This window comes from Anomaloglossus baeobatrachus, chromosome 7 (assembly GCF_048569485.1).
Source record: "Anomaloglossus baeobatrachus isolate aAnoBae1 chromosome 7, aAnoBae1.hap1, whole genome shotgun sequence".
Taxonomy (NCBI): Eukaryota; Metazoa; Chordata; class Amphibia; order Anura; family Aromobatidae; genus Anomaloglossus; species Anomaloglossus baeobatrachus.
In genome coordinates, this window is record NC_134359.1 from 279,937,389 (window position 1) to 280,207,388 (window position 270,000).

A 270,000-nucleotide genomic window follows, 5' to 3' on the forward strand; every position below is an offset into this window, starting at 1 on the left:
ATAGGAACAACAATATATATCTCTATAAAATATACACGCAGACACAGACCATACAACAATAATAAAATCCAATAAATATAAGAGAATACAAAGTAAAATATAACAGTAGCCTGTGCATTATCACTAATAAATATAAATGGAAGGATAAAACCAGAAAGAAACATACCATAAGGAATAATAAATATAGAAACTAATGTAACCCTAATGATGAAACAAATCTGTAATTTCATTAAGGCCGCGTGGTTTGAGGGTGTTAAGCCTATAGATCCAGAACGTCTCTTTTTTATTTAGTGTCCTCACTCTATCAGGGACATGTGAAGGAATTTGTTCTATGGGAATGACTTTAAGTCTTATTTCCTTCCCATGTACTAAGGTAGTATGGCGTGACAGACCGTGGAGCATAAAACCCACCTTAATGTTATGCCTATGGGAGTTTATGCGGTTGTGTAGTGATTGTGTCGTCCTCCCCACATAACGTTTTCCACAGTCACATTCGATCAAATAGATAACAAACTCGGACTGACAGGTGAGAAAACCCTTTATTATACAGTCCTTGTCGTCCGGGGTGGGGCCAAAAAACACTCTCCCATGTTGAATATTGTTGCAACACTTACAATTCTTGGTACCACATCTGAAAGCTCCCATAGCATTATTGTTTATAGCCGGGGAGAACTGGTTTCTAAGTCTACTTGGGGCTAGTTGGTTCCTCAAATTGGAAGCCCTACGGAACGTAATGCCCGGGTATAAGGGTAATACTTCCTTAAGATAGGGATCATTAAGTAATATTGGCCAATGTTTTCTTAGAATACTCCTAACCAATTCACCATCACAACTAAACGTGGTGAGAAAATTAGCATTAAATCTGTCATTGCCTCGATCCACATCCTTCACTGAGCCAATCTTACAAATAAGATCGGTCTGACTGAGAACCTTGTTAGCCCGATAGGCATTCTTGATAGTGGCCAGGGGATATTTCTTTTCTAAAAATCTCTCTCTCAAGACGGACGCTTGGTTAGTAAAATCTTTATCCAAAGTGCAGTTCCTTCTAATCCTTTGGTATTGATTATAGGGTATATTACGTAGCCATTTATCATAATGGTTGCTAGTGAAATTAATATATCCATTGCTATCAACTTTTTTGAAAAACGTCTTAGTATAGATAGCCTCTTTATCATGCATAATAGACAGGTCAAGAAAATCAATACAGGTCCGATTAACCGTGGGTGAGAAAACCAAGCCCCAAGAGTTATTTGCTATTTCTTCCAAGAACATAGAACAATTATTATCCACATCATCCCAAATAATGAATAAATCATCTATATATCTCTTATAGATAATCACATGTTTATAGAATTTAGAAGAGTAAATATAATGTAACTCAAAAAGCCCCATCACTAGATTGGCAAAGGTGGGTGCAGCCTTAGAGCCCATCGCCACTCCGCAACACTGGCGGTATATAAGATCTTGGAAAGAAAAAAAGTTGTTTTTTAAAATAAACGACATACTGTCAAATAAAAAATCTTTCTGCATCGGTGGCAGCCGTTCATCACTCTCTAAAAATTGTTTAAAGCATTCCATTCCTAGACAATGCGAGATGTTAGTATACAATGAAGCGATATCCAAAGTAATGAAAAGAAAAGATTCTTTCCACACAACATCTTTCAGGATCTCTATAAGGTGGGGGGAATCCCTGAGGTAACTCCTTAAGTTGGTGACATGTAACCTCATCGTATAATCAACATATGCCGATAGATTTTCTGTAAGGGAGCCTATCCCCGAAATAATAGGTCTACCAGGGGGGTTGACTAAACATTTGTGTATCTTCGGGAGATGGTAATAAAATGCCATGGTAGGATTATTTCTTTCCAGAAATTTATATTCATTTTTATTCAGAATCCCATTCGCAGATGCCCTTTTAATAAGTGCATGATACTCTGTAATAGACTTGTGGTACTCAGTAATATTAACAATCCTATAATGTTCAGTATTGGAAAGCATTCTCATTGCTTCCTTAATGTAACTATCTCTATCCTGTATAACAATCCCCCCCCCTTTATCGGCATTGCGGATGATGAGGTTACAATTATTCTTTAAGGAAAGGAGTGCCTCTTTCTCTTCTCTAGTCAAATTATTCCTATGAGGATTTGTATTTTTATTGTTCATGAGCCGCTTAAAATCCTCCAGGACTAAGTCACTGAAGGTCCGCACATGATGTCCAGCGCTATGTGTAGGGTAAAATTGGGATTTTACCTTAAAGTCTGTATGAAAAAAATTGTCCGGCATTGTAACCGTATTGGCAGGAGTAAACTTATTAACTTGAAAATGTCTATTAAGAGTTAATTTTCTAATAAATTTCTGGAAATCAAGAAATAGCTCGAAATCATTAGAAGACTTTGCTGGGCAGAAAGAGAGTCCCTTCCTCAATAACTTGATCTCATACTTCGAGAGGGTGTAGCTAGATAGATTAAAAATGCCACTGGTGTCCTCAGTATCTACATGTTTCTTTTCCCTTTTTTGTTTGAGCCGTTGTCCAGCTCTAGTGCCCCTGTAGCGCTTTTTCTTTTCCCTCCCCTGGGTGTGAGGAAATCCGTTATGGGTACCTGAACATTCCTTACCTGGGGCAAAAAAGGAACACAGGAATTATGCTCTCGGGTATTGTCAATGGTAATTGTCTTAAAGTTGGAACCAACTGTAGGAGAGACCACGGAGGGTATGAAAACCTCATGTTCCTCAGATTCTGAGGAACCAGGAAGAGGTATGTATTCCTCATGTATTGATATACCCATGAGATCGATAAAGTCTTCATCAGGAAGATCGCTAGTAGTCGTGGGGGTGTCATGTGTTAACTGGGACTCTCTATTTTTACGTATCCTCTCAATCTGGGATTTCAGAGCATCTAGTTGTCTCCTGGTTTCCTCTAGATCCAGTGAGGGTTTGCTGGAGACCAGGGGTAGAGGGATCTGTTCGAAGGACAAAACTTCCATCAAACTAGTGGTAGAAGGAGCAAGGATTTCACTGAAAACCTCATCCGCAGTGTTACCTGCAGATGGGGGCAGAGGTGAGATAATCACCTGCGGCTGGACAACAGGAGAATCCTTGGGAGGATCCCTCGTCTCATCACCTCTCAACGAGGGGCCAGTGTGTTTTTTGTGAAACTTAGTGTTTACAAAACTCCTGTAGCTACCTCGGGACCTGAGTCGCTGATTGCGAGGATTCTTAGGCGGATCAATCGCAACTGGCTCCATAATTTTATTAGGGATCATATCCGATCTATCCCTTTGAAGTTTCTTAGATTTTCGAAGAATCATATCTTGCTCCAGTTGGATTAATTTGGTATTCACATCGGAGTTAATGATTTTGAATTCAGGGTGTAGGTTGAAACTATCAAGTTCGTTATACAATTCAGTAATTTTATCCGAAGCAATTGTAGCAATAGTATTACGTTTTTTAAATAAGCATTGCAACATCTCCTGCATACATCTAGATAAAATGTTGTTCCATTCAATAGAGAAAATGGGATCTGCAGGGAAGGGAGAATCATGCCTAATCCTAAGTCCTCTGGGACAAAGTTTTTCATCCATATAGATCTGCAGGAACCGGGCGTCAAGCCCAAACCGTAGCTCCTCTTTAAGCAGATCCTCCAATCTCAAAAAAAGTTTCTTCATGGTGCTAGTGTCCTCCTCCGAATAATTGTTCGGTATGTCACAATCAAAATCCTGCACATCAGGAGTACCTACAGTTTGTTGGATGAGTTTCTCCCTCGATGAGAGCCGATTGTTAAAATAGTCCATATCCTGAAGATCAATACCCTCTGCAGCTAAATCCACCAGAAAAAGGAATCAGGTCCAGCCAGATCCAGACGGTAAACTGTGTATAAGCTGTGGACAAAGAAGCGCAATAGGGTATTACCCCAATAAAATGGGGTGAGGGGGGAGAGTATATACTCACCAGATGGAGTTGTGCAAGTCACAACCCCTTAAACAGCATGTAGATTAACGATCCAGGCAGCAGCCACCCGATGGCAGATAACAGAGAATGGTGGATATAGGTGATAATGCCGCGCCACAGATCACTTCAGGAACAGTAAGATTAACGTATCTTTATTGGCATAGGTCTACGCGTTTCAGGAGCTCCGCTCCCTTCCTCAGGACCGTACAGAACCAAGAAACATCAAATCTAAAATGGTGTCTGCTGACATACAATAAATAGCCCCATTGACGTCATGGGGGCCATCCCTCATGAAAAAAATGAGCGGGAAGAGCACGTTGTAGCTAAAAAACATGACATCATCTGAAGCATATGTACATACACATTAAAAACACTGTGCGTATAAAAAATTAGAGGTATGAAACATGACAAATGAATAAAATGTGGACCATAATGTATATGAAAACCTCTACATAAAATCGTAGATACAGAAACTATGTTAAGAAAAATGAGCCCTAAAAACCCAAGAATAAATTAAATAAAAATGGTGTACAAATCAGATAAATATGTGTGAAATATATGTGTGCTAATAATATATCACCATGTAACCCGGGGCAAGAACCCCCTCAGCTGATTAAAAGAAAAAAAAAAAAAAAAAACAGAGACGAGCAAGAGGAGCACCCATCATGAGCCATTGTAGCTAAACGGCAAGAATACAAAGTATATTATTCATCAAGTGATTAGAAACTGTGGATATGGTAGACAAACCCCTTTACTGGGCTGTGAAAAAACTAATAGATGCATGCTGTACACACAAACGAGTGAACTAAAAAAGAAAATACTGCAGGCTATTGCCTCCTGACTACAGTTCACAGGAGTACAACAGCGTGGGAAAAAAATACACAGCGCCTGCGCCTGGCAGCCGGCAGGTCAAAGAAGTTCAACACCGTGGGAAAAAGACAGGAGCGCATGCGTAACTTCCAAATCCAGACCCAAGTGTAAATGCAAATGTAAGGGAGCCTACGGACGGCTAAGAAAGTGATTTACAAGAAGTAAGCAACAAAGGTATAAAGCAATATAAACATATAACTAGATAACCCACATTAAGCCCGTATCGGAGGGCGCGATCCGAACCAGCATAAATATCCATATGTCTGTGTGGTTTCTAAGCAGGACCTGACCATGGACATACCGCTAGTCCAGATGGCCAGATTCACGAACCACACACCCATTATGTACATAGGAACAACAATATATATCTCTATAAAATATACACGCAGACACAGACCATACAACAATAATAAAATCCAATAAATATAAGAGAATACAAAGTAAAATATAACAGTAGCCTGTGCATTATCACTAATAATTGTACGAATTGTAAGTGTTGCAACAATATTCAACATGGGAGAGTGTTTTTTGGCCCCACCCCGGACGACAAGGACTGTATAATAAAGGGTTTTCTCACCTGTCAGTCCGAGTTTGTTATCTATTTGATCGAATGTGACTGTGGAAAACGTTATGTGGGGAGGACGACACAATCACTACACAACCGCATAAACTCCCATAGGCATAACATTAAGGTGGGTTTTATGCTCCACGGTCTGTCACGCCATACTACCTTAGTACATGGGAAGGAAATAAGACTTAAAGTCATTCCCATAGAACAAATTCCTTCACATGTCCCTGATAGAGTGAGGACACTAAATAAAAAAGAGACGTTCTGGATCTATAGGCTTAACACCCTCAAACCACGCGGCCTTAATGAAATTACAGATTTGTTTCATCATTAGGGTTACATTAGTTTCTATATTTATTATTCCTTATGGTATGTTTCTTTCTGGTTTTATCCTTCCATTTATATTTATTAGTGATAATGCACAGGCTACTGTTATATTTTACTTTGTATTCTCTTATATTTATTGGATTTTATTATTGTTGTATGGTCTGTGTCTGCGTGTATATTTTATAGAGATATATATTGTTGTTCCTATGTACATAATGGGTGTGTGGTTCGTGAATCTGGCCATCTGGACTAGCGGTATGTCCATGGTCAGGTCCTGCTTAGAAACCACACAGACATATGGATATTTATGCTGGTTCGGATCGCGCCCTCCGATACGGGCTTAATGTGGGTTATCTAGTTATATGTTTATATTGCTTTATACCTTTGTTGCTTACTTCTTGTAAATCACTTTCTTAGCCGTCCGTAGGCTCCCTTACATTTGCATTTACACTTGGGTCTGGATTTGGAAGTTACGCATGCGCTCCTGTCTTTTTCCCACGGTGTTGAACTTCTTTGACCTGCCGGCTGCCAGGCGCAGGCGCTGTGTATTTTTTTCCCACGCTGTTGTACTCCTGTGAACTGTAGTCAGGAGGCAATAGCCTGCAGTATTTTCTTTTTTAGTTCACTCGTTTGTGTGTACAGCATGCATCTATTAGTTTTTTCACAGCCCAGTAAAGGGGTTTGTCTACCATATCCACAGTTTCTAATCACTTGATGAATAATATACTTTGTATTCTTGCCGTTTAGCTACAATGGCTCATGATGGGTGCTCCTCTTGCTCGTCTCTGTTTTTTTTTTTTTTTTTTTTTTTTTTCTTTTAATCAGCTGAGGGGGTTCTTGCCCCGGGTTACATGGTGATATATTATTAGCACACATATATTTCACACATATTTATCTGATTTGTACACCATTTTTATTTAATTTATTCTTGGGTTTTTAGGGCTCATTTTTCTTAACATAGTTTCTGTATCTACGATTTTATGTAGAGGTTTTCATATACATTATGGTCCACATTTTATTCATTTGTCATGTTTCATACCTCTAATTTTTTATACGCACAGTGTTTTTAATGTGTATGTACATATGCTTCAGATGATGTCATGTTTTTTAGCTACAACGTGCTCTTCCCGCTCATTTTTTTCATGAGGGATGGCCCCCATGACGTCAATGGGGCTATTTATTGTATGTCAGCAGACACCATTTTAGATTTGATGTTTCTTGGTTCTGTACGGTCCTGAGGAAGGGAGCGGAGCTCCTGAAACGCGTAGACCTATGCCAATAAAGATACGTTAATCTTACTGTTCCTGAAGTGATCTGTGGCGCGGCATTATCACCTATATCCACCATTCTCTGTTATCTGCCATCGGGTGGCTGCTGCCTGGATCGTTAATCTACATGCTGTTTAAGGGGTTGTGACTTGCACAACTCCATCTGGTGAGTATATACTCTCCCCCCTCACCCCATTTTATTGGGGTAATACCCTATTGCGCTTCTTTGTCCACAGCTTATACACAGTTTACCGTCTGGATCTGGCTGGACCTGATTCCTTTTTCTGGTGGATTTAGCTGCAGAGGGTATTGATCTTCAGGATATGGACTATTTTAACAATCGGCTCTCATCGAGGGAGAAACTCATCCAACAAACTGTAGGTACTCCTGATGTGCAGGATTTTGATTGTGACATACCGAACAATTATTCGGAGGAGGACACTAGCACCATGAAGAAACTTTTTTTGAGATTGGAGGATCTGCTTAAAGAGGAGCTACGGTTTGGGCTTGACGCCCGGTTCCTGCAGATCTATATGGATGAAAAACTTTGTCCCAGAGGACTTAGGATTAGGCATGATTCTCCCTTCCCTGCAGATCCCATTTTCTCTATTGAATGGAACAACATTTTATCTAGATGTATGCAGGAGATGTTGCAATGCTTATTTAAAAAACGTAATACTATTGCTACAATTGCTTCGGATAAAATTACTGAATTGTATAACGAACTTGATAGTTTCAACCTACACCCTGAATTCAAAATCATTAACTCCGATGTGAATACCAAATTAATCCAACTGGAGCAAGATATGATTCTTCGAAAATCTAAGAAACTTCAAAGGGATAGATCGGATATGATCCCTAATAAAATTATGGAGCCAGTTGCGATTGATCCGCCTAAGAATCCTCGCAATCAGCGACTCAGGTCCCGAGGTAGCTACAGGAGTTTTGTAAACACTAAGTTTCACAAAAAACACACTGGCCCCTCGTTGAGAGGTGATGAGACGAGGGATCCTCCCAAGGATTCTCCTGTTGTCCAGCCGCAGGTGATTATCTCACCTCTGCCCCCATCTGCAGGTAACACTGCGGATGAGGTTTTCAGTGAAATCCTTGCTCCTTCTACCACTAGTTTGATGGAAGTTTTGTCCATCGAACAGATCCCTCTACCCCTGGTCTCCAGCAAACCCTCACTGGATCTAGAGGAAACCAGGAGACAACTAGATGCTCTGAAATCCCAGATTGAGAGGATACGTAAAAATAGAGAGTCCCAGTTAACACATGACACCCCCACGACTACTAGCGATCTTCCTGATGAAGACTTTATCGATCTCATGGGTATATCAATACATGAGGAATACATACCTCTTCCTGGTTCCTCAGAATCTGAGGAACATGAGGTTTTCATACCCTCCGTGGTCTCTCCTACAGTTGGTTCCAACTTTAAGACAATTACCATTGACAATACCCGAGAGCATAATTCCTGTGTTCCTTTTTTGCCCCAGGTAAGGAATGTTCAGGTACCCATAACGGATTTCCTCACACCCAGGGGAGGGAAAAGAAAAAGCGCTACAGGGGCACTAGAGCTGGACAACGGCTCAAACAAAAAAGGGAAAAGAAACATGTAGATACTGAGGACACCAGTGGCATTTTTAATCTATCTAGCTACACCCTCTCGAAGTATGAGATCAAGTTATTGAGGAAGGGACCCTCTTTCTGCCCAGCAAAGTCTTCTAATGATTTCGAGCTATTTCTTGATTTCCAGAAATTTATTAGAAAATTAACTCTTAATAGACATTTTCAAGTTAATAAGTTTACTCCTGCCAATACGGTTACAATGCCGGACAATTTTTTTCATACAGACTTTAAGGTAAAATCCCAATTTTACCCTACACATAGCGCTGGACATCATGTGCGGACCTTCAGTGACTTAGTCCTGGAGGATTTTAAGCGGCTCATGAACAATAAAAATACAAATCCTCATAGGAATAATTTGACTAGAGAAGAGAAAGAGGCACTCCTTTCCTTAAAGAATAATTGTAACCTCATCATCCGCAATGCCGATAAAGGGGGGGGGATTGTTATACAGGATAGAGATAGTTACATTAAGGAAGCAATGAGAATGCTTTCCAATACTGAACATTATAGGATTGTTAATATTACTGAGTACCACAAGTCTATTACAGAGTATCATGCACTTATTAAAAGGGCATCTGCGAATGGGATTCTGAATAAAAATGAATATAAATTTCTGGAAAGAAATAATCCTACCATGGCATTTTATTACCATCTCCCGAAGATACACAAATGTTTAGTCAACCCCCCTGGTAGACCTATTATTTCGGGGATAGGCTCCCTTACAGAAAATCTATCGGCATATGTTGATTATACGATGAGGTTACATGTCACCAACTTAAGGAGTTACCTCAGGGATTCCCCCCACCTTATAGAGATCCTGAAAGATGTTGTGTGGAAAGAATCTTTTCTTTTCATTACTTTGGATATCGCTTCATTGTATACTAACATCTCGCATTGTCTAGGAATGGAATGCTTTAAACAATTTTTAGAGAGTGATGAACGGCTGCCACCGATGCAGAAAGATTTTTTATTTGACAGTATGTCGTTTATTTTAAAAAACAACTTTTTTTCTTTCCAAGATCTTATATACCGCCAGTGTTGCGGAGTGGCGATGGGCTCTAAGGCTGCACCCACCTTTGCCAATCTAGTGATGGGGCTTTTTGAGTTACATTATATTTACTCTTCTAAATTCTATAAACATGTGATTATCTATAAGAGATATATAGATGATTTATTCATTATTTGGGATGATGTGGATAATAATTGTTCTATGTTCTTGGAAGAAATAGCAAATAACTCTTGGGGCTTGGTTTTCTCACCCACGGTTAATCGGACCTGTATTGATTTTCTTGACCTGTCTATTATGCATGATAAAGAGGCTATCTATACTAAGACGTTTTTCAAAAAAGTTGATAGCAATGGATATATTAATTTCACTAGCAACCATTATGATAAATGGCTACGTAATATACCCTATAATCAATACCAAAGGATTAGAAGGAACTGCACTTTGGATAAAGATTTTACTAACCAAGCGTCCGTCTTGAGAGAGAGATTTTTAGAAAAGAAATATCCCCTGGCCACTATCAAGAATGCCTATCGGGCTAACAAGGTTCTCAGTCAGACCGATCTTATTTGTAAGATTGGCTCAGTGAAGGATGTGGATCGAGGCAATGACAGATTTAATGCTAATTTTCTCACCACGTTTAGTTGTGATGGTGAATTGGTTAGGAGTATTCTAAGAAAACATTGGCCAATATTACTTAATGATCCCTATCTTAAGGAAGTATTACCCTTATACCCGGGCATTACGTTCCGTAGGGCTTCCAATTTGAGGAACCAACTAGCCCCAAGTAGACTTAGAAACCAGTTCTCCCCGGCTATAAACAATAATGCTATGGGAGCTTTCAGATGTGGTACCAAGAATTGTAAGTGTTGCAACAATATTCAACATGGGAGAGTGTTTTTTGGCCCCACCCCGGACGACAAGGACTGTATAATAAAGGGTTTTCTCACCTGTCAGTCCGAGTTTGTTATCTATTTGATCGAATGTGACTGTGGAAAACGTTATGTGGGGAGGACGACACAATCACTACACAACCGCATAAACTCCCATAGGCATAACATTAAGGTGGGTTTTATGCTCCACGGTCTGTCACGCCATACTACCTTAGTACATGGGAAGGAAATAAGACTTAAAGTCATTCCCATAGAACAAATTCCTTCACATGTCCCTGATAGAGTGAGGACACTAAATAAAAAAGAGACGTTCTGGATCTATAGGCTTAACACCCTCAAACCACGCGGCCTTAATGAAATTACAGATTTGTTTCATCATTAGGGTTACATTAGTTTCTATATTTATTATTCCTTATGGTATGTTTCTTTCTGGTTTTATCCTTCCATTTATATTTATTAGTGATAATGCACAGGCTACTGTTATATTTTACTTTGTATTCTCTTATATTTATTGGATTTTATTATTGTTGTATGGTCTGTGTCTGCGTGTATATTTTATAGAGATATATATTGTTGTTCCTATGTACATAATGGGTGTGTGGTTCGTGAATCTGGCCATCTGGACTAGCGGTATGTCCATGGTCAGGTCCTGCTTAGAAACCACACAGACATATGGATATTTATGCTGGTTCGGATCGCGCCCTCCGATACGGGCTTAATGTGGGTTATCTAGTTATATGTTTATATTGCTTTATACCTTTGTTGCTTACTTCTTGTAAATCACTTTCTTAGCCGTCCGTAGGCTCCCTTACATTTGCATTTACACTTGGGTCTGGATTTGGAAGTTACGCATGCGCTCCTGTCTTTTTCCCACGGTGTTGAACTTCTTTGACCTGCCGGCTGCCAGGCGCAGGCGCTGTGTATTTTTTTCCCACGCTGTTGTACTCCTGTGAACTGTAGTCAGGAGGCAATAGCCTGCAGTATTTTCTTTTTTAGTTCACTCGTTTGTGTGTACAGCATGCATCTATTAGTTTTTTCACAGCCCAGTAAAGGGGTTTGTCTACCATATCCACAGTTTCTAATCACTTGATGAATAATATACTTTGTATTCTTGCCGTTTAGCTACAATGGCTCATGATGGGTGCTCCTCTTGCTCGTCTCTGTTTTTTTTTTTTTTTCTTTTAATCAGCTGAGGGGGTTCTTGCCCCGGGTTACATGGTGATATATTATTAGCACACATATATTTCACACATATTTATCTGATTTGTACACCATTTTTATTTAATTTATTCTTGGGTTTTTAGGGCTCATTTTTCTTAACATAGTTTCTGTATCTACGATTTTATGTAGAGGTTTTCATATACATTATGGTCCACATTTTATTCATTTGTCATGTTTCATACCTCTAATTTTTTATACGCACAGTGTTTTTAATGTGTATGTACATATGCTTCAGATGATGTCATGTTTTTTAGCTACAACGTGCTCTTCCCGCTCATTTTTTTCATGAGGGATGGCCCCCATGACGTCAATGGGGCTATTTATTGTATGTCAGCAGACACCATTTTAGATTTGATGTTTCTTGGTTCTGTACGGTCCTGAGGAAGGGAGCGGAGCTCCTGAAACGCGTAGACCTATGCCAATAAAGATACGTTAATCTTACTGTTCCTGAAGTGATCTGTGGCGCGGCATTATCACCTATATCCACCATTCTCTGTTAGCTACCAACAGGAGGAATACATTGCAAACCAAGATCAGGCGTGCATGGTATGGTCATGGTCATTCACCAGAAATTGTAGCATAACTACAGTCATAACAGAGAAAAAGGAGCCAGCACGATCTGAAATTGGCATGCATCATATAAAAAGTGAAAATTCACAGATTTATTCCAACTGTACTATAATAAAAAAAAAAAAAAAGAGACTTTTATATGATGCATGCCATTTTCAGATCGTGCTGGCTCCCCTCTCTCTCTGTTTGGTTGTAGTTATGCTACAAATGTCTGGTGGCTGGTCACCACCATGCTATGCACGCCTGATCTTGGTTTGCAATATATTCCTCCTGTTGGTAGCTGTTCAGATTCAGTTGCCTCACCCTTTCCACAGGCATTGCTAAGCACCATACTTGGATCTGGTCCGCCTTTATCAATGGTTGCTGTCTGGCACTGGGAGGGTCAGTTCTGATATAGTCCTGGTATGTGTAGAGCTTGCTCCACATGCTGGGACCTGGGCTGGTCTCTATCCACAATTGCCTTTTTTGCAACATGGAAGCGGCTATATACAGGTTACAGGTATGTGTGCTCCATTGTGGTTCTGCTTTTAACTTTATCTAGGAGGCCGCATGGCACATGAAATACATAATATAGTGTAGGACCCCCCTATTGAGATTTGCCGTGACGTTGGCAGGGGTGGCTCAAAGAATTGATCAATTATTTGCTAAAAATCTCACTTATATTACAGTACAGTTGGAATAAATCTGTGAATTTGCACTTTTATATGATGCATGCCATTTTCAGATCGTGCTGGCTCCCCTCTCTCTCGACATATGGGGGTGTAGTGTGTGTGTGTGTGTGTGTGTGTGTGATCTGGGGGGAGCAGGGTGTGTGAGATATGGGGGTGTAGTGTGTGTGATCTGGGGGAGCAGGGTGTGTGAGATATGGGGGTGTAGTGTGTGTGATATGGGGGTGCAGGCTGTATGGGGAGCAGGGTGTGTGACATATGGGGGTGTAGTGTGTGTGTGTGTGATATGGGGGGTGCAGGCTGTATGGGGAGCAGGGTGTGTGACATATGGGGGTGTAGTGTGTGTGTGTGATATGGGGGGTGCAGGCTGTATGGGGAGCAGGGTGTGTGAGATATGGGGGTGTGGTGTGTGTGATATGGGGGGTGCAGGGTGTGTGAGATATGGGGGGGTGTAGTGTGTGTGTGATATGGGGGTGCAGGCTGTATGGGGAGAAGGGTGTGTGACATATGGGGGTGTAGTGTGTGTGTGTGTGTGTGATATGGGGGGTGCAGGCTGTATGGGGAGAAGGGTGTGTGACATATGGGGGTGTAGTGTGTGTGTGATATGGGGGTGCAGGCTATATGGGGAGCAGGGTGTGTGAGATGTGGGGGTGTAGTGTGTGTGATATGGGGGTGCAGGCTGTATGGGGAGCAGGGTGTGTGACATATGGGGGTGTAGTGTGTGTGATATGGGGTGTGCAGGCTGTATGGGGAGCAGGGTGTGTGAGATATGGGGGTGTAGTGTGTGTGATATGGGGGTGCAGGCTGTATGGGGAGCAGGATGTGTGACATATGGGGGTGTAGTGTGTGTGTGTGATATGGGGGGTGCAGGCTGTATGGGGAGCAGGGTGTGTGACATATGGGGGTGTAGTGTGTGTGTGTGATATGGGGGGTGCAGGCTGTATGGGGAGCAGGGTGTGTGAGATATGGGGGTGTGGTGTGTGTGATATGGGGGGTGCAGGGTGTGTGAGATATGGGGGGGTGTAGTGTGTGTGATATGGGGGTGCAGGCTGTATGGGGAGAAGGGTGTGTGACATATGGGGGTGTAGTGTGTGTGTGTGTGTGTGTGTGTGTGATATGGGGGGTGCAGGCTGTATGGGGAGAAGGGTGTGTGACATATGGGGGTGTAGTGTGTGTGTGATATGGGGGTGCAGGCTATATGGGGAGCAGGGTGTGTGAGATGTGGGGGTGTAGTGTGTGTGATATGGGGGTGCAGGCTGTATGGGGAGCAGGGTGTGTGACATATGGGGGTGTAGTGTGTGTGATATGGGGTGTGCAGGCTGTATGGGGAGCAGGGTGTGTGAGATATGGGGGTGTAGTGTGTGTGATATGGAGGTGCAGGCTGTATGGGGAGCAGGGTGTGTGAGATATGGGGGTGTAGTGTGTAGGATATGGGGGTGCAGGCTGTATGGGGAGCAGGGTGTGTAAAATATGGGGGCAGGGGCGTAACTACCATGGTCGCAGGGGTCGGAAGGAGAAGAGAGGTACTTGTTTTTTTATTTTGCTGCCTGCATGACACATGGAGGCCTGGAGGGGCCTGGCTGCATGATACATGGAGGTCTATGGGACTGCATAATAAACATGAAGGACACCTTATACATGGACTAGGGGTGCATTATACCTGGAGGAGTATGGGGCTGCATAATACAATATGAAGGACACCTTTTACATGAAATATAGGGGTGCATTATTAATGGAGGAGTATGGGGCTGCATAATACAATATGATTCATGGGGCTGCATTATAATACATATAGGACAATGGGGAGCTACATTATAATATATGGAGGAATATGGAGGCTACCTTATACATGGACTATGTGGTGCAGTATAATACATGGAGGACTATGTGGTGCAGTATAATATATTGAGTACTATGGGGTGAATTATAATACATGGAGAACTATGGGAAATGCATTGTAATACATGGAGGACTATGGAGCTGCATTCTAATATATGAAGGGTTATGTGGGACCCTTTATATTATACGGAAGGCTATGTGGGGGCCATTATTGTATTTGGAGATCTATATACGAGGGGGGACAAAGATACAAGTATGGGATGGGAATGTTTTGTGCTGAGGGAAAAAGGCTCTTTCCCTCAGCACCCAGCTTTCCCATGCTCTGCTGTACATCTCTCAGCACCCAGCTTTCCCATGCTCTGCTATACATCTCTCAGCACCCAGCTTTCCTATGCTCTGCTGTACATCTCTCAGCATCCAGCTTTCCCATGCTCTGCTATATATCTTCTCTTAGCACCCAGCTTTCCCATGCTCTGCTGTACATCTCTCAGCACCCAGCTTTCCCATGCTCTGCTGTACATCTCTCAGCACCCAGCTTTCCCATGCTCTGCTGTACATCTCTCAGCATCCAGCTTTCCCATGCTCTGCTATATATCTTCTCTTAGCACCCAGCTTTCCCATGCTCTGTTATGGGAAAGCTGGGTGCTGAGGGAAAGATGGATATCAGATCATGGGAAACCTGGGTGCTGAGGGTAAGATCCAAGTGTCAGTGTCATTATTCCGTACCCTAAGTGTCGGTGTACGTGGAGGGGGGCCCCGGTCCAAATTTTGCACCAGGGCCCATCAAACTCTAGTTACGCCACTGAATGCTGTATATAAGAGCGCACTGGTGGTGGCCACAGCTTATAAGGGAAAAACCTGGTGACCAGTTCCCTTTAAGTTACAGAATATTATTGAGTTGTATTTTTGTGCCTCCTGGGTTGTTTTTTAACCATCGGACCTTACAGGGCATGTGGAGACACGCTGCTCGCCGCCCTCTGACTTCAACAAACAATTTATATCTGACGTTTCAGTCATGTACCATTAACCTTGATGGATTCAACCATTAAAAAAGCAAGCATACCAGTATTATTATTGGCAGTGAACCCCTTTTTAATGGCATAAACCAAACCGGTATATACTTGCCTGGGGGAAGTATATACCACTAGCGTTAATGACAACCACAGGGAACGCTAAGCTCTCTCAGTGGTGGAATATATATACAACTCGCAAAATTCCGGCGGCTTCGCTCACAGTTAATATGTTAAACTGTTGGTTACAGTCACTAAGGTTAAATTCTCAGTTTCCCCATAAAGTTGACATCTTCAGCGTTTAAAAAAAAAATTAAATTAAATTAAAAAAAAAATAAAATTTAAACTCATTCTTTTTGTTAATTTGGTCTTTTACGGTTGTTTATTTTTACAAGTTTCTTGTAACACTGAGGCGAACAAAAAAAACCAGTCCTTGGTATTATATCCTCACCCAGATCAAATATCTAATAGGTGAATATATATATATATATATATATATATATATATATGGACTAGCCAGGTAGTCACAGGTAGACCCCCTGCACAAACACCAGCCCCAAAAAAGGTGTAACCAGCCAACCTAAAAACCCTGAGTCACCCCTCTCAGGTCTTGACGTTCACACCCAGGGGCGGAGCCAGGCGGTTGGCCACGCCCTCCAAGGAGTTCGGAGAGCCTGAGGCGGGAAAAAACACAAAAAGCAGATGAGTTAGGGAGTAGAGGAAAGTAGAAGGACTTTGTCAACGTCTGTCAGGGGTCTGGGTAGGAGCCCAGATTCCCTGTGACCAGGAGGCAGACGGTGGTTGCCGCCTGCAGGAGCCGGGAAGACGGCTGGTGGAACCGTAAGGGACCGGGACAGGGTAGTGGCTCGCCGGTACCGAACCGGGGAGCCAACCGGAAACCGGAGCACCAGGAGGGATACTCAGACCCAGAACAAGGTCCAGAAGCCACTGGAGCACGTCGAATTCACTGATTGAGGTCTGGACCTTAGGTCCTTTTCCGTCCCAAGACCCGAAAGACGGCAACAGCCCACCGAGGGGGATAGAAAGCCACCGCATAGGCAGAGAGATCCCACTGGCCAGCGCCTGCGGGTAAACGGGTTCCCCGACACACATCAAGCCAGGGAGCAGACTACCGTTGCTGAAGCATAGGCAGTCAAGTTCTACCACAGAGGTGCAGGAGAAAGGCGGGAACCACCAACCTGAGAAAGGGGCAAAGCGCAGCCGGCTGCGGGCACCGACCACCATCCTTTTTGGTTTACCAGAGACTCCGGTGTATCTGTCATAGTGAGTACAACAGTACCCTCGGGCCGCGCACCGCACAACACCATCTTGCCCGCACCTCACAACCACCGGGCCCCGGGACCATTACCCCCTGCCCACAGAGGGGTCAACACCAGGCTGCATAACACCGTCCCCGGGAGCCTAGTTAACGGCAGCAGTGGTGTCCACATTCACCACAACCCGTGGATGGCGTCACGAACTTACATCACTAAACGCCACGGCCTCGGCCGTGAATCTTCCCCACCGAAATCCCTACACGTAGCGCCAGCTTCCCTTCAGAGTGAAGTGACCCCCAGGTCCGGGAGGAGCTCGAGCCACCCACCGACGAGCACGGATCCGAGCGGCTCAGCAGCCGGCCGAGCCCCGGGGCGGTACATACAGTATATACAACAGTTCAAAAATTTAGGGTCACCCAGACAATTTTGTCTGTTCCATGAAAAATCACACTTTTATTTATCAAATGAGTTGCATAATGAATAGAGAATATCGTCCAGACATTGACGAGGTTAGAAATAATAATTTTCTCCTTCACACTTTGCTTTCGGCACAGAATCTTCCTTTGCAGCAATTCCAGCTTTGCAGACCTCTGGCATTCTAGCTCTTAATTTGCGGAGGTAATTGGAGATATTTCCCCCCATTCCCCTCCCCCCCCCCACAAGTTGGATTGACTTGATGGCACTTTTCACTTTTTGCACCATACGGTCAAGCTGCTCCCACAACAGCTCAATAGGGTTGAGATCTGGTGATTGGGCTGGCCCCTCCATAACAGATAATACCAGCTGCTGCTTCTTCCCTAAATAGTTCATGCATAATTTGGAGGTGTGCTTTTGGTCATTGTCCTGTTGTAAGTAAAATTGGCACCAATCAAGCGCTGTCCACAGGGTATGGCATGGCGTTGCAAAGTGGAGTGATAGCCTTCCTTATTCAAAATCCCTTTTACCTTGTATAAATCTACCACTTTACCAGAACCAAAGCAACCCCAGACCATCACATTACCTCCACCATGCTTGACAGATGGCGTCAGGCACTCTTCCAGCATTTTTTCTGCGTCTCACCTCAAACTTCGATTCATCTGTCCATAACACTTTTTTCCAATCTTCCAATGTCTGTGTTTTTTTGCCCATATTAATCTTTTCGTTTTATTAGGCAGTTTCAGATATGACTTTTTCTTTGCCACTCTGCCCTGAAGGCCAGTATCCCAGAGTCACTTCTTCACTGTAGACATTGACACTGGTGTTTTGCAGGTACTATTTAATGAAGCTGCCTGTAATACTATTGTATGTTCTGAGGATTTCGATAGCGTAGGGCAATGACAGCCAGAGACGAGTTTGTGGTACAAGATGTTTATGATATGTAACCACGGTAGATACACAACGGAAATACACAGTATAACAAACACATGAAAATACCTTTCCGAAACGGAGCGAAGGGGATTCCCGGGGCCACGCACCGGACTCCCCCAGGGAGACCACCAGAGCGAACCCCTATACAGGGACTGTCCGGCAATCAACCCCGGAAGGCCTAAATGCGCCGCAGCCGGGACACAAGGGGCAAGCGGTAAAGTCCAGAAGTGTCCGTACGGGATGAAAGTCCAGAATGGTTATGAACCGGAAGAAACCGGGCAGACGTGCTGACCAAAGACGGCAGACGGAGTCCGGGCACAGTTTGAAGAAACCGGGCGTGGTCCAGAGTCAGTCGGTAGATTTTCAGGAGGATCCAAAGGTAATCAAGTAGCAGCAGCAGCAAAGCAGGAGCACACAGCAAGCAGTATACTCAGGCACTGGACTAGGCTTAGAGGCGGCCTTTTAAGCAGCTGGACAGGAAGTAGGGCAACAGAACATAAAACTCCATGTTAACCGAGGGCAAGCTCTTTCAAAAGAGGACTGGAAAACCCGGAAACCTGACACTGCCAGTTGAGGACCTGTGAGGCGTCGATTTCTCAAACTAGAGCCTCTAATGTACTTGTCTTGTTGCTCAGTTGTGCAGCGCGGCCTCCCACTTCTCTCTCTACTCTGGTTAGAGCCTGTTTGTGCTCTCCTCTGAAGGGACTAGTACACACCGTTTTTGGAAATCTTCAGTTTCTTGGAAATTTCTCACATGGAAAATCCTTAATTTCTAAGAACAAGAACAGACTGTCGTGTCAAGTGTAATGGAACCAACAAATGTAATGCTCCAGATTCTCAACTAGCTCAAAGGAAGGTCAGTTTTATCGCTTTTCTAATCAGCAAAACTGTTTTCAGCTGTGCTAACATACTTGCACACAGTTAGCAAACACAATGTAGCATTTTAGAACACTGAAGTGGTGGTTGTTGCAAATGGGCCTCTATATACCTATGTAGATATTGCATTAAAAAAGAGTCGTTTGAATCTAGAGTAGTCATTTACCACATTAACAATGTATAGAGTATTTCTGTTTAATTTAATGTAAGCTTCATTGAAAAAAAATTTGCTTTTTTTTAAAAAATAAGGAAATGTCTAAAGGCCACTTTACACGCAACGACATCGCTAACGAGATGTCGTTGGGGGTCACGGAATTCGTGACGCACATCCGGCCTCGTTAGCGATGTCGTTGCGTGTGAAACGCACGAACGACTGTTATCGATCAAAATGACTAACCTAATCGTTGATCGTTGACACGTCGTTCCTTTCCCGATTATCGCTGCTGTTGCAGAACGCAGGTTGTTCGTCGTTCCTGCGGCAGCACACATCGCTACATGTGACACCGCAGGAACGAGGAACCTCACCTTACCTGCGGCCGCCGGCAATGAGGAAGGAAGGAGGTGGGCGGGATGTTCGTCCCGCTCATCTCCACCCCTCCGCTTCTATTGGGCGGCCGCTTAATGATGTCGCTGTGATGCCGAACAAACCGCCCCCCTTAGAAAGGAGGCGGTTCACCGGCAACAGCAACGTCGCTAGGCAGGTAAATATGTGTGACAAGTCCTAGTGATGTTGTGCGCCATGGGCAGCGATTTGCCCGTGACACACAAACAACGGGGACGGGTGCGATCGGCAGCGACATCGCTAGCGATGTCACTGTGTGTAAAGTAAAAAAAAACTGACTGCACTCATCAAACTGACGTGTGAACACATGCATAACTGAACATGACATAAAATACAAAAAAGACAGTTTGCAGATATCAGAATCAGAGTGAAAACTGTCTTTTTTTGTATTTTATGCTGTGTGTAAAGTGGCCTTAGGCGACCCTAAACTTTTGAACTGTAGTGTGTGTGTGTGTGTGTGTGTGTGTATATATATATAATATATATTTATTTAAAGCAGAAGATAGATCTCAAATCTCAGTTATGAAAGCTGCCTCACAGTCAGACTGTTCTAGTTGTCCGTAGCAACCAATCAGAGCTCACCTTTTATCCTAGCAGCTTCAATGCTGAAAGCTGCACTCTGGTTCTTATAGGCAACCAGAACGATCTTACTGTGAGGCAATTTTCATAAATGAGGCCTTTAGTTACTTCTGCAGTGGCTATGGGCAACGAGAACGATCTTATTGTGAGGCAATTTTCATAAATGAGACCCCAGTTACTTGAGCAGTGGTTTAGGGAAACCAGAACAATCTACTGTGAGGAAGTCTTCATAAATGAGGTCCCAGTTACTTCTGTAGTTGCTATAGGCTACCAGAACGATCTTACTGTGAGGCAATTTTTATAAATGAGGTCCCAGTTACTTCTGTAGTTGCTATAGGCAACCAGAACGATCTTACTGTGAGGCAATTTTTATAAATGAGGCCCCAGTTACTTCTGTAGTTGCTATAGACAACCAGAACGATCTTAGTGTGAGGCAATTCTCATACATGAAACCCCAGTTACTTCTGCAGTAGCAGGAAACCAGAATGATCTTACTGTGAGGCAATTCTCATAAAATACTCCCCAGTTATTCTGCATTAGCTATAAGTAACCAGAAAAATCTTATTGTGAGGCAATTCTCATAAATGAGACCCCAGTTACTTCTTCAGTGGCTATATGCAACCAGAATGATCTTACTGTGAGGCAGTCTTCATAAATGAGGCCCCAGTCACTTCCACAGTTGCTATAGGTAACCAAAACAATCTTACTGTGAGGCAATTCACAGGAGGCCCCAGTTTCTTCTGCACTGGCTGTCGAGCCCAAATTTGGGGACCCAAATTTTGTGAAAGGGGGTTGGGGAAGATTTCAAGTTTTAATATTCACAGTAGTTTAGTCTGGTGTTAAGGATTTATCTGCAACTTATAGCCGATCCCTTCGGTTCACAGATGTAGGGCAGAGTGAAATCAATAAAAAAGGATCAATAAAAAAAAGTAGAATAAAAGGGAATTGTCAAAAGCAGCTCCAATGTGAATTGTCACTTTAAGAGAACATGCTGCTAAATATGTCATCTCTAAAAGTTAATCTCCTAAGCGCTCCCTACCTGGAGTTTCACAATGGCGCTGAGGATGTTTTCCCTCAATTTTATTTTTCAGAAATGTAAAGCTTTGTGTAGACTGCAGGACGCCATATAAATAAATGTATATACACATGTATACGTGCATGAGTCATCCGCTCCGTTCCAGGCGAGCAATGCTACTATTGCTGCACTGCAGAGCCACCGACTTGGAAGAATTTAACACTATGAATGAAAAATGACTACATGGTTGATTAGGAGTGAAAGTGATATTTGTATCCTATGCTCAGCTAGCTGCGTAAAAGTTATAAATTAACATACAGTGGAAATTCACTGGAAAATCGTCCTATAGTGGTGAGTACAGACTATATTTACAAAGGGTTAAATTACCTGCTTAAATGCATTATTCTCTATGTACTGCTAAGTTTAGCCCCAAAAAAAATTAGACACCCCCTAAAAGAATTGCACTTGCCAGACCCCAAACAATTAGAGTTGTAAAGCAAATGGGCTCTCACATACAGATCTGCATCGCTGTCAGATCCCCCTGTGTTCTACAGCAGTCTTGGCTCCCCCTGGTGACTGGAAGCAGTATCACTCATGTGGATTAATACCAGTACCTGATCTGTTCGTGAGAGCTGGCAGTTAAATGCATCTGGATGGCGAGAGACCTGACAGCGACGCAGATCTTTGTGTGAGAGCCCATCCACCATCGGCACCTGCCAACTATAATTGGGGTCTGGTGAGTGCAATTTCTTTTTTTGGGGGGTTGGGAATGTGTTTTCTTTTTGCTGTGTCTATTTTCTTTTGGCGATGTTCTTTTACTTTTTTTAGCCGCTTGGTCACTTCCCTATCGAACTGCAATTAGGGCTTAATTTTGTAGTAGGGCTTATACTTTACGCATACTCAAAAAAGCCCCCACAATACTAGACACCGACTTACCACCCCGACTAGGTCACGTCCTCCCCTGTCCATTAGTGATGTGTCGGTCGCGAACGATCCGACACACAGATCCGGCTTCCTGCTGTGAACGACAGGAGCCGGATCACTGGTGTGAGCCACTAAAATATTTAAACGTTTCTTTTTGCCGCCAAAGCCCCACCCACCCGCAGCTAAACTCCGCCTACTCAGCAATCTAATTGGCCCCGTGTAAGTGGGCGGAGTTTAGCCACGGGTGGGCGGGGCTTTGCTGGTGTTACTATAATCTTAAATATGTGTTCACCTGGGGTGAACACATTTAATAAGGTCGCCGACAACGAGCTGAAAGAGTCGGTTCTTTTGGGTGAGCGGAGCCATAGGAACCGGATCACCAAAAAGAGTCGGACTGCCCATCACTACTGTCCATCCACGTGTGCTGCTGCCGCCTTCCCCTCCCAGGCTCTGTAAACACCACACAGGGTTCCCAGGAGTGCACCAAAGAAACGCACGTACACTGGCCCTCCTCTTAAAGGGCTGGCACACCATTTCCTGGAAATACCTTTCAGCCTATGGCTGAGAGGCACTGTGTATTTAATGCACCCTCCCATTAGAGGAGGTGCCTGTGCAATACATTTAGTTAGTTAGTATACCAGTCTGCTTAGCTAGTTGTCAGGTCCCATTAACCCTGTGTCTGTCTCTTGTACCTGCCTTCCCTGCCGTGACCACTATTCCTGCTCTTACCCGTCTGTCCAGCCTGCCTCAGTCACCTTCTCGGTACCCATCTATACCTGAGTATGTCACCTGTCCTCGGGGGTCAGCTGCCACAGTCCCGGTCACTGCCCTGGGACAGGGTACCTGGCATCCGCCTCGCGGTGGCGCTTAGTTAAGCCCCTTCCACTAAAGGGTTAGTCAGACCCCCTGTGTCTGTGACTGGTGCCTAAAGAAATTTGGTGTGCCCATCTTCCACCACCCTGTCTTCTCTTCTTCCCTCCATCCATCTTATCTCCCCATCACACATTAGATTGTGTTGACTCCATAGCACAAAGTAGATCATTTTTCACCCATGCATTCACCATCGTCTCCGGGAAGATAGCACCTGCAGCTGGTGTGAAGCAAGGTGACAACACGTAATGGGATTTTTTTATTACCCCGGAATGTGATGTTCATCACCGAGAAAGAAAATGGAGAACAAAACGCTCTTTACTGACAGAGACGGCTCCATTTGTGTTAATGGCTCAGAACAGAGGTTGCATTCTGGGTAATTTCCAAAAGTCTATTTCTAAATAGGTGATGATGACCCTTGGCCGGGCCGGATTATAAAACAGATGTAGCTCATGGACATGATTCGATTTCTGCTACCGTCATCTGTATTCTGCAGAAATCACATCATTCTCGTGTAGTATAACTGTCTGAGAGCAAGATGCTGAGGCCGAGATGGTATATTACATGGATCAGCGGGCAGAGCCGGGGTCAGAGGGGGAAAATTCAGGATTTTCAAAATGGGAATAAAGTGTCTTGGGTGGTTATATGCTTTGGAGGACGGCTTACAAGCTTCACCTATAATGTTGAGTCAGAGCTACCAGTGCTCCTCATGTTGGTGTCTCCCCGATAATAACATTGAAGGGGGCTTTACACGGTAGCGATATCGCTAGCAATTTGTAGCGATAGCGAGCATGTAAGTACCCACCCCCGTCGCGCATGCGATTGTTTGTGATCGCTGCCGTAGCGAACATTATCGCTACGGCAGCATCACACATACTTACCTGGTCGGCGTTGTCGCTGTGACTGCCGAACAATCCCTCCTTCAAGGGGGAGGTGCGTTCGGCATCACAGCGACGTCACCGCAACGTCACTAAGCGGCCGGCCAATCAAAGCGGAGGGGCGGAGATGAGTGGGACGTAATATCCCGCCCACCTCCTTCCTTCTGCATTGTGGCCGGCGGCAGGTAAGGAGACGTTCCTCGCTCCTGCGGTGTCACACATAGCGATGTGTCCTGCCGCATGAGCGATGAACCACCTGGATAAACAACCCTTACCGATTTTTGAGTTTGGGACGACCTCTCCATGGTGAACGCTTTTCACCATTTTTGACATCGCTTAAGGTCGCTGGTCAGTGTCACACGCTGCGATATCATTAATGACGCTGGATGTGCGTCACTAACAACGTGACCCCGTCGACAAAACATTAACGATATCGTAGCGTGTAAAGCCCCCTTGACATTACATGTCCTATTTAAAAAATTCTAGTCTTCCATTTTGGCTTTTCTCTCTGTCTGTCTCTCTATATCTGTCTCTCTCTGTCTGTCTCTGTCTCTCTCTATCCGTGTCTCTGTCCCTCTGTCTGTCTCTCTCCCTCTGTCTGTCTCTCTCTGTCGGTCTCCACCGATATCATATTACCTCACACATAAGCTTCTTATACTAAGAATGTCCTTCATTGCCTTTAGCAACTAAACACAGCTCCTATTAATGACCTGTAGCTCCCAGCTCCATTGACTTTAATGTAAGCAGCATTTTTAGTGAATAACTGTAAAGCGCGGGGTTAAATTTTCCCTTCAAAACATAGTTTATGACGTTCCCTGAGTCAAACGGGGTGGCTATGCAAAATTTCGTGATTGTAAATACGACGGTGCAGATTCCTTTACCGGACACACACACACACACACACACACACACACACATTCACTCACACACACACACACACACACACACACCTTTACATATTAAATGTGCTACTACCAAGCATTAGCTATGTAGGAAATTGTCCTGAAACAACCCATTGATGACTCACGACGCTTAGTTATCATTTGCATTTTTTTTCTATATTGTTTGATTCCTCGTTTTTTTTATTCCGAACCTTATGGATTTGGCTTGAAATTCAGCACAAATTTAAATAAGATTTTTTTTTTTGGGGGGGGGGTCTGTTCTTTTTCTCATTTTCACCTTTTTAAGAGTTAAAAGTCGCACAATACTCTAAAATGTTATGTTAGTTTTCCACTATTTAAAAAAAAAAAAAAAAAAAAAAAAAAAACATACGCCAAGAAATTTGAAGAAAAAAAAATTGCAATTTTTAAAGTTAAAAAATGATGAATTAGGCAACAACATTTGGAACTGTCTAATTGATGAACAATAAAGAAAAGTGGAAGTGTCACAGTTATCTCCCTGCTTTTTAGAGACTAGTGACAGGGTTAGGATTGGAGCCTCTAATTTCCATCTAGGATTCTATATTTAAAGAAAGTTTCCTTTCTTTTGGTGCTTTATGAGTTAATGTCAGTTTTGTTACCAGCAGCTCATTGCAGTGCATGTCGGCTGCAGCTGCTTTGTAACCACGCCCCTTTGGGTTTAAGTAGTTCAGTTTCCCAGCAGTCCTTGCTGATGATACAAATCCTTTGAATTCTGGTCGCCCTGGTGGAAGGTCCTGTCTAGGAGTGTTCCTGAAGTCGGACTTTATCCTTTTTCACTGCTGTTTTCCCGTTTGTCTTACCTTCCTTGTGTCGTATTAGTGTACCGGTGGGTCTAGTGAACCTCACCTGCCAGTTCTCTAGCTAGAGTATCTACAGGGTTTCTCAGGGTCACAGGTTCCTGCTCGGTGACAGTTGAGGAGACTGTATAGGGACTGACTAGAAGAGTAGGGACAGCTGCAGGTGAGATCAGGAGGTGTCTCATCTACCCTTCTTACTAGTGCCATGGCCCACTGTTGTTAAAGTATCACCTGTGTTCCCCTTTAGTTGTGGTATTCTTTGTTGTATTTTTGTTGTGCGTCAGGCTCCCTGTTGGTATGAACACACATGCCACGCTTGTTATACCTGGCAAGCATGACAGGAACATAGCGATAATTAGAAAAAAAATGTGCACATACCAAAGTATGGGTCAAAAGGTATACCGAAGTCACAGAGTGTGACAAGGTGGAACAGGGGCACATTACACCGGCCCTAGGGCTAGAGTAGCCCTAGCTGTCCCTGTTCCCAAAAATACGCCTAATGGTGACAATGTTTGGGCCGCCTTCCTACCCATAGCACCTGAATATCCCTGGTTTATACCCCTTCTCCCTCCCCCCGAGGAGGGCTGGGACTGGAGTGGTTTATTCCACATAAATAGACAGACAGGGAAAAAACAAAACTCAAAGTCACTGCACACACAAACAGAGGTAAGACAATACGTGCTCAGGAGGAAATAAAAAACATGGAGTAAATAGACAACGAGAATATCTCCACAGCACGCCAAGTAATGCAGAGGAGATCATCAGAACAAGATCACCGCAGTACCTGGACCGGTATAGCAAATGAAGCTATAATCGGCGTAGGGGAACAGACTCCACCATCCTTTAAAGGGTGGAAGCGGCTGTGATAGGTCTCCTGTAACCTTTAACCCTAGCAGCAATCCACACAACAAGTTCACCAAAGCACCTGGATCGCTGAACCTATAATCGGCGTGGGGGAACAGGCTCCTCCATCTTTTAAAGGGCGGAAGTTGTAATAAAAGGTCTTCTGTAACCTGTGACCCTAGCAGCAATCCACAGAACAAGTTCACCAAAGCATCTGGATCGGTGAAGCTATAATTGGCGTGGGGGAACAGGCGCCACTATCTTCTAAAGGGCAGAGGCGCAATGGTAGGTCTCCTGTAACCTGTGACCCTAGCAGGAATCCACAGGCTAGCCGAAATTAACTCCTGCTAGACTGATAACCAATAAGCACACAACTGGTCGACGCCCGAGTCTGACTGTGCAACTCAAAAGCATCAGGGAAACCATAGTGTGATGTGTCAGACTCTGCAATGTGAACAGGATCAGAAATTGCCATGATACCCGGTGAGTTTAGAGCTGAACACCGTATGACAACTGCTGGCCCGTATACTGCCTCCTCTCACCATATTACCGGCTATGAACGCCCGGTATCTATTATCAGCCCCTCAAATGTAAAATTAATGAAGATCTGCCATTTCGAAGCCCTGTAAGAATTGGTTTATTAACCCTTCAGCCTTCACGTATTTACTCTGCTGTAAGGAAGTAATGTTCTGTGCGGAAAGACACAGCAACAATACAAATTCCTCTTAATCAGCCGCTGGTGAAGCAGCCAGACTACAGAATACAATTACGCCTGACCTAGCGAAGAGGTAAATTGTAAAATGAGGCTTTTACAAAAATGCCGCCACTCAGATTAGACCGACCATGGAGAACATTGCGTCTGAAAAGAACCTATAAATGACTTGACCCTCGTCTGGGCATCTACGTGTTCTCTTATCATGGTGCCACCAATTTTCATCATTGATCTTAATTTTATTTCTTGGTGACATAGATGTCTGTGAACATCGACTCAAGATGGAGGTCCAACGGTAACACTCACATCCGGACAGGCCTAGGATTCCTGGGGGAAGGGAGTCAATACAAGATGGTAGGGAGTGTCAGCTAAGGCAGAATATAGACTAAAGGCCACTTTACATGCAGCGACATCACTAGCGATGTCGCTGCCGATCGCATCCGTCCCCGTCGGTTGTGCGTCATGGACGAATCGCTGCCCGTTGCGCACAATATCGCTAGGCCCCGTCACACGGACTTACCTTCCCTGCGACGTCCCTGTGGCCGGCGAACTGCCTCTTTTCTAAGGGGGCGGTTCATGCGGCGTCACAGCGGCGTCACGTGGCAGCCGTCCAATTGAAGCGGAGGGGCGGAGACCAGCCGCAGAAAAGTGACGCCCACCTCGTTGCTGGAGGACGCAGGTACGTTGCTGTTCGTCGTTCCTGGGGTGTCACACGTAGTGATGTGTGCTGCCTCAGGAACGACAAACAACCTGAGTCCTGAAACAGCAACGATATTTGAGATTAGAACAACGTGTCAACGATCAACGATAAGGTGAGTATTTTTGATTGTTAGCGGTCGTTCGCACGTTTCACACACAACTACGTCGCTAACGAGGCCGGACGCGCGTCACGAATTCCGTGACCCCAACGACATATCGTTAGCGATGTCATTACGTGTAAAGTGGCCTTTAAGGGGGCTTTACACAAAACGACATCACTAAGGAGACTTCGTTGGGGTCACGGAATTCGTGACGCACATCCAGCCTCGTTAGCAACGTCGTTGCGTGTGAAACGCACGAATGACCGCTAATGATCAAAATTACTCACCATGTCGTTAATCGTTGACACGTCGTTCTAATCTCAAATATCGTTGCTGTTGCAGGACGCAGGTTGTTCGTCGTTCCTGTGGCTGCACACATCGCTATGTGTGACACCGCAGGAACGAGGAATAACATCGTACCTGCGGCCGCCGGCAATGAGGAAGGAAGGAGGTGGAAGAGATGTTCCGGCCGCTCATCTCCGCCTCTCCGCTTCTATTGGGCGGCCGCTTAGTGACGCCAAACAAACCTCCCCCTTAGAAAGGAGGCGGTTCGCCGGCCACAGCGACGTCACTAGGCAGGTAAGTACGTGTGACGGGGACTAACGATGTTGTGCGCCACGGGCAGCGATTGGCCGTGATGCACAACCGACGGGGGCGGATGCTTTTGTCGCGGGCGGAGGAGGGGACGCTGCGCTCTCCCACTGCTCGGGTCCGGCTGCCGCTGCGGCCTGCTGCTGCTCGGTGGCTCGAGCGATGGGCCGGATCCCGGGAACTCGAGCGGCGCTCCTCGCCCGTGAGTGAAAAGGGATTGGTTTTTGGGATTGTTTATTGTCCGTGACGCCACCCACGGTTGTGGTGATTATGTGGACACCACCGCTGCTCTGTATGGGGATCCCGGGAGCGATGACAGGGAGCAGCAAAGTTGTTGGTTCTCCCCTCCGTGGGTAGGGGGTAGTTGTCCCGGGGCCCAGTGATGAGGTGGGTGATGAGGGATGGCGGGGCAGGTGGGGGTGCAGGGACGCGGGGGCAGCGCTGTGCCTCGCGGCACTGTGGTACTCACTCAGCCTGAGACAGGGACACAGTTCTCGGTAAAACACACGGCTGGAAAGACGGTTCCCACGGACAGCTGCAGTTGCTTTTCCCCAGTAGTTAACGGTGACGGTCCCTTTTCCTGCACCTAAGATGATGATGGTAGCGATGGGTTCCCACCGGTAACCCGCTCCCCGACTTGGATATGGGCCGGAGGAGCCCTACTTGGCCCGCAGGCGCTGGCCCTGAGAAACTGGTGCCCTGGCGGTGGCGGTGTCTCTCTCTAACGGTTGGACTGTTGCCTTCAATCGGGACTTGGTTGTTGGGAGACCCAGAGGTCCCCTTCACTGACCGATTTGGTAAATTCACGGCGACTCCTAGCCTTGCCGGGATCCGAAAGGCCCCTGCCAATGGTGCTGGCTTCTCTTTGTATACCGCTCCGGTACCGCCGGGCCACCACACGTCCACGGTCCTTTCGGCAACCTCCAAGCAGCCTCTCCTGCAGACAGTCACCGCCGTCTGCTGACCTTGCTGTTCTCAGTCCGGGGCACACACCCGGACCAACTTCAGGCTTTCTCAACTGTCACTTTTTGCTGTCACTACTCTCACTGTCCTCCTTTTCCACTTCACTTCAACTTCACTAACTGTTCTGTCTACACTCCTTCACTTCCCTAGCTTAACTGCCTGGTTTTCCCGCCTCCAGGGCTGTGAACTCCTCGGTGGGCGGAGCCAACCGCCTGGCCCACCCCCTTGTGTGGACATCAGCCCCTGGAGGAAGGCAACAAGGATTTTTGGTTAGCTTTGGTGTACCTATCTGGGGTGTAGGGTGTGGTGGTGTTATGACCTGTGACCCCTGGCTTGCCCAGGGCATCACATTCCCCCTTAGCAAAATGCAGACCGTCCGCGGGCTGCCCGTCCAACACCGGTTTTATTTTCTGAAAAGATATAAAAACATGACATACAAATAAAATAACTTCATCCCACATCGGGAGGTTAATTTCTTAAACGTTACTAACATTTTAAACGGTTGCGGCTGCCGCTCTCTCCCACCCAAGTAACCTGGCCCTGATGCTGCCCCTACAACCCAGGCAGCACCGCTTGACCCCAGTCCTGAACCAGTTACCCGAGCGGGATCTGTCCTTCCCCTCCAGAGGGTAGCCACCGGTTCCGGTGGTGGCTGGGCCCCAGCCTGCTCCACTGCGGGCCCTCCCTCCAACCTGCCTCTCCGGAGGCGGTAACGGTTAGCTGCAACAACAGATTTTATTTACAAGCCACTAATGTTTGTGGTTGCCCTGCAAGTTCTCGGGCCTGTTCATAGAAGTTTCTATGCAGCTAGATGGTCCCCACGGGGATAACGGTGCTGGCAATGACCGGTTTCAATCACATGGCTAATCAGGTCAATCTTCGGTTATTATTCTCATTTTCACAACTTTTCAAACTCCAAACACACATACTTTCTTCGGTCCCAACGGGGACGGTGCAACGGTGCTCCGCTGCCCTAATCAGATTCTTCTGCATAGGCGGACCCATCCTCCGCCACCAGCATATCAAACATGCACTGACATGCCTGCTGTGACAGGGGTGCCCGGTATCCATTGCCACCGGTGCGCGGAGTGTAGAAAACCACTGGATCTCCTTCATAGCGGGCACGCCCACTTGCCCCCTCAAACTCAGCAATGAACTCGGTGCCGGGGCCGGAGCCATCATCAATTATTCCTGCGTCAGGCGGGTTGCCGCCAGCTTCCGCAGCTTCCTGGCCTCCAGCATCCAGCACATCAGATTCTTCTGCCATAGCACGGGGCAGCAGGTCAGGCGAGTCTACACTGAGGCGCCCCATAAGTAACGGCAAGGATGATGCACAGGTCGAGACTAGGCCGGGCCGCTCAGCCGCAGCGGCCGGTCCTGGTAGGACATAGGGACGTGGGTCACCAGTTGACTCTGTTACATCCGCTCCCCTCCCGTACATCGGGGCAGTTGCAATCAGCATCTCCACCTCGCTGGTCCACTGTTCCATCATCCGGAAGATCTGATCCTGTTGGCGTTGGTGGAATTGAGTCACCCGAGCTTTCATCCATGCCACGGTCCCGGGCTCGGGGTCTGGCACAATCACTGCCGGGGCTTCTGGCACTTTTTCATTAAGGGGCCGCGGTCCTAGCAGTCCCCCCAAGAGTGATTCAGGGACGTCCTGGGTGTCTGCAGCCGGTGGGTCCGCCGGGGCGGATTGGCAGGGTACCGCTACCGGTTGGGCAGGTAGCGGGCCTAGTGGCGGGGCGGCAGCGACTAACGCGGGCATCAGGGGAGGCAGCAGGGTGAACGGGTGTAGGCCGGGCCCCTCAGCCGCGATGGCCGACCCCTCGGGGATACAGGGACGTGGGTCTCTTACCCGTTCCTCCAAATCTTCCTCCACCTCGCATCTCCGCATAGCAGCCACCACGTCCGCCATGTCGGCCTCCCACTCCTCCAGGAGGAGCTGCATCCGGACCTGCAGACGATGACTCAGCGGGGCAGTCCGGTTCTCTATCCACGCCGCTGTGCCGGGCGCGGGGGTCTCGCTGCTGTTAGTTGGAGCGGACATCTTAGCAGTCGGTCGTGCTCTCCAGGAACCAACAACAAGATCGCCGCAGAGTCCCGGCGTCCCTGCTTCTATAGCTGCGGCTACATGCGGCCAGTCGCCATTTCGTCCCCCTTAGCCTCTTTCCGGCCCCTCCTTTATCGGGGCGGGGTTTCGGCCTTCGCGCCTCCACTACTCGAGAAGACGCTCGAGCGGGAACTTTTCGCGCCAAAGATGGCGACTTCCGAAATTTTCCGGCCGGACACCTCCGGCGGTCACAAGGCGCACCTCTACCCAACGGCAGAGCAGTAAGATCCTGTTCGTGACGCCAAGTTGTCGCGGGCGGAGGAGGGGACGCTGCGCTCTCCCACTGCTCGGGTCTGGCTGCCGCTGCGGCTGCGGCCTGCTGCTGCTCGGTGGCTCGAGCGATGGGCCGGATCCCGGGGACTCGAGCGGCGCTCCTCGCCCGTGAGTGAAAAGGGATTGGTTTTTGGGATTGTTTATTGTCCGTGACGCCACCCACGGTTGTGGTGATTATGTGGACACCACCGCTGCTCTGTATGGGGATCCCAGGAGCGATGACAGGGAGCAGCAAAGTTGTCGGTTCTCCCCTCCTTGGGTAGGGGGTAGTTGTCCCGGGGCCCAGTGATGAGGTGGGTGATGAGGGATGGCGGGGCAGGTGCAGGGCTTGGTGGGGGTGCAGGGACGCGGAGGCAGCACTGTGCCTCGTGGCACTGTGGTACTCACTCAGCCTGAGACAGGGACACAGTTCTCGGTAAAACACACGGCTGGAAAGACGGTTCCCACGGACAGCTGCATTTGCTTTTCCCCAGCAGTTGACGGTGACGGTCCCTTTTCCTGCACCTAAGATGATGATGGTAGCGATGGGTTCCCACCGGTAACCCGCTCCCCGACTTGGATATGGGCCGGAGGAGCCCTACTTGGCCTGCAGGCGCTGGCCCTGAGAAACTGGTGCCCTGGCGGTGGCGGTGTCTCTCTCTAACGGTTGGACTGTTGCCTTCAATCGGGACTTGGTTGTTGGGAGACCCAGAGGTCCCCTTCACTGACAGATTTGTCAAATTCACGGCGACTCCTAGCCTTGCCGGGATCCGAAAGGCCCCTGCCAATGGTGCTGGCTTCTCTTTGTATACCGCTCCGGTACCGCTGGGCCACCACCCGTCCACGGTCCTTTCGGCAACCTCCAAGCAGCCTCTCCTGCAGACAGTCACCGCCGTCTGGTGACCTTGCTGGTCTCAGTCCGGGGCACACACCCGGACCAACTTCAGGCTTTCTCAACTGTCACTTTTTCTGTCACTACTCTCACTGTCCTCCTTTACCACTTCACTTCAACTTCACTAACTGTTCTGTCTACACTCCTTCACTTCCCTAGCTTAACTGCCTGGTTTTCCCGCCTCCAGGGCTGTGAACTCCTCGGTGGGCGGAGCCAACCGCCTGGCCCACCCCCTGGTGTGGACATCAGCCCCTGGAGGAAGGCAACAAGGATTTTTGGTTAGCTTTGGTGTACCTATCTGGGGTGTAGGGTGTGGTGGTGTTATGACCTGTGACCCCTGGCTTGCCCAGGGCGTCACACTTTCACCAGCGACTTTGCTAGCGATGTCGCTGTGTGTAAAGTGGCCTTTAGTCCTATAACAAGGTCCTATCGTCTCTGCATTCGGAGCTGGTAAGATTTCCCTGGTTCTTGAAATTTCAGGGTCCTTGGTTAAAAATAGCTGATATGACTTACATCAAGGACAAACATAATCACAGGAATCGAGGCCGCATGGGCAATTATTCTTTGAATTAGTCAATGTCGGAGACACATACATGGACATCAGCCACTCACAGAGCCGAATCTGACTCTATCTAGGTTAAAGGTTTTCACATCCAAGAAGCGATGTCTTATATTTCCAGAATTCGATGCTGCAAATCCCCCCGGGATAGCATCTGGTCACAGACTCATTAAGCCGTGACCCTGTAACAGAAAACAGAAAAGCTGCTACTAAAGTCTGGAAATATGCATTAATAAAATGTTATATAATCAAAGATATAATGTTATATCACAAGTCATCATTAAAGGGATTGTCCACTACTTTTACATTGATGCCCTATCCTTAGAATATGTCATCAATGTCTGATTGGCTGAGGTGTGACAACCTGCACCCCTACCAATCAGCTACTGTTGGTGACCGCGATGGCAGCGGGAAATGCTCAGTTCTGGATTTGCCCTGTCTTCTGATAGGCCGGGCAGGGGTGGAACAATCGGAGTTGCAGGAATTGCATCCGCGAGCAGGCCTGGGGGTGCAGGGGGGCCGCCAGCCCCAGCCCCTGCTTCAGCTGGATGTGCATCCGAGGCTGCACATCCAGCTGAAATGCACGCTGCAGGCCAAGCAGAAGCCGGCAGCTTTCATCTGTGTCCTTGTGACTCAGGGTGGCGCATGACAATGACGTTATGCGTTGCAATAGCACTGACACTGATGAAAGCTGTTGGCCACTGTGCACTGGCTGGGAGCCAGAGATGGTGAGTACAATGTTGTTGTTTTTTGCATTTGTGACGCCCTGGACTAGCCAGGTAGTCACAGACATAACAACATACACCCCCCCCCCCACCCTGGGCAGTTACAACAGTCAGACAAAAACCCTTGTTGCCTCCCTCCAGAGTCTGATGTCCACACCAGGTGGGGCGGAGCCAGGCGGTTGGCCCCAGCCACCGAGGAGTTCACAGGCCTGGAGGCGAAAAAACAGATGAGATCAGTTTAGGAGTTTAAAGTGAGAGGAGTGAAACGTCTGCGTGTGCCTGGGTAGGAGCCCAGGTATTAACAGCAAAGTTGGCAGACGGTGGTGGCCGTCTGCAGGAGTTAGTGGACCTCTGCAAAACCGTAGGACCGGGGTCGGGCGGTGGCCCGCCGGTACCGAACCGGGGAGCGGAGTGAAGCTAAGGCAACAGTCCACACCGAGAGGATATACAGCCACCGCCATAGGCTAGAGATCCAAGGGCCAGCGCCTGCGAGCAAAGCGGGCTCCTACGGCACCTATACGCCGGGGAGTGGACTACCGGTGAGCAACCACAGGAGTCAGAACATTCTAACAGGTGCAGGGAAAGACAGCCACCATCAGCCATCCGGGGAGAGCACAACACTGCATCCGGCTGCGGGACCCGTCCATCCGGCCGTTTGGTTTACCAGAGACTCTGTCATTGATTGTCTGAGTGAGTACACCAGTGCCATCCGGCACCGCACCGCGCTGCCCCTGCAACCCTGCACTCCAGCTATCCAGCCTCCCCGTTACACCACCGGGCCCCGGGATCACCAAGTCCTACCCACGGAGGGGACAACATCCTAGCTGCTCCCTACCATCTCTCCCGGGATCCCCGTCACCAGCAGCGGTGGTGCCATCATCACCACGTCCCGTTGGTGGCGTCACGAACTCTCTCCCTAAACAAACCATCCCTTTTCACTCACGGGTGAGGAGCGCTGCTCGAGTCCCCGGGTCCGGCCCACCACTCGAGCCACCAAGCAGCAGCAGAAGCCCCGGACTCGAGTGTGGCGAGCGTGTCCCCTCTGCCCGCGACACATTACACAGAACGGAGAAATTTACCAGAATGGGGACATATATACCTGGAGGGGGACAGTATATACCAGAAAGGGGACAGTATATACCAGGAGGGGCCCAGCAGGGGGCCAGTATACACCAGGAGAACCCCAGGAGGGGGACATTATATGCCAGGAGGGGCCCAGGATGGTGACATATATACCAGGATGGTGAGATATATACCACGAAGGGGACATTTTTACCAGGCTGTGGGCTAGAAAGGGGAACATATATACTAGAGTGGGGGACATACGGTACTTTTTAGAATGGGGGGCATATATGCCAGGATGGGGGACATATTTACGAGGAAGAAGCCCATGTGGGGAACATTAGAACAGAGTGGGAGACATTACAACATAATGGGGGGGGGAGCACAACTTGTATGTCTTTATAGGATTTAGAATGTTAAATGTATACATACAGCTGACCAACATAAGGGGAGGAGGGGACATCCAAATTTTTCACCACGGCCCATCAAACTCTAGTTACGCCACTGCGGCCGGGTACTGCATATCCGCCTCCTATGTATTTGAATGGGAGGTGGATGTGCAGTACTTTTCCGCCACTGGCATCAGTTGAGGGGCAGCTCCAGAACTGATTATTTTCGGCTACCTGCTGCCTTCGGCGGCACTGAGAACAGCTGGTAGGCAAGGGTGCGGGATGTCGGACCCCGGACAGTCTGACAATGATGAGCTTTCCTAAGGATAGGCCATTAATGTAAAAGTAGCGGACAACTTCTTTAACATACATTCTTGGGATCATATATTAGAAATAGACCTAGATATTTCCAGCCACAGACCATTTTTGTTTTTTCCTCCCTTTCTTCCAAGACTCATATTTTTTAATCTTTCCGTCTATGTAGCTGGAATGTAGGAGGGCTTGTTTTTGTCTGTTAGCTTTTTTTTAAGCAGAATGAGTTGTCATTTTGAGTGACACCATTTTATTTTTACTTTTTTCATATAATGTACTGGAAAGGCTTCAGAAGAAGGAGGACAAAGATGGCCGAAAGAGGAGGCGCCGGTACAGGAGAGCGGAGGCGCCCATGTGACCAGTCTGCACCGCCCCGCCCCGTAGGTGAGTATCATGAAGTGAATTTTAGATTCTACACAGCGGCCTGGGCTCTTATATACAGCATGTTAGAATGCTGTATATAAGAGCACAGTGGTGGTGGCCGCAGCTTATAGGCCCCAAATCTGGTGACAGGTTCCCTCTAAAGGGGGTGATATAAATGTTGCGGGCGGAGGAGGGGACGCTGCGCTCACCACGCTCGGGTCCGGCGCTGCTGCTCGGTGGCTCGAGCGGTGGGTCGGATCCGGGGACTCGAGCGGCGCTCCTCGCCCGTGAGTGAAAAGGGTGGTTTGTTGGGATTTGGGATATCGGTTCGTAACGCCACCCACAGTGTGTGGTGAGGTTGGGGCACCACCGCTGCTCTGTACGGGGATCCCGGGAGCGATGACAGGGAGCAGCTGGAATGTTTCTCTCCCCTCCGTGGGTAGGGGGATTTTGGTAGTCCCGGGGCCCGGAGTTATTGTCTGTTGGTGGATTGCGGGGCCTGGCCAGGTGCAGGGTCGCGGGGCAGCGCAGTGCCAGACGGCACGGTGGTACTTACTCAGCCAGTAACGCACACGGAGTCTCTTGTAAAACAAACGGCTGGATGGACGAGTCCCACAGACGGCTGCGGCGGTCACTCCTGGTCGGTTGGCGGTAACAGTCTCTCCCTGCACCGGTGTTATGTTATTGGCCCTGATGGCTTCCCACCGGTAGCCCGCTCCCCAGCGGTGTGTTGGCTAAGGGAGCCCCTTTTGTTGCCCGCAGGCTCTGGCCCTGGGAGCTCTAGCTCTGGCGGTAGCTTTATCTCCCTCACGGTTTGGACGGTTGCCTTCAGTCGGGTCTTTATTGCTGGGAAACCCCGGAGGTTCCCGTCGCTGACGGATTTGACCGGTTTAACGGCGACTCCTAGCCTGGTCGGGGTCCGTAGGCCCTGCCGGATGGTGCTGGCTTCTCTTCGCTCCCCGGTCCGGTACCGGCGGGCCACCGCCTGTCCCCGGTCCTTACGGTTGTGCGTCAATCGGCCTCGCCTGCAGACGGTCACCACCGTCTGCCAACCTTGCTGTATGTGCCCGGGCCACGTACCCGGACACGGTCAGTCTGCTCCTCCACTACTACTTCCCCTGACTCTCTCTCTCCTTGTCACTATCTGTCTGACTTCTTTCCCGCCTCCAGGACTGTGAACTCCTTGGTGGGAGGAGCCAACGGCCTGGCTCCGCCCCACCTGGTGTGGACATCAGCCCCTGGAGGGAGGCAACAAGGATTTGTGTGTGTGTGGCTGGTGTTCCTAATCGGGGTGTGGTGTGTGTTGTTGCAGTACCCATGACGTCCTGGCTTGTCCAGGGCGCCACATAAACTTTTTGTTCCTCTTTCTTTTAGTCTCCATAGGAAACTTGAGCTTTCGATTGATCCCTTGTTCAATTTAGTGAGAAAAACGTGGCAAAATCATGGATACCAAGCTTCCTTGGCCATATGGTATGTGTGGAAGACTGGAGTCATTAGATTGGTCGCTATGGTGACCCTGCATCCATACTTACCAACATCTGACAAGAAAATATGACTGGACAATCGAGTCTCAACATTTTCACAGTATAATGTCCCTTCTTGAAGGAAATGAGCAGACACCTAGCCATTTTGAGGCCTAGTTTGCGTGACGCTCACATGACATCACTAGAAAGAGTTTGGTTGCTAGGGAGTTTATCCTTAGCAACTGGACTGTCAGTCACCATTTTGCTGTTTAGATCAATACTGTGCTTCCTACAGAGATTATGTGACGTCAGCATTTATTAGGTGATTAGGTTTATTAGATTAGAGGGGATGTCTTGTGAAGACGACTCCCGTCCTTACATTCAATGCTTTGAGATCCCCTTCTAATACCCAAATCTTCCTTTTAGGATATCGATGTTCATTCAGCCAAATGGCTGCCATGTAATATTCCATTTCTACGATGCCTGGTTGTTTGTGGCCTCCACTGGCAGAATCAGTAATTTATTCAATTCAGTATTACACGTGAAAAGTAAGAAGCTTTGTAAGACCTCTTATTAGACAAATCCACTTCTTTCTCCTCCTGGACTGAGCCTTCATTGTCAAAATTCTCAATTCATGGCTAAAATGTTTGATTTTACCATTACTGAGATAGGAGATGACAGTTGGTACTCATAAAGTTCTATGGAGAACCGTAACTGACATTTCAGGAGACCTTTCAGTGGATTGTCTGTATCTGCCTCTAGGTTCTCTGTCCTCCATAGAATCTTAAAAGCACCAACTGTCACCTCTTATCTCAGTAAGGCTATGTGCACATGCTGCAGATTTGGTACAGAAATTTTGTGCATCAAATCTGCACCTTTTGGCAGAAAAATGCACCAACCAATGCATGCAGTTTCCATGCGTTTTTTTTTTTAGTGAAGTGAAGGGCTGGAAGGGCTAAAAAATGCCTCAAAACAACACCCCAACATTTGACCTGCTGCATATTTTTTTTCTGCACTAAATCTGTAAGGAAAAAAAAGCAACGTGTACACTACACTTCAAAAGCTTTGCTGGTTTCTGGATGGGCATTCAGATTTTGGTGCAGATTTCTAAAAAAAAAAAGAAAAAAACCCCCAAAACACGCAACGTGTGCACAGGCTCTAATGGAGAACACAGGCTCTTCACGGAAAACAGATTTTACCCATGAATTGAGAGTAAAAGATCAATCCAGAAAGAGAAAGATATATTACAAAGTTGGTTGGGTACTATTAATTTCTGAAATAGACATTAAAATGGTGGTCACTGTTTAAAGGGAGCCTGTCAGGTGTAATATGCACCCAGAAACACGAGCAGTTCTGGGTGCATATTGCTAATCCCTGCCTAAGAGTACCAGCCTATAGTAGCATAGTTAGAGAGATCTTTAGAAAAAGTATCTCTAATGATCCTTTATGATATGCTAATGAGCGCAGGGACTAGTCGCAAGGGCGTTCGTTCCTGCGCTCATTACGCCCTCTTAGGCCGGTTTCACATTTGCGTCTTTTTGACGGAAACGGAATCCAGCACAGATGCAGTACAGTTCATTTATTTACACTGGAAGCGCAACACCATGTGGTTATATGCTTCATACACAACCACATGGTGTCGCGCTTCCACTGTAAATAAATGAACTGTACTGCATCTGTGCTGGATTCCGTTTCCGTCAAAACGACGCAAATGTCAAACCGGCCTTAGCATGTTAGCATGCCCACAGGGGCGTGCTAACATGCTATTCAATGCCCATTGCCCAGCGTCATCAGCGGTGACGCACGTACCTGTGTCCATTGCACTGCCTCAGATCGCCGGGCATAGGGTTAGTGCGCATGATCAGAAGTCCCCGGTCTTCCGGTCATGCGCACTACACCAGTTTGAAGCCGGGACGCATGCACCTAACTTCATAGTGCGTTGACTGTAAGGGGTACTTTGCACGCTGCAACATCGCTAGCCGATTGTAGCGATGCCGAGCGCGATAGTCCCCACTCCCGTCGCAGATGCGATATCTTGTGATAGCTGCCGTAGCGAACATTATCGCTACGGCAGCTTCACACGCACTTACCTGCCCTGCGACGTCGCTCTGGCCGGCGACCCACCTCCTTCCTAAGGGGGCGGGTCATGCGGCATCACACGGCAGGTGGCCAATAGAAGCGGAGATGAGCGGGACGTAAACATCCCGCCCACCTCCTTCCTTCCTCATTGCAGGCGGGACGCAGGTAAGGAGATGTTCCTCGCTCCTGCGGCTTCATACACAGCGATGTGTGCTGCAGCAGGAGTAAGGAACAACATCGTACCTGTCGCTGCAGCGAAATTATGGAAATGACCGACACTACACAGATCACTGATTTACGACGCTTTTGTGATTATTTATCGGTGCATCTAGGCTTTACACGTTGCAACGTCGTTACTGGTGCCGGATGTGCGTCACTTTCGATTTGACCCCGACGACATCGCAGTAGCGATGTCGCAACGTGCAAAGTACCCCTTAGTCCGGGGATCATGCACACTGAGCAGAAATACAAGGTCGGGCAGCGATAGCGGCAGAGAGGCGAGTGAGATCATCCTCTGCTGCTGCGCATTCATCAGCATGTTAGCATGCCCACAGGCACATGCTTACATGCTAAGGGTGCCGACTAACCAAGGGAGCTAACACCCTTGCGACTAGTCCCTGCGCTCATTAGCATATCATAAATGATCTTTACAAAGACTTTTTCTAAAGATCTCTTGATCTATGCTACTAGATACAGGGACGGTTAGGCAGGGATTAGCAATATGCACCCAGAATTGCTTGTGGTTCTGGGTACATATTGGACCTGACAGATTCCCTTTAAGCCATGTCCCCCAAGAAGTCCATTCTCCCAAAATAACCACTGCTGGACACAGTTTTGATATACTATGCCCCTTACTGAGGTTTCCTTTTTTTAGGAACTTACCAACAAAAAATGGACTAATGGCAAATATGATGTATTGGGGCAGAATAATGTCACCATGGTGCGTTCTTATTTATCAGTCTGGCAGCCAGAATAACATAGTTTCCTATATCATTCTATTTGTTGTGAAAAATAAAATGGAACCTTCTATTCGGTTATTTTTCCCACTGAAGTGAATGGATTAATGGACCTTAATGGAAAGCTTTTTGCTAATGCACGTCAAATATGGAAGTGACATATGAGATATTTACCCTATGTTCTGCATCCGTGTTTTTCTGAAGATAGGGCTGATAACGTCTTTCCTATAGGCCCAGTATCAGGCTCCGGCGGCATCTGCTCCCGATCATCCGAGCACAGTCTGTCTTTATTTTACCATTTCACTTCAGCTGATTCATTCATTTATTTGATATATTCCCATCAAGAACCTATTTGTCTGCGCGTCTGACTCATCTACTTGGGAGGATGGCTATAAGACTCCGACTATTATAAAAGATTAACTGGATGTTAACCGGGGGGAGAGGGGGTATAAGATTAGACAAAGTCTGGTATTTCCAGAATTAGTGTCACTTGTGTCCATAAGCATTGCACTGGCCTTATAAAGCTGAACTGCAATACCCGGCAAAGCCTATAGCCAAGAGTGGCGCTGTTTCTAGAAACGTCAGACCTTTTTTTTATCTAATTCAAGCTGCCAAACATATGGGCCTCAATGTATGTATTAGACTGAACCGTAAAATAACTCAGAATGCAATAACTAAAGCTAAGAATATGTTAAATATTCTTACCTCTACATACAGCAAAGGCTATGCTTGCCTCTTAATTTTAGCTTATGTCTAGATGTATTCAAGATGAAAAATGATGCAACTTTGTAACTTGTGTTAATTAAAAATCCATCATTTTATGTCCACAGCTCCTTTGCACATCTATATGTTTCCATGGTAACAGACTACAAACAAACTTTGTGTGGTTTGATCCGGTAGCCATGCTTTCTTCTATCTGTCCTTTGCTTCTCGCTAAGTGACTGAATATATGTTAGAAAGGATATAATCACACATGATTTTTTTTTCTTGGACATTACACGGATCCATAGAATTTTAGGGTGTATACACATATCCGTGAAACATGGTGATCTGTGAAACATGGATGCAAATAGGAATGATTCCATTTGCTTAGTGATCAATTTGAATTAGAAATGTATAGGACAGATAGAACAAAGTGTGACTTCCTTGGATCAGACTACAAAGTGTTTGTTTGTAGTCTGTTACCATGGAGACAAGGAAGTCTGAATAGAATTTATACTTCAAGTCCTCTTCCTTACTGAAGAAGCTGTTTGTATATCAAGTTTTTAGTATAAGATATTGCAGGGGTGGACATCTCCCTGGAATAAAAAAAATATTTGTATGAAAATTTGGTAACATCTTTCCCTACACTCTTATTCTGTGCTGTTCCTCTGTTACTCCTCCTAGAAATTAATTAAATCAATTAAAGGGGTTGTCCACTACTTGGACAACCCCTTCTCATTCTCCTTGCTCACCTCTGCAAAAATAAATAAGCCTATACTCACCTCCGGTGCAGGCATGGTTGCAGCCATGTCTAATGATGTGTTCTTAGGGGCCCATGTGAAATTGTTATGACACGTGGGCCCAACGACCAATCAGCACTCGGCGTCTGTCACCACGCTTTCGGACATTTGAGTAGGAAGTCAGCGGGGAAACTCATGCCAAACGCTCATTGGTCGCGTGTCATAATAATGTCATGTGGACGCCAGGAAAACGGCTTTAGACATGGCTGCAACCATGGCCGCACCGGAAGTGAGTATAGGCTTATTTATTTTATGGGGGCGAACGAGAGGAAAATAGTGGACAACCCCTTTAACAACTAGATGTTACAAGTTTGGGGTGTGTCCCTGCACACTCTGACATTGTCCAATCAGTGCAGCAATACAGGAACATACCTCAAAGATGAGGGGAATGGTAACCCCTATATTGCACCTTTTTCATGCATTTCCAGAAGAAATAGTACAAAACAGAATTCTAAGAAATTGTACTCCGGAATTGCCATTTCATGAAGAATATAGTTATGTAGTAAAAAGCAGATGGGACTGATCCTTCTTATATATATATATATATACACATATTGATACACGTATTTGGATATATGCATATATTTATATATGTATATATATATATATACACTTTATATATATATATATATATATATATATATACACACACACATGTACATACTCCATATGTGTATATATATATATATATATATATATATATATATACAAAATAATGTGTTGTAGAAGTTCTCGTGTCTTTTGTATTTAATGTAGTCATCAGAGAGTTAATTGTCAGAGAACAGATAATGAGATAAATAAAAAAAAATCAATTGATGGATAAAAAATGCAGTAAGATTAACAATGGATGGGGGAGGGGTGTCCAAACAATATTCTGCCCTGTCTATGATATGTAGCGTCAAAGGAAGTGGAAGAAATAAGGAAAATGCTTTAGGCTGGACCTGCACGTGCAGTTTTCGTGCAGTTTTCGTGCAGTTTTTGAGCCAAAGCCAAAAGTGGATTACAAAGAAACTGGGAATAAAGAGGAAGTCTCCAAAGACATACAGATAGGGACTCTAGATTGTGAGCCCCAATGGGGACAGTGTTGCCAATGTATGTAAAGCACTGTGGAATTAATAGCGCTATATGAATGAAGAAAATTATTATTAATTATTATTAAGGACGTATACATGTCCTCCCTGCTGGATCAACTTCCGGCTATATATATATATATATACTGCATATACAGTATATATATAAAACAAACAAATAAAAGCCCAGAATAAATACTATAATACAAAAACGTTACTAAAATCCCTACTTGTCACCTTCTTACAGGTATATGCTGCGTTCAGATTCTGCAGACCCGTTGCGATCTTTTAACTGCTTCCCTAAATAATAAGTTGATTTTGCAAGAAACAGGTCGGGAGGGATAGCTTTCGGCTGACAGCTGTCTCTACTGACCTCCTATAGACATGCACACTTGGCTGAACGTAAGTAAGGGTAGTAAGCCTCTGGCAGGCGATTCTGGCAGTGGCTAATCTTCCCTGAAAACTAACAGACTGGGCATGATAAAATCCAACATGTCCAATCCTTCCTTCAACATTTACCATCGAAGGAAAGTCTGGACACCCACATTAGATAGCTGGGTGGCAGGAAGTCTAGAATATCTACCTTGATTATCACTACTTGACCCCACTCATCTCCAGCTCTGACAACCTCCAGATTCCTATATGTACATAGGTTACGTGAGACCCTCTGTGCTCCGATAGGCTTCATACTTTATGTTTGGTGCCCCTTTAAGCTTTTGTATAGCTCAGTACACAAGTAGGACATCATAGACCGGCTGCAGCTGATTTACGAACTTTATCGAATAGTCTGGTGAGGTGCCCACCTCACACATATAAACTCTATAACAGGCACACAACAAAAATCAGGCAAGATCAGCTGAAACACAGAACAATTTCAGATCAGGGATCGCAGAAGATAAACCATCCCGGATATTTGTAGTTTACATTCGTAGGACAGAATGGTGACGCCAACCATGATGTCCTCCAGGTAGCCAAAGCCACTGATCTGAGGTCAACGAGAGAATTGTCAACGTTTCCTTCTTAAGTACCACAAGAAGAAACACAGAAACACTCAGTCTAATGCCTCTTGGGTAAGAGATATTAAGGCCACTTCTGAGAAAGCTGGAGATCCCGCAGAGCCAAACATTAGTCCGAGTTCTTGTCCTTTTCAGATGGTGGAGAAAACGGGCAGCGTCCTTTGAAGGGCAATAAGGCACTCACAGTTTGCAGCACAGCCCACGTTCACCCAAAAAGCAGCATATTCACTCTTCTCCAGAAGGTTTGGAAATGTTGGTGGCCCAAGAGCTTTAACCCACCCCCCCAAAAAATGCAATGATATGATGTCAGGAGATAGGTTTGGCCACAAAATGTATATAGTGGACCTCAATGGGTGGACTTGAAATACTAGAAGTGTGGGTGGTGGGAACATTATATATGTTACATGATATTGAGGGGGATTTATATGTTCTATGGGGTGGAGGTTAGGCTTGGTGGTGGGTGATTATGATGTTTTGGGGAAAGCCGGCCAAACATGGCCAAAAAGAACAATAATGAGCAAGTAAATTAATCATGTCGTAGGGTTGGGTAATGTTGACATGTTTCTGACATTATTCCTAACATATCAATGAAAGTCATCATGCCACCCACCTTCTGCAACAGTGAATACACACGCTAATGGGCACTGCGGGTATAATACAAGCATTCCTCTGAAATCATTCAATGCTCTCCTCCCCCAAATTTTTCTGAAGAGTCTTTATCTGGGGGTCTACCATAGGACCGAGAAAAAAAGTAAGACAAAGAAGAAGAAATTCAGTTACAGTCCTCCCTGTTCTTCTGCTTCTGCCTCTGCTCTCCTTCTTCTCTGTCGTTCCCGCCGGGACCTCCAGCACAAAAAGGCTGCCACCAACAATGCTGCCCCAGCAGCCAGCGCCGCCACTGACACTGCCTTGGCTATGTCCATATGGGGTCCCCGAAATTTGAAGGTAATGCACGTGGCAGCAATGCCAATCACCAAAGCCACGGCCCCGAAAGGGAAGACGCAGCGATGCCAGGACTTTTCTGCACCACCTGTGGCCAATGCCAGTTTGTTGAGGGTGGCCGTTGAGTCTGTGGCCACCTCACCTGCCGGTGGAGGCGGCGGGCCTGGCTTGGCAGCCTGTAGGCATGATAAAGAGTTTGACTTACACACAGTCATAGTCTTTTGGGTGGAAAAAAAGAAGGTCCCTTCTCCACTAGTCTCGTTCTCCAAAGGCAGTAGAGTACTGGGTTCTTCTTCAATGGAATTCGGAAGAAGCAGATTCCCCTCTATTGTGAAGACGATCTCTCGGATGCCAGCTCACAATCTTATAGCTCCTCGCTTGCGTTCTCCTGGCGGATCATCACTGGCTTGTCATCTATCGATCTTGATGAGTCTCCCAGGGTCTTTTTTTTGGCCTTTGTGCTTGCTCTGTTCTCCTCGCTTCCTATTCTTCTTAGCTCCTCTCCGCTGTTCTCGTTCCTCTGCTAGTTCCCTGACTCTGTCTCTCTCTGTCTCTTTTGCTCCCTGCTTCTCTCCAGTCTTTCTGCTTATTGGTGGAAGTACAGGATGGTGGGCGAGACTCCCAGACGCTCTGATTAACCCTTTCCTGTCCCCGGCTGGCACATCGCATTTAGTGATGTTTTTGTAACCGGTAACAATTATACAAGGCTGGAAATTTCCACAAATAATAACAAAGGAACATGTAGCCAATGATGAGCGACTGGTGCAGTAATATAACTCCGCTCGTCCGCCTCGTCTCTCTATGTACATGCCATACATGTATCGATTATGCCTGTGTGCCCTGTTTACACCAGTTTGGGAAAATGGACCAAAATGGGTGACATCATGAGCACATTAGTACTGGATGCTGATGTCGCAGCTGCCAACTTGACCAACAGTGAGTCCAATTTTGGCAGCTGCGTATTAGCAATGTGGGGCCCATTATTCTGTATGGAGGGCTATGTGGGGGCCCATTATTCTGTATGGAGGACTATGTGGGGCACATTATTCTGTATGGAGGACTATGTGGGGCACATTATTCTGTATGGAGGGCTATGTGGGGCCCATTATTCTGTATGGAAGACTATGTGGGGCCCATTATTCTGTATAGAGGGCTATGTGGGCCATTATTCTGTATGGAGGGCTATGTGGGGCCCATTATTCTGTATGGAGGACTATGTGGGCCATTATTCTGTATGGAGGGCTATGTGGGGCCCATTATTCTGTATGGAGGGCTATGTGGGGCCCATTATTCTGTATGGAGGGCTAAGTGGGGCCCATTATTCTGTATGGAGGACTATGTGGGGCCCATTATTCTGTATGGAGGGCTATGTGGGGCCCATTATTCTGTATGGTGGGCTATGTGGGGCCCATTATTCTGTATGGAGGGCTATGTGGGGCCCATTATTCTGTATGGAGGGCTATGTGGGGCCCATTATTCTGTATGGAGGGCTATGTGGGGCCCATTATTCTGTATGGTGGGCTATGTGGGGCCCATTATTCTGTATGGAGGGCTATCTGGGGCCCATTATTCTGTATGGTGGGCTATGTGGGGCCCATTATTCTGTATGGAGGGCTATGTGGGGCCCATTATTCTGTATGGTGGGCTATGTGGGGCCCATTATTCTGTATGGAGGGCTATGTGGGGCCCATTATTCTGTATGGAGGGCTATGTGGGGCCCATTATTCTGTATGGAGGGCTATGTGGGGCCCATTATTCTGTATGGTGGGCTATGTGGAGCCCATTATTCTGTATGGAGGGCTATATGGGGCCCATTATTCTGTATGGAGGGCTATGTGGGGTCCATTATTCTGTATGGAGGGCTATGTGGGGCCCATTATTCTGTATGGAGGGCTATGTGGGGCCCATTATTCTGTATGGAGGGCTATGTGGGGCCCATTATTCTGTATGGAGGGCTATGTGAGGCCCATTATTCTGTATGGAGGGCTATGTGAGGCCCATTATTCTGTATGGAGGGCTATGTGGGGCCCATTATTCTGTATGGAGGACTATGTGGGGCCCATTATTCTGTATGGAGGGCTATGTGGGGCCCATTATTCTTTATGAAGGGCTATGTGGGGCCCATTATTCTGTATCGTGGGCTATGTGGGGCCCATTATTCTGTATGAAGGGCTATGTGGGGCCCATTATTCTGTATGGAGGGCTATGTGGGGCCCATTATTCTGTATGGAGGGCTATGTGGGGCCCATTATTCTGTATCGTGGGCTATGTGGGGCCCATTATTCTGTATGAAGGGCTATGTGAGGCCCATTATTCTGTATGGAGGGCTATGTGGGGCCCATTATTCTGTATGGAGGACTATGTGGGGCCCATTATTCTTTATGAAGGGCTATGTGGGGCCCATTATACTGTATGGAGGGCTATGTGGGGCCCATTATTCTGTATGGAGGGCTATGTGGGGCCCATTATTCTGTATGGAGGACTATGTGGGGCCCATTATTCTTTATGAAGGGCTATGTGGGGCCCATTATACTGTATGGAGGGCTATGTGGGGCCCATTATTCTGTATGGAGGGCTATGTGGGGCCCATTATTCTGTATGGAGGGCTATGTGGGGCCCATTATTCTGTATGAAGGGCTATGTGGGGCCCATTATTCTTTATGAAGGGCTATGTGGGGCCCATTATTCTGTATCGTGGGCTATGTGGGGCCCATTATTCTGTATGGAGGGCTATGTGGGGCCCATTATTCTGTATGGAGGACTATGTGGGGCCCATTATTCTGTATGGAGGGCTATGTGGGGCCCATTATTCTGTATGGTGGGCTATGTGGGGCCCATTATTCTGTATGGAGGGCTATGTGGGGCCCATTATTCTTTATGAAGGACTATATGGGGCCCATTAATCTTTATGGATAGCTATGTGGGGCCCATTATACTGTATGGAGGGCTATGTGGGGCCCATTATTCTGTATGGAGGGCTATGTGGGGCCCATTATTCTGTATGGAGGACTATGTGGGGCCCATTATTCTTTATGAAGGGCTATGTGGGGCCCATTATACTGTATGGAGGGCTATGTGGGGCCCATTATTCTGTATGGAGGGCTATGTGGGGCCCATTATTCTGTATGGAGGGCTATGTGGGGCCCATTATTCTGTATGAAGGGCTATGTGGGGCCCATTATTCTTTATGAAGGGCTATGTGGGGCCCATTATTCTGTATCGTGGGCTATGTGGGGCCCATTATTCTGTATGGAGGGCTATGTGGGGCCCATTATTCTGTATGGAGGACTATGTGGGGCCCATTATTCTGTATGGAGGGCTATGTGGGGCCCATTATTCTGTATGGTGGGCTATGTGGGGCCCATTATTCTGTATGGAGGGCTATGTGGGGCCCATTATTCTTTATGAAGGACTATATGGGGCCCATTAATCTTTATGGATAGCTATGTGGGGCCCATTATTCTGTATGGAGGACTATGTGGGGCACATTATTCTGTATGGAGGGCTATGTGGGGCCCATTATTCTGTATGGAGAACTATGTGGGACCCATTATTCCGTATGGAGGACTATGTGGGGCACATTATTCTGTATGGAGGACTATGTGGGGCACATTATTCTGTATAGAGGGCTATATGGGGCACATTATTCTGTATGGTGGACTATGTGGGCCCATTATTCTGTATGGAGGGCTATGTGTGGCCCATTATTCTGTATGGAGCGCTATGTGGGGTTCATTATTCTGTATGGTGGACTATGTGGGGCCCATTATTCTGTATGGAGGGTTATGTGGGGCCCATTATTCTGTATGGAGGACTATATGGGGCCCATTATTCTGTATAGAGGGCTATGTGGGGCACATTATTCTGTATGGTGGACTATGTGGGGCCCGTAACTAGGTTGGTCCTTGCCTTTTTCCAAGTTTTTAACTTTGGCACTCTGGCAAATACACTTTGGACAATGTAATTGAGTTTGACACCCCTGATATAGAGGATATACATGTTTTAGTATTGTGTCAGAGCATTCCTTACTGTGCAAGCACAGGAAACAGGAGAGCAATCAGCTGATGATCATACTCAAGGGTATTACTGCGGGCACAGATGTAGCTATGGGGCCCACCACCTTTTTCAGATAAATCCTATGAACAACAGATGTCAAACATATAGCTATCACAACTGCAAATTCCTTCAAGCATTACAGGCTTCAAATAGACATTTGCAACTAAAGCCGGTCATACACATTACACAGCTGTCAGACCAACGATCCTTGGACTCCTTCATACACAGGATCTCCCGGCTTGGCCGATTGGCATCTTTCCACGTCATTTGGCAGAAACAACAGGATTGGGATGATTGAGAATCCCTTATGTCTCCCGACATAACCTGTCTGGGGACAGTTGGGGGGGTTTTCAACATTGCGTTGGTGCAACGTGAGGCGGTAAGGGGGTCTATGTCCACCTCTAAACGGGTTGAATTGTGCAATTATTGGACTACAAGGGTCTATATATTAGTCTTGCACAAGGGCCAACTTTGGTTGTTGACCACTGCTGTCCTCATAAACATTATGGTCAACCGTTGCAACTGGAATCGGCAGATTTGGATGACTTTTCCCTAATCTGTTTTGGGGCCTTAACAGATAGAGCCAAGTTCATCCGTTGGGTGAACAACAGACAAATAGGGGCTATCATATCCCAAGTCCTTGTGTCCGAGGGGGGCTCAATCACCACATACGAGGACCTCACTCCACAATACACTCCAGTTTCGCCGCCAGTCGCTCACATATTTATTTTTCTTGGTGCACGTTTTGGCTCTTGCTGATGGTATTTGTCCAATCTGCTCAGGCATCAGGATCATTAATCCTATTATTTGCATACCCAATGTTTACAGGGGCGTAAAGTGTCAGATAAAAATGGTAGGATGGAGCAGGGATTACTTAACCCACTGCTTCACGTATTAGTAGACCAGAGTTATTCCTCACTATATCCAGACTCTAAAGAATATGGAAGCAAAGGTTCCAATGGCAAACCAATACTACCCATCTCGATCCGGAGCGTGATTAGTCCATATGATGTCACGTTTGTGCAGTCCCATGACAAGGCCTCATCGTTCAGACTCGAAATTGAATTACATACATATAGAGAGATGCATGTGCATGGGTATGACGCGTTTCGCAGCCTCAGAATTTCTTTATATACATATAGAGAAATACATTCACACAGGAACGACGCGTTTCTCAGCCTAAGAATTGCTTTATATTCAAGTAGAGAGATGCATTTGCACAGGTATGACACATTTGGCAGCCTCAGAATTGCTTTATAAACATATGAAGATGCATGTGCACAGGTATGATGCGCTTCACAGTCTAATAATTGCTTTATATACAAGTAGAGAGATGTATGTGCACAGATATGATGCATTTCGCAGCATAAGAAATGCATTATATACATATAGAGTTGCATTTGCACAGGTACGGCGCGTTTCGCAACCTCAGAATTGCTTTATATACAAAGAGAGATGCATGTGCACAGGTACAACACATTTCACAGATTGTTTTATATACAAATAGAGATGCATGTGCACGGGTACGACGCATTTCGCAGCCTCAGAATTGATTTCTATATAGAGAGCGATGCATGTGCATGGGTACAACGCATTTCGCAGCCTCAGAATTGCTTTATATACAGAGAGATACATGTGCACAGATACGATGCTTTTGCAGCCTCAGAGTTGCTTTATATACAGATAGAGATGCATGTGCATAGGTATGATGCGTTTCGCAGCCTCAGAAATGCTTCATATACATATAGAGAGATGCATGTGCACAGGTACGACGCGTTTCGCAGCCTCAGATCTGCTTCATATACATATAGAGAGATGCATGTGCACAAGTACATCGTGTTTTGCAGCCTCAGAATTGCTTCATATACATATAGTGAGATGCATGTAAATGGGTATGACGCGTTTTGCAGCCACACAAAATTCCTTTATATACATATAGAGAGATGCATGTGCACGGATACGACGCATTTCGCAGCCTCAGAATTGCTTCATATACATATAGAGAGATGCATGTGCACAGGTATGACGCGTTTCGCACCCTCAGAATTGATTTATATACATATAGAGAGATGCATGTGCATGGCTACGACGCCTTTCGTAGCCTCAGAATTACTTTATATACAGAAAGATTCATGTGCACAGTCACGACGCATTTCGCAGCCTCAGAATTGCTTTATATACAGTACAGACCAAAAGTTTGGACACACCTTCTCATTTAAAGAGTTTTCTTTATTTTCACAGCTCTGAAAATTGTAGATTCACATTGAAGGCATCAAAACTATGTATTAACACATGTGGAATGAAATACTTAACAAAAAAGTGTGAAACAACTGAAAATATGTCTTATATTCTAGGTTCTTCAAAGTAGCCACCTTTTGCTTTGATTACTGCTTTGCACACTCTTGGCATTCTCTTGATGAGCTTCAAGAGGTAGTCACCGGAAATGGTTTTCCAACAGTCTTGAAGGAGTTCCCAGAGATGCTTAACACTTGTTGGCTCTTTTGCCTTCATTCTGCGGTCCAGCTCACTCCAAACCATCTCGAATGGGTTCATGTCCGAAAAATTGGGAAAACTTTGAAAGTGTCCCCAAGTGCAGTGGCAAAAACCATCAAACGCTACAAAGAAACTGGCTCACATGAGAACCGCCTGAGGAAAGGAAGACCGAGAGTCACCTCTGCTGCGGAGGATAAGTTTATCCGAGTCACCAGCCTCAGAAATCGCAGGTTAACAGCAGCTCAGATTAGAGACCAGGTCAATGCCATACAGAGTTCTAGCACCAGACATATCTCTAGAACAACTGTTAAGAGGAGACTTTGTGCAGCAGGCCTTCATGGTAAAATAGCTGCTAGGAAACCACTGCTAAGGACAGACAACAAGCAGAAGAGACTTGTTTGGGCTAAAGAACACAAGGAATGGACATTAGACCAGTGGAAATTTGTGCTTTGGTCTGATGAGTCCAAATTTGAGATCTCTGGATCCAACCACCGTGTCTTTGTGCGACGCAGAAAAGGTGAACGGATGGACTCTACATGGCTGGTTCCCACCGTGAAGCATGTAGGAGGAGGTATGATGGTGTGGGGGTGCTTTACTGGTGAAACTAGCGGTGTGCTATTCCATCCGGTTTGCGTTTAGTTGGACCATCATTTATTTTTCAACAGGAGAATGACCCCAAACACACCTCCAGGCTTCGTAAGGGCTATTTGACTAAGAAGGAGCGTGATGGGGTGCTACGCCAGATGACCTGGTCTCCACAGTCACCAGACCTGAACCCAATCGAGATGGTTTGGGGTGAGCTGGACCGCAGAGTGAAGGCAAAAGGGCCAACAAGTGCTAAGAATCTCTGGGAACTCCTTCAAGACTGTTGGAAAACCATTTCCGGTGACTACCTCTTGAAGCTCATCAAGAGAATGCCAAGAGTGTGCAAAGCAGTAATCAAAGCAAAAGGTGGCTACTTTGAAGAACCTAGAATATAAGACATATTTTCAGTTGTTTCACGCTTTTTTGTTAAGTATTTCATTCCACATGTGTTAATTCATAGTTTTGATGCCTTCAATGTGAACCTAGAATTTTCAGAGTCACGAAAATAAAGAAAACTCTTTGAATGAGAAGGTGTGTCTAAACTTTTGGTCTGTACTGTACATATAGAGAGATGCACGTGCACGGGTATGACTCGTTTCGCAGCCTTAGTATTGCTTTATATACATATAGAGAGATGCATGTGCACCAGTACGACGCATTTCGCAGCCTCAGAATTGCTTCATATACAGAGAGATGCATGTGCACAGGTATGACGCATTTTGCAGCCTCAGCATTGCTTTATATACATATAGATCGTTGTATGTGCACAGGTACGACGCGTTTCGCAGCCTCAGAATTGCTTTATATTAGCTCTTTTAGTTGGAGTTTTTCTGTAAATTACATATATTCATACACATAAAGGCACAAAAGAGCAATGAGCCTATATGACTACAGTCTTGAAACTGTCACTAGTTGCCAAGTATATTATTTACTATGAATTATGTCACACTGTGGCATTGTGCTCCGTGAAACAAAACTCACACGTGACAATGGAGAGTTTTATATGCACATTGTAAGGAATTACAATGTAACGAGAATGCTGTGAAAATGTGTAAAATTCTTAGAAAATAGCAAATTGTCTCTTTAGTAACAGAGACGTATGGTGTGCGCAGATTACGGGGCTGCGCTACGGTGAATCATCTCATATAATCATCATTATTCTGCTTCAAAACCTGGGTAATCACATTACAGCCTTATTAAAGGGGTTGCACAGGCGGCTTTTCTTCCTCCTGCCTAGAGGTTGTGTATGGTACTGCAGCTCAGGCACATTCACTTCAATGTACCGCAATACCAGACACAACCACTAGACAGGTGGGGCGCTGTTTCTTGTAATAAAGCATCCATGTTTTTTTTTTAAAGGCATTCTCAACAAGTTCCTTTTAGAAAATACATTTTAACGTCCAGTGCAGTGATGTCAAAACAGTGCCACATGTGTCTGCAGGGTGTGTCTGGTACTGCAGGTCACTATTATTCGCTGCAATGGAGCTGAGCTGCCATATCAGACAAGAAAGTCGTCCTATTTTTGTAATCCTGCGCAATCTAATTAATGTTTCTAAAATATAAACCTCCTAGTGATGAAATTGCAGCCTGTGAGGGTGCACTGACACTGCAAGATTATTGGTAACCAACTTTCAAAGGAACACTTGTTTCACAGCAGTGTAATCAGGATGCCGATCACATGCTGAACGAGCAAAGTGATCTATGGATGAAATGATCGTTTGTGCTGCTCAAAAGATCCTCGCACTCGACAGCGCATTTTCCTGTATAAAGGGAACCAATGGCAACTTAGGTGCACTGTCACCGCTGATTGATCCGTAGTTACACCATGACCGGTGGATTCCAAGTGGCATCACATACGATGGATCCTTACTGACTCCTCCGCAGATCGATTCCTAGAGAGATCATGTCCATTTGATTCCGAGTGACATCACTACCAATCTATTCCTAATGACATCACAGACAATCGATTGCTAGTGACATCCCTGCATTTCTAGTGACATCACAACTGATTGATTCCTAGTGACATCATGGCCAATTGATTCCTAGTGACATCACTACCAATCTATCCCTAACTACATCACAGCCAATCAAATCCTAGTGATATCACTGTTGATGAATTCCTAGTGACATCACTGATATTGGATTTCTAGTAATATCACATCTGATTGATTTCTAGTGACATCACTGCTATTGCATTCTTAGTGACATCATGCCCAAATGTGATTCCTAGTGACTATGCCTCATGACATCACATCCAATTGATTGCTAGTGACATCACTGTCGATCCATTCCTAGTGACATCACTGTCAGTCCATTCCTAGTGACATCATTGTCAGTCCATTCCTAGTGAAATCATTGTCAGTCCATTCCTAGTGACATCACTGTCAGTCCATTCCTAACGACACCACTGTCAGTCCATTCCTAACGACACCACTGTCAGTCCATTCCTAGTGACATCACTGTCAGTCCATTCCTAGTGACATCACTGTCAGTCCATTCCTAGTGACATCACTGTCAGTCCATTCCTAACGACACCACTGTCAATTCATTCCTAGTGACATCACTGTCAATCCATTCCTAGTGACATCACTGTCAGTCCATTCCTAGTGACATCACTGTCAATCCATTCCTAGTGACATCACTGTCAGTCCATTCCTAGTGACATCACTGTCAATTCATTCCTAGTGACATCACTGTCAATTCATTCCTAGTGACATCACTGTCAATCCATTCCTAACGACACCACTGTCAATTCATTCCTAGTGACTTCACTGTTGTTCCCTTCCTACTGATATCACAGCTATTGGATTTCTAGTGACATCGCGGCCAATCCATTCCTAATGACATCACTGTCGATCCATTCATAGTGACATCACCATTCCTAGTGACATCATTGTCTATCCATTTCTAGTGACATCACTGTTGATCCATTCCTAGTGACATCACTGTTGATCCATTCCTAGTGACATCACTGTTGTTCCCTTTCTACTGATATCACAGCTATTGGATTTCTAGTGACATCACGGCCAATCCATTCCTGATGACATCACTGTCTATCCATTCCTGATGACATCACTGTCTATCCATTCCTGATGACATCACTGTCTATCCATTCCTGATGACATCACTGTCTATCCATTCCTGATGACATCACTGTCTATCCATTCCTGATGACATCACTGTCTATCCATTCCTGATGACATCACTGTCTATCCATTCCTGGTGACATCACTGTCTATCCATTCCTGATGACATCACTGTCTATCCATTCCTGATGACATCACTGTCTATCCATTCCTGATGACATCACTGTCTATCCATTCCTGGTGACATCACTGTCTATCCATTCCGTCTATCCATTCCTGATGACATCACTGTCTATCCATTCCTGATGACATCACTGTCTATCCATTCCTGATGACATCACTGTCTATCCATTCCTGATGACATCACTGTCTATCCATTCCTGATGACATCACTGTCTATCCATTCCTGATGACATCACTGTCTATCCATTCCTGGTGACATCACTGTCTATCCATTCCTGATGACATCACTGTCTATCCATTCCTGATGACATCACTGTCTATCCATTCCTGATGACATCACTGTCTATCCATTCCTGATGACATCACTGTCTATCCATTCCTGATGACATCACTGTCTATCCATTCCTGATGACATCACTGTCTATCCATTCCTGATGACATCACTGTCTATCCATTCCTGGTGACATCACTGTCTATCCATTCCTGATGACATCACTGTCTATCCATTCCTGATGACATCACTGTCTATCCATTCCTGATGACATCACTGTCTATCCATTCCTGATGACATCACTGTCGATCCATTCCTGGTGACATCACTGTCTATCCATTCCTGATGACATCACTGTCTGTCCATTCCTGATGACATCACTGTCGATCCATTCCTGGTGACATCACTAACGGTTTTTACACGCTGTCTGGCTTTCCCGACCAGTAAACAATTGGTCCAATTATCTTCCCATAAAAGTGAATTGTAGCAGAACCTGTCGGCAAAGCGGATGGTGAATAATGAAATATCTCCATCATTTATGAAATCAGTACAGATATGAGATGATGGCCTTGACAAAATAAATAAAAAAAAATATTAGAAATTCTCAGCGGAGTTTCTATGAGAGCATTGTGCTGTGAGTGGTTCAGGTGCAGCATATTCTCCAGGAGTTAAGTCATGTATTTATTCATCCCCCGCTGCGGTGTACAGTAGACATGTGGCATTGGTTCAGTACATATGCTGTCAGGGTTTTTTGTTCTGCAGCCAGGCAAATAAGAAAGAAAGACCTTGGGATCCAGGAGAAGATTCTTTCTTCTCAGCTGTTAGATGCAGCATATTCAACATCACATTTCATAGAATCTGTAGAACTGTGGCTCCAATGAGGGAGCAGCAGTCCAAGGGTTAAATATCTACCCATAGTTTTACAGCGGTACACAAACAGCAGTCTGCTATAGCCTTATGACCACATTGTGGGCGTACGTAGGGGGGCTGTGTGCGGGATAATGCACGCTGCACGATTCACTTATGACAAGGTGCAGTGTATAGGTGCTGAGGCATCCCGGATTTAATACATATGCTGCATAACCCGATAAAGACCACACCACCTATAATGAACAGGATAAAAGCAGATACTGAGAATTATCCACAGCATACACAGCTCCATACTATAGATACAGATCTACACTATATACACTATATACAGAGCACTATACTATAGATACAGATCTACATTATATACACAGCTCTATACTATAGATAGAGATCTACACAATATACAGAGCCCCATACTATAGATACAGATCTACATTACATACACAGCTCCATACTATAGATACAGATCTACACTATATACAGAGCTCCATACTATAGACACAGATCTACATTATATACACAACTCCATAATATAGATACATATCTACACAATATACAGAGCCCCATACTATAGATACAGATCTACATTATATACACAGCTCCATACTATAGATACAGACCTACACTATATACAGAGCTCCATACTATAGACACAGATCTACATTATATACACAACTCCATAATATAGATACATATCTACACTATATACAGAGCTTCATACTATAGACACAGATTTACATTATATACACAACTCCATAGTATAGATACAGATCTACACAATATACAGAGCTCCATACTATAGACACATATCTACACTATATATACAGCTCCATACTATAGACACAGATCTACACTATATACACAGTTATACACTATATAACATATACACAGCTCTACTCTATATACACAGCTCCATACTGTAGATAGATCTACACAATATACACAGTTATACACTATATAGCATATACACAGATCTACACAGCTCCATACTATTGACACAGATGTACACTATATACAGAGCTCCATACTATAGACACAGATCTACACTATATATACAGCTCCATACTATAGACACAGATCTACACAATATACACAGTTATACACTATATAGCATATACACAGCTCTACACTATATACCCAGCTCTATACTATAGACACAGAACTACACAACATACATAGTTATACACTATATAGCATATACACAGATCTACATTATATACACGGCTCCATACTATAGACACATGTACACTATATACAGAGCTCCATACTATAGACACAGATCTACACTATATACACAGCTCCATACTATAGACACAGATCTACATCATATAATCATATACAGGACTCCATATTATAGATACAGATCTACACTATACACAGTATATACAGAGCTCCATACTATAAACACAGATCTACACTATATACAGAGCTCCATATTATATACACAGACCAACAACATATACACAGCTCAATACAACAGAACAGATCTACACTATATATACAGTTATACAATATATAGCATATACAAAGCTCTACACTATATACACATAGCTCCATACGATAGACACTGTTCTACACTATATACAGTGACAGCTCCATACTATAGACACAGATCTACACTACATACACAGCTCCATACTATTGACACAGATCTACACTACATACACAGCTCTTCATTATATACACAGCTCCATACTATATACACTATATGGCCTATACACAGCTCCACACTATAGACACAGTGCTACACTATATACACACAGCTCCATACTATTGATACAGATCTACAATACATACACAACTCCATACTATAGACACAGATCTATATTGTATATACACAGCTCTACATTATATAGACAGCTCCATACTATAGATACTGATCTACATTATATACTATACACAGTTATACACTACATAGCATATACACAACTCTACATATAAATAGCTCCATACAATAGACACAGCTCTACACTGTATACACAGTGACTGCTCCCTACTATAGACACAGATCTACACTATATCCAGAGCTGCATACTATAGACACAGATCTACACTATATACAGAGCTCCATACTATAGACACAGATCTGCAGTATGTACACTATACACAGAGCTTCATACTATAGACACAAATCTACACTATATACACAGTTATACACTATATACTGTACATGCTATAGACACAGCTACACAATAATATAGATGCAGTGGGGAAAATAAGTATTTGATACAATAGAAAAACAAAAGTTATTATTTGGTACAGAACTATTTGTTTGCTGTTACATAGGTCAGATGTTTCCTGTAGTTCTTGACCAAGTTTGCACACACTGCAGCAGTGATTTTGGCCCACTCACCCATACAGATCTTCTCCAGATCTTTCATCTTTCGATGCAACATTGAGTTTCAGCTCTTTCCAAAGGTTTTCTATTGGGTTCAGGTCTGGAAACTGGCTAGGCCACTTTAGGATATTGAAATGTTTCTTACGGAGCGGCTCCTTAGTTGTCCTGGCCGTGTGTTTCGGGTCAATGTCATGCTGGAAGACGCAACCAATCTTCAATGCTCTTACTGAGGGAAGGAGGTTGTTGGCCAAAATCTGGTGTTACATGACCCCATCCATCCTCCCTTCAATACCGTGCAGTCATCCTGTCCCCTTTGCAGAAATACACCCCCAAAGTATGATGGTTCTTCTTTTGTTCCTGCTCAATTCTGTACGTGAGATATTGCCTCCTCTTCCCTGTCTTTAATTCTAGCCTTTTTAGCCAACTGAGCTTAGTCCCCAAGACAATGCTCAATTGAGAAGAGTTGATGACCACACCCAGTTGGCTAAAAAGACTAGAACTACATAGATGGAAAAGAGGGTTGTAGCTCATGAATGCAGAGGTGCAGGAACAAATGAAAAATAATGCTGGATTCAGGAGAATGACGGCATTTACATCCAAAAAAAACCCAAAACCTATTTATGGCAAGTCATGGTTCCTCTTCAAATCAACACGAGAACATATAACTGTCCTGTATGCATTATAATACTTATACTTTATAGGAAAACAGCTAAAGTACAGTACATTACTACTGAGCTCACATAATGGTTACTAACTACAGGCACATAATAGGGCCCGGTATTCCTGGAATATACTGGCTCGGCCATTCAGGAGGTGAGCAGGTAATGGTAATGATTAAATGGCTCTGCCGTGCACCTATTTGGTACCCCCTTAAACAGACTCGCTATGGGCTTAATTTTGTAATAGCACAGACATTATTTGCAATCTACCATTCATTTCTTGCACGTATGTCAAATGTTACCAACGACACATTACCTTAATGTAGGATGGATAAAAAGACAAGGTCAGCTCCAGCGGAGAAAAGCCGGCAAAAGCAACAAGAAAATAAAAAGAAGCAGCACATCTACAAGCAAAAACAACATTCAGATTATATCCTGCAGATACAGGTGCAATCAAAATGATTCCCTCTAAATTAGGTTTAATAGTAAAAATTTACCAACTTTTTGCAATAAACCAAACACGAACAATATAAATAACGAAGTAACAAAAAGGAGACAGTTGCACTCTGTAGTGCTATGGGAATATAGACTTGCATTACTGCTATGAAAAACATGTAAAAAATGATTTACTTAGCACACAAAAATGGCCTGTTTTATTTGAGCCTGTAGTGCTAAGATGTTAGTGGCCATCAGGAATCCATATTGGTAGTCTGTCTTAAAGAAAACCTTTAAAATATTATACTGTAAGAGTTTAGTTTATATTAGCTTGTTTTTCTGTAATTTTCTCAGACACCTGGAGTCATAATTCTAGTATCAATGTTTAGTGAAAAGTACATGTTTATATTATCACCCAGTACCACATAGTTCTCTTATCAATGTTTAGTGAGAATGTACATGTTTATAGTATGGTAAAATATCTGGCACCAGGAGCCTTTGGCATGTCTCATCCGATGACGTATTTGTCCGGTGTAGATTGACATCTGAAGAGTTGGCCACTCAGAAGAGGGATACTATATTGGACAAATGGAACCTGTTAGAGTTTGTGCAACACTGGGTTAGGTAAGCAATTTGTTTTCAAGTGAGATATAGACTGGTGAAGATTTCAGCAAAATCAGAAGCCTATTTACCTGTGGAGGGGACGGCCATGACACCAAATGTAGATCCCAGGAGTTTCTCTATCTTCACTGTTTTGCTTCTCGCAGCTGATGTTCTAGGACTGATGATGTGTATAACTCCTGGTGAAGTTTCTTCTTATGTAGTGTGCAATGTAAGTACTTTACCTTTGTGATTTATATTATGCAAAAGTGTACAAAATATCACACCATTTCCTATTGTCTGTAATCATTGAATTATTATAATACAATTAATTGCCTTCTTTAAAGCTGTATCAGATCCCTTTAAATACTTGGCAAACTAGAGCCCAACAGCCAACGGCAAGGCAACTTTTTGTTGGGTGCCTTCCTACTGTAATGCCTTTCTTTGGGTTAAAGAACCCCTCCACTTTATGGGCGGACAGGAACCTGCAAATGGAGAATTAACACACAAACGATGCAGATAATCAAGAGATAAAACAATCATAAGAAAACAAAACAAATCAAATACCCAGACTGGCTTAAGGTTTGTTTGATTGCATTCTAGAAATATGGCTAAAGGTGAATTCACATTAACCTATTTTGTGATGTTAAAGGATCACTGATGGATAAACATTTACTCATCGGCTGCTTACACAGATAATCCTTCAGATACGTACCGAAAGATCGGTAGTAGATCGAACAATGCGCATAGGCTGCCATTATTTTCGGCAGCACAGGTCGTGTTTAAATAGGAAAATCATCTTTTGGACAAATTAAAAGTTAATTTTACCCTACGAATGTGCATTCCGGTCATGCGTCAGGTGGTTGCACTGCATGATTAGCAGGAAACAAATTTCTAGGAGCGCTTGTTTATGATTATCGTGGAGTGTAAAATACACCTTTAATCAAGAGTGGTTAAAAAAGTTAAGAGGAAAAGGATACAGAATCGGTAAAAAGGCACTGAATATTGCTAGAAGAATAGCTGAAAATTTGAAGGATAAAAGAATACTGGCTACAATATATGTACAAGGCATAAAAAGAAATCCAGCAATGGCTGCATTGTAATGAGCATATGAATCACTGATGGTCTCCATGCCTACAGTGAAGCATGGTGGTGGCTTGGTGATTTCTACAATGAAGCATGGAGGTGCCTCTGTGATGTCTACAGTGAAGTATGGCGGTGTCTTTGTGATGTCTGTGTGGCGCCCTGGACAAGCCAGGTCGTCACAGGTACTGCAAGAACACACCCCACACTCCAAGATAGGCACACCAGTCACACACAAATCCTTGTTGCCTCCCTCCAGGGGCTGATGTCCACACCAGGTGGGGTGGAGCCAGGCGGTTGGCCCCACCCACTGAGGAGTTCACAGTCCTGGAGGCGGGAAAGGAAGAGAGTTGAGTTAGGGAGAGTGAAGGAGAAGGAGTGAAGTAGTAGTAGAGGAGCAGACTGACCGTGTCCGGATACGTGGCCCGGACACCGAGAGCAAGGTTGGCAGACGGTGGTGGCCGTCTGCAGGAGAGGCCGATTGACGCGGAACCGTAGGACCGGGGACAGGCGGTGGCCTGCCGGTACCGAACCGGGGAGCGAAGAGAAGCCAGCACAAACCGGCAGGGCCTACGGACCCCGACCAGGCTTGGAGTCGCCGTTAAACTGGTCAAATCCGTTAGCGACCGGAACCTCCGGGGTTTCCTAGCAGCAAAGACCCGATTGAAGGCAACAGTCCAAACAGAGAAAGGGAAATACAGCTACCGCCAAGGCTAGAATTCCCAGGGCCAGAGCCTGCGGGCAAAAAGGGGCTCCTCCGGCACATATCCAAGCTGGGGAGCGGGTTACCGGTGGGAAGCCATCGGGACCGAAGATACACAACAGGTGCAGGGAAAGGCAGCCACCACCAACCTACCAGGAGTGACCACAGCAGCCAGCTGCGGGACCCGTCCATCCAGCCATTTGTTTTACCGGAGACTCTGAATCCATTCTTGGCTGAGTGAGTACCACCGTGCCATCTGGCACCGCGCTGCCCCCGCGACCCTGCACCTTGCCAACCCTGCCTCCCCGACACCTCACCGGGCCCCGGGACCACCAAACCCCTTACCCACGGAGGGGAGAGAAACATCTCGGCTGCTCCCTGTCATCGCTCCCGGGATCCCCGTCCAGAGCAACGGTGGTGTCCCAACCTCACCACAAACCGTGGGTGGCGTCACGGACCAACTCCCCAAACCCAACCTAATCACCCCTTTCACTCACGGGCGAGTCCCCGGATCCGGCCCACCGCTCGAGCCACCGAGCAGCAGCCGCAGCAGCGCCGGACCTGAGCGTGGTGAGCGCAGCGCCCTCCCCGCCCGCGACATCTGCAGTGAAGCATGGCGGTGGCTCATTGATTTCTACAGTGAAGCATAGCAGGGACTCTGTGATGTCTGCAGTGAAGCATGGTGGTGACTCTTATAATGAAGCATCTCTGATGGCCCTCAGTAGCCGCCATGCTGTATGATGGCACCCCCCCCACTATATGATGGCCCTGAGTAGCTTTACTTACACTCTATGATGGTCATCAGTTTTCCCCCCACATTAAATGGGTGGCCCCAAGTATTTCTCCCCCACTGTATCATGACTTCCAGTATTTCCCTCACACTGTGACATGGCCCCAAGTATTTCAGGTTCTGGGAAAGGCTTAAATGGATTGGACTTCTTTTTCCAGCACTTCCTACAGTTGATCGAGTTCAGATCTGAAGAATTAGGAAACAAGTCTTCATCTTGAGATCTTTGTCATGTTCCTCCCATCATTCCTGACTGACTACTGTTCTGCTGAAAGGGACACTGCCACCAGGGAATACCTACTTGGCCTGTACCGTGTTTAGGTAGGTGATTAGTTCCTGAATGTGACACATAAGTTTCCACCACAGCATCACACGGCCTCCACCAGCTTCCCATAGAGCATCTTGGTGCCATCTCTACCAGGTAGGAGACAACCACATGCATCAATTCAAACATGATTCATCAGACCAGGCCACTCTCTTCCACTGCGCCATGGTCTAGGTTTTGACGATCCCATACTCGTAGTAGGTATTTTCTCCAGTGGACAGGGATTAGCTTGGTCATCCTGAATGGTCTATAGCTACCCAGCCCCATAATCAGTGAGCTGCGATGGTTTGTGTCATCTGACACCTTTTTATCATGTCCAGAAGTAACGTTTCCAGCAATTTTCTGTGCTTTCCAGATGCTTTTCAGTAGCTTTTCTGCGCAACTGGACCAGAGGGGTTAGCCTTTACTCATCAAAACACATGAATGAGTCTTGTCCCTATAGCCCTTTCACAGGTTGTCCTTCCTAGAAACATTTTTGGTGAGTACTAAACACATTGTGAATATCCAACAAAACCTTAAACATATTGGGAACACCCCAAAGGCAGGACCAGCAGTATATCGGGAACAACTTGCAAGATCTGCCATATATTGGGAACACCCCATAAGAGTTGCTATATACAAGGAACATTCCACAAGACCTGCTATAAACTGGGAAAACCCAACAAGACCTGCCGTATACCAGAAACACCCATAAGGCCTGCTGTATACCGGGACTATCCCACAAGACCTGCCGTATAATGGGAACAGGCAACAAGACCTGCCGTATACCAGAAACACCCATAAGGCCTGCTGTATACCGGAACTATCCCACAAGACCTGCCGTATAATTGGAACAGGCAACAAGACCTGCTGTATACTGGGAACAGCCCACAAGGCTTGCCATATACTGGGAACAGCCCACAAGACCTGCCATATACTGAGAGCTTCCCACATGACTCATCATATACTGGGGACACCCCACAACACCAGTAGTATACCGGGAACACTCCACGAGACCAGCTGTATAATGGGAACATCACACAAGACCTGCTGTATACCGGGAATACGTCACCAGACCTGCTGTATACCGGGAACACGTCACTAGACCTGCTGTATACCGGGAACACGTCACCAGACCTGCTGTATTCCGGGAACACGTCACCAGACCTGCTAAGTACTGGGAACATCCCAAAAGACCTGTCGTATAATGGGAACATCACACAAGACCTGTTGTATACCAGGGACATCCCAAAAGACCTGCTGTACACCAGAAACACCCCACAAGATCTACCGTATACCAGGAACACCCCACAAGATCTGCCATATACTGGGAACACCCCACAAGATCTGCCGTATACTGGGAACACCCCAAAAGACCTACCGGATGCCGGGAACACCCTATAAGACCTGCCATATACCGGGGACACCCCACAAGACCTGCCATATACTAGGGACACCCTTCCACACCTGCCACATACTGGGAACACCTCACAAGACCTGTCATATATCGCGGACACCCTATAAGACCAGCAGTATACCGGGAATCCTCCACAAGACCTGCTGCATGCCAGGAGCTGCTTACAAGACCTGTAATATAACAAGACCACCCCACAAGACCTGTCATATTCCGGAAACACCTCATAAGACCTGCCATTTTGGAAGTTTACTGACCCAGTCATCTAGACATCATAATTGTGCCCTTGTCAAAGTCACTAAGATCTTTCTTGCCCATTTTTCCCGCTTCCAACACATCAACCTCGAGAACTGTCTGCAGTTACTAATAATATATCCTGCCCCTGACAGGCGCTGATATAATCAATGATGGTGACGACACCTGCCTTTGGCTTTAATGTTCTGGTGTATATGTGTGAGCAGTCATGTGTATGTTGTGGAGCGCTCGGTGGATCGAGCCGACACTTACATTTTTATTTTCTGTGGTAAACGAGAATATGAGGATCTATAAATGTGAGTATTCCAGGAACAGATCGGGGGAGGGTTACTACAGCTGAAAATAGCACTTTTCTGCTCTAGGGAACCCTGCCTGTTCAAATGCTGTAAAAAAAAAAAATCTGATTAGCAGTGCTACTGTCAGGTTTCCTTTCTGAGTTGTTTTTATTTCCAGAAATACTGATAAGTGATAGGGAAACCGTCCAGATTATACCGTCACAAGAGGTTCACGCATGAGCTACGAAACACACAAAAATGTACAATAAAGAAAACCAGCAGAATCAGGAGCGGAGCTCAGACCACGGCCGGCATCCTTCTTTCCATTCATTATTCATTGAAGCTTCTCCTACATGGCCAGTGCAGAGTCTGTCAATCCCAAGACTTCTTATACAAATAGCAGTGACATATATTGTTTCTTAGGACATACAGTGCTGGCCAAAAGTATTGGCACCCCTGCAATTCTGTCACATAATACTCAGTTTCTTCCTGAAAATGATTGCAATCACAAATTCTTTGGTATTCTCTTCATTTATTTTGCTTGCAATGAAAAAACACAAAAGAGAATGAAACAAAAATCAAATCATTGATCATTTCACACAAAACTCCAAAAATGGGCCAGACAAAAGTATTGGCACCCTTAGCCTAATACTTGGTTGCACAACCTTTAGCCAAAATAACTGCGAACAACCGCTCCCGGTAACCATCAATGAGTTTCTTACAATGCTCTGCAGGAATTTTAGACCATTCTTCTTTGGCAAACTGCTCCAGGTCCCTGAGATTTGAAGGGTGCCTTCTCCAAACTGCCATTTTGAGATCTCTCCCCAGGTGTTCTATGGGGTTCAGGTCTGGACTCATTGCTGGCCACTTTAGTAGTCTCTCCAGTGCTTTCTCTCAAACCATTTTCTAGTGCTTTTTGAAGTGTGTTTTGGGTCATTGTCCTGCTGGAAGACCCATGACATCTGAGGGAGACCCAGCTTTCTCACACTGGGCCCTACATTATGCTGCAAAATTTGTTGGTAGTCTTCAGACTTCATAATGCCATACACACAGTCAAGCAGTCCAGTGTCAGAGGCAGCAAAGCAACCACAAAACATCAGGGAACCTCCGCCATGTTTGATTGTAAGGACCGTGTTCTTTTCTTTCATTGCCTCTTTTTTTTTCCTGTAAACTCTATGTTGATGGCTTTTCCCAAAAAGCTCTACTTTTGACTCATCTGACCAGAGAACATTCTTCCAAAACGTTTTAGGCTTTCTCAGGTAAGTTTTGGCAAACTCCAGCCTGGCTTTTTTATTTCTCGGGGTAAGAAGTGGGGTCTTCCTGGGTATCCTACCATACAGTCCCTTTTCATTCAGACGCTGACGGGTAGTACGGGTTGACACTGTTGTACCCTTGGACTGCAGGGCAGCTTGAACTTGTTTGGATGTTAGTCGAGGTTCTTTATCCGCCATCCGCACAATCTTGCGTTGAAATCTCTCGTCAATTTTTCTTTTCCTTCCACATCTAGGGAGGTTAGCCACAGTACCATGGACTATAAACTTCTTGATGACACTGCGCACCGTAGACACAGGAACTTTCAGGTCTTTGGCGATGGACTTGTAGCCTTGAGATTGCTCATGCTTCCTCACAATTTGGATTCTCAAGTCCTCAGACAGTTCTTTGGTCTTCTTTCTTTTCTCCATGCTCAATGTGGTACACACAAGGACACAGGACAGAGGTTGAGTCAACTTTAATCCATGTCAACTGGCTGCAAGTGTGATTTAGTTATTGCCAACACCTGTTAGGTGCCACAGGTAAGTTACAGGCGCTGTTAATTACACAAATTAGAGAAGCATCACATGATTTTTCAAACAGTGCCAATACTTTTGTCCACCCCCTTTTTTATGTTTGGTGTGGAATTATATCCAATTTGGCTTTATGACAATTTTTTTTATTTTTTTTCATTGAAGACAAATTAAATGAAGATAATAATACCAAAGAATGTGTGATTGCAATCATTTTCAAGAAGAAACTGGATATTATCTGACAGAATTGCAGGGGTGCCAATATTTTTGGCCAGCACTGTATATTGTTTCTCAATGACCAGGATTTTCCAAGGGGGGGAATTATGCTCTTCTTAATGATATTCTTGATATTTTTTTTTATCTTCTGGATAATTGTCAGCTTATCTAAGAAATTGTGTCTCCTGGAGAGGTGGATTCTCAACCCCTTGGTACAGATGAGCAGTTCTAATGCAGCACGGACTGGTGGCGCTGGTGCAGCAGGGCAATATAGATGGAGCAACTAGATGTGGCAGAGCTGAAACAGCAGCAATTGCAGTGGCTAAACTGGAACATTGGCAGCAGAGCTGGAACAGTGATGTAGCAGAGTAAACTCAGTAATAATGTAATAATAATATTTATTAATTTATATAGCGCTATTAATTCCACAACGCTTTACATACATTGGCAACACTGTCCCCATTGGGGCTCACAATTTAACTGTATGTCTTTGGAGTGTGGGAGGAAACTGGAGTACCCGGAGGAAACCCATGCAAACACGGGGAGAACATACAAACTCCTTGCAGATGTTGTCCTTGGAGTTCTAACCACTGAGCCACAGTGCCACCCAGTAATGAACTTGCAAAAGAGACTAGGGATGAGCGAACCTGAACTGTAAAAATCGGGGTTCATACCCAACACCAGGTCTCGGATCCGAACACGGACTTTTACCTGTATCTACGGTTAATGTTTGGGTTTTGCATCTCAATAAAGCTGGTTGAAAGGCCGCAGAGCAGCCAATCAGCAAGCTTTGTTGCTGTGGACACTTACAAGCCCGATCACAGCCATGTGAAGTATTGGCGTGGCTGTGATTGGCTGGTGCATCACTTAGACAAAAAAACCCACTAGGGCTCCCACACCTATTTGTGATAACCAGCGTGGGTAAAACAGACAACTTTGGGGCTGCAACCCCCAGCTGTTTGCTTTATCTTGGCTGGTTATTAAAAAATAGAGGGGATTCCAAGCAGTTTTTTTTTTTAATTAAATAATTAACAAAAAAAACTTGGTTTGGAGTCCCCTCTCATATTTGCTAACCAGCCAAGGTAAAGTGGACAGTTTGGGGCTGGTATTATCCGGGTGGGAAGGGCCATGGTTATTGGCCCCTCCCAGTCAAAAAATATCAGTCGGCAACCACCCCAGAATTGGTGTATCACATTAGCTGCACCAATTCTGGTGCTTTACCCAGCTCATTGTCCAAGGACAGTCAGCAGACAGGGGCGGGAATAACTAGCAAAACTCGACCCACCTATTAGATATTCTGTAGCTGCTATCAATCAAATAACAGTGCATTTCACAAACTTTACTTGTCTATATCTCAGAAACTATACATCTGATCTCACAACTAAAGGTATGTATAGAATCAGCATGATAGCGCCAGTATAGCACTGGCTTTAGTTTATACATGAAAATCCTGGTGGTTGGTCCTCTTTAAGATCATAAAACAGTAAAATTGGGTATTATATATTAGTGCGAATACACAAAACTAAAACCAGTGACTCATCCTGATTGGAACCGACCATTCCAACACCATTTGCAGTTTCACCATCGCTGGAAGCCGCAACTTGCAGACAAATTCCCAATAATAATTAGAAAACTGCTTTATGAGCCTTTTTCTTTAGGCAAATACAATCCATTGCTATCGTTTATTTAATTTTTTAATGTAATTTTGTGGGCAGTTACTTGTGGTAATTGCCTCATTAATATCCCAAGGCATGCTCTATACCATGTGCATTAAAAACGATCATTCCCGTGGGACTGCGGAGCTTTGTGACAGTAAAGTACAAAGGTTGCCTAGCAACAGCACAGCAATCTGACCTCACCGATACGCCGCCACGAACAAACAAAAAAAACATCTCTTCTTTCATAAAGAAAATGTATTAAAACACACATATTACACCAGCGCATCACAACAGAGCCCCTGACTGGTGCATATGTATATCAGAGGTCCCCAGGCTCCGGTAAATGTCAGATCTATACAGAAGGAAGAGGCATGAAGGCACCGGCGGGTGATTTACCGGCAAATACTGATTTATTGAAGTGTGTGGATATCAGTTATGAAGCACGGGTTTCATCACTTGTGAGATTGCTGGCGATACATCATACGAAACCACAGAGTAAACACAATAAACAATAAAAACAGCATAAAAAACCCCATAATGAATCACACATATGAATGTCACCGTACAGTTTTAAATCCTGAGATGAGAGATACTGTACACCATGACTTTCTCATGCATAGCCATCCCACTTGGTGCCCTCTATTTGCTCCCTGATGCCTCTTCCACCCAGATTGGCCTTGTTTCCCCCCTGCTTTCAAGATGGTGATCAAAGTGGGCGTGCAGTGATTAATCAATACCTTGCCATCACTGCCTTTCTGTCACAGGTGACAGACAGTCATGTGGTTTCTGGCCATAGAAGGTCACAGTGTTTGGCTGCACAAAATGCTCCCTGACTCTCTATTGTTCATGCTGTCAGTATTCATTGGTATAGGTAGCTTTCCTGCTGGGTTTTAATCTCTTTCCCTTTTGTATCCAGCAGGAGCTCACCTCCCACCCAGCTGCTGATCATCAGTATTCTCTTTGTGCTTAAATACTACCATCTTCTCTGGACTGGTGCTGGTGATATTATTCAGTTCATACAAGCTCTGGTTGCAAGCAGGTGGCTTGTACTCATCTGTGGTATTGTTGCTGTAACTTTGCTATACTTCTACCTGGATCATCTGTGGATAAGTAGTTCATGCATTTTCCACTGTGTGTCCTTGTGTCTTCCTTTAGCGTTTAGTGGGGTTGACTAAATGCTCATCCGTTCCTTATTTATGGCTCAGCACTAGGGATAGGTAGGGTCAGGTATCTGGCTCGGTGCATAGGTGCGAAACCTATCTAGGCTGGTGAGGGACCCCAGGGACCAGCACTAGGGATACCTAGGATCAGGTATCTGGCTTGGCACATACAGTACAGACCAAAAGTTTGGACACACCTTCTCATCTCTAGAGCAACTGTTAAGAGGAGACTTTGTGCAGCAGGCCTTCATGGTAAAATAGCTGCTAGGAAACCACTGCTAAGGACAGGCAACAAGCAGAAGAGACTTGTTTGGGCTAAAGAACACAAGGAATGGACATTAGACCAGTGGAAATCTGTGCTTTGGTCTGATGAGTCCAAATTTAAGATCTTTGGATCCAACCACCGTGTCTTTGTAGAAAAGGTGAATGGATGGACTCTACATGGCTGGTTCCCACCGTGAAGCATGGAGGAGGAGGTGTGATGGTGTGGGGGGGGGCTTTGCTGGTGACACTGTTGGGGATTTATTCAAAATTGAAGGCATACTGAACCAGCATGGCTACCACAGCATCTTGCAGCGGCATGCTATTTCATCCGGTTTGCGTTTAGTTGGACCATCATTTATCTTTCAACAGGACAATGACCCCAAACACACCTCCAGGCTGTGTAAGGGCTATTTGACTAAGAAGGAGAGTGATGGGGTGCTACGCCAGATGACCTGGCCTCCACAATCACCAGACCTGAACCCAATCGAGATGGTTTGGGGTGAGCTGGACCACAGAATGAGGGCAAAAGGGCCAACAAGTGCTAAGCAACTCTGGGAACTCCTTCAAGACTGTTGGAAAACCATTTCCGGTGACTACCTCTTGAAGCTCAGAAATAGAATGCCAAGAGTGTGCAAAGCAGTAATCAAAGCAAAAGGTGGCTATTTTGAAGAACCTAGAATATAAGACATATTTTCAGTTGTTTCACACTTTTTTAAGTATTTCATTTCACATGTGTTAATTCATAGTTTTGATGCCTTCAATGTGAATCTACGATTTTCAGAGTCCTGAAAATAAAGAAAACTCTTTGAATGAGAAGGTGTGTCCAAACTTTTGGTCTGTACTGTAGGTGCGGAACCTATCTAGGGTGGTGAGGGATCCCAGGGACCAGCAGTAGGTTTTCGTCAGGAGTCACGATCTTCCTCTTCCCTAGACACAGGTTTTCCCTTTCGCCATTCGCTTAGTACTTCCCCGTCCCTAGAGGGACACTTTCCAGGGGAGATGTGGTTTAGACTTATCACTGCACTTCCAAATTCACCGCAGCAGCCATCATGGAATTTGAGGGAACATAAGAGAAGGCATTGGGGGGGGAGGCAAACAGAGCGCACCCGGTAGAATGCTAATACAGGCAGGCAAGCAGGAGCGTAGTCAAGAAATCAGGCAGATGTCAAAACCAGAGATGGCAGCGAAGTACGGAAATGGCAGGCAGGAGGGTAGTCAGGGAGCAGGCAGAGGTCAAAACACAGGGATCAATATTCAGAAGAGAACAGGAACCAGACACTAGCAGGAATACAAAACCATCTCTGGCAGTGACCAGCAGACAAGAGGGGGAATTAGAAGGGTGTTGTGTCTTCCCATTGTCTGTAGCTGAATGGTGGTAACTTCAGCTGGAAGACACACGCCACCAACAGTCAGCCAGTGGTACTGCAGGTCCCAAGGAAACCAAGCTTAGTGGATGAGTGGAGCATGCGCCCACCAGAGCCACTGGCACTGACTCCTCTCCTGTCACCAGCACAGTCCATGGTGGGAATATGGCGGCGCCTGGTGACAGAAGCAGAAGTCGTAGAAGCGGATTCCAGTGAGGATGTGACACATCAGAGGAGTTATCAGGCGGAGTGTCAGAATCTATAGTCTGAACACATCCTGATGCCACCATGACAGTCAGCGATGTTTGTATAAACCTCAATCAGTCAGTGGACAGTGTTGCTAATTTGGGGATACACATGCAATAAGAAGATAAGCCGCCACCAGAGGTGTCTCCATTGTTGACACATGCAACAAGAAGATAAGCCGCCACCAGAGGTGTCTCCATTGTTGACACATGCAACAAGAAGATAAGCCGCCACCAGAGGTGTCTCCATTGTTGGCACATGCAACAAGAAGATAAGCCGCCACCAGAGGTGTCTCTATTGTTGACACATGCAACAAGAAGATAAGCCGCCACCAGAGGTGTCTCCATTGTTGGCACATGCAACAAGAAGATAAGCCGCCACCAAAGGTGTCTCCATTGTTGATACATGCAACAAGAAGATAAGCCGCCACCAAAGGTGTCTCCATTGTTGACACATGCAACAAGAAGATAAGCCGCCACCAAAGGTGTCTCCATTGTTGACACATGCAACAAGAAGATAAGCCGCCACCAGAGGTGTCTCCGTTGTTGGCACATGCAACAAGAAGATAAGCCGCCACCAGAGGTGTCTCCGTTGTTGGCACATGCAACAAGAAGATAAGCCGCCACCAGAGGTGTCTCCGTTGTTGGCACATGCAACAAGAAGATAAGCCGCCACCAGAGGTGTCTCCGTTGTTGGCACATGCAACAAGAAGATAAGCCGCCACCAGAGGTGTCTCCATTGTTGGCACATGCAGGCTGGACACTGGAAGAGATCGCATTTATGGGGTACTTTGCACGTTGCGACATCGCTAGTGAGATATCGTCGGGGTCAAATCGAAAGTGACGTACATCCAGCGCTGGTAACGACGTCGCAACGTGTAAATCCTAGGAGAGAAGATGAACGAGCGTGAAACAATCAAAAATCGGTGATCTGTGTCACGTCGTTCATTTTCATAATGTCGGTGTGTCTGCAGGTACGATGTTGTTTGTCGTTCCTGCAGCTCCACACATCGCTGTGTGTGAAGCCGCAGGAGCGACAAACATCTCCTTACCTGCACCCGCCGTCCACCGGCAATGCGGAAGGGAGAAGGTGGGCGGGATGAACATCCCGCTCATCTCCGCCCCTCCGCTTCTATTGGTCGGCCGTTTAGTGACGTCGCTGTGACGCCGAACGCACCTCCCCCTTGAAGGAGGGATTCTTCGGCAGTCACAGCGACGTCGCCGAGCAGGTATGTGCGTGTGAAGCTGCCGTAGCGATAATGTTTGCTACGGCAGCTATCACAAGATATCGCATGTGCGACGGGGGCGGGTACTATCGCGCTCGGCATCGCTATCATCGGTTAGCGATGTCGCAGCGTGCAAAGTACCCCTTAGGGTGACACCTTAATGGTCAATACTAATCTCATCTCTATGATCATCCATCGCATAGCTGAATTACGACCCCGCTGGTGGGAGGTGCAAACTCTACAAAAAAAATTCTAAACTGCATCTAATAACCAAAGCTTAGAAGCTTTTCGACCCATGGTGAAAAATTAATGGTTACCCCTAAAAATGGATTCTTTATTTAAAACACACCAGTCACCAGGATTTTCTTATATAATCTAAAGCCAGTGCTATACTGGCACTATCAGGCTGATTCTCTACATACCTTTATTTGTCAGCTCGGATGTTTAGGTATTGAAACACAAGCAAGTAAAGTTTGTAAAATGAGCAGCTTTTTGATTGGCAGCAGCTGATAGCTGGGGTGGGTTTTTATACTGATTCCCACCCCCCTAGCTGTTGTTCCTCCCCCTATCTGTTATTTATGCTAATTCTATTATAGAATCGTTTTACTAACTGACTAGAAGGACCTTTGCTGATGTCATACCCATATGACCAGAAGGGGCGGGGCCTCAGCCAACAGAAACATAATGTTGCTTCCTGGTATCAGCTATGTTGGCTGAGGCCCTGCTCCTTCTGGTCACATGGGTATGACATCAGCACAGGTCCTTCTAGTTAGTTAGTAAAACGATTCTATAATAGAATTAGCATAAATAACAGGGAGGACGGACAGGCAGGGGGCAGGAATCACTGTCAACACCCCCCACCAGCTATCAACTGATCGGCAGCTGCTGTCAATCAAAAAGCTGATCATTTTACAAACTTTACTTGCTTTTGTTTCAAAACCTATACATCCTAGCTGACAACTAAAGGTATGTATAGAATCAGCCTGATAGCGCCAGTATAGCACTGGCTTTAGGTTATATAGGAAAATCCTGGTGATTGGTGCGCTTTAATTATTTGGGTGCTGTTGATGTATTCAAGGGGCCTCAATCCGAGCTGGCAAATACAAATGGAAAGCTAATCCCTGCTGTTGCGTTTCGCTTTGGTACGAAGCTCGAGGCAATAGACGGGGGATGCCAGGGACACTGCAGTATTCATCATGAAAAGTTTTCAGCGCATAAACACCCACTTCTCACAGGCAATTCCGTCTGACTCATCTCAGAAATAATGGATCTGTTCAATCTCTTTGAAGTGCCTGAGGCGGAGGGTGAGGAGGGTTACTCTAATGAATGTGAAAGGTGTACGCTATAGAAATAAATGTGATTGCCAACGCTTACCTTCATCAAGCTTGTGGCCAAGTGATCATGGTAATTTGCTTATTAACATAAAATGTTAACTCATGCTTAACAATACAATTGGACTCAGTAGTAATGCCACATGGTTACATACCCATCGTCAGTTATTAGTGGCCAAAATGGGAAAATTAAGCAGTGCCCTATTAAAATTAAAGAAATGTGTCCTGCACACCGGATTCTCCATAGAAGACGGAAACAATCTCCGTAGCAGGTGTTATATTTGGATGATACAGTGGGTACCAAACCCCCCAATTATCTCAGATTGCCTTAATAGGACATTTAAATATGGGTGGTCTACAATAGACCACCTGTTCAAATTAAAGAGATTGTCCACTACTTTTACATTGATGGTCAATGGTTGTCCACTACTTTTACATTGATGGTCAATGGTTGTCCACTACTTTTACACTGAAGGTCAATGGTTGTCCACTACTTTTACATTGATGGTCAATGGTTGTCCACTACTTTTACATTGATGGTCAATGGTTGTCCACTACTTTTACACTGAAGGTCAATGGTTGTCCACTCCTTTTCAATGGATAGTCAATAGTTGTCCACTACTTTTACATTGATGGTCAATGGTTGTCCACTACTTTTACATTGATGGTCAATGGTTGTCCACTACTTTTACATTGATGGTCAATGGTTGTCCACTACTTTTACACTGAAGGTCAATGGTTGTCCACTACTTTTACACTGAAGGTCAATGGTTGTCCACTACTTTTACACTGACGGTCAAAGGTTGTCCACCACTTTTAAATGGATAGTCAATAGTTGTCCACTACTTTTACGTTGATGGCCATTGGTTGCCCACTACTTTTACATTGATGGTCAATGGTTGTCCACTACTTTAACATTGACAGTCAATGGTTGTGCACTACTTTAACATCGACAGTCAATGGTTGTCCACTACTTTTACATTGATGGTCAATGGTTGTCCACTACTTTTACATTGATGGTCAATGGTTGTCCACTACTTTTACACTGATGGTCAATGGTTGTCCACTACTTTTAAATGGATAGTCAATGGTTGTCTACTACTTTTACATTGATGGTCAATGGTTGCCCACTACTTTTACGTTGATGGCCATTGGTTGTCTACTACTTTTACATTGATGGCCTATCCTTATGCGGGCATCACATGGTACGAGCTATCGTGCGATTGCACGAGCGATCGTACCTGCCTCTGTCGTTTGTGCGTCATGGGCAATTAGTTGCCCGTGGCGCACAAAGTCGTTAACCCGTCGTCACACGTACTTACCTCCTGGCAAACATCCACTTCCTGAAGGGGGAGGGACGTTCGGCGTCACAGCGACGTCACATGGCAGCCGGCCAATAGAAGCGCAGGGGCGGAGATGAGCGGGGCGTAAACATCCCGCCCACCTCCTTCCTTCCGCATTGCTGGTGGCCGCAGGTAAGCTGTGTTCATCGTTCCTAAGGTGTCACACGGAGCGACGTGCGCTGCCTCGGGAACGATGAACAACCGACGCACAGAAGGAAGAACGATTTTTTGAAACTGAACGACGTGTCAACGATGAACGAGAAGGTGAGTATTTCTGCTCATTCACCGTCGCACGTAGCTGTCACACGCTACGATATAGCAGACGATGTCGGATGTGCGTCACTATCGACGTGACCCCGACGACATATTGCCCGATACATCGTACCGTGTGACGACCGCATTAGGATAGGTTATTAATATCTGATTTTTTGGGGTCCGTCACCCAGCACCTTCTTCGATCAGCTGGTCTCGATGGCGGCGGCAGCAACAGGCAGCTGGGAATGTTCAGTTCCGGAGCTGCCCCGTAAACTGATAGCGGCCACGGACGGAAATTGCATGTCCGCTTCCTTACAAAGCATTAAGAGGCGGATGGGGAGTACCTGACTGCTATTAGAAGATAGGCCAGCTCCGAAACTGAGCATTTTTTGCTGTCACAATGTCATGCTAGGTATGGTGAAATACTAAGCGAACAGCGAAAGGGAAGGGAAACCCTGTGTCTAGGGAATGGGAAGATGGTGACCCCTGACCAAACCTACTGCTGGTCCCTCACCACCCTAGATGGGTTCCGCAACTATGCGCCGAGCTGGATACCTGACCCTAGGTATCCCTAGTGATGGTCCCTAAATAGGGAATGGATGGGATGAGCTCTTCATCAACCCAACTAACTACTATAGAAGACACAACGAGGACACACAGGGGTAAATTCATTAACTACTTACCTATAGAAGTTCAGCAATTTTTTCAGCAATGATGCAACAGAGGAGTACAAGCCACTGCTTGCAACCAGAGCTTGAATTAACTGAATAATATCACCAGCACCAGTCCAAGGAAGGAAGCACCGAGAGAATGTTGATGATCAACAGCTGGGTGGAAGGGGAGAGATGAATCCAGCAGGAAAGCTACCTATACCAATGAATACTGACAGCAGGAACAATGGAAAGTCAGGGAGCATTTTGCACCCTCTTGGGTCCTGCACTAGACGTACCACTTTGTACACTCTTACCTAGAGAATTTCTTTAATTACACACTGTACAACCTCAAGGCTCTATTCATAGGAACTAATCGATGCCAAAAAAAAACAACCACAACCTGCGTGTAACATAAGAGACACAAAAGTGCCAATTGTGCTTGTTCCTCCTCGGCGCGTGCCTTACTGACGAATTAATCAAACCTGTTTAGAAAAAAAAAACCAAACAAGTTGAATCAGTCCGTACGTTGTGTACAGTACACACATAAAAAAAACGCAGCAGCGAAAACAAGAAAGAGGTAAGAGGTCTGCAAATCTCATAAGTGAAAAAATAAGAAATAAGAATATAAATGTGGAAATGCTTAAAACTATAAAATAAATCTTTCAGTCTAATCGGCACTTTCTAAAATTTTACATCTCTCGAAAATTCTAAATAAAAACATGAATAAGGGGAGAGGAGGGAGATGTAGCTGCAGTTGTTTCTCTCCATTTGGTGAGATGACATGATGTCAGAGGGGGAGGAGCATATATAGGCAGACATCGATTGGTTGGGAGCACAGCACAAGGCAATCCACTGAGGCGGTATGTAAAATATTTGCACTACATCTGATGTACACAGCTAAGGAATGGTTGTGATTGTTTTTCCTCTTATTTTTATATTGCTCTGTGCTGTAGCACTGTTCTGCTGTACGTAACATAAAACTGAGATTAATTTCTATTTTTTATTTTTTTACAATATTTCGTTGCCAAAAGCGACATATTTTTTTCTAGGATCTCATGACCTAATTCACAAGTAGAAATCGCACCTCTGTGGGCGACAGAAACACTAACAAATTGTTTCCTAATACGCTGTTTGGGTGAATTAATAGTCACAGAAACGTGTGCGACAATTCTATCTTTTTTCCTGAATGCTCTTTGCATGAAAGATGTGAAAAGGAGTCTAAGACACTTGAATGTGGTGAAAGCCTTGTAGGTGTAGGGTTTAAAGCTCTATATTAGTAAAGTATAGCATTAATCAAATTGTTATGGCTCAGCTGGTGAGCCGCAGGTCTGGATGTGCAGCACGGACCTGAGACACATGGTCTCTGAGTGCCTTGCATGGGTTAACTTTCTTAACATTCAGCCAGACATGAAGACAGTTTGTTTATAGATGAGGGATAATCCCTCATTGTTTTTACAAGACTTTTGTTGACTCATGTAATTGTTTTGGCCACTGAAGGCCAGACACCCAGATAACTCAATTATGCGAACTTCCCATTGTATTACTAAAGGCCCAGTCACACACAACGACTTACCAGCGATCCCGAAAACGATGCGACCTGATAGGGATCGCTGGTAAGTCGCTGGGAGGTCGCTGGTGAGATGTCACACAGTCAGACCTTACCAACGATGCAGGAATGATTCAGGTCGCATTAGCGACCTGTATAACGATCTCAGCAGTCACTGTGACCCTGTCACACAGTGCCAAACACAGCGATGTGTCCTGCCCAGCAGGACATCGCCTTTGAAGAAAATGGCCTGGACCGTTCTGCAACGACCGGCGACCTCACAGCAGGGGCCTGATCGCTGGTAGGTGTCACATATAACAGAAACCGTGACTCAGCAGCGATCTCGTTATGTGTGACGGTACCCTAAGTGAATTGCTAGATGTGATGTAACTTACCTATCTCACCCTTGTCTCTGGATATTTGAATATAGCTTGAAATTCATCTAATAAGAGAAGCAACCTTGTACAACCAATCCGATAAGGGTACAGGATATCCTAAGGGAAGGTTATGGCTATAAAAGGTGACTTCTTGGAGTCACCAGGTTGTTGATGGATGTTGCATGATCCAGTCTAAGCTCTTAGGAGCTGGCTAGGGGATCAGAACCAGGATGCCTTGTGGACTCGGTTTAGGGACTTTGGCTCCGACTAGAGGATCACTTGGCTACATGGCTTCAATCTAGGGACTCCGATTCCGATTGGAGACCGTACCACAGTCTAGGTATTTCGACTCCAGCTGCCAGGATTATATCATCATACCAGAGACTACTTAAGGAAGAAACCCAGGTTGGGACAATGTGGTCACCTGGCTACAGACTTTGGTAAGCTTCCTACGCTTGCCACTATTCTTTTCTCAGAGTAGCTGGCCCTGGAAAATCTAATCCCTGGTGAACCCGCGGAAGGGTGAGACTCTGTTGCCTGTTATATTTGTGTGTTTTGCTGGTTATGTGTTATGTGCCGTTAATTGTTTAAGGCTCCAATAAAGTCTTAATATTGTGATTCCCTCACCCTGTGTTGTCTGAGTAGTGTTCCGACCACAGTTAAGGAGGTCAGGCGTTCAGTTGGGATGAGCCTTGGGCCATGCTGACTTTCTAAAGGTGGTCGGGCCAGCGGACGAGAGCACCCACTGACCCCCGTGTCTCTACAACTAGAACAGCGAGAAATAGCAGGGCTGGATTTGTTGGACGACACCAGAATGTGGAGAGGTTGAGCTGAGCATGGAGGGGGATGCTTTGGATGCTAGATGACAGAGCTGAGTTTGCAAGATGGCACCATGGTAGTGGAGTGGTAGTAGAACTGAGCAGGGAGGCATTTTGGACTGCAGGGACGAGTATGTAGACAGATACATTGGAACATCAGGGCAGAGTATGTAGACACACAGCTATGCTGTGCCAAGGTAAGTATGTAGATAGGCACCTTGGGATACCAGGGCTGAGTATGTAGATAAGCAACTTGGAACAGCAGAGCCGAAAATGTAGGATATGCACCTTGGAACCTCAAGGGCTAGTATGTAGATAGGCACAGCAGGGCCAAGTATGTAGACAGGCACCTTGGAATTGCAGCGCAGAGTATGGAGACAAACATATTGAAAAAGCATAGTCGAGTATGTAGATAGGCACCTTGGAATAGTAGGGCCAAGTATGTAGATAGGCACCTTGGGATACCAGGGCTGAGTATGTAGATAAGCAACTTGGAACAGCAGAGCCAAAAATGTAGGATATGCACCTTGGAACCTCAAGGGCTAGTATGTAGATAGGCACAGCAGGGCCAAGTATGTAGACAGGCACCTTGGAATAGCAGCGCAGAGTATGGAGACAAACATATTGAAAAAGCATAGTCGAGTATGTAGATAGGCACCTTGGAATAGTAGGGCCAAGTATGTAGTTAGGCACCTTGGAATAGTAGGGCCAAGTATGTAGATAGGCACCTTGGAATAGTAGGACCAGGTATGTAGATAGGCACCTTGGAATAGTAGAGCCAAGTATGTAGATAGGCACCTTGGAATAGTAGGGCCAAGTATGTAGACAGGGACATTGGAACAGCAGGGCCGAGTATGTAGATAGGCACCTTGGAACAGTAGTGCTGAGCATGTGGACAGGCACATTGGAACAGCAGGGTCGAGTATGTAAAAAGGCACCTTGGAACAGTAGTGCTGGGCATGTAGACAGGCACATTGGAACAACAGGGCAGAGAGTGGTATGTAGACAGGCACCTTGGAATAGCAAGAACGAGTACTTAGATAGGCACCTTGGAACAGTAACGACGAGTATGTAGACAGGTACAATGGAACAACAGAGCAGAGAATGTAGAAAGACACATTGGAACAGCAAGGCCAAGTAGGTAGACAAAAATTTTGATACAGTGGAGCAAAGTATGTAGACAGACAGCTATGCTGTACCAAGGTGAGTATGTAGATAAGTACTAGGAATAGCAGGGCCGAGTCTGTAGATAGGCACCTAGGAATAGAAGGGCCGAGTCTGTAGATAGGTGCCTAGGAATTGCAGGGCCGAGTCTGTAGATAGGTACCTAGGAATAGCAGGGCCGAGTCTGTAGATAGGTACCTAGGAATAGCAGGGCCGAGTCTGTAGATAGGTACCTAGGAATTGCAGGGCCGAGTCTGTAGATAGGTACCTAGGAATAGCAGGGCCGAGTGGGCCGAGTCTGTAGATAGGTACCTAGGAATAGCAGGGCCGAGTCTGTAGATAGGTACCTTGGAACAGGAGAGGTGAGTAGGTAGCTGGGCTAAGTTAGTCTGAAGACTTACAGAGGCAAAGTATCTAAGTTGAGAATGGCAGAGGGGTCAACAAAGAAGTCAGCAGCCTAGTAGCGGTGTGTCCCTACTATCTGAATACTCATGCCATATGCTGCTGCCTGAAAAAGCACGTGCTTGGCTGCCATAGTAAACCTACACGCCTGAGAGCCAACAACCGGAGAAATGAGGACTCAGAACCTGAAGCTTGAGCCAGGACAGATCACACAAATCTTTATCTGGTGACAGATATATTGAACAAAATCTGACACCAGAATACAAACTGCATACAACATTAAAGGGATCTTTTGGACCTGAGGAGGCTGGTGTGCTTACTTTGAAAATCCATGCCACAGTGGCTGTATAACCCTGTTTTTAAAGGTTTTCTTGCACTAGTTGCTCTCTACACCTTTTGAAAATCAAGAAATTTATTTTTTTACATGGATTTTTCAAAATAAACACACCAGCCTCATCTGCCGTAAGAGATCTATTTATTAATATGTCTTCTGAAATCCGGGGATAGATCCGCTTGAAGAAATTATTCAGAGCAGAACAATTTGAGACTAAACAGGTGGGGATTGGCTGTACGGTCTGCGTTGTCTCCAAGGCGCTAAGTAGGTTCTATTTACATATAAAAGGTATGGCGATATTAAAGGGTAAGTATATCTTGTCAATGGGATTGTATATTTATGCACTAATGAAATGCCTATTTATGCAGACGTTGGAACAGTTCTCTATGGAAACGTTTGATGCCAAAAAAAGACGTTCTTGGTCATCTCCTGCCACCCGCGTGTATAATAATGCAAAAATATTCCAATTGGGCACAATTTATGTTCTGGATGAGCCTTAATTTGCCATGATTTATGTATGTTGAAGCAGCACTTACTCATAGGATGAATATTTATGCTCCATTAAACATATTATTAGTGTAATGACGTATATGAAATGTCTACATCAAACTCGGACGTAAACAGTCAGGCCCCATTCCTAAGCCCCTCTGCGCGGTGTATCCATGTGCAGCCTCGTCACAAAGATACGGACAGAAGAGGATGAAAGGCTCCAAGGGTGCAGCTGCTAATGGAGCCGTGGTGTCTCCAGGCAGAATAAAGAGGAGCGGAGAGACCAGGCAATTTATACATGTGATACGTCAGCACAATCATTCTCAGGTCCATCCAGTACACGTCTATCTACTTCTTTTTTTTTTTTTTATTATATCCCTGTAAGTGTCTCCATTTCTCATCTCTAGAATACATCTTGCATATAACCCATACGCTATATGGAGAAAAGTATGTGCCCCCTTCACATTACACCTCTGGAGCTTTTCTGACCTCCGATCCTACATCCATAGACATTAATATTTTGGAGGGATTTTTGCTCCTTCATCCAGAAGAGCATTTGTGAGGTGACACTGATGTTGGGGAGAGGCCGGGCTCACAATCTCCGTTATTGGTGTTGGATGGGGTTGAGGTCTGGGCTCTCTGCAGTTGGCCATGTTCTTCCACCAAACTCCCCCAACTTGATGGACCTTGTTCACCAGGCACAGTCATGGGGAAAAGAATAAGAACTTCCCCAAAATGTTCTCACATAGCTGGAGGCTACAAATGTCCATAATGTCTTGTGCTGAAGCATTAAGATTTCACTTCACTGGGATTAAGGAGCCGAGGACGATCCCTGAAAACAAGCCCATAGCATTATCTTCCTCCCCCAAACTGGACAGCAGGCACAATGCAGTTAGGGGGTATTGTTCTCCTGGTATTCACCAAACCCAGACTCGTCCATCAGACACAGGTAGAACAGTGTGATCCGTCACTGCATAGAACACACTTCCTCTAGAGTCCGGTGTTTGTGGCTTTACACCGCTCCAGCTGATGCTCGGCATTGTGCTTGGTGATGTACGGATCACCATTGTGCTTGGTGGTGTACAGCTCGGCATTATGCTTGGTGATGTACAGCTCGGCATTATGCTTGGTGATGTATGGCTCGGCATTGTGCTTGGTGATGTATGGCTCGGCATTGTGCTTGGTGATGTATGGCTCAGCATTGTGCTTGGTGATGTACGGCTCGGCATTGTACTTGGTGATGTACGGCTCGGCATTGTGCTTGGTGATGTATGGCTCGGCATTGTGCTTGGTGATGTGCGGCTCAGCATTGTGCTTGATGATGTGTGACTCAGCATTGTGCTTGGTGATGTACGGCTTGGCATTGTGCTTGGTAGTGTACAGCTCGGCATTATGCTTGGTGATGTACGGCTCAGCATTGGGCTTGGTGATGTACGGTTCGGCATTGTGCTTGGTGATGTACGGCTCGGCATTGTGCTTGGTGATGTACGGTTCGGCATTATGCTTGGTGATGTATGGCTCAGCATTGTGCTTGGTGATGTACGGTTCGGCATTGTGCTTGGTGATGTACGGTTCAACATTGTGTTTGGTGATGTACGGCTCGGCATTGTGCTTGGTGATGTACAGTTCGGCATTGTGCTTGGTGATGTACGGCTCGGCATTGTGCTTGGTGATGTACGGCTCGGCATTGTGCTTGGTGATGTACGGCTCGGCATTGTACTTGGTGATGTACGGCTCGGCATTGTGCTTGGTGATGTACGGCTCACCATTGTGTTCGGTGATGTACGGCTCGGCATTGTGCTTGGTGATGTACGGCTCGGCATTGTGCTTGATGATGTACGGTCTAGCATTGTGCTTGGTGATGTATGGCTCGCCATTGTGTTCGGTGATGTACAGCTCGGCATTGTGCTTGGTGATGTACGGCTCGGCATTGTGCTTGGTGATGTACGGCTCGGCATTGTGCTTGGTGATGTACGGCTCGGCATTGTGCTTGGTGATGTACGGCTCGGCATTGTGCTTGGTAAAGTACGCCTGCTGCAGCTGCTTGGCCATGATGCTCCCGGCAGGCGCAGTTTGTGTTGATGTTACCAGACTAGGTCTGGACTCGGCAGTTATGGGGGGAGCAGAGCAGTAGTAACGTTTCTGCCCTCTGCTCCTCAGCACTCGGCCCCCCACTCTGTAACTTTAAGTGGTCTCCACTTCTTGCAGTTCCTGCCACTTTTCAATAATATCACTCACAGGGGATGGTGTTAGATTTAGGAGGGAAGAAATGTCATGAACGGACCTGTTACATCGGTGACTCCTATTACAGGACGCGCTGGTATCAGTGAGCTCTGCACCACCAGCCATTTAGTCACGTGTTAGTAAAGGCAGACGGGATGGCGGGGGGCCGGTGCCTGTCTCATATCCATCCATCACTTGCGATGGCTGAATAATTGAGTTTACCAATTAAAAATGCAAATAATTTTGTGCATGATTAGTCAGCTATGAAATTGTGCTTATGTGCAAACAGATGTTAATAGAGATTTCCAGGAGACTGAGGACCGCTCCGGTCTGCGGCTCACAGTGGATGAATTCCATGTCATGTATCTTCGTACGGTTATGTGCCAGGTCACCGGCCCTATTGTTGTTCTTGGATACCCTAATAAGAGAAGTTAGCTACTTCCTCCCTCACTGATGTGCCCTACTCTTCTCTGCATTCTCATTTTTACGTAGTTTCAACAGAAGTGAAGCAGCAATTTGTAAAGGATCGTCTGAAGATCTACTAAGATGCTAGGAAAAGGATTACACCAAGGAGAAGATGAATTTCAACATGTTCAATCTTGACAAATGGTAGTGTGGCACCCCTGAGGCTTCAGTTGCCACAGGGTACTGCACCTCACTTAAGGTGCGGTACTCATCCTGGGTCCAGAGGAGGTTGGTACTGGTTCCACAACACACAAACTCATACATACACTCAGGTTGCCCTCCACACTGGGGACCGGGCTAGGGTCGGGTCTTAAGGTAGTCACCAAACAAGGGGCGCCGCCACCCACTAGTTACAGGGAACCAGGTGAGGAGCGGCCACCAGGGGGAGTTAGGAGCTGAAACAGGAAAAGGGAGTTCTCCAGCAGGAGAGGACAGGAATGGACGAGTTTTTTCGGTAGCTCCTGTGGGATGGAGGAGTTAATATGGTGGCTGAGGGGAGAGCTTCATTGCTCCCTTGGACCGGCGCAGTTCAGGGTGTAGAGCCCTAGGGAGGAACAGACTTTACATTCTACCACCAGAATCTGCAGGTCAGGGGGATTGTATGTCCCTCTGGCCCCCACAAGATCACGGAGCACAGTGGCACATAGGGTCTAGAGTCGTGATCAAGGTCAGGCCCCATCGTGGGCCCGTGTCACCTGCACATGGGACTGGAGCTAACACTACAAGAACCGGGGTCCCCAAGCAGCATCAGGCCACGGGGATCCATCTTTAAAGGCGCAAGAAGGAAGGGCCCATAGTCTACCACGCCGGTTCTGACCTCCAAAGGATCCGGGATCGGCTGGGACCCTTAACGGCAGAGACCGGTACTCTGAGGGCAACACTTGAACTGTGAGTAAAGACCTGGAACCGCAACTACTGTGTCCGACCTTCATTCCCGACGCCCCGCGCTTCGGCGCCAATGGCCACTACTACCTACATCATCTTCCCTGGGGCCTAGCTTCAGCTGCAGGAAGCTGAAACATCCTAGCTGCGACATCACCCGCCCCCAGAGGACAGCGGCGGCTAATCCCTGGCTGCATACCGTAGGTGGCATCACAAAACAAATCCCATCCACCAACCCTTTTTATTGTGCACCTTGAGGCCACGAAGCCGGGCAGGGCCACCCGTGACATCCTGGACCCGAGATCACCGGCCCGGCGACGAGTACGTTTAACCCCTGCCCCATGGATGCTACAGTAGCAATGGCACAAGAACTTTCTGTCTAAGAAACGGATGTCAGGAGACCTCTGGAGCAGACTGAGACAAGTCTTATGGTAAATAATAATTGTAACGCCCATACTAGTGTCCCCGCGCTATCCTGTCCTCCTCCGCCAGCACTCTCACCTTCCTGCCACCCACCGGAGGCTACCCGTCCCATGACGCTGATTCCCAGGGCCTGTGCATGACTCCTGAGCATGCCCGTAGGGTGCGCATGTGGACATGCCCCTTTTGTTAAAGGGCCAGTACACCCTGACCCGAAAGTGCCTCTCCGCTTGGCTGACAGGCTTTATGTAGATAAGGCACCTTCCCCTTAAGGGAGGTGCCTGGGCAACGAATTCTATACGTTGCTAGTGCTCAGGTCCACAGAAGTGCTGCTGTGATTCCTATATGTGTTTCAGAGCATTACAAGTCCGATGCTGCAACTATCTACACCTGCCGCTTCCAAAATATCCGCTGCTGCAAGTATCTATGCCAGCCGCCATCTACGATATCCACGTCGGCCACTACTGCATCCATCCCAGCCAAATCCACAACACAGGCGGCTGCTGCTGCTGCTGTTTGTATCCGTGGTGCCAGATGGCGAGGTACTGTTGATCTCCTGGAGTTGCCCTCTGTCTGCCTATAGCCACATCTGGTGGCTTTAGTGAAGACTTGGTGGCCGATCCAGTTTGCTTCTCCAGGCCAGTGATCGGTACCTTCGGTCCAGTGGCTCCACTAACCCTGTGCTCACCCCGCGAGCATAACAATCATGCATACGGTGGGTATATAGATTTGTTACAAAAGTTCCAATATAACCGGAGCATAATCTCTTTGCTCGAAGTCCAGAGGGCGGTCCTATCAGTGATTGGTAGCTATCTCTGTGTGCACACACATATAGAGAAGGCTGTCAATCACTACATAGCCACACCCACTGGACTTTAAAGCACAGAAAGAGCACAGAACAAAAGCACTAGTTATACTGGAACTTTTTAAACAAATCTATATATCAATCTCCTCAGGTGCTTTTGATCTATAACCTGCTGCCTGCAGATGGCACTGTTTTTTGTTTTTTTGACAGGTTCCCTTTATGATGACAGCAGATATAATTGCTGAGTGAAGATTTTATATACATTAGCTAAATCCTTATTGACACACACCTTTGACATCTCAAGGTACCCAAACACATTAAAGCTGTGTACACAATGCTGCGCACATATCCTGCACCAAGCACTGCACTGACCCTCCCGGTTGGCTGTTACCTGAGTATTCAGGTAGTTGGTATTCCTGCTTAGTGCTCCACTACTGCTGCTCAGCTCTGCTACAGCCAAGTCTCCACTATCCCAGTTGTGCTACATCCAGGTCTTCAGTACTTCAGTAGTGCTACTCAGCTCTGCTACAACCAAAACTCCACTACTGCTGAGTAGCTCTGCTATATTCATGTCTACAATACTTCAATATCAATACTCAGCTTAACTGCATCCAAACCTCCTCTACTCAACTCTGCTACATCCAACTCACCACTACGCCAATATCGCTACTCAGCTCTGCTACATCCAAACCTCCTCTACTCAACTCTGCTACATCCAACTCACCACTACGCCAATATCGCTACTCAGCTCTACTACATCCAAACCTCCTCTACTGAACTCTGCTACATCCAACTCACCACTACGCCAATATCGCTACTCAGCTCTGCAAAATCCAAACCTCCTCTACTCAACTCTGCTACATCCAACTCACCACTACGCCAATATCGCTACTCAGCTCTGCTACATCCAAACCTCCACTACATCCAAGTCTGCACTACTGCAGTACAGCTACAACCAAAAATCCATTATCGTTGAGCAGCTCTAGTACATTTGCGTTTCATACTTCAGTATCGTTACTCAGCTCTGTTACATCCAAACCTGCACTACTGCTACTCAACTCTGCTCCAAGTCTCCACTACTCCAAGACTGCTATTCAGCTCTACTACAACCAAAATTCCATTTCCGTTGAGCAGCTCTGCTACATTCACGTCTCATACTTCAACATTGGTACTTAGCTCTACTACATCCAAACCTCCACTATTCAACTCTGCTACATCCAAGTCTCCAATTCTACCGTACTGCAACTCTGCTCTGCTACAACCAAACCTACACTATTCCAGTACTGCTAGTCAACTCTGCTACAACCAAACCACTACCATTGAGCAGCTCTGCTACATTCACATCTCACATTTCAATATCACTACTCAGCTCTGCTACATCCAAACCTGCACTTCCGCTACTCAACTCTGATACATTCAAGTCTCCACTACTTCAATACAGCTACTCAGCTGCGCTACAACCAAACCACTACCATTGAGCAGCTCTGCTACATTCACGTCTCACATTTCAATATCACTACTCAGCTCTGCTACAACCAAACCTCCATTACCGTTGACTGGCTCTGCTACATTCACGTCTCATACTTCAATATCGCTATTCAGCTCTGCTACATCCAAACCTCCACTTCTCAACTCTACTACATCCACGTCTCCACTACTCCAGTACTGCAACTCTGCTCTGCTACAACCAAACCCACACTATTCCAGTACTACTACTAAGCTCTGCTACAACCAACCACTACCATTGAGCAGCTCTGCTACATTCACGTCTCATACTTCAATATCGTACTCAATTCTGCTACATCAAAACCTACACTACCCAACTCTACTACACCCACGTCTCTACTACTCCAGTACTGCTACAACCAAACCTCCACTACTCAACTCTGCACTACTCCAGTACTGCTACTCAGCTCTGCTATAACCAATCCTCCATTACCGTTGAGCAGCTGTTACATTCGCGTCTCATACTTCAATATCGTTACTCAGCTCTGTTACATCTAAACCTTCACTACCTCTTCTCAGCTCTGCTACTTCCAAGTCTCTACTACCCCAATTCTGCTACGCAGCTCCAAGCCTCCTCTCGTCCGGTACCTCGGCTTTTCCAATTCATTTGCTCTGCTGCACTAGCGCCACCTGTCCGTGCTGAATGAGACATGCTCATCCAGATATGAGGCTATGTGAATTCACACGGCCAGGTGAGACATAACATGTACGGTTTAAGCCTGCAATGAAGTGTATTGATCTGTGCTCTGCGGGATTACTTATAATAGCCAAGCTCTGAACCGCATCCTCTGTGTGACATCAACACTGTGTGATCTCGTGCTATTCACAGACCTTGATCCCATTCATTCCTCCACTGAAAGGGTTGCCGCGTCTATTTTAGTCCGTGAATGCACATCCTCCATCCCTGAGGCTTTATCCTTTTGAAGCTTCTGGGCAGGAGGATGCATTTGAGGGATTTGCAAGAGATACTGCTTCCAAAGCAAAGAAAAAAAAACCAAAAAAACAAAAACAATAACAAAAGTTAAAAAGTCTTAAAGGTTTGCAAAGCTAAACAAGTTAGAGAAAGTTTGGGGCGAATGTGAGAAGACATCGAGGGTTAGGAGCAACGGCTTGGAGACTCACGATCTCTATTGTAGGGTATGTGATATAGGCAGAAATGGTATGTCACGTCAATGCACCGCCACAGAGTGCACACACCTACAGATCCGCATCTCAAGAGACTCTTCTATTCTCCCAAGACCATTCATCTGAGACAGACGCAGGCATGTAACAACAATTGACCACATCTTGAAGAAAAGGATCTTTCATCTGAAATAGCATAAAATTAGCCCTAAAGCATCTATGATAGTATATTATATAGTGTGTGTGTGTACATATATATTAAATATACTAGCTGTACTACCCGGCTTCGCCCGGGTTAATAACCGTTGTTAACAAAATAGAATGTATTAACAAAAATGTATTTTGCATACAAAAAACAAATAGGTAGAAATGTAATTATTAAAAGGCAAAAACTAAGCTAATAGAAGCATTTCACAACATATATTTCAACACCACAGATATTCCACACAGATTTAACTAAATTGGCCAAGTAATGTGCTCCGTCTGCCTCTTTCATTTTCCACCTCTTTCTTAGTCTGTCTCCCCGTCTCTTTGTCTGTGTCTTTTCCTGTCTGTCTCTTTCCGTGTCTGCCTGTCTTTGTCTCTATTTCTCTGTCTATTTCCGCGTCTGTCTCTATCAAGGTCTGTGTCTTTCCCCATCTATCTTTGTCTGTCTCTCTCCTCCTTCCCTGTCTGCCTGTCTCTGTCCCTGTCTGCATGTCTGTCTGTCTCTTCTCCCGTCTGTCTCTTTCCAGGTCTGTCTCTGTCTGTCTTTTTTACCGTTTGTCTCTGTCTGTCTCTTTCCCTGTCTGTCTCTCTCTCTCTCCGTCTCCCCACCGCCATCTTATTACCTCACATATAAGCTTCTTATACTATGAATGTCTTTTGTTCCTATAGCAACCAATCACAGCTCCTACTAATAACCTGTAGTTCGAGGCTCCATTTACTTTAATGAAGGCATGTTTTTTGGAGAGTAACTGTAATGCGCGGGGTTAAATTTTCCTGTCTCTTTCCGCGTCTGTCTCTATCAAGGTCTGTGTCTTTCCCCATCTATCTTTGTCTGTCTCTCTGGCTGTCTCCTCCTTCCCTGTCTGCATGTCTGTTTGTCTCTTTCCCCATCTGTCTCTTTCCCGGTCTGTCTCTGTCTCTTTCACCATTTGTCTCTGTCTCTTTCCCTGTCTGTCTCTATCTCTGTCTCTTTCCCTGTCTGTCTCTGTCTCTCCCTCTCTCCGTCTCCCCACCGCCATCTTATTACCTCACATATAAGCTTCTTATACTATGAATGTCTTTTGATCCTATAGCAACCAAATCACAGCTCCTACTAATAACCTGTAGTTCCAGGCTCCATTTACTTTAATGAAGGCATGTTTTTTGGAGAGTAACTGTAAAGCACGGGGTTAAATTTTCCTGTAAAAACATAGTCTACGACGTTCCCTGGGTCACATGGGGCATCTGTGCAAAATTTTGTGATTGTAAATGCGACGGTGCGCATACACTTTTCGTTTCACTTTTTCCCCATTATGTAGATAGGGGCAAAATTGATTGGTAAATTGGAACGCACGGGGTTAAAATTTCGCCTCATAACATAGCCTATGACGCTCCTGGGGTCCAGAAGTGTAAGTGTGCAAAATTTTGTGGCTGTAGCTGCGACGGTCCAGATGCCAATCCCAGACATACATACATACACACACATTCAGCTTTATATATTAGATTATACACATATACAGCAAAAACATACTGTATTAACCATCTGACCATGGTATACATAAAGGGATCTGCCTGGAAAAAGAGATAGACAGTGTAAAAAAGAGAGCGCATGGGTGTTAGAAAAGCAAACATGTTAAGAGTATGGAAGATAGACAGAGGGGGTACGAGATGGATGGACAGAGAACATAATCAAGGAGAGCAATAAGTGCAAGAACAGCGAGCAAGCATGAGGAGAGTGAGGCAAAGAGCTCCTTCAAGAAGCGGAGCGAGAGTGCCTCTGGTAATCTTCAGATTTCATGATGCTTTGCACACAGTCAAGGCACTCAGTGCCAGAGGCAGTAAAGAACCCAAAACATTTCTGACCTCCACCATATCTGACTGTAGGTCCTGTGAGCTTTTCTTTGTAGGCCTTATTTTGTTTTCATTAAACAGTAGAATGATGTGCTTTACCACAAAGCTCTATCTTGGTCTCATATCTCCACAAGATGCTTTCCCAGAAGGATTTATACATTTTTTGCAAACTGAAGTCTAGCGTTTTTCTGTCTCAGTGTCAGAAGTGGGGTCCGCCTGGGTCTCCTCTATAGTGTTTCACTTCATTCAGATGTGGACAGATAGTTCGCGCTGACACTGATGCCCCCTGAGCCTGCAAGACGGCTTGAATTTCTTTGAAACTTGATTGTGGCTGCTTTTCCACCATCCGGACTTTCTTGCGTTGCAACCTTTCATCAATTATTCTCTACTGCCCATGTCCCAGGGAAATTAGCTACAGTGCCATAGGTTGTAAACTTCTTGATTATGTTAAGATTGTCTCTCCAGGAAAGGAGACAAACTCTAGCGCAGCGCCACCTATTGGAAGTAGCGATCCTAAAAGTCAAAAGTGGATTTTTAACAATCCTTTGCATATGACTAAGGCGGGCTTTGCACATTGCGACATCACAAGCCGATGCTGCGATGTCGCACGCGATAGTCCCCGACCCCGTAGCAGCTGCGATATATTGTGATAACTGCCGTAGCGAACATTATCGTTACGGCAGCTTCACATGGACTCACCTGTCCTGCGACCGTCGCTCTGGCCGGCAACCCGCCTCCTTATTAAGGGGGCGGGTCGTATGGCGTCACTGCGACGTCACATGGCAGGCGGCCAATAGGAGCGGAGGGGCGGAGATGAGCGGGATGTAAACATCCCGCCCACCTCCTTCCTTCCACAAATCCTACGGAAGCCGCAGTGATGCCGGTAGGAGATGTTCCTCGCTCCTGCAGCTTCACACACAGCCATGTGTGCTGCCGCAGGAACAACATCGGACCGTCGCGTCAGCGTAATCATGGATTACGCCGTCGCTGCACCGATGATACGATTACGACGCTTTTGCGCTCGTTAATCGTATCATCGAGCCTTTACACACTACGATGTCGCATGCGATGCCGGAAGTACGTCATTTTCAATTTGACCCCACCGACACCGCACCTGCGATGTCGTAGTGTGCAAAGCCCGCTTTAGGATTTATGCCAGATCGGAATCCCAATTTGCAGACACGGTGTTTCGGGGTGCTTGCCCCTCGTGAGTGCAAAGTATGGGGTGTCTGATCTGGCTTGTAAGAAGCTATGTATTGATTATTCATTATGTTAAGCACTGTGGACAAAGGAACATCAAGTTCTCTAGAAATAGATTTGCAACCTTGAGACTGTTGATATTATTCAACAATTCTGGTTCTCAGAAAGCTCTCGCCTCCCTTCTTTGATCTCCATGGTTAGTGTAACCTTGAGCTTGTTGCTATTTTTAAACAATGTTGGTTCTCAAGTCCTCAGACAGTTCTCTTCTTCCCTTTCTGCTCTTCATGCTTCGTGTTGCACACAGAGATACACAATGCAAAGATCGAGTCAACTTCTCCCCTTTTTGATCTAGTTTCAGGTGTGATTTTCATATTGCCCACATCAGAGTTTGAACGAGCATCACATGCATGGAACAAAGTTGTTTATCCACAATTTTGGAAAGGTGGCAATTAATTTTGTGAAATTTTTCCTTTTTTTCTGTGTGTGTTACACCAACAGAAAAAAAAAACCAAAAAACAAAAGGAAATAAACACGTGTATAACAAAACATGTGTAATTGCAATTATTTTCTGGGAGAAATACTTCATTTTCTGTAACAACTTCAAGGGTGCCAACACTTTCGGCCATGACTGTATATACTGATGTGACGAAAGTAAAATGTAAAAAGCGAGAGCAAAGATCATATCACTAAATTAATGTTTATTAAAAATATCATAAATAAAACATATATTACATCAGCTGCAGATAAATAGGAACAAACAGAAGATATTTTACCCTTGACTCCTGGTTTAGAGGGTTAAGAAAAAACGTGGACATGATCACGGGCATTTGAGAGATGCTGGGTTTTTATTTTCGCCAGGCGTTAGCTATAGTCCTGCACCAGTACCGGGAACGTGTCTCCCCCCTCGCACAGCTGGGTGTAGATCGCCCTGAACGGCAGGCAGGAGGTTGGGGCGCTCTGACTCCAGGATTGTGCTACGGCAAGTAGCTCTTCACTGAACACCTGGGAGAGATCACAGCTTTACTCTAATGGCTCATTTATGGGGTGGAGGTAGCGCTGCAGCAATTAGAGGTTATTACTGTAAACAAAGTGGATCCATGGAAGCTGGAGGCTCGAGAGGGAGGTAATCAACAAATGAGAAAAAAAATGAAAGTAATCATAAAGAGGCAGGAAAATCACAAGCAGAAGCAGCAGAGGCAAATAGATGAAGGAGGGAGAAGAAAAACAACAAGAGAGATGAGACGATAAAGAGAGAAATGGAAACTAGGTGGCAGGGATAAAGAGAATTTTGTTACTTACCGTAAATTCTTTTTATTATAGTTCCGTATTGGGAGACCCAGACCATGGGTGTTTAGCTTCTGCCTCCGGAGGACACACAAAGTACTACACTTAAAAGTGTAGCTCCTCCCTCTGAGCTTATACACCCCCTGGTAGCCAGTCCTTGCCAGTTTAGTGCAAAAGCTGAAGGAGAATAGCCACCCACAAGTAGAACCGAGTAAGAACCGGAACAACCGGAGACTCTGTCCACGACAACAGCCGGTGACAACACGCGGAACAAGAAAACTGCCAACAGGCAACAGGGAGGGAGCTGGGTCTCCCAATACGGAACTATAAGAAAAAGAATTTACGGTAAGTAACAAAATTCTCTTTTTCTTTATCGTTCCTTTGGGAGACCCAGACCATGGGTCGTTCCAAAGCTGTCCCTGGGTGGGAATAAACAGAAAAAACTAAGAAGTAGGCGGAGCCTAACTTCACAAGTGGGCGACAGCCGCCTGAAGGATGCGTCTGCCCAAGCTCGCATCTGCCGAAGCATGAGCATGCACTTGGTAGTGCTTCGAAAAGGTATGCAGGCTAGTCCAAGTGGCAGCCTGACAGACTTGTTGAGCCGTAGCCTGGTGCCTAAAAGCCCAAGAGGCACCGACAGCTCTGGTCGAGTGTGCTTTGATCCCCGGCAGGGGAGGCACCTGAGTACTCTGGTAGGCATCAGATATGGCCGACCTAATCCAACGGGCCAAGGTCGGCTTAGAAGCAGAGAGACCCTTGCGCCGCCCTGTGGTTAGCACAAAAAGAGAGGTGCACCGCCTAAGCGCAGCGGTGCGAGACACATAAATCTGGAGAGCACGCACCAGATCTAGAGTATGCAGCGCTTTCTCAAAGCGATGAACAGGGGCCGGACAGAAGGAAGGCAAGGAAATATCCTGGTTAAGGTGGAAGGGAGAGACCACCTTAGGAAGAAAGTCCGGGGTCGGACGGAGAACTACCTTGTCTTGGTGAAAAACCAAAAAAGGTGACTCCGAGGAGAGCGCAGCCAAATCAGAGACTCTCCTGAGAGAAGTTATGGCAACTAGAAAGGCCACCTTTTGAGAAAGACGATACAAAGAAACCTCCCTAAGGGGGTCGAAAGGGGGTTTCTGCAATACCGTGAGGACCAAGTTAAGGTCCCAGGGATCCAAGGGCCGCCGATAAAGCGGAATGATGTGAGACGCACCTTGCATGAAGGTGCGGACCTGAGCCAGCCGGGCGAGACGCCGCTGGAACAGCACTGATAAAGCCGAGACTTGTCCCTTGAGAGAGTTGAGGGACAGTCCTAGCTGCAGACCGGACTGTAAAAAAGACAGAAGGGTCGGCAACGAGAATGGCCAAGGAGAATGGCCGGAAGAGCGACACCAGGACAGGAAAATTTTCCAAGTCCTGTGATAGATCTTGACGGAGGAAGACTTACGGGCCCGAGTCATAGTGGAGATGACTTCAGGAGGAATACCAGAAGCCGTCAAAATCCAGGACTCAAGAGCCACGCCGTCAATTTGAGTGCCGCAGAATTGGGGCGGAAAAACGGACCTTGCGAGAGCAGGTCTGGACGGTCTGGAAGATGCCACGGCATCTCCACGGACAGTTGGAGCAGGTCCGGATACCAAGCTCGCCTGGGCCAGTCCGGTGCAATGAGGATGACTCGACGACCCTCCATTCTGATCTTGCGCAGGGCTCTGGGCAAGAGAGCTAGAGGGGGAAACACGTAGGACAGACGAAACAAGGACCAGTCTTGAACCAGAGCGTCCGCGGCGAAGGCCTGAGGATCGAGGGAGCGAGCCACATAAACCGGAACCTTGTTGTTGTGACGGGATGCCATTAGGTCCACGTCCGGAGTGCCCCACTTGCGGCAGATTGACTGAAACACTGCCGGGTGCAGGGACCACTCGCCACCGTCCACGGATTGACGGCTGAGATAATCTGCCTCCCAGTTTTCTACGCCAGGGATGTGGACTGCGGATATGGTGGACTTGGAGTCCTCCGCCCATTGAAGAATGCGTTGGACCTCCAACATTGCCAGGCGGCTGCGTGTCCCGCCTTGGTGATTGATGTAGGCAACCGCTGTCGCGTTGTCTGACTGGACTCGAATGTGCCTGCCCGCCAACAGGTGTTGAAAGGCTAGGAGAGCTAGAAGCACAGCTGTGGTTTCCAGCACATTGATTGAAAGGGCTGACTCGGACGGAGTCCAAGAGCCCTGTGCTCTGTGGTGGAGATGTACCGCTCCCCAGCCGGATAGGCTGGCATCCGTGGTGAGAATCACCCAGGACGGAGTCAGGAAGGAGCGCCCTTGGGACAGGGAGAGGGGTCGAAGCCACCACTGAAGAGAGCTCCTGGCCCGTGGCGACAGAGCCACTAACCTCTGTAAGGAGGAAGGCCGCTTGTCCCAACAGCGGAGAATGTCCAGCTGCAGAGGACGCAGATGGAACTGGGCAAAGGGAACCGCCTCCATGGAGGCCACCATTTGACCCAGCACCTGCATCAGGCGCCTGAGGGAATAACGGCGGGGCCTCAGGAGAGAGCGCACCGCTAGCCGGAGAGACTGCTGTTTGATTAAGGGCAACTTCACAAGTGCCGGCAAAGTCTCAAACTGCATCCCTAGGTACGTGAGACTCTGGGTCGGAGTCAAAGTGGATGTGGGAAGATTGACAATCCACCCGAATTTGGCTAGGGTGGCGAGAGTGAGCGAAACACTCCGCTTGACACTGTGATTGGCACATGTAGATAGGCATCTCTGATGTCGATGGACGCCAGGAAATCCCCTTGGGTCATAGAGGCTATGACTGATCGCAGAGACTCCATGCGAAAATGCCGCACCCGGACATGCTTGTTGAGAAGCTTGAGATCCAGGATGGGCCGGAAGGTACCGTCCTTTTTTGGAACTAGGAAGAGATTTGAGTAAAAACCTCTGAACCGTTCCTGAGCGGGAACTGGGACAATCACTCCGTTTGCCTGCAAGGACGCCACGGCCTGCGAGAAGGCGGCGGCCTTGGAGCAGGGGGGAGTTGAGAGAAAAAATCTGTTTGGTGGGCTGGAAGAGAATTCCATCCTGTAGCCGTGAGATATGATGTCTCTCACCCACTGATCGGAGACTTGCTTTAACCAAGCGTCGCCAAAGTGGGAGAGCCTGCCACCAACTAAGGACGTGGCTGGAGCGGGCCGAGAGTCATGAGGAAGCTGCCGTAGTGGCAGAACCTACTGAGGTCTTCTGCGGACGCGCTTTTGGGCGCCAGTTGGATTTCTGATCCTTGGCTGAGTTAGCGGACGAGGCGGAAGGCTTAGAGCAGGGGTGGGGAACCTCCGGCCCGCGGGCCGTATACGGCCCAAGACGACTTTTTATGCGGCCCCAGGCACATTCCCGGTGACCGCTGTGCTCTGGCAGCAGCCGCGCTTTTCCCGGCTGCCGGCCCTTTAAATCTCACTGCCTGATGCCTTGAGGGTAGATGCTAGAATGTACGGGCTCTATCCAGATCCTGACTTCCAGGACCTGACTGCAGCCCATACATTCTAGGCTTAACCCCGGCCTGTGCTAGTGTGCTCTGGTGGGCGGGGTAAGCAGCACACTGCGATATGTCACAGAAGAGCTGCAGCAGATTTACCAGCCTCCCGGACCTGCTGTGTGTGTGACTCCTCCTCCCCCCGCTAAGTGCTGTGTACTCCCTCGTGCTGTGTGTACCCCTCATTGCTGTGTACCCCTAATGCTGTGTGTACCCCCCAGTGCTGTGTACCCCATCGTGCTGTGTGTATCCCCTAATGCTGTGTGTACCCCCTAATGCTGTGTGTACCCCCTAATGCTGTGTGTACCCCCTAATGCTGTGTGTACCCTCTAATGCTGTGTACCCCCTAATGCTGTGTACCCCCTAATGCTGTGTGTACCCCCTAATGCAGTGTGTACCCCCTAATGCAGTGTGTACCCCCTAATATTGAGTACACCCCTAGTACAGTGTGTACCCACTAGTACTGTGTGTGCTCCCCTAGTGCTGTCTGTACCCCTTGGGTGATGTCTATGCCCCCCCAGTGCTGTCCGCACCACCTAATGCTGTCCATGCTGCCACCAGTGCTGTCCATGCCACGGTCAGTGCTGTCTGTGCCCCCTTATGCTGTCTGTGCTCCCCAGTGCTGTGTGTCACCCCTCAGTACTATGTACCCCCCAGTGCTCTGAACTTGCTACTGCTGTCTGTACCCTCCCACTGCTTTCTATGCCCCCCAGTCTGTGCCCTCCTGTTGATGTCTATGCTCCCCCAGACTTCTCTGTGTCTCCCTAGTGATGCCACCTAGTGCAGTCCGTGCCGCCACCTAGTGCAGTCCGTGCCGCCACCTAGTGCAGTCCGTGCCGCCACCTAGTGCAGTCCGTGCCGCCACCTAGTGCAGTCCGTGCCGCCACCTAGTGCAGTCCGTGCCGCCACCTAGTGCAGTCCGTGCCGCCACCTAGTGCAGTCCGTGCCGCCTCCTAGTGCAGTCCGTGCCGCCTCCTAGTGCAGTCCGTGCCGCCTCCTAGTGCAGTCCGTGCCGCCTCCTAGTGCAGTCCGTGCCGCCTCCTAGTGCAGTCCGTGCCGCCTCCTAGTGCAGTCCGTGCCGCCTCCTAGTGCAGTCCGTGCCGCCTCCTAGTGCAGTCCGTGCCGCCTCCTAGTGCAGTCCGTGTCACAAACCACCGGGGGGGTCACTCAGAAATCCCCCGCGCTGGCTACCAGTACGTCACAATCGGGGGGTAACAAGTGGGGGTCACCCCTCCTTTATACCTCCCGACCGACAGACAGAGCACATGACGCGCTCTCTAGCGCCCCTCTTATAGTCAGGCCAATTATGGAATTGCCCGACCATAAGCAAGGAGGCCACTATACTACTTATGCCGATTATTGAAGGGTCCCCGGTGAGAGTAAGGTATATATTCCCCCGACCTCCGCGGGCGGAATATATAAAATCTCCCCGAATCTCACTGGCCTCCCCACAATAATCCTTGGCACAATTCGCTGCCACCAACCGATTTACGGTAACTATTAGCCGAACACACAGACGTGGGATTCAAGATCGAGATAACAGAACAGCCCAAGATTAATTATATAATTTAATCAGCCTAAAGCACACTAGAAACTACAATATATACAATAGGGAATCTACAGAATATACATATGTCAGAGTACAGTTACAGATAAAGCATGTTTTACAAACAGGTATGCAATTCAATCAGTTACCTTGTGCGTCTGGCCACAGGGGGGCGCTGTAGACCAGGTTTCTAGGACTCTTCCCACAGATGTTTCCTACACGTGCCCCCAGCGAAAAGAGCACTGGAAAATGGCCGAAGTAGGGTTATCAACCTGGGCAGATCCAGGTCCCCTCCTACCTTAGTGACCTCAGAGGGAGCACTGCTCCACCCCTGGCTGGAGTTATGGACAAAATCCACAACATGGAATATGGCCATAACTTTGCCTGGGAGCGTCGTAGGCGGACGCCAATGCTCTCATTGTGACAGTTATGAATTTAGCTACAGAACGAGGGGACTCATGACCTGTCTGCCAGTTCCCCATTGGCTGATATCACGCCTGGGGCATTTCCCAATGTCCTGCTCCCATAAAAAGGGTGTGCCGGCATCGTCCGCATGCGGAGACACCATTTTTATGGTTGCCATATTTATCGGAAATATGGCTTGCGAGATATGAACCATTTTTTTACTGGAGTCGTTCTGTCTGGCTACTTCCAGAGCCTTGCTAATTAGATAGCAGCTCCTACTACAGGGTGACGGCAGGGAGTCATCCTGTGTCCATTGTTCCTAAGCCACCTAATTTCCATATCACAGGACATGGCCATGGAGGTGTAAGTGGAACACTGAGAACAAGAAGGGAGGGGGCACTGCCAGGGAGTGATGAGGGATTATGACTGGAGTCATAATTCATCTTCATATCCCGGGATTTGCCTCACACCTCCCCCCTTTTGAGGGCGCTAGGGGGCAGCACACTCCGGTGTTCCCCCGTGCGCCCGTCCGCGACCTCTCCTTGTCGGGACAGCCCGTCTGCGTTACCGTGGTCACGGCCCCTTTTGTGGCGAATGGTGAAGTTGTATTGCTGGAGCGCAAGGCTCCATCGCAACAATCGCCCATTCGTCCCAGAGACGGTGTGCAACCAGCTGAGGGGATTGTGGTCCGTCTCCACGATGAAGTGGCGCCCGTATAGATAGGGTTGCAGACGCTGCAGGGCCCACACTATGGCCAGGCACTCCTTCTCCATCGTGGAATAGGCAACTTCCCTTGGTAACAGCTTCCTGCTCAGGTACAAGACTGGGTGCTCTTGGCTCGCAGAGTCCACCTGGCTGAGCACCGCACCGAGGCCGAAGTCACTGGCGTCGGTCTGTACTACAAACGGCCGCGTGAAGTCGGCTGCCTGTAGCACGGGCGGGCTGGACAGGGCGTCCTTTAGGGCCCGGAAGGCTGTCTCGCAGTCCATTGTCCAATCGACTGCAGAGGGCAGCTTCTTCTTGGTGAGGTCCGTCAAGGGCTTTGCCAGGCTACTATAGCATGGAACAAACCTCCTATAGTACCCAGCGGTCCCCAAGAAGGACATCACCTGCTTCTTGGTCCTGGGGGTGGGCCAGGATGCGATGGCCTCCACTTTCTCAGGCTCGGGCTTCAGTGTTCTCCCACCTACCCGGTGACCGAGGTACTGGACCTCGCTCATGGCCAGCTGACACTTTCCCGGCTTGATGGTCAAACCTGCCCGGTGGATCCGCCTGAGCACCTGTGCTAGATGCTCTAGGTGGTCCTCCCAGGTGGGACTGAAGACGGCAATGTCATCCAGGTACGCGGCCGCGTACCCTTCAAGTCCCTTGAGCAGGGTGTTGACCATCCGCTGGAAAGTGGCAGGGGCATTCCTCATCCCGAATGGCATCACCGTGGACTCGTACAGTCCAAATGGGGTAATAAAGGCAGAGCGTTCCCTGGCCTTGCGAGTCAGGGGGATCTGCCAATATCCCCGGCTCAGATCCATGATGGTCAGGTACTGAGCCCCGGCCAACTGATCGAGCAGGTCATCGATGCGTGGCATTGGGTACGCATCGGCGACCGTGACCGCATTGAGCCCCCTGTAGTCCACGCAGAACCGAGTGGTTCGGTCCTTCTTAGGGACGAGGACTACAGGCGAGGCCCAAGCGCTGTTGGATGCCTGGATCACCCCCAGCTTCAGCATCTCGTCAATCTCCTGGCGCATGTGTTGCTGCACCTCCAGGGAGACCCGATATGCTGAACGCCGGATCGGGGGATGATACCCAGTGTCCACGTGATGGACAGCCAAGTCAGTCCTTCCGGGCTGGTTGGTAAACAACCCCCGGAAGGGGTGTAGGGTGGCCCACAGCTGGGACCGTTGGTCCTCCAAGAGCTGGTGGCCAACCTCCACATCCTCAATGGATCCGCCTGCCCTAACCTGGGCTAGCATATCCAAGAGGGTTTCCGCTTCTCCCTCCTCGGGCAGGTTGCACACGGGGAGCGCACATGCCTCCCGCTCATGATGTGCCTTCATCATGTTCACATGGAAGGGCTTCCGCCTTCCACGGGCAGGGTCCAGGGTGACCAGGTACGTTACAGGGTTGAGCTGCTGGTACACGAGGTATGGGCCTTCCCAGGCTGCCTGAAGTTTGTCCTGTGGTACGGGGACCAGTACCCACACCTTTTGACCCACTTGGTAGGTCCTCTCACAAGCGTTCTGGTCGTACCAACGCTTCTGATCGGCCTGGGCTTGAGCCATATTGTCGTGTACCAGTTGCGTCAAGGCCTGCATTTTGTCCCGGAAGCGCATGACATACTCGATAACCGACACTCCAGGGGTGGCCAAATCCCCTTCCCAAGCCTCTTTCACCAGAGCCAGGGGGCCCCGCACACGTCGCCCGTACAGGAGCTCAACCGGTGAGAATCCTGTTGAGGCCTGTGGAACCTCCCGGTAAGCAAATAACAGGTGTGGGAGATACCGCTCCCAGTCACGCCCATGGGAGTCGACCAACATCTTAAGCATCTGCTTTAAGGTGCCCTTGAACCGCTCGCACAGGCCATTAGTCTGTGGATGGTACGGGCTGGCCACCAGATGTCGCACCTGGACTTGCTTACAGAGGGCCTCCATCAGCTGGGACATGAATTGGGTCCCCCGGTCAGTGAGCATTTCCTGGGGAAAACCCACTCGGGAGAAAATCTCCAGCAATGCGGTGGCCACCTTGTCAGCCCGAATGGACGACAAGGCCACTGCTTCTGGGTACCGGGTGGCATAGTCCACTACCGTCAGTATGAAGCGTTTCCCGGAGCTGCTGGGGATGGCCAGCGGGCCGACCAGATCCACAGCCACCCTCCTGAAAGGCTCATCGATGATTGGCAGAGATACTAGTGGGGCTTTGGGGCGTGGCCCCGCCTTCCCCACTCTCTGACAGGTTTCACACGAACGGCAGTAGGCAGCCACATCGGCCCCCATTTTTGGCCAGTAGAAATGCTGGTTTAACCTGGCCTTGGTCTTAGCGATCCCTAGGTGTCCGGCCATCGGAATCTCATGTGCGATCCGCAACAACTCCGTCCGGAACGGATAGGGTACCACCAACTGTCGGTCCCTGGGCCACGCCTCTGGTGAACCCTGCTGGACCGTGGCCCGGTGCAGCCGTCCTTGGTCCCAGACCACTCGCTCCGGGTCCGAGTCCGAGGGAGGCTGTGCCGCCTGCTCCTTAAGAGCTTTCAGGCTGTCGTCAGCTTCTAACGCTGCCTGAAACCCCTGACTAGATGTGGCCAGAATCGACGAGACTGTCACATCTTCAGTCAGTACCCCGGGACCTGTGTCCTGGCCTCCACCTGACTCGGCTGCCACTTGGTCAGAAGGGGAAGAGCTATCGGACCTCCGGGAGGCCCCTTGGCTTCCAGCACTCCCACTGCGGGTGACAGCGGCCACAGCCGCTGCGACCGTGGGTCGTGCCTGCTCCTCCTCCGTTCCTGACCAAGTCGCCGGTTCAGGCAGACCTACCTGGCTTCCTGACACCCCGGTTGTGGGGGAACCATGCACCGAGATCTTACCTGGGAGCACTTCCGCTCCTGGACCGGCCCCAATCTCACCTGCCTGTTCCCCTCCTGCAGCAACAGAACCCCGCTGTGAAATCTCTGGGGACCCCACATTTGCTGTGGTAGCCCCCACCCCACACACTGGTCCTCCCCCTGCAGCACCCTGCTCTCTGCTTATCCCTGCAGAGGGCAACAGATCCAGGCTCACTGGCTGGTTACTTGTAGAGGCATTGTCACACCTTTCTCTGACCCCCTCCCCTGTCACAGCTGCAGCTGAGTGTGTGTCTATGGTGTCTATGCAAGCAGAAATATCAGAGTTCACTCCCTCCTCCCTTACATCATTCATAGATAACACATTAACATGGTCAGGAGTCATGTCAGTACTGGCTGAAGGTTCAGCCCTTGGGGGGGGCCCAAACTGGGAGGTTATCTGCCCCAAATCTGTCCCAAGTAGCACGTTTGCAGGGATCCGATCAGTTACCCCCACCTCCCTCACCCCTCGCCCTGCGCCCCAGTCCACATAAATGTCAGCAACAGGCAGCGCCGGGTCAGTGCCTCCAATCCCGGAGACAGCGAGGGTTTTTCCAGGGATCAAGTCTTGGGGGGACACCATCTCAGGCCGCACCAGAGTCACCTCCGAGGCGCTGTCTCGCAGTCCTATGGTCACAGACCGGCCGACGGTGACAGGTTGGAAGCTGTCCAGGGACCTACCACCACCCCCACCCACACAATACACCTTGGGCGGCCCTTGGGACGGGGACGGAGCCGGGGCCTTGGGACGCTGAGGGCACATGGCCTTGAAGTGTCCAGGTAGGTTGCACTGGTGGCACCGTCTTGGTTCCGCCACGGGCCTGGAGAGGGGAGTTGAGGGGGACACCCCCTGCAGTCTAGGGGCAGGTGGGGCAGTCGCAGAATTCATCTTACCCCCTCTCCAGGTGCTGCTGGTGGCCGCTCTCCTGGCCTCAGGGGCCCGGTTGTTGGTGTAGTCATCGGCAAGGGCAGCTGTAGCCGTGGACCCCTTTGGCTTCTGGTCTCGGATGAACTGGCGGAGATCCTCAGGGCAGTTCCACAAGAGTTGCTCCGTGATGAACAAGTCCAGGATCTCCGGTCCGGTGGAAAGCTGCAGGCCTTGGGTCCAGTGGTCGGCAGCTCGGGCAAGTGCCCGCCGGTGGTCAGCCCAGGAGTCCTTTGGTCCCTTCTGTAGGCTCCGGAACTTCTTGCGGTAGGACTCTGGAGTGAGGTTGTACTGTTGGATCAGGGCCCGCTTGATGGTGTCGTAGCCCTGATCTGCCTCAGCAGGCAAGTCCCCAAGGATATCCAGGGCCTTACCCCTTAAACGGGGGGTCAGGTATTTGGCCCACTGGTCCTTGTCCAGATGGTGCTGCAAGCAAGTCCGTTCAAAAGCAGTCAAGAAAGAGTCCAAGTCTCCATCCTTCTCCAGCACTGGGAAGTCCTCAACACGGACCTTTGGAAGTTTGGTGTCTCGAAGGTCACATGTGGCTGATGAGGGCCGGAGCTGAGCTAGCTGCAGCTGGTAGTCACGGTCTGCCTGTCGCTCTCGCTCTTCACGCGCTGCCTGCCGCTCTCGCTCCGCAGCCTCACGCTCTGCGTGCCGCTCCGCAGCCTCAGCGTCACGCGCTGCCTGCCGCTCTGCCCTGCGCTCTGCCAGGAGTTCCTTGTAGCCCTTCTGGTCTCCAGCCTGGAGAAGGGCCATAGCCATTTGAAGAAGGCTATCCGAGCCTCCCAGGCTCGGTGGAATGGCACGTGGTGATCTGCGGCACGCTGCAGAGCTAGGCGATTCACTGTCCCTTTCAGAGCGGAGGGCTGGCATCTGGCTCGTTGAGGAACCTTGGGTGAGCTCCTCCTCATCTTGTCCAGCAGTGCCAGGTTGCGCAATGTCCTCGGCAGAACGGTTTTCTGGCGTCGAGCTCCTGGAGGACTCGTGGGCAACCTCCTCATTGCTGTCCACAGCACCGTCCTCCCTCTCTTCGGCTCCTGCCTTAGCATTGGCCAGTTGCATAGCTCTGCTCCTGGTGCCATCAGCCATTCTTGCAGACTTTTGGTCACTGACACAGAACTGACACCTGATGCCTCCACACACCTTACAGTATCTGCACTCTGACACTCTAGTGTTGAGCTAGTCTGAAGACCCCAGCAGCCACAGCTGCTGCAGGCAGTCTTTAGTGTCTGGGAGTATGGGTCTCACACTCACACACACTATTATCTCGATCCCACCGCTATGCCACCAATATGTCACAAACCACCGGGGGGGTCACTCAGAAATCCCCCGCGCTGGCTACCAGTACGTCACAATCGGGGGGTAACAAGTGGGGGTCACCCCTCCTTTATACCTCCCGACCGACAGACAGAGCACGTGACGCGCTCTCTAGCGCCCCTCTTATAGTCAGGCCAATTATGGAATTGCCCGACCATAAGCAAGGAGGCCGCTATACTACTTATGCCGATTATTGAAGGGTCCCCGGTGAGAGTAAGGTATATATTCCCCCGACCTCCGCGGGCGGAATATATAAAATCTCCCCGAATCTCACTGGCCTCCCCACAATAATCCTTGGCACAATTCGCTGCCACCAACCGATTTACGGTAACTATTAGCCGAACACACAGACGTGGGATTCAAGATCGAGATAACAGAACAGCCCAAGATTAATTATATAATTTAATCAGCCTAAAGCACACTAGAAACTACAATATATACAATAGGGAATCTACAGAATATACATATGTCAGAGTACAGTTACAGATAAAGCATGTTTTACAAACAGGTATGCAATTCAATCAGTTACCTTGTGCGTCTGGCCACAGGGGGGCGCTGTAGACCAGGTTTCTAGGACTCTTCCCACAGATGTTTCCTACACGTGCCCCCAGCGAAAAGAGCACTGGAAAATGGCCGAAGTAGGGTTATCAACCTGGGCAGATCCAGGTCCCCTCCTACCTTAGTGACCTCAGAGGGAGCACTGCTCCACCCCTGGCTGGAGTTATGGACAAAATCCACAACATGGAATATGGCCATAACTTTGCCTGGGAGCGTCGTAGGCGGACGCCAATGCTCTCATTGTGACAGTTATGAATTTAGCTACAGAACGAGGGGACTCATGACCTGTCTGCCAGTTCCCCATTGGCTGATATCACGCCTGGGGCATTTCCCAATGTCCTGCTCCCATAAAAAGGGTGTGCCGGCATCGTCCGCATGCGGAGACACCATTTTTATGGTTGCCATATTTATCGGAAATATGGCTTGCGAGATATGAACCATTTTTTTACTGGAGTCGTTCTGTCTGGCTACTTCCAGAGCCTTGCTAATTAGATAGCAGCTCCTACTACAGGGTGACGGCAGGGAGTCATCCTGTGTCCATTGTTCCTAAGCCACCTAATTTCCATATCACAGGACATGGCCATGGAGGTGTAAGTGGAACACTGAGAACAAGAAGGGAGGGGGCACTGCCAGGGAGTGATGAGGGATTATGACTGGAGTCATAATTCATCTTCATATCCCGGGATTTGCCTCACAGCTGTCCATGCCCCCCTACTGATGTATATGCCCCAGCCCCCTCCTGTGATGTGTACTCCCAGTGTCTCCTGTAATTTATGCACCCCAGCCCCTCCTGTGATCTATATGCCCCCAGCATCTCCAGACCGAGACAAACCTGGAAAAGCAGCTGTGAGAAACAAGATGATCAATATCACCAAACATCACAGTCACACCAAAGAGAAGCAGCTCCTGCCTCCACAGAACGGGTGAGTTAATTAATCGTTTGACCAAATATAGCTGGGTTATTTTTCAAGTTGATAATGTTGTGCGGCCCCCAAAGGTTAGTAGGAAATTCCAAATGGCCCCCGGCAGTAAAAAGGTTCCCCACCCCTGGCTTAGAGGATGACCAGTTGGAGGAACGAAAGGAACGAAACCTCGATTGATTCCTACCCTGGGCGGGTTTCCTGGTCTTGGTTTGTGGCATGGAAGTACTCTTCCTGCCAGTAGCTTCTTTAATGATTTCATCCAGCTGTTCACCAAACAGCCGTGAACCAGCAAAAGGGAGCCCAGCAAGAAACTTCTTGGAAGAAGAATCTTTCTTCCACTCTCGAAGCCACAAAATCCCGCGGATAACAAGAGAATTAGCTGAAGCCACCGCAGTGCGGTGAGCAGCCTCTAGCATGGCAGACATGGCATAAGATGAAAAAGCTGAAGCCTGAGAAGTTAAGGTAACCATCTCAGGCATAGATTCCTTGGTGAGGGAATGCATCTCCTCTAGAGAAGCAGAGATGGCTTTGAGAGCCCACACTGCTGCAAAAGTCGGGGAAAACGCGGCCCCTGCAGCTTCATACACAGATTTGGCCAGAAGGTCAATCTGACGGTCAGTGGAATCCTTAAGTGAGGTGCCGTCAGCCACCGACACAACGGTCCGGGCTGAGAGCCTAGACACCGGAGGGTCTACCTTTGGGGAGTGAGACCACTCCTTGACCACCTCAGGTGGAAATGAAAACCGGTCATCAGAACCACACTTTGGAAAGCGTTTGTCAGGGCAGGCCCTGGGTTTGGTCACAGCGGTCTGAAAACTGGAGTGGTTAAAGAACACACTCTTCACTCTCTTAGGCGAGGTAAACTGATGTTTTTCTGCCAGAGAGGGTTGCTCCTCCGACACTGGCGGATTGAGATCCAGCACAGAATTAATAGAAGCAATCAAATCACTAAGATCTGAGTCACCCTCAGAGAAATCGAGGGATACATAGCCTCCGAGCCCCCAGTGAGGGCATCCTCCTCATCTTGAGAGTCAGCTCTTGAGACAGAGCCGTGGGATGGGAAGGGGGAGGAAACCCTGCGCCTTCTCTTAGGAGGACGGGGTCTGGGATCAGATGATGAATCCTCCGTGAGCTCCGATGGACGGAGGTCAGAGGATAGGAATCCTCTGTCAAGAGTATTAGAGGCACCCTGTGAGGGGGGCTGATGCATATTCATCAAAGTCCTGGACAAAAGTCCCATGGACTCAGCAAATGACTGGGATATGGACCTAGAAAAAGACTCTACCCAGGCCGGGGGTTCAGTCACAGGTGCAGCAGCAGCCTGAAAGACCACTGGGGGTGAGACTCCAGGCTGTGGCACCTTGTGGTCTGGGTCTCCCAAAGGAACGATAAAGAAAAGAAGATTTTGGGTACTCACCGTAAAATCTCTTGGAGGATACAAGAAGCCATGGGTGTTTGTTACTGCACTACGCAATAAAAATTAACTCCACCTGAGCAGGTTACACCAAACGAGTGCTGTGTCCCCCCCAATGATGGCTCAGAGAAAGATTTTACGGTGAGTACCCAAAATCTTCTTTTCTCTATTGCTTCATTGGGGGACACAGTAAAGCATGGGACGCCCTAAATGAGTCCCGATGGTGGGAGAAAACAGAAGGGACCCAAGCACAGGCCTAAGCCCGAGCAACTGCTACTTGCAGAACCTTCCTGCCTAGGATGGCATCTGAAGAAGCAAAATTGTGCAATCTGTAGAACTTGGAAAAATTATGCACAGAGCACCAAGTAGCAGCTTTGCAGAGCTGTGACACCAAGGCCTGATGTCAGACAGCCCAAGAGGCCCCGACTGCACAGGTAGAATGAGCCGTGACCCAGGAGTGGGGACGGTCTGTCCTTTATTCAATAGGTTTCCAAGATAGAAAATTTGATCCAATAAGCAATGGTGGAATTGGAAATGGGCAGCCCTCTGCGATGGCCATTGGGAATCACAAACAGGGAATCCAAACATCTGAAAGATGCTCTCCTGAAAAGCTAGAGCTCTGACGAGATCCAGATTGTGCAAAGATCACTCCATAGGACAAGAAGGAGATGGGTCGAATGAAGGAAGAACGAGATCACCATAGGAAGAAAGGATGGCACAGGGCGTAAAACAACCCTGTCCTGATGGAGAATAAGGACAAGATAAATCTGTGAGTTCTGAAACTCGCCTGGTGGAGGTGATCGCCACCAAGAAGGCAACCTTCTAACAGAGAAAAAAAAGGGTGAGAAATCTCATGAATGGGTTCAAAAGGGGGACCCTGAAGAAAGTCCAGAACCAAAATTGGGATTCCATTGGTGAATAGGAGATCTAACAGGGGGCACAGAGTGAGCAACGCCTTGTAGAAAGTTAACGATCTGAAAGCGGGAAGCCAGATTCCTTTGGAAAAGAATAGAGCGTGTGGAGACCTGGCCCTTAAGGGGACTAAGGGATGGCCCGGACTCGAGTCCAGACTAAATGCCAGACTGGAAGGGAGCAAGCTGGTTATTTTCACACCAGCGAAAGAAGGCCTTTCCAGTGCAATGGAAGATATCGGAGGAAGAGAGTTTCCTTGCCTTGATCATAGTTTGAGCGACCTAATCGGAAGAACCCCTCTGCCTTTAAAACCTAGCCTTCAACAGCCATGCTGTAAAATTGAGAGACTGAATTCTGTTAGAAGAAGGGACCATGCAAAAGAAGATCTGGATGATCTGAAAGCTTCCAAGAGATATTTACCATAAGATTGATTATCTCTAAGTAGAAAGTTCTTCTGGGGAAGTCTGTAGCTACGAGGAAGACTGGGACTCCTTCCATCTTGACCTTTGAATCAGTCTAGAGATGATGCTATCCTGTCCCATCAAGACTTAAGGTCAGGCTGGAGAGGACAGGTGTGTAATTGAGCAAATGGGAGTGCTTCAATTGCATCTATCATCTTCTCCAAAATGCTCACGCAGAACCGATGTGTCCGTGGTTGAGAGAGAATATACCTGTAACGGGCAAAACCTTTTCCTCTTTAAGGAAGACTTTTGTACGTGCTGTATCAGTCCCGGTAAGCGATGAAGACAATCCGCCTGACTCAGAGAATGGCCATGACCGACGCCAGGACCTTGGTAAAGACCCTGGGAGCCGTGGCTAGGCCAAAGGAAAGAGCTGTGAACTTAAAAGGAGAGTGTCCAATTGCAAAGCAAAGCAATGTCTGGGAATGTGAAGGTGCACATCCTAAATGTCCACAGAACACAAATACTCTGCTGGTTCCATCAAGACTAACATGGAACAAAGAAACTCCATTCTGAAATGCCACATGCTTGTTTAAGCGTTTGTGGTCCCAAAGAAGGAAAGCTCTGTCCAACCCATCCTGGATCTCAAAACAGGTTTTAATAAAAAACTGAAAAGCGAGGGCGAGACAAAAGTGGGATGATGATGACCCCTGATTGGCGGAGAGAAGGGATGGCTCTGAAAAACCCGGGAACCAATGAGGGGGTCCCTTGGTGGGCAAGACTCAAAAAAGCAGACCGAAAGAGAGAGAACTTTGATTTTGTAGCCGGAAGAGACTACCTCCCTGACATAGGTGCCTTCGACTACCGAGAGCCAAGTGTTCCAAAACAAAAAGTAGACGATTACCCGACCAGAGAGGTTCCCCAGGAAGGAAAATATGTGACATCTTTGAAGACTTTGATAGGCCAATAAAGGGTTAGTAGGCCTAAAAAAAGGACGTGAGCACTGCCCACACATGAGTCACCGGACGAGGTTGCCGAGAGGCAGTGCCTAACGGGATGACTAAGCCTCAATAAAGACAGGCCTAAATTTTGGACTGTATCCGCCAGTGGTAGCGGGCTGGCACGGAGAGAATTGGAAAAGTCGGATTGGCCAGAAAATGGAGTGAGCTGGTCTAGAGTGAAAACAGAAGCCCCCACTGCCAGAAGTAGCCAAGCAGAAGAACGAAAGATAAAATCCAGCTCCTTCTTCACAGACATGGAAGACGGTCTTCAGGAACCCCTTGGAGGGGAGTCACTGGCACTGGTCATCTTCCCTCTCCGCGAAGTCTCTCTCTGGTGGGCGAGCGGTGCTGAAAATAGATGGCAAGAACCATCCGCTTGGATGCCTCTAACTACTGAAGTGTGGAGCAGACCACACTGTTCTCTAGGTCTCTTAGGCCTTGCAATCTGGTCACCCAACAAAAAGCTGAGCCTGAAAAACAAAAAAATAAAACGAAAACAATAAACGAAAAAGTTAGAAACGGTTCCAAGAGGAACTGAGTCTGCCTCCTATGGACACTAAGCTAAAACTGATTTGCTTGGTTCCAATTAATTCTTTTGCAAAGTGTCAGCCTCCCAGTGGCAGCAGCATACATCAATGTTTTCCTGTCCCCCCCCCAAAAAAGCGAGAGAAATATAGATAAATGGGAAGATTGCGATAAGGGATAAAGAAAGACAGAAAAGGAAGGGTGCCAGAGAGAGAAAAGTGAGAAGAAAAAATGAAGGTCAGCACACTGTAATAATTGCACCTGGATAGAACAGAATCAATGCCCGGAGCCGCCCTGGTGTGGGTTGAAGTAAAATGCAGAAAATATATACCATATACCAATCATGTTCCATGATTAAGGTTTAACGCCAAAATGTGTAGGATTGCCAGGCTGTCTGTGGTGTACCAGTAATATGCCTTTCAAATTTCAACAATAAATGTGAAGTTTTATATTTATCCTGTTTTTCATCGCTACAGAAAAAAAAAAGGAGGCAGACCCAAAGAGAGGCAGACCCAAGGAGGTGTGGAGCGTACACAAACAAGACAAAAGGAGGTGGTGGGGCGCACACGAACAAGACAAAAGGAGGTGGTGGGGCGCACACGAGCAAGCAATAAGGAGGTGGTGGGGCGCACACGAGCAAGCCAGAAGGAGGTGGTGGGGCGCACACGAGCAAGCCAAAAGGAGGTGGTGGGGCGCACACGAGCAAGCCAAAAGGAGGTGGTGGGGCGCACACGAACAAGACAAAAGGGGGTGGTGGAGCGCACACAAGCAAGCCAGAAGGAGGTGGTGGGACGCACACGAGCAAGCCATAAGGAGGTGCTGGGGCACACACGAACAAGACAAAAGGAGGTGGTGAAGCGCACACAAGCAAGCCAAAAGGAGGTGGTGGGACACACACGAGCAAGCCATAAGGAGGTAGTAGGGCGCACACGAGCAAGCCAAAAGGAGGTGGTGGAGCGTTCAGAAGCAAACCAAAATGAGGTGGTAGTGCGTGCATCAGCAAGCCATAAGGAGGTGGTGGGGTGCACGCGAGCAAGCCATAAGGACGTAGTAGGGCTCACACGAGCAAGCCATAAGGAGGTGATGGGGCGTTCAGAAGCAAACCAAAATGAGGTGGTAGTGCGTGCATCAGCAAGCCTTAAGGAAGTGGTGGGGAACACACAAGCAAGCCAGAAGGAGGTGGTGGGACGCACACGAGCAACCCATAAGGAGGTGATGGGGCGCACACGAGGAAGCCATAAGGAGGTGGTGGGGCGCACACGAGGAAGCCATAAGGAGGTAGTAGGGCGCACACGAGCAAGCCAAAAGGAGGTGGTGGGGCGTTCATAAGCAAACCAAAATGAGGTGGTAGTGCGTGCATCAGCAAGCCATAAGGAGGTGGTGGGGTGCACGCGAGCAAGCCATAAGGAGGTGGTGGGGCTCACACGAGCAAGCCATAAGGAGGTGGTGGGGCGCACATGAGCAAGCCAAAAGGAGGTGGTGGGGTGTTTATAAGCAAACCAAAATGAGGTGGTAGTGCGTGCATCAGCAAGCCATAAGGAGGTGGTAGGGCGCACACGAGCAAACCAAAAGGAGGTGGTGGGGCGTTCATGAGCAAACCAAAATGAGGTGGTAGTGCGTGCAACAGCAAGCCATAAGGAGGTGGTGGGGCACACATGAGCAAGCCATAAGGAGGTGATGGGGTGCACAAGAGCAAGCCATAAGGAAGTAGTGGGGCATACAGGAGCAAGATATAAGGAGATGGTGGGGTGTACACAAGCAAGCCATAAGGTAGTGGTGGAGCGCTCATGAGCAAGCCAAAAGGAAGTGGTGGGGTGCACACAAGAGAACCAACGAGGTGTTCCTCTGCTCGTAAGCTTGTTAGGAACTATATCTATAACTATCTATAGGCCGCTTTTTTTTCTTCTTAAAAAAGGGTGGGGGTTGGGGGTCATTTCAGAACAAGTAGTAGATGCTAGAAATGACCATGTAGGAGAGAATGAGGAAACAAGCCGAATGGAATAGGCTCCGCTAATTACCTTCTGTAGATGAATCTTCTGCTGCAGCTCCAGCACTCTCAGGCGGCTGCGGCTCAGCTCACCTAGCTCGCTGTGATGGTGATATACCAGTACAGGAGGAGACCGGCTGTACATAGGGGGGCAGCCTACTGACGCTAGGCATGTCGTATTGATAGAAAGTTTTTCTGCCCAATTTCTATACTCTTGAGCGGCTATATAGGGAAGCAAAACAGATACATGAATAACTGGGAGAGAAGAGTCATGGCAGAAAGATTGTGATCTATGCATAATATTAAGATCATGAATTCACAAGTATTTTATGATGACGAAGGTCTGTATGTAACACAGAAAGCTGCAATTTTTCCTAGACTATTTTATAAATGCACTCCACAATTTTAATTAAAAATCTCCTACTTTTCGGTATATACAGCAACTATGCAGGTCTATGTGTTTCCATGGTAACAGACTACAAACAAAACTTATATGGTCAGATCCCGCAGACCTTTCAATTACCCCTACTCTTCTGCCTGTGGAATATAGATAAGAGGAGACCGAGATAAGAGTGGCGGGCAGGTCAGGGACAGAGATAAGAGAGTGGCGGGTAGGTCGAGGACAGAGATAAGAGAGTGGCGGGCAGATCGGGGACAGAGATAAGAGAGTGGCGGGCAGGTCGGGGACAGAGATGAGAGTGGCGGGCAGGTCGGGGACAGAGATGAGAGAGTGGCGGGTAGGTCGGGGACAGAGATAAGAAAGCAGCGGGTAGGTCGGGGACAGAGATAAGAGAGTGGCGGGCAGGTCGGGGACAGAGATAAGAAAGCAGCGGGCAGGTCGAGGACGGTGGAGATGAACAGTAACAGATCCGAGCAGCTTTGGCTCATTAAATAAAGTATTAATTTCTGTCTTTGAGTCAGTTTCTGGATTTCCATAGTTCACGACTGTCATTAAAAGGTTAATGGTTTTATTAAAATCCTGGGAAATACAGCAGCCGATGAGAGGCTTCTCTCCTTTTCCCATAAAGATCAGCCAGCGATAAAACAAGGTTATTAAGCGTCAATACCGACTACTGGTACCATCATTTTTTTCGCTCGCTTTCCTGGAATGATATCTGGCCGGTATTGAAGAATAAAGAATATACTTTCTGTTCTGAGCAGCCGTAATTATATCCCACCAGCCGTAGAGCTGTAATAGCATCATTTACTGGAGGAGATAGAGAGTTTGGGAAGGGGGCGAGGAAAAAAAGGTTATTCTCCATTATCAATAAGAATGAATTCTGTAATCTGGATACCAGTAATGTATTCCACATAATATCAGACAGAAACGTTCAGCAATTTTCCCTGCAGTAGATTTTATAGAGTATTTCTCTATGGATCATCCTCAGTAAGGAGGCTCTGCCACCATAGACCTAAGGGAAGGGAGGACCAATTTATTACATTATTTTTATTACCTGCATCAAAAATGTAAAAAATGATGAGAAAAGGAAGCGTGGTTAACCCCTTGATGTAAAGTACGAGAAGTCACTCACCTTAGTCCACTCATAGCCACATTAAAAAAAAAAAAGCAGTCAAGCAAGAAGGGAATTTTGTTTACTTACCGTAAATTCCTTTTCTTCTAGCTCCAATTGGGAGACCCAGACAATTGGGTGTATAGCTACTGCCTCCGGAGGCCGCACAAAGTACTACACTTAAAAGTGTAAGGCCCCTCCCCTTCTGGCTATACACCCCCCCGTGGGAGCACGGGTCCCTCAGTTTTAGTGCAAAAGCAAGAAGGAGGAAAGCCAATAACTGTTTCAAAAACAAATTCAATCCGATAAACAATATCGGAGAACGTAAGTTATCAACATGAACAACATGTGCACCCGAAAAACAAATACCCTAAGAAAAAACAGGGCGGGTGCTGGGTCTCCCAATTGGAGCTAGAAGAAAAGGAATTTACGGTAAGTAAACAAAATTCCCTTCTTCTTTTTCGCTCCTAATTGGGAGACCCAGACAATTGGGACGTCCAAAAGCAGTCCCTGGGTGGGTAAAAGAATACCTCGTGATCGGGCTGTCAGGCAGCCCTTTCTTACAGGTGGGCCACCGCCGCCTGCAGGACTTGTCTACCTAGGCTGGCATCCGCCGAAGCGTAGGTATGCACCTGATAATGCTTGGTAAAAGTGTGCAGACTCGACCAGGTAGCCGCCTGGCACACCTGCTGAGCCGTAGCCTGATGCCGTAATGCCCAGGACGCACCCACGGCTCTGGTAGAATGGGCCTTCAGTCCAGAAGGAGTTGGAAGCCCAGCAGAACGGTAGGTGTGAAGAATTGGTTCCTTGATCCACCGCGCAAGGGTGGATTTGGAAGCTTGCGACCCTTTATGCTGACCAGCGACCAGGATAAAGAGTGCATCCGAACGGCGCAGAGGCGCCGTGCGGGAAATGTAGATCCTGAGTGCTCTCACCAGGTCCAACAGATGCAAACCCTTTTCAAATTGGTGAACTGGATGCGGACACAAAAATGGTAAAGTGATATCCTGATTGAGATGAAAGGAAGATACCACCTTGGGAAGAAACTCTGGAATTGGACGCAGTACTACCTTGTCTTGGTGAAACACCAGGAAGGGAGATTTGCAAGATAACGCCGCCAGCTCTGACACTCTCCGAAGAGACGTGACCGCCACCAGAAAAGCCACTTTCTGTGAAAGCCGAGAAAAGGAAATCTCCTTCATAGGCTCGAAAGGTGGCTTCTGGAGAGCAATTAGAACCTTGTTCAGATCCCAGGGTTCCAATGGCCGCTTGTAAGGGGGAACGATATGACAAATCCCTTGCAGGAACGTGCGTACCTTAGGAAGTCGCGCCAGGCGCTTCTGAAAGAATACGGATAGCGCAGAGACTTGTCCTTTAAGGGAGCTAAGCGACAAACCTTTTTCCAACCCAGACTGCAGGAAGGAAAGAAAAATAGGCAATGCAAATGGCCAGGGAGAAACTCCCTGAGCAGAGCACCAAGATAAGAATATCTTCCACGTTCTGTGGTAGATCTTGGCGGAGGATGGTTTCCTAGCCTGTCTCATGGTGGCAACAACATCATGAGATAAACCTGAGGTCCCTAGGATCCAGGACTCAATGGCCACACAGTCAGGTTCAGGGCCGCAGAATTCAGATGGAAAAACGGCCCTTGAGACAGCAAGTCTGGACGGCCTGGTAGCGCCCACGGTTGTCCTACCGTGAGATGCCACAGATCCGGGTACCACGACCTCCTTGGCCAGTCTGGAGCGACGAGAATGGCGCAACGGCAGTCGGACCTGATTTTGCGGAGCACTCTGGGCAACAATGCCAGAGGTGGGAACACATAAGGTAGTCGGAACTGCGACCAATCCTGAACTAAGGCGTCTGACGCCAGAGCTCGGTGATCGTGAGACCGTGCCATGAAAACCGGGACCTTGTTGTTGTGCCGTGACGCCATCAGGTCGACGTCCGGCATCCCCCAGCGGCGACAGATCTCCTGAAACACGTCCGGGTGAAGGGACCATTCCCCTGCGTCCATGCCCTGGCGACTGAGAAAGTCTGCTTCCCAGTTTTCCACGCCTGGGCTGTGAACTGCGGATATGGTGGATGCTGTGTTTTCCACCCACGTCAGAATCCGCCGGACTTCTTGAAAGGCTTGCCGACTGCGTGTTCCCCCTTGGTGGTTGATGTACGCCACCGCTGTGGAATTGTCCGACTGAATCCGGATCTGCTTGCCCTCCAGCCACTGTTGGAAGGCTCGCAGAGCAAGATAGACTGCTCTGATTTCCAGAACATTGATCTGAAGGGTGGACTCTCTCTGAGTCCACGTACCCTGAGCCCTGTGGTGAAGAAACACTGCTCCCCACCCTGATAGGCTCGCATCTGTCGTGACCACCGCCCAGGATGGGGGTAGGAACGACTTTCCTTTTGACAATGAGGTGGGAAGAAGCCACCATCGGAGAGAGTCCTTGGCTGCCTGAGAGAGGGAGACATCCCTGTCGAGGGACGTCGACTTCCCGTCCCATTGGCGGAGAATGTCCCATTGTAGAGGGCGCAGATGAAACTGCGCGAAAGGGACTGCTTCCATTGCTGCCACCATCTTCCCTAGGAAATGCATGAGGCGCCTCAAGGAGTGGGACTGGTTCTGCAGGAGAGATTGCACCCCTGTCTGCAGAGAGCACTGCTTGTCCAGTGGAAGCTTCACTATCGCTGAGAGAGTATGAAACTCCATGCCAAGATATGTTAGTGATTGGGTCGGGGTTAGATTTGACTATGAAAAGTTGATAATCCACCCGAAACTCTGGAGAGTCTTCAGTGCCACGTCCAGACTGTGTTGGCATGCCTCGTGAGAGGGTGCCTTTATAAGTAGATCGTCCAAATACGGGATCACGGAGTGACCCTGCGAGTGCAGGACAGCTACTACTGCTGCCATGACCTTGGTGAAAACCCGAGGGGCTGTTGCCAGCCCGAAAGGTAACGCTACGAACTGCAGGTGTTCGCTTTCTATAACGAAGCGTAGAAAACGCTGATGCTCTGGCGCAATCGGCACGTGAAGATAAGCATCTTTGATGTCTATTGATGCTAAGAAATCTCCTTGAGACATTGAGGTTATGACGGAGCGTAGAGATTCCATCCGGAACCTCCTGGTTTTTACGTGTTTGTTGAGCAACTTTAGATCCAGGACGGGCCGAAAGGACCCGTCCTTCTTTGGCACCACAAACAGATTGGAGTAAAAACCGTGACCTTGTTCCTGAAGAGGAACGGAAGTCACCACTCCTTCCGCCTTTAGAGCGGCCACCGCCTGCAGCAGAGCATCGGCTCGGTCGGGCGGTGGGGAAGTTCTGAAGAAACGAGTTGGAGGACGAGAGCTGAACTCTATCCTGTACCCGTGAGACAGAATGTCCCTCACCCAACGGTCTTTGACCTGTGACAGCCAAATGTCGCCAAAGCGGGAGAGCCTGCCACCGACCGAGGATGCGGAGAGAGGAGGCTGAAAGTCATGAGGAAGCCGTCTTGGTAACGGTTCTTCCTGCTGTCTTTTTTTTGGGCGTGACTGAGTCCGCCAAGAATCTGAGCCTCTCTGATCCTTTTGGACGAGGAGAATTGGGACCTGCCTGAGCCTCGAAAGGACCGAAAACCAGACTGACCCCTCCTTTGTTGGGGCTTGTTTTGTCTGTGTTGAGGTAAGGATGAGTCCTTACCCTTGGAGTGTTTAATGATTTCATCCAAACGCTCCCCAAACAATCGGTCACGAGAAAAAGGCAAACTGGTTAAGCACTTCTTGGAAGCAGAATCTGCCTTCCATTCTCTCAACCACAGGGCTCTGCGCAAAACCACGGAGTTGGCTGACGCCACCGCCGTACGGCTCGTAGAGTCCAGGACAGCATTAATCGCGTAAGACGCGAATGCAGACATTTGAGAGGTCAATGGTGCCACCTGCGGGGCAGATGTACGTGTGACCGAGTCGACTTGTATAAGCCCAGCTGAAATGGCTTGGAGTGCCCATACGGCTGCAAAAGCTGGCGCCAACGACGCTCCAATAGCTTCATAGATGGATTTCAGCCAGAGCTCCATCTGCCTGTCAGTGGCATCTTTAAGTGCCGCTCCATCTGCTACTGCAACTAAAGATCTAGCTGCAAGCCTGGAGATTGGAGGGTCCACCTTGGGACACTGGGTCCAACCCTTGACCACGTCAGGGGGAAAAGGATAGCGTGTATCTTTAAGCCGTTTAGAAAACCGCTTCTCAGGATAAGCGTGGTGTTTCTGGATTGCATCTCTAAAGTCAGAGTGGTCCAGAAAAGTGCTTAATTTACGCTTGGGATATCTGAAATGGAATTTCTCCTGCTGTGAAGCTGCCTCCTCCGCAGGAGGAGCTGGCGGGGAAATATCTAACATCCTATTGATGGACGCTATAAGATCATTCACTATGGCGTCACCATCCGGTGTATCCAGAGAGAGAGCGGTCCCAGGATCAGAATCTTGATCAGTTACATCCGCCTCATCACCAATAGATTCGTCCCGCTGGGATCCTGACCAGTGAGACGAAGTTGAGGGCCCCTCATAACGAGCCCGCTTAGGTTGTCTGGGACTGTTGTCTGAGTCAGAATCGTCACCCTGGGGTGCATGTGACACCCCCGGAGCTTGGAAGTGTTCCAGCTGAGGGGGACCAGGGAGCAATGATGCCACAGTGTCCATGGTCTGAGTTACTGGTCTAGACTGCAATGTTTCAAGAATCTTTGACATGGTCATAGACAATCTGTCAGCAAAAGCTGCAAACTCCGTTCCTGTCACCTGGACAGCATTCACAGGTGGTACACCCTGGGTCACGTCCAGCAGAGGCCCCGGCTGTGCAAGTTGTACAGGGGCCGAGCACTGCACACAATGGGGGTCAGTGGAACCTGCCGGTAGAGCAGCCCCACATGCGGTACAGGCAGCATATAATGTATGTGCCTTGGCACCCTTGCGTTTTGCGGACGACATGCTGTTGCCTCCTTGTAATCTAGGAGGGTATATAGCCGAGAATCACCAGCGACCGTACAGTGAAAAGTATTTGCAAACACAAAATACTCAGTATACAAACGGCACAAGTGGGGGTGAGCCCTTGAGGGCTGCTTACCGCCCGCTGAACAGCGGGTATGAGGCCGTAGAATCCCGTGTCTGGGTCTCCCCGTCTCCCCTCTGCAGCTCAGCGTGCAGGCAGGAATGGCTGCCGGCGTTCTGTGAAGAGGGGCGGACCGTGGGCGTGCCACAAACAAAGTGCGGGAAACTGCGTCCTACTGTGCCTGGTGTGAGGGCTGGAGTATGTAAAAAAAGACTCCAGCCCTCAGCGCTGATGCTCTGTACAGCGTCCCGCCCTCCTCCTGACTGGCAGGTGCGGAGGCGGGAACGAACGAACTAGGCCGCAAAAGCCGGGGACTGTAGTAATAAGCGCGGCCGTGATATATGCACGGTCAGCGCGGAAGTCCCCGGCGCACCACAAGTCCCAGCTGCGTCGCAGTCCCAGCGGCCGGCGCGACCGTTCTCCCTGAGTCTACCCACTCAGCTAAGCTGAAGTGAGGAAATGGCACAAGCGCAGCAGCGCTGTTGTCCCCGGCGCACTAACACACCCAGCAATGCTGCGGTGTGCGCGCGTATGCACGGGGACACAGAGTACCTTGACGGAGCAGGGCCATGTCCCTGACGATACTCAGCTCCATATCCAGCGGCTTCTCCAGGGGCTGCGGATGGAGCACGGTCTCAGTGCCTGGAGACCGGTAAAATCCCACTTCGCCCAGAGCCCTAATGGGGATGGGGAAGGAATCAGCATGTGGGCTCCAGCCTCCGTACCCGCAATGGGTACCTCAACCTTAACAAGCACCACCGACAGAAAGTGGGGTGAGAAGGGAGCATGCTGGGGGCCCTGTATGGGCCCTCTTTTCTTCCATCCGACATAGTCAGCAGCTGCTGCTGACTAAATAGTGGAGCTATGCGTGCGTGTCTGACCTCCTTCGCACAAAGCAAAAACTGAGGGACCCGTGCTCCCACGGGGGGGTGTATAGCCAGAAGGGGAGGGGCCTTACACTTTTAAGTGTAGTACTTTGTGCGGCCTCCGGAGGCAGTAGCTATACACCCAATTGTCTGGGTCTCCCAATTAGGAGCGAAAAAGAAATACCTGGTTTCCCCGAAAATAAGCCCTAGCATGATTTTACAGGATTTTTGGAGCATGCTTGAAATATACACCTTACTAAAAAAAAAACAAAAAAAAAAACAACAAAAAAAACAAAACAAGTTACAATCAGGGCCAGCATATGGAGCGTCAAACTACACCATTTCTCAGGGCCCCCACGCTCTTAGGGACCCCAACATTTGTATTCTGAGGTTCAAGTTGTTTAAGGACCTTTGATGACTTCAATCATGTCACCAAAGGTCTCTTAATTGCAGGAGTCGAGAAGAACTGAACAGGAGACAGGCTGGTGTACAGGACTGGCATTAGGGGAAAGGGAGAGCAAACTGAGCAATTTCACACGGCCCCCATTCTCCTAGGGCCCCCAGAGTTGCTATCCTGATCTGGTAAGACTGCTTAAGGACCTTTGTGACATCATGTCATATTACCAAAGGTCTCTTAAAGGGAACTTGTCACCACTTTTTTAGCCTATAATATGCGGCCACCACCACCGGGCTCTTATATACAGCATACTTACCTAACGGTCGCACGGTGGGCCTAATAGGCGTATCCGTTGTCCAGTGTCGGCGCCACCTCTTTTGGTCATCTTTGGTCTCCTTCTTCTCTAGCCACGGTGCATGATGGGTCTGATGTGATACACACTCGCCGGCATTCAGGTCCTGAGCAGGGCAGATCAAAGTATTGCAGTGCGCCTGCGCAGGACCGGCGTGTGTGTGTGAAGTAGATGCGTCATGCACCGCGGCTTCAGAAAGAGGACAAAGATAGCTGAAAGAGGAGACGCCGGCACCGGACAACGGAGACGCCCATTAGGCCCACCGCGCGACCGTTAGGTAAGTATTATAAAGTGTTTTTTAGGTTAGACCCCCGGCATGGCTCTTATATACAGCGTGTTAGAATGCTGTATATAAGAGCCCGGTGGTGGCCGCAGCTTATAGGCCAAAAAAGTGGTGACCGGTTCCCTTTAATTGCAGGAGTCTAGAAGAATTGGACATGCTGGTATGCAGGACTGGCATTAGGGAAAAGGGAGCGCAAACTGAGCAATTTCACACGACTCCCATTCTCCTAGGACCCTCAGCATTTCTATCCTGATCTGGTAAGACTGCTTAACCCCTTCAGCCCCCAGCCTGTTTTCACCTTAAAGACCCGGCCATTTTTTGCAATTTTGACCAGTGTCACTTTGACAGGTTATAACTCTGGAACACTTAAACGGATCCTGGCGATTCTGAGATTGTTTTTTCGTGACATATTGTACTTCATGTCAGTGGTAAATTTAGGCCGATATGTTTTGCGTTTATTTGTGAAAATTTCGGAAATTTGGCGAAAATTTTGAAAATTTTGTAATTTTCAAAATTTGAAATGTTATGCCCATAAATCTGAGAGATATGTCACACAAAAAAGTTACTAAATAACATTTCCCACATGTCTACTTTACACCAGCGCAATTTTTGAAAAAAAAATAAAAATTCCGTTAGGAAGTTAGAAGGGTTCAAAGTTCATCACCAATTTCTCATTTTTCCAACAAAATTTACAAAAAAAAATTTTTTAGGTACCACATCACATTTGGAGTGATTTGAGAAACCTAGGCGACAGAAAATACCCAAAAGTGACCCAATTCTAAAATCTGCACCCCTCACTCTGCTCAAAACCACATCAAAGAAGTTTATTAACCCTTTAGGAGCTTCACAGCAACCAAAGCAATGTAGACGAAAAAATGAAAATTTTACTTTAACACAAAAATGTTACTTTAGCCATAAAAATTAGTATTTTCACAAGGGTATCAGGAAAAATGCATCATAAAATGTATCGTGCATTTTCTCCTGAGTACGCAGATACCCCATATGTGGTGGAAATCAAATGTTTGGGCACACGGCAGGACTCGGAAGGCAAGGAGCGCCATTTGAATTTTTGAGTGCAAAATTAGCTGCACTCATTAGCGGACGCCATGTCGGGTTTGAAGACTCCCCGAGGTGCCTAAACAATGGAGCTCCCCCATAAGTGACCCCATTTTGGAAACTAGAGCCCTCAAATATTTTTTCTAGATGTTTGATGTGCACTTTGAACCCCTGGGGGCTTCACAGAAGTTTATAACGTTGAGCCGTGAAAAGAAAAAAAATTTTTTTTACCACAAAACTGGTGCTTCAACCAGGAAGCTTTTTTTATCACAAGGGTATCAGGAAAAAATGCACCATAAAATGTATTGTGCATTTTCTCCTGAGTACGCAGATACCCCATATGTGGTGGAAATCAAATGTTTGGGCGCACGGCAGGACTCGGAAGGCAAGGAGCGCCATTTCACAGCAAAATTGGTTGGAATTATTAGCGGACGCTATGTTGCGTTTGGAGACCCCCCTGAAGTGCCTAAACAATGGAGCTCCCCCACAATTGACCCCATTTTGGAAACTAGACCCCTCATGGAATTTATCTAGCTGTTTAGGGAGCACTTTGAACCCCTGGAGGCTTCACAAACGTTTGTAATGTTGAGCCGTGAAAATATTTTATTTTTTTTTACCACAAAATTGTTTTTTCAAACAGGTAGCTTTTTTTCCCACAAGGGTATCAGGAAAAAATGCACCATAAAATGTATTGTGCAATTTCTCCTGAGTACGACGATACCTCATATGTGGTGGAAATCAATTGTTTGGGCGTACGGCGGGGCTCAGAAGAGAAGGAGCGCCATTTCACAGTAAAATTGATTGGAATTATTAGCAGACGCCATGTTTCATTTGGAGACCCCCTGAGGTGCCTAAACAATGGAGCTCCCCCACATGTGATCCCATTTTGGAAACTAGACCCGCCCACATATAAAAAAAAATTAGTTTGGCGAAATAAAAAATACAGACATCAGTAGAAAAAAAAAATAAAAAATGAGCGCCTGCCAAGACCAGTGCCAAACGTGAGAGCAATGCACGAGTCTCGCATCGCATCATCCACTGCAGTCTGGAAGCGAGCAACTGCGCTGGATAATACGATGCGAGAGGGCGGGGCGGCAGATGAGAAAGGGCGCAGCGGATGGAAGATAGGAAAGGGCGCAGCGGGTGGAGGAGCGGCAGAGGATGGGAAAGGGCGCAGCGGATGGATGATGGGAAATGGCGCAGCGGATGGATGGGAAATGGCGCAGCGGATGGAGGAGCGGCAGAGGATGGGGGGGGAGGTGAGATGGGGATACCTACCTTACAGGATGGATCTAGGCAGCAGGATCACAGCAGACAGAAGAGGCAGCAGATGAAGGAGGCAACAGATCGAGGAGGGTGAGAGGGGGCAGTAGATGGAAAATGGGAGAGAGCAGGCAGCAGATCGGGGAGGGGGGCAGAGTCTGATGGGAGAGAGAGATGGCACATGGAGGAGGGGGGGCCCTGGGGGGAGGGTGGTTTGCAGCACATGTAGGGGGAGGGTGGCTTGCAGCACATGTGGGGGGAGGGTGGCTGGCTTGCAGCACATGTGGGGGGAGGGTGGCTGGCTTGCAGCACATGTGGGGGAAGGGTGGCTGGCTTGCAGCACATGTGGGGGGAGGGTGGCTGGCTTGCAGCACATGTGGGGGGAGGGTGGCTTGCAGCACATGTGCTGCAAGCCACCCACCCTCCCCCCACATGTGCTGCAAGCCACCCTCCCCCCACATGTGCTGCAAGCCACCCTCCCCCTACATGTGCTGCAAACCACCCTCCCCCCGGGGCATTTTCAATGGCTGGAACATTACAGTGGCTGTAATTGGCTGAGCGGCGTTCGTCAGCCAATCACAGCCTCTGTAGGTTCGGGGAGGAGGTACCACCCCTCCTGAGGTCAGGCAGAGGTCCCCTCCTTCCCGAATCTACCGTTTAAGTAAACAAATTTCACTTCCCGGGGCTCCGGGACCGCGATTTCGCCAGGACGTACCGCCGATCGGGAACAGTGGGGGCCGATTCGGGGGCAGCAGCGGCTGAAAAAGGTGGGTGCGACGGCGGCGGGGACAGTGGCGAGCATGGCGGCGGGGACAGCGGTGGAGCGGGAGCAGCGGCGGGGCGATCGGAGACAGCGGCGGGGACAGCGGTGGAGCGGGAGCATGGCGGGGCGATCGGAGACAGCGGAGGGGACAGCGGTGGAGCGGGAGCATGGCGCCGGGGCGATCGGAGACAGCGGCGGAGACAGCGGCGGAGCGGGAGCATGGCGGGGCGATCGGAGACAGTGGCGGAGACAGCGGCGGAGCGGGAGCATGGCGGGGCGATCGGAGACAGCGGCGGAGCGGGAGCATGGCGGGGCGATCGGAGACAGCGGCGGGGACAGCGGTGGAGCGGGAGCATGGCGCCGGGGCGATCGGAGACAGCGGCGGGGACAGCAGTGGAGCGGGAGCATGGCGGGGCGATCGGAGACAGCGGCGGGGACAGCGGTGGAGCGGGAGCATGGCGCCGGGGCGATCGGAGACAGCGGCGGAGCGGGAGCATGGCGGGGCGATCGGAGACAGCGGCGGGGACAGCGGTAGAGCGGGAGCATGGCGCCGGGGCGATCGGAGACAGCGGCGGGGACAGCGGTGGAGCGGGAGCATGGCGCCGGGGCGATCGGAGACAGCGGCGGGGACAGCGGTGGATCGGGAGCAGTGGCGGGGTGATCGGAGACAGCGGCGGGGACAGCGGTGGATCGGGAGCAGCGGCGGGGCGATCGGGAGCAGCGGCGGGGCGATCGGGGACAGGGGCGGGCGGGCGGCGGGGACAGCAACTTACCGCTCTCCTCGGCTTCCAGGGACGGTCACAGGCCGCAGATCCACATTGATTGGAGAGAGCGGTCACAAGACCGGTCTCTCCAATCAGAGCTGGGGGCGGGTGAAGCATCGATCACCCAGCTCCAGCCAATGGCCAGTGCTACAGCAGCACTGATCAGGGCTGGATTTCAATGTTCCAGCCATTTTCAATGGCTGGAACATTACAGTGGCTGTAATTGGCTGAGCGGCGTTCGTCAGCCAATCACAGCCTCTGTAGGTTCGGGGAGGAGGCACCACCCCTCCTGAGGTCAGGCAGAGGTCCCCTCCTTCCCGAATCTACCATTTAAGTAAACAAATTTCACTCCCCGGGGCTCCGGGACCGCGATTTCGCCAGGACGTACTGAGTACGTCATGGGTCGTTTAGCACCATGTCACCATGACGTACTCAGTACGTCCAAGGTCGTTAAGGGGTTAAGGACCTTTGTGACATCACATCATGTGACCAAAGGTCTATTAATTGCAGAAGTCTAAAGCTGAAGAGGAGACAGGCTGGTGTGTATATGCATGTGTGTAGATAGATAGATAGATAGAGGGATAGATAGATAGAGGGATAGATAGAGGGATAGATAGAGGGATAGATAGATAGAGGGATAGATAGATAGATAGATAGATAGATAGAGGGATAGATAGAGGGATAGATAGAGGGATAGATAGAGGGATAGATAGAGGGATAGATAGATAGATAGAGGGATAGATAGAGGGATAGATAGATAGAGAGATAGATAGAGGGATAGATAGATAGATAGAGGGATGGATAGATAGATAGATAGAGGGATATATAGATAGATAGAGGGATAGATAGATAGAGGGGATAGATAGAGGGGATAGATAGAGGGGATAGATAGAGGGATAGATAGATAGAGGGATAGATAGATAGAGGGATAGATAGATAGAGGGATAGATAGATAGAGGGATAGATAGATAGAGGGATAGTTAGAGGGATAGATAGAGGGGATAGATGGATGGATGGATGGATAGGAGGAATTCTGCATTAATGTACGACATTTGTGTCCCAGGATTTTATAGAATTATATTGGGAAATTATTAAAATGTTGCACTGGCCTCAACTGCTCAAAATCCATCATTAAGGGGCAACACTTAATTAATATGGAGTGGCAGAGACAAAGTGAATCCAGTAAAGATTCCTGGTGCAAATGACGTTATTGTTGATTAATGTGGGGCCCGGTGTCTGGCCTTGGTGCCGGCCTCCTCATTTTAACACTAAGATCGGGCATGGACAGACGCATTGTACCAGTTTTAATTAACGATCGTCAGTGATTGTGTTTAATGAATCTTCCAGGAGTAACATGTTGGTTGTGATGATTATTACAGTAGTCACATTGCATGGAAGATGTTGTACAGAATATTCTGTTGTAATTCCGCGCTCAGTTTCCTGGGCACGATGGGATTAATGAAGCAGATGGTCGACCTCCCGCAATTCAAATGATGGATGGTGACTTCAAAAGCCTCCGGACGAGGACACGGCGCACTACAATGCCTGGTGCGATAATTCTGCCGTCACTTACCCAGCTGGAGGTTCTGCAGCTCTGATTGGTATTTGGCCACTTCTTCTTGTAGAGCTTCCAAAAGCAGCAGAGAGCGGCGATTCTGGCAGCGCGATGGACCTTCAGAGAGAGGAGAAATGTCAGTCATCCACATATGATCCATTACAAATGTCAGTACAATTAGAAGACGGCTTCCTGATCTGGAGAGAGACACCTCGATTTCTTCATCTGGAATGCCATCACTCTTGATAGCAAGCCAAATGGAAGCATGTCGTTTGTGTGTGTCATACTGCAGTCTGTGCAGAAAAGTATTTACATTTATTTATAGAGGCCAGAATCTTATTTTCCAGGTACAGAGCTCCAAATTCCCTGAAAAGCCCAAGTAAAACAATAAATGTTGCGCTACCTCCCGTCGCCTCTAGGGGGAGATCAGGAGTTTACTTTATACACAATGAATATCAGTATGCAGTGAGTGACTGAGCTCCCTCTAGTGGTGGCTACTGTAAGAAATTACTGTATTACACCACTTTGGACCATAGTAGCAAGTTGCTAATTGCCGAGTTCTGATTGGTGGGACTCCCAGTTAAAGAGATAGGGGCTCAGGAACTGGGATCTGCACAGCCCCATTCTAACTGGAGCCGAAATATGCATCCTCCGCTCCTTTCATGGTCTATGGGACTGTGGGAAGAAACCGAGCACTGTATGGGCTACCTCCTTCAGTCAATAGTCCATGAACGGAAGGGAGGTATAGCATGATCATCTCTGCTACAATCAACATGGTGCGACAGAGCTCGTTCACGGGGTTCCAGAGTCCTGATCTCAAGATCACGATGGGGTCACAGTGGTCGGACCTCAAGTGATCAAGCAAGATATTTCCAGTCCTACGGAAAAGGGATAACTTTATTTTGGGAGTAACAAAAAAAGGGAATTTTGTTTACTTACCGTAAATTCCTTTTCTTCTAGCTCCTATTGGGAGACCCAGACAATTGGGTGTATAGCTTCTGCCTCTGGAGGCCACACAAAGTATTACACTTTTAAAAAAGTGTAACCCCTCCCCTCTGCCTATACACCCTCCCGTGGATCACGGGCTACTCAGTTTTGGTGCAAAAGCAGGAAGGAGAAAACTTATAAATTGGTCTAGGGTAAATTCAATCCGAAGGATGTTCGGAGAACTGAAGACCATGAACCAAAAGAACAAATCAACATCAACAACATGTGTACACAAAAGAACAACCAGCCCGAAGGGCACAGGGGCGGGTGCTGGGTCTCCCAATAGGAGCTAGAAGAAAAGGAATTTACGGTAAGTAAACAAAATTCCCTTTTTCTTTGTCGCTCCATTGGGAGACCCAGACAATTGGGACGTCCAAGAGCAGTCCCTGGGTGGGTAAAAACAATACCTCAATAGAAAGAGCTGAAAACGTCCCCCTCTTACAGGTGGGCAACTGCCGCCTGGAGGACTCGCCTACCTAGACTGGCGTCTGCCGAAGCATAGGTATGCACTTGATAGTGCTTCGTGAAAGTGTGCAGACTAGACCACGTAGCTGCCTGACACACCTGCTGAGCCGTCGCCCGGTGCCGCAATGCCCAGGACGCACCTACGGCTCTGGTAGAATGGGCTTTCAACCCTGAAGGGAGCGGAAGCCCAGAAGAACGGTAGGCCTCGAGAATCGGTTGCTTGATCCACCGAGCAAAGGTTGACTTGGAGGCCTGAGAGCCCTTGCGCTGGCCAGTGACAAGGACAAAGAGCGCGTCTGAACGGCGCAGGGGCGCCGTGCGAGACACGTAGAGCCGGAGTGCTCTCACTAGATCCAAAGAGTGCAAATCCTTTTCACACTGGTGAATTGGATTAGGGCAAAAGGAAGGCAAGGAGATATCCTGATTTAGATGAAAAGGGGATACCACCTTAGGGAGAAATTCCGGGACAGGACGCAGAACCACCTTATCCTGGTGAAAAACCAGGAAGGGAGCTTTGCATGACAGCGCTGCAAGCTCAGACACTCTCCGAAGTGATGTGACTGCCACCAGGAAGGCCACCTTCTGAGAAAGACGGGAGAGAGAGACATCCCGCAGCGGCTCAAAAGGCGGCTTTTGAAGAGCCGTCAGGACCCTGTTAAGATCCCAAGGTTCCAACGGACGTTTGTAAGGTGGAACCATGTGGCAAACCCCCTGCAGGAACGTGCGGACCTGCGGAAGCCTGGCTAGACGCTTTTGAAAAAACACGGAGAGCGCCGAAACTTGGCCCTTGAGAGAGCCGAGGGACAAACCCTTGTCCATTCCAGATTGTAGGAATGAAAGGAATGTGGGTAAGGCAAACGGCCATGGAGGAAAACCGTTATCAGAGCACCAGGATAGGAAGATTTGCCAAGACCTGTAATAGATCTTGGCGGACGTAGGCTTCCTGGCTTGTCTCATGGTGGCAATGACATCCTGAGATAACCCTGAAGACGCTAGGAGCCAGGACTCAATGGCCACACAGTCAGGTTGAGGGCCACAGAATTCAGATGGAAAAACGGGCCTTGTGACAGCAAGTCTGGGCGGTCTGGAAGTGCCCACGGTTGACCCACCGCGAGATGCCACAGATCCGGATACCACGACCGCCTCGACCAGTCTGGAGCGACGAGAATGGCGCGACGGCATTCGGACCGGATCTTGCGTAGTACCCTGGGCAGCATCGCCAGAGGTGGAAACACGTATGGCAGTCGAAACTGCGACCAATCCTGGACCAAGGCGTCCGCTGCCAGAGCTCTGTGATCCTGAGACCGAGCCATGAAGGCCGGGACCTTGTTGTTGTGTCGTGACGCCATGAGGTCGACGTCCGGCGTTCCCCAGCGGCGACAGATCTCTCGAAACACGTCTGGGTGAATAGACCATTCCCCCGCGTCCATGCCCTGACGACTGAGAAAATCTGCTTCCCAGTTTTCTACGCCCGGGATGTGAACTGCGGAGATGGTGGAGCCTGTGACTTCCACCCACTGCAGAATTCGTCGGACTTCCTGGAAGGCTTGACGACTGCGAGTGCCGCCTTGGTGGTTGATGTAAGCGACGGCAGTGGCGTTGTCCGACTGTATTCGGATCTGCCTGCCCTCCAGCCACCGATGGAAAGCCAATAGGGCTAGATATACTGCCCTTATCTCCAGGATATTGATCTGAAGGGACGATTCTATTGGATTCCAGGTTCCTTGAGCCCTGTGGTGGAGAAAAACCGCTCCCCAACCTGACAGGCTCGCGTCCGTGGTGACCACGGCCCAGGTTGGAGGTAGGAAGGATTTTCCCCGAGACAGAGATGTGGGTAGGAGCCACCACTGAAGTGATGTTTTGGTTGCAAGGGAAAGAGAGATGTTCTTGTCGAGGGAAGCCGAACTCTTGTCCCATTTGCGAAGAATGTCCCATTGGAGTGGCCGTAGATGGAATTGCGTGAACGGCACTGCTTCCATAGCTGCAACCATCTTCCCCAGGAAGTGCATGAGGCGCCTTAAGGGGTGTGACTGACTCCGAAGAAGTGATTGCAGCCCCGCTTGCAGAGAAAGCTGTTTGTCCCGCGGTAGCTTGACTAACGCTGGCTGGGTATGAAACTCCATCCCGAGGTAAGTCAGTGATTGGGTCGGCGTCAACTTGGATTTCGGGAAATTGATGATCCACCCGAACTGCTGGAGAGTCTCCAGAGTGACGGAAAGACTTCGTTGACACGCCACCCGAGAAGGAGCCCTGACTAGGAGATCGTCCAAGTAGGGGATCACCGAGTGGCCCTGAGAGTGCAGGACCACCACGACGGATGCCATGACTTTGGTGAAAACCTGTGGGGCTGTCGCCAGGCCGAAGGGCAATGCGACGAACTGGAGGTGTTCGTCCCCGATGGCGAAATGCAGGAAACGTTGATGTTCGGGTGTGTGATACCAATGTGATATGACTGAAGAATGTGTGATTAGATAGATCAAATAATATCTGGGATCACTCCCTATCAATAATTCAGTATCAAAGAGATGTCCTCTGAGTAGCCAATATGATGACCAAGGAATACATGTCAAACAGATAATGAGGAAGTCACATTTACAGTTCCACTTACCGGAAACTTGTGGTTGGCTTAAAGACAGGTTTAAGGAAGCTTGCATATGAAATTTACGGCTCATTGCAATATTTCACTAACACTATGGTCAACTGGCAGGATGTACAAGTAAATGTGCAGGAAGCTGCTGGTGCCCACAGCAGCTTGTGGTCAAGTTACATGAACATGACTCAGCTGTCACATGCTGGTGACCATTTAAACACAACCTACAAAGTTTTCCTATAAAATTACACCGGACTCGCTTAATGTTAGGGAAAACCTTCCAGGACATTGAAGTGTACGCACTGCTCCTGTGATGCAAGATGCCATGTTTCCTTATCATTAAATCGAGTTCCCTCCGATGTGAAAGGATTGCTACAACAAACGGTAATGTTGATGCATATTTCTGTTATTGTATAAGTTTCTATGACTATAGTTCTAAATGCCTATGTACCATTAACTATTCATGTGCTATTAAAATAAATAGTATCTTGCTATAAAGAATATTAGTATTCGTGCCTGATTAGGATATCAGTGAGCGCTTCGTAAGTACGGGCTTTCAGCCCCCTTTTTAGTAGAATTTAGCAAGACATAAATTGGTGTAGTCGGCAGGATTACTTCTATAAGAAGTAATTAACGAATTTTTGTAATTTAGAAATTAAAAACATATATTTGGCAAATTTCCAGATATTTTTTCAATCTTTTTGCATAGTGTCAAAATGTTCAGAAAACGTAAGGATAATGTTAAGGAGGTTGTTGTGGAGATCCCCGTCTGGACTGAGGCTCCCTACAATCTTATAGCACATGAATTGGTCAATTGTGGATTGGCAGAACAATGGCAGAATAAGCTCAAGGGTTGTGAAGCTACTGATGTTGTGAATGTATTCGGTAGTGTCCCTGTGAAAGCAGGTGATGTAGTGTCTTTAGCACGACGCAAACAATGGCAGGATAAGCTTAAGGGTAGTGAAGCTACTGATGTTGTGAATGTATTCGGTAGTGTCCCTGTGAAAGCAGGTGATGTAGTGTCTTTAGCACGACGCAAACAATGGCAGGATAAGCTCAAGGGTTGTGAAGCTACTGATGTTGTGAATGGACTCAGTAGTGTCCCTGTGAAAACAGGTGATGTAGTGTCTTTAGCACGGCACAAACAATGGCAGGATAAGCTTAAGGGTAGTGAAGCTACTGATGTTGTGAATGTATTCGGTAGTGTCCCTGTGAAAGCAGGTGATGTAGTGTCTTTAGGACGGCGCATCTGGATTTTGGCAAGTGCATATAGTGTAATGCATGAGCGTAATCTAAAGATGCAGAAGAAAAGTTCCCAGATGGAACAAAAGATGATAGAATTAGGTTGCCTGAAAACAGTTCTGGAATGTAATACCAGACTGTTGAAGGATAAATTGGAACATTATCAGAATGTGGCAGAAAAAGCTGCCATAAAAATTGCTCAAAATAAGTACAAGAAAAGAAGAGGAAAAGTAAATAAAATCAAAGTACATAAAAGTATCGCCTCAGCTTCTATAAACTGGGATCCCGATACTTGGGATGGGGATGTGTGGGATTCATCTTCCTCATCTGATGAGGAGGATTACCATAAAGAGAAGATTCAGGCTAACCCAGTAAGGAGGCGCCTAGAGAGGACAGAGAATGAGATCATCCGGGAACATGTCCGGGATGGTCAGGGGAATCTGCAATATGACGAAGATGGTAATGCCATCACAAATGAGAGAACGATTCCTCATGTAAAAAATCGAGTAACCATTGAAGATTACTCTCAGGGAGAAGTTGATAGCATTTTAACACAGTTTAGACAAAAACCAGGAGAAGGAGAAATTCCCTGGTTGGTCAGGGTGCACGATCTCGGAGGAGGTGGAGTGCACTTTGATGCCGGAGACGTGGCAAAATTTGTCACCATGTCTCGTGACCCAGTAATTCAGAGATCAATAAAAAATTATTTTGTTGATCATAATGAGCATGGTACTCAAAACTTAATCATGATCTTAGCCCATGCTTTTCTGGACAGATACCCATCAGAAGCAGACTTTCCTATCAATGATAAACCTTGGTATACCTTAAAAGATGGTATGGAAAGGCTGAAGGAAGAAGCAATGAGGAATGCTCTTCCTCTTTTGGGACTGGATGATGATTATCTCCAGTACCCATTGACAGCCAGCATAAGAAATAGGCTGGTTAAACATGCTCCTCCAGCATACAAAACAGTTATTTTAACCTTAACTGTAGCGCTGACTGGAGAATCAATCGGTGTAGTTTTAGGGAGGATGAGGGAGTCACAGGATATGGGACAGTGGGATAAATCGTCCCCTGGAGGCCATGTTGGTAACAGTAAGCCAAACAATCCTGATTGGAAAGAGAAATCAGTAGGGAAGGCCCCACGGGTGTCTCGCAAAGACATGTTCCAGGCTTTGCTTAAAGCCAGGATCAATAAGGAAAGGATTGATGGAAAGGAGACAGGAGAATTATGGAAGCTGTACAAACAGAAAGTTCTATCCACAAAGAAAGTGACCACTACAAATGTGGAAGGGGGTTCAAAAACCCCCAAGGTAAAGAAATCAGAGGGAAAAGGGGAAAAACCCCCAAAGAATGTGTCTTGGGAAGATTTTCAGCCAGTTTATCCATGGGAAGAACTGGCTGCAGCCGTGGCCACAAAGGTCACAGAAGGAAGGGCTAACACACAGACTGAAGTCTGTGTAAATGAAAGTTCAGAAGGAAGTGATTTACCATAGGTAGCCAGCCAAGCCCCCCTATTGATAAAAAGGGACGAACGTCCCTACGTCAATCTTAGCATACATTGGAAAGGGGGAAATGTTCAAAGAGTCCCAGCTTTGATTGACACGGGGGCGGAGGCTACTTTAATTCATGGAAACCCAGAAACAATAAAAGGACCTCGAGTAAAAATTGCTGGACTAGGTGGTCAAGTGATCACCGGGGTTCAGACACAGGTAGCTTTGAAGATAGGTAATTTACCTATCAAGGAGTATACGGTACTGGTAGTTCCTATACCAGAATATATTTTGGGAATTGATATCCTAAAATGGATGACTCTTAATCTAACCGAAGGAAAATTCTCCTTTGGGGTTATGTCTTGTCATAAGGAAATGCAGATCTCACATTATATCAATGATATAATGATACAAGGACAAGATGAGCAAAGTGTGAAAGATCAATTGACAAAACTGATTGCTCATATGAGGAGTAAAGGATGGGAAATCAGTGATGCCAAGGTTCAAGGACCGTCTCAGGTGGTAACATGTCTAGGGATTCAGTGGAACAAGGGGCACAGAGAGATCTTGCCCAATGCCAGACAGAAAATTATTAATTTTCCGGTCCCTAAATCGAAACAGGAGACTCAGTCTTATATTGGATTGTTTGATTTTTGGAGACAACATATCCCTCATTTGGGACAAATGTTGGCTCCTTTGTACAAAGTAACGAGGAAAAAATATGAGTTCCACTGGGGAGAGGAACAGCAAAATGTGTCTGAGATGGTCAGGGAAGTGTGGCAAGACATTGAAGGGATTATTCAATCTACCAAGACCACTGTATTTCATGTCGATGCTCATGTCCCTACTAACTCACTTGAACGTTTGTTTAATTCAGAAGCAGATAAAGCAGCAGCCATCAGACAAGTCAGTCCAACAGTTGACAAGGAAAAAAGAGGCATGGTTGCAAGGTACAGCTGTTTGGGCACACCAGAAAGAGCGACACCTTATTCAGCAGGTTTAGACCTCAGTACATTGGAAACTGTCGTGGTAACCCCAGGTAAGGTAAAACCAATTTCAACAGGATTGGGTTGCCAGATACCAAAGGATCATTATGGTCAAATAGCCACTCCTAGTTTAGTGTTAAAAGGAGCCATAGTGGTGGGAGGGGTAATAGATGCAGATTATCAGGGAGAAATCAAGGTACTGATGCTAAATTTGGGAAATGAACCTTTGATATTGATGAAACACCAGAAGGTGGCTCAGATGTTAATAATAATTCCAATAAACTTGTCTGAAATAAGAGAAGGAACTGCCCCAGCAGAATTAACAATACGGGGTACTAAAGGTTTTGGATCCTCTAATATTACAAATGTAGGAGCAAAAATATGGATTCAAAACCTCCAAGGACCGCCCTCAGAGACAGAGGCAATAGCGGTCGGAAAAGATCGTACTCTCCTGATAATGAGACCAGGAGTGGAAAAGTGGGAATATGTCCCACAAGAAAAATGTTATTTACGAGAATAATAGTGTATCTTTATTTGCAGAAGGTGTGGTAAATAAGCGGAATCCATGGTATCGGTTACTGGGAAGAGCTCAATAGTGAGGAGATGGAGAAATTCCTGTGTTTGATGTTTGCCTCTCTGGTCGTTGGATGGACAAGACTACATCAGGAGGAACCTATGGCGAATACATTTCTGATGCATCATCACATTTTCAACACACAGATTGCTGTATCTGTACACATTCTCCGGTTACAGCCACCAGTATCCCTTATCTGGATGTCCCGGTATCGATGGAGGAAATCTTAAAGTGGAAAAGTTGTTCTGATCATCTTGCTGATAAAGACACTCGAAGTGTTCGTCTATAGAATACTACAGTACCCATTTCCGTAGTGGGATGGATCAATCTTCCATGGTGGCAAGGCAATTTGAATGCAACAGTCACCAATTTGCAATATCTGGCTTTTAAGGGAGGAATTTGGGTACCAAGAAATAAGACTGGACTGACTAACCTGGGATTCATCCCTATGGGGAATATAAAAATAAGTTTTGGGACAGCTATAAATACTGTAGATGCTTTTAAACCCAGCTTAGTGGAAAGGACAATTCAAGATATGATATGTTATGGCCTTATGCCAATATGTTCATAAATGGGTCTAGTGAAACTTGTAGTAACATATTGGGAAATGTAATGTGTAATGATTCCTTTGAATATCGAGCAAATGCCAAAACACATGATGTTCAAGGGAGCTTTTCAGATAATATTGCTTTTAGTTTTAATATACATAGTAGTGAAAGTGATTATATTTGTGATTCAACGTTTATCCAAACAAACCAAGAAATCAAAATCTGTGGCAAAGTCAATGTTAGTGTCCTATTAAAAGCGATATTTCTTGGTCATGGTATGGTATATTCCGAGTGATCTTCTTCTAGTGGAATACTGATGATGGAAAATAATCCCTGGGATCAAGGACCGATTGTGATACCAATGTGATATGACTGAAGAATGTGTGATTAGATAGGGAGTGATCCCAGATATTATTTGACCTATCAATAATTCAGTATCAAAGAGATGTCCTCTGAGTAGCCAATATGATGACCAAGGAATACATGTCAAACAGATAATGAGGAAGTCACATTTACAGTTCCACTTACCGGAAACTTGTGGTTGGCTTAAAGACAGGTTTAAGGAAGCTTGCATATGAAATTTACGGCTCATTGCAATATTTCACTAACACTATGGTCAACTGGCAGGATGTACAAGTAAATGTGCAGGAAGCTGCTGGTGCCCACAGCAGCTTGTGGTCAAGTTACATGAACATGACTCAGCTGTCACATGCTGGTGACCATTTAAACACAACCTACAAAGTTTTCCTATAAAATTACACCGGACTCGCTTAATGTTAGGGAAAACCTTCCAGGACATTGAAGTGTACACACTGCTCCTGTGATGCAAGATGCCATGTTTCCTTATCATTAAATCGAGTTCCCTCCGATGTGAAAGGATTGCTACAACAAACGGTAATGTTGATGCATATTTCTGTTATTGTATAAGGTTCTATGACTATAGTTCTAAATGCCTATGTACCATTAACTATTCATGTGCTATTAAAATAAATAGTATCTTGCTATAAAGAATATTAGTATTCGTGCCTGATTAGGATATCAGTGAGCGCTTCGTAAGTACGGGCTTTCAGCCCCCTTTTTAGTAGAATTTAGCAAGACAGGGTGCGATCGGCACATGGAGATAAGCATCCTTGATGTCGATCGAAGCTAGGAAGTCTCCTTGTGACATTGAGGCGATGACCGAGCGGAGCGATTCCATCCGAAATCGTCTGGTTCTCACATGTCTGTTGAGCAGCTTGAGATCCAGAACGGGACGGAATGACCCGTCCTTTTTTGGCACCACGAACAAGTTGGAGTAAAATCCGCGACCACGTTCCTGAAGGGGAACGGGAATCACAACTCCATCTATCTTTAGAGCGTCCACTGCCTGAAAAAGTGCGTTGGCCTGTGTGGGGGGTGGGGAGGTTCTGAAGAAACGAGCCGTAGGTAGAGAGCTGAACTCTATCCTGTAACCATGAGACAGAATGTCTCTCACCCATCGGTCTTGAACGTGTGGCCACCAGGCGTCGCCAAAGCGGGAGAGCCTGCCACCGACCGAGGATGTGGCTAGATGAGGCCGAGAGTCATGAGGAGGCCGTCTTGGAGGCAGTGCCTGCGGCCTTTTGGGGGCGTGACTTGGACCGCCACGCATAGGAGTTCCTCTGGCCTTTCTCTGGCCGGTTGGACGAAGAGGATTGGGACTTGGCGGAGGGACGAAAGGACCGAAACCTCGATTGGATTTTTCTCTGCTGAGGTCTCTTAGGTTTGGACTGGGGTAAGGAGGAGTCCTTTCCCGAGGATTCCTTAATAATCTCATCCAACCGTTCGCCAAACAAACGGTCGCCAGAAAAAGTCAAACCAGTTAAGAACCTTTTGGAAGCAGAGTCTGCTTTCCATTCGAAATTGGTGTTTCTCCTGCTGAGAAGCAGACTCCTCTGCAGGAGGAGGTGGGGGTGAGAGATCCAACACCTGGATGATGGACAAGATAAGATCATTTACTAAGGCGTCCCCCTCAGGGGTATCAAGGTTAAGGGCGAAGTCAGGGTCAGAGCCCTGAGCTCCCACGTCCGCTTCGTCGTCCTGAGAGTCCTCAAGCTGGGATCCAGAGCAGCGTGAGGAGGCCGGGGAAGAGTCCCAGCGAGGCCGCTTAGCCGGTCTGGGGCTGCGGTCTGGGCAGGAGTCCTCCGCCTGGGGCCTATCCTGGGAGCGCGCTGTGGCGCGGACCGAGAAGGGCCTGGAGGAGACAGACTAACAGGGGCCGGGGCCTGTGAAGGGCCCGGTCTGGACTGCAAAGCCTCAAGGAGCTTAGATGACCATTTGTCCATAGACTGTGCAATGGACTGAGAAAGTGACAGAGAGTTTCTCAGCGAAAGAGGCCAACGACGGTGACTCTGTCCCTGCAGCCTGTTCAGTGGGAGCAGGGGGATCTACATGAGCCGAGGGGCCCACAAGTGCCCTAGGCTCCGGCTGAGCAAGCGTGGCCGGAGTCGAGCATTGATCACAGTGAGGGTAGGTGGATCCCGCAGGCAACATAGCCCCAGAAGAGGTACAGGCCGCGAAAAAAATCTGTGCCTTTGTAGCTTTGCTCCTTGTGGACGACATGCTGTTGTCTCTTAGGAGAGTGTATAAAGTGAAGGGAAATTTTAAAGTGACAAATATATCTATAAACCCTTAAAACATCATTTTATTATAAAATTTAAAAACATCCAAAATACACACTTATAGAACCTAAAGTGCACAGGTGGAGAAGGGAGGAGGGTAAAGGATAAAGTAACCCCTAAATATAAACCTCCCTCCTGTCCACTACCTCACGCGGGGGTTGGCACCCTAAAAGCACGATATGGCGCCCCCACTCACCGCCGGCTATCCTTAGCCTGCCCTAGTTCACCCTAGCGGCAGGTATGAAAGGTGCTCAAAAACTCATAAAGTGCATAAGTGCGGACAATTGGATCATGTATCAGTGATGAGTACACCCCTTTCTTAGTCCCTGCATCTTTGATTAAGCACATGCACTTTCTGGTTTGAAATGCTGCTGTAAATTTATTATTGCATCCTAGTATAAGTGCTTCTTTATCGTTATTTATCACTATGCACTTTAGGCCCACAGCACAAGCACCTTATTTTTGTATGCATATTGTCTGATAGGGTGCAATAGGGACTCTTTAGGGGCAGCCTTCGTGGTGTGGGGGCGCCATATGTTATCGTCTATTCAGGGTGCCGACCCCCGCTTGAGGTAGGGAGTGGTTAGGAGACAGTTATTAAGGTCCCCTCCACGTTTTCTGGCGCATCCTCGCCTAACCTCTAAGGCCAATTAATTTACATGATCCTCTTTTTATACCTCATTAGCTATCCGCACTTATGCACTTTATGAGTTTTTGAGCACCTTTCATACCTGCCGCTAGGGTGAACTAGGGCAGGCTAAGGATAGCCGGCGGTGAGTGGGGGCGCCATATCGTGCTTTTAGGGTGCCAACCCCCGCGTGAGGTAGTGGACAGGAGGGAGGTTTATATTTAGGGGTTACTTTATCCTTTACCCTCCTCCCTTCTCCACCTGTGCACTTTAGGTTCTATAAGTGTGTATTTTGGATGTTTTTAAATTTTATAATAAAATGATGTTTTAAGGGTCTCTTAGGAGAGTGACCACTGAGTGTATATAGGAAAAGGGTATACAGCCTTTCCGAACAGATATATATATCTATCATATATATATATATCCCGGCACCCTAGGGGGACCAGTACCGGGTGACCGGTGTGGCTTACCAACCGCTAACGAGCGGAGTGTGTCCTCCAGATTCCCTGTCGTGGATCCCCCGGAGCTGCAGAGCTTTGCTGCTGAGTAGCATCCACCGGCAGAATGCTAAAAATGGCTGCCGGAGCTCTCAGGGGGGGTGTGGAGCCGAGGGCGGCGCCAGCAAAGAGCGGGAATCTGGAGTCCCCACAGTGGTCAATGAGGGGGGAGGTAAACATGCAAAATGCTCCAGCCCTCAAAGCCGACGTCACGTCGGTAATCCCGCCCTAACCCCTGACAGGCAGGCTCGGGGGCGGGATTTTTCGCGACTAGGCCGCGGAGAAGCCGGGGACTAAATTTAAGGCCGTGCCCGACAAGCAGGCACGGTCGGCGCGGAAGTCCGCCGAAAAGACAACGGACGGAACTACCGCGGCTTCCGGGGATAAGGTGCGACCCTCTCTGTACAGTCCCCACATGGGGACACAGAGTACCTTCCAGTTGCAGGGCCCGGTCCCTGGGGGTGAAGAAGCTCCGGTCCGGCAGGTTCCACCAGGGGCTGCGGATGGAGCACGGTCCCAGCTTAGGATGACCGCTTAGGATCCCACTTCTCCCAGAGCCGCATAAGGGATGGTGAAGGAGACGGCATGTGGCTCCAGCCTCCGTACCCGCAATGGGTACCTCAACCTTAACAACACCGCCGACATAGTGGGGTGAGAAGGGAACATGCCGGGGACCCCATCGGGGTCCTCTTTTCTTCCATCCGACATAACTATGTATGAGAATGCATGAGTGGATGTGTGCCTCCTTCCACACAAAGCATAAAACTGAGGAGCCCGTGATCCACGGGAGGGTGTATAGGCAGAGGGGAGGGGTTACACTTTTTTAAAAGTGTAATACTTTGTGTGGCCTCCAGAGGCAGAAGCTATACACCCAATTGTCTGGGTCTCCCAATGGAGCGACAAAGAAAAAAAGGTCCAAAAGGATAACCAACGAAATACATCGCAGCAAAAGAAAGAAAAAAAACCTATTAAAATGGCTACAAGAAAGTGAAATCTGATTGATAGATTATACACTTAGTATCACAAGCCAAAGATGCACTATATGCAAGGACAACATCTGCAAGGAGTTTGTATGTTCTCCCCGTGTTTGCGTGGGTTTCCTCCCACACTTCAAAGACATACAGATAAGGAATGTAGATTGTGAGCCCCAATGGGGACAGAATTGCTGATGTATGTAAAGCGCTGTGGCATTAAGGCGCTATATACACATATATTTAATATATAAAGCTGAGTGTATGTATCTGTCTGTATTATTATTATTATTATTTATTATTATAGCGCCATTAATTCCATGGCGCTTTACAAGTGAAAGGGTATACGTACAACAATCATTAACAGTACATAACAGACTGGTACAGGAGGAGAGAGTACCCTGCCCGCGAGGAGGAGAGAGGACCCTGCCCGCGAGGGCTCAAAGTCTACAGGGAATGGGTGATGGTACAATAGGTGAGGACAGAGCTGGTTGCGCAGTGGTCTTCTGGACTGAGGGCTATTGTAGGTTGTAGGCTTGTTGGAAGAGGTGGGTCTTGAGGTTCCTCTTGAAGCTTTCCACGGTGGGGGAGAGTCTGATGTGCTGGGGTAGAGCGTTCCAGAGTATGGGGGATGCACGGGAGAAATCTTGTACGCGATTGTGGGAAGAGGAGATAAGAGAGTAGTAGAGAAGGAGATCTTGTGAGGATCTGAGGTTGCGTGCAGGTAGGTACCGGGAGACTAGGTCACAGATGTAGGGAGGAGACAGGTTGTGGATGGCTTTGTATGTCATGGTTAATGTTTTGAACTGGAGTCGTTGGGCGATGGGAAGCCAGTGAAGGGATTGGCAGAGTGGCGAGGCTGGGGAGTAGCGAGGGGAGAGCTGGATTAAGCGGGCCACAGAGTTTAGGATAGATTGGAGGGGTACAAGAGTGTTGGAAGGGAGGCCAGAGAGCAGGAGGTTGCAGTAGTCGAGGCGGGAGATGATGAGGGCATGCACTAATGTTTTTGCTGATTCTTGGTTAAGGAAAGCACGGATCCGGGAGATGTTTTTGAGTTGTAATCGGCATGAGGTGAAGAGGGCTTGGATGTGTGGCTTGAAGGATAGAGCAGAGTCGAGGGTCACTCCAAGGCAACGAGCTTGTGAGACTGGGGAGAGTGAGCAACCATCAAGTTTGATGGAAAGGCTTGTTGGAGGAGATGAGTGAGGAGGAGGAAAGACAATGAACTCTGTTTTGTCCATGTTAAGCTTTAGGAATCGCACAGAGAAGGATGAAATAGCAGACAGACATTGTGGGATTCTGGTTAGTAGAGAGGTAATGTCAGGTCCAGAGAGGTAGATCTGTGTGTCATCGGCATAGCGATGATACTGGAAGCCGTGGGACTCTATGAGCTGTCCCAGGCCGAAGGTGTAGATGGAGAACAGTGTGTGTGTGTGTGTGTGTGTGTGTGTGTGTGTCCGCTAAAGGAATCTGCACCGTCGCGTTTACAATCACGATATTTTGCACAGACACCTCATGTGACTCAGGGAGCGTCAAAGACTGTTTTGAGGGGAAAATTTAACCCCGCGCATTACAGTTATTCTCCAAAAAACCTGCTTACATTAAAGTCAATGGAGCTTTGAACTGATCTGTTATTATAGACTCCTATTATGGACAGAGAAAAAGACACACAGAGAGATCCACACACACACACACACACAAACACACACACAAACTGTATGGATGTTTGTGGTAATATATTGGCTGTTTAGACAGTTACTTTGGATATTTATCAGGTGGCCTATAGCAACCAATCACAGCTCTGCTTCTATTTTGCTACAGGTCATTAATAGGAGCAGTGATTGGTTGCTATAGGCAACAAAGGACTTTCATAGTATAAGAAGCTTATGTGTGAGGTAATAAGATGTTGGTGGGGAGATGGAGAGTGGGGGAGATGGAGAGTGGGGGGGGTGGAGAGTGGGGGAGATGGAGAGTGGGGGAGATGGAGAGTGGGGGAGAGACTTAGTTACTGTCCCAGGCAATGCCGGGTACTAGTGTATATGTTAAAAAAACCCCAAAACAAAACAAACCCCCCCATACATATATTATAAAGTCCGCTCTTTTGTACTGTCGGGTTTAGTAATTAATTGTATTCCCCATGTAGTAACATAACTGTGCATTCTGATTAAAAAAAATAATTAAAATTGACAACTGGGTGTTATTAATCAGTGCTATGTATCAGGCTGTAGGCTGGACACATCCTTCTTTGACATTGAAAATGGTAACACCCAGTTCATTATTTCCCATAGGAATAACAGAGGAACAGCACAACATAGAATTATAAGAAAAGATGTTCCAGAATTCACTACAAGCAAACATTTGTCACGAGCGCGGACGGGTAAGGAGGGCACATGGGTCAGGAGCGCAGACGGTTAAGGAGGGCACATGGGTCAGGAGGGCAGACGGGTCAGTAAGGCAGACGGGTCAGGAAGGCAGACGGGGCAGGAGCGCAGAAGGGGCAGGAGCGCAGAAGGGGCAGGAGCGCAGAAGGGGCAGGAGCGCAGAAGGGGCAGGAGCGCAGAAGGGGCAGGAGCGCAGAAGGGGCAGGAGCGCAGAAGGGGCAGGAGCGCAGAAGGGGCAGGAGCGCAGAAGGGGCAGGAGCGCAGAAGGGGCAGGAGCGCAGACGGGGAAGGCGCGCAGACGGGGAAGGCGCGCAGACGGGGCAGGAGCGCAGACGGGGCAGGCGCGCAGACGGGGCAGGAGCGCAGACGGGGCAGGCGCGCAGACGTTTCCCCTTTAAGCATCATAACTTCTTCTAAGCCCTGGTGATGACCAGAGAATCTACTAATTGATTAGGCCAGATTTATTTATGCATTTTCAGGCTGCGATCTGTCATCTCACTAAGCACAAGCCTCAGTGTTACTGTACGGCCAGGGTGAGGTGTTAAATACACATAAACCAAATGGCTCCTGTTTGCACCATGTCAAATAATAAGAGCAGGTTAATTACGTGCGGCAGAATTCATCAGCAGCCCCAATGCACCAGAGGCCTCGCACAGCAATATATATTTATAGCGGCCAATAACAGACGTCACCTTGGGTTCTATGTCCTTTAATAAAAATGCCTCTGTTTCTATCCAGAACACTCCCGCTGCCTGTAACAGTCTTGGAAATTACATTAAGAGGTCCATTATTCTGCGTGCTTAGTGCTTCACGTCAGGAGCCAACAGGTAGAGTTGTAGATTTTTACACTCCGCTCTAATGACTTGCATCTCCAGCTGGGTGGCATGAATGAACCCCGCGTGCCTCTCCGACAACTGCTGGAAAGGGTTAAATCCTGCCCTGCAATCAGCCATCCTGACGGATGGATCCATGGCGGGCTGCAATAAGAGCCGGGACGTGAGTCACATAAGCCGCCGCACAGAACGGGACCCGTGTGCTGCGCAGAATAAAGAGGGTTGGCTCTACCTGATATGAATATTAATGGTCTGTATTGTCCGTACATGTCCCCTTAATTGTAAAGTGCTGCAGAATATATTGGCGCTGTATAAATAAAATTATTAATTATTTTATATGCACATGTAGGTATTACAGTCACGGCCAAAAAAAGTGTTGGCACCCTTGAAGTTGTTACCGAAAATGAAGTATTTCTCCCAGAAAATGACTGCAATTACCCATGTTTTGTTATACATGTTTATTTCCTTTGTGCGTATTGGAACAAAACAGGAAAAGAAAAAAAAAAAAAAAAAAGAGAATAAAAAGGCAAATTGGACGTAATTTCACACAAAACCCCCAAAATGGGCAGAACAAAATTGTTGGCACCCATCTAAAATTGAGGGTAAACAACTATGTTTTAAGCTTTTGATGCTTGTTCAAACTCTCCTGCGGTGTGGGCAATATGAAAATCACACCTGAAAGCAGATAAAAAAAAGGGAAAAGTTGATTCAATCTTTGCATTGTGTGCCGCACTAAACATGGAGAACAGAGAGAGAAGAAAATGGTCTGAGGTCTTTAAAAATATGAACAATCTCAAGGTTACAAGTCCATCTCCAGAGATCTTGATGTTCCCATTTCCACGGTGCGCAACATAATCAAGATGTTTACAACCCATGGCACTGTAGTGAATCTCCCTGGATGTGGACGGCAGAGAAAAATGAAAGGTTGCAACACAGGATAGTCCAGATGGTGGATAAGCCGCATCAATCAAGTTCCAAAGAAATTCAAGCCATCCTGCAGGCTCAGGGGGAATCAGTGTCAGCACAAACTATCCACCCACATCTGAATGAAATACTATGGAGGAGACCCAGGAGGACCCCACTGCTGATAGAGACAGAAAAAAGCTAAACTGCAGTTTGCCAAAGTGTACTTGAGTAACCACAATCCTTCTGGGAAAGTGTCTTGTGAACAGATGAGAAACAAGATAGAGCTTTTTGGTAAAGCACATTATTCTACTGTTTATGGACAACGGAATGAGGACTACAAAGAAAATAACACAGGACTTACAGTCAGACATGGTGGAGGTCAGAGATGTTTTGGGGTTGTTATGCTGCCTCTGGCACTGGCTGGCTCTGACTGTGTACAAGACATCAGGAAATCTGAAGATTACTAAAGGATTTTGGGTGACAATGAAGTGCTCAGTGTCAGAGATGGCTTTGCTTCCTAGGTCATGGGTCTTTCAGCAGGACAATGACCCCAAACACACTTCAAGAAGCCCCCAGAAAAGGATGAAAACAAAGCACTGGAAAGTTCTGAAGTGGCCACAATGAGTCTGGATCTAAATCCCATTCACACCTGTGTAGAGATCTTAAAATTGTTGTTGGGAGAAGACGACTTCAAATATGAGAGACCGGGAGCAGTTTATAATTAAGAGTCCAAAATTCCAAGTGAGAGGAGGAAGAAGCTTGTGGATGGTTATAGGAGGCGACTGATTACCCTTTGGAATAAATAATTGCAAAGGGCGTAACCAAATATTAAGCTGAGGGGGACAACAATTTTGGAGTTTTGTGTGAAATTCTGTCCAATTTGCCTTTTTTCTGTGTTTTTTTTTGTGCTGTTACAATACACACAAAGAAAATAGACATGTGTATCACAAAATGTGGAACTGCAATAATTTTCTGTGAGAAATACATACACACACACATTATATCATGTGCATACATGTATGTATGCACAACATACAGTATATGTGTATATACAGTATGTGTATATATATGTTATTGCATGTTTCTAAATATATTATATACATATTTAGTATGTGTAATTATATATATATATATATATATATATATATATATATTTTATTCACACTATATAAATATATCCTTACACACACACACGTATATGTATGCACATCATATAATGTGTATAATTATCCAAGTGTTCATATTAATCATTCCTTGAAAAGCCCATATTATATATATATATATATATATACATACATATATAATGTATGTATGTATGTATGTATGTATGTATGTATGTATGTATGTATGTATGTATGTATGTATGTGTGTGTGCGCGCGTGTGTGTGTGTATTATATATATATATATATATATATATATATATATATATATATATTTAAAAATATGTTTGTATGTACAATGTACTGTAGGGCTATGTTCACATTTCCGTTTTTTTGCATCAGTCACCTGCGCTGCTTGTGACTGATGCGTTGTACAACAGGTGACAAGAAATGGAATTTCTTATCATGAGAAAGCGGATTCCGTTGAGAGAGCGAGAACGATCAGCTGATCTCTATGAAAAGCTGGCCGTTGGGCGATCAGCTGATCGCAATGAAAGTGCGCATTTTTCATTTTCGGATTTTGAGAGAGATCAACTGATTGCCCGGCTTTTCAGAGCGATCAACTGATCGCCCGGCGGCCGGCTTTTCAGCTGATCGCTCTCAAAAGCAGGCAGCCGGGAAATCAGCTGATCGCTCTCAAAAGCAGGCAGCCGGGAAATCAGCTGATCGCTCTCAAAAGCAGGCAGCTGGGAAATCAGCTGATCGCTCTCAAAAGCAGGCAGCCGGGAAATCAGCTGATCGCTCTCAAAAGCAGGCAGCTGGGAAATCAGCTGATCGCTCTCAAAAGCAGGCAGCCGGGAAATCAGCTGATCGCTCTCAAAAGCAGGCAGCCGGGAAATCAGCTGATCGCTCTCAAAAGCAGGCAGCTGGGAAATCAGCTGATGGCTCTGTAAAGCCGGCAACCGGGCGATTCTTTCAGTTTAAAATCTGAGCGAGAGAGAGGGGAACCGATTTTACATGATTTCGGACGTCCTGCTGGGCATCCTCAGTAAAACGTGGCGGATTCCTGCATTGGAATCCGTCGTGTGACGCAGGATAACGGAATCCTGCACCATAGACTAACAATATGCCTCCTGACGGATTCCAATGGAATCCTGCGGGGTGTGTTTTTTTTGCTGCAACAAAAACATTGCATTGCATGCTGCGTCCCTCCCGCCCGATGGTCAGTCAGCAAACGACTGATGCGCCGCATGGCGGATGCAACGCTGGGTCATCAGTCGCAATCCGCCGCTCATATAAGTCAATGGGAAACAACGGAATCCGCCAAACTGAGTGCGAGGTTTATCAGATTGTGACTGATCCTAAACAACGGAAATGTGAACATAGCCTAAGATGTTTCACATGGACACTTGCTTAAGTATAAAGGTGGAGGAGGCAGCTGTCCTCCGTCCTGACTGCTCCTTTTAGTGTAATTGAACCATCATTTCACTAGTTCTACATCTTCCCCCTGCATTTGCAGACTGGAGGTCGTGTTGCGGAGTTCGTGGTAATCGCGCCCTCCTCACCTGATCCTCGCCAGTTACTGGCAGCGTCGGCCTTCGGCTGCCAGCTTCTGACCTCTCTCTCCAGGCGCGAGGTTTCTGCTTCAATCTCGAAAAGGCTTCGCTTGGGAGCATCAGGAGCAAACTGATCGGTAATTAAGGATCACGACATGAAAGTTTAATATTGTGAAACAGCAGAGCGGTAAAATGTGCGGAGACTTGAGAGGTAATGAATTAAAAGAGGAGCAGATGGAAAAAAAGGGAAAAATATAATTAAAATGGAAGACATCATTACAACGAGAGATGTCATAATCCAATAGGTAATGAAAAAAAGAAATCATTACATGTAATTACATTATGGATTATTTTTTGTTCCTTTTTTGGTACGCCAATGGACAGGACATAGTCATGGACAGGTGCATGATACCTGCCCATCCCCCTCATATGTGCATCTAATAGGACAGGTGCATGATACCTGCCAATCCCCCTCATATGTGCATCTAATTGGACAGGTGCATGATACCCACCCATCCCCCTCACATGTGTATCTTATAGGACAGGTGCATGATACCTGCCCATCCCCCTCATATGTGCACTAATAGGACAGGTGCATGATACCCGCCCATCCCCCTCATATGTGCATCTAATAGGACAGGTGCATGATACCTGCCCATCCCCCTCATATGTGCACTAATAGGACAGGTGCATGATACCTGCCCATCCCCCTCATATGTGCACTAATAGGACAGGTGCATGATACCCGCCCATCCCCCTCATATGTGCATCTAATAGGACAGGTGCATGATACCCGCCCATCCCCCTCATATGTGCATCTAATAGGACAGGTGCATGATACCTGCCCATCCCCCTCATATGTGCACTAATAGGACAGGTGCATGATACCTGCCCATCCCCCTCATATGTGCACTAATAGGACAGGTGCATGATACCTGCCCATCCCCCTCATATGTGCACTAATAGGACAGGTGCACGATACCTGCTTATCCCCCTCATATGTGCATCTAATAGGACAGGTGCATGATACCTGCCCATCCCCCTCATATCTGTATCTAATAGGACAGGTGCATGATACCTGCCCATCCCCCTCATATGTGCACTAATAGGACAGGTGCATGATACCTGCCCATCCCCCTCATATGTGCACTAATAGGACAGGTGCATGATACCTGCCCATCCCCCTCATATGTGCACTAATAGGACAGGTGCATGATACCTGCCCATCCCCCTCATATGTGCATCTAATAGGACAGGTGCATGATACCTGCCCATCCCCCTCATATCTGTATCTAATAGGACAGGTGCATGATACCTGCCCATCCCCCTCATATCTGTATCTAATAGGACAGGTGCACGATACCTGCCCATCCCCCTCATATCTGTATCTAATAGGACAGGTACACGATACCTGCCCATCCCCCTCATATGTGCATCTAATAGGACAGGTACACGATACCTGCCCATCCCCCTCATATGTGCATCTAATAGGACAGGTGCACGATACCTGCCCATCCCCCTCATATGTGCATCTAATAGGACAGGTGCATGAATCCTCTGTGATCAGGTCACTGTAGGGGGTAGGTAGAACCCCCCCATAAAATAAATACATATATAGTTCCTCTAACTAAAGTGCAAATTAGGGCTGACAAATCATTTACATGTAAAGTGCAAATGGTATGTGCAGTACCACTTGTCACCACACGTTTAGCCAACTGTTACTATAGGATGCAATGCAACAGCGCCCCCACCTCCATTCTAAATAATCATCATAAAAAGAATAATGGACTTGGGGGCCAATTTTACCTGTTAAGAAAAAAATAAAAATGGAAAAAAATGCAAAATTATATGGTCTACTAACAGGTATTAATTTGCTATGAAAGGTATTGTAATAATACCAGAAATGTAGATGTTAGTCAGCAAATTGCAGATTTCCATGCACAGTCATACGGAGTGAGAACAGCATTTAACCTGCGCTCAGACGGCGGGGATCTAGGCGTGCAAACATTTGCATAAATGAATATAATGGGATACACAGTCCTTATAAGATGTGTATCCTGCATGGATCTGAGCTGCAGGACGAGGCCTGTGATATCCATCTATAAGCAGGATCGCACCGCACCGTACAATGGCCTATTCTCTGAGGACCACTGGACGCTGCTTTTACGTCACACGGCAGGAAGAGGATACAGTTGTTTGCAGCTTCTGTATAAATGAGGGTCTGGCGGCAGGAAGGTGGTCCTGAACGGCAGAGAACTTCTCCCATAATCTGGAAAACACAGGAAAGCAGTATGGTTATCTCCGTATGGAATCGCCAAACCCAATTTCCTCACAGCCTCTTATTACACTGAGCGTAAGAGGCTTTAATACATTCCTTGTAAGGGATTACGAAAAGGAGTAATATGCATTACGTACGTGGCCGGGGTCATATGTGAAAAATGTCACAGGGCCGGACGGATGTACAGACTGAACGGAGACCGCTGCCATTACAATACACAGGGGAACCTTGGATTAAGAGTAACTTGGCTTGAGAGCGTTTTGCAAGACAAGCAAAGCTTATTACAAATGTGTAACTTGGTTTAAGAGCAATGATTTGCAATAAGAGCAAATTCCCACCGCACACACTTCCGGGTCCGTCCTTTCACCGCGTTCTGACCCGCTCTGGAGGTAACTTTCTGTGCATATGTACTGTATATTGTATACTATTGTACAGTATATACTATATAGCATGTCTATCAATTTGCATTTGTGGATACAGTATTGTACTCTCTTTCTGCTAACCAGTGCACCCCATTACTTGCACTGTACTTCTCGCACACCAATGAAGGGAATTGTTTACTTACCGTAAATTCCTTTTCTTCTAGCTCCTATTGGGAGACCCAGACAATTGGGTGTATAGCTTCTGCCTCCGGAGGCCACACAAAGTATTACACTCAAAAGTGTAACCCCTCCCCTCTGCCTATACACCCTCCCGTGCCTCACGGGCTCCTCAGTTTTGGTGCAAAAGCAGGAAGGAGGAAACTTATAAATTGGTCTGGGGTAAATTCAATCCGAAGGATGTTCGGAGAACTGAAAACCATGAAACAATTGAACATGAACAACATGTGTACACAAAAGAACAACTAGCCCGAAGGGAACAGGGGCGGGTGCTGGGTCTCCCAATAGGAGCTAGAAGAAAAGGAATTTACGGTAAGTAAACAAAATTCCCTTCTTTGTCGCTCCATTGGGAGACCCAGACAATTGGGACGTCTAAAAGCAGTCCCTGGGTGGGTAAAAGAATACCTCGATAACAAGAGCCGACACGACTCCCTCTTACAGGTGGGCCACCGCCGCCTGAAGGACCTGCCTACCTAGACTGGCATCTGCTGAAGCATAGGCATGCACTTGATAGTGCTTTGTGAAAGTGTGCAGACTAGACCACGTAGCTGCCTGACACACCTGCTGCGCCGTCGCCTGGTGCCGCAATGCCCAGGACGCCCCTACGGCTCTGGTAGAATGGGCTTTCAGCCCCGAAGGAATCGGAAGCCCCGAAGAACGGTAAGCTTCAAGAATCGGTTCCTTGATCCACCGAGCCAAGGTTGACCTGGAAGCTTGCGAACCCTTACGCTGACCAGCCACAAGGACAAAAAGCGCATCTGAACGACGCAGGGGCGCTGTGCGAGACACGTAGAAACGGAGTGCTCTCACTAAATCTAATGAGTGCAAATCCTTTTCAACGCGGTGAATTGGATTAGGGCAAAATGAAGGTAAGGTGATATCCTGATTGAGATGAAAAGGCGATACCACCTTAGGGAGAAATTCCGGAACAGGACGGAGAACCACCTTATCCTGGTGAAAAACCAGGAAGGGGGCTTTGCATGACAGTGCTGCAAGCTCCGACACTCTATGGAGAGAAGAAACTGCTACTAGAAATGCCACTTTCTGCGAAAGACGTGATAAAGAGACATCCCGCAGCGGCTCAAAAGGCGGTTTCTGAAGAGCCGTCAGCACCCTGTTAAGGTCCCAGGGTTCAAGCGGGTGCTTGTAAGGTGGGACTATGTGGCAAACTCCCTGCAGGAACGTGCGGACCTGCGGAAGCTTGGCCAGGCGCTTTTGAAAGAATATTGAGAGTGCCGATACTTGCCCTTTGAGAGAACTAAGTGACAACCCTTTATCCATCCGGATTGGAGGAAGGAAAGAAAAGTGGGTAAGGCAAAAGGCCAAGGAGAAAGACCTTTATCAGAACACCAGGACAAGAAAATCCGCCAAGTCCTGTGATAGATCTTGGCGGACGTCGGTTTCCTGGCCTGTCTCATAGTGGCAATGACATCCTGAGACAGCCCTGAAGCCGCTAGGAGCCAGGACTCAATGGCCACACAGTCAGGTTGAGGGCCGCAGAATTCAGATGGAAAAACGGCCCTTGCGACAGCAAGTCTGGGCGGTCTGGCAGCGCCCACGGCTGACCCATCGTGAGATGCCACAGATCCGGGTACCATGACCGCCTCGGCCAGTCTGGAGCGACGAGAATGGCGCGACGGCAGTCGGACCTGATCTTGCGTAGTACTCTGGGCAGCATTGCCAGAGGAGGAAATACATAAGGTAGTCGAAACTGCGACCAATCCTGAACTAGTGCGTCCGCCGCCAGAGCTCTGTGATCCTGAGATCGTGCCATGAAGGTCGGGACCTTGTTGTTGTGCCGTGACGCCATGAGATCGACGTCCGGCGTTCCCCAGCGGCGACAGATCTCTCGAAACACCTCTGGGTGCAGGGACCATTCCCCCGCATCCATGCCCTGACGACTGAGAAAATCTGCTTCCCAGTTTTCTACGCCCGGTATGTGAACTGCTGAGATGGTGGATGCTGTGGCTTCCACCCACTGCAGAATTCGCCGGACTTCTTGGAAGGCTTGACGACTCCGCGTGCCGCCCTGGTGGTTGATGTATGCGACGGCAGTGGCGTTGTCCGACTGGATACGGATCTGCCTGCCCTCCAGCAGCTGCTGGAAAGCCACTAGGGCCAGATACACTGCCCTTATCTCCAGGACATTGATCTGAAGGGAAGACTCTATCGGAGTCCAGGTTCCCTGAGCCCTGTGATGGAGGAACACCGCTGCCCACCCTGACAGGCTCGCGTCCGTGGTGACCACAGCCCAGGTTGGGGGCAGGAAGGATTTTCCCTGTGAAAGAGAAGTGGGAAGAATCCACCACTGAAGGGACGTCTTTGTTGCAAGGGAAAGAGAGACGTTCCTGTCGAGAGAGTTCGACCTCCTGTCCCATGTCCCACTGGAGTGGTCGCAGATGGAATTGCGCGAAGGGCACTGCTTCCATCGCTGCTACCATCTTCCCCAGGAAGTGCATGAGACGTCTCAAGGGGTGAGACTGAGTCTGAATCAGAGATTGCACCCCTGCCTGCAGTGACAGCTGTTTGTCTAGTGGTAGCTTGACTACCGCTGACTGTGTATGAAACTCCATCCCTAGATAGGTCAGAGATTGGGTCGGTGTCAACTTGGATTTTGGGAAGTTGATGAGCCACCCGAACTGCTGGAGGGTCTCCAGAGCGACGGTAAGGCTGTGTTGACACGCCGCCCGAGAAGGTGCCCTGACTAGGAGATCGTCCAAGTAAGGAATCACCGAGTGCCCCTGAGAATGCAGGATCGCCACAACGGATGCCATGACTTTGGTGAAAACCCGTGGGGCTGTCGCCAGGCCGAAGGGTAAAGCCACGAACTGAAGGTGTTCGTCCCCTATGGCGAAACGCAAAAAGCGTTGATGTTCTGGTGCGATCGGCACATGGAGATAGGCATCCTTGATGTCGATCGATGCGAGGAAGTCTCCTTGTGACATCGAGGCGATGACCGAGCGGAGAGATTCCATCCGAAATCGTCTGGTGCTCACGTGTTTGTTGAGCAATTTGAGGTCCAGAACGGGACGGAATGATCCGTCCTTCTTTGGTACCACGAATAAGTTGGAGTAAAAACCGCGACCCTGTTCCTGAGTGGGAACGGGGGTCACGACGCCTTCTTTTTTCAGAGCGTCCACGGCTTGAAAAAGTGCGTCTGCTCGCGCGGGGGGCGGGGAGGTTCTGAAGAAACGAGTCGGAGGACGAGAGCTGAACTCTATCCTGTAACCGTGAGACAGGATGTCTCTCACCCATCGGTCTTGAACATGTGGCCACCAGGCGTCGCGAAAGCGGGAGAGCCTGCCACCGACCGAGGATGCGGTTCGGGGATGCCGTGAGTCATGAGGAGGCCGCCTTGGAACCAGTGCCTCCGGCGGTCTTTTGGGGGCGTGACTTAGACCGCCACGCATAGGAGTTCCTCTGGCCTTTGTCCTGTCTATTGGACGAAGAGGACTGTGGCTTGGCGGAGGGACGAAAGGACCGAAACCTCGATTGTATTTTCCGCTGCTGAGGTCTCTTAGGTTTGGACTGGGGTAAGGAGGAGTCCTTTCCCTTGAATTCCTTAATAATCTCATCCAATCGTTCGCCAAACAATCTCTCGCCAGAAAACGGCAAACCGGTTAAGAACCTCTTGGAAGCAGAGTCTGCCTTCCATTCGCGCAGCCACATGGCCCTGCGGACTGCAACAGAATTAGCGGATGCCACCGCTGTACGGCTAGCAGAGTCTAGGACTGCGTTCATGGCGTAGGAAAAAACCGCCGACGCCTGAGAGGTTAAAGATGCAACCTGCGGGGCCGACGTACGTGTGACCGCATTAATCTCAGCCAGACAAGCTGAGATAGCTTGGAGTGCCCACACTGCTGCAAAAGCCGGGGCAAAAGACGCTCCCGTGGCCTCATAGATGGATTTCACCAGGAGTTCTATCTGCCTGTCAGTGGCATCTTTTAGTGATGAGCCATCTGCAACCGAAACCACGGATCTAGCCGCCAATCTGGAGACTGGGGGATCTACCTTAGGACATTGAGCCCAACCCTTAACTACGTCAGCGGGGAAGGGGTAACGTGTGTCAGTAAGGCGCTTAGTAAAGCGCTTGTCCGGAACCGCTCTGGGCTTCTGGACAGCATCTCTGAAGTTAGAGTGATCAAAAAATGCACTCCGTATACGTTTGGGAAACCGAAACTGGTGTTTCTCCTGCTGAGAGGCCGACTCCTCTATAGGTGGAGGCGGGGGAGAGAGATCCAACACCTGGTTGATGGACGAGATAAGATCATTCACTAAGGCGTCCCCTTCAGGTGTATCAAGATTGAGAGCAACATCAGGGTCCGAGCCCTGAGCTGCGACCTCCGCCTCGTCCTCTAGAGAGTCCTCAAGCTGGGAACCCGAGCAGCGTGAGGAAGTCGGGGATGATTCCAAGCGAGCCCGCTTAGCTGGCCTGGGACTGTGGTCCGTGGAGGAGTCCTCCACGTGAGACCTGGGGCCCACCCCGGCCGGGGTGTACCCAGAGGGACCTGGAGGTGCCGATCTAACCGGGTCCGGGGCCTGTGTAAGGACCGGTCTGGACTGCAGTGCTTCCAGCAACTTGGCAGACCATTTGTCCATAGACTGAGCCATGGATTGTGAGAGTGACTCTGAGAGCTTGTCAGCAAAAACTGCAAACTCAGTTGCTGCCATCTGGACAGTAGAAACAGGGGGGTCTACATGAGCCGAGGGGCCCACTAGTGACCGAGGCTCCGGCTGAGCAAGCGTAACAGGGGCCGAGCATTGCTCACAGTGAGGGTAGGTGGAACCCGCAGGTAACATGGCCCTACAAGAGGTACATGTCGCAAAAAAATCCTGTGCTTTAGTGCCCTTGCTCCTTGTGACCGACATGCTGTTGTGTCCTAGGAGCGTGATCACTGAGGGTATACAGAAAAAAGGGTATACAGCCCGGCCGAACAGAAAGGTATATATATACACGTATCTATACCGGCACCAGAGGGGACCAACACCGAGTGACCGGTGCGGCTTACCGACCGCTAAAAAGCGGGGTGTGTGCGCTCCAGATTCCCTGCCTGGTCTCCCAGAGCTGCAGAGCTGTTCTGTGTGATTCTCCACCGGCAGAATGTCCTAAAGATGGCTGCCGGAGCTCTCAGGGGAGGAGTAAAGCCAGGGGCGGCGTTTGGAAAAGTGCGGGAATCTGGGGTCCCCACAGTGATCAGTGAGGGGGGAGGGAGCATACAGGATGCCCCGGCCCTCACATCCGACGTCAGGTCGGCTGTCCCGCCCCTATCTCTGATAGACAGGCCCGGGGGCGGGAGTTTTCCACTAGGCCGCGATGAAGCCGGGGACTAAATTTAATACCGCGGCCAACAAGCAGGCGCGGTCGGCGCGGTAGTCCCCGGTCTTCACAATTGAGCAGACAGTGCGGCGTCTGGAAACCAGGCGCTCCATACACAGTCCCCATGGGGACACAGAGTACCTCGTGGATGCAGGGCCCTGTCCCTGAAGATAGATAAGCTCCTGTCCAGCAGATTCCCTCAGGGGCTGCGGAGGGAGCACGGTCCCAGAACCTGGATGACCGCTTCGGATCCCACTTCTACCAGAGCCCTCAGGGATGGAGAAGGAAACACGGCATGAGGCTCCGGCCGTCGTACCCGCAATGGGTACCTCAACCTTAACAGCACCGCCGACTTAGTGGGGTGAGAAGGGAGCATGCCGGGGGCCCCGTGGGGGCCCTCTTTTCTTCCATCCGATACAATCAGCAGCTGCTGCTGACTAAAATGGAGATGTGTGAGTGGATGTGTGCCTCCTTCCACACAAAGCATAAAACTGAGGAGCCCGTGAGGCACGGGAGGGTGTATAGGCAGAGGGGAGGGGTTACACTTTTGAGTGTAATACTTTGTGTGGCCTCCGGAGGCAGAAGCTATACACCCAATTGTCTGGGTCTCCGAATGGAGCGACAAAGAAAATTCTATTGTAAGCTAAAGTGCAGTTTAATTTGCTTTACATGTTTTTACTGTACAGTATTTTGTATTAGTGTACTGTAATAATTTTATATGAATACAGTACATTAGCTTGTATTACTGTAATAAGTTTGTATAAATACCAGGGCTGTGGAGTCGGAGCTCATTTTTGTGGAGTCGGTATAAATGGACCGACTCCGTCTCCTAAAATATATAATAAATTGGGGACAGGCGTTTAATGCAGAATGTGCTGAATATTTTTTCATAGGAATTTGGGAAAGTTATGAAATGTCCTATAAATGTCTGTTCTATTCCTGATCTAAGGCTACATTCACACACACAGCGTTTTGCTGCGCTTTTTGAGGATCCGTTTTTCAACTGCAAAAGCAGATCAGCTTTTTAAAAAAATGCATCACCTGAAAGGTTTTTGCGCTCATAGATCATGTTTTCAATAGCAAAAGCAGATTAGAAAACCACCACAAACTGATATGCTCATTCTTTGTGTGGATCCGTTTTTGAGGCCTCCAGTTTCTCCAGGCCTTAGTGGAAAAAGTTCTGCGTGATTACGAACTCAAAAAATAACAGGTTCTTGCTATTGTAACGGACAATGCTTCAAACTTGATAAGTACAATTACACTGATGAATGAGAGTAATGAACAACAGCTAGAAGAAAATTTAGGATTCGGTATGTGTGAGATGGAGCCACAGTGCTGTTCATGAAGCTGAGGAACAAACAGATATTACCACAGAAGAACAGCAAAATGATACTTTAGAGTTAGAGGATCTTGTTGAAGCTGCTTCAAAACCATTTCATATTCATCACATGAGCTGTGTTGTGCACACGCTGCAGCTGGCAATAAGAGATAGTCTGCAAGAGGGACATGCTGGAAATCTGATTGGAAAAGTGAGGAAATTGGTTATTGCCGCCAGAACCCCTAAAATTGATTCCATCTTGAAGAGACGTGGTGGGAAAGGGGCAATTGTTGATCAAGCCACTCGGTGGGGCAGCACTTATTTAATGATTGAGCGACTGCTTGAACTAAAACCGTTTCTTATAGATATGGAGAACCCTCAGGTAACCCTAAATGAAGGTCAATGGACATAGGTGGCTGAATTGAAGGAATTGCTTAATTGCCCATTTACCGTGACTAAAAGTTTACAAGCTGAGGATTTAACTCCTGCCATTTTCATAAGGGAGTGGAAGAACTTGCTATTTTGCCTGTCCCAAAGAGGATGTTTAATCACAGATGGCATTTCTGCTTCAATGAAATGGAGAGAGACACAGCTATTGGAAAGTAAAATTCTTCTGGCAGCTGTTTATGCGGACCCAAGTCATCGTATACTGCTTGATGATCAACAGCTTACTAAAGGAAAAGAAGCTCTGACTGAGGTAGCAGTTAGGATGAGCGGCTACAGGACTGCCAGGCGCAAGAGGACTTGGGTTCTAAAGTTGTATTCCAATAAATATATTTTATGTTCTATCTAAATATCTTGATTATTGTATCATAAAAATGATTAAATGTCTGATGTTCACATTGTACTACAATACATTTTTCACTTAAATATAAGCAATATATGTGGGAGTCGAAGTCGTGGAGTCGGTGCAAGGGACATTGAGGAGTCGGAGTCGCAGGTTTGGCTTACCGACTCCACAGCCCTGATAAATACAGTAAATATTTTTGGGTTGTGGAACGAATTGTCTGTGTTTCAATTATTTCCTATGGGAAAATTTGCTCTGATATAAGAGTAACTTGGTTTAAGAGCACAGTCCCGGAACCAACTATGCTTGTAATCCAAGGTTCCACTGTATATCCAAATTATGCTGACTCCAGTTCAGGTTTAAAGGGGCTGTCTACTGTCATATAATACTCTGGCCATATAAAAAACAATGGATACTCGCCTCCAGCAGCGGTCACAATGCAGTATTGTTCCATGTCAGCGGCAGCTGATTGGCTGCAGTGGTCCCGTGATAACAATGTAATGGAACAGTAAAATACTGGCATGGCTATCAGTGAGGTTGCAGTTGGGGAGTAAAGATTTTATAAAAATCTATATTCTCCACCTGCAGCGTATAGAATATGTGTATTATGCTAAAAGGCATTAGCATGTCTCAATTAAAGGGGTGTTCCGGGATTTTTTTTCTTTTACCAGGTGTTAAACTAAGCAGGCAGGTAGTTGCTAACAGAAGATATTACCTGCCTGTTGTACACAGTGACAGTGATTTAGCTGCTGCCTGTCACCAGAGCAGCTCTTTTTCTTCCACGCTGCTCTGTCGACAGGGTGTGACTATCTGTATCATGCTGATTGACAGCTACTTCCCCCAGTGGAGGCATCTAAGTCTTTTAACCAGTTAAATCGCGGAAAGGGGGGGGTCCTCATTCCCCGCTCCTATCAATGGGTTATACCGATGGGTTATCGGAGTATTAAAGAAAATAAACGGAGTAATGGGAGAAAATAAAAAAACACCAAAAGTTCTTTTGGCAGCTGCAACACTGCAATAAAAAAAACGCAATAAGAGGTGATAAAAACATCATATCTACCGCAAAATGGCATCAGTAAAAACGTCAGCTCAGGGCACAAAAAAAAAAACAAAAAAAAAACCCGACATCACACAGCCCCAGATCCCGAAAAATGAAAACGTTACAGGTCATGGAAAATGATGACTAAAAAAAAAAAAAAAAACCAGATAACACCTCTACATGCTGTAGGTACCACAGGATCCTCCATTCACAATAGGTGATATCACAGCTCACCTCCTCCTGTACAATGACTGATAACACCTTTATATACAGTAGATAACACAGGGTTCACCATTCACAATAGATGATATCAAAGCTCACCTCTTCTTCCTGTTCAATGACTGATAACACAGGGTCCACCGTTCACAATAGATTATGTCACAGCTCACTGCCTCCTCCTGTATAATGACTGATAATATCTCTATATACAGTACACCTATTGTGAATGGTGGATCCTGTGTTATCTACTGTATATTGGAGTTATCTGTCATTGTACAGGAGGAGGAGAGCCGTGACATAATCTATTATGAATGGGACCCTGTGTTTTCTACTATATATGGAGGAGTTATCTGTCATTATACAGAAGGAGGAGTAGGTGAGCTCTGACATCATCTATTGTGAATGGCGGATCCTGTGTTATCTACTGTATATAGAGGAGTTATCTATCATTGTAGAGGAGGAGGTGGTGAGCTGTGATATCACCTATGGTGAATGGTGGATCCTGTGTTATCACAGCTCACCACCTTCTCCTCCTGTACAATGACAGATAACTCCTCTATATACAGCAAATAACACAGGATCCACCATTCACAATAGATGATGTCACAGCTCACCTCCTCCTCCTTCTGTACAATGACTGATAATACAGAATCAACCCTTCCTAATAGGCGATTCAAAGCTCATGCTCTGCAGTCATTGCATGGGAGGGGGAGGAGGTGAGCTGTGACATCTAGTGGGCATGGTTGACAACTGACGCTTTTCCTTTGTGTTGCCGGCGATAAAATTCCCCCATTTCAATAATGCATGCCCGACAACTGGAGATGTAGTGTTAAAGCAATAATCATTATATAAAAAAGATAAATCATGCCATTTTGTCCGTCACTGTACAGTATACAGACGTATCCCACCTGAGCCTTCTCATGTACGCCTGCTGATATTCGGCCGGTAGTTTCAGGCTTGCTCTGTTGGGAGGCAAAAAGACGTCTTATACCAGCCATTACTAAACTGCGACTCAAGACATCAGAAAAAAGTGCGATCATTGATTACGAAACAATATATAAAACGTATGAGATCAATCTCACCCCTTTTCTTTCAAAGTAGAAGGTTTTTGCGGTTTCAAAGTCTCTGTAGCTGAAAGTGTGGACGGGGGAGAGACCGGTTCTGCTAATGCACTGCATGGTCGGGTGGGGCCGGTCTTCATCCCCAGTTGCTTGCCTTCACCACCATGGCTTTTCGGAATTACCGGCTCGGAGGTTGTTAGTTGTGCTGATTTTCTGCTTGATGTCCTCTGCCCCGGTCTAGGGACCAGTCTCCGGTCGGGGACAGTTTTGTACGGAGCGATCAGCTGGTACGTCGCAGACTTGGCTGCTTTCTTTGTAACTGTATTTATGGCTTTAATGGGCCGTTCTGTGGTCACTGGGCAAGAAGATAGTGCTGGGATTTTAGTACCAGGGCAGTCCGGCTTGCGGGTTCCTCTCACTTTTAAGGCCTTCTCCAGAGCTTTGTTCAGTAATTCCACCTCCCGTAAATCCTCCGGGGATGCTTGGATCACTACTAAAAAGGAAGAAAAGAAAAGCATCTACAGCAAGAATGATTACGCTCGCTGCTCCGATGTCCCCGTATATTACAAGTAATGACACCAGGTGAAGAGCGATGAAACGCGATATTCCTCAGAGGTTTCTCATCTACACACCCGAGATGTCACAAAGCTTAGGCTAAAGCTGCATCTTCTATCGCTAATGACCAAGATGTGCAGCCCAACACCCCACTATTTTAGGGTTCCTAAATGGACAATCACCCCAGGGACCTCTGCAAGAAAAGGACTTGCACCCCAGAACAGAAGATGTCCCCAAGACATGCGAACGTTACGTAGGTTGTCCTATACAGAATAAATGGAGGGTCGGCTGCTCAGACCCCCATGGTTCCTGAAATAAGGACCCAGAGTCGCTTGTGTGCATGGAGCAATAGTGAGCGTTTGTGACCACCAGTCCTACATAGAGTGAATGGAGCAGTGGTCGCACATGCTCACTACCACTCCTACCGAAAGTGAATGGAACAGTGGTCGCACATGCTCATTACCACTCCTACCGAAAGTGAATGGAACAGTGGTCGCACATGCTCACTACCACTCCTACCGAAAGTGAATGGAACAGTGGTCGCACATGCTCACTACCACTCCTACAAAAAGTGAATGGAGCCATAGTGAGCGCGTGCGACCATTACTCCTACATAGAGTGAATGGATCAGTGAGCAGTGGTCGCACATGTTGACTAGCACTCCTATAGAAAGTGAATGGACATGCTCACTAAAATTTCTCATGAAAGAAGGGAATTTTGTTTACTTACCGTAAATTCCTTTTCTTCTAGCTCCAATTGGGAGACCCAGACAATTGGGTGTATAGCTATTGCCTCCGGAGGCCACACAAAGTATTACACTCAAAAGTGTAAGGCCCCTCCCCTTCTGGCTATACACCCCCAGTGGGATCACTGGCTCATCAGTTTTAGTGCCAAAGCAAGAAGGAGGAAAGCCAATAACAGGTTTAAGGACCAATTCAATCCGAGGAACATCGGAGAACTGAAACCATTCCACATTAACAACATGTGTACCCGAAAAAAACGAAAAAACCCCCGAGAAAACAGGGCGGGTGCTGGGTCTCCCAATTGGAGCTAGAAGAAAAGGAATTTACGGTAAGTAAACAAAATTCCCTTCTTCTTTGTCGCTCCATTGGGAGACCCAGACAATTGGGATGTCCAAAAGCAATCCCTGGGTGGGTAAAAGAATACCTCATGATAGGGCCGTCAAACGGCCCTCTCCTACAGGTGGCCAACCGCCGCCTGAATGACTTATCTACCTAGGCTGGCGTCTGCCGAAGCGTAGGTATGCATCTGATCATGCCTGGTAAAAGTAAGTAGACTCGACCAGGTGGGTGCCTGACACACCTGCTGAGCCGTAGCCTGGTGCCGTAATGCCCAGGACGCACCCACGGCTCTGGTAGAATGGGCCTTCAGCCCTGAAGGAACCGGAAGCCCAGTAGAACTGTAGGTTTCAAGAATTGGTTCCTCGATCCTCCGAGCCAGGGTGGATCTGGAAGCTTGCGACTCTTTACGCCGACCAGCGACAAGGACAAAGAGTGCATCCGTGTAGAACCTGAGTGCTCTCACCAGATCCAACAGCTGCAAATCTTTCTGAAGTTGGTGGACTGGATGAGGACACAAAGAAGGTGAGGTGATATCTTGCTTGAGATGAGAGTCGGATACCACCTTATGGAGAAATCCCGGAATCGGGCGCAGAACTACCTTGTCCTGGTAAAGGACCAGGAAGTAAGATTTGTATGAGAGCGTTACTAGCTCGAAAACTTCTCCTAAGAGCCGTGACCGTACTAGAGAGGCCACTTCCCGTGAAAGGTGGGAAAGGGAAAATCTTTCCTAGGCTCGAAAGGCGGCTTCTTAAGAGCAATTAGAACCTTGTTCAGATCCCAGGGCTCTAACGGCCGCTTGTACGGAGTGCTGAGAAGACAAACTCCCTGCAGGAACGTGCGTACCTGCGGAAGTCGTGCTAGGCGTTTCTGAAAATACAGATAGCGCTGAGACTTGTCCCGAGAGGGAGCTGAGCGACAACCCATTTTCCAACCTAGATTGCAGGAAGGAAGGAAACATAGACGATGGAACCGGCTTGGGAGAAACCCCTTGAGCCGAGTACCCAGATAAGAATATCTTCCACATCCTGTGGTCAATCTTGGCGGACGTTGGTATCCTAGTCTGTCCCATGGTGGCAACCACGTCCTGAGATAATCCTGAAGACGCAAGGCTCCAGGACTCAATGCCACACCGTCAGGTTGAGGGTCGCAGAATTCAACTGGAAAAATGGAAAAATGGCCCTTGAGACAGCAAGTCTGATCGGTCTGGTAGTGCCTCCGGTTGGCCCACCGTGAGGTACCACCGATTCGAGTACCACGTCATCCTCGGCCAATGGAGCGACGAGGATGGCGCGGCGGCAGTCGGGCCTGAACTTGCGCAGCACTCTGGGCAACAATGCCAGCGGCGTGACCCATAAGGTAGCTAGAACTGCGACCAATGCTGAACTAAGGCGTTCGCCGCCAGAGATCGAAGATTGTGAGACCGTGCCATGAAGCCGGGACGATGTTGTTGTGCCGTGACGCCATTAGGTCGACGTCCAGCATCTGTCAGCGGCGACAGATCTTGAGGAGACCATACGCCTGCGTCCATACCCTGGCGACTGAGGAAGTCTGCTTCCCAGTCTTCCCCTGGGATGTGAACTGAGGATACGGTGAATGCCGTGCCTTCCACCCACGTCAGAATCTGCCGGATTTCCTGGAAGGCTTGCCGGCTGCGTGTTCTTCCTTGGTGGTAAATGTATGCCACCGCTGTGGAGTTGTCCGATTGAATTCGGATTTGCTTGCTTTCCAGCCACTGCTGGAAGGCTAGTCGAGCAAGATACACTGCTCTGTTTTCCAGAACATTGATCTGAAGGTTGGATTATTTCTGAGTCCAAGTACCTTGAGCCCTGTGGTGGAGAAAAACTGCTCCCCACCCTGATAGACTCACGTCTGTCGTAACTACCACCCAGGATGGGAGTAGGAAGGACCTTGGGAAGTACATGAGGCGTCTCAATGTGTGCGACTGGTCCTTAAAGGAGAGATTGTAGCCTTGTCTGTAGTGAACGCTGTTGATTTAGCGTAAGCTTCACTATCGCTGAGAGAGTATGAAACTCCATGCCTAGATATGGTAGCGATTGGGTCAGGGTCGGATCTGACATTGAAAGTTGATGATCCACCCAAAACTCTGGAGAGTCTCCAGCGCAACATACGGGCAGTGTTCCCTAAGAGGGTGCCTTGACCAGGAAATCGTCCAAATACGGGATCACAGAGTGACCTTGAGAGTGCAGAACTGTCACTACTGCTGCCATGAACTTGGCGAAGACCCGTGGGGCTGTCGCCTGCAGGAAGGAAGAGTTACGAACAGAAGGTGTTCGTTTCCTATAACGAAGCGCAGAAACGCTGGTGCTCTGGATCAATCGGCACGTGGAGATAAGCATCCTGTCTATTGATGCTAGGAAACCTCCTTGGGACATTGAGGCGATGACGGAGCGGAGTATTCCATCCAGAACCGCCTGGTGCTCACGAGCTTGTTGAGCCGTTTTAGATCCAGAACGGGACGGAACGACCCGTCCTTTTTTCGCACCCGAAATAAATTGGGGCAAAAACCGTGACCTTGGTCCTGAAGAGAAACGTAGTCACCACTCCTTCTGCCTATAAAGTGCCCATCGTTTGCAGAATCGCAACGGCTCGGCCGGGAGGTGGAGAAGTTCTGAAGAATCGAGTTGGAGGACGAACTAAACTCTATCCTGTACCCGTGAGACAGAATGTCTCTCCCCCAACGGCCATTGACCTATGGCAGTTAAATATCGCCAAGGCGGGAGAGCCTGCTACCGAGCGCGGATGCGAAGAGAGGAGGCTGCAAGTCCTGAGGAAGCCGCCTTGGAAGCGGGTTTTCAGACTGTCTGTTTTGGGCGTGACTGAGCCCGCCACGAATCTGAGCTCCTCTGATCTTTTTGAGTCCTTTTGGACGAGGGGACCCCTGCTCTGTTGGGGTTTGTTTGTCTGGGCTGAGGTAAGGATGAATCTTTACCCTTGGAGTGTTTAATGATTTCATCCAAACGCCCACCAAACAGTCGTTCCGCAGAAAAAAACAAACTGGTTAAGTACTTTTTTGGAAGCAAAATCTGCCTTCCATTCACTTAACGACCAGGGTCTGCGTAAAAACACGGAGTGAGCGGACGCCTCTGTCGTACGGCTCGTAGAGTGTAGGACAGGCGTAATCGCGTAAGACGCAAATGCAAACATTTGAGAGGTTAAGGATGCCACCTGCGGTACAGATGTACGTGTGACTGTGTCCATCTGTGTAAGACAAGCTGAAATGGCTTGGAGTGCCTCTATGGCTGCGAATGCTGGAGCCAACGGCGCGCCTACAGCCTCATAGGTGGATTTCGACCAGAGATCCATCTGTCTGTCAGCGGCATCTGTAAGTGGAACCCCATCTTCCACTGCAATTATGGATCTAGCCACAAGCCTGGAGAGTGGAGGATGTCCCTTGGGACACTGGGTCCAGCCCTTGACCACGTCAGGGGCAAGGATAACGTGTATCTTAAGCCGCTTGGAGAAGCGCTTATCTGGATAAGCGTGGTGTTTTTGGACTATCTCTCTGAAGGCAGAGTGGTCCAGAAAAATACCTAATTTACGCTTGGGATACCTGAAATAGAATTTCTCCTGCCGTACAGCTGGCTCCTTCACAGGAGGAGCTGAGGGAGAAATGACCAACATTCTATTGATGGACGCTATAAGATAATACACTATGGCGTCCCCATCAGGTGTACCGAGATTGAGAGCGGTCTCAGGATAAGACTCCTGAGCAGCTATCTCCGCTTCAGCACCCAGAGAGTCCACCTGCGGGACCCTGACCAGTGCGATGAAACTGAGGGCCGCTCAGCGAGCCCGCTTAGGCTGTCTGGGACTGTCGTCCGTGTCAGAGCCGTGACTCTGGGATGCACGTGACCCCCCCGGAGCTGTAATTGTTCACACTGAGGGGGACCATGGATCAATGATTCAACAGTGCTCATGGTGTGAGAGACTTGTCTGGACTGCAAGGCTTCTAGTATCACAGCCATAGTCTCAGAAAATCTGTCAGTAAACACTGCAGACTTCATCCCCAGCCTCTGGATCATTAGCAGAGACTCCGGCTGAGTTGCATACAATGGGGGTGTATGTAACCTGCCGGCCATATAGCCGTACCTGCTGTACCGGCTGCATGGAAAACATGTGCTTCTGCACCTCTGTTTTCCACAGACAGTATGCTGTAATCTCCTCCGCACAATAAGGAGGATATATACAAAAGTACGACCAAAACAGTGCAATGCATAGCGTAGAAGCATATATCTCAATGCACTTCGGCACTAGTGGGGTTAGCACCACAAGTGCTGATTAACGCCTGCTCACAGCGATTGTGTGAACCTCAGAATCCCTGTCAGGGTGTTCCCACACTTGTCCGTTTTATCGCTATAGAAAGAACTGACAATAATGGCTGCCGGCGTCCTGTGTTAGAGAAGGAAGCCGTGGGCGTGCTTGAGAAAGTGCGGGAATCCGGTTTCACAGTGCACACAGTGAGAGGGGTGGAGTATGCAAAACATACTCCAGCTCTCCGGGCTGCCGTGATGTGCAGCGTCACGCCCCTACCCTGACTGGCAGGCCTGTGGGCGTTAACGAACGAACTAGGCCGCAAAAGCCGGGGACTCGATTTATAAGCGCGGCCGCCGTAAAAGCGCGGCCAGCGCGGAAGTCCCCGGCGCACCACAAGTCCCAGCCGCGTCGCAGTCCCAGCGGCCGGCGCGACCGTTCTACATAAGTCTGCCCACTCAGCTAAGCTGAAGTGAGACAATGGCACAAGCGCAGCAGCGCTGATGTCCCCGGCGCACTAACACACCCAGCAATGCTGCGGTGTGCGTGCGAAATGCACGGGGACACAGAGTACCTTGAGGAAGCAGGGCCATGTCCCTGATGTACTCCGCTCCATATCCAGCGTCTTCTCCAAGGGCTGCAGATGGAGCACGGTCTCAGTGCCTGGAGACCGTTAAAATCCCACTTCGCCCAGAGCCCTGTAACAGGGATGGGGAAGGAATCAGCATGTGGGCTCCAGCCTCCGTACCCGCAATGGGTACCTCAACCTTAACAAACACCTCCGACATAAAGTGGGGTGAGAAGGGAGCATGCTGGGGGCCCTATATGGGCCCTCTTTTCTTCCATCCGACATAGTCAGCAGCTGCTGCTGACTAAACAGTGGAGCTATGCGTGCGTGTCTGACCTCCTTGCACAAAGCATGAAAACTGATGAGCCAGTGATCCCACTGGGGGTGTATAGCCAGAAGGGGAGGGGCCTTACACTTTTGAGTGTAATACTTTGTGTGGCCTCCGGAGGCAATAGCTATACACCCAATCGTCTGGGTCTCCCAATGGAGCGACAAAGAAAATGTAATACAAGGAGAGCTCAAAACTGGTTCACAGACTAAAAACTCCTTAATATAAAAAATATCAATTTTATTAACAAAAGCATTTAAAAACACTTCCACATTATATAGAAAATATTAATTGGTGCCATACAAAGATTCCAACATATATCCCCCTTATTATTCTAGTCCTATGTGTTACCCCAATTAACGTTCACCAACGCTGTCTCCATGTGGATTTTGCAGAGGCTGGGCACGCTCTGAACAACACAGGGAGCCCCAACTACATGCTGGTATATAGTTTTAAACTTATTTGGACCAGGACATGCCAATTGCAACCTGAGGGGACTCTAGTCCATTTATCTACACGGACACTGAAAAGGAAAAAGCTTGCTGAAGGGGAATTATGAATGGGCATGTTTTTAATAGGTGACATCATCATTCACCTTGAAAATACAGCCTTGTCCCGAATGAGATGACAAAAATTTGAAAAATATTTCTATAACGGAAATTCTCTGTTCGGTAATATCCACGCTAATATTTTGTGGAACTCTGTGTTACCTGGCAATTCTTGGAGACTAAAGATACGACAGCACCAGAGGAGACTATAATAGTCATTTGTACAATCTGAAGATCATTTGTTTGATGTACTCTGTTTGGGGAGATTACAAAAACTATGTCTGTATTCACTGTATGATTGGAGGATAATGTATAAATTAATTGTATTTCTCTATACTACTTTTTGATGACCCCTGAAGAACCTTCTATTTGAAGGGGAAACGCGTCGGGTCGATTAGGGGTAGAAGGTTGACAGCCTCCTCACTAATATAGGAAGTGGCAGTATATACAGAATTTTATCTCAGTGCAGAACCGACTAATTTAGGGTAAAAAAAGTGCTGCTTTTAGGGATCTTGACTGTAGGACCCTTGACTATTGGACTGTTTAGGGATATACTTGTATACTGCGCCTTACTGACATTTGTTCTTGCTCCTTAATTGGGGTAACACATAGGACTAGAATAATAAGGGGGATATATGTTGGAATCTTTGTATGGCACCAATTAATATTTTCTATATAATGTGGAAGTGTTTTTGACATGCTCACTACCACTCCTAAAGAAAGTGAATGGAACAGTGGTGAGTGTATGTGATTATACATTAAGTGAATGGAGCAGAGGTTGCACATGCTCACTACCACTCCTACAGGAAGTGAATGGAGCAGTGGTTGCACATGCTCATTACCACTCCTACAGGAAGTGAATGAAGCAGTGGTCGCACATGCTCACTACCACTCCTACAGGAAGTGAATAGAGCAGTGGTCGCACATGCTCACTACCACTCCTACAGTAAGTGAATAGAGCAGTGGTCGCACATGCTCACTACCACTCCTACAGGAAGTGAATGGACATGCTCACTACCACTCCTATAGAAAGTGAATGGAACAGTGGTGAGTGTATGTGATTATACATTAAGTGAATGGAGCAGTGGTCGCACATGCTCACTACCACTCCTATAGAAAGTGAATGGACATGCTCACTACCACTCCTATAGAAAGTGAATGGAACAGTGGTGAGTGTATGTGATTATACATTAAGTGAATGGAGCAGTGGTCGCACATGCTCACTACCACTCCTACAGGAAGTGAATGGACATGCTCACTACCACTCCTATAGAAAGTGAATGGAACAGTGGTGAGTGTATGTGATTATACATTAAGTGAATGGAGCAGTGGTCGCACATGCTCACTACCACTCCTACAGGAAGTGAATGAACATGCTCACTACCACTCCTATAGAAAGTGAATGGAACAGTGGTGAGTGTATGTGATTATACATTAAGTGAATGGAGCAGTGGTTGCACATGCTCACTACCACTCCTACAGGAAGTGAATGGAGCAGTAGTCACATATGCTCACTACCACTCCTACATACAGTGAATGGAGCAGTGGTTGCACATGCTCACTACCACTCCAGTCACACAGGGGACCTCAGGACCCTCACTCCTGTGATCAGTGGTGATCCCAGTGGTCGGACCCCCAGCATTCATACATTTATCATCTATCCTGTGGATCGGTTTATTATACAACCTCTGTAGGAAAGCACCACACGGGAGCCTATCTCTATTTTCAATTCTGTCAGCTTCCTGGAGTAAAGTTTTGACTTTGTGCATTATACATAGATGGGAGCTGCTTTTAGAACAGGTAATGTGAGGGTAAGCGTAGCAACCTGAATCAATCACCCCGTCCTCGCCCACACACTTCTTCCAGCAGCAGAGAAATGAACATTGTAGATTGCAGCCCACAGCTTTTACAACATAGTAATGCTAATAAAAGCTCACACCGGTCCCTGTACTCACACATCCATCGCCACCAACTCCCACCAAGTAATCGGACATTAGTCATATGGCACGTGCCAAGGCCTATGTCAGGGAGTAGTGGTCACAGCTAATGCAATCAAGGGAAACAACTCTTAAAGTGGTCCCAGATCCGTCATATGCAATGATTTGTCCTTCAAGGTTTAAAGGGATGTTGGGTGAAAAGCTGTCACTTTAAGATCGTAGGAGTTCCGACTCCTGGACCGGAAATGATCGGCAGAACGAGGCCCTTTTCTACCCTTCACAGTGGAGCAGGACTGTGCACGCTCGACCGTCACTCCCTTCATTCTCTATTGGACTGATCAGCGCTGTGCTCGGCTTCTCATAGAAGCCCCATAGAGAATGAATGAGGTGTGGGTCAAAGATGTGCACGGCCACAATATTCGGGATAAAAGTGCTCTATTCTACTGATCGGTGGAGGTACAAGCGGTCAGACCCACACCGATCTATAAGTTTTCACCTATCCCATGGATAGGTGATAACGTCCTTTCACTGGAAAACCCCTTTAATAGTTTATGGCAACGAGCTGTCCTTCCTATTTAGCTGCTTGCTTCTTGACTCTGTGTTGAGGCTGCTGTGATCCCAGGACTTAACCTACAGAGAAACAGAACAGCATGTAATTCCCTGCCTGGAAAATATATGTTATTCTAGCTATTTGTCCATTAGTAAGGAGAAAGTAAAGAGACTGCTCCTTTGAATCTGTGCCCATGCTGCTGAGATCACAAGACTTGCCCTTGCAAACTGTTCCTACAGGCAAACAGAACAACAGGTCCTTCCCTGCCTGGAAAAAATATGCTAACAAGGAGAAAGTAAAAAAAAAAACAAAAAAAAAAAAAAAAAACAAAACAAACAAAACTGATTCTTTGAATCATTGCCAAGGCTGCTGTGATCACATTACTTATCTGGCAAGTTTCCTTTACAAACAAACAGACCAGCATGTAATGTCCTGTCTGGGATACAGTGATAGTGTTATTTTAGCCTTTTCACCATCATCAAGGAAAAACTAGAGACTGCTAGGTTGAGTCAGCGCTGAGGCTGCTGTGATCACAGGACTTTATCAGCCAACAGGCCCCCCTCTACAGATACAATACAGCCATATGAGGAAGAATTAAAAAAAAAAAATTAAAACTAATAATCAAACAAATAAATTCCACAGGGGTACACTTTAAGAAAGTGAGAGCACATGCCTGCTTATCATTAAAAGGGACAGACACGACCAAGGACGTATATATGAAGTGGTCAAACTAATAAACTGCATAGGGGTACACTTTAAGGCTATGTGCGCACTAAGCGGTTTTCGGGTGCGTTTTTGGACTCAAAACTGCATGACTTTGTTTCCCCAGTAAAGTCTATGACTTTTCATTTTTGCTGCTCGCACACTTTTTAAAAAAAATAATAAAAAAAAAAATGAACATGTCAATTCTTTCCTTCGTTTTTTTACCCATGCAATGTATTGGAAAAACGCAGCAAAACGCAGTGATGAAAAACGCAGCAAAACGCAGCCAAAAACGCGGTGATTTGGAGAAGTGCAAAGAAGGGAATTTTGTTACTTACCGTAAATTCCTTTTCTTCTAGCTCTTATTGGGAGACCCAGACGATTGGGTGTATAGCACTGCCTCCGGAGGCCACACAAAGCAATTACACTAAAAAGTGTAAGGCCCCTCCCCTTCTGGCTATACACCCCCAGTGGGATCACTGGCTCACCAGTTTTAGTGCAAAAGCAAGAAGGAGGAAAGCCAATAACTGGTTTAAACAAATTCACTCCGAGTAACATCGGAGAACTGAAAACCGTTCAACATGAACAACATGTGTACCCGCAAACAAACCAAAAATCCCGAAGGACAACAGGGCGGGTGCTGGGTCTCCCAATAGGAGCTAGAAGAAAAGGAATTTACGGTAAGTAACAAAATTCCCTTCTTCTTCGGCGCTCTATTGGGAGACCCAGACGATTGGGACGTCCAAAAGCTGTCCCTGGGTGGGTAAAGAAATACCTCATGTTAGAGCTGCAAGACAGCCCTCCCCTACGGGGAGGCAACTGCCGCCTGCAGGACTCTTCTACCTAGGCTGGCGTCCGCCGAAGCATAGGTATGCACCTGATAATGTTTGGTGAAAGTGTGCAGACTCGACCAGGTAGCTGCCTGGCACACCTGTTGAGCCGTAGCCTGGTGTCGTAATGCCCAGGATGCACCCACGGCTCTGGTAGAATGGGCCTTCAGTCCTGATGGAACCGGAAGCCCAGCAGAACGGTAGGCTTCAAGAATCGGTTCTTTGATCCATCGAGCCAGGGTGGCCTTAGAAGCCTGCGACCCTTTGCGCTTACCAGCGACAAGGACAAAGAGTGCATCCGAACGGCGCAAGGGCGCCGTGCGGGAAATGTAGATTCTGAGTGCTCTCACCAGATCTAACAAATGTAAATCCTTCTCATACCGATGAACTGCATGAGGACAAAACGAAGGCAAAGAGATATCCTGATTAAGATGAAAAGAGGATACCACCTTCGGGAGAAACTCCTGAATGGGGCGCAGCACTACCTTGTCCTGGTGGAAGACCAGGAAGGGAGCCTTGGATGATAGTGCTGCCAGCTCAGACACTCTCCGAAGAGACGTGATCGCTACCAGAAAAGCCACTTTCTGTGATAATCTAGAAAGTGAAACCTCCCTCAGAGGCTCGAAGGGCGGCTTCTGGAGGGCAACTAGTACCCTGTTCAGATCCCATGGATCTAACGGCCGCTTGTACGGGGGTACGATATGGCAAACCCCCTGTAGGAACGTGCGCACCTTAGGAAGGCGTGCCAAACGCCTCTGAAAAAAGACGGATAGCGCCGAGACCTGACCTTTAAGGGAGCCGAGCGACAAACCTTTTTCTAACCCAGATTGCAGGAAAGAAAGAAAGGTAGGCAATGCAAATGGCCAGGGAGACACTCCCTGAGCAGAGCACCAGGATAAGAATATCCTCCACGTTCTGTGGTAGATCTTAGCGGACGTGGGCTTCCTAGCCTGTCTCATGGTGGCAACGACCCCTTGGGACAATCCTGAAGACGCTAGAATCCAGGACTCAATGGCCACACAGTCAGGTTCAGGGCCGCAGAATTCCGATGGAAAAACGGCCCTTGGGACAGTAAGTCTGGTCGGTCTGGTAGTGCCCACGGTTGGCCGACCGTGAGCTGCCACAGATCCGGGTACCACGCCCTCCTCGGCCAGTCTGGGGCGACAAGTATGACGCGGCTGCAATCGGATCTGATCTTGCGTAGCACTCTGGGCAAGAGTGCCAGAGGTGGAAACACATAAGGGAGCCGGAACTGCGACCAATCTTGTACTAGGGCGTCTGCCGCCAGCGCTCTTTGATCGCGAGACCGTGCCATGAAGGTTGGGACCTTGTTGTTGTGCCGTGACGCCATTAGGTCGACGTCCGGCACCCCCCAGCGGTGACAGATTTCCTGAAACACGTCTGGGTGAAGGGACCATTCCCCTGCGTCCATGCCCTGGCGACTGAGGAAGTCTGCTTCCCAGTTTTCTACGCCGGGGATGTGAACTGCGGATATGGTGGAGGCTGTGGCTTCCACCCACATCAGAATCCGCCGGACTTCCTGGAAGGCTTGCCGACTGCGTGTCCCCCCTTGGTGGTTGATGTATGCCACCGCTGTGGAGTTGTCCGACTGAATTCGGATCTGCCTTCCTTCCAGCCACTGCTGGAAGGCTAGTAGGGCAAGATACACTGCTCTGATTTCCAGAACATTGATCTGAAGGGTGGACTCCTGCTGGGTCCACGTCCCCTGAGCCCTGTGGTGGAGAAAAACTGCTCCCCACCCTGACAGACTCGCGTCTGTCGTGACCACCGCCCAGGATGGGGGTAGGAAGGATTTTCCCTGTGATAATGAGGTGGGAAGAAGCCACCACTGCAGAGAGTCCTTGGCCGTCTGGGAAAGGGAGACTTTCCTGTCCAGGGATGTTGACTTCCCGTCCCATTGGCGGAGAATGTCCCATTGAAGTGGGCGCAGATGAAACTGCGCAAACGGAACCGCTTCCATTGCCGCCACCATCTTCCCGAGGAAGTGCATGAGGCGTCTTAAGGAGTGCGACTGACTTTGAAGGAGAGCCTGCACCCCAGTCTGTAGTGACCTCTGCTTGTCCAGCGGAAGCTTCACTATCGCTGAGAGAGTATCAAACTCCATGCCAAGATACGTTAGTGATTGGGTCGGTGACAGATTTGACTTTGAGAAGTTGATGATCCACCCGAACGTCTGGAGAGTCTCCAGTGCAACAGTCAAGCTGAGTTGGCATGCCTCTTGAGAGGGTGCCTTGACCAGTAGATCGTCCAAGTAAGGGATCACAGAGTGTCCCTGAGAGTGCAAGACTGCTACCACTGCCGCCATGATCTTGGTGAACACCCGTGGGGCTGTCGCTAGACCAAATGGCAGAGCTACGAACTGAAGATGGTCGTCTCCTATCACGAAGCGTAGAAAGCGTTGGTGCTCTGTAGCAATCGGCACGTGGAGATAAGCATCCTTGATGTCTATTGATGCTAGGAAATCTCCTTGAGACATTGAGGCAATGACTGAGCGTAGGGATTCCATCCGGAATCGCCTGGCGTTCACATGCTTGTTGAGCAGTTTTAGGTCCAGAACAGGACGGAATGAGCCGTCCTTTTTTGGCACCACAAAGAGATTGGAGTAAAAACCTTGACCTCGTTCCTGAAGAGGAACAGGGACCACCACTCCTTCTGCTCTTAGAGAATTCACCGCCTGCAGAAGGGCATCTGCTCGGTCGGGATGTGGGGAAGTTCTGAAGAACCGAGGCGGAGGACGAGAACTGAACTCTATCCTGTACCCGTGAGACAAAATGTCTGTTACCCACCGGTCTTTGACCTGTGGCAGCCAAATGTCGCAAAAGCGGGAGAGCCTGCCACCGACCGAGGATGCGGAGGGAGGCGGCCGAAAGTCATGAGGCAGCCGCCTTGGAAGCGGTACCTCCGGTTGCTTTCTTGGGGCGTGAGTGAGCCCGCCAGGAATCAGAGCTCCTTTGCTCTTTCTGAGTCCCTTTGGACGAGGAGAATTGGGGCTTGCCCGAGCCTCGAAAGGACCGAAACCTTGACTGCCACTTCCTCTGTGGAGGTTTGCTTGATCTGGGCTGGGGTAAGGAGGAGTCCTTACCTTTGGACTGTTTGATGATTTCCGCCAATTGCTCACCAAACAGTCTGTCTCCAGATAATGGCAAGCTGGTTAAACATTTTTTAGAAGCAGAATCTGCTTTCCATTCCTTTAACCACAAGGCTCTGCGCAAAACTACAGAGTTGGCAGATGCCATTGAGGTACGGCTCGTAGAGTCCAGTACCGCATTGATAGCGTAGGTCGCAAACGCAGACATTTGCGTAGTTAGGGACGCCACTTGCGGCACTGCTGGACGTATGAGAGAGTCCACCTGTGCCAGACCAGCTGAAATAGCTTGGAGCGCCCACACGGCCGCGAATGCTGGAGCAAACGACGCGCCAATAGCTTCATAGACAGATTTCAACCAAAGGTCCATCTGTCTGTCATTGGGATCTTTAAGTGAAGCCCCATCCTCCACTGCAACTATGGATCTAGCTGCAAGCCTGGATATTGGAGGGTCCACTTTTGGACACTGGGTCCAGCGTTTGACCACGTCAGGGGGAAAAGGATACCGTGTATCCTTAAGGCGTCTAGAAAAACGCTTGTCCGGATAAGTATTATGTTTCTGGATGGATTCTCTGAAGTCAGAGTGGTCCAGAAAAGTACTCAATTTACGCTTGGGATACAGGAAATGGAATTTCTCCTGCTGTGCAGCTGCCTCCTCTGCAGAAGGGGCTGGGGGAGAAATATCCAACAGCCTATTGATGGCCGCTATAAGGTCATTTACCATGGCGTCACCATCTGGCGTATCCAAATTGAGTGCGGCGTCAGGACAAGACTCCTGATCACCCACCTCTGAACCCTCATATAGGGACTCATCTCGCTGAGACCCTGATCCACGTGATGACGTGGAGGGTCTCTCCCAGCGAGCTCGCTTAGGGGGACTGGGACTGTCATCGGAGTCAGAGCCCTCAGCCTGTGATGCCTGGGACCCCCTTGAAGTACGGATTAGTTCCAACTGAGGGGGACCGGGGAACATAGACACAGCAGTGTCTATGGTCTGAGCAACTGGCCTGGACTGCAAGGTTTCCAGGATTTTTGTCATAGTCACAGACATTTTATCAGCAAAGACTGCAAATTCTGTCCCCGTCACCGGGGCAGGGTTCACAGGCGTCTCTGCCTGGGCTACCACCACAGTAGGCTCTGGCTGACGAAGTGCCACTGGGACTGAACATTGCACACGATGAGAGTCGTTGGAGCCTGCTGGTAGATTAGCCCCACATGCTGTACAAGTAGTGTATACAGCCCGTGCCTTGGCACCCTTGCGTTTTGCGGATGACATGCTGTTGTCTCCTCAAGCAATATAGGGTGTACAGCCAAGAAGCGACCTTACAGTGCAGTATTAAATATATCTAGACACAGCAGTGTCTATGTACAGCGACAAATATAACACTGTGGCACTAGTGGGGCTGCACGTATGTGCTGCTTACCGCCCGCTTAGCGCGGGTGTGTGGTCACCAGAAACCCCTCGCCTGGGTCCCCCAGAGCCTGCGTGCGTTCTCCAGCCAGACTGCATGTGTATAATGGCTGCCGGCGTCCTGGGGAGCTGCAAGCCTGGGGGCGGGCCTAGGGCGTGCACAGAGAAAAAGCGCGAAGCCTGTGTCCTACTGTGCTCAGTGAGAGGGCTGGAGCATGTAAATCGTGCCCCAGCCCTCGGCGCTGCCGATTGAATAACGTCTCTCCCCTACCCTGATTGACAGGGTGGGGGGCGTTAACGAAGCGGAGCTAGGCCGCAGAAAGCCGGGGACTAAAGTTAGAAGCGCCGCCGCCGTAAAAGCGCGGTCGGCGCGACCCCGGCGCACTACAAGTCGCAGCTGCGCCGTCGCTCCAGGGGCGGTCGGCGCGGCGATCCACACACATAAAGTCCCCCAGTAATCTGCGGGGACTATAAGCCCAGCGCACAGCGCTACAGTCCCCGGCGCACTAGCACACCCAGCAAGCCTGGGGTGCGCGTGGCCTGCCATACGGGGACACAGAGTACCTGAAAGTTGCAGGGCCTTGTCCCTGAACGGCACTCCCGCTCCACATCCAGCAGGTTCTATGGGTCTGTGGATGGAGCCCGGCCTCAGGGCTTGGTGGCCGGTAAGATCCCACTTCCTCAGAGCCCCTCAGGGGGATGGGGAAGGAAAACAGCATGTGGGCTCCAGCCTCCGTACCCGCAATGGGTACCTCAACCTTACAAACCACAAGTGGGGTAAGAAGGGAGCATGCTGGGGGCCCTAGTATGGGCCCTCTTTTCTTCCATCCGATATAGTCAGCAGCTACTGCTGACTAAACAGTGGAGCTATGCGTGGATGTCTGACCTCCTTCGCACAAAGCAGAAAACTGGTGAGCCAGTGATCCCACTGGGGGTGTATAGCCAGAAGGGGAGGGGCCTTACACTTTTTAGTGTAATTGCTTTGTGTGGCCTCCGGAGGCAGTGCTATACACCCAATCGTCTGGGTCTCCCAATAGAGCGAGGAAGAAAACATCATAGTGCAGACATAGCCTAAGAAAGTGAGAGCAGAAGTCTGCTGATCATTAAAGGGACAGACACGGCCAAGGACGTATATATACGTCCTTGATTGTAAAGTGGCGGCACGGTGGCTCAGTGGCTAGCACTGCAGTCTTGCAGCGCTGGGGTCCTGGGTTCAAATCCCACCAAGGACACCATCTGCAAGGAGTTTGTATGTTCTCCCCGTGTTTGCGTGGGTTTCCTCCGGGTTCTCCGGTTTCCTCCCACATTCCAAAGACATACAGATAGGGACTCTAGATTGTGAGCCCCAATGGGGACAGTGTTGCCAATGTATGTAAAGTGCTATGGAATTAATAGCGCTATATAAATGAATAAAATTATTATTAATTATTATTATTATAAAGTGGGTCAAACTAATTGCATAGGAGTACACTTTAAAGGGAACCTGTCAGCAGAAATGTCCCCTAAAACCTAACAGATTCCCCCTCTGCAGCTCCTGGGCTGCATTCTATAAAGGTCCCTGTTATGATTGTGCCCACTTTCTGACCGAAAAAAAGTGTTTATAAAGTTGTACCTTTTTGGCTTCTGATTCTGTAAATGTGTCACGGGGGCGGGCTGCCTGATGGCCGTTATTCTGCCCCCTGGTCCTGTATGCCGCCCCCATCGCTGATTTCAATACTTCTGGACGCCGCCCACTGCTCCAGCCATCCCTGCGCATGCCCAGTGCTCATCTCTCGTGGATGAGCACTGTGCCCAGCGTCACCGCTGGTGACGTGCACGCAGGGTTAAGATTATGGGCGGTGCTGTGATGTTTATTCCTAAGCAACCGCCCATAATCGCGGGACCGCGCATTCCCCCTCGGCCTGCTTCGTGCTTCCTGCTTCCGCGCTCTTCCCATCTATTTCCTGCCTCGGGGCAAGATGGGAAGGAGGTGACGTGGGGGTCAGCAGCAGCGCGCTTGCGCAGAACGAAGCAGGTCGAGGGGGAAAGCGCGGTCCCGCGATTATGGGCGGTTGCTTAGGAATAAACATCACAGCACCGCCCATAATCTTAACCCTGCGTGCACGTCACCAGCGGTGACGCTAGGCACAGTGCTCATCCACGAGAGATGAGCACTGGGCATGCGCAGGGATGGCTGGAGCAGTGGGCGGCGTCCAGAAGTATTGAAATCAGCGATGGGGGCGGCATACAGGACCAGGGGGCAGAATAACGGCCATCAGGCAGCCCGCCCCCGTGACACATTTACAGAATCAGAAGCCAAAAAGGTACAACTTTATAAACACTTTTTTTCGGTCAGAAAGTGGGCACAATCATAACAGGGACCTTTATAGAATGCAGCCCAGGAGCTGCAGAGGGGGAATCTGTTAGGTTTTAGGGGACATTTCTGCTGACAGGTTCCCTTTAAGAAAGTGAGAGCACATCTACTGATCATTAAAAAGACAGACACGGCCAAGGACGTATATATACGTCCTTGGTCGTGAAGGGCGTCAAAGTAATAAATTGCATGGGGGTACGCTTTAAGAAAGTGAGAGCACATGTCTGCTTATCATTAAAGGGACAGACACGGCCAATGACGTATATATACGTCCTTGGTCGTGAAGGGCGTCAAACTAATAAATTGCATGGGGGTACGCTTTAAGAAAGTGAGAGCACGTCTGACAAACACATGCTGCTGGGAAATGCCTGCATATTCTGCATCCATGATATCTATGGCTGTACCCGCCTCTATGGTACCAGGCAAATGTGTATGAGAGAATTGTAGCACCACTTGGAAGAAAAAAAAACAAAACAAAAAAAACAAAAAAACAAGGTAATTAGACATTTCAGAGGGCGACCATGGCTGCATTTGTACAACACAGGGAAAAACAATACAAGCTGGAATAAACTGAATTAAAAAATGAACTACGCTCCGGCGTGAAATGAGGGCATTCATTATGATGAATACATCTCATTCTGCAGATAAATGGCTCTATAAATAGAAGGCAGAATATCACGTCTTCTGCTAAACCGGGAGAAGGGAGCTCATCGCTGCGCAGGGAATTAGCATACATTAGCTTGTTCTAATCGAAAGACGTCTTCTGGCGCCCGTCTGTGAGATGGATCCTATTGTGAGGGCTTCCGATCTTTACAGGCTAATATTGTGAATTTCTGCAGGAACTTAATGGATTTCAATAGCCTCTCAGGAAGGGGCCGGGCGCCCCGCTGCTCCACTTTCCTTACAGTCAAACATCAGGCTCAGTATTAAGGTAATAAACCCCCGAGATGTTTAACGATAATGTCTGCAAAGAATGCAGTTCTAGACAACGCGTCAGGAGGCGAAAGGCGCTGTTGTCACCGCGCTGACGGGTGCTGGATATTTGGATTAGGGCTCATGCACGAAATCCAACTATTAAGACAGATGAATGAAACCTGCCAAAATGGAGAAGTAAGAGGCCAAGGAGAATCCCTTTAAAGGGAATCTGTCACCAGGTTTTTGCTCCACCATCTGAGAGCAGATAATGTAGATACCCTGATTCCAGTGATGTGTCACTTACTGAGCTGTTTGCTGTCATTTTGGTAAAATCAATGTTTTCTCTGCTGCAGATCTAGCAGTTATACTGAGCTCATGAATATGCTGGACTAACTCAAGTAGTCCTGTAATGATAATCTACTGCTGATTAAACAGTGAATTTATCAAAACTACACTAAGCAGTCCAGTAAGTGACATTACTGGAATCAGGATCTCTGCCCCAAAGTTACGAGGCTCTCAAATTAGGTGTTTAAAACCTGGTGACAGATTAGATTAAAAGGGAACCTGTCAGGTGCAATATGCACCCAGAATCACAAGCAGTTCTGGGTGTATATTGCTAATCCCTGCCTAACCGTCCCTGTATACAGTAGCATAGATAAAGAGATCTATAGAAAAAAGTATTTCTAAAGATCCTTTATGACATGCTAATTAGCACAGGGACTAGTTGCAATGGCGTGATTTCCCCTGATAAGTCCGCCCTCTTAGCATGTTAGCATGTCCATAGGAGTGTGCAAACATACTATTTAATGCCCATTGCTCAGCGTCATCGGCAGTCACATTCATACCTGTCTGTTGTCCCTGCCTCAGACGCCGGGTTTAGGCTCAGTGCACCGCATCATAAGTCCCCACACTTCCGGTCATGTGCATTATGAAGCCGGGTATACGAGCCACAGCGAGGTCGAGTGCAGAGGACCAGAAGTACTAGGGACTTCTGATCATTAGCACGGAGCCTAATAAATCCAGGAGACAATGGACACAGGTATGCGAGTCACCACTGAGGACGCTGGGCAATGGCCATTGAATAGCATGTTAGCATTTTAGCACACCCACAGGGGCGTGCTAAGTGGGCGGACTAGTCAGGGGATATAATGCCCTTGCGACTAGTCCCCTCCCTCATTAGCATATCATAAAGGATCTTTAGAAATACTTTTTCTAAAGATCCCTTTATCTATGCTACTAGATTACAGGGACGGTTAGGCAGGGATTAGCAATTTACACCCAGAACTGCTCGTGGTTCTGGGTGCATATTACACCTGCCGGGTTCCCTTTAAAGTGGTTATATGTACAAATACATGGCGGCAGTCTTACAAAAACAGCGCTGCACTTGTCCAAATGTTTTAGTGCGGAATTGCTGCTCAGTCCGGTTCAATTTCTTGGAATGAAGCTGCAAAACCGGACACGATCCATGGACAGCTGTGGCATTCTCAGGAACAAAGCAGCCATATTTTTCTCATCCTGGACAATTCCAGACCGTATGCATCATAGAAAAGGTTCCTCTGCTCTCCAAGAGTGGCGCCCGCTCTGGTGGATGTTCCCAGACCCCGAATTACATGGACAATGACAAATTTGAAAGTAACTATGGAAAAGGTTTTTGTAACACGGCATCTGATAAAGTGCTTTAAAAGGAAGTAAAAAAAAAAAAAATGCAGGAAAAAATGCAGAGAAATGCATCAGAGAAGATGCTTCAGTGGCATTTTCCTGAAGCATCTTCTGCTGCAAAAGCAATGCAGTTACTGTCACGGGGTATGTACAGATGAAATAGGGGTTCCTAGGCTGACCCTAAGGGGTACTTTGCACGCTGCGACATCGCAAGGCGATGCTGCGATGCCGAGCGCGATAGTCCCCGCCCCCGTCGCAGCTGCGATATCCTTGTGATAGCTTCACATGCACTCACCTGCCCTGCAACGTCGCTCTGGCCTGCGACCCGCCTCCTTATTAAGGGGGCGGGTCGTACGGCGTCACTGCGATGTCACACGGCAGGCGGCCAATAGGAGCAGAGGGGCGGAGATGAGCGGGATGTAAACATCCCGCCCACCTTCTCCCTTCCGCATATCCTACGGAAGCCGCGGTGACGCCGGTAGGAGATGTTCCTCGCTCCTGCGGCTTCACACACAGCGATGTGTGCTGCCGCAGGAACAACATCGGACCGTCGCGTCAGCGTAATTATGGATTACACCGACGCTATACCGATGATACGATTACGACGCTTTTGCGCTCGTTAATCGTATCATCTAGGCTTTACACACTACGATGTCGCCTGCGATGCCGGATGTGCGTCACTTTTAATTTGACCCCACCGATATCGCACCTGCGATGTCGTAGTGTGCAAAGCCCGATTAAGGCTGCAGCCCCTGCGATGTCCCTTAGCTTGAAGGTAGGCTTGATGGTAGCCGGGTTCAAGCCCTCAGCGTGACCCTGTCTCCTGTCTGAGCAATGATACTACTCTTCCCACACCCAACGAGTGGGCTGGAAACTCAGTAACCAAAACCCCACAAAAAAGGCACAGACAAGGGTAAAATAAAACTCGCACACACTGCACTTAACACACGAAGGGGTGATATTATGTGAACAGAGGATTAAAGAAAAATGGGTAGGAAATAAATGCACAGCTGGGGAGCTCACACACCACGCAAAACTGTAACTTGTAGATCACCATATAACAGGACAACCACAGGAACCAGGGAAGCAAAGCTATATCCGGCACATAACCCCAGTATCCAGGTCCATATAAAGGGTGAAGGCAGATGATCACCAGCCAGCAGGAATTAACTCTTACTGTACTGGAGAACAGTGAAGCCAGAACCAGCCGATGCCCATGACAGGCCGTGCAACGAAGTGATCCCAGGCAGTTTGTCAGACTCTGCAGTGTAAACTGAGACGGACGCCGCCATGACACCAAATGAGTGAAGCACTGAACGCCACACGACAGTTATGTTGTATATAAAGCGTCGTGTGCACATACCCCAATGCTATATTTCCAAGACCTGAACAGAAGCTTCTTTTCTTGTCGGTAACAGCAGGGGGTTGAGAAGCCAACATTTTTATTAGACAATGCATCCACACTGGTGTCACATTGTAATTCAGCGTCTCAGCATGTGAGTGCTAAAATGTGGTTTTCTAGTTGACAGGGCACCTGACAATATGGCAGGCGGCTGTCATCTGATTCACTGCACACCTGGCAGCTGTGGGAAAAAAAACCAAAAACCTGCACTATATGCAAAGTGTGAACTTCAGAAACCTATTTTATAGCAAGCACTACATTCACCTAATGACGGGATCAGGACAGGAACGTGACGGACACCAGTGTACCTGAGTGCCGGAGTCATATAGCAGTGGTAGCATTGGGGTCAGAATACATAGATGGCGGTATTCGTACAAAAGAATTGATGAAATGTCCTAAAACATAATTGAGGGACGGAGCTGGAGCATCATTTCTGTGGGAAATAATTTACCTCGTGGCTCGCTGGCCGCATCATCTGGTTTCACTGGCTCATGCTTGTCAGTATTCCTAATGGAAGAAAAAAATATATATATAATGATTGCCATCGCCTGAACATCTCAACAATACAATTGCCTTTAAGAAAAAAAAAGTTTCCTAGGAATCAGTCAGTGATCACAGGTAAAGGTCAGAAAATCAGAAGTGATTTACTGTTAAAGCTGGAAATAAAAAAAAAAGGTGGCTCCCCCTACAGGGGGATGAAGGATAACAGGTTACCCCATCAGCTTAGTCATTTTCTACAATCACTAAGGGTAAGTTCACGTGCTGCGTTTTTTTTGACGCTGCGTTTTTGTGTTTTTTTTTGTGGCAAAAACGCACAAAAATTCACCCGCGGCAAAAAGAGAATTTTGTTTACTTACCGTAAATTCTTTTTCTTATAGTTCCGTATTGGGAGACCCAGACCATGGGTGTATAGCTTCTGCCTCCGGAGGACACACAAAGTACTACACTCAAAAGTGTAGCTCCTCCCTCTGAGCCTATACACCCCCTGGAGAACCAGATCTAGCCAGTTTAGTGCAAAAGCTGAAGGAGAATAGCCACCCACAAGTAAAAACAGAGCAAGCACCGGAACAACCGGAGTCTGTCTACGACAACAGCCGGTGAGAACACGCGGAACAAGAAACTGCCAACAGGCAACAGGGAGGGTGCTGGGTCTCCCAATACGGAACTATAAGAAGAAGGGAATTTTGTTTACTTACCGTAAATTCCTTTTCTTCTAGCTCTAATTGGGAGACCCAGACAATTGGGTGTATAGCTACTGCCTCCGGAGGCCACACAAAGTATTACACTTAAAAGTGTAAGGCCCCTCCCCTACTGCCTATACACCCCCCGTGGGATCACGGGCTCCTCAGTTTTAGTGCAAAAGCAAGAAGGAGGAAAGCCAATAAACTGGTTTAAGCACATTCAATCCGAAGGAATATCGGAGAACTGAAACCATTCAACATGAACAACATGTGTATACAAAAACAGGGGCGGGTGCTGGGTCTCCCAATTAGAGCTAGAAGAAAAGGAATTTACGGTAAGTAAACAAAATTCCCTTCTTCTTTGTCGCTCTATTGGGAGACCCAGACAATTGGGATGTCCAAAAGCAATCCCTGGGTGGGTAAAATAATACCTCGTGATAGGGCCATAAAAACGGCCCTTTCCTACAGGTGAGCAATCGCCGCCTGAAGGACTTGTCTACCTAGGCTGGCGTCCGCCGAAGCATAGGTATGCACCTGATAATGCTTGGTAAAAGTGTGCAGACTCGACCAGGTAGCCGCCTGGCACACTTGCTGAGCCGTAGCCTGGTGCCGTAATGCCCAGGACGCACCCACGGCTCTGGTAGAATCGGCCTTCAGCCCTGATGGAACCGGAAGCCCCGCAGAACGGTAGCTTTCAAGAATTGGTTCCTTGATCCACCGAGCCAGGGTGGATTTGGAAGCCTGCAACCCTTTACGCTGGCCGGCGACAAGGACAAAGAGTGCATCCGAGCGGCGCAGAGGTGCCGTGCGGGAAATGTAGATTCTGAGTGCTCTCACCAGATCCAACAAATGCAAATCCTTTTCACATTGATGAACTGGACGAGGACACAAAGAAGGTAAGGAGATATCCTGATTGAGATGAAAGGGGGATACCACCTTAGGGAGAAACTCCGGAATCGGGCGCAGAACCACCTTGTCCTGGTGAAACACCAGGAAGGGAGATTTGCATGACAGCGCTGCTAGCTCGGACACTCTCCGAAGAGACGTGACCGCTACTAGAAAGGCCACTTTCTGTGAAAGGCGAGACAGGGAAACATCCCTCAAAGGCTCGAAAGGCGGCTTCTGGAGAGCAATTAGAACCCTGTTCAGATCCCAGGGCTCTAACGGCCGCTTGTAAGGAGGGACGATATGACAAACCCCTTGCAGGAACGTGCGTACCTGAGGAAGTCGTGCTAGGCGCTTCTGAAAAAATACAGATAGCGCAGAGACTTGTCCCTTAAGGGAGCCGAGCGACAGACCTTTTTCCAACCCGGATTGCAGGAAGGAAAGAAAGGTAGGCAAAGCAAATGGCCAGGGAGAAACTTCCTGAGCAGAGCACCAAGTTAAGAATATCTTCCACGTCCTGTGGTAGATCTTGGCAGAGGATAGTTTCCTAGCCTGTCTCATGGTGGCAATGACCTCTTGAGATAGTCCTGAAGACGCTAGGATCCAGGACTCAATGGCCACACAGTCAGGCTCAGGGCCGCAGAATTCTGATGGAAAAACGGCCCTTGAGACAGCAAGTCTGGCCGATCTGGTATTGCCCACGGTTGTCCTACCGTGAGATGCCACAGATCTGGGTACCACGACCTCCTTGGCCAGTCTGGAGCGACGAGGATGGTGCGGCGGCAGTCGGACCTGATCTTGCGTAGCACTCTGGGCAACAGCGCCAGAGGTGGGAACACATAAGGCAGCCGGAACTGCGACCAATCTTGAACTAAGGCGTCCGCCGCCAGAGCTCTGAGATCGTGAGACCGTGCCATGAAGGCCGGGACCTTGTTGTTGTGCCGGGACGCCATTAGGTCGACGTCCGGCCTCCCCCAGCGGCGACAAATTTCCTGAAACACGTCCGGGTGAAGAGACCATTCCCCTGCGTCCATACCCTGGCGACTGAGGAAGTCCGCTTCCCAGTTTTCTACGCCCGGGATGTGGACTGCGGATATGGTGGATGCCGTGTCTTCCACCCACGTCAGAATCCGCCGGACTTCCTGGAAGGCTTGCCGACTGCGTGTCCCTCCTTGGTGGTTGATGTATGCCACCGCTGTGGAGTTGTCCGACTGAATTCGGATCTGCTTGCCTTCTAGCCACTGCTGGAAGGCTTGTAGGGCAAGATACACTGCTCTGATTTCCAGAACATTGATCTGAAGGGTGGACTCTTGCTGAGTCCACGTACCTTGAGCCCTGTGGTGGAGAAAAACTGCTCCCCACCCTGATAGACTCGCGTCTGTTGTGACCACCGCCCAGGATGGGGGTAGGAAAGACTTTCCTATTGACAATGAGGTGGGAAGAAGCCACCACTGAAGAGAATCCTTGGCCGCCTGAGAAAGGGAGACGTTCCTGTCCAGGGACTTCGACTTCCCGTCCCATTGGCGGAGAATGTCCCATTGTAATGGACGCAGATGAAACTGCGCGAAAGGGACTGCCTCCATTGCTGCTACCATCTTCCCCAGGAAGTGCATGAGGCGTCTCAAGGGATGCGACTGGCCCTGAAGGAGAGATTGCACCCCTGTCTGTAGTGAACGCTGTTTGTCCAGCGGAAGCATCACTATCGCTGATAGAGTATGAAACTCCATGCCAAGGTATGTTATCGATTGGGTTGGGGTCAGATTTGACTTTGAAAAGTTGATGATCCACCCGAAACTCTGGAGAGTCTCCAGCGCAACGTTCAGGCTGTGTTGGCATGCCTCTTGAGAGGGTGCCTTGACAAGTAGATCGTCCAAGTAAGGGATCACAGAGTGACCCTGAGAGTGCAGGACTGCTACTACTGCTGCCATGACCTTGGTGAAGACCCTTGGGGCTGTCGCCAGACCGAAAGGCAGGGCTACGAACTGAAGGTGTTCGTCTCCTATAACGAAGCGTAGAAAACGCTGGTGTTCTGGAGCAATCGGCACGTGGAGATAAGCATCTTTGATGTCTATTGATGCTAGGAAATCTCCTTGAGACATTGAGGCGATGACGGAGCGGAGGGATTCCATCCGGAACCGCCTGGTTTTCACATGCTTGTTGAGCAGTTTTAGGTCCAGAACAGGACGGAAAGACCCGTCCTTTTTTGGCACCACAAACAAGTTGGAGTAAAAACCGTGACCTTGCTCCTGAAGAGGAACAGGGATCACCACTCCTTCTGCCTTTAAAGAGCACACCGCCTGCAGAAGAGCATTGGCTCGGCCGGGAGGCGGAGAAGTTCTGAAGAATCGAGTTGGAGGACGAGAACTGAACTCTATCCTGTACCCGTGAGACAGAATGTCTCTCACCCAACGGTCCTTGACATGTGGCAGCCAAATGTCGCCAAAGCGGGAGAGCCTGCCACCGACCGAGGATGCGGAGAGAGGAGGCCGAAAGTCATGAGGAAGCCGCTTTGGTAGCGGTTCCTCCGGCTGCTTTCTTTGGGCGTGACTGGGCCCGCCAAGAATCTGAGCTCCTCTGATCCTTTTGAGTCCTTTTGGACGAGGAGAATTGGGACCTGCCCGAGCCTCGAAAGGACCGAAACCTCGACTGTCCCTTCCTCTGTTGGGGTTTATTTGGTCTGGGCTGAGGTAAGGATGAATCCTTACCCTTGGACTGTTTAATGATTTCATCCAATCTCTCACCAAACAGTCTGTCACCAGAAAAAGGCAAACTGGTTAAGCACTTCTTGGAAGCAGAATCTGCCTTCCATTCCCTTAACCACAATGCTCTGCGTAAAACCACGGAGTTGGCGGACGCCACTGCCGTACGGCTTGTAGAGTCCAGGACAGCATTAATAGCGTAAGACGCAAATGCAGACATTTGAGAGGTTAAGGACGCTACTTGCGGAACAGATGTACGTGTGACAGTGTCAATCTGCGCCAAACCAGCTGAAATAGCTTGGAGTGCCCATACGGCTGCGAATGCTGGAGCAAATGACGCGCCGATAGCTTCATAGATGGATTTCAACCAGAGCTCCATCTGTCTGTCAGTGGCATCTTTAAGTGAAGCCCCATCTTCCACTGCAACTATGGATCTAGCCGCAAGCCTGGAGATTGGGGGATCCACCTTTGGACACTGGGTCCAGCCTTTGACCACGTCAGGGGGAAAGGGATAACGTGTATCCTTAAGACGTTTGGAGAAACGCTTATCTGGATAAGCGTGGTGTTTCTGGACTGACTCTCTAAAGTCAGAGTGGTCCAGAAAAGTACTCAATTTACGCTTAGGATACCTGAAATGGAATTTCTCCTGCTGTGAAGCTGACTCCTCCACTGGAGGAGCTGTGGGAGAAATATCCAACATTTTATTGATGGACGCTATGAGATCATTCACCATTGCGTCCCCATCAGGTGTATCCAGATTGAGAGCGGTCTCAGGATCAGAATCCTGATCAGCAACCTCTGTCTCATCAAACAGAGAGCCTTCCTGCTGGGACCCTGACCAGTGTGATGAAGTCGAGGGTCGCTCATAGCGAGCTCGCTTAGGCTGTCTGGGACTGTCGTCCGTGTCAGAGCCATCACCCCGGGATGCATGGGACCCCCCGGAGCACGGATGTGTTCCAAAAGAGGGGAACCAGGGAGCCTTGAATCAACAGTGCCCATGGTCTGAGTTACCGGTCTGGACTGCAAAGTCTCAAGGATTTTAGACATAGTCACCGACAGTTTATCAGCAAAAACTGCAAACTCCGTCCCTGTCACCTGGACAGTGTTCACAGGTGGTTCTCCTTGGGCCACCTCTAGCAGAGGCCCCGACTGAGCAAGTGCTACAGGGGCCGAACATTGCACACAATGGGGGTCAGTGGCACCTGCCGGTAGAACAGCCTTACATGCGGTACAAGTAGCATAGAAAGCCTGTGTCTTGGCCCCTTTGCTTTTTGCGGACGACATGCTGTTGTCTAGCAATCTAGGAGGGTATATAGCCAAGAATAGCGACCGTACAATGCAATGTATAGCATACAAGCATAAAGTACAAATGAACACTGCGGCACTAGTGGGGTGAGCCCTCGAGGGCTGCTTACCGCCCGCTGAAAAGCGGGTGTGTGACCGCCAGAATCCCGTGCCTGGGTCTCCCAGAGCTCGTGTCCCTTCTCCACTCAGACTGCAAACAGGAATGGCTGCCGGCGTCCTGTGAAGAGGGGCGGGCCGTGGGCGTGCCCCAGACAAAGTGCGGGAAACTAGCGTCCCACTGTGCCTAGTGAGGGGGGTTGGAGTATGCTAAGCAGACTCCAGCCCTCAGCGCTGACGTTCTGACCAGCGTCCCGCCCTTCCCCTGACTGGCAGGCCTGGGGGCGGGAACGAAACGGAACTAGGCCGCAAAAGCCGGGGACTCGATTTATAAGCGCGGCCGTCGTATAAGCACGGCCAGCGCGGAAGTTCCCCGGCGCACCACACGTCCCAGCCGCGCCGCAGTGTAAAAAACCGCCAGCTGCGGCCGGCGCGGCAGTTCCTAATACAGAAACTCACTCAGCAAAGCTGCAGTGAGTAAAGCACCAGCGCGCCGCGCTGCTGTCCCCGGCGCACTAACACACCCAGCAATGCTGGTGTGTGTGCGCGATCTGTACGGGGACCCAGAGTACCTTAATGTAGCAGGGCCCTGTCCCTGACGATACCCAGCTCCATGTCCAGCAGATTCCCAGGGGCTGTAGACGGAGCACGGTCTCCTGTGCTTGGAGACCGATAGGATCCCACTTCACCCAGAGCCCTAAGGGGATGGGGAAGGAAAGCAGCATGTGGGCTCCAGCCTCCGTACCCGCAATGGGTACCTCAACCTTAACAAACACCGCCAACAAAAGTGGGGTGAGAAGGGAGCATGCTGGGGGCCCTAGTATGGGCCCTCTTTTCTTCCATCCGACAAAGTCAGCAGCTGCTGCTGACTAAACAGTGGAGCTATGCGTGCATGTGTGCCTCCTTCGCACAAAGCATGAAAACTGAGGAGCCCGTGATCCCACGGGGGGTGTATAGGCAGTAGGGGAGGGGCCTTACACTTTTAAGTGTAATACTTTGTGTGGCCTCCGGAGGCAGTAGCTATACACCCAATTGTCTGGGTCTCCCAATAGAGCGACAAAGAAAAAGAATTTACGGTAAGTAAACAAAATTCTCTTTTTCTTTATCGTTCCTATGGGAGACCCAGATATTGGGACGTCTCAAAGCAGTCCATGGGTGGGAATAAACAGAAAAACTGAGAAGTAGGCAGAGCCTAACTTCACAAGTGGGCGACAGCCGCCTGAAGGATGCGTCTGCCCAAGCTCGCATCTGCCGAAGCATGAGCATGCACTTGGTAGTGCTTCGAAAAGGTATGCAGACTGGACCACGTGGCAGCCTGACAGACTTGCTGAGCCGTAGCCTGGTGCCTGAAAGCCCAAGAGGCACCGACAGCTCTGGTCGAATGTGCCTTGAAACCCGGCGGGGGAGGCACCTGAGAACCCAGGTAGGCATCCGAAATGGTGGACCTAATCCAACGGGCTAAGGTTGGCTTAGAAGCAGGGAGGCCCTTGCGCCGACCTGTGGTTAGCACAAAAAGAGAAGTGCACCGCCTAAGAACAGCGGTGCGAGACACATAGATCCGGAGCGCACGCACCAGATCCAAAGTATGCAACGCTTTTTCAAAGCGATGAACAGGAGCCGGACAAAAGGAAGGCAGGGTAATGTCCTGGTTAAGGTGGAAAGGAGAGACCACCTTAGGAAGAAAGTCCGGAGTCGGACGGAGAACCACCTTGTCTTGATGAAAAACCAAAAAAGGGGACTCCGAAGAGAGCGCAGCTAAATCAGATACTCTCCTGAGGGAAGTTATGGCCACTAGAAAGACCACTTTCTGTGAAAGACGAAACAAAGAAACCTCCCTAAGAGGTTCAAAGGGGGGTTTCTGCAAAGCCGTGAGAACCAAATTGAGGTCCCAGGGATCCAAGGGCCGCCGGTAAGGCGGAATGATGTGAGACGCACCTTGCATGAAGGTGGGGACCTGAGCCAGCCGGGCGAAACGCCGCTGGAACAGCACTGACAGAGCCGAGACTTGTCCCTTGAGAGAGTTGAGGGATAGTCCCAGTTGCAGACCGGACTGTAGAAAGGACAGAAGAGTCGGCAAGGGAAAAAGGCCAAGGAGAATGGCCAGAAGAACGACACCAGGACAGGAAAATTTTCCAAGTCCTGTGATAGATCTTGGCAGAGGAAGACTTACGGGCCCGAGTCATCGTGGAGATGACTTCAGACGGGATACCAGAAGTCGTCAAGATCCAGGACTCAAGAGCCACGCCGTCAACCTGAGAGCCGCAGAATTCTGGCGGAAAAACGGACCTTGTGAGAGAAGGTCTGGACGGTCCGGGAGATGCCACGGCACCTCTACGGACAGATGGAGCAGGTCTGGGTACCAAGCTCGCCTGGGCCAGTCCGGGGCAATGAGAATGACTCGACGGCCCTCCATTCTGATCTTGCGCAGGACTCTGGGCAAGAGAGCTAGAGGGGGAAACACGTAGGACAGACAAAACTGGGACCAGTCTTGAACCAGAGCGTCCGCTGCGAAGGCCTGAGGATCGTGGGAGCGAGCCACGTAAATCGGAACCTTGTTGTTGTGACGGGATGCCATTAGGTCCACGTACGGAGTGCCCCACTTGCGGCAGATTGACTGAAATACTGTCGGATGCAGGGACCACTCGCCACTGTCCACGGCTTGACGGCTGAGATAATCTGCTTCCCAGTTTTCCACGCCTGGTATGTGGACTGCGGATATGGTGGACTTGGAGTCCTCCGCCCATTGAAGGATACGTTGTACCTCCAACATTGTCAGGCGGCTGCGTGTCCCGCCTTGGTGATTGATGTAGGCAACCGCTGTCGCGTTGTCTGACTGGACTCGGATGTGCTTGCCCGCCAATAGGTGGTGAAACGCTAGGAGAGCCAGGAGCACGGCTCTGGTTTCCAAAACATTGATCGAGAGGGCTGACTCGGACGGAGTCCAAGTGCCCTGTGCTCGGTGGTGGAGACATACCGCTCCCCAGCCGGATAGATTGGCATCCGTGGTGAGAATCACCCAGGACGGAGCCAGGAAGGAGCGTCCCTGAGACAGAGAGGGGGGCCGAAGCCACCACTGAAGAGAGCTCCTGGCTTGTGGCGACAGAGCCACTAACCTGTGCAAGGAGGAAGGCCGCTTGTCCCAACAGCGGAGAATGTCCAGCTGCAGAGGACGCAGATGGAACTGGGCAAAGGGAACAGCCTCCATTGACGCTACCATCTGACCCAGCACCTGCATTAGGTGCCTGATGGAATAACGGCGGGACCTCAGCAGGGAGCGCACCGCCAATTGGAGGGATTGCTGTTTGATCAAGGGCAACTTCACAAGTGCCGGCAGAGTCTCGAATTGCATCCCTAGGTACGTGAGCCTCTGGGTCGGAGTCAGAGTGGATTTGGGCAGATTGACAATCCACCCGAATTGGGCTAGAGTGGCGAGAGTGAGCGAGACACTCCACTGACAGTCTGCACTGGATGAAGCCTTGACTAGAAGGTCGTCCAGGTAAGGAATCACTGCCAACCCCTGTAGGTGCAGAACCGCAACCACTGCTGCCATGACCTTGGTGAATACTCGAGGGGCCATGGCTAACCCGAAGGGGAGAGCCACGAATTGGAAATGTTCCTCTCCGATTGCAAAACGTAGCTAACGCTGGTGTGAAACTGCAATTGGCACATGCAAATAGGCATCTCTGATGTCGATGGATGCTAGAAATCTCCTTGGGTCATTGAGGCAATGACTGATCGCAGAGATTCCATGCGAAAGTGCCGCACCTGAACATGCTTGTTGAGGAGCTTGAGATCCAGGATGGGACGGAAGGAACCGTCCTTTTTGGGGACAAGGAAGAGATTTGAGTAGAAACCTCTGAACCGTTCCCGGGTGGGAACCGGTACAATTACTCCGTTGGCCTGCAAGGATGCCACGGCCTGAGAGAAGGCGGCGGCCTTGGAGCAGGGGGGAGTTGACAGAAAAAATCTGTTTGGCGGGCTGGAAGAGAATTCTATCGTGTAGCCGTGGGAGATGACATCCCGCACCCACTGATCGGAGACGTGTTGAAACCAAGCGTCGCCAAAGTGGGAGAGCCTGCCACCGACTAAGGACGTTGCTGGCGCGGCCAGATAGTCACGAGGAGGCTGCCTTAGTGGCAGCCGCTCCTGCGGTCTTCTGTGGACGCGCCTTTGTGCGCCAGTTGGATTTTTGGTCCTTGGCTGAGTTAGTGGACGAGGCCGAGGGCTTAGAGGAAGACCAGTTGGAGGAACGAAAGGAACGAAACCTCGACTGGTTCCTACCTACCCTGGACAGGTTTCCTGGTTTTGGTTTGTGGCATGGAAGTACTCTTCCCGCCAGTAGCTTCCTTAATAATTTCATCCAGTTGTTCACCGAATAGCCTGGTCCCAGCAAAAGGGAGTCCAGCAAGGTACTTCTTTGAAGAAGCATCTGCCTTCCACTCTCTAAGCCACAAGATCCTGCGGATAGCGAGGGAATTAGCCGAAGCCACCGCAGTGCGGCGAGAGGCCTCCAGAATGGCAGACATGGCATAGGATGAAAAAGCGGAAGCTTGGGAAGTTAAGGCAACCATCTCGGGCATAGATTCCCTGGTGAGGGAATGCATCTCCTCCAGAGAAGCAGAGACGGCCTTAAGAGCCCACACTGCTGCAAAAGACGGGGAGAACGAGGCCCCTGCCGCTTCATATACAGATTTGGCCAGAAGGTCAACCTGGCGGTCAGTGGAATCCTTAAGTGAGGTGCCATCAGCCACAGATACAACTGTCCGGGCTGAGATTCTAGACACCGGAGGATCTACCTTTGGTGAATGAGCCCACTCCTTGACCACCTCTGGTGGAGAAGGAAAACGGTCATCAGAACCACGCTTTAGGAAGCGTTTGTCAGGACAGGCCCTGGGCTTGGTCACAGTGGCCTGAAAACTGGAGTGGTTAAAGAACACAATCCTTGCTCTCTTAGGTGAGGTAAACTGGTGTTTTTCTACCAGAGAGGCTTGTTCCTCTGATACTGGTGGATTGAGGTCCAGTACGGAATTAATGGACGCAATCAAATCACTAACATCTGCATCACCTTCGGTTAGATCAATGGGGCACATGGAGGTAGCGTCCGAGCCCACAGTAAAGGCATCCTCCTCGCCCTGCGACTCAGCTCGTGAATCAGAGCCGTGGGACGAGGAAGGAGAGGAGCCCCTGCGTTTCCGTTTAGGAGGACGGGGTCTAAGCTCTGTGAGCTCTGCTGAGCGAGCCGTAGCAGCAGAGGCGCCCTGAGAAGGGGGCTGATGCATGCTCAGCAGAGTCCGGGACAACTGTCCCATGGAGTCGGCAAAGGACTGGGAGATAGACTTAGAGAAGGATTCTACCCAAGCCGGGGGTTCAGCCACCGGAGCCGGAGCAGCCGGAGGGACCACTGGGGATGAGACTCCAGGCTGAGGGACCACCATGTTAGAGCAGGCATCACAATGTGGATATGTGCTCGGTTCAGGCAGTACGAGCTTACATGCAGTGCATATTGAGTACAGCCTTGCAGCCTTGCTCCTTGTGTGAGACATGCTGCTGAAGTGGGGATTCTGAGCTAGAAGGGCCCCCAGAGAGTATATAAGCAGGTCCACAACCGGAGGTTGTGGCTTACCAGACCGTTTGTGTGCCCTCCAGATCCCACAGGCCGGACCCCCAGAGAGATGCTGCAGGCAGCTCCTATCAGTGTGAGAACGCTGATAAAATGGCTCCGGAGCGAGGAGAGGGGGCGGGGCCAGCTCTAAGAGCGGGAACTGGAGGGCAAATGAGGTATACAGGGGAGGGAATCTTTCCTCAGAGAGGAGTGTCCCTTCCCTGTGCCGAACAGCCGCTGGGCAGAGCCGCACTGTCCCTCTGCATGATTGGCATGCAGGGGCAGTGAAAACGAAAGTAGGCCTCAGGCGAAGTCGGGGCCTAAATTTAACAATGCGGCCGGCGCGCAGGCACCATCGGCGCGGTTCTCCGGTGAAAACCAGAGAACCAACAAGAAATGTCAGCATAGTAACATAGCACACTCTCCCCAACAATAAAGTACAAGGGACCTCCCGATAACCACGTCTCAAATACTTAGCTTGTGAGACGCAGGGCCAGGTCCCTGAGGGATGAGTGCTCCGTCCGGCAGGATCCAAAAGGGGCTGCGGATGGAGACCGGTCTCCTGCAAGGCAGGAAGAACCGTGCTGGCTCCCACTTCAAGCCACAGCCCGAGGGGATGGTGAAGGAGCGCGGCATGAAGGGCTCCAGCTCTGAAATCAACCTTAACAACAACGGCGACACAGTGGGGTGAGAAGGGACATGCCAGGAGTCCAGGCATGGACCCGCTTTTCTTCAAACTCTTTCCAAAAATCAAAATCAGATGAGAATGCATGTGTGGATGTGTGCCTCCTGAACACAAAGCATTGAACTGGCTATATTTGGTTATCCAGGGGGTGTATATGCTCGGAGGGAGGAGCTACACTTTTTAGTGTAGTACTTTGTGTGTCCTCCGAAGGCAGAAGCTATACACCCATGGTGTGGGTCTCCCATAAGGAACTAAGAAGAAAAAAAAGACGTTGGCTTCGCCATATTTTTCTATGCTAGCCAGGTACAGCAGGCAGGTACGGGCTGGCCCCCAACCCCCAGCTGCCTATTTGTACCTGGCTGGGAACCAAAAATATAGGGAAGCCCCTTTTTTTTTTTTTTAATTATTTCATGAATTTCAACTCCGGAGGCCCATAGGCTTCAATTATACAACATGCCGGATGGCGCCGGATCCGTTTTTTTGCCAGATACAAAAAAAATGCTGCACGCTGCCTCCTTTCTGGCAGCCGGACGAAGAAATTTTGCCGGATCCGGCGGACGCCGCATGCAACGCAAGGCCATCCGGCAAATCCGACGCTAATAAAAGTCAATGGGGAATAAAACGGATCCGGTGCCGGATCCGTTTTATCCACATTTCGCCGGATTGTGCCTGATGGCAAAAACCGGATGTGTGAAACCAGCCTAATACAATAAAGGTCACCGCTTTAAGCAAATCACACTGTGGATTGACTGATACATTTTACATGTTAATGTTTACAGGCCCCAGAATAATGGAACAGATTTTACCATAATCGACAACACAAGGATAAATTGCTAAGGACGATATCACACAGGTGGGTGGCTCTGCCCTACATACTGGCATGAGCTGTCTACATGCTATCCTATGCCACATTAGAGAGGATCTGCTCCAGGGAGGACCAGTGATGGCAGTGCTTCCTCTAATGTAAAGATGATCCCTCTTTTTTTAAAGAGATATTTCCATCCTACAAAGTGAATGGCCAAAGGCTGGCCATGATCCAATCCCAATCCACTCCCAAGTATGAAGATGCTGTGGTGCTACACTAGCTTTTCTTGCATGGGGATATATCAGCCAACCACTGCACAGAGAAAAGGGGGCACATTGTTAAATCAGTGCATCATTATCATCATAATCATCCTCAACATCAGTGGGGGTCTCAGAGGTCAGATCCTCACTAAACAAAGTGATGGTGCATCCTAGTGATATGCTACCACTTCATAAGAGGAGAATAATCACTAAGTAAATTTGCGTGTTCAACTGATGGATATAATTTTCCAATGTAACATAAAGGGAATCTGTCACCAAATTTTGCCACCTAATCTGAGAGCAGAATAATGTAGGGGCAGAGACCCTGATTCCAGTGATGTGTCACTTACTGGGCTACTTAGTGTAGCTTTGATAAAATCACTGATTAATCAGCAGTAGACTATCATTACAGGACTACTTGGCGTGCTGCAGGTAGTCCAGCATATTCATGAGCTATGTATAAGTGCTAGATCTGCAGCAGAGAAAACATTGATTTCATCACCATGACAGCAAACAGCTCAGTAAGTGACACATCGCTGGAATCAGGGTCTCTGTCCCTGTTATGCTGCTCTCAGATGGGGGTGGGGGGGGGGGAGGTGAAAACCTGGTGACGGATTCCCTTTAAAGAGGTTGTCCACTACTTTTTCATTCATTCATGGCATATCCTTATTCTACCCCTGCCGATCACCTGTTCTCGGTGCCGGCGGCTGTGGTCGGAAATGCTCAGTTCTAAAGCTGACCCGTCCTTCGATAGCGGCCGCGGCCTGAACATCCGCCTGCCATTCAAATCAATAGGAGGCGGCTGTGCAGCACCCAGCTGCTGCTGCTATTAGTTGACGGGGCAGCTCCGGAACGGAGCATTTCTGGCTGCCTGCTGCCGACAAAAGCTGATCGGCAGGGTAGAATAAGGATAGGCTATCAATGTAAAAGTAGTGGACAACCTCTTAAGACTTAAAGGGGTAGTCTGACTTTCCTTTTAAAAAAGCAGGGAATTTTGGAAAAATAATAATAGAAAATATACTGGCCATATCAACAGCGGGCCACTCCGGGGGTCTATGTTGGGATGGAAAGCGACGTTGTATTCTTCGATCACCTAACTGCTGAGGCCTGTAATTGGCCGCAGATGACAGTTTAGTTGAATGGGACATCATCAGATGAAATCATTTTAAAACACTCCCTGCCTTTTAATACATTTTTTTGTGAGTTGGATAACCTCTTTAAAAAAAAAAAAAAAATTACACAGGCATACCAGTTGTGTAGAAGCGCCCGTCCCTGCCGAAGCTGCGCCTCAAGTTGTTTCTCTTCTTCTTTGCACTTTAGAAAAGCCTCATTCAGCAGTGACAGCAGCCTGTGCGAGGACAGACGTTTTATAAAGAAAAGGGTCACAGATGAAATCATAGGTATGTTCTGATCATACAGAGAATAGGCTAAATACAAGAGACATAGCACAAAAAAAAAAAGAAAAGAAAAATAAAGAAAGTAAAAGAAAAAAGTAAAAAGAATAAAAAAAAAAAGTAAAAAAAAAACCCCAAACAAAACAAACCCAGTATCCCGTTTTGACGGACTCCCCACACCTGATGACAGGACGGCACACTCTGCCAGGACAACCCCTTTAATTAGCTATTTAGATATCTGAAAACCAATGGTTAGTACTACCCTGAACTTTACCTGTGAGAACAGGATGAGGACAACATCACTGGACAATCCGGTCCGGAGAAGAAATCTCTCCAGTCACCTGCAAAAAAAAAAGTGAATAAAATAGATAAAAAATACAAACAAACAGTCTGTATTTCTCAGGCAGACGACAATAACAACACGCCCATTATTCTCCACATCTGATTCCACACCAGAATTTACAATACAAACTGCATTATTAAATGGGCGGCACGGTGGCTCAGTGGTTAGCACTGCAGTCTTCCAGCGCTGGGGTCGTGGGTTGTAATTGTGGAGCCCCTGAGTACATCAGGGTGCCACAGGGTACTGCATCCTTACCCAGGGTGCAGGGCTTACCCCCCCCCCCCATGGTTCCAGGTTCCTAAGAAACTGGTGTCACTACCAACAGCACCACAAATCCCAATCAACACCTCCCATCATGACCTGTCAGACACACCAGTGGGTTGGTCTAGCTGGAAAAGGGCCACCCACCTAGGGGTCAGGCAGACTGGTGGGAGGGAAGTGAGTCAGTTCAGTGGAGGACAGGAGAGAAGAAAGGGCCCTCAAGGAGAGCGGGGCTGGGGAGAGTGATCTCCCGGGGAGCTAGACCGTGGTTGGGTCGCAGACGATAGTCCGGGACCAGAGGAGTCGGGGATCAGTGGCAGTGACATTGGAAAGGGTGCGACGGACATAGTCTAGGAGGACAGTCGGCATCAGAAACCCAAAAGAAACTGACCGGTGCCGAGCACGACGGGGTACAGGACCCTAGGTCAGGAGCCAATTCAACGTCCTGGCAATTAACCTGCAGATAAAAGAGACCTTCAGGGACCTTCCCACAGAGCTCAGAGATTGGGGGCATCAGCACAACGCGGGGGACAGGGTTTTCCAGCCAAAAGCAGCCCACTGAAGTCCCAAGTGCCAGCTCCCAGGAGCACAGTTACACTTCACGACGGTAGCGGGGCCCTAACGGCTTCAAGACAACTAAATTGTGCACGGAGGTGGGCTCGGGACCATCAATTGACACTGGTGGGAGCGGATACCTGGATGGGCTTCCCCGTAGCGACTGTGGCACGCAGAGGACTTGGTTTACTTGCAGCATGTGTGCTACTTTATAATCCTCTTCCTGCACCCTGATTACCCACAGTGAGTACCCTGCTCCCCCTGTGCTCCCGAATAAACACCAACACCCCTGAGCCCGGGGCCATCCCTACCTGTGGAGGGACTAACATCAGGCTGCTTAACTCCATCTGCTCCGGTATTCCCTACAGCAGCGGCGGTACTCCCATTACCGCAACCCACAGGTGGCGTCACAAACTTCTCCCCTGTAAATACCCCCACTTTTCAAAAATCAAAATGTCCACCAACCCGGGTCCAGGCCCTCTCGAGCCACCAGTGTCCCGGATCCGAGCAGCCCAACCAACACCGGGGCGGTACATAATCCCACCAAGGACCACATCTGCAAGAAGTTTGTATGTTCTCCCCATGTTTGCGTGGGTTTCCTCCGGGTTCTCCGGTTTCCTCCCACACTCCAAAGACATATAGATAGGGACTCTAGATTGTGAGCCCCAATGGGGACAGTGTTGCCAATGTATGTAAAGCGCTGTGGAATTAATAGCGCTATATAAATGAATAAATATTATATTATTAGATGGGTCTCTGAGGCCCAGTGTGGCTGGTGTACTTACTGTTAAAATCTATAGCATAATGACCCAATATTAAAATGCTCGTTTTAATTCTAGGATTATTATATAGTCATTCTGATAAGGGTTTTCATAGTAAGTACACCAACCTCATCAGGTCTGAGATTTTTTTTTTTTTAATAATGTATACAGATTGTATTGTGAGTTTTGGTGGCAGATCAGATTACGGTCAACTATGACACAATGAAGATCCAGAGGAAACAATATGTAAAAATCTAAAATCAAACAGACCCGGAGCAACGATTACTTGGCAGTCAACCTTTTCACCAGTACCCCCAGTGCATGCACAACTGGCTGTATGCAAGTTTATTTCTGAATTGTCTGGAGGCAGAGCATACACACCTCTGCTCCATTCATTGTCTATGGAACTGCTGAGTGCAGTACTCCGATATTTCTGTCAGTCCCATGCTGAGTATGCACACCTCTGCTCCATTCATGGTCTATAGGACTGCTAAGTGCAGCAGTTAGATATTGTCAGTCCCATAGACAATGAATAGTGTGCATGCTGAGTATGCGCACCTCTGCTCCATTCATGGTCTATAGGACTGCTAAGTGCAGCAGTTAGATATTTGTCAGTCCCATAGACAATGAAAAGGGTGCAGGCTGAGCTTGCACACCTCTGCTCCATTCATTATCTATGTGACTGCTCAGCGCAGTACTGGGATATTTCTGTCAGTCCCATAGACAATGAATAGTGTGACGGCTGAGCTTGCACACCTCTGCTTCATTTATTATCTATGTGACTGCTCAGTGCAGTACTGGGATATTTCTTTCAGTCCCATAGAAAATGAATAGTGTGACGGCTGAGCACGTGCAGCTTTGTTCCATTCAGGTTGGGGCTGCAGAGTCCTGTTCTAAGGATTCCTGGGGTCTCCAAGTGGTCAGACCCCAAGCAGCAATCAGGATGTTATCTTATTGAGAACTTAATTTGGGGGAGGACCTTTTAAGGCTCTTGCAGCACTTTTCTGGCATCAAATTTTTTGCACATAATTTTTCTCCAAAAATGTGCAACTTTCAATATATATATATATATATATATTATATATATACACACACACACACAGCCACACTAATATATGCATATATATATATATATATATATATATATATATATATATATATATATATATATATGATGTATGAATAGTGTGCAGTATAGTACATATAGTTTTATATATATATATATATATATATATATATATATATATATTTTCTATTATAAAAAAAGGTGTATTCCCATTTTCATAGATGGATATTATCCTTTAGTAAATATTAAAACAAGCATTTTTAGGCTAGTTTCACACTTGCGTTGGACGGCTTCCGTAGCATTGCGTTGTGTGACGGATGCAACGGATGTGTTGCATATAGTGGCACAACGCAATGCTACGGATTGTACAAAATAACGGAAAGCGTTAATTTATTTTCTTCTTTACAGTACCGGCAGCCGACTATTGTGAACGATCAGCTGATCGCTCTTAATAGCCGGCGGCCGAGCGCTCTCACATGCCGGCGGCCGAGCGCTCTCACATGCCGGCGGCCGAGCGCTCAGCTGAGCGCTATAACATGCCGGCGGCCGGGCGATCAGCTGAGTGCCCTGACATGCCGGCGGCCGAGCGCTCAGCTGAGTGCCCTGACATGCCGGCGGCCGAGCGCTCAGATGAGTGCCCTGACATGCCGGCGGCCGAGCGCTCAGCTGAACGTTCAGACACCGAGAAATCAAATAAAGTTTGTGATTTAAAAAAAAAAAAAAGAGAGAGCATGCACAGTGAAAAATAAAGGTTTCCGCTGCTCAAAAAAATGTTACATGCTGCGTTCCTTCCGCCCGACGCAGCGTCAAAATAACGATGCTGCGTCGTCCAGCGGATGCAACGCTGACACTTGCGTTACAGTGCGTCGTTCATACAAGTCTATGGAGAATAGCGCAGTGCGTTAACGGACTGCGCTATTCTCCATAGTGACGGACTGCGCTGAACGCAAGTGTGAAAGTAGCCTTACTGCTTATTAAAATTTGCAGCCATTCTTGAGCTATTAACACACTCGTTACCTAGGAGACCGACCACCGCTGCTGTCTAGTTTGTATGAAACTGGATGGGATTAGGAGGTGACAGCGGGCTGCAGCGATCCTGGTCAGCTTCAAGACAAGAGCTTGTCAGCACAGGGCGCGTTCCATCTTGCAGCGGTGGTCGGTCTCCAAGGCAACGAGCTGTAAATAAAAGTGTTGATATCTTAAAAACTGCGGAAAATTTTAATAAGCAGTAAACAGAAAAAGTGCTTGTATTTACAAGACTTATCTAACACTATCCAAGATGTAGCAGATGAACAACTACAACTCCCAGCATGCCCAAAACCCAAATTATGCCATAGGATTGCTTGTGTGACTCAGCCAATGGTTGCCAGGGCATGCTGGGAGTTGTAGTTTGACAACAGCACAAGATTATCACTTAAATATGGCAGCCATTATGTCACTGCACCCCCACAACCACCTGTGAGTGACCCCCAACACACTATATACATAATATACTCCTCCATGCACCAAGACGAGCTGCAGCTGCGTTCATTACCCGCCTACGAGCGCACTAGATCCGTCTGTAGAATGGAAGCGTCACTGCCCGGGAAAGAAGACGAAAACAAGCTCAGAGGAAGTGCAGGAGCTACCGGCCATGGCAACTGTTACCACGCAGGGCAAACGTTACAGATCCACCAATCAAGGAAGGTGATACATATCAGAACGGGGATAGCCAGCCAATGAGCGGATCCCTTTCATTTTGAGGTTTGAAGGCGGGAATTTTTTTTTTGGAGCGAACTTTATTGACACACTATAAGTCAGAACAGGGTTTACACACATGAATGCATTTACCCTCAGTTATCTGCAGCGGGTATATGTGCGAGAATAAATAAACCTGAGGCAATGCTGCACAACTACGGTAGTAGTGTAGGTTCACACACAGCGGGTTTTTTTTGGGACAAAATATTGCATATTCAGTGAGTTGGGGAGTCGTTGATAACGGGCCTCGGTGAGGGGGCGACAAACATGGCGGGTGATGGGCTCTAAAAGGTGAATAGCCATGTAGACAATATTATATAATGCGCTTTGCTTGGGATGCTGCATGCATGGGGCCCGCATGCAAGGACATGGGGATGCAGTGGGGGGGATGCATGGGGGCTACACAGCAGTGCATGGGATCTGCAAGGAATGGAGTCCACACAGCAGTGTTTGTAGGCTATGTATGCTGCAGTGTATATGGTGGCTAGAAGGCTGGGCAAAGAGCTGCATGACCATGGCATTGTGTGCGGGGGGGGGGGGGGGGCTAGAAGGCCAGAGGGATGAGGAGGGGGGGTCTAGAGGTCCTGGTATGGAGCTGTATGGCAGTGCCTGGGGAGGGGCACTAGAAGGACGGGTGTAGCGCCCCTGAAACAATCAGTGCTATACAAGGTTCTGCATCCCCACAAGGATGCAGAGCCTAGCCCCTTAGGGACCCAGAATCCCAGTGCCGGTGCCAACAAAACCCCAGGTAATCCCAGTTTTCCCCAACAATCCCCCATACAATGGTACCCAGTTACGATGGGACCAATGGATGTCCGCCTAGAGGTGGAGCCAATCCAGTCCACTAGTGACTAGGGGGGAGGGGTGGACTGAGGAGAGAGACACTGAGTAGAGAGTCGAGGAGTGAAGGAGCATTGACAGAGGAGATGGTCTGTTGCAGGTTAACGGTGACCTGCTACCCAGGAGAAGTGGTTGCCGGTGGAGTACTCCCAGAACTACGCACTGACGGGGTACAGGACCCTAGGACAGGAAAGAGCTTCAATCCGACCTGTTAACACCTACACCTGCACAGCAAGGGGACCTTGCTGACCCTGAAGAATCCGAAGACTCAGTAGCAAAGGGAGAACCAGGGACAGGACCAGAGACTCCAACCCCACAGGGTTCACACTACCGTCAGGGGGACAAAACTGGACAAACCACAGAACGGGGACCCCCAGTTGTTCCATACCATGGGGACCCACTTACCAGAGACAGGTTCAGGGGAAGAAGGTACAAGAGAACCAAACTGGTACTGGGAAGAAGGCGACCTGGAGGCGAAACCAGCCGGCCTCAGGCAACCAGTCAACACCTACCAGCAGTGAGTAAACCAGTTGCACTGAGCACCTGTGTGGACTCCTTCTTCCAACGCTCACTGCACCTTACACCCTCTGGGGCAAAACCCTACTTGCGGAGGGTCTACCATTCTAGCTGCCAATTCTACCAGCCCCAGTAGAGACATTCTGCGGCGGCGGCTCCCTACACTTAGCCGCAACACGGCAAGTGGCGTCACAAGTGAACATAATCTTATTCTCCCCTGTAAATACCCCCATTACAAAAAGGGCCCAGGGCACGGAACCGGGTAATGGCCACCACCGTGACTTCCCCAAAACCTGTACTGCCCGGAACAGAGTACCCCATATCCCTGGGTGCTACACGGGCATAGAGCTGTATGACCGTACCTGGGAGGACGCTAGAAGGCCAGACATAGAGCTGTATGATATGGCAGAGTATCAAAGGGGGGAGCTAGAAGGCCGGGCATAGAGCTATATGGCCGTGCATGGGGGGTTGGCACTAAAAGGCCGGGCATAGAGCTGAATGGCAGTACATGGGGGTTGGCACTAAAAGGCCAGGCATAGAGCTGTATGATATGGCAGGGAATCAAAGAGGGGAGTTAGAAGGCCGGGCATAGAGCTATATGGCCATGCATGGGGGATGGGCACTAAAAGGCTGGGCATAGCACTGTATGGCCGTGCATGGGGGGTTGGCACTAAAACGCCGGGCATAGAGCTGAATGGCAGTACATGGGGGGTTGGCACTAATAGGCCGGGCATAGAGCTGAATGGCAGTACATGGGGGGTTGGCACTAGAAGGCCGGGCATAGAGCTGAATGGCAGTACATGGGGGGTTGGCACTAGAAGGCCGGGCATAGAGCTGAATGGCAGTACATGGGGGGTTTTCACTAGAAGGCTGGGCATAGAGCTGTATGGCAGTACATGGGGGGGTTGGCACTAGAAAGTCGGGCATAAAGCTATATGGCAGTACATGGGGATTGCACTAAAAGCCTGGGCATAGAGCTGTATGATATCATGGCAATGTATAAAAGGGGAGGGGGCACTAGAAGGCCGGGCGTAGAGCTGTATGGCAGTGCATAGGGCACGCATGGCCGGTTATGTGGCTATATGAGAGGGCATTGGGCCTATACCACACTGCATGGGGGCTGTAGGACAGAGCATGAAGGGGAGGCACGGTATGGGGGCTGCACAGCAGTGTATGGGGGTCTGGATGGTCAGTCATAGAGCAGGACGGCAGTGCATGGAGGTTGTATGAATGTGCACAGGGGACATGATGCCCGTATGAATGAGCCTTAGTAGAAGTCTACATCAGCTTTTATGCGGTTTTCCCATTTTCTTGCTGCTCCCCATCTGTGTGACTCTTTACCACCCCCTTACACCACTAGCATTACCTATTTCTGCACATCAGCTGCATATGTTGAATACATCTTGATTTTTTTTTATATTGAAATCTCAGCTATTTTGCATGAATGATTCGTCTCATCAGCATTTGTGAACATTTCCAGACGTGCAGATGATATTTTGCATTCATAAATTGCGAAAAGTTACATGAAATAAATCTGAATAATTACTGATCAGAAAGTATGGGGTGGAAAGTAATCATTTCACCTTGTTTTTCTCCTCCGCGGCCGCGCAGGATTAGTGATGTCTGGAATATCGCACGTGTCAGCGCCTGGTTGTGGTAGTTATGAAAACTGCCGCCTTAGCGAGATAAGCGACTTATAATTCCCCCTCGCTGCCGACAATCAGGTAATTAATGACTTTTATAATTACATTGTAATAGGATTAAGTGCTCTCCATTATTCCGTTTGCCGCCTTTCTGTGATGATTGTACGTTGTGAGTGTTCAAAGGCTGAACTCAATTAGATCATTGTTGATCTATCATGTACCGAGCTGGGAGTACCCATTTTTATTTTGTGCTGAACAGGCAATAAAGGGGACCTTTAAACCATTACATTGGTCCACCATGTTCCCTTTGCCTGACACCAGGATGCTCAGTCATTACATGAAGCCTCAACATCCAATTCCGCTTTAAATGGAAAGTAATTAATGATAGATACATACACTATATGGAGAAAGGATTGAGGCGCATTAGAACAGTGAATTCATTGGTTTTGTTTTTAATTCAGTCCCATTGCTCCCGGTGTATAAATCCAGCCCCTAGAAAGAATGGGTTATCATAAAGACCCTGACATCCTCAACAATTCGAACCTCCCACTCCCGTCTTCAAGATTTCTCACGAGCTGCGCCTATGCTCTGGAACACGCTACCAAGAGAAATCCGATTAATTCCCAACATCCACACCTTTAAGCGGGCCCTAAAACCTAAAAACGCATTTCTTTAGACTAGCCTAACACCTCACTGCCCTGATCTAATCTAGTCCCTTTCTGCCCTTCAAAAAATAAAAAAATTTACTTCCAGTTCTCGTCCCCTGTACCTGTATAAATTCTCACCGACAGGTTCATGCAGCTGCTTTTAAATACCCTATTAAATCGATGTCTGGACCATATATGACAAGCTTTTCTCCACCCATTCACCTTTTGTGTCTCCCCTATTTCCTCATAGACTGTAGCTTACAAGCAGGGCCCTCACTCCTCCTGGTATCTTAATTTTGTTATTTTGTATTGTCCCATATTGTCTGTACATGTCCCCTCTAAAATTGTAAAGCGCTGCGGAATATGTTGGCGCTATAGAAATAAAACATTAGGCTATGTGCGCACGTTGCGTAAATTCATGCAGTTACGCTGCGCTTTGTAGCGCAGCGTAACTGCATGTGTCCTGCGTCCCCTGCACAGTCTATGGAGATTGTGCAGGGGCCGTGCGCACGTGGCGTTTTAGAGCACAGCGCTTCGGCTACTGCCGAAGCGCTGCGCAAAAAGAAGTGACATGTCACTTCTTCCGTGCGCTTTGCCGGCAGCTCCTGCTCTGTCTATGGCAGGAGCTGCAGGCAGAGCGCACGTTCTCGCCGGCACCATGCGCTTCAGAACGGAGCTTTTCAGCTGCGCTCTGAAGCGCACCTTTTACGGTGCTGGGCTAGTACGCAACGTGCGCACATACCCTTATTATTATTATAAAGACCCCACTGATACCAGTGCAGTCCTGTAATAGGAGCCACCGGTGTAACTGTAACAAGTCATAAATCTTCCCCCATCACCTGTACCTGATATTATTGAGAAGTGGAAGGAACCAAAGCAACTCGGCCACAAAGTTGAGACCATGTAACGCTACAGAGCGTGGGGTCGAGTGTTGAGAAGCAGAGGGCAGAAAAGTGACCACTGTTCTGCTGACTCCATAATTGCAGAATCCAGACCTCCTCTGGTAACATCAGTACAAACAGTGCGCCTGCTGGGAGCTTCATGGCTGAGCAGTAGCAACAGCCATACATCGCCAAGCACAATGCCGAGCCGTACATCGCCAAGCACAATGCCGAGCCGTACATCGCCAAGCACAATGCCGAGCCGTACATCGCCAAGCACAATGCCGAGCCGTACATCGCCAAGCACAATGCCGAGCCGTACATCGCCAAGCACAATGCCGAGCCGTACATCGCCAAGCACAATGCCGAGCCGTACATCGCCAAGCACAATGCCGAGCCGTACATCGCCAAGCACAATGCCGAGCCGTACATCGCCAAGCACAATGCCGAGCCGTACATCGCCAAGCACAATGCCGAGCACTGGATGGAGCGGTGTAAAGCCGCCACCACTGGACTCTGGAGAAAACATGTTCTGTGCAGTGACGGATCACAATTCTCTATCTGTGATATAGGCGTCTGGATTTGGTCATTCTTGGAGAACATTACCTGCCTGACTGCATTGTGCCCGTTGTATAGTTTGGTGGAGGAGGAATAATGCTATGGGCTTTGGCGATCGTCCTCGGCCCCTTAGTTGCAGAGATGGGAAATCTTAATACTTCAACATATGACATTTTGGAGAATTGTAGCTTCCAGCTTTGTGGGAGGCCCTTTTCTGTTCCCTATGACTGTGTCTGGTGAGCAAGGTCCATAAAGCCATGGTTGGGTGAGTTCGGTGTGGACGAACATGGAGCCCGGACCTCAGCCCCTTCCTAGACCGGAGATTGTGAGCCGTGATTCGCCCCAACATCATGGTCACCTCACAAATGCTCTTTTGGATGAAAGGGCAAAAATTCTCCCCCAAAATCTTGTAAAAATCTTTCCTATAACAGTGGGAAGATCTTTTATATCTGCAGAGCGGTGAGTCCATATTAATGTCTATGGATGAAGAATGGGCGGTCAGAAAACCTCCGGTGGTGAATGGTGGGGGGAGCACATTCTTTTTACGATACTATTTTAATAGAATCTTCTAGAAAGCTCTCTGATGCATTGAAGTAACAATGGTTGTAAAGGTGAATATAAATAATGTATGTCTGTTATATAGGGCGCATAGATAAGAACCTTTTGATATTGTAAAATCTCTGGGACCAGTGCGCGGCAGCAGAGAATCAGGCGTCCGGCAGCGGTGATTGTCTACCGTAAACCGTCCATTACGCCTCCTAATTATACCGCTGACTGAGATTGCACCTGCTGTAGATTGCTACCGAGAAACGCGGCCACGTAATGAGATCTGAGTCACAAGCCTGATGCGCTCAGCGTAAAATTAGCCGAATTCCCTATAAATAGAGACTTTCTGGTGAATTATTGTGACAGTCTGAATGAGGAGAACATTCTGCTTTCCTGGATCTTCATATTCTGAGTTCAGTCTATTACTAGCGCTATTCTGCCATCAAATCTGCAGAAAACCCTGCTGACGGGTTTTTTCTTTTTAGCAAATAATTATATTTACTTTAAGGTATTATTGTATTCTGCTATTTCTCTGTTTTTGTTCCTGGAAATGAAAACGGCTGAGGTTAGATGGCGACTTTGCAATAGATCATGCGGACAAACATCGCTCAACATCGCAGGTGAATAAAGTCACATTGCAACCCTGATGGTACTGTGACTGCAGCAAAAAAATCCACCCGAGCATGGTAGTGCCCACTCATCACTACTGAGTACCGAGCATGGTAGTGCCCGCTCATCACTAGTTACGACTACTGAGCACCCGAGCATGGTAGTGCCCGCTCATCACTAGTTACGAGTACCGAGCACCCGAGCATGGTAGTGCTCGCTCATCACTAGTTAAGAGTACAGAGCACCTGAGCATGGTAGTGCCCGCTCATCAGTGATCACTAGTTAAGAGTACCGAGCATGGTAGTGCCCGCTCATCACTAGTTACGAGTACAGAGCACCTGAGCATGGTAGTGCCCGCTCATCAGTGATCACTAGTTAAGAGTACCGAGCATGGTAGTGCCCGCTCATCACTAGTTACGAGTACAGAGCACCTGAGCATGGTAGTGCCCGCTCATCACTAGTTACGAGTACCGAGCACCCGAGCATGGTAGTGCTCGCTCATCACTAGTTACGAGTACAGAGCACCTGAGCATGGTAGTGCCCGCTCATCAGTGATCACTAGTTACGAGTACCGAGCTCCGATCATGGTAGTGCCCGCTAATCACTAGTTACGAGTACCGAGTGTGGTAGTGCCTAACCAGTTAAATGCTGATGTCCATCTCTGAGACTGGGCTTCATGTGAGACAGTGATTTTAACCCTGCACTTCACTACTGAGGTATGACAGTGTATATTAAAATCAATCAAAAGATCACAGGTATGTACCCCAAAATGCTACCAATAAAAATTATAGCACAACACACAAAACAGATCCTAACAAAGCTCCAATGATAAATGAAACAATAAAAAAAATGATGGGTCTGTGAAAAGGGTGAAATGTTCCAAAAAAATCAGGGGTCAAATAGTCATATCATATACAAAATCAACCCCCCCCCCCCCTCCCAAAAAAAACAAAAAACCTTTCACCCGAACAGTTCCCCATATACAGTGCTGGCCAATGAAGGGGTCAGTGATTTGAGCCCTAACACTATACATCATATTAGATCGACAGGACACTTCTCTCCATCCTTAGGTATAACATGTACCAGACTGCAAAGAAAAATTCCCTCTTTGTCAATTTGCTACAATTTCTTAAAGGAAAAGAAAAAAAAACAAAAAAAAAACTTTTGGTTAATTCTTAATTTATAAGATTTAAACGTGTATTCATCGGTCATGCAGTAAGCTGAAGTTTCCACTAGGTGGCGATGCTGAGACAGGATTAAAAGATAAGTACTGGGAAAAAGTCTGCTAGAGATGTGAATGAAAAGTGCAGGAAAGCTGCAGAGGAGGTTGCTTCATAGCTTATTTTCATCTGTTAAAATACAAAGTGCATGAACAAAAGAGAAATCTAAATCAAACCAACATCATTTAGTGTGATCACCCTTCACCTTCCTCACTTCTTCTAGGTACACTTCAAGGAACTCAACAAACATCAAACATCTTGGACAACTAACCACAGATCTGTCATGGGTGAATAGGGGACATGTGGGGACCTATGCTGACCCTGAGACTGGGACCCCTGCGCTCACCCTCACCCCAGAGGTACCCTTAAAGGTAGGGAGGTCCGGGCCCCTGACCTGACTCTGTTTTCTGCCGGGCCCTGAATTAATACCCCCGCACCGCAAACCAAAAAGTGGGCAGGACATGTAGTAATAAACCTCCCACAAGACAAAGACAAGGGGGTAAAACTGAAACACGCACACCGCAAATATCCAGAGGGGAGACAAAAAGACACCAGAGGGGATAAAGCAAAAGGGGAGGGAGAAAGTCACACCAAGGAACTTTCATACAGGCCAGACAACAAGACGCTAGTAACCAAATGGAGGATCGCCACGGACGCCGGGATATCGCAACTGCAAGCAGAAGCTATCTTCGGCAGTCTCCTACACTCCCCAGCCTTAAATAGGAGGAGACCAGCTGTGGAAGGTAGACAGCAACATGGCTCTCAGAAGAGTTGCACACTGCTCTAAAAAGGATTAACTGCTTGGCTTCACGGCTGGGAGCAGTGAAACAACTCAGCCGACGCCCAGCTAAGCTGAGTACTTGAGAGACCAAGTTGCCTGTCGTACTTTGTAATGTGAACAGAGTCTAACACCATAGAAGTAATCCGTGTGTGTGGATCCGAACAGCGCATGACAGGATCCTTCAGTTTCTTCATGACCGAATGATGTGAGATCAGGGCTCTGCGGGGGCCCGATCATTACTTCCAGGACTCCTTGTTTGTAATGACATTATCTGGATGTTTAAAGTCATTTTCCGGCTGCAGAATAAATTTGGAGCCAATAAGACGCCTCCCTATTGGAATTAGCTCAATCTTCAGCTGGAACAGCACGGCTCCGCTCCCTGTGCAATGGCTGTATCCTGATATTGCAGCTTAGCTCCTGTTGACGTGAATAGGCTCTGATCTGTAGTACCCAGGAACGACCACTACACAGTGAACGGAGCTGTGCTGTTTGGCTCCGCTCACTGTCCAGAGCTTATTGGTGGGATTGTTGAGTATTGGACCCCTGATGAACTATGTCGGGGATAGGTTAAGAAACAACAAAGAGCCAGCACCAATGTGCACTAAGGCATCAAATATTCCAAACTGCATTATAAAAATTTTTTTTTTTTTTTTTTTTTTTTTTTGAGATTTTTGGCAAAAAATTGCAATTTCTTGAGCTGCTTCGCCACGTCACGGCAAATCTCATTTGAAGCAGTCCTACACTAAAATATTTTTATAAAATGTGCCATGCGGCCTCACATATAAATAGCAGAACTGCTCTCAGCAGCACTCACCTGGTCTATTGCAGTCCCGTACCCATGACTGAGTCATGGCTGTGGGCGGGACAGGTCCAAGCAAATGCTGCATGAAGTATATATATAGCCTGTGGACAAAGCCTGATGACCCAATGTGAACAGTCACCAAACGCCAAAATCTATACAGATGGAATACATCCCAAATTGGGGTGCATAGCAAGGTGGAGGTCAACCACCGACCAATTCAACAAAGAAACAACAAAGAGCCAGCACCAATGTGCACTAAGGCATCAAATATTCCAAACTGCATTATAAAAATTTTTTTTTTTTTTTTTTTTTTTGAGATTTTTGGCAAAAAATTGCAATTTCTTGAGCTGCTTCGCCACGTCACGGCAAATCTCATTTGAAGCAGTCCTACACTAAAATATTTTTATAAAATGTGCCATGCGGCCTCACATATAAATAGCAGAACTGCTCTCAGCAGCACTCACCTGGTCTATTGCAGTCCCGTACCCATGACTGAGTCATGGCTGTGGGCGGGACAGGTCCAAGCAAATGCTGCATGAAGTATATATATAGCCTGTGGACAAAGCCTGATGACCCAATGTGGACAAAGCCTGATGACCCAATGTGAACAGTCACCAAACGCCAAAATCTATACAGATGGAATACATCCCAAATTGGGGTGCATAGCAAGGTGGAGGTCAACCACCGACCAATTCAACAAAGAAACAACAAAGAGCCAGCACCAATGTGCACTAAGGCATCAAATATTCCAAACTGCATTATAAAAATTTTTTTTTTTTTTTTTTTTGAGATTTTTGGCAAAAAATTGCAATTTCTTGAGCTGCTTCGCCACGTCACGGCAAATCTCATTTGAAGCAGTCCTACACTAAAATATTTTATAGTTCTGCTATTTATATGTGAGGCCGCATGGCACATTTTATAAAAATATTTTAGTGTAGGACTGCTTCAAATGAGATTTGCCGTGACGTGGCGAAGCAGCTCAAGAAATTGCAATTTTTTGCCAAAAATCTCAAAAAAAATTTTTATAATGCAGTTTGGAATATTTGATGCCTTAGTGCACATTGGTGCTGGCTCTTTGTTGTTTCTTTGTTGAATTGGTCGGTGGTTGACCTCCACCTTGCTATGCACCCCAATTTGGGATTTATTCCATCTGTATAGATTTTGGCGTTTGGTGACTGTTCACATTGGGTCATCAGGCTTTGTCCACAGGCTATTTACTTCATGCAGCATTTGCTTGGACCTGTCCCGCCCACAGCCATGACTCAGTCATGGGTACGGGACTGCAATAGACCAGGTGAGTGCTGCTGAGAGCAGTTCTGCTATTTATATGTGAGGCCGCATGGCACATTTTATAAAAATATTTTAGTGTAGGACTGCTTCAAATGAGATTTGCCGTGACGTGGCGAAGCAGCTCAAGAAATTGCAATTTTTTGCCAAAAATCTCAAAAAAAATTTTTATAATGCAGTTTGGAATATTTGATGCCTTAGTGCACATTGGTGCTGGCTCTTTGTTGTTTCTTTTTCGGGGATAGGTTAAGCCTGGGCAACTGCTTTAGGGTATGTGCGCACGTTGCTTTTTACCTGCTTTTTTGCTGCTTTTTCTTCTGCGCTGTTTAATGCCAAAATGGATGTGTTCTTCTATTCAAGCAAAGTCTATGGGAATTTGGGTTTCTTGTTCACACTATGTTGTTCAAAATGCTGCCTTTTTGAGGCAGAACTTTGGTCAAAAACTCAGCTTTTCAAAGAAGCAACATGTCAATTGTTTTTGCCATTTGGGTTTTGCACTGCAAAGCTGAGTTTTTGACCAAAGTTCTGCCACAAAAAGGCAGCATTTTGAACAACATAGTGTGAACAAGAAACCCAAATTCCCATAGACTTTGCTTGAATAGAAGAACACATCCATTTTGGCATTAAACAGCGCAGAAGAAAAAGCAGCAAAAAAGCAGGTAAAAAGCAGGTAAAAAGCAACGTGCGCACATACCCTTAAGTGTCAGACAGGAGCCCCCAGATAAGTGCAGGTCATATATCCCCAAAATCATAGTGAATGTCACATACCCTTATAATCACTCTCATATAAAAAGCAAAAACCCACCTCCCTCCGACCCCCATAATATTACAATGAAACCGTTATCAGATGAAGGTGAGGAGGGGATTGTATCTGATATATTTGCCATTAATGGTCTTTGAATGGCAGATATGTGATACAGATATATTCATAGACCCCATACAATCGTTCCTTGGCTCCGTCATCCTCCGTTTTGCCAGAATTTGCTGATAAAGAATAACACAGTGAGTCCGGGATTAGAGTCATTCAACGGCACAACATCATCCAATCGATTTACATAGATTTACCGCGTGAAATCAATCGTCCGCTTCTTGAAAATGAAGAGTAAAAGCCGCACGGAGCTGTCAGCGTCTGTGGTTTATGTACCGCCGGCGCGCTGCAACGTTGATTATATCGACCGTACATACATTGTAATGTAAAACCGTGTGATGAGCATCAATAATGCCGCATCCCGTGAAAGCCTTTTACTTTAGATTTACATATAACATGGAAAACCTAATTATGTTGTTTGGCCGGAACATTTACTGTCTGAGCCGTATTGGGAATCTATATTTTTTTTTCTGTATAGAGCTGATGCTTTATTGTCATCACGTGTCAGTACGGTGGTATTAGGCGGCACTAATTGCCATATTACATGGGCCGTAATCAGTGTCATGGAGTCACGGCTCTGGGCCCTATCACCGTAGGATAGGGGAGAGCTTGCTGATTAGTTGGGGTCTCGTCACTGGGACCAGCGCCGATCGAAACGCAGGGGGATTTAATCCCTGTTACAAAATGGCCCTGCTGACTCGGATGTCGCTCTCTGGGGCTGCCGGAAAATAAGCGCAGCGCTCAGTATGTGAACTGCTGCTCCATTGTAATGGGGATCAAGATGCCCTGTTCTGCCGATCAGTGCAGGTCCCAGCAGACGGACCCCCACCGATCAGTAAGTCATCACCTATCCTATGGTTTCACCAGAAAAACCTTGTTAATGATAGGGGGTGTAGCTTAGGAGACTGGTCGCCCATCGGAGAATAGGCGCTTCTTCCCCTTGATAACCAATTCTCTGGTCTAAAACAAGTTCCCAGTCTCCCCACCTGGAGTCCACACTGGGTCCAGTCTCCTCCTAATATACGAGCTCTAGTCTGCTCCTATTTACAATGATCGGCCAGTATGCTCGACCCTCCTCCAGCTCCGGGCTCTCTCTGGTATGGCCAGTGTACCCCTTTTTGTTTCAGTGTACCCCCTTTTGTTTCCGTGTACCCCTTCATCTTGTTTCCGTGTACCCCTTCATCTTGTTTCCGTGTACCCCTTCATGTTTCCGTGTACCCCTTCATCTTGTTTCCGTGTACCCCTTCATCTTGTTTTTGTCTACCCTTCTTCTAGTTTCAGTGTACCCGCTCTTCTTCTGGTTTCAGTGTACCCCTACATCTTGTTTCCGTGTACCCCTTCATCTCGTTTCCCTGTACCTCTTCTTTTTGTTTCAGTGTACCCCCTTTTTCTTGTTTCCGTGTACCCCTTCTTGTTTCCTCCTGTTTTTTTTTTTTTTTTTTTTTTTTTTTTTTATACAATAGTTTGGGAGAGATTTATTTGTGGACTACATGATACTCCTCCTCAAGGAGAACATCACCTGGCTTAGGCCCGTTTCACTGATCCGGCATTTCGCTGGATTGCTGGATCCGGCACACCCCAGTACAGTGTAAATACTGTACAATGGCATCACGACAAGCTCCGGTCACATGCTCCGGGCACATGACAGCATGTGACTGGAGGTTGCCGCAATGCCATTGTACAGTATTACACAGCATCTGAGTGTGCCGGATCCGGCAATCCAGCGAAATGCCGGATGTGTGAAATGGGCCTTAGGGAGACTTATAAGACAGGCAATGCTTTTTGGGAAAATCGCTGCAAATTAGCAATCTTCCAAGAGTTAGAAAGCAAGTTTCTAGTGTCACCCACTAGAGGCCGTCATCCTATACACCAGTATTGATCCATTGCAACATCAAGTAGGTTATTTAGCCAAGACAGATGGAAAGACTGTTTTGGGGTTCTTGCCTTCGAGCAGCGTAGGATGCTTGTTGGTTGGGTGGGAGGGCTAGTGGGAAAAGTTTCACATTGCCCACAGTAACCTATACGATTACTGCCACACTGAACCTCCATTGCAAACCCAGCTCTGCTACACAGGTTCCTCACTATAGAGTTCATTGTGCCACAGCCCCATGCCAGCTCTGCCACATTGAACCTCTTTGCAAACTCAGCTCTGCTATAAAGGTTTGTCAAAAACATAGGGTTAATTCTGTTACAAAACCATGCCAGCTGTGCCACACTGAACCTCCATTGCAAACCCAGTTCTGCTTCACCAGTTACTAATTGCATAGTCAACGCTGGAACATTATTGTGCCAGCTCAACCATACTGAACCTCTATTGCAAACCCAGCTCTGCTATAAAAGGTTTGTCACCATAGAGTTAATTCTGTCACAACACAACAATACCAGCTCAGCCACATTGAACCTCCATTGCAAACCCAGCTCTGCTACACAGGTTCCTCCCTATAGCATTCATTGTGCCACAACACCATGCCAGCTCAGCCACATTGAACCTCCTTTGCAAACCCAGCTCAGTTACAAACGTTATAACTGAATAGGATAACTGAAGTGAGCACTAATATATATATATTATGAGTGCAAGCCAAAAAATACATACTATACAAGGATAAGGCTGCACATCAAACTTAGATAATGGTATAATGCCTCAAGCATATGGAAAAATATTGGAATATACAATGAAAAATGCTACTTGCTAATTTGAACATGTGAATAATGAATTGCATACCTGCCATGAATATTAGGAAAAAGGAGATATTTAGCAATCGCATTGATCAATGTAACTGAGCCCCAAGACCTCGTCAAGGTATATCTCTATATTGGAGTCCCTAGCTTTTTTTTTTTCCATCTCCTATATAAGAAAGTCCTTAGTTACCCCTCTCCACCCACAGCAGTTTTTAATTGCAATGAGATGACACACAGTTAGGGTCACAGAGCTAGGGACCCCAATATAGAGATATACCTTGACGAGGTCTTGGGGCTCAGTTACATTGATCAATGCGATTGCTAAATATCTCCTTTTTCCTAATATTCATGGCAGGTATGCAATTCATTATTCACATGTTCAAATTAGCAAGTAGCATTTTTCATTGTATATTCCAATATTTTTCCATATGCTTGAGGCATTATACCATTATCTAAGTTTGATGTGCAGCCTTATCCTTGTACAGTTACAAACGTTAGTCACCATAGAGTTACTGTAATTCTGCCTCAACACCATGCCAACTCTGCCACACTAGACCTCCATTGCAAACCCAGCTCTGCTTTACCAGTCCCTATTTGCATAGTCAACTCCATCAACACATAGTCAACACTGTGCCAGCTAAACCTCCATTGCAAACCTAGCTCTGCTTCACCAGTTCCTAATCGTGTAGTCCACTTAAGTAAATTGCTGTGCCAGTTCTGACACATTGAAACTCCATTCCAAACCTAGCTCTGCTTGACCAATTCTTAATTGCATAGTCAACTCTGGTACATTACTGTGCCTGCTCAGCCACACTGAACCTCCATTGCAAACCCAGCTCTGCTTCACCTGTTCATCACGGAGTCAGCTCTGCATCTACACCACCTGTCTGTGCTGTAGAAGAACTACTAATCTCAACTAAGGGTTTGGAGGATCCACCTCTCCAGGTGAGGCACAACACCCATTCACTGACAGCATGCAGGGTTCTTAACCATGGAGAGAACTCATGCAAAAAAAATAGAAAATTGAATTGAACATTGAAAGAATGTAAAAAAGATCTGTGATATTTTTAACCCCTCGCTGTAAGTGTCTGCGAGTGCGAGATACAGAATATCATTCTAGCCAGAGCTAATGCTATCTAAGGAAGGGGCGAGGGTACCAGTGGGTGGAAGAAAAGACAAGACACGGAAAATTATATTCTGCCTGGAAAGTGGAGCTGTCATCCAGAGAGAAGCAGCTGACTATGAAAGGAGCGGCATTATAAGCGATGGCTGAATACAGATATCTGTGCAGAATAAAGATTGATGGGCTGAATCACACTGACAGCCTCAGCCTCAGTACTGGGAATGTCATGCTGCAAGAATCGCTGTACAAAACCCATCCAAATGATTTCTACCAAAGGCCAGTAATTCATATCATTCCCCGGGGAGCCCCGGACTGAAATAGTCTATTGTAATTTCTTTTGCTCTGTGGTTGAATTAAATATATTGTTCTCTGTTATCAGCTATTTTGGACAAACTGGTGTACTCATTGATGACATTGCTATAACATACAAATTCAAGGTATAGGCACATATTACATACAGTGGGGAAAATTAAATATTTGATCATCTGCCAATTTTGCAAGTTTTCCCACCTACAAAGAATGGATCGGTCTGTAATTTTTATCATAGGTAACTTCAATTGTGACAGACAGAATAAAAAAATCCAGAATTTTTTTTTTAAACAATTTGCATTTTATTGCATGAAATACGTATTTGATCACCTAGCAACTAGCAAGAATTCTGGCTCTCACAGACCTGTTATTTTTTCTTTAAGATGCTCCTACTCTGCACTCATTACTTGTATAAAGGACACTTGTCCACACACTCAAACCATCACACTCCATCCTCGGCTATGACCAAAGAGCTGTCTAAGGACACCAGGGACAAAATTGTAGACCTGCACAAGGCTGGGATGGGCTACAGGACAATTGGCAAGCAGCCTGGTGAGAAGGCAACAACTGTTGGTGCAATTATTAGCAAATGGAAGAAACACAAGAGGTTTGTCAATCTTACTCGGTCTGGGGCTCCATGCAAGATCTCGACTCGTGGAGTAAGGATAATTCTGAGAAATATCAGGAATTGGCCCAGAACAACATGGGAGGATCTAGTCAATGACCTGAAGAGAGCTGGGACCACAGTCTCAAAAATTACTGTTAGTAACACACTATGCCGTCATGGATTAAAACCCTGCAGTGCACACAAGGTCCCCTTGCTCACGCTAGCACATGTCCAGGCCCATTTGAAGTTCACCAGTGACCCTCTGGATGATCCAGAGGAGGCTTAGGAGAAGGTCATGTGGTCAGATGAAATCAAAATAGAACATTTTGGTATCAACTCCACTCGTTGTGTGTTACGGGGGGCTGTCTGATAATAACCTAAAGGAGTATCAGACAGTCAGGGTCCACCGTGCAAAGACTCTGCTGCAGACTGTGGCAGAGTGCAATACCTCTGTTAACTCACAGAAGGATATAATAAGTAAGTAAAGCAATTCCTCCCTTACTTGGAGGGTGTGTGGAATGATCTCTGTTAATAATCACAGAGACAAAGGCAATGTGTGCGAAATGGCACCTACCTAGGTCCGCTCTTCTAGTGGTGCAAAAGAGACGAACAGCAGCGTAAGCCGCACAAAGCTCCTACCTGCGTTCGCTCCACTAGTGTGCGAGGACACGAACCACTAGATATGGCACCTGCCTAGGTCCGCTCTTCTAGTGGTGCAAAAGAGACGAACAGCAGCGTAAGCCGCACAAAGCTCCTACCTCTGTTCGCTCCCCTAGTGTGCGAGGATACGAACAACTGCCAGACGCAGTATAAGGAACGTTACCCTAGTGGCAACGTCCACCTACGAGTCGAACCACAAGGCCCAGCCAGACCATGTGCCTCAGGCACCTGCCTTTGTCCGCTCCCCTAAGAGGTAAGGATACGGACAGCAGCCGAAGCTGTAAGGTATAAGAACGCTACCCTGCCGGTAGCGCTCACCTAGCATAGACAGAGGAATGCCTAGAGGAACGTGCACAGAGCGTCTACTCTTATGCATGAACCAAGAGGACTGAGCGCCATGCGGCGTGTGTCAGGGTCTTATATAGACTCTGTGCCTCATCCAAGATGGAGGACACCAGAGCCAATCCGCTGCCAGAACGACAGGAGTGACGTCATGTTGGCCTATCACCGAGCAAGGCATCACAAGCACATGACCAGCGACCAATCGGCATAGAAGGTGTCAGAGACATGTGACCTCGTGTCAGCAATGATGTCACCCGCACATGTGCAATGGCTCCAAGATAGGACTTAGTCTCCGGTGCTCGCACATGTGCAGTAGCAAGAAATCTGGACTTAGTCTCCAGTGCTCGCAGCAACCGTAACATTGTGGTTATAGGAGGAAGAAGAATGAGTATAACCTCAAGAACACCATCCCAACCATGAGGCATGGTGGTGGAAACATCATACTTAAGGGTTTTTTTCTGCAAAGGGGACAGGATGACTGCACCATATTGAAGGGAGGATGAATGGGGTCATGTATCGCACGATTTTGGCTAACAAACTGCTTCCCTCAGTAAGAGCATTGAAGATGGGTCGTGGCTGGGTCTTCCAGAATGACAATGACCTAAAAAACACAGCCAGGACAACTAAGGAGCGGCTCCATAAGAAGCATTTCAAGTTCCTGCAGTGACCTAGCCAGTCTCCAGACCTGAACCCAATAGAAAATCTTTGTAGGAGGCTGCAGTCTCTTTCTGTGAGACTTTATGCTGTGAGAGGGGAGGAAGAGCAGCAGGGGGAGAAGTGACTGAGAGTTGGTGAACTTCAGTGCCCAATCCTGCAGTAACAAAGCATATGCTGAATGTCTAAGGAGTCTGTCAGCTGTAGTGCCTATAAATCCCTACAAGAGGTTGCTGTTATTGTCACCATTAATGGAAAAGAGTGTTCAAGCAGAACCGGATTGAGGAAATTATAGTTTGCTCGCATAAGTTATGTAATGAATGAAGGAGTGTTGTACGGACGTTGCATTCATCATTTCTTCCTTAGGCACAGACAAAACAGACATGAACTGTCTGGAGGATTTTTATGATATAGAAAGAATCTGAAATCCTCATGTGACTACTTTAGCTTGTAGCGTCTGGACAGCTTTGATCACCATTTCACAGGTTTTTTTCTAGATAATAAAAATTATGCCTAAAAGAAAATCTTTCACCTCGTAAAATGCCATTTATCTGTAGCTATAGGTTTACTCTACAAGTAAACAGTGACTGAAAGTGCGACTACTGGGAAAAAATTATTTCCTCCTAGGAGTCGCCAGCTTTCAGTCATGGGGGCGGTGCAGGAAGAGATTCCAGCTGCTGCTTACTATACTGTACTATTATTGGTGGCTGTAAACATGTCCCCGCTCTTTGACAGCTTGCTCTGCAGAAATGTGCTGCACCGTGACCTGTCAATCCAACTGTTGGGGTGATTGCAATCGTTCCCTGCACCACCCCCATGACTGAAAGCCGGCGGCTCCTAGGAGGAAATATATTAATTTTCTCCCAGTAGCCGCACTTTCCCTAAGGTGGCCAAGCAGCATTGTAACACTATTTACCTGAAGATTAACCCCATATATTTCCCAAGGTGACAGGTTACCTTTAAAGGGTTATACTCCAGTTCTTTAATGGATACAATTATGCCAGTACATATCATATGCCAATAAGAACCTCCCTAAGGCTATGTGTGCCTGCTGAGTATTTGATTGCAGACATTTCTGCACCAAATCTGCCTCTCTTGGCAGAAAAAAATGTTTTTTTTTATACATTTGGGGAGGGAAAACACTGCAAAAATGCTAAAAGAATTGACATTCTGCAGTTTTTCTGCTGCAAATCTGCAAGGGAAATATTGTGCACAAAACTCCAGAATTCTTATTGACTTTGCTGGAATAAGTATTTGCATGCAATTTTGTGACAAAAACCATACCTCCCAACCGTCCCGGATTCTGCGGGACTATCCCGATTTGAGGACTCCCTCCCGCAGTCCCGCAGCTCACAGCTGTTGTCCCGGCTCCTCCCCTCAGTGCAGTGAATGAATTAAATTCTTATCTGCTCTGGGTTACTTGGACTGCTGGGACTGGAACTTGTGAACTCATTGTCCATAGGCAGCAGCTCTGCCACTGAGCTACTACCTCTAGTGAAAGATGTAGGAAGATTTGGTAATCTTGACCTCTATATTGTAGCAGAGTAACCAGAAGCAGATTATTCAGATACATCATAGATAGAGCCAGGGATAGATAATAGATAGCTAGAGAGAGGATTAGATAGCTAATAGATGATAAATAGATAATAGAGAGATAGATAAGAGAGAGAGATATATATATATATATATATATATATATATATATATATATATATATATATATATATTATATATACATATAATTTTAGATATATATGATATTAAAAATTTTATATATGTATATTTTATACAATTTTTTTTATATATATATATATATAATATATAGCTATTAATTCCACAGTGTTTTACATACAAAGGCAACGCTGTCCCCATTGGGGCTCACAATCTAAATTCCGTATCTGTATGTCTTTGGAGTGTTGGAGGAAACCGGAGAACCCGGGGAAAACCCACGCAAACACGGGGAGAACATACAAACTCCTTGCAGATGGTGTCCTTGGTGGGATTTGAACCCAGGACCCCAGCGCTGCAAGACTGCAGTGCTAACCACTGAGCCACCATGCCGCCCCATAGATCTGCGGAGAACACTCGCGTGTCCGCAGCATACAGTTAGATCTGAAAATAAGGAGCGCTGATAGTGTAACACCAAAGTGATCAGTGGGGTATACCTGGAAAATATACACTCACCTGGATCAGTTGTGACAGTCACAACCACTAGTGCGCATGAGATAATGGCGTCTGCTGCAGCCCCACGTGGATGAGCATACAAGATAAGGCAGAAAAGGGGTTATTGCTGCGCATCAGCCAAATGAAGACGTATAATGTTGATGAAGATGAGTATTCTTTTATTTCATAGGTCTACGCGTTTCAAGGTGACAACCTCTTCCTCAGGACCAATGCATCAACAAGTTGTTGTTGATGCATTGGTCCTGAGGAAGAGGTTGTCACCTTGAAACGCGTAGACCTATGAAATAAAAGAATACTCATCTTCATCAACATTATAAGTCTTCATTTGGCTGATGCGCAGCATTAACCCCTTTTCTGCCTTATCTTGTATGCGCAGCATACAGTTGACATGCTCCGGCTCAGAAAGCCGCACTGCATGTCAGTTTTCGCTGCAGGAAAAACACAGTGGAAATGGGTTTTCTATAAATCTCATCCACCGTGCTTGTACTGTACAATGCAGCGAAAACATGCTACTTCCAAAGCACTGCAAACACTGATCGTGGGCACGCAGCCTTAAAATGCCTCCAGCGAGATTAGAACATAGCCTAAGGGCAGAATATGACATTCCATTCATGAAGCACATACCTCTCTCTCTGGCGCACCTAAGGTATATCTAACGTGGTTGGACAACCCCTTTAATAGAGAAGCCATTTAATAAAATTTATACCATGTAATGCCTCATTTGGCCTGTGGTGGTGCTGCATGGAAATCTGACACAATGTAGGTTACCACTGATCATGGGAATACAAGGTAAAAAACAATCTGTGAAAAGCTAGGTAGGGCTCATTGTAAGGCCGTGTTTACACCATACCATGTGTTCCTTTTTGCCATGACTTTCCAAAAAATCCAGTAAAACCCAAGGTTTTTGCAAAAATTGTTAACATTGCAAAAAAAAGCAATATTCTTTTTTGTTTTTGAAATTTCCAACTTAACATGAAAAAGTGCAACATAATGGCCTCATTGGGATTAGTGTTAGATACTAAAAATAATAATACAGGATTCACTAATGTCAGCTGGGGATCGGTTACGAGGCATGTGTCCTAGGGGTTGGGTGCCAGTTGGCATCAACAAGCCTTTCTGCCAGGGTATTTAGATAGCGGGCTGGGGTAGCAAACACAATCTTTGCCCCAGGTGAAGAAAAGCCAAGCTGCAGAGCTGAGTGTGATCGGATTATATAATGCACAGATAGTGAGCTGAGGATGAGGGTTAAACCATCACGAGGAGTTCCCCGCCCTCTTTTCTGGTCTGTCCCCGCTGGTGCTCTGCTGTGTTACGTTGATGCAGATGGGTGATGGATCACTGCTGTATGGACACTAATCTTCTGGACGCTGCAAGTAGGTAAGTACTTACCTCCCATGAGCCACAGACTTCTGTTCTTAGTTGCATGGAACAGAGAAACTTTAGATAACTGCAACATAATATATTCATTGTGAGAAACAACTTCTGGAGAGCATAAAGGGGATGTCCACTAAAGGGAACGTTATTTATCTGCAAATTTATACTTCATCTGCATCGTGTTACAATGATTCCCAGCAACCTTACTACCAGGAGAAAATGAACTCATTTCCTCCCAGGAGCCGCCGGCTTTCAGTCATAGGGGCGGTGAAGGTTAGCGGTTATAGTCACTGCAGCCATCACAATACTGGGACATTTTGATTGACATCTCGCTCAGCAATGCAGAACGAGCTGTCAATCAAAATGTTCACAGCCACCGCTCACAGTATAGTAAGCTGTGTTTTCCATGCATGGCTTTATGACTGAAAGCCAGTGGCTCCCATGAAGAAAGTTCATTTTTTCCCACTAGCCACACTTGCAGTAACGCGACTGAGCAGTATTGGAGAACCATATACATGCATATTTGCCCTATAGCTGCAGGTAAATAGCATTTTCCGAGGTGACAGGTCCCCTTTAAAGAACATTGTAAGTAAGTTTGGGTGTTATGCTCGAACTGGCGAGTGTCGAACATGTGATGTGACAGATGTGCACGGACAAATGCCTGTCTGGCGCATGGCAAAATACACAGGTATCAATTGGGATGGTAAAGGAGAAGACGACCCTGACAATAGGGAACAGGATTGAGCCACCTCCTGACACTAACCTGTGTCTGGTCCCTGACGTCCCTATACGAGTCCTTCCCCACGTCGCCATCATGTGCCTAGTCCCTTACTGTCTCTCCACTCACCCTGGATAGTGACAAGGCTGGTGAGTACACTAGACGTTACCACTACGGTAACAAAAAACAGGGGGAAAAAAAGACAAAAGGATATACAAACAAACTTCACTGTTGCATCCAGACACCAAGGCTGCAGTCGACTATGCTCCAAAGCATAGCATCAAAACACCAGCAGCTCCAAGAGAACTTCTTTCCTTCACGGTGGCCAGAAACTGAATGATATTCTACTTCTATAACCAGCATCATGTGATGGGACATGTGACTATTTAAAGGGAATGGGAGTGGTACCAAACCGGTTGCACCTGAGATGAACTAACAAGAAACTACCACCAAGGAAGGAGTCCTTAACCCTTGCTGCACTAAAACAAAGCAAATATATTTAATATCCAGAGTCTCACAAAACAATGTGAGACTCAGATCCCAAACCTGTCACAAGTCTCCCCACGACAGGAGACCCACATGACACCGGGGTGGTGGGCAAAGAACAGGGTCACTACTCTGTATATAACCCTCTCTTCTCACTCCTGGTTTCTTCTTTTCACGGGGGTGATCTTGTGACTGTTGCAATAAATCAGTGGCACTAATCGTCCGAACCTTCACATTTCGTCCAAATCAGTAGAAACGATATACCTTCAAGCTCAGGTGAAATATGACGGCTGCATCCGATCTGTAGCCAGTGATTAGCTGCAGCGGTCATGTCATAGTCCCCGGAAGACTGAATTGGGAGACACAGTGTTCTTAAACCAGAGTACAACAAATCTAGATGTTTCAGAAGACAGACCCTATATACTTGCTCCATGGGAACATTCTGCTGAATGTTGGTTGCACATTGGATTCTAAAAGCCACTTTGCCTTGGCTTGGGTATATACACCCATGGCTTAAAGGGAATCTGTCAACAGGATTTCATCCCCAAACTATTTATATGTGCATCATGATCTTTCAAAGTGAAGTCCAGCAATGCGTTTACATGGCCGATCCGTTCCTCCATTTCTGAGAAATCAGCGTTTGAAGTGATATGCAAATGAGGATGAAGACCTATTTGTAGATCTGAAGTCTGCGTTACTCCAGCTCTATTCCCCGTCCAGCGCCTCCTCCTTTGCCTGATGTCACATTTGTAAAGCTTTGTAGAATTAATAGTGCTATATAAGTGAGTAAAATAAACAAGTCACACAGCACAGAGGCTGTCAGTCAAGAGGACAATAGAGGAGGAGTGACAGAGGCTTCCGCTCTATCATAGCCATTGGCCTGCCAATTTAAACGGTGATTTCTCAGTAACGGAAGAACGGACTGGGCATGTTAGGGTATTGCTGGACTTGTCTTTGAAAGAGCTATATGCGCATATACATGGTTTGGGGTGTGAAATCCTGCTGAGAGATTCCCTATAAGTCACTGAATGTTTGCCAAAAATAAAGAAAAGCAACAGTAAAGGGCACTTTACACACAGCGACATCACTAGCGATGTCGCTGGTGAAAGCACCCGCCCCCGACGGTTGTGCGTCACGGGCAAATCGCTGCCCATGGCGCACAACATCGCTAAGAATGGTCACACGTACTTACCTGCCTAGCGACATGTCGCTGTGGCCGGCGAACCGCCTCCGTTCTAAGGGGGCGGTTCGTTCGGCGTCACAGCGACGTCACTAAGCGGCCACCCAATAGAAGCGGAGGGGCGGAGATGAGCGGGCGGAACATCCCGCCCACTTCCTTCCTCATTGCGGGCGGCCGCAGGTAAGGTGATGTTCCTCGTTCCTGCGGTGTCACATATAGCGATGTGTGCTGCCGCAGGAACGACGAACAACCTGCGTCCTGCAACAGCAACGATAATTGGGAATGGAACGACGTGTCAACGATCAACGATAAGGTAATTCATTTTGATCATTAACGGTCGTTCCTGCGTTTCACACGCAATGACGTCGCTAACGAGGAAGGATGTGCGTCACGAATTCCGTGACCCCAACGACATTTCGTTAGCGACGTCGTAGAGTGTAAAGCGGCCTTTACACTTTTTCAAGATTTCACCCGTGCTGCACCCGTACTCTAGAATGCGCCTTCTCGGGAAAATCAGGTTAATGGATAACATTCACACTTCTAAAAGCTTCTTGAAAGCACACGTCTTTTTATAGTACTTATCACCTATCATAAAACATTGCACTGTACCATTACAATTCTTGATTTTCACCCCTATACAGCCTGCCATTCTGTATTTTATTTTTTTATTACTTTCTTATATATGGAAATAGTTTTTTTTTTTTTTAGTAGCTCCACTCAAAACTTGTAAGAACTTTAGTCCTGTTTGCAGGGTGATTTGCGCCCCAGATAAGATAAGGTCTAGTTATAGGGGCAAAGCAGTAACAGTGGCACATAGCCCACGTGCCACCAGGGACCCCTCAACCACATAAGAAGACAAAAGTATAAGTGGCACATTGATCCTTTTTTTTTGCAGTGGGACCCAAGAGCTTACACTCTAAGGTAATGAACCCTTGGGAATTTTGTAATTCATTGCTAGTAGTGAGACTGGCATATCTCAGAGCTCATGTTATCATCTAGGATGAACAATCGTGCAAATTCACTATTTTTCATCACCTCGCTCTGAAATGTGTCTTTTGGGATAATTCTCAATACTAGACCTATACATTAATCTGCAGTCTCCAGACAATAGAGGCTATAACAAAAAAAGCATATTTTGCTTTCGCTGTCTAGGCTCGCCCCTGATGGATGATCTGGCGCTCAGGGTGTGAATATTTGTTGGTAAAGACTAAAGAGCCTTTACTGCATTTTCACACTTCAGTTCATTCACTCTGCTATTTTTAATCATTTAGTGCTTGCATTGCAAAATGCAGAGCGTAGGCGTCAGTAGTGGCAGTAGTATAGTAACGAGTACTATCCACAGGATGGTTTCTGCCTGTTTGTGGGATCGGGGGATGTTAATGGTTAATGTAATGATGACTTCAGCCCTATAGACATATTAAAGGGGTTGTCCACTACTTTTACAGTGATGGCCTATCCTTAGGATATACCATCAATGTCTGATCGGCCGGGGTCCAACACCCGACACCCCTGCCGATCAGCTGTCGTCGGTCCCGGCGGCGGCAGCAGGCAGCTGGAAATGGTCAGTTTCGGCGCTGCTCCATCTTCTGATAGCGGCTATTGATCTGAATTGGAGGCGGATGTGCAGTACCCAGCCACGACCGCTATCAGAAGACGGGGCAGCACTGGAACTGAGCATTTCCAGATTCCTGCTGCCGCCGCCGCCGGGTCCAATAACAGCCGATCGGCGGGGGTGATGGGTGTCAAACCCTGGCCGATCAGACATTGATGACCTATCCTAAGGATAGACCACTAATGTAAAAGTAGTGGACAACCCCTTTTAAATGTCGTTTCTACAATAAGTTATTGATCTCAGGGTTTGGAATTGACATAGGGGGATGTAGGCAGCTGCCAAGGGCACTATTGTGGGGGCAAGGGTGCAATATACGTGACCAACCAATTGGGCGCTAATTCTGGGATACTAGTAATGCTGCAGTTAAAGGAGCGTGCCGTGATGTGTGATCAATGCTGGTCTGATCTCTCGGACCACTGTCAATAAATGGAATAAAGGCTGTGAAGGAACCACATGGATTAATTTGCTCTGCAGTTGAGAACTGGTGGTTAACACTGAATGGCTATTAAGGGTAAGGCTTGGACTACATGGTGGATTTGCACTTTGTAGTGCTAAGATATGTGTAACATAGACTATTGGAATACAGACATGCATTACTGCTATGAAAAACATGTACAAATTGAGCTACTTAGCACACAAAAATGGCCAGTTTTATGTGAGCCCAACAGCCAACGGCAAGGTCAGTGTGTAAAGGTTGTGACACCTCTAGAAGGAATCCTCTGAGAGAGCGAGGATTAGCTTGTCCTGCCCGGGACCGTGTGTAGAAGTTGTGACGCATCCAGAAGAAATCCTCTGAAAGAGAGAGGATTAGCTTGTCTCCTGCCTGGGACCATGTGTAGAGGTTGTGATGCCTCTGGAAGGAATCCTCTGAGAGAGCGAGGATTAGCTTGTCCTTACCGTGAGCGTGTGCAGAGGTTGTGACACCTCTAGAAGGAATCCTCTGAGAGAGCGAGGATTAGCTTGTCTCCTGCCTGGGAGCATATGTAGAGGTTGTGACGCCTCAAGAAGAAATCCTCTGAGAGAAGGGAGGGTTCACTTCTATTGGCCAGGGTCAGTGTGTGGAGGCTGAGATACTTCCACTGGGATATTTCTGCGGAGAAGTTGTATCCGAGCCTGTGCAAACATACCACGAGTTAAATGGACTGTAAAAGTGCGTTGTCTTCCTGTGAGGCCGTCGTAGAAGGGCTTGTGTGATGTTATTGAAGAGCGGTTGATGTGCTGTTTAATGAACTGGCAGCCCTTTTTAAGTAAGAAGTGGTCCTGTCGCTACCTCGCGGAGACAGTATCCCCACCACAATAGTTTTTAGAGTACGGATCCCTATAGATCAGCAGAAGGAATTTGACAAGTTGGAGCATCGGTGCTATACACTCATATACCGGCATAGTGATACCACAAAACTTGCATCATACTAGTAGCTACTAAGTATAACATAAACTCATTGTCATGATCACACACGGTTAACATCGTCCAGTGATGGTTGTCCTCACATGGGGTGGTCTTGTCATTTGGCCATGAAAGCTGCAGCTTAGTAGGACGTCAGGATCTGGACTTTTGTAGAAACATCTGGTCCGGACACACGAGATCCCAGAAGATGTGCGGGAGACCCCTCTATGTAACCTCTTTGCTGCAACTTTTGAAGAATATGGATAATAAAATACAATGTGCTGTGTTCTTCTACCAAAAAACAGAAACTCTCAGGGGAGTAGCAAGAACACAATAGTTATTTATGGTCACAATAATGCAAATATTAAGAGCCACATAGATCCAGGAACCAAATCCATAGGGGGTACAGAGGGAACAGGAACACAAGCGCTTGGTAACTAAAGATTTACACCTCTAAAGGTCCCCATATACATCACAGTAACCTAAGCTGACAGATGATGGGTGAGAGAAGGATCCGCTAAATTTCACTGGTCACTCCTTTTTTTATTGGTGGGAAATAAGCTACCGCAAGAGTCGTACGGGAGCAGCTCTTAAGGAGCGCTCAACCAGGTTGTTAGCCTGCCTTTTGCATAGGGACACCTAAATCCTGCCCCGTTCTTGCCTGGGGAAACCCACAACCCGCAGTGATACATCCATTGCAAAAATCCGACTATCAACCTCAGATTGCTATTGCAGATCCCTTAGTAGATCATTATTGGCTTTGCAGTAGGCAGAAGTGACGTGTGAACATACTCAGTCTCATGGCTGTCTGTCTGCATTACTGAGAGTAGGGACAGATTCAGGGCTAGAGTTATTTCCATGCAAGACTCTCAATATTAAATGTATTTTCTTTCTTTGGGCAGTTTTAGGGTTAATGTCAGTTTTCCTAGCCAGCAGCCTTCTCATGTGTTTCCGGTTTGGACCACTCCCAATCCCTACTGTATATACACCATTAATTCCCTGTAGAGGGCGCCGGTTATACTTAATCTTCAGCCTGAGATTTGGCCTGGAGGTGGAAGTCGTAGTTGGGACTCTTGCAGTCTGTAGCGGTGTAGGCTTTAGTCCTGGTGCCTGATTTCAGCCAAGAAGATAAAGTCTATCCTTTGTTGATTTCCCTGTTTGTCTTTCTTCCCTGGTGTGTTGTTTTCGTGTAGAGGTAAGACTAGTGATCCTTACCTTCCGACTCAATAGCTAGGACTATTGTAAGGTCACTCAGGGCTTCAGGTTCCTGCTTGGCGATGAGTATGCTGTATAGGGACTGGCTAGGACTGCAGGGTACAGTTGCAAGTAAGTGGAGGAGGTGTCCATCTTCCCTTTTACTAGTGCTAGGGCCCACCATTGTTAAAGTGTCCCCGGTGTAGCCCTTGGTTATGTGGTAAAACCCTTGTTTGTTGTGTGTTTTGCCTGCATGCCGGACCATCCCCAAGTCCGTGCATGACACAAACTTGAGGATTAAATGGGTTTTGGAATTTCAGAAAACCCCTGTCCCTAAGCTGAAACTTTTGTTTTAAAATAAACAAACTGTTGTTTACTCACCCTCCCCAGGTCCATCGCTGAGTCTCCATCTCTGCTCCCGGTGTCTGTGATTGTCTGCAGTGCTGACGTTACAATGACAGCGCTGCGGCTAATAACTGAGCGCAGCGGCACGAGCTGCTCAGAGCTACTGCAGCGCTGTTGATGTGATGTCAGCCCTGCAGACTATAACAGAGCAGCGGCGGAGAGACAGCGATGGACCTGGGGAGGCTGAGTAGAGCACATATTTATTTATTTTTTTTTTTTTAACAAATTGCAGCCAGGGACACAGAGATTTTCTGAAACGCAAAAAGCCCTTTAACCTTTTCAACCACCTTCACTTGATCTTTGGGTCTGTATCCAGTACAGATTTTAGGATTTTATGCATCCTAGAAGCCCCCTCCTTGTATTCTAAGCAGCAGTGCCGCCTGTGTAGTGCTCCTAACAATTACACTATAAGGCTATGTGTCCACGGGAAAATGTAGCTGCGGATTTTTCTGCATCAAAATCCACGGCTTTCCCTCAAAATCCGCACCTTTTCAAAGGTGCGGATTTGCTGCGGATTTACCGCGGAATTGCCGCGGATTTGATGCAGATTTTTTTTTTCTTTTTCCCCCAATTTTAAAGCCAAAATCCGGATGAAAATCCGCAACAATAATTGACATGTTGCAGATTTTTCCGGATCAAAATCCGCACCAAATCCGCCGCGGAAAAATCCGCAGCATGGGCACAGCATTTCCAAAATGCCATAGAAATGGCTGGGAAGTGCCGCTGCTGCAGATTTTCGGGAAATCCGCGGCTTTTCCGCGAGAAATCCGCGGCAAAATCCGCGCATTTTCCGCAGCGTGGACACATAGCCTTAGAAGTAAATTTCTCCTTTCATCTTTGCCTTTGAGCTGGGGACTCATCTCTTCGTAAATACACCCTCCAGCTCTTGTAAATCATCTCACGGCAGATTTTATTTATGTGCAGAATCAATTAGTAATCTAACCCTGCCGGAGGAATCGAAGCCGCTTCCTGCTGTATGCTTTATATATTGCTCTCACAGGCTACATGATAACTTATAATTAATAGTTAAGTGAAGCAAATAAAAATGCTTTTCTTATATATTTTTGGAGTATTTTTATTACTATTGACAGCCATTTTTAGTGCACACGTATTGAAGGCATTCACATTCAGTACAATACTAAAATTGCCAGCCATATTCAGTATCCCCACCACAAGGTGTTTTTTTTTTTTTTTTTTGGGCATTGCCAGCTGTCATGGTGGTGTCAGGATTTTTGGAGACTACCTGTCACTCTGCCTGCTAACTAATAATAATAATAATAATAATAATAATAATAATAATAATAATAATATATCTCTCTCTCTCTCTCTCTCTCTCTCTCTCTCTCTCTCTCTCTCTCTATCTCTATCTCTATCTCTATCTCTATCTCTATCGCGTTGTTAATTCCGCAGCGCTTTACATACAATTGCAACACTGTCCCCATTGGGGCTCACAATCTAGGTTCCCTCTAAGTATGTTTTTTGGAGTGTGGGAGGAAACCGGAGCACCCGGAGGAAACCCACGCAAACACGGGGAGAACATATAAACTCCTTGCAGATGGTGTCCTTAGTGGGATTTGAACCCAGGACCCCAGCGCTGCAAGACTGTAGTGCTAACCACTGAGCCACCGTGCCGCCCTCTAATCTCTGTGATCAGCTCAAGGAGACTCTGTTGTTGACCCACGACTTGTAGTTCATAAGCAGGCTAGGAAGAGTTAATCTCTGCTGGTCTGCTTGTTAGTCTCTTTGATCACATGCTGTGGAGCAGCCAGTCACATTCGCTCCCCTCCTATATATGTTGGCTGGTCAATTCCTTTTAATGCCAGTTATAGCTTCTCTATACTGGTCTGGAGAAGTGATGTGATCAGGACATACTGATAGTTGTAATACTGTTAACCTTTCTTTTCCTTTTGTTGCTGCCTTCCTTCTCTTGCTTTTCTCCTTAGTCTCTTACTGTTTGGTCCTGTAAGTTTGCAGTGTGTCTGAGTTTTGTTTTTTTCCCTGTCTCTCTTTATCTGTGTTTCCATCACACTCCTGCTCCAGATTAGTTCTGATCAGGAGAATAGCCAGGCATGGGACTCTGGCATCTTCACCATTAGGGGCAACCCTGAGGTTAAGGATAGCCTAGGGCTCCCTAGTGTGAGGGACAGTATAAGAGCCTTGTTTCTCTCGCTATCCTGCAGTCACATTATGACTTCCCCATATTAATGTAATTTGTGTTCTGTGCGCCCATACTAGTAATCTTCACACTTAGTATAGCCAAAAAATAAAAAGCCACAACATAAAAAGGAAAAACTAGAGTAATGGCTCAACCTTCCCACTAAGTATTGGTGAAATGATTGCAAGCAGACTCCAGTACCAGTTCAAATGGAATTTACTTAATGGGAGGCAGTAAGATTGATGGTTTTAGAGTCTCTTCAAGAGGTAAGAGACTTGAGCAAAATAATGTATTGATTAGAATAGAGCAACAAGCTATATAGTTACTGCATCACTTTGTTTATTTTTGCCACAGCTTGCTGGCAAACACCTCAGCAGCACTTCCTTCACACTAACACACACAATCTCTTCATCTGCTCGACAGTGCAGCATAGCACACACCCACAGTACTGACATATCCCCTTCACATGGTCACCTCTCTTGGCAGCAGTACCCTATAGAAGCTTGTGTATGTCAGCTTGCACACTGTTACGATCTATTCACTCCGTCACTGTGTCACAGTGCCATCTCTTGTGTCGTAATCCTCATTGTACTCCGGCCGCAGCACTCAAGCTCATTTGGCGTGGCAATAATCACAGTCAGGATTAAGCCTTTATTTACCCTCTGGTGTGACAAGCCTTCACTCTTATGGTGGCTAATCATCTTCCCCGGTGAGTGTACTTTTCCCTTGCAGAAATAACCCTCTATGCTCCACTCTTCCCTGCCAAATCATCGCTCTTATTGATGCTAATTTTCAACCTGTTGATGGATGAAGTCTTCATTCACAGGAATAGGCATCCATGCTCACCCTCTCTCTGTAATAGCAGCTCCCTCAGCCAGGTATACTTATCTATGCCACCTGGGAAGAATACATTAACTGTGTTATGGACATGATTATATGAAGATACCCAAAATACAGGACACTGTAAATATGTCTCTCCTATTTCCTTACTTCCTTTTGTCTGATGCTTAGAACTGCTTGAACCTTATGATATGATAAAGAATTGCGCCCTTTGGAAGGATTCAAAATCTTTCCCCTGAGACCATTATAAAAGCTCCTTACTTCCTATGGTTACTTTCACACTAGCGTTTTTCCTTCAGTCGCAATCCGCCGTTTTGGAAAACAGCGGAATCCATTAACGGATTCCGCTGCTTCCCATAGACTTGTATGGACGACTGATTGCAGCTGATGGACCTGCGTTGCTTCCGCCGGGCGGAAGGAGCGCAGCATGTAACGTTTTTTTGAGCGGCGGAACCCTTTATTTTTTCACTGCGCAAGCTCATCTTCTTTTTTTTTTTTTTTTTAAATCACAGAAACTTTGTTTTGTCTCTCGGTGGCCGAACGATCAGCTGATCGCCCGGCAGCCGGCTTTTGAGAGCGATCAGCTGATCGCCCGGCAGCCGGCTTTTGAGAGCGATCAGCTGATCGGCCGGCTTTTGAGAGCGATCAGCTGATCGCCCGGCGGCCGGCTTTTGAGAGCGATCAGCTGATCGCCCGGCGGCCGGCTTTTGAGAGCGATCAGCTGATCGCCCGGCGGCCGGCTTTTGAGAGCGATCAGCTGATCGCCCGGCGGCCGGCTTTTGAGAGCGATCAGCTGATCGGCCGGCTTTTGAGAGCGATCAGCTGATCGGCCGGCTTTTGAGAGCGATCAGCTGATCGGCCGGCTTTTGAGAGCGATCAGCTGATCGGCCGGCTTTTGAGAGCGATCAGCTGATCGCCCGGCGGCCAGCTTTTGAGAGCAATCAGCTGATCGCCCGGCGGCCAGCTTTTGAGAGCGATCAGCTGATCGCCCGGATTTGAGAGCGATCAGCTGATCGCCCGGCGGCCAGCTTTTGAGAGCGATCAGCTGATCGCCCGGCAGCCGGCTTTTGAGAGCAATCAGCTGATCGCCCGGCGGCCGGCTTTTGAGAGCAATCAGCTGATCGCACGGCAGCCGGGTGATCAGCTGACAGTTCACAATAGTCTGCCGCCGGTTAAAACTGTAAAAAAAAAAAAAAAAAAAAAGCAGATTCCGTTGTTTTGTACGATCCGTTGCATCCGTTGTGCCACTATATCCAACGCATCCATTGCATCCGTCACACAACTCAATGCAACGGATGCCGTTCAACGCAAGTGTGAAACTAGCCTTAAAATAAACATTATTTTGCCTGCTTTGATCAAAGCTCTTTGATCGATCAGTGTGGTTATTGTATGCATACGTACAGTTAGGTCCACAAATATTTGGACAGTGACACAAGTTTTGTTATTTTAGCTGTTTACAAAAACATGTTCAGAAATACAATTATATATATAATATGGGCTGAAAGTGCACACTCCCAGCTGCAATATGAGAGTTTTCACATCCAAATCGGAGAAAGGGTTTAGGAATCATAGCTCTGTAATGCATAGCCTCCTCTTTTTCAAGGGACCAAAAGTAATTGGACAAGGGACTCTAAGGGCTGCAATTAACTCTGAAGGCGTCTCCCTCGTTAACCTGTAATCAATGAAGTAGTTAAAAGGTCTGGGGTTGATTACAGGTGTGTGGTTTTGCATTTGGAAGCTGTTGCTGTGACCAGACAACATGCGGTCTAAGGAACTCTCAATTGAGGTGAAGCAGAACATCCTGAGGCTGAAAAAAAAGAAAAAATCCATCAGAGAGATAGCAGACATGCTTGGAGTAGCAAAATCAACAGTCGGGTACATTCTGAGAAAAAAGGAATTGACTGGTGAGCTTGGGAACTCAAAAAGGCCTGGGCGTCCACGGATGACAACAGTGGTGGATGATCGCCGCATACTTTCTTTGGTGAAGAAGAACCCGTTCACAACATCAACTGAAGTCCAGAACACTCTCAGTGAAGTAGGTGTATCTGTCTCTAAGTCAACAGTACAGAGAAGACTCCATGAAAGTAAATACAAAGGGTTCACATCTAGATGCAAACCATTCATCAATTCCAAAAATAGACAGGCCAGAGTTACATTTGCTGAAAAACACCTCATGAAGCCAGCTCAGTTCTGGAAAAGTATTCTATGGACAGATGAGACCAAGATCAACCTGTACCAGAATGATGGGAAGAAAAAAGTTTGGAGAAGAAAGGGAACGGCACATGATCCAAGGCACACCACATCCTCTGTAAAACATGGTGGAGGCAACGTGATGGCATGGGCATGCATGGCTTTCAATGGCACTGGCTCACTTGTGTTTATTGATGACATAACAGCAGACAAGAGTAGCCGGATGAATTCTGAAGTGTACCGGGATATACTTTCAGCCCAGATTCAGCCAAATGCCGCAAAGTTGATTGAACCGCGCTTCATAGTACAGATGGACAATGACCCCAAGCATACAGCCAAAGCTACCCAGGAGTTCATGAGTGCAAAAAAGTGGAACATTCTGCAATGGCCAAGTCAATCACCAGATCTTAACCCAATTGAGCATGCATTTCACTTGCTCAAATCCAGACTTAAGACGGAAAGACCCACAAACAAGCAAGACCTGAAGGCTGCGGCTGTAAAGGCCTGGCAAAGCATTAAGAAGGAGGAAACCCAGCGTTTGGTGATGTCCATGGGTTCCAGACTTAAGGCAGTGATTGCCTCCAAAGGATTCAAAACAAAATATTGAAACTAAAAATTTTTTTTTGGGTTTGGTTTATTTGTCCAATTACTTTTGACCTCCTAAAATGTGGAGTGTTTGTAAAGAAATGTGACAATTCCTACAATTTCTATCAGATATTTTTGTGCAAACCTTCAAATTAAACGTTTCTGCACTTGAATTCTGTTGTAGAGGTTTCATTTCAAATCCAATGTGGTGGCATGCAGAGCCCAACTCGCGAAAATTGTGTCACTGTCCAAATATTTCTGGATTTAACTGTATATTGGACTCAAATTTTGCTGCAAACAACTATTGTAAGGATTGTGCGCCTGCAGTAAATAATGTTTCTATGCTGATCTTTGGACTTAACCAGTTTCTTAGGACAGCAGAGCAATTAGTAAGTGTTACTTCTCCTTACTAGCTAGTTTGCTATGATGCAGACATTCTCTGAGACACGCTCTCCTTTTCTGCTTCTGCCTGGCTGCTTGTCTGTATGTGTCTACTTTCTTCTATAGCTTTCTCATGAGCCAGATCAGACACCCCCATACTTTGCACTGACGAGGGGCAAGCACCCCGAAACACCGTGTCTGCAAATTGGGATTCTGATCTGGCTTATATATCCTGAGTCATATTGCAATGGATTGTTGAAAATCCACTTGTGACTTTTAGGATCGCTACTTCCAATAGGTGGCGCTGTGCTAGAGTTTGTCTCCTTTACTGGAGAGACAATTTGAATACTTTCTTCTAGGAATTAACAGGGATCTTGCTGCCTATACACACCCGTGCAGCATGGGCAGACATGCTAATGCTCCCTGCAAACTCTTTATGATTCAGAATTTCATACAAGCTCAGTGTGTTACCTCTTTATGCTGTGCTACTTAATAGACTTTGTTTTATAACGTAAGCCTTATTGATTTTCAAAAAGTATAACAAGGCATAACAATGCAAGAAGTGAATTCTGTCTTGACTCTTTAACGTAAAGAGTACTATTCAAATGTCATTAAAAAACAACCATATCCATAACTACTTAGTAAGTTTTGGTGATCTTTCCACAAAATATATCGTTTTACACGTAATCTAACTAGTTTCTTAAGGCAGCACAGCAATTAGTAAGTGTTACTCCTCTTTACTTGCTAGTTTGCTATGATGCAGACATTCTCTGTTGAGACACGCTCTCCTTTTCTACTTCTGCCTGGCTGCTTGTCTGTATGTGTCTACTTTCTTCTAGGAATTAACAGGGATCTTGCTGCCTATACACACCCGTGCAGCATGGACAGACATGCTAATGCTCCCTGCAAACTCCCTATGATTCAGAATTTCATACAAGCTCAGTGTGTTAACTCTTCATGCTGTGCTACTTAGTAGACTTTTGGCGATCTCTCCACAAAATATATTGATTCACACGTCACCTAAGTAGTTTCTTAAGGCAGCACAGTAATTAGTAAGTGTCACTCATCCTTACTTGCTAGTGTGCTATAATGCAGGCCTTCTCTGCTGAGCCTTGCTCTCCTTTCCGGCTTCTGCCTGACTGCTTATATGTATGTGTCTACTTTCTTCTAGGAATTAACCGGGGTCTTGCTCCCTATACACACCCATGCAGCATGGGCAGACATGGTAATGCTCCCTGTAAACTCCCTATGATTCAGAAGTTCATACAAGCTCAGTGTGTTAACTCTTTATGCTGTTCTACGTAATAGACTTATGGTGATTTTTCCATAAAATATTTTGATTCACACTTCACCAATGCACTTCACTGGATTTGTCACACTTTTGTTGCAGCATGCACCTAAAGACATGGCACAGTATATACAGTTGCAATATATACATAGACACATACTACCATTAACCTGATATTCGCACTGTGAACTGACCGGTTAGGTTACCGGGTGGTATTGTTTTGGAAGTCATCAACACATTGCAGGGCTCTGGTGAGCTTTGTATAAATTGTCCTTGAAGGGACTTTCTCAAGTGGCACATTTACTTCCAGTGAGATTTCTTCTTACCAGCAGAGATGACCAATGTACAGAACACGTACTCATTCACTTTTAATTGCATTGTTATCTTGGTCTCCCAGGGAGCAGGGTCTTGCAAGGTCCACATTTTCCTGCTGGTTTCTCCTTAGGACAATCTGTATTCCTGTGAGGTCGTTCTACCTTTGGAAACATTTAATTAATCTTCAGGCGCGTGTTCACACATTTCAGCCTTTTAAGATGGTAATTATAATTAAAAAAACTGTATAAAATACAAATTATGGCCACGGGGGCATTGCCTCGTCGAATAATTAGATGTAATCTGCAGCCGGGCTGCAATGCAACTTGTACTTAAGGGTTATCTGTGTCGGAAACCCCTTTTTCTTTTTTCCTACGTGTCCAGTGGCTGTCTAAGGGGTCAACATGTCCCCCACCTCCCTCTTGCTGCATCCATTGGTTCCTCTACATTCATAGGACACCCCCCAATCTGTACTTGTCACCCGTAAAGCAATCTGGCTCTGTGATGCTGCAGAAAACATTAGCGTTCCAGTCTCTAGGGTTATAAAAGGGGCTATGGAGACTAAATTTAATCACATAAGTTCTCTCATCATAACAATAGGCGAGAAAAGAAATGAAATATCCTTTCTCCATTGTTCTGAACCTCGCTCTGCCCTGATTTTACACAAGAAATGCCATAAACCTCTACAGTAATGGCTTCTTACATTACAAAAGTGTCATTTAAAGAGCATCTGCCACCAGGTCAAAAGTGCACAGTGTTTGCTCTTATAATATTCACAATGCTCCTCTGAGTATTTAGTTTTTTTCCTTTTAAAAATCCGTCAAACTGTTGCAGAAATATGGTCCTTTTAGTCTTTTGCTAATTTTTGTGGCTGTTACTAAAAGGGCGTGGCTCACAGTAATATCTGGGGGCGTGTCTTTAGAATTACCCTGTGAGCCACACCCCTTTAGTACAGACCATTAAAAGTAGCACTGAATAAAAAAGCCCATATCTCTGGAACCGTAGTGTGGATTAGTGAAAAAACAAAAACCTAATACTCAGGAGAACAGCTTGTATAAAATAGGAGTCAAGATTGTCCCCTTTTGACCTGAAGATGGGTATCCTTTAAGAGACTCATCCTGGGGGGGGGACATGGCTTGCTCCTTGCTCACTCAGTATGATACCCTTATATAAGATGGAAGATAGTCCTAAGGGGGCAGAATCCATCACTAAGAGCAATAAAAATAATTGACAACATGGTACAGGGGGGAAAGTTAGTACCCATTATACTGAAAAAAATAAATAAAAATATTCACATCCCGTTAGGTAGCTGTATATATAAATTTGATGTAGTGTTAAAAATTTTATGGGTTACAATGACCATATTTTAGATTTTAGCCTTTTTTTTCTGTAGGTTTCCTCCCTCTATGCTTACTGGGTGGGTTTTTCCCAGTGTGATGCTCTAAGCTCTAATCAGAAACTGCAGCTGCATCCCCCTCCTCTCCCTTCCAGATTTTTTTTTTTTATGGGGTTGAAGGAGAGGCTCTAATCCAATCAGAAACCGCAGCTGTATCCCCCTCCACTCTCTTCCGGATTTTTTTTTTTTCTATGGGGTTGAAGTGGAGTTTTATGGAGTTTTTACTGAAAAATGTAAAGAAAAAACAGACAGGCGGGAGAAAAAGATGCAATTTTTCAGCACTGAAAAATATAAAGTTTAATTTATTTTCTGTATTACTGAGTGAGTTGATTGAAAAGACCTTCAGGACCCTGGTCCAGTGGCTAAATGTTTTGTCTGTGGTTGTGAACCCGAGCTCTCCCAATCCTGCTCTTATCTGCAGGAAGGCCTAGCGACTCCTAATTATTTCTCTTGTAAAACAACTTTTCCAGTGCCCACGCTGTGTTTTGACGTATATATTCAGAAATCTGCAGCAAAATCTGCATGTCCATTGTGAAGCCAGCAAAGTCTATGAGAATTCAGAAGTGCTGTGCCCACGTTGTTTATTTTTCCCTTGCATATTTGGTGCAGAAAAAAAGAAATCTGCACCAAATACGCAAGGAAAAAATACTCAACGTGGGCACAGCACTTCTGAATTCTCATAGACTTTGCTGGCTTCACAATGGACATGCAGATTTTGCTGCAGATTTCTGAAAATCTGCGTCAAAATCTGTGTCAAAATCCGCAGCGTGGGCACAGGGCCTAAAACCACGTAATGTTTGGCAGCTTTAAAAACCTGTATGTGCACATATTCAAAGAGTATGTTCACGCTGATTGATTTTTTTTTTTTTGCTGGATTTTTGGAGCAGAAACTCTTCAAAAATCTTCATCAATAACTTTCTTCAAAAATTAAATAAATAGGTTCACATGGAGTTTTTTTTTTTTGAGGCACTCAAAGACCACAACTTTTTAAAATGGAATCATCTTTTTGGGGAGTTGTTTGAACAGTGTTTTTCTTTTCCTGAAAATAGTTTTGAAGATTTTTTTTTTTTTTTTTTTCACTTGTTCAGAAATAATTTCCTTCAAACAAGTGACATGCACTTTTTCTTTTCTATTCTTTTTATTATTATTATTATTATTATTATTATTATTATATTTTTTTTTTTTTTTTTTTTACCACCAGGACTTTTTCAAAAACTCTTCAAGAATAAAACCACTTCATATGAACAGCACACTGAGTTTTTCAAGAAGTTTTTGGAACAGAACTGATCGAAATCTGAGCAGAAACTTTCTCCAAATCTCAAAGCTTCTTAGGCTGAGAACACACTTTGCATTTTTACCTGCGTTTCTGCAGCGTTTTGAGCTGCAGCGTTTTCATGCCAAAAGGCATGCGTTTTGGTTTTCCATGATAGTCAATGGAAAATGATTATTTCCTGACCGCGCTTTGCGTTTTGAAACGCTGCGTTTAATTTGCATATTTTGTGGCAAAAACCATGCGTTCAAAGAAGCAGCATGTCAGTTGTTTTTGCCATTTCTGCAGCGTTTTGCGATCATTGAAGTCAATGAGAAATGGTAAAAACCAAGATTCCTTCAAATTCCTGCGTTTTGCCTACTTTTTCATTGCAGAAAACATGCTTTTTGGACATCAAAATAATGATTTGCTATGTCCCTTTACACACACAGAAAATCCGACAATTAAATTTATGAAAAATATGCATTTATTGCTATATTTCCGATAAAATGTATATTACCGCTATAATTTTATGAAATATATCTATTTTTATTATTTTTCCCATTAATATAGATTTTTTACTTTTTTTTTTTTAATCTTTTTACATTCTTTTTGACTGTTTTAAACTTTATTAGGCAGTGTCTTGATGTTCAAAACGCATCTGTCAAAACGCAGGAGAAAACGCATGTAAAAAGCGCTGAAAACGCATTAAAAACGTGGTAAATACGCATGCGTTTTCAGCGCTAAAGTTCAGAAAAAGGCAACTTTGGTCAAATCAATTAAGTTCAAAAGGTGCGTTTTGAACTGCAGGTAGGTGAATGCAAAGTGTGTTCACAGCCTTAAAAACTATAAGTTTCCACTCAGTTTTTGCTTGAAAACTGAGCAAAATGTCTGTGTACATAGCCTAAAGTGCCTAAAATAAATTTCCCATAGAAACGAATAGAAGTAGTATTTTGAGCATTTTTTTTTGAGGATTTTGGAGAGGATCAGCTCCAAAAATAAATCCTCAAAAAATACTATGTGAACACAGCCTTAGGGATAACTTCATAATGGGAAAATTGCCAGTATGTAATGACGCACATTGCCCACATGATGGCGGTATTGGTATGTGTATTGCTCGTATACCCTTTCCGCGGAGATAACCGTGAACGCCTGACTGATTTCATTCGAGATATAAATGATTGGATGTTTAGACGTGTATTGGATTTTCTGATCATCTTTGGGGCCGTCAACTTAAACCACTTTGTTTTTCTGCAAAAATAAATCTATTCAGCGTTCACGTCTTCCATATATAATCATATCGCTGGTGATATTACTCCCTCGTAGAGATGTGTTGGATAGTTTTTGTGTTTTGTTTTTTTTTTTTTTTCAATATTTGCTGTCTGTATTATTTTTAGACAACATAATTAAGAGATTTAGGGCAGATTTCCAACAGTGATTGGTGACAGGCCGCAGCGGGTTGAGAATACGGTCATCCATCATTCTCGGATCCAGCTCTCGCTGCCACTATCTCAGTGTTAGAGACTAACTGAAATATCCAGCAATTTGTGGCCCCATACAGTAGTACCATCCCTTTTTGAGGCCCCATACAGTAGTACCATTCCTCTTTGTGGCCCCATACAGTAGTACCATCCCTTTTTTGAGGCCCCATACAGTAGTAATCTCTCTTTGTGGCCTCATACAGTAGTACCATCCCTCTTTGTGGCCTCATACAGTAGTACCATCCCTCTTTGTGGCCCTATACAGTAGTACCATCCCTCTTTGTGACCCATACAGTAGTACCATCCCTTTTTGAGGCCCCATACAGTAGTAATGTCCCTCTTTGTGGCCTCATACAGTAGTACTATCCCTCTTTGTGGCCTCATACAGTAGTACTATCCCTCTTTGTGACCCATACAGTAGTACCATCCCTTTTTGAGGCCCCATACAGTAGTAATGTCCCTCTTTGTGGCCTCATACAGTAGTACTATCCCTCTTTGTGGCCTCATACAGTAGTACTATCCCTCTTTGGGGCCTCATACAGTAGTACCATCTTTTTGTGGCCTTATATAGTAGTAATGTACCTCTTTGTGGCCCTATATAGTAGTAACATCTCTTTGTGGCCTCATAAAGTAGTAAAATTCATCTTTGTGGCCCCATACAATAGTAACGTTTTTCTTTCTAGCCACATTTAGTACTCCATACAGTGGTACCTTACCTCTTTGTGTCCCTATGCAATAGTACTATCCCTCTTTGTGGTCCCATACAGTAAGAACGTCTCTCTTGGTGGCCTTATAGAGTAGTAATATCCCTCTTTGTGGCCCCATAGAGTAGTAATATCCCTCTTTGTGGCCCCATACAGTAGTAATATCCCTCTTTGTGGCCCCATACAGTAGTAATATCCCTCTTTGTGGCCTCATATAGTAGTAATATCCCTCTTTGTGGCCCCATACAGTAGTACATCACTCCTTGTGGCCTCATACATTAGTAATGTCCTTCTTTGTGGCCTCATACATTAGTAATGTCCTTTGTGGCCTCATACATTAGTAATGTCCTTCTTTGTGGTCCCGTACACTAATAACGTCCCTCTATGTGGCCCCATACAGTAGTAATGCCTCTTTTTATTTGGCCAATACAGTAGTACAGCCCCTCTTTGTGGCCCCATACAGCAGTTCCCTGTGACCCCATACAGTAGGAACATGCACCTTGTTGGCCTCCATATATCTCCATCATCCTTCTTTGTGCCCCCATACACCAATTAAGTCCCTCTTTGTGGCTCATACATTAATAATGCCCCCATCCCCTAGTATTTCCCCCCTCTTAGTCCTCTGTAGTAGTAATATTAGTGCCCCCACAGTGATCCTCCTCACACAGCAGTTAAAAAAACAACCCCAACCGCGCCTCCCACATGTCCCACGATGAGTATCTTGCTCTTCTTCCTCTATGAAATGCATCTCCGTAATTACGCGGCCTGCAGCAGGACGCCCCCTGCTGGCGTCTGGTAGACCCCTGGGTTGTATAGGTAATGCAGGAGCCAGTGGCTCTCTGCTCCGCAATGGTTTTCACCTGGATGAGTATCTGGGGATGTACATATAAATTAACATAGTGCTTGTGCCGGCGGACCCCCCCTCCTCTGTGAGCCCATTTTTATATCCTTATTCATCATCCATGGGCTCCTAGGTTAAAAAATAAACAAAAATCGCACCCAGTATTTTGCCTATGACTGTATCTCTTTGGCTTCATAGGTTTATTGCTATGACTGCATACAAGCCTATGCTAACACATTTGTTCCCGACACCCTCCCTATGCGATTAAGAATAATGGCGGAAGCTGTTATACAAGTCTGCAATCATCCTTTAGATTTTCACATTACTGAAAAATAATATCGTTTTCAATTATGACGCTCGCACCTAAAGTCACAGGTTTCCAAGAAAGAAAGGATGAGAAATTTTGAAGGCTGCAGACCCTGATAGATGAGATTTCCCCGAATTTCTCAACATTCTGCACTTATACATGTCTTAATTTATCCTCAAAAAGAGCGAAGGGCTTTTTTATTATTCAATTCCCTTTTGCAAAGAAATAATTATGTAATAAAATTCTCATCGCCTCCAGTCACCACTAGAGGGAGCTTACTGAAGACAGATTTGTATTGTTCACTCTGAGCACCCCCTAGTGCTGCTGAATGGAATTATTCTCTAATTTTTCTATTTATTGATATTTGTTGGGGGGGGAAGCTACATCACACTCGGTAGTTGTGTTGCAACTGCATTTTTTTTTTTTTATTTTAACCTCTCCGCAACATAGGGCATAATAAATTCTGTTCTCTCACAAGAACAAACTATATTTTGTTCTTATAGCTAATGATGTCATCGGGTTCAGATAATCATTGATGGGCGGGAAGTCTCACATTTCTGTTCGCCCCTACTGCTCTAATTGGTGCATAGTTCTGAGGGACCTTGTCCTTTTGGCTGTGACCCTATATAAACTGGTCACATCTAATTTTTTAAAGCTGTGTGTGTGTGTGTGTGTGTGTGTGTGTGTGTGTGTCCGCTAACGGAATCCACACTGTTGCATGTACAATCGCAAACTTTTGCACAGACGCCTCATGTGACTCAGGGAACATCATAGACTATGTTTTGAGGGGAAACTTTAACCCCACACTTTAGTTATTCACCAAAAAAACTGCTTACTTTAAAGTCAGTGGAGCTGGGAGCTACAGGTCATTAATAGGAGCTGTGGTTGGTTGCTATAGGCAACGAAGGGAGAGGGAGAGACACAAAGACAGAGAGAGAAACAGACAGAGAGGCAGAGAAGGAGAGAGACAGAAAGAGACAGAGAGAGAGACTGAGAGAGGCAGACAAGGAGAGAGACAGAGACAGAGAGAGACTGAGAGAGGCAGACAAGGAGAGAGACAGAGAGAGAGACTGAGAGAGGCAGACAAGGAGAGAGCCAGAAAGAGACAGAGAGACTGAGAGAGGCAGACAAGGAGAGAGACAGAAAGAGACAGAGAGACTGAGAGAGGCAGACAAGGAGAGAGACAGAAAGAGACAGAGAGACTGAGAGAGGCAGACAAGGAGAGAGACAGAGACAGAGAGACTGAGAGAGGCAGACAAGGAGAGAGACAGAAAGAGACAGAGAGAGAGACTGAGAGAGGCAGACAAGGAGAGAGACAGAGAGAGAGACTGAGAGAGGCAGACAAGGAGAGAGCCAGAAAGAGACAGAGAGACTGAGAGAGGCAGACAAGGAGAGAGACAGAAAGAGACAGAGAGACTGAGAGAGGCAGACAAGGAGAGAGACAGAAAGAGACAGAGAGACTGAGAGAGGCAGACAAGGAGAGAGACAGAGACAGAGAGACTGAGAGAGGCAGACAAGGAGAGAGACAGAAAGAGACAGAGAGAGAGACTGAGAGAGGCAGACAAGGAGAGAGACAGAAAGAGACAGAGAGTCTGAGAGAGGCAGACAAGGAGAGAGACAGAGAGAGACTGAGAGAGGCAGACAAGGAGAGAGGCAGAAAGACAGAGAGACACTGAGAGAGGCAGACAAGGAGAGAGGCAGAAAGAGACAGAGAGAGAGACTGAGAGAGGCAGACAAGGAGAGAGGCAGAAAGACAGAGAGAGAGACTGAGAGAGGCAGACAAGGAGAGAGGCAGAAAGAGACAGAGAGAGAGACTGAGAGAGGCAGACAAGGAGAGAGGCAGAAAGACAGAGACTGAGAGAGGCAGACAAGGAGAGAGGCAGAAAGACAGAGAGAGAGACTGAGAGAGGCAGACAAGGAGAGAGGCAGAAAGACAGAGAGAGAGACTGAGAGAGGCAGACAAGGAGAGAGACAGAAAGAGACAGAGAGAGAGACTGAGAGAGGCAGACAAGGAGAGAGGCAGAAAGACAGAGAGAGAGACTGAGAGAGGCAGACAAGGAGAGAGGCAGAAAGACAGACTGAGAGAGAGGCAGACAAGGAGAGAGGCAGAAAGACAGAGAGAGAGACTGAGAGAGGCAGACAAGGAGAGAGGCAGAAAGACAGAGAGAGAGACTGAGAGAGGCAGACAAGGAGAGAGACAGAAAGAGACAGAGAGAGAGACTGAGAGAGGCAGACAAGGAGAGAGGCAGAAAGACAGAGAGAGAGACTGAGAGAGGCAGACAAGGAGAGAGGCAGAAAGACAGAGAGAGAGACTGAGAGAGGCAGACAAGGAGAGAGACAGAAAGAGACAGAGAGAGAGACTGAGAGAGGCAGACAAGGAGAGAGGCAGAAAGACAGAGAGAGAGACTGAGAGAGGCAGACAAGGAGAGAGGCAGAAAGACAGAGAGAGAGACTGAGAGAGGCAGACAAGGAGAGAGGCAGAAAGACAGAGAGAGAGACTGAGAGGCAGACAAGGAGAGAGGCAGAAAGACAGAGAGAGAGACTGAGAGAGGCAGACAAGGAGAGAGCCAGAGAGAGAGACACACAGAGGCAGAGAGAAAGACAAAGAGAGACGGAGAGAGACAGAAAAAAACAGAGATGCATAGAGAGACAGAGAGAGATACAGAAAGAGAAACGGAGAGACAGACACAGCTAAAGAAAGAGGCAGACAGGGAGAAAGACAAACGCGGAGAGAGACAGAGAGAGAGAGCAAGACAAAGACAGAAAACCAGAGAGCGAGACAGAGAGAAGCAGAGAAACAGACAGACTGAGAGAAACAGAGATAGAGACAGACAGAGAGGCAGACAGACATAAACAGAGAGATGGATAGAGAGAGATACAGAGACAGTAAGAGAATCAGAGAGACAGAGCTAAAGAGAGAGGCAGACAGGGAGAGACAGACACAGAGAGAGACAGACAAAGACAGAAAAACAGAGACCGACAGAGAGAGACAGACAGAGACAGAGAGAAGCAGAGAGAGAGAGGCAGACAGAGACACAGAGAGAGACAGAAGGATAGAGAGACAGAGAGAGACGATAGAGAGTGAGAGGGAGAGTGGGAGAGAGACAGTTACTATCATGGGCAACGCCGGGTATTATATCTAGTGTACAAATCCTTTGCGTACACCATACTAAGCATGTGTGCTGTATCGATTCCCCGAACGCTCGTAAAAAAAATCTTACAAATTTGGAGTTCAAAAGGAATAGGAGTATATTTTGCGCACATTCCTACATTGGGGTGTGCAGCAACTATACACTATAGGAGTCTGCAACAGCAGAGAGAGAAGTTTGCTCAGATCTCTGCTGTTTAACCCTTTGAACACTACTACCAATCATTGACAGTAGCATTTAAATGGCGCTATCATCAGGGCTACCAGTGCTCCACTTCCCTTGTGGAGTGATCTATCAAAATATAATCCATCAAAATATAAAATTAACCCATATGGTAATTGCTGTAAGGAGAGAAAAATTTTTTTAAAAGGCCAAAAAAGCTCTTAAAAAACCCAAAATGTCATATACAACCCCAAAATAGTAATATTCTAAAGTCATCCCCCAACACAAAAAAGGCTTACAATCAAATGAGACTGGTTTCAGAAAATGGCAACACAATCCAATATTTAGGTTTTTTTGTTTTTTGTTTTTTTTTTATAAATTTCAATTTTTTTACAATTTTTTTTTTTTTTTCTACATTAATAAAAACAAACTCTGTACATATCTGGTTTTGTCACAATTTTACTAATTTGGAGAATCTTGTTTTCAGGTCATTTTTTGCACAAAATTACAGTAAATCTGTTAAAAACAAAACCTCAAAAAGGAACGTCGGAATTGCATTTTTTTTTTCACCATTTCACCTCACTTGGATTTTTTTTTCCTTCCGCCCCCCTAATTATTAGTACATTATACTGTAAAGTGCTTGATTCAAAATTATTAGTTGTGCCACCCAGGAAAACAAGCTCTCATGTAGTCGGATACATCTTGGAAAGAATAAAAAAAAAAAAAAAAAAAATTGGCAGCAGCGGGAAGGGGTTAATGAAAGTTGGGTAGAACGCAACACATTTGTACCTTCCTTAAAGGATTATTCTCATCTTTAAAGATAGATATTGTCGGATAGAGCTTGTAAGTGCAAGCAATTTTGCAATTTGCTGCTTATTACATTTTTGCTCTGTTCTTGAGATATTAACACTTTTGTTTATAGCTCGATGCCTTGGAGACCGACCACCGCTGCTAGACAGCAGAACCTACTCAGTGCTTACAAGCTTTATTCTATTGAGCTTGTAAGTGCTGTTTTGAGACCGACCACCTCTGCTGTCTAACTTGTAAGCACTGCGCGGAAGCTGGCCAGGGTTAGGGGCGGAATCCGCGCGATACAGCGATCCCGGCCAGCTTCCGCGCAGTGCTTACAAGTTAGACAGCAGAGGTGGTCGGTCTCCAAGGCAACAGTTTGTAAACAAAAGAAAAATGTTAATATCTCAAGAACGGCTGCAAATTCTATTAAGCAGTAAATTGCAAAAGTGCTTATATGCATAAGAGCTGTCCGACCATACCCATCTATTGAAGGTGGGAATGACCCCTTAAAGGGATATTCCCAAAGTAGATATTTTTGGAACACGTCAATCTCAGGTTGTGAGACGATCACACATGGCAGATGCCGGCTCTGTTATCCATCTGGCAGCATCATGCCCGCAACCATTGCACCCGAGGCCCGTAAGATAATCCGCCACCAGTCGAGGGACCCCCAATAGGTGCAGGTCTAACGTATTAAATGTGCCCCTAACTAACATGTTGGGAGCATGGTGATATATGATTGTGCCTGACGTAGTAGGTAATATAGATTGTGAGCCCATGGGGACAGGGACTGATGCATTGTGTATACAGCGCTATACAGCACATCATTAATTATCGCGGTCGAGCAGTAGCTTCCCGGCGGTTGATATATTTATTTGATTTAGATTGTGTTCTAACCAGGTCAAACCGTATGAGCCAAAAATAGAAAGGAAAAGCCATCCAGGTTACCCCCCCCCCTCCCCCCCTGGCACCGAGGCAATAAGTGAATTACAGCTCCAGACAAGGAGAGTGGATCCAGGCAATACCTTCCTATAGGACTGGTCAAGAGCCGAGAGGGATAATCAAGTCAGGGGAAGATAAACGGCGGCTTTCTCATCGCCCCGTGTAATCACTGACTGCAAGTTGAAGGGGTTTTCCGTGATTTTGATATTTATGGCTCGTCCTTTGGATAGGTAATCAATATCAGATTAGTGGGGGTCATAGCCAGGAGCACTGCGTCCAATCGCTTACTAGCCACAGCGCCATGCATCTGTAGTGGCTGGGTTTGGTATTACATCTGAGTCCCAGTCACTTGAATAGGACTAAGCAGTACGGAGGAGGGGTGGAGCTTAGTAATGCACCACAGAGGGGTGCAGCTTAGTAATGCACCACAGAGGGGTGCAGCTTAGTAATGCACCACAGAGGGGTGCAGCTTAGTAATGCACCACAGAGGGGTGGAGCTTAGTAATGCACCACAGAGGGGTGGAGCTTAGTAATGCACCACAGAGGGGTGGAGCTTAGTAATGCACCACAGAGGGGTGGAGCTTAGTAATGCACCACAGATGGGTGGAGCTTAGTAATGCACCACAGAGGGGTAAAGCTTAGTAATGCACCACAGATGGGTGGAGCTTAGTAATGCACCACAGAGGGGTAAAGCTTAGTAATGCACCACAGAGGGGTGGAGCTTAGTAATGCACCACAGAGGGGTGGAGCTTAGTAATGCACCACAGAGGGGTGGAGCTTAGTAATGCACCACAGAGGGGTGGAGCTTAGTAATGCACCACAGAGGGGGGGAGCTTAGTAATGCACCACAGAGGGGGGGAGCTTAGTAATGCACCACAGAGGGGGGGAGCTTAGTAATGCACCACAGAGGGGGGGGCTTAGTAATGCACCACAGAGGGGGGGGGGCTTAGTAATGCACCACAGAGGGGGGGGGGCTTAGTAATGCACCACAGAGGGGGGGGCTTAGTAATACAACACAGAGGGGTGGAGCTTAGTATGGTAGCACAGAGGGGTGGAGCTTAGTATGGTAGCACAGAGGGGTGGAGCTTAGTATGGTAGCACAGAGGGGTGGAGCTTAGTATGGTAGCACAGAGGGGTGGAGCTTAGTATGGTAGCACAGAGGGGTGGAGCTTAGTATGGTAACACAGAGGGGTGGAGCCTAGTACAGTAGCAAAGAGAGGTGGAGTTTTGTAATGCACCATAGAACAGCAAACTGTGGTGGAACTTGGTAGTACACCACAGTGGGGTGGAGCTTAGCACTGTCGCACAGAGGGGTGGAGCTTAGTAATGCACCACACACAGAGCAGCACAGAGGGGTGGAGCTTAGCAATACACAACATAGGGGTGGAGCTCAACAGAACACAGCACAGCATTGTCACAGAAGCCACTGGCCAGATAGATGGAGGATATCACTGCTCTAGGGTCCAGCTTGGACGGCACAGGCCAAAACTGAGGTTGGGCCATATGAGGCAGCTTTGACAAGTGAGGCCGTGTGTGTGTGTGTGTGTGTATGTGTATGTGTGTGTATATATAATATATAATATAAAAAATAACTGGATTTCCAGTTTTTAGTAATACACAGATTTTTTTTTTAGTCACAATTCCAGATGCAAAATCCAGAGCAAATCTGCATCTTGTGAGCAGTGCCTTCATGTCAGTATTTTTCCATCAGTGTTTGTTTGTCAATGCCAGGGATAGAGCAAAGCTATAAGGCTATGTGCGCACTAGAGATGTGAAGTTTCTCGAGAAAATCTTCTCGAGAAACTTCTGGGAGTGAAGATTTGCTGACCTCCGGAAAAAATCCGCGGCAAAACCGCATGCGGATTAGCCGCGGATTAGCCGCGGATTTACCGCGGATTAGCCGCGGATTTACCGCGGATTTTCCGCGATTTTCCCGCGGGTGGTTCCCTGCGGATTTTTGCAGTCTGTACTGCAGAAATCCGCGGGATACCTGCGGATTTAATGGACATGTTCATTTTCTCAAGAAACTTTCTCGAGAAAAATCCGCACCAGTGCGCACAGCTTTTTTTTTTTTCTCATAGAATTTCATGGGAAATGTCTGCACAAAGATTGCAGACATTTCTCAAGAAATTTCCGCGGCAAATCCGCGGGTAAATCCGCGGGTATTTTGCTCTAGTGCGCACATAGCCTAAGGCCGCATGCCAATGCTGTAGTTTTTGGTGCAGTTTTGTGGTGACTGAACCGCCTGCTTTTCCTTCCCCTGCAGTCTGATACTTCAGATTTGCTGTGCGCATGTTGCTTTTTGTTTTGGCTGCAGTTTTGTGGTGACAACAAACCTGCAGCATGTCAATTCTTTTTGAGTTTTTCACCCATTGATGTTAAAAAAAAACAAAAAAACAAAAAATAAACAAAAACTCATGCGTTTTTTTTTTTTTTGCCACAAGATGCGTTTTTGTGGTAAACACAAAACTACAGACATAGCCTAAAGCGGGCTTTACACGCTACGACATCGCTAATGCAGAGTCGTTGGGGTCACGGAATTCGTGACGCACATCCGGCCGCATTAGTGATGCTGTTGCGTGTGACATCGATTAGCGATTTTGCATCGTTGCAAAACAGTGCAAAATCGCTAATCGGCGACACGGGGGTCCATTCCCAATTATCGTTACTTCAGCAGTAACGAGGTTGTTCGTTGTTCCTGCGGCAGCACACATCGCTGCGTGTGACGCCGCAGGAGCGAGGAAACTCTCCCTACCTGCCTCCCGGCCGCTATGCGGAAGGAAGGAGGTGGGCGGGATGTTACGTCCCGCTCATCTCCGCCCCTCCGCTGCGATTGGGCGGCGGTTCAGTGACGTTTCAGTGACGTCGCTGTGACGCCGCATGGACCGCCCCCTTAGAAAGGAGGCGGTTTGCCCGTCACAGCGACGTCGCCGGACAGGTAAGTATGTGTGACGGCTCTGGGCGATGTTGTGCGGCACGGGCAGCGATATGCCCGTGTCGCGCAACAGATGGGGGTGGATACCCACACTAGCGATATCTGTACCGATATCGCAGTGTGTAAAGTAGCCTTTACTCTCAGATTGACCCCAGTTCTGTGTTTTGGAGATGCTCTTGATTTTGACATATAAATACTGATGTGTGAATGAGGCTGGAAGAATTTATATATGACGATGATGCCCACGACACGGGTCATGCAACGAAAGAGCACTCGGACGTTCAGATGGGCTCGACTTGCGTACCCAAGTATATAATGGAAGGCAATGGGGAAATCGAACATTTTTTTTTTTTCTGGAAGATTTCCAGGAAAAATACTTGCGTTCCCCATTGACTTCCATTATATTCGGGTACTCGAGTCACAAGCATCCAACTTCTCATTACAAGTACAGAGCACCCGAGCATGGTAGTGCCCGCTCATCACTAGTTACTAGTACAGAGCACCTGAGCATGGTAGTGCCCGCTCATCACTAGTTACGAGTACTGAGCACCTGAGCATGGTAGTGCCCGCTCGTTACTAGTACAGAGCACCCGAGCATGGTAGTGCTCACTCATCACTAGTTACTAGTACAGAGCACCCGAGCATGGTAGTGCCCGCTCATCACTAGTTACTAGTACAGAGCACCCGAGCATGGTAGTGCCCGCTCATCACTAGTTACTAGTACAGAGCACCCGAGCATGGTAGTGCCCGCTCATCACTAGTTACTAGTACAGAGCACCTGAGCATGGTAGTGCCCGCTCATCACTAGTTACTAGTACAGAGCACCTGAGCATGGTAGTGCCCGCTCATCACTAGTTACCAGTACTGAGCTCCCGAGCATGATAGTGCCCGCTCATCGCTAGTTACGAGTACAGAACACCTGAGCATGGTAGTGCCCACTCATCACTAGTTACGAGTACTGAGTACCTGAGCATGGTTGTGCCCACTCATCACTAGTTACGAGTACTGAGCACCTGAGCATGGTAGTGCCCGCTCATCACTAGTTACGAGTACAGAGCACCTGAGCATATTAGTGCCCGCTCATCATTAGTTACGAGTACAGAGCACCTGAGCATGGTAGTGCTCGCTCATCACTAGTTACAAGTACTGAGCACCCGAGCATGGTAGTGCTCGCTCATCACTAGTTACGAGTACTGAGCACCCGAGCATGGTAGTGCCCGCTCATCACTAGTTACGAGTACAGAGCACCTGAGCATGGTAGTGCCCGCTCATCATTAGTTACGAGTACAGAGCACCTGAGCATGGTAGTGCTCGCTCATCACTAGGTACAAGTAATACTTGTAAACTCACTAATGATGAGCAAAATCCATCAATCTACGGCCCAGCTGCGATTAACCAGGTGTCGTACGTCTCCCGCACAGCTGTGGCGCTCACCGCCTGCAACAGTTTTCAGGACTCGCCACATCTGCCCCCACGGTGATAATTGCAAGGGTTAAAATGCTATATATAGAAAGGGACGTATCGTCTCCTCTAAACGCTTCCCCTCTGCACAGTGAGGATGGAAGTGATTTGCGCTGGGCCTCTCCATTCATATTTCATGTTTTCCCTGCAGCGCGGCTGTTTACTGAGCTCAGCGGCGGTTTTGATGGAAATTGGCAGAGACAGCAACCAGCTAAGAGTAAATCAGAGGCCGCTCCGTAGCTCCTGCTGCTTGCAGTGTGTGTCAGTATGCAGCCTATATTGGCGGGTGGGAGCCTGCAATGTGCGTCTGTGCATTGTCCTATCCCATGACCATGCCCATTGTGCACTGCATTGTAGTAGAGGAATGTGCCCCAACTCCAGTCCTCAAGAGCCGCCACCAGTGCATATGTGACGCCCTGGCGCCGCCCGGTGGTCACAGAGAAACATTACACCCCACACAACACCATCTCACATCAGGTACCATCTGCCACAAAACCCTAACCACCCCCCTCAGGGTAGGAAGGACACACCAGTGGGTGGGACCAGGCGGATTGGGAGCGCCCACCGGTCTTGAGGATCCGGGGCGGGAAACAAGAGAGTAGTCAGTGTCAAGTAGAGAGTGAAGTGAGGAGGAGAGTGAAGGCTGCGCCTGGTGACAGGTAGCCAGGGTAGTGGCCCTGGTCTACTGACTAGGTGGCAAGCAGTGGACCGTGTCCAAAGGCGATGGGAGTCCGGTCGTGAGAAATCCAGAGTGGACCGGGACAGGGTTGGAGCCCGCCGGTACTGACAGCGGAGATCCGTTCCGGAAACCGTGCACAGGCTGTACCTGGACCCTAGTTAGAAGACGGTTGCAAGCCCCTTCTCTAATTCACCAGGCCGGGAGCAAGGTTCCATACGTTGTTCCAAAGTGTTATCCCAGATAGAGCGAAACGGCAGCCCACCGCGGACGATTGGGTATCCGCAACAACCCACTGAGATCCCAAGGGTCAGTTTTCGCTGGCACGTCTCCCAACCAAAACAAAATCGGTAGAGGCCTTCCCCGTTCCACACGAGGTTGTCCAAAGTAGAAGAAAAATACATGGTGCCGGAGGAAGGGACACAGGTACACCAGCCGGGTGTGGGAACCGAATACACCCAGAAGCGGCAGCCGGCCACTGACCCCTTTGGTTTACCGACAGACTTGTGTGCAATGATTCAATCGTGAGTACACCACCAATCACCGGTCCGGCCCGGCGTTCCACCTCCCGCCATTATAGCCTCCCGTTTTACAGACACTGAGCCCCGGGGCATCCACCCCTACCCACGGAGGGTTAACACCCAGCTGCAGCTCCGTCGCCCCCGGGTGATCCCCAACAGCAGCGGTGGTAATCCACCTTACCACACACCGTGGGTGGCGTCACAAACTGTTACCACAATCCCGTGTACACATCACATCCCCTTTTATTTGAGTGTCCTCGTGACCCCCGGGTCCGGAGACCCCTCGAGACACTGCGGATCCGATCCAAGCTGCCCGGCTGCTGACGTGGGGGCGGCACACGTTGTCAGGATTTCCTTAGCATTGCACAGGTGATGATTCCATGACTTGTGCAATACTAAGGAAATCCTGCAAACATGCCGTATTGGTGGCCCTTAAAGACTGGAGTTAATACTTTTTTTTTTTTTTTTTTTTTTTTTTTTTTTGCTGTTGGTGCAAAATATTTTGGGGTTGGTAAGTTCCTATCGCTGGGCCATGAGGTGTAACTTGAAGCCCCCTGGGTGCCACTGCAAAGTCTGTACCAAGATCCTCACCTACTATGTGTCAATTATTATACTGGTGAAAAAAATTATTATGGCGACTAGATTCGTTTAGCAGTTATCTGTTGCATTGAGATAAGCAATTTGATTCAATCTGCCCCATTCAGACGTCCCGTGCGGCCCTATTTGAGCGCCTCTAGAGACTACTAGTCCTCGTGGCATCATGGAGTAAACGTGCAGAAGTGAGGACTAGTAACTAGGCCTTATGCAATAATCCAAAATGAAAAAACTGACAGCACAAGTGTACACAGGTGCATACTGAATATACTGTAACAAATATACAGCTGCACTCTGATACGCTAAGACATGCAAACATTGAATATAGAAATTTGGACATGCATTATACTGCTAAGGAAATAGATTAAATAAATGAGACACTTAGCTCATAAAAAGGCCATAGTTTTGTGAGCCCAGCAGTTAGCTTCAAGGCGTATCTCTTTTTTTTGCTGGATCCCTACCTAAAATTCCTCTGTACGGGTTGAAATTAAAAAAAATCACCTTTCGCACCAACTTTAGGCGATTTTTATTTTCCTATTGGCACCCATAAAATTGTTTACCTTTTTTTAACCCAGATGAAGGCATTTTAGGTAGGGACCTAGCATAAAGAGATACACCTTGATGCTGGCTGCTGGGCTCACAAAAAACTGGCCTTTTTATGTACTGTCTCAATTTTTAAATAGATTTCCTTAGCAGTAATGATTGTCCACATTCCTGTATTGAATGTTTGCATGCCTTATTGTTTGTGTGCAGCTGTATATTTGCTAGACGTTATGCAATGTCACGGCGAGCGTTACATTATGACGTCGCAGAGGTGCCCTGGAAGCCAGTCTGAGGTTGTTGGGCTCAGACGCAAAGAGCGTCTGCCAGGGAGGAGCGGACAGGAAGCCGTGCAAGGACGGCACAAATAGAAATGATCATATGTATTTGCATTCATGGCAGTGCTCACAAAATAGAGGAGTAAGCATTGAGTGTACTGAGCATGCTGAGACTTGTAGTTACATGTTACCAAGGCCAAGCGCTGCAGAATTAATGGCGATTTATATGTGCATATATATACCGTGTATGTATGTGTGTGTGTGTGTGTGTGTGTGTGTGTGTATGTATGTATGTATGTGTATATATATATTATATATAATATATGTGTATGTATGTATATACATACATACACACAGTGAAGACCAAAAGTTTGGACACACCTCTATTCAAATGATTTTTATTAGACATTCAAAAAGTTTTCTTTATTTTCATAACTCTGAAAATTGTAGATTCACATTGAAGGCATCAAAACTATGAATTAACACACGTGGAATGAAATACTTAACAAAAAAGTGTAAAGCAACTGAAAATATGTCTTATATTCTAGGTTCTTCAAAGTAGCCACCTGTTGCTTTGATTACTGCTTTGCACACTCTTGTCATTCTCTTGATGAGCTTCAAGAGGTAGTCACCGGAAATGGTTTTCACTTCACAGGTGTGCCCTGTCAGGTTTAATAAGTTGGATTTCTTGCCTTATAAATGGGGTTGGGACCATCAGTTGTGTTGTGCAGAAGTCTGGTGGATACACAGCTGATAGTACTACTGAATAGACTGTTAGCTGTTTTTTTCTTGCCATTATACAAATTCTAAGTAAAGAAAAACGAGTGGCCATCATTAGTTTAAGAAATGAAGGTCAGTCAGTCCGAAAAATTGGGAAACATTTGAAAGTGTCCCCAAGTGCAGTGGCAAAAAACATCAAAAGCTACAAGGAAACTGGCTCACATGAGAACCGCCCCAGGAAAGGAAGACCAAGAGTCACCTCTGCTGCGGAGGATAAGTTTATCCGAGTCACCAGCCTCAGAAATCGCAGGTTAACAGCAGCTCAGATTAGAAACCAGGTCAATGCCACACAGAGTTCTAGCAGCAGACACATCTCTAGAACAACTGTTAAGAGGAGACTTTGTGCAGCAGCCTTCATGGTAAAATAGCTGCTAGGAAACCACTGCTAAGGACAGGCAGCAAGCAGAAGAGACTTGTTTGGGCTAAAGAACACAAGGAATGGACATTAGACCAGTGGAAATCTGTGCTTTGGTCTGATGAGTCCAAATTTGAGATGTTTGGATCCAACCACTGTGTCTTTGTAGAAAAGGTGAACGGATGGACTCTACATGGCTGGTTCCCACCATGAAGCATGGAGGAGGAGGTGTGACGGTGTGGGGGTGCTTTTCTGGTGACACTGTTGGGGATTTATTCAAAATTGATCGCATACTGAACCAGCATGGCTACCACAGCATCTTGCAGCGGCATGCTATTCCATCTGGTTTTGCATTTAGTTGGACCATAATTTATTTTTCAACAGGGCAATGACCCCAAACACACCTCCAGGCTGTGTAAGGGCTGTTTGACTAAGAAGGAGAGTGATGGGGTGCTACACCAGATGACCTGGCCTCCACAGTCAACAGATCTGAACCCAATCGAGATGGTTTTGGGGTGCGCTGGACCGCAGAGTGAAGGCAAAAGGGCCAACAAGTGCTAAGCATCTCTGGGAACTCCTTCAAGACTGTTGGAAGACCATTTCCGGTGACTACCTCTTAAAGCTCATCAAGAGAATGCCAAGAGTGTGCAAAGCAGTAATCAAAGCAGAAGGCAGCTACTTTGAAGAACCTAGAATATAGGACATATTTTCGGTTGTTTCACACTTTAAGTATTTCATTCCACATGTTTTAAATCATAGTTTTGATGCCTTCAATGTGAATCTACAATTTTCAGAGTCATGAAAATAAAGAAAACTCTTTGAATGAGATGGTGTGTCCAAACTTTTGGTCTGTATATATAGATATATATATATATCTATCACACACACACACACACACACACACACACACACACACACACACACACACACACACACACACACACACACACACAGTGCCTTGTACAAGTATTCGGCCCCCTTGAATTTCTCAACCTTTTCCCACATTTCAGGCTTCAAACATAAAGATAAATAATTTAAATTTTATGGTGAAGAAGTAACAACAAGTGGACACAATTGTGAAGTTGAACGAAATTTATTGGTTATTTTCAACTTTTATAAAAAATAATAAACTGAAAATTGGGGCGTGCAATATTATTCATCCCCTTTACTTTCAGTGTAGAAAACTCACTCCAGAAGTTCATTGAGGATCTCTGAATGATCCAATGTTGTCCTAAATGTTATATATTTATATATATTATATATGTGTATATATATATATATATATATATATATATATATATATATATACACATATACATACACACACACACAGTGCCTTGCGAAAGTATTCAGCTCCCCTGAATTTTTCAGCCTTTTCCCACATTTCAGACTTCCATCATAAAGATAAAAAAAAATTAAATTAATGGTGCAGACTCAACAACAAGTGGACACAATTGCGAAGTTGAACGAAGTTTGTTTATTTTAAACATTTTTAAAAAAATAAATAACTGAAAATTGGGGTGTGCAATATTATTCATCCCCTGTAAGTTAATACTTTGTAGCGCCCCCTTTTTCTGCGATTACAGCTGCAGTCTCTTGGGGTATGTGTCAATCAGTTTTGCATATCGAGAGACTGAAATTCTCGCCCATTCCTCCTTTGTAAACAGCTGGAGCTGAGTGAGGTTGGATGGAGGCGTTTGTGAACAGCAGTTTTCAGCTCTTTCCACAGATTCTCGATTGGGTTCAGGTCTGGACTATGACTTGGCCATTCTAACACCTGGATACGTTTATTTGTGAACCATTCCATTGTAGATTTTGCTTTATGTTTGGGATCATTGTCTTGTTGGAAGACAAATCTCCGTCCGAGTCTCAGGTCTTTTGCAGACTCCTATAGGTTTTCTTCAAGAATGGTCCTGTATTTAGCTCCATCCATCTTCCCATCAATTTTAACCATCTTCCCTGTCCCTGCTGAAGAAAAGCAGGCCCAAACCATGATGCTGCCACCACCATGTTTGACAGTGGGGATGCTGTGTTCAGGGTGATGAGCTGTGTTGCTTTAACGCCAAAAATATCGTTTGGCATTGTGCCCAAAAAGTTCGATGTTGGTTTCATCTGAGCAGAGCACCTTCTTCCACATGTTCGGTGTCTCTCAGGTGGCTTGTGACAAACTGTAAATGACACTTTTTATGGATATCTTTGCGAAATGGCTTTCTTCTTGCCATTCTTCCATAAAGGCCAGATTTGTGCAGTGTACGACTGATTGTTGTCCTATGGACAGACTCTCCCACCTCAGCTGTAGATCTCTGCAGATCATCCAGAGTGATCATGGGCCTCTTGGCTGCATCTCTGATCAGTCTTCTCCTTGTTTGAGATGAAAGTTTGGATGGACGGCCGGGTCTTGGTAGATTTGCAGTGGTATGATGCTCCTTCCATTTCAATATGATCGCTTGCACAGTGCTCCTTGGAATGTTTAAAGTTGTGGAAATCTTTTTGTAACCAAATCCGGCTTTAAACTTCTCCACAACAGTATCACGGACCTGCCTGTTGTGTTCCTTGGTCTTCATGATGCTATCTGTGCTTTATACAGAACAGTGAGACTATCACAGAGCAGGGGCATTTATACGGAGACTGGATTACACACAGGGGCTTATATTTATCATCATCAGTCATTTAGGACAACATTGGATCATTCAGAGATCCTCAATGAACTCCTGGAGTGAGTTTCCTGCACTGAAAGTAAAGGGGCCATCAACATTGACGCACGTGTCAAGTCTCGTTTTGTGGACGAGATTACATGTACATACACACACATTATATATATATATATGTGTGTGTGTGTGTGTGTGTGTATATGTATATGTATTACCTGGCAGCCAGACTGGCTTGCAAAGTCTCCTTAAGGAGAATAGTGTTCCCCCGTGGTCCCCACATAGCTTTCTCATGAGCCAGATCAGACACCCCCATACTTTGCACTGACGAGGGGCAAGTACCCCGAAACACCGTGTCTGCAAATTGGGATTCTGATCTGGCTTATATATCCTGAGTCATATTGCAAAGGATTGTTGAAAATCCACTTGTGACTTTTAGGATCGCTACTTCCAATAGGTGGCGCTGTGCTAGAGTTTGTCTCCTTTACTGGAGAGACAATTTGAATATTTCCCAGAGGGGCATTGCAGCTATAAGTCCCCTTACCTGGCAGCCAGACTGGCTTGCAAAGTCTCCTTAAGGAGAATAGTGTTCCCCCGTGGTCCCCACATAGCTTTCTCATGAGCCAGATCAGACACCCCCATACTTTGCACTGACGAGGGGCAAGTACCCCGAAACACCGTGTCTGCAAATTGGGATTCTGATCTGGCTTATATATCCTGAGTCATATTGCAAAGGATTGTTGAAAATCCACTTGTGACTTTTAGGATCGCTACTTCCAATAGGTGGCGCTGTGCTAGAGTTTGTCTCCTTTACTGGAGAGACAATTTGAATATTTCCCAGAGGGGCATTGCAGCTATAAGTCCCCTTACCTGGCAGCCAGACTGGCTTGCAAAGTCTCCTTAAGGAGAATAGTGTTCCCCCGTGGTCCCCACATAGCTTTCTCATGAGCCAGATCAGACACCCCCATACTTTGCACTGACGAGGGGCAAGTACCCCGAAACACCGTGTCTGCAAATTGGGATTCTGATCTGGCTTATATATCCTGAGTCATATTGCAAAGGATTGTTGAAAATCCACTTGTGACTTTTAGGATCGCTACTTCCAATAGGTGGCGCTGTGCTAGAGTTTGTCTCCTTTACTGGAGAGACAATTTGAATATTTCCCAGAGGGGCATTGCAGCTATAAGTCCCCTTACCTGGCAGCCAGACTGGCTTGCAAAGTCTCCTTAAGGAGAATAGTGTTCCCCCGTGGTCCCCACATAGCTTTCTCATGAGCCAGATCAGACACCCCCATACTTTGCACTGACGAGGGGCAAGTACCCCGAAACACCGTGTCTGCAAATTGGGATTCTGATCTGGCTTATATATCCTGAGTCATATTGCAAAGGATTGTTGAAAATCCACTTGTGACTTTTAGGATCGCTACTTCCAATAGGTGGCGCTGTGCTAGAGTTTGTCTCCTTTACTGGAGAGACAATTTGAATATTTCCCAGAGGGGCATTGCAGCTATAAGTCCCCTTACCTGGCAGCCAGACTGGCTTGCAAAGTCTCCTTAAGGAGAATAGTGTTCCCCCGTGGTCCCCACATAGCTTTCTCATGAGCCAGATCAGACACCCCCATACTTTGCACTGACGAGGGGCAAGTACCCCGAAACACCGTGTCTGCAAATTGGGATTCTGATCTGGCTTATATATCCTGAGTCATATTGCAAAGGATTGTTGAAAATCCACTTGTGACTTTTAGGATCGCTACTTCCAATAGGTGGCGCTGTGCTAGAGTTTGTCTCCTTTACTGGAGAGACAATTTGAATATTTCCCAGAGGGGCATTGCAGCTATAAGTCCCCTTACCTGGCAGCCAGACTGGCTTGCAAAGTCTCCTTAAGGAGAATAGTGTTCCCCCGTGGTCCCCACATAGCTTTCTCATGAGCCAGATCAGACACCCCCATACTTTGCACTGACGAGGGGCAAGTACCCCGAAACACCGTGTCTGCAAATTGGGATTCTGATCTGGCTTATATATCCTGAGTCATATTGCAAAGGATTGTTGAAAATCCACTTGTGACTTTTAGGATCGCTACTTCCAATAGGTGGCGCTGTGCTAGAGTTTGTCTCCTTTACTGGAGAGACAATTTGTACATACATACATACACACACACACACATACATACATACATACATACATACATACATACATACATACATACATACATACACACACACACACATACATACATACATACATACATACATACATACATACATACATACATACATACATACACACATATATATATATAATGTGTGTGTATGTGCATGTAATCTCGTCCACAAAACGAGACTTGACACGTGCGTCAATGTTGATGGCTACGTGCTTTATCTAAGAAAACAGTGATGTAAAAAACCGTAGGTCTGAATAAGGCGCTAAGCAGTTAGACGTCTCGGAGCAGATCTGATTTAGTGTACATTAAAAATGTAAAAATAAAAGCATATTTTTCTGTTTTGCTGATGAGCGGTGGTGGCCTGAGGCTGCACTACTGAGAGATGCTGATGACAACACTTCCTGTGTTCATCTCTGCTCGGTGCATTGTTGTCATGGAGACCTTGTGTGGATACAGCATTATCCACACATATCGCCACATACCAGGCTGTGGATGGCGATGATACGTGCACTACCACATCCCAGATTTACATTGATTTCATCCACATGTTATTATTTCTACTGCTTTAAATTGCGAGTCATCTTTGGGCCTGGTATTATCAGAGCCGCCATCTAAAAAGATGATAATCGCACGATATAGGATATAAAGGAGAGTATTAATCTGTATATTGGTATCATCCCGTGTGACTTGACTATACCAAGATATCGCACTTCATATATAGGGATGTAAGTGTATCATGCCAACTGTAGGTGGGCGTATGGCCAACAAGGCCTCAGTGGGACCACCGTCTACCTCACCCACAACTTAGTAAATGGTATAAGACCAGGGTCAGATATGACCATATAACTCTGATGAGGATTACATCAAAATGCCTGGACCGGCCGGCCGCTCTCCTGACCCAAGCATGACAGCTTCATGTATTTCTATGCAGCTCTCAACCTCTGCTCAGGAGAGCCACCGGCCGGTCCGGGCATTTTGATGTGATCCTCGTCCGAGTTATGCGGACGTGTAACAGTATTAATCAATGCATTTTTGTTTCTCCAGTCCAGGTCCAGATATATTAATGTAACCTGTATATTGGTGTCATCCTGTGTGACATGACTATACCAAGATATCGCACCTCATGTATAGGGACATATATGCATCATGTATGTCGGCCCATGGCGTCACCCACCGTCTACCTCACCCACAACTTAGTAAATGGACATTATAAGGCTGGGGTCAGTTGGATGTATAACTCGGACGAGGGTCCCATCAAAATGCCCGGACCAGCCGGCGGCTCTCCTGACCCAATCGTGACTGCTTCATATATTTCTATGCAGCTTTCAAGCTCAGCTCAGGAGAGCCACCGGCCAGTCCAGGCATTTTGATGTGATCCTCGTCCCCTTTATATGGCCGTATAAGAGTAATAATCAATGCATGTTGGCTTCTAATTCAGTCCCATTGAACATTACGTATAGAAGGCCGGGGTCAGACGGAAGTATAACTCGAACGAGGACCATATCAAAATACCCAGACTGGCCAGCGTCTCTCCTGACCCGAGCGTGACAGCTTTACAAGGCCTCAGTGGGACCACCGTCTACCTCACCCACAACTTAGTAAATGGACATTATAGGACCGGGGTCAGATATGACCATATAACTCAGACGAGGATTACATCAAAATGCCCGGTCCGGCAGATGGCTCTCTTGACCCGAGTGTGACAGCTTCATGGATTTCTATGCAGCTCTCATGCTCGGCTCAGGTGAGTCATCGGCCAGTCTGGGCATTTTGATGTGATCCTCGTCTGAGTTATTCGGACGTGTACGGGTATTAATCAATGCATTTTGGTTTCTCATTCAGTCCCATTGACTCTTATGTATATAAGGCCAGGGTCAGATGGAAGTATAACTCGTACGAGAATCACATCAAAATGCCCAGAGCGTCCGGTGGTTCTCCTGACCTGAGTGTGACAACTTCAAGTATTTCTATGCCAGCTCTCATGCTCCGCTCAGGAGAGCCACCGGCCAGTCTGGGCATTTTGATGTGATCCATTAATCAATGCATTTTGGTTTGACGTTTGACTCTGGTGTATAAATCCAGTCCCTTGCAATGCCATCTACGGACGAGTCTGAATTTGGTGAATGCCAGGAAAACATCACCCTCCTGACTGCATTGTGCCCGCCATACAGATGGTGGGGGAGGGGTAATACCATGGGCTTGTTTTTCATGGGTCGTCCTCAGCCCCTAATTCCAGTCAGGGGAGGACTTAATGCTTCTACACAAGACAATATGGACAATTGTAGCTTCCAGTTTTGTTTGAACACTTTGTGGAAGGCCCTTTTCTGTTCCCCATGACTGAGCCAAAGATCCATAAATACATGGTTGGCGGAGTTTGGTCGAAGAACACAACCGGCCACACAGAGCCCAATCCACACCAGTAATGGAGATTGTGAGGCTGGTCTCTACCCAACTTCACAAAGGCTTTTCTGGATGAAGGAGCAAAAATTCCTACAGACGCCTCCACAATCTCTTGTAGAAAACCTTCCTATAAGAGCGGGAGCCATTATATCTGCAGAGGGGCCAACTCCATATTAATGTCTATGGATGTAGGATGGGAGGTCAGAAAAGCTCCTGCAGGCGTAATTTAGAGAGTGCACATATTTATTTTTTTTGTTGATATATTATAGCTCTAATCCTATTTAGCCGTTTATCTCTGTAGGCCTAGTAAGCCCCGTCATATGTCCAATTTTGGCTGGTACATACCCCCAGTCCTTGATACTGATGAGTTTAGGTTGAGAACTGAGCATGTTATCCTTTCATATAGGTTTGTACAAATTAACCGGCTACATTCACTTCGATCCCGGAGTCCATTCCCCCAGAGGAAACGTTAGGAGCCGTTGATGAGGTCCAAATCTGTAATACGTCTCGTAAATTGCTTAATTTTATTTCTTAGGAGTGAAAAATCAATCCCTTAAACTCTGAAGTCCTCAGACGCCACATCCGACTCTTCACCTCTTAGTCGGACATTGGCTAGGAGTATGAAGCTATTTAATCCCTGACCCTCCCGAGCGTAGACCACCTAGATGCTGGTGGCTCGCCCAAAATGCAGATGTAATAATTTAGCCATAGGAAGGTGAAGGGGATAAAGGTGATTGCCGGGGATGATACCACCATCTCCTGACATCGGATGGTATCTAGCATTGAGCGAACCGTAGTGTTTGGGAGAAGGAGGGGGGATTAAGTGAAAGGTTTGAAAAATCACTGAGGAAAAGGGAAAACGGAGGGGAGGGGGGGCGGGAGAAAGGTTTTGAAAAGGGAAGGAGGGGCAAGGATGGAGAGGGAGAGACAAGCGAAAAGGCGAAGATTGTCTATAAAAGAAGGGGGGAACCTTGCTGGCAGTGACTGACAGAGAGGTGATTCAGGAGTGCCTCTCTCATTAAACATTCCTGAGAGAATCAGTCTGAGCCAGAGACACAGAGGATCCGGCTGCGAGGACCACACTGCGGATACGCCGCCACCGCCGCTTCTATGGTATCCTTTTGAAGAGCGCATTAGGGGGTGGATAGATGCAGTAAGGAGGAGATCTATGCATTGATTGCTTATGTTGTAGACAATTTGTAGGAGGGGGGCATTCTAGAAGCTGCAGACCTTTTGCCCACCCGAAGGCTCAGGTACAGGTGATTTTATGGAGTTAAAGGCTTTACCAGACAGGTTGGTGCAGAATGCTCGGTGTAGGTTCACAGCCCTGGAAGATGGGTCCAACAGGATTTATCAGTAAGCCATTCTAGCTAAAGTGATGATACGGACCCCAACTGCAGCAGGGTCATGCCTAGATTGGCAGAAAATTGGCACCATGATGAAAACTTTACCATATCTGCAGCAGAGGTTACCATCACACGGCAAAACCTCTGCATCTTGTCCCCCCTGCCTTGCTGGAGTTGATTACGCATCCACTCTGCATCTGCTGAACTCATCCGCAGATAGGAACAAATACATTGTCTGTCTGCTTATTTCTCTATGGGAGATATTTCCACCATAGCCCCCCTAAATCTCTATGTGACCTCCTTGCAAGAGCGCAGACGTTGCCAGGAGCAATAACAAGCTTTGCGCCATCAGTGCGATGATGGTGCGATCAGTCAGCGGCTGAAATTCTGTGAATGTCTGTGTGACTGTCTGCTGGAGATGGCCCAGGTGGATGTGCTTTTCTGTGAATCGTGGGGTATAGTGTGTGTATATATATATGTATGTATATGTGTATATATATATCTATCTATATGTGTATCTATCTATCTATCTATATATATATATATATATATATATATATATATATATATATATATATATATATATATATATATATATATATATATATATATATATATATATATATATATATATATATATATAATATTAATGTATATGTCTCTTGTAAGCTCACAAAGTTTGAGACGGCGCTAAATGCTCTACGTGTGTCTAGATGTCGGTGTATGGAGGTAGAGTGCTCCTCCAGTTTCTGGAAATATTTATGAATCGCTGTCATTATGTAAAGGTATTTTTATCCTGACGTCTGTGTGTGTGTGAAGCTATTTTGCTTCTTGATGTCTGTGCTTGAGGATACTGGTGACCCGATATCGGGGTATGAGATATGTGTGATCTGGTGTCAGTGAATGGAGGTATAGTGTCCCAATATCTAAAAATATTTATGAAACGTTGTCAGTGTGTAAACATATTTTTGTCCCAATGTCGATGTATGAAGGATATTTGAGTTTTGTGCACGAAGACTCGTGATCTGATGTCTGTGTATAGAGAGATTGGGGTCCTGACGCTTGTGTAGGAAGGGATTTGTACATTGTCTTAGTATAAAAAAGTGTTTTTGTCTTGATGTCTGTGTATTATGATGCTTGTGATGTATCTGTGTATGAAGGTTTAAAGTGATTGTATCTGAAAATATTAATTTATCGGTGTCTGTGCAAAAGGTGTTTTTGTCCTGATGTCTGTGTATGAAGATATGCGAGACCTGGCGTCTGCGGAAGAAGGTGTGTGTGATTTGACGTGCGTACTGTATATGACCTCATGCCTGTATATGAATATGTTTAACCTGATGTCTGTGTATGAAGGTGTATCTGTGACCTGATGTCTGTGTATGAAGGTGTGTGTGACCTGATGTCTGTGTATGAATGTGTGTGTGACCTGATGTCTGTGTATGAAGGTGTGTCTGTGACCTGACGTCTGTGTATGAATGTGTGTGTTACCTGATGTCTGTGTATGAAGGTGTGCGTGTGTGACCTGACGTCTGTGTATGAATGTGTGTGTGACCTGGCGTCTGTGTATGATGGTGTGTGTGACCTGACGTCTGTGTATGAAGGTGTGTGTGTGTGACCTGACGTCTGTGTATGAAAGAATTTGTGGTGTGATGTAGATATAGTCAGAGATTAGTGTAATTATGCCTGTGTTTAAACGGATTTGTTCTGATGTTTCGTATTTTTTTAAAATAATGTCTTTGTTTAAAGGTATGTTTGTCCTGACAGCTGTGTGTTAATCCATCTTTAGGTCTGTGGAAGTGAATATGTGTGACCTGAATGAATGAATTTTGAATCCTGATGTCTGTGTATGAAGATATATTTTACGTAATGTCTGTGTATGAAGATGTGTGTTACGTAATGTCTGTGTATGAAGGTGTATAGGTGTATTTCACGTAATGTCTGTGTATGAAGATGTGTGTTACGTAATGTCTGTGTATGAAGATGTATTTCACGTAATGTCTGTGTATGAAGATGTGTTATGTAATGTCTGTGTATGAAGATGTATTTCACGTAATGTCTGTGTATGAAGATGTATTTCACGTAATGTCTGTGTATGAAGATGTGTTATGTAATGTCTGTGTATGAAGATGCGTGTTATGTAATGTCTGTGTATGAAGGTGTATTTCACGTAATGTCTGTGTATGAAGATGTGTTATGTAATGTCTGTGTATGAAGATGCGTGTTATGTAATGTCTGTGTATGAAGGTGTATTTCACGTAATGTCTGTGTATGAAGATGTGTTATGTAATGTCTGTGTATGAAGATGTATTTCACGTAATGTCTGTGTATGAAGATGTGTTATGTAATGTCTGTGTATGAAGATGCGTGTTATGTAATGTCTGTGTATGAAGGTGTATTTCACGTAATGTCTGTGTATGAAGGTGTATTTTACGTAATGTCTGTGTATGAAGGTGTATTTCACGTAATGTCTGTGTATGAAGATGTATTTTACGTAATGTCTGTGTATGAAGATGTGTGTTATGTAATGTCTGTGTATGAAGATGTATTTCACGTAATGTCTGTGTATGAAGATGTGTTATGTAATGTCTGTGTATGAAGATGTATTTCACGTAATGTCTGTGTATGAAGATGTATTTCACGTAATGTCTGTGTATGAAGATGTATTTCACGTAATGTCTGTGTATGAAGATGTATTTCACGTAATGACTGTGTATGAAGGTGTGTGTTATGTAATGTCTGTGTATGAAGGTGTGTGTTATGTAATGTCTGTGTATGAAGTTGCGTGTTATGTAATGTCTGTGTATGAAGGTGTATTTTACGTAATGTCTGTGTATGAAAATGTGTTATGTAATGTCTGTGTATGAAGATGTATTTCACGTAATGTCTGTGTATGAAGATGTATTATGTAATGTCTGTGTATGAAGATGCGTGTTATGTAATGTCTGTGTATGAAGGTGTATTTCACGTAATGTCTGTGTATGAAGATGTATTTTACGTAATGTCTGTGTATGAAGATGTATTTCACGTAATGTCTGTGTATGAAGATGTGTTATGTAATGTCTGTGTATGAAGGTGTGTGTTATGTAATGTCTGTATGAAGATGTATTTCACCTAATGTCTGTGTATGAAGATGTGTTATGTAATGTCTGTGTATGAAGATGTGTTATGTAATGTCTGTGTATGAAGGTGTATTTCACGTAATGTCTGTGTATGAAGATGTGTTATGTAATGTCTGAGTATGAAGGTGTATTTCACGTAATGTCTGTGTATGAAGATGTGTTATGTAATGTCTGTGTATGAAGATGTGTTATGTAATGTCTGAGTATGAAGGTGTATTTCACGTAATGTCTGTGTATGAAGATGTGTTATGTAATGTCTGTGTATGAAGATGTATTTCACGTAATGTCTGTGTATGAAGATGTATTTCACGTAATGTCTGTGTATGAAGATGTATTTTACGTAATGTCTGTGTATGAAGATGTATTTCACGTAATGTCTGTGTATGAAGGTGTGTGTTATGTAATGTCTGTGTATGAAGGTGTGTTATGTAATGTCTGTGTATGAAGGTGTATTTCACGTAATGTCTGTGTATGAAGATGTATTTCACGTAATGTCTGTGTATGAAGATGTGTTATGTAATGTCTGTGTATGAAGATGCGTGTTATGTAATGTCTGTATGAAGGTGTATTTCACGTAATGTCTGTGTATGAAGGTGTATTTTACGTAATGTCTGTGTATGAAGATGTATTTCACGTAATGTCTGTGTATGAAGATGTATTTTACGTAATGTCTGTGTATGAAGATGTATTTCACGTAATGTCTGTGTATGAAGATGTATTTCACGTAATGTCTGTGTATGAAGATGTATTTCACGTAATGTCTGTGTATGAAGATGTGTTATGTAATGTCTGTGTATGAAGGTGTGTGTTATGTAATGTCTGTGTATGAAGGTGTGTTATGTAATGTCTGTGTATGAAGGTGTATTTCACGTAATGTCTGTGTATGAAGATGTATTTCACGTAATGTCTGTGTATGAAGATGTGTTATGTAATGTCTGTGTATGAAGATGCGTGTTATGTAATGTCTGTATGAAGGTGTATTTCACGTAATGTCTGTGTATGAAGGTGTATTTTACGTAATGTCTGTGTATGAAGATGTATTTCACGTAATGTCTGTGTATGAAGATGTATTTTACGT

At 47.1% G+C, this 270,000-nt stretch overlaps 2 protein-coding genes across 3 annotated transcripts in view; one reads left to right on the forward strand and one right to left on the reverse strand.

Moving 5' to 3' along the window:
* Nucleotides 1-93,838: 93,838 nt before the first annotated feature.
* Nucleotides 93,839-202,116, reverse strand: TEDC2 (tubulin epsilon and delta complex 2). Its single transcript, XM_075318238.1, has 11 exons — nt 202,025-202,116; nt 197,779-197,845; nt 197,360-197,458; nt 183,044-183,099; nt 160,396-160,867; nt 160,222-160,275; nt 149,947-150,025; nt 147,766-147,886; nt 127,378-127,476; nt 113,501-113,691; nt 93,839-94,157 (listed from the first exon to the last, which is right to left on the reverse strand). Exons 2-11 carry the CDS (start codon nt 197,802-197,804, stop codon nt 94,017-94,019), a joined length of 1,338 nt encoding a protein of 445 aa, XP_075174353.1. The 5' UTR covers nt 197,805-197,845; nt 202,025-202,116; the 3' UTR covers nt 93,839-94,016.
* Nucleotides 202,117-265,367: 63,251 nt separating this feature from the next.
* The window catches only part of LOC142245496 (ankyrin repeat and fibronectin type-III domain-containing protein 1-like), a 257,525-nt gene continuing 252,892 nt past the window's right edge, over nt 265,368-270,000 (forward strand). For both annotated transcript variants that reach the window (XM_075318239.1, XM_075318240.1), the window contains exon 1: nt 265,368-265,570. The gene's annotated coding sequence lies outside the window, so the exon portion shown is untranslated. The remainder of the gene's footprint in view (nt 265,571-270,000) is intronic.

Coding starts and splice junctions, on each gene's coding strand:
- TEDC2 (XM_075318238.1), bottom strand. CDS start 197,804: ATGTTGTCCTCATCCTGTTCTCACAG. Junction 147,887..149,946: donor TACAGAAGCTGCAAACAACT/GTATCCTCTTCC, acceptor ATTACCGATCAG/TTTGCTCCTGATGCTCCCAA. Junction 113,692..127,377: donor GCTGCAGAACCTCCAGCTGG/GTAAGTGACGGC, acceptor TTCCCTATATAG/CCGCTCAAGAGTATAGAAAT.